At 40.3% G+C, this 288,358-nt stretch overlaps 1 protein-coding gene, 2 long non-coding RNA genes and 4 pseudogenes across 14 annotated transcripts; 1 reads left to right on the top strand and 6 right to left on the bottom strand.

Annotated features, from left to right (window-relative positions):
• Positions 1-4,770: 4,770 nt before the first annotated feature.
• On the bottom strand, positions 4,771-8,702 carry LOC143687283 (uncharacterized). Its single transcript, XR_013177485.1, has 3 exons — positions 8,577-8,702; positions 6,456-6,540; positions 4,771-4,990 (listed from the first exon to the last, which is right to left on the bottom strand). It is a non-coding gene; the product is annotated as an uncharacterized LOC143687283 (long non-coding RNA).
• An 18,738-nt stretch (positions 8,703-27,440) lies between these two features.
• LOC143687279 (uncharacterized) lies at positions 27,441-32,016 on the bottom strand. Its single transcript, XR_013177483.1, has 2 exons — positions 31,847-32,016; positions 27,441-28,057 (listed from the first exon to the last, which is right to left on the bottom strand). It is a non-coding gene; the product is annotated as an uncharacterized LOC143687279 (long non-coding RNA).
• Positions 32,017-53,022: 21,006 nt separating this feature from the next.
• NRF1 (nuclear respiratory factor 1) lies at positions 53,023-198,216 on the bottom strand. 12 transcript variants are annotated; one of them, XM_077129913.1, is made up of 14 exons: positions 198,105-198,209; positions 192,775-192,833; positions 168,376-168,493; positions 167,282-167,374; positions 156,110-156,341; positions 143,435-143,549; positions 140,950-141,076; positions 115,837-115,977; positions 100,511-100,669; positions 99,649-99,846; positions 98,988-99,089; positions 92,302-92,459; positions 85,140-85,264; positions 53,023-54,160 (listed from the first exon to the last, which is right to left on the bottom strand). In XM_077129913.1, exons 5-14 carry the CDS (start codon positions 156,330-156,332, stop codon positions 53,997-53,999), a joined length of 1,512 nt encoding a protein of 503 aa, XP_076986028.1. In that variant the 5' UTR covers positions 156,333-156,341; positions 167,282-167,374; positions 168,376-168,493; positions 192,775-192,833; positions 198,105-198,209; the 3' UTR covers positions 53,023-53,996. The 12 variants fall into 12 exon arrangements, with proteins under 12 accessions (XP_076986028.1, XP_076986180.1, XP_076985949.1 ...); XM_077130065.1 differs by having other exon boundaries at positions 168,376-168,460; XM_077129834.1 differs by lacking the exon at positions 192,775-192,833 and having other exon boundaries at positions 168,376-168,460.
• LOC143657310 (synaptophysin-like protein 1 pseudogene) lies at positions 118,455-135,950 on the bottom strand (annotated as a pseudogene).
• On the top strand, positions 127,213-127,755 carry LOC143657369 (ADP-ribosylation factor 1 pseudogene; annotated as a pseudogene).
• Positions 198,217-209,245: 11,029 nt separating the features above from the next.
• On the bottom strand, positions 209,246-209,521 carry LOC143657256 (short transmembrane mitochondrial protein 1 pseudogene; annotated as a pseudogene).
• Positions 209,522-256,380: 46,859 nt separating this feature from the next.
• Positions 256,381-257,788, bottom strand: LOC143687273 (ELL-associated factor 1 pseudogene; annotated as a pseudogene).
• Positions 257,789-288,358: the final 30,570 nt, after the last annotated feature.

The raw sequence follows: 288,358 nt of genomic DNA, 5'->3' as shown, positions 1-288,358 counted from the left end.
GGGGTGAATGCCGGGATGTATTGTTAAGTCATATAATAATGATGATAATGATGTACAGCTGTTTCTGTTCCTCCTTTTCTCTTTCTCTTCTTTCCCTTCCCTTCCTCTCCTGAATAATTCCATCTTTCCACACGGTGGTAAAGGTGGGTGCCCGGGGCTGGTGAGGAGGGCAACTGTGCAACTGTGGCATGGCAGGGGTCAGAGCCCAAGGCAGGTGGGGAGGCACCCATGGGGGCGGAGAGGGTCTGAGGTGACAGTAGGTGGGCTCCATGGGCACGTGACCTGTGCACTCCCCAGGACCTTGCGCTTGGTTCAATGCTCTGCTGTCGCCGTCAGAAACCTCTTAGTGCCTTTTGGACAAGGAACCCATGTTTTCATTTGCACTGGGCCCTACAAGTTCTATAGCCAGTCCCGCCACCCAAGAGCCCAAAAGGGAGAAGAAGGGCATTCCCGTGGGAGGGCCACCCCGCATGGAGCACCAGAGATGAAAAGGAGTGTGGGGGGCAGCCACAGCGGAGGCAGACTAGAATCAAATCGGAGCCCAACAGAAGGGAGGGGGGTCAGTGGCAGTGATGGGAGATTGGTCACACATGGGGCTTGAGTGTATCGTTGCATACTTGCAGAATAACGGGTTTCTCACTGCTGAAGATGGAGGTGCAAATGTAGAAAGGGGGGAAACTAGAATAAACCCTGAGGAGTTGGAAAACTTGTGTTTTATTCTAGCTCATGACCTTTTAGCATACAGAGATAAATATGTAGATGAATGTACAGATACAGAAATAAATACACATGTAATTGTACTCCCCAGGTATATATAATAATAGGACCTGACAGCAGCAAAAGTCTGACAGCAACAAGCCCACCAATACCCGGATCTTCAGGTCTTGGTTTCTAAATATGATTTTCCACTAAAAGGAACCAGGGCTCCTTGGAGCCATGGCTGATGCCAGACCCAGGGCAAGAGATGTAGAAATGAGCCATGTTGGCACATATTGTGCCAGAAAATAAGGAAGTACTCCAGGCAATACAGGGATATGTCACAAGGATACAGGAATCAGCTTGAATGGACTCCCATCGGCCAAATCTAAGATAAGTTGGCATCAAAATACATAATTAAAAGATTATAACCCATTGACTAGAATCTTAATCCATGAATATATAGTGATATAAATAAATGGAAAGTTTGATGAGGAACTGGTCTTTACACAGTTCAACGCATTTTGTCATAAAATGTTATTAGCAAAGGGAAAAAGTAACTTCACAGTGGAGAAAGCGGAAAGACATCACCTTTCTCAAGCGGCCAAAGCGAACATCCTCGGTAATGGGAAAGGCATATTAAGAGGCAATCACAGGCCTGCACGTAGGATGTGATAAGAATGCTGCATCGCTTCTGTGATACTTATGCAGAAAATGTGTGATCTGAGGAGCCTAATCTTGAGGAATCAGATAAACCAAAAACTTAGGGCCATTCTACAAAAACGCTGACCTGTAATTTTCAAAATTGTCAAAGGTCGTGAAAGTCAAGGAAAGACTCAGTTGTTTCCAGAGAAAGGAGACTAAAGAGACTTGACAGGTAAATTTAATATATGATTCTAGACTGGATCCTTTCGCTGTAAAGGACACTATTGGGGCAAATGATAAAACCAAATGGGGTCTGAGGATTTGGCAGCAGTTATATGTCAATGTTAATTTCCTAAATTTGATTTTTGCATCATGGTTATATAGAATTTATATTTGTATTGTGATTACACTGAATTTCTTTTGTATAGGAAACATGAAAGTATTCAGAGGTGATGGGCCATCATGTTGCCAACTTACTCTCAAATTAAAAAAAACATTTTTTACTGTACTTGTAAACTTTTCTCAACTTTGTAATTATTTCAGCTTTTTAAAAAAATTTAAATTGAGGAGAGAAAAATGTATGCATTAGTTTCCTGGTTGCTAGAATAAATACATGCCTTGGCCTAACATGGGAATTTATTGGTTCATGGCTTCAGAAGCTAAAGGAGGCTTGCTTTTTTCCCAGAGTATCTTCTGGCTGACAGACAATCTTTGGGATTCCTTGACTTTACCATCACACAGCAGTGCACATGGTGGCATCTGATCCTTTTTCTTCCAGGTTCCATTGATTTCCAGCTTCTGGGTGCTCCCCATGGTTTCTTCTCTGTATCTAACTTTCTTTGCTTATAAGGACTTCTGCCGTATTGGATCAAGGCCCAGCCCCAGTCAGTTTGGGCATCTTAACTACTAACATCTTCAAAGGTCCTATTTTACAGATGGGTTCACACCCACAGGAGGCAGGGGTTGGGACCTGAACATGCCCTTGGTGGGGACATGATTCAATCCCTGACACTGAATATTGTATGCTATCATTTATCTGAGAAAGGAGACTATGATAGATATATGTATTTCTTTCTATTTTTTTTAATGGAAGGAAAAACCCATAAAATATGTTCTTAATAATTTTCTACAGGTGGGGAGGGAGCAGGGTGGACACAAGACTTTTTTTGGTGCATCTGGTTTTGTAGATTTGGCAATGGAACTGTATAAGTATGTTAGAAAGTTATAAAACAAAATGAAATGTAAACCATTTGTAGTAGCAAAAGATATGAAGCAACCAAAATGTCTATCATTAATGTCCTGGTTAAATAACTTTTTGCTACAGCTATAAAATTAATACTATGCAACTATTAAGAAATGTGTGAGTTCTCTAACTCCTTTTATGAAATGATGCTGTGCTGAACAATGTATCGCGTCAACTGCATTTATGTAATGGGGAATATAATATGTATTCATATTTGCCTACATTAAAAAGAAAACCTCTGGAAAGATACCCAAAATACAAATAATAGTAGTTGGAAAAGAAGAAATAGAGCTGATAGGAGCACAGATAAGAATAAGAATTTTTATTGCATGCCTTCTTATGTTGTCCCCAGTTTTGAACCATGTGAATGTATTACCTTTTCAAAAATAAAAATTAATTTAAAATAATTTTTAAATAAAATGTAAAAAGAAAGAAGTCCCCCAAATTAAAAGTGAAATAAAACAAAGGAACGTGTGTGTTTCAGTTCGCTAAAGATGCCAGAATGCAATATACCATAAATGGATTGGCTTTTATAAAGGGGATTTACTAAGTTAGAAGTTACAATCCTAAGGCCATGAAAATGTCTTAATGAAGGGACCAATAAGAAGATACCTTCTGGGAGGAAAAGCAGCTGGCATCCGGAACACCAAATGTTATTAGCTGGGAAGGCACATGGCTGGCATCATCATCTGGTCCTTGCTCCCAGTTTATTGCTTTCAGTTTCCAATTCCAGTGGCTTTTTCTCTCTAAGCATCTTGTATCCTTTCTTAAATTCTCCAGGGCAAACTCTGGATTTCATTTCTACGCTCAGCATCTCCAAACACCTGTTTCTGGTTTCATCTCTCTGCTTTCTGTGTTGGCTTTCCAAGCCTCTCTAGCTCTAAGCTCTCTGTGTCTGCTCTTTAAAGGACTCTGGTAAACAAATTCAGACTCACCTTGAGTGGGCAGGGTCACAGCTCCATGGAAATAATCTAATCAAAAGAATCTACCCACAATAAGTTTGGCCCCACAACACTGGATTAGAAAAACATGGCTTTTCTGTGGTACACATCAGCACACCATTCCTACCAATCCTAAAAACACCTATGGCTTTTCTGAGGGTCTTCAAAGTTTCCATGCACTATAATCACTTGCCAGAAACCTGTAGCCTCCAGATGGGTTCCTAGGTCAGTTTAGTCCTGAAACACAGAGGGGCCAGCCTCTCCAGAACATCTCCTTATCCCATACTATCAACAGCTCTTTCCAACATGAAAAGTTAGAATGAGCATAGCCCAAATACCCCTCAAGATTGAGAGAAAGATCAAAGGAGGAGGAGCTGTAACAGAGAAGAAAGGATTTAACAAATGGGTATGACTGCTGAATCATTACACTGATATTTCTTTTAGTCCTGTAGTAGCTAGAAGGAAAAACCTAAAATTGTGGAATTGTGACTTATACCAAACTCTGAAATTTGTTCTACAACAAATTGTTGTGGTGTGCTTTGAAATTTATTGCTTTCTTTTTTGTATATATGCTGTTTTCACAATTTAAAAAGTTGAATAAACTAACTATGATACTAAAAAAAAAGTCAGCACCCTAGGTTTCTAGTTGAAGGCATATTCACAAAGAAAGGAACTACAGAAAGTGACTTTAAAGCACAGTAATTCCACAAGATATTCTTAGTGGAACATATCCTATTAACAAAAAAAAAATTTTTTTTGAAAAAAAGTTAATTGCTTTTAGTAATTGTGCTGATGGTGATAGAGCTGGTTTTATTTTGAGCCTGTTATGCTCCATTGTGAAATAAGTCAAATGAGCGATTATGTTGGTGTGATTGAAACTGAGATTTTTTTGCCCAGTGGAAATGAAACACAGATACAAGATCAATAAAGTTAAGTAAAAATTCTTCAGTCCTAAATTTGATCAGAAATTTCTTTTTAAAAAAATGTCTTTTTAAAAATTGTTTTAAAACTAAACTCTATTTCTTAGCTCCTCTGTCTGAAAAGGACTCAAAATAATGATCAACCCAGTAGCAGTGAGCACCCTGGTACCCAGATTATACTCTTTAAATATCATCTCCTATTAAAAGTAGAAACAGAGATATCTTGATGTTTTGTTTGTTGTTGATTTTTTTAATTAATTTTAAAAAAAGTAGAAACAGATGTTCCTGGAGAAATTGTTGATTCCAGGGGTGGGGCAGGAAATGTACAGGATGAATGTAGAACAACTTGTCCTACCAGAAAGACCTTAAGGTCTAATAGGGCCATTTCAAAATTATTCAGGAGCCAGTCTGAATAAGATCCGAATTCTTGGCTAAGGGTGAGGCCATTTAAACATCAAAAAGGACAACCACCACAATGGACTAAAGCTCATCAGTGCTCTCCCAACTCATTGATCATCTTAGGAAGAGTTAAGGAATCACTCACTCTGAAAAGAGAAAGAATCAGGTATGCACCTTTCCTATATGAACTTTATTTTCTATATGAACTTTCCAATATGAACTGCACCAGTGAGTGAACCAGAGAGTAGATGAAGGAAGGCTCCCCTTATGGACGTGCTGCTGCTCTGCTCACATAGGAAGGAGGGATAGAATTACAAGACCCCATTTTGAAACCCTCAATGAAGCAATAGATCTAGGTGAGGAGTACGCAGAATGTGGTCCCAGATCCAGGTCCTTGGATTTCTTCATACATTTCAACCCAAATAGTCCCAGCAATCCGAACAGATTCTCAACCAATCCCAACAGATTAAAGGCAGAAGCAGATATGAGAATCCAGACATTAAAGAAATTTGCCAAAATGTAAGACAATGTCATTAAATATTTTTGTTTTTGAAAATGGTTATTTTTCATAAAATATGTTTTGTTAACATATAAGGTGTTTATTATTTTTAATTTTAAATTAATTAATAAATAGTTTAAAATTTCCTCAGTTTTAATTTCTAACAGGATGAATACCAATAGATATAACCCAAATAAATAAAAATTCCTTGGGCTCCTCAATTTTTTAAGAAGCAAGGAGTCCTAAGACTAAAAAGTTCGGTGTGATAAAAATCATCAATGTCTGATAATAACTGATGAAAGTCTACAATGCCACCCATAAACGTTTCTCACCTGAATAAATACATAAAACCTGAATATGATCAATCATCTAGATCTAAACATCAATTTATAGAAAATACAAGAACAAAAGAACACATTAAATGACAACATGGGAATGCATTTGACAAAATCCGACTGGGAGACTCTACAAACTGGGTTAAATGACCCAATTTCTACAACTGAAAATTGGAAAGCAATGACAGTAAAAAGAATATGGGGGAAACTGTCTTGGTGTAATTTAAAAGAAGCTGAAGAGACATATCATCCATGGATGGGCCACTTTTGGATTCCAGTTTAAACAAATGGGGGCCTAACTTAGACTGGGGAAGTTAGGAAAGGCTTGCTAGCAAAGAGGATGCTTGCAGTGTGTTTTGAAAGACAAATAGGAATTATCCAGGCAGAGGAGGAGGCGGAGTTCCAGAAGAGGTGCAAAGGCCGGGAGGTATGAACCATCCTCATTCTGGAAATGGTGGTAGGTCAGAGGAGTCAAAGTGGAGAAAGTGTACCAGGAAGTGGTGAGGGTGGGGCTGGGGAGGCAGGGATCAGATCAGGAAGTATGTGTACCGCAAACCAGGGAGAGACAGTCAGCTTTGTTTCAGGAAGTTTACTCTGGCTGCAGGGGAAATGGCTAAGAGGGATGGTGTAGGGCCTGCCACACCCACCCACTGGACCCCATCCCTTAGAGAATGAGGGGTGGCTCCCTTTACAGGAGTGGTTCCGGGGCCTTCTTGCCCAGGGAAAAGGCCCTTCTAGACTATGAGGTCCATGAAGGCTGGGAACATTCGATCTCACCTCCACATCTTCTCAGTGCCTGAACCAGGGTGATCCTGAGGGCGGGGAGATGCCAGAGCCAGCCCGAATGGAAGTTCTCTCTTAGCTGGAGGTTGGAGGAGGGGAAGGGTCAGGCAGGGAGGGCTGTGCTATCGATCCTGGGGCAGACCACCATGCAAAATGGACCCCAGAATCTCAGTGCCCGAAATAATGAAAGTAAGGATAGTGTCTACCTTAGGGGCTAAAATTCTGGCAGTAAAACAGGCTACTGAATATGTATGAAGCATTTAGCACACCCATCATATGTGGTCACTGCTCTGGGAGATGGAAGCAGACTGGTCTGCAGGGGCGGGGGGCCCTGTGGCCTAGGGTGACAGGAACAAGAGTCTGGGGGAGGGTGCTGGGAGGCACCGGGGTGATGATTTATCTCTCCGAGGCCCTCTCAGGAAAGTCGGGATTCAGAATGCTCCACCGCCTTGCTGGAGGAGTATCTTAGCAGATCTCACTGCTCAGGTCCTGGGGTGAGGGTCCTGCAGATTAGTGGGGGCCCTAGGCAGGTCAGATCCTGATCCCCCAGGCAAGGCAGTGCTTTCCCAAAGAACCTCAAGGGACCACCCATGCCCTTCCTCCTGCTCACCATGCCTGTCCTTAGGAAGTTCCCCTTAGCACCTCTCCTAAAGCCCTCATGCTGGAGCCTGAGCAGATGGCCCTGAGCGTGGCTGGGAGAGACAGGCCAAGGGTCTTTGAGGGGGAAAAAGCACATCAGAATTGGAGACCCCCTGAATATGGTGACAACTATACACCCTCAGCTTTGGTGGGATAGAGATGGGGTGGGGGGGGGTGGCGGTTCCTGGCTGTCTCCTGGGGGAGACGAGGACTGTCAGAGCTTCGTCCCCAGTCTGTGCCAACTTTAAAACCAATTTCCTTTATTGCTGTTGCCATTGGCTAAAACTCCAGATGAGCAAATTAACATTGGAAGTAGGTGGGCACAGTTAATACCTGCATATGGCTTTGTGTCCTCTCAGTGCTAAACAAAGATAACCTGAACTCTAAACAGTCAGCTCCAAGCTGCCCTCGCCACCCCACCCCACCCCACCCCCACAGCAGCATCTCCCTTCCTTGAGTAGATGATGGGCCTGTTTGTTCTGAAGGATCCCAGGGCCATTCCCTGCCTCTGTGCCATGGCAGCGTGGACCTACTCACCCGGCTCCGGCAGGCAGCTGGCATGCTCCCAGCCCCGCACCTCACTGCCCCACAAACAGGAAGTCCTGTATCACTGCAATTGCTGTGATTATCTTGAGACACCCGGGACCTCCAGACCAGGCTGGTGGAGAGGGGTAGAGGCCCCCCAGCTCCCTGACACCCACTGGGCAGGGGCTGCTCCTGGTTCCTGCAGGACCCAGGTCTGGAAGGTGGGAGTGGCTCTCTCTGCTGGCTGTGCTCCCGGGGGGCCCACTGCTCTCCCAGGACCCAAGCCCCAGTCCCCATGACTCTGAGGGCAGGACACTGTCATAATGGGGCGCCCTGCAACACCCACCTCTAAGAGCCGGGCCCAGTAGGTCCTTGAAGTAAGAATACTAGTTACAACCCCTTGCGAACACTTACTATATAAGTGCTAGATGCTTCTCACACTTTGGCTTTCTTAACAATAAATAGCCCCATAAGACAGGTACTGTGAACTTTCCAGGTAAGGACACAGAGATCAGTGAGTGAAGGTAAGAGCTGAGGCACACTGAGCACTCTCCAGCACTTTTCACACGTGGCCTCCTGCGCCACACGCACACACAGCACGAGCACACACACAGCCTGTGAGGCGGGTCCTGCCGTTACCCCCACGCCCAGGTCAGGAAACCGAACCTCAGAGCGGTCAGCACCTTGCATGAGGTCAGCCAAGCAGGGCAGGCGCCCGTGGGGACTCCAGCTGTGTGAGTCCTGAGCCCACTCTCGCCCTTGTCATCACAGGGCCATCCTGCCTGTCCCTCACACTCACGGCCAGTCACCGAAGGAGCCGGACTTGAACCCGAGGTGCTCTGGGCTTCCACCTTTTGACTCCTCCCTTCACCCTGCCTTACAGTCAGCTTAACAGAAAGCTCTGGGAGCTTCCCTCCCACAAAACCCTGGATCCTCTGGAGCCTTCCTTACCGTTCCCTGAATTTCTAGCCATCTCCTCTCCGCCTGCTCTCTCTGCACCAGTTCATCCTCCACCTCCACGCCGCCTTTCTCTCCTGGGCTTCCTGCCCGGACAAGCAAGGCGACTACCAAACCAGGCCACTTCCTTCTCTCAGGCCTCAGGCCCAGACCCCAGGAAGGAGGGGCCTGCCCCCTGCTCTGGAGAGCAGGTGTGTCACAAGTGCTGCAGGGGAGAGCACAAAGCTGGCTGGGGTCCAGGAATGCTTTGACAAGGAAACAGCTGTTAAGGTGGTCCTGAAGGATGGGTGGGCTGGGGTTCGTGGGGACATGTCCGGACAAAACCAGGCAGGAAGGCTGGTCTCTGGCCAGGGAGGAGAGTCAACCAGAGGGCCCCACAAACTCTAAGGAGAGGGCATTGCTCACCCTTAAAACCTTTCAGAGGGTCTGGAAGCCCTGGAAAGGCAAATGGGAAGTGGGGTGTATTGAGGGAGTGCAGTAGAGGCATCCTTTTTGCAGATGGACCTTTCACAGCGCTTGGAGTCTGGTCCCCTCACTGCCACGCTACCAAAGTGCTGTTACCCCCCCACCCCCCGGCCAAGTCATTTCTGTCCCTCTTCTCAGTGCTCTCATCTGTAAAACCGGGAAGAGCAGGGGTGGCAAGTTAACCAATGGTCAATTTTTTAGCATTACATCTTTTTGGTATTAGAGACGGGAAACTTTACCTTAAAGGAGATCTTTCTTGAATGTCAATAATAACGGATGCGTTGGGCAGGCAATGGTGGCTCAGTGGCAGAGTTCTCACCTGCCATGCTGGAGACCCGGGTTCGATTCCCAGTGCCTGCCCATGCAAAAATAAATAAATAAATAAAAAGTAATAATAATGACAGATGCGGAGTGCCCGAGTGGTTCGGTGGTAGAATGAACTGCCTGCCATGTGGAGGGTCTGCACCACCCAGCAATAAATAAATAAAAATTGTAAAAAAGAAGTGATGTTATAAAATAATAATAATAATAAAGGACAAAATTGGAGCTGTGCTTGCTTGCTGGTGGAATGTAAAATGGGCAGCTTTTGTGGAAGAGAGCTTAGCCATTGCGGAAGGCAATGACCGAGCAATTCCACTGCTCCAGAGAACTGAAAACAAGGACACAGATGCTTGTGCCCCAAAGTTCATGGCAGCATTGCTCACAGTAGCCAAGAGGCAGAAACAACCCAAGTGTCCATCAGCAGATGAGTAGATAAATGAAGAGTAGTGCATACATACAACAGAATATATTACTCAGCCTTAAAATGTAATGAAATTCTGATAACTGAGTGAAATAAGTCAGACACAAGGGACAGATACACATACATGAAAATATCTAGAATTGGCCAATTTATGGAGATAGAAGGTAGAATAGAGGTTCCAAGAGGCTAGGGTGAGGGTGTGGTTGGGGGGTTATTGCTTAATAGACACAGAGTGCATGTTAGGGGCAATGAAAAAGTTCTGGAAATAGTGGTGATGGTTGCAGGTCATTGTGAATGTACTAATGCGACATAACGTACAAAATGGTTACAATGCTAAGTTTTTAGCATTGTATATTTTACTATAATAAAAAAAGAGAAGAAAATGGTACTGCAACCCACGAGGCGGGGGAGGTGTGTGTAGGGAAGTAGGGGAGCCCAGGGGCTGATCTGCTTCCCCTTCCCCTCTCGCGTCTGCCCCTCCAAGCAGTTTGACGACTGGGTCTGGTAATCCATCATTATACCCCACGATGGACCTCAGACCCCCACGGGGCAGCGACCCCCTACCCCACCCCACCCCGACTCCCGGGCTGCGGCTGGCCTTAAGTGGGGGCCAAAGGCCCTGAGTCCCGGCCCTGGGGGAGAAGAGCCGGCCAGGAGGGGGGCCTCGGGTCCGTGGGAGGATCGGCTCCTCCTGCCTAATGCGCCTCCGCGCGGCCCCAGGTCCCCAGGCATCAATATTGGATTACCCGCCGGTCCGCTGGCCCTGCGCCTGCAGCCTGAGCCGCCGCCCCCGCGCGAGGGAGACTGCCCGCCCCGCTCGAGAACCCCGCCGCGGGACGCCCGGCGTCTCCGCCGCATCCACGACTTTGCGGGCTCGGGCGGCCACAGGTCCGGGCCAGCCCGCCACGCCTCGGGCGACCATGAGCCCAGCGGCCAGCGCGCCTGCTGCAGGCACCAGCGGTTCCTTGGAATTTATGACAGCGACTGTGGGGGACCCGGATGGGTGGTAATATGCACCCATACTGTTTTCTATTGGCATGTTCTTTGACCTTGAGCTATGCTAACGAAATGCGCTTTTTTGGGTAATAGCAGCAATTTGGAAACTGCTGAAAAGTCCTTAAGACGGGCACAATGGCTTAAGGAATATCCATACCATGACATGCTACGTGGCTCAGGTCGGACCAAACGGGGAAAGGTTAACTCAGTGAGAACAGTAAGGTAGAAAACAATACCTGCAAAACGATCTCACTCTTGTTTGAAAACAAGACAAGCAACAACCACACAAAATAGACACACTGAGGCACACACAGAAGAAGACAGGGCTGGAAGAGCCTGGGGCCTGCCTGAGGTTTGTGTTGTCTGCTGTGGTCTCCTCTGTCTGCACAGAGTACTTCCGTTATAGGGGAGGTGGCACCAAACATTAGTTTTAAAAGAAAATTAAAGAAAAAGGAAAAATGACAGTCCTGAGCACCCAAACTGCCGGCTTGCCCGCCCAGGCGCACAGGTATGAGGCACTGGACGCTCAGCCTCCACCACCACCCCTGCCTTCCCCTCCGTTTTTCCCAAGGTTTCTCTCCCTCTCTGGTAATATGATCCTCCCTGTGAGGGTCCCCCCCCCCCCCCAGCGGCCCTCTGCAAAGGGAAGATGCCTCCTCAAGGGTCACAGCAAGCCTAGGCTTCCACTGAGCAGAAAACTCTGTCTGGTCCCCCCAGTAGGGTGCCTTCAATATTTGGGGTGGGTCTGCAGGATCCTCTCTGCCAAGGGCTCCCACGCCTTTGGTTAATTATCCCATAACAAGATACTGGAGATGGTTCCAGGCCTACAGAGGCAAAAAGTCACATGTGTCAGGGATCTCTGAGTTCTGGGCACTGCGCTAAAAGCTTTATAGATTATTATTGAATTTAAGCAGAACATTCCTGCAAAATAGATGTGTTTTTATCCCCCCATTGTACAGATGAGAAAACCAAGGCTCAATGAACATGGGTTACTTTAAGGTAACACTAGTCAGGAAGCCGGAAGAAACATCTAGCTGCTGACAGGTTCCGGATCTGCTCTCCTGGGTCTGTTTCAGTCCTGAAGGAATTGGGAGGTCACTTCTGCTGCTCGGCTGGGGCCCTTGGGTGGGACAGTTCTGTTGAAGTCCTTTCCTCTCAACCCCAGGCAGGTGGGGCCTGGGAGTCCAGCCCTGGACAGGCTGTTCCTGCTGTCTTCTGCCTTCCCCTCACCTAGAACAGACCAGACAGTGTTCATCACTTAGGGCACAGGCCCAACTGACCTCTGGATGGGCCCCAACCTGTTCCCAAGTGGAGAAGGGTCTCCCTGGAGGCTGAGTGGCAAGGGGGGTGGCCTGGAGCCCTGAGAGTGTTTTCCTCACATCTGGGGGAGCGCTGCCTGATTTTCCATCGCCTGCCCCCTGTACCTCACCCTCAGTGGTCTCATGGCTGTGCAGGGCGGGAAGGGCCCCTGGGGATGGGTCTGAGTCCTCAGCCTCAGGGTCTTTAGTGGTAGGTGTCAGCAGGCTGTGCACGAGGGAGGTTGAAGAGGGCAGGTATCTGCAATGGGTCGCAGAGGACTGGAGGGCAAGAGTTGAGCAGACAGAGACAGAAACGAGAGTGGAGACAGAGGCAGCAAAGAGCAAGCCAAGTGTCACAGAGAATCTCTATCAGAGCCCAGGAGGATGCAGCTTCCCTCAGACAATGCCAGCTCCAGGAGCTGGGGGAGTGCCATGGGGTGGGGGGGGGGGGGCGTAGAACCCAGATAGAGTTGCCAGATTCAGCAATTAAAAACACAATATATCCATTAAACTTGTATTTCTGATAAACAATTTTTTCTGTATACATACATGCCATAGAATACTTGGGACATACTTATCCTAGAAAAACTGTCTGTTATTTATATGAAATTCCAACTTAACTGGTGTCCTACATTTTCCTCAGCAGCAGGGGCATTCGGAGGGCACCTCAGTGCACCCTCGGGCCACTGATGCCCAACTTCACAAAACAAGAAACAGCCTTCTCAACCCTGTTACGCTTTCAGATCTCATCTCCAAGCACCGTGGAGGCCAGGCCCGGCCCCCGGCCCCAGTGTGGGGATCTGCTGAATGGTGACAGGGCCCTTCCCTCTAGTGCCAGCTCTGATTTAGAAGCCACTCATCCCCACCCTGTTCTGTGCTGTCCTGTGCTCCCAGCTGAGCCTACGGGTTCCTCGAGGGGAGGGTGGCAACAGATGGTCCGGTACAAGTGTCGAGAGGAGGCGTGGTCTCTGATAAGTGTGTCCAGGGGCCCAGGCTTGGGGGTACGGGGTGTGTGACCAGGGAAATACCCCTGACCCAACCCATGCAGTTTCTTGAAACACCACAGAATGCCTGGCTGGAAGGAAGTTCTGACTCTTTTGCTTTATAGATGAGTGTCCTGAGGTTCGGAGAGACTGTTCTGGATCCAAAGCCCAGGTCCTTTGGCCCCGAGGCAAGTGCTATCCCCATACCACTGCCCTGGCCCTGGGCCCTCACCCCTTTCTGTCCCTCTACTTAGCAAAGTTCTCTGTTCTCTTTTGTCCCATTTCAGGTGCACAGTCACTCCTGACGATAGATGGGACCGGCAATACTGTCTCTGTTTTCACCGGTGCTGAAACCAAGGCACACAGGAGACTGGCCCAAAGTCCTACAGAGAGAGAGAAGCAGAATTCAAACCAGAAGAGGAACTCTTTGCTGGAGGGACAGTGAGGAACCCTAGGGCAGCTTGTTGCTAATTCTTTTGCCAGTCACAGGAGGGACCTAGAGAAGGTTAAGTACCTACTGCAGATAAGAAACTTCAGCTGAGATGTGGCCTCTCTCTCTAAATCAACTCAGCAGGTGAACTCACTGCTCTCCCCCCTATGCAGGACATGACTCCCAGGGGAGTGAATCTCCCTGGCAACGTGGGACATGACTCCTGGGGATGAGCCAGGATCCGGCATCATGGGATTGAGAAACCTTCTTGACCAAAAGGGGAAGAGAGAAATGAGGCAAGATAAGTGTCAGTGGCTAAGAGATTTCAAACAGAGTTGAGAGATTATCTTGGAGTTTATTCTTACACATTATATAGATATCCATTTTTAGTTTATGGTATATCAGAGAGGCTAGAGGGAAGTACCTGAAACTGTGGAGCTGTGTTCCAGTAGCCTTGATTCTTGAAGAAGACTGTATAGCTATATAGCTTTTATAATGTGACTGTGTGATTATGAAAATCTTGTGTCTGAGGCTCTTTTTTTTTATTAATTAAAAAAAATTAACAAAACATTTAGAAATCATTCCATTCTACATGTACAATCAGTAATTCTTAATATCATCACATAGTTGCATATTCATCATTTCTTAGTACATTTGCATCGATTTAGAAAAAGAAATAAAAAGACAACAGAATAAGAATTAAAACGATAATAGAGAGAAAAAAAAACCTATACCTCACATGCAGCTTCATTCAATGTTTTAACATAATTGCATTACAATTAGGTAGTATTGTGCTGTCCATTTCTGAGTTTTTATATCCAGTCCTGTTGCACAGTCTGTATTCCTTCAGCTCCAATTACCCTGAGGCTCCTTTTATCCAGGGTATTTGATAGATGAGTAAAAAAAAAGGATAAAAATAAATAGATAATAGAGGGAGATAAAGGGTAAAAATTGGGTAGATTAAAATACTGTGGGTCAGTAAGAGAGAGGAGTAAGGAGTATGGGATATACGAGTTTTTTTTTTATTTCTCTTTCTGGAGTGATGCAAAGGTTGTAAAAAATGATCATGGTGAAGGATGTACAACTATGTGATGATATTATGAGTCATTGATTGCATTATATGGTTGGACTGTATGTGTGTGGATATTTCTCAATAAAAATACTAGGAAAAAAAAGTAAAAGAAAAGAAACTGCAGCTCATTGTCAAGTCCGCAGCGTTGGCGAGGCAGATTTGTGTGCATTGGCATACAAAAAAAGCACAGTTCTGGTAGGACCCAATTCATGCTAGAAGGGACCCTGCAAACTTTTGAAAGATAAGAGAGGTGCCGGCAATTGCCTCTGCAACTGGAGCTGGCAAGCTAGTGCCAACTCTGCCCCCGCAAAGGCCTTGAACCCAGTGCTCTGAATTCCCGCTGCCTGCTTGGCGTGAATGCATCACTTCTGGTCCTCCCCTGCACCTCGGTTTCCCCACCTATGAAGTGGATGGGAATTTGCTGTCATCTCAGGCTCCTGGGGGCCTGGAGCGATGCCCTGTTTGATTACAAAGAGAAGTAAAAGTCTTATGTACTTGATACAAGTAATTCTACCCTGTATACGGATAGTTTCGTTGAAAAGCAGCCTCAGGTTGCCTTTCACCAGCCTCCCTGCCCCTCCCCTCAAACCCCCACTGAATGGGTCATGAAGGAAAGAGAAAGATAATAGGCTTCTGCGGGCACCCTGAAGTATTTCTGTCACTACTGCTCTTGCCAAGGGGTCCCAGGAAGACCCAGCTGGGTGATGGCTTCTAGCCAGGTCCCTATTCACACTCCCTGGAAGCTGGCCTCTGCTGAAAGGGGCCATGATGGTGGTGGGAGCAGACAATAGGGCTGCAAGCCAGAAGGGGTAGGGTCTATACAAAACACATGGAGTTGCTCAGGTACCAAACCTCCTGGACACAGCGTCGCATCCCAAATCCAACTCACACTGGGGGTCTTTGGCGGAAGCTGTGTCTCCTAATGCAGGAAAATTCCATGTAATACCAAGTCAGACCTGGTCTCAGGCCAAGACCTGACCCCCTGGACATTCAAGAGAAGGGAAAGTGGGAATTGACCCAGGGGGAGCTGCTATACTGCTGCTTAGGTCCCTGTTGGGCATATTCATTGCCAGCTCCTTGCGCCCTTCTGGAAACAGACCTCGAATAAACAAACAATGAAATGTGTTCCCGTGGTTGGACATTAATGGAGTAGCATTACCATCCCCCCCCCCCCCACCGTCTCCCCGTCCCAGGCGGCAGCGGGGAACAGGCTGCTGATATCCAGCCTCTGGTGGCCTCAGCCAGCCACTGCCACAGCCTACAAAGAGCTGCTGAGTGTGGCCTGAGGCCTGCACAGCCCAGAATGTCAGGGGCTGGCCTGTTTGATTTAAAAACGGGTGGGAGTTCTCTTGGATTTTCTACTTTAGAGCAGAGTGACTTTCTCTGTCTGGCTGATGCTGGGTTGGAGACAGAGCACTAGAGAAAAGTTTGAAAACAATAGTTTTGTATGCCACGCCTGTCCCATCTTCACTGCTGTAGTAGTCAGCTGGGGGCCAAGGTATACTTACAGCCCAGGGTCTTAGGTTGCCTCCACCCACTCAAAGCCTTGGGGCCCAGCCAGAGATGCCCATACTTTCTCAGGGTGGGTATGGCACTCAGACAGACTCAGTTTCAGTCCTGGCTCTAACCCATCCCAGTTGTGTGACCAAATTATTGAGCTTCTTAAGCCTCAGTTTTCTCATCCATAAAGTGGGCATAATAATCTAAACTCACACAGCTATGGTGAGGAGGGTAAAGCACCTGCCTAACATAAATATAATTAATTACAGTCCAGAAAAAGAAACCACACTCATTAACAAAGGCCATCATTCATTTATTAGACAAACATTAAATGAGTGCCTATTATGTCAGACAGGTACCATTAAAACACCTGGGAGCTGGGCTCTAAATATTTTATTCTTTTGGTTGTAATTGTAAATGGAATTTTTTCTTGATTTCCCCCTCAGATTGCTCATTACTAATGTATAGAAACACTACAGATTTTTGAGTGTTGATCTTGTAACCTCCCACTTTGCTATACTCATTTATTAGCTCTAGTAGTGAACAATCAGTGGTAGAAGTCTGAGTTAGCATATAAGAGGACACAATTCAGGGCAAGATCTCTGCCTGTGTGGCCATAAGGACCCACCTCTTCACTTATAATTCTCCTCCTTACCTCAATCAGTGCTCTGCAGCTTGGATGAGAAGAGAATTGCTTGCTAAATTAACTCTTGTGGAATTTCCTCAATGTGATAAAGGAAATATATGAAAAACCCACAGCTAACGTCATCCTCAATGGAGAAAAACTGAAAACTTTCCCCTGTTCTAGTTTGCTAGCTGTCAGAATGCAACACCCCAGAGACAGATAGGCTTTTAATAAAAGGGGATTTATTTCATTAGCTCTTCAGAGGAAAGGCAGCTAACTTTCAACTGAGGTTCTTTCTTACATGGGAAGGCACAGGATTATCTCTGCTGGCCTTCTCTCCAGGCCTCTGGGTTCCAACAACTTTCCCCAGGGTGATTTCTTTCTGCATCTCCAAAGGCCTGGGCTGAGCTGTGAGTGCTGAGATCAGGCATGCTGAGCTGCTTGGGCTGTGCTACCTTGAGCTCTCTCATTTAAGTACCAGCCAATTAAGTCAAACATCATTCATTGCAGCAGGCATGCCTCCTAGCTGACTGCAGATGTAACCAGCAAAAGATGAGGCTAACCTACCACTGGCTCATGTCCACAGCAACAGAACTAGGTACCTTCACCTGGCCAAGCTGACAACTGAATCTAAATACCACACCCCCTAAGATCAGGAACAAAACAAGGATGTCCACTGTCACCATTATTATTCAACATTGTGTTGGAAGTTCTAGCCAGAGCAATTAGATAAGAAAAAGAAACACAAGGCATCAAAATTGGAAAGGAAGAAGTAAAACCCTCACTGTTCACAGTTGATATGTACTATATGTTGAAAACCCCGAAAAATCCACAGCAAAACTACTAGAGTTAATAAATGAGTACAGCAAAGTGGCAGGTTACAAGATCAACACTCAAAAATCTGTAGTGTTTCTATACATTAGTAATGAGCAATCTGAGGGTGAAATCAAGAAAAAAAATTCCATTTACAATTTCAACCAAAAGAATAAAAAATTCAGGAATAAATTTAACTGAGAATACAAAAGACCAATATAAAGAAAACTACATGAAATTACCAAAAGAAATCACAGAGAACCTAAATAAATGGAAAGGCATACTGTGTTCATGGATTGGAAGACTAAGTATAGCTAAGATGTCAATTCTACCTAAATTGATTTATAGATTCAATGCAATACTAATTAAAATCCCAAAAACTTGATTTGAAAAAATAGAAAAACCAATAACCAAATTTATCTGGAAGAGTAGGGTGCCCTTCTAGAACAGCTAAAAATATCCTGAGAAAGAAAAATGAAGTCAGAGGTCTCACACTATCTACTTTAAGGTGTATTACGAAGCTATAGTGGTCAAAACAGCATGGTACTGGCATAAAGCTAGATATTACTTCTTTGTCTCTAGTACCTTAGAGCAGTTAGAAGTAAAAACTTTAATTAGTGGAATTGTAACCCATACCAAACTCCGAAATCTGTTCTACAACTAATTGTTGCGATGTATTTTGAAATGCATTGCTTTTTTGTATATGTGTTATTTTTCACACACAAAAAAAGAGAAGCAGGAGTATAACAGAGATGATAGAATTTAACAGATGTGTATGACTGCTGAATCATTATATTGCTATTTCTTATGGTTCCTATGTCTTGGAGCAGCTAGAAGCAAAAACGAAAAATCATGGAACTATAACCCATACCAAACTTTAAAATCTGCTCTGTAACTCTTTGTTAAAATGTACTTAAAACCTTATTGCTTTTTTGTTTATATATTCTATTTCACAATAAAAAAGTAAACAAAAAAATTAACTCTTGTGTCATCATTTCTTCACCTGACTGGCTGGCATTTTCAATCTGGATTTTCATGATGAAAACAGAAGGTGCAGCAAATGTGAGAATGATCTTCAGGGTGATTATCTTGGTTTTCTAACCTCAACACCAAGAGCAACCTGAAACAAGGTGTCTAGAAATCATAGAGACAAGGTGTGCTGGTTTGAAGCTTTTATGTACCCCAGAAAAGGCCATGTTCTTTTAACCCATTCCTGTGGGTGCAGAATTATTGTGGATGGGAGCTTTTGAATAGGTTATTTCAACTGCGGAGTTGCCCAAAGTGGGTCTTTATCCTTTTACGGAGTCCTTTAAAAGAGATGAAATTAAGAGAAGCTCATAGAGAAAAGCTAAGAGAAGACCCACAGAAGCTCAGAAAGGAAGCTACCAGAACTCTATACGGAAAGCCACAGAACTCAAGAGTGAAGGGTCAGCAGATTCCAGCCGTGCGCCTTCCCACGTGACAGAGATACTCTGGATACCAGCAGCTCATCTTCAGAATCCAGATACCGTCCTGTTGAACACTTCCATGGTCTAAGAACTGTAAATTGTAAGTTAATAAATTATCATTGTAATTTCTGGGATTACAATAACCCATTTCTGGGATTTTGCATTCCACTATAAGGTCAATGCTGCCATGTTAAAGGAATGGTTCTTCTCCCTGGCAACATGGACAGACAGCCTGGGATAAGCCAGGACCAGGTTCAACAGATGGAGAAAGCCTTCTTGACCAAAATGGGGAAGAGAGAAATGAGACAAAATAAAGTGTCAGTAGCTGAGAGATTTCAAACAAAGTCGAGAGGTTATCCTGGAGGTTATTCTTATGCATTATATAGATACCCCTTTTTAGTTTATGGTGTATTGGAGTGGGTGGAGGGAAGTACCTGAAACTGATGACCTGTGTTCCAGTAGCCTAGATTCTTGGAGATGATTGTATAAAGATATACAAGTTTTGCAATGTGACTATGTGATTATGAGAACCTTGTATATGATGCTCCTTTTATACAGGGTATGAACAGATGAGTAAAAAATATGGATATAAATAAATAAATAAATAATGGGGGGGAAAGGGTAAAATAAATTGGGTAGGTGGAAACTCTAGTGGTCAATGAGAGGGAGGGGTAAGGTATATGGTATGTATGAGTTTTTTCTTTTTATTTCTTTTTCTGGAATGATGTAAATGTTCAAAAATTATCATGGTGATGAATACACAACTATGTGATGATATTGCAAGCCATTGATTGTGCACCATGTATAGAAAGTATGTGTGTAAAGATTTTTCTCAATAAAAAAAAAATTAAAAAAAAAAGAATGGTTCTTTTAATGTGGTATAGTTAGAACTAGTTGGGCTAGCTAGAGGCCTGAGGCAGGTGGCCTGAATAACCTCCCTCTGTGCCTTCCCAATGGAATAAAGTGGGACAGAAACAACTCCTTCAAGCCCAAGAGACTTGTAGCTCAATGGACTCCTAAGGGACAAGTTTTGGAACCAGAAAGCCAAAAAACTTCGGTACAAGTCTCAGCTCTGTCACTGACCAGCTGTGTGACCACGGATAAGTCACTCAACCTCTCAGAGCCTCAGTTTCCTCATTTTGTAAAATAGGGTTGTCCTTAGAATCAAATGGGATGATGTATGTAAAAGTTCTTTGTAAACAGCAAAGTGGAATTATTGGGACTGGGAGTGAGGAAACCTGGGCCTGAAGCCTTCATCTGCCCAGTGTCCTCTGCGTGAACTTGACAAATATACCTTCTCATCAAGCCTCAGATCACCTGCGCCCACCGAGACCTATCAGGCCTCAGGCAAGGCTGCTTGCTTGCTGGCTTATCCTTGGCCCAGGTGCCTTATGTTTCCATGGTGGCTCCAAGTTGCCTGGAGTACTTCCCTATGGTTCCTTACATGGCAACCTTTCCCATAGAACTCCTTAGCCAGACCTTTCTTACCATCCCCCTCAAATTACCTTTTCAGGCAAACAAGACCATGAAAGATGCTCAACATCATTACTCATCAAGGAAATGCAAATTAAAGTCACAATGAGATATCACTATGCTCCTGCTAGAATGCTAAAATTTAAAACCCGGCATACCAAGTATGGACAAGGATGCAGAGCAACTGGAACTCTCATTTGTCTCATTACCCAAAGGAAATTAAAGCCAGTAATGTGAAACAAACAAGCAAACAAACAAAAAACAGTACTGTGCTATAGAGCTGGCTCACACCGACTTGTAAGAGCCATTTGTGAGTATCTCTTCCCAGCTCTTACAGTAATTGCAGGTTGGTAGTTTGAAATGGTGGGAATATTTATATCTCAGAAATCAGTAAATGCTACAATTCAGGCTTCTGCCTACCCCAGAAAGCTAGTTGTTAAACATTTATCAGTCAACATCTGATGAAAATATATGCCCATAAAGAGATCTGTACATGACTATTTGTAGTAACTTTATTCATAATAGTTAAAAATCGGAAAAAAAAACCAATGTAAACCAATATGGGAATGGATAAACAAATTGTGAGTCATCTATACTATGAATACTACTCAGCTATAAAAAGGAATGAACTATTAATACGTGCAATAACTTGGATCAATCTCAAAAGCTTTATGTTCACCAGTAATGAGCAATCTGAAAGGAGGTTTAAAAAATTCCACTTACAATAGCATCCAAAAGAATAAAATATCTAGGAATAAATTTAACTAATAATGTGAAAACTTGCACACTGAAAACCACAAAATATTGCTGAAAGAAATTATAGAAGATCTAAGCAAATGGAAAGACATCCCATATTCATGGATTAGAAGACAATATTGTTAAGATGCTGATACTACCCAAAGTCAATTACAGATTCAATGTTATCCCAATCAAAATTCAAATACTCTTTTTTATCTGCAGAAATGGAAAATCCAATCATTAAATTCAAATGGAAAGGCAAGTCACCCCGAATAGCCAAAACCATCTTGAAAAAAAAACAAAGTTGGAGGACTTATACTTCCCAATTTCAAAACTTACTTCAAAGCTACAAGAATTAAAACAGTGTGACATTGGCATAAGGACAGACATATAGACCAATGGAATAGGATTGAGTGTTTGGAAATAAACCTACATATCTATGGCCAAGTGACTTGTGACAAGGATACCAATTCACACAATAGGGAAAGAATAGCTTCTTCAACAAATGGTGCTAGGAAAAAGAATGAAATTGGATCCTTACCTCCCACTACATAAGAAAAAATTAACTCCAAATGAATCAACAGCCTAAATATAAGAGCTAAAATCACAAAACCTACAGAAGAAAACATAAGAGAAAATCTTCAAGGCTCTGTATTTGGCAGTGGAGTCTTAGATTTGACACAAAAAGCATGACCAACAAAAGAAAAAAATGAATAAATTGAACTTCATCAAAATTGGAAACTTTTGTGCATCCAAGGACATAATCGAGAAGTGAAAAGACAGCCTACAGAATGGTAGAAGATATTTGGAAGTCATATATTTGATAAGGGCTTGATATGCAGAATATATAAAGAACTCGTGCAACTCAACAACAAAAAGACAAACAATCCAATTTAAATATGAGTAGAGGACTTGAATAGACATTTCTCCAAAAAATGATATACAACGGTCAATAAGCACATGAAAAGATGCTCAACATTAACCATTAGGGAAATACAAATCAAAACCTCAACAAAATACCACTTCATATCCACCAGGATGACTGCTATTAAAAAAAGGAAAATAACAAATATTGCAAGGATGTGGGACAATTTGAACTTTCGTGCATTGCTGGTGGGATTGTAAAATGGTGTAGCCACTATAGAAAAGAAAACAGTTTGGCAGTTCCTCAAAGTTAGACATAGAATTACCATATAACCGGGCAATTCTACTCTTAGGTATATACCCTAAGAATTGAAAACAAGGACTCAAAGATATGCTTGTATAACAATGTTCATGGCAGCACTGTTCACAATATCCAAAAAGTGGAAACAACCCAAATGTCAATCAACAGGTGAATGGATAAATGAAATGTGATATACACATACAATGGGATCTTATTCAGCCATAAAAAGGAATGGAGTTCTAACACGTGCTGTGATGGTTAATTTCATGTGGTAACTTGGCTAGGTTATAATGCCCGGTTGTTTGGTCAATTAAGCACTTGCTTAATTGCTTGATTGTTACTGTTAAGGCATTTTGAGGATTTAAATCATTAGTCAATTGATTACATCTACAACTGATTACATCTACAACCAACAAAGCATATTGCCTTTAGCAATGAGATGAGTCTGAAAGGGAGAACTGATGATCTCAGGAGTCAGAAAAAAGACTATCTCTACCATCTCTACAGCAGCCAGTTTCTCCTGAGGAATTCATGGAAATTATTGGAGTGCCAAACTTGTAGCCTGCCTTATGGAATTCAGACTTGCCAATCCCCACAGTCGCATAAGCCAATTTCTGTTAAAAAATCTCCTAATTCTTACACACACATACATAGTTCTACGGTAGTTCTATTTCTCTATTAATACACATGCAAAAAACATAGATGAACCTCAAAAACATGCTAAGTGAAATCAGCCAGACACAAAAGAATATATATTGTGTGATTCCACCTATATGAAATATTTAGAATAGGCAAATTCGTAGAGATAGAATGTAGAATAGAAGTTACCTGAAGCTGGGAGAAGGGGGAAATGGAGAGTCATTGCTTAATGGGTGCAGAATTTCTTTTTTCAACAATGAGAAAGTTTTGGTAATGGATAGTGGTGATGGCAGCACAAAATTGTAAATGGAATTAATGCCACTGAATTGCACACTTAAAATGGTTAAAATGGCAAGTTTTACTGTGTGTGTATATATATACACATAAAATGGGAAATTTTGTTATATATGTTATATTAAATACCATATAATAAAATATATAAATAAGCCTGTTAGGTGAGAGAAGTCAGACTCAAATGGTACATGCTGTAAAATTCCATTTACATGAAATTTTAGGAAAGACAAGACTATAGGAATAGAAAACATTAGTAGTTGCCTGGGTTTGGGGAGTGGGTGGGAGTGGGGATGGTATGGGAGCGGTTTGATCTCAAAGGAGCATGAGGGAAATTTGGGGGATGAAGAAAATGGTCTGCATGTTGATTGTGGTAGTGTATTTATTTGCCAAAACTCATTGACAAATATAACCTTAAAATTGATTAATTTTATTGAATGCAAATTATAACTCAACAGAACTGTCAAAACAAAACAAAACACAAAAACAGACACACAAAAAAATTTGCCGATTTTATTTTGCCCACCCCTTTAGCTCATTCTTTCCGCTAACATACATGTGGCTCTGGCGGATCACATGCTACACAGCCCAGTACCAATTTTAGAGAAAACTCTTTAACCCAGTGGCTGTCTCTGTTGGATGGGCCATTGAGGAAGATATTTTGAAGCAGGGAATGTACTGCAAGTTACACCTCCTCTGATGTAGGCCCAGACCTGCTGGAGTCAGGGATGACAAGTCTGGGTAAGGCAAACCCCAGGCCATACCCTGCCTGGGCCACCCTCTCTGCCTTCTACCCTCTGCCTTGAAAAAGTCAGTCACCCACGGAGGCTGATGGACAAAGTTCATTCGCTTCTCCCACAGGCTGGCAGTTTACATAGCACTGAGAAAACTGGGGTCATTCAACCTGTCTGGGGATGGGGGTGGAGGGCAGAGTGTGAGCAGGGAGGGTCCAAAACCATGCCATCATTCACCATGTGTGCTCGGAGGGTCAGCATATGGCCAGTAATGAACAGCTGTTCTCTGTCGGTTCCAGATGGGTTCGGAGAAAAATGACCTTCATTGTAACAGGAAAGATTTAGGTGGGACATAATGATGAACTTCCTGAGAGGTTCTTGAGGAAATCGTCATGTATGTATGTGTGTGTGTGTGTCTGCTTTGTAAAACCAGAGCAGAGGAAGATAGCACTTGATATAATTTCCTTCTCTGGAGCACTTTAAGAATTGAAGAGGCTTGCTCAGAAATGAACCTGGGTCCCTCTGCAGGGAACTGAGAGATGGACTCAGTCCCTTTCTCTGGGTACCTCCGAGGGCAATTAACTGGCAGGTCCATCAGTAAGACCTCCAAACTAGAGTCTGTGGAGCCAGATGGGTACTTACTTCCATGGCCCTGACCCACTCCCTGACAGCCCTACGCACTCTCCTCCCCATTAGGGCAAGAGAGACCATCCATCAGCAGTGGGGATGGTGATGTCACAGCTGCAGGCCTCAGAGTGCATAAGAAGACTGTTCCAACCCCTCCAAGGTGCTAAATCATTCATGGAGCAGAGAGCCTGGGGTGGAAGGAGATTTACTGCTGAGGAAACACTTTAGGGACTTGCAAAAATCAATTCCTTAAAGAGACTCCATCAGTTGGCAGGTTCCCGAAAGCTGAGGCTTGGGTGTTTGATGGGGACCCAGTAAAGTGGGGACTGAGCAGGTGCAGCTCCCTAACTCCAAAATAGAGGATGGTAGGGAGCCTACAGCAGGTCCATGGTAAGGGCAGATTCCCAATGCCATGGGAAGATGAGGAGGGGAAGGGGTGTATTTGCAGATATCCAGGCCTGGCTCACCCACTCTTCCTGTCACCCCATGGATTTCTGTGCTTAAGCCGAGGGAGGCTCCACAGATCAACAAGCCAGAGTGAATAGAATGGCTGGGATGTGTTTGTTGAGTCTGTTGGCTCTTTAATATCGGACAACCCACCCCATATCACCTAGTCTCTGCTGCAAGGGGAAATTCAGGCTAGCTTTGGTTTCTCTGAAGTGGAAGCTGGAGCATTACCCACCATTCATCCTCTCGTCTCAAACAGAATGTGAGCTCCTTGAAGATCCAAACTCTCGTTTTGTGGTCCAGAATTATAGGACTTGGTACGATTCAGTTCTGGAATATCACGTGCTAATTTAACCAGTAGGAGCACAGGGCATCCAGAAGCAGCATGGGACATCTGCTGCCCCCCAGCAGGGGGGACACAATGGGAGTTTGATGTCTAGCACAGTTAGGGGTGTGTGGCCCAAATCCAGCTCAGCTAATCTCTCTCCATTTCTAGGGCTACAGAATGGTTTTCCACAGCCCATTTCCTCAATGTCTTGGAAAAAATAAAAATGAAGGGATGAAGGAAGAAAGGAAAGACATTTTCAGATAGCATTGGAAAAGAAGACACTGGTCTAGAGTTTCCAGTCCTCTCACTTTACGGAGGAGGAACCTGAACCCCAGAGTGGGAGTTGACTTGTCCAAAGCCTGTGTCCATGAGATAGGAAAATGGGAAGCAAAGATTCTCCTGGAAGTTATGCTGAGGAGTTTCTGCCTCCCTTGAAATGACCCACCAAGACACAGCACGGGTTTAGGCATTGCTAGGTCAGGGGAGGCTGTGATGGAAAGAGAAATGGATCTGACACAGGATCTGGCCCCAGTTCTATAGCTGGACTGCCTGAACCTCAGTTTCTCACCTACAAATGGCTCCACAGGTCCCCTGTGCTGCAGTGAGAATCTCGAGACCCTGGCTGTGACTGCTTCTGTATACAGCACAACCCTTCCATCACTGACTCACTCATGCTCACATTTATGGAGCACCTTCAGAAAGCCTGACATGGGGACATAGCAATGAACAGGACGGATCTAGCCCTCACCCTCTTGGGGCTTACATTCTATACCACCCTGGGACCTGCATAAAGGGCTGGGTGGGTAATCCAGAGAGTATTTGGGGCTGGGACCAGGTCCTGACCCTGCTCAGAGCAGCTCCATATCTCTGACACAGGCGGAAGTCTGCTTCCTACCATAGGGACTCCTAGCCCTGAGGGCAGTACTCATACCTGCTGTGGGGGCTGCACCCCCACCACTCTGACTTCTTTCTCCCTCAGCTGCCAGCAGTCTTGGGAGGGCCAGCTAGCCAGATTCCCACAGCCCAGGAGCTACTGACCTGTTTTGGTTCTTGGTGGAGCTTGGAGAAAAGCAGACTCAGGGAGATAATCAAAGAGCTTAAATAGGTCTTGACAAGCCCCCCACCCCCACCCCAACACCTCCTCTCAGGGCCCCTCGCTCATCACTTGCCTATTCCCCAGCCCCATCCCTTGCATCATCTCCCTGGAAGGAGGGGCTATTAGCACCATGACCCGCCTTCTAAGCATCCCAAGGTGTGCTTCTCATCCACCCATCAGGTTTGTCCCTAGGAAAATCACTGCCGTTAGGGAGGTCCCTTCCCATACACTTTAGCAGAGGCCAGAGCAGCCCAAGGGACATCGGCAGATCTGACGCCAGGGAGCTCCTCTGTCCCCAAAGGGTGTCTGGGCATTTCTTTCTTTATTTTCCACTCCAGGAGTTCTCTCTGGACCCGGTCCAGTCGAAAAAGCCCCGGGCAGGCTTCCAAAGAAGTGGGTTCTGGTCCCCGTTCTGCCCCGAATTTGCTGGAGTCCTTGGAAGGTCACGTCCCTAGCTTTGGTTGCCTCATCTGAAAGACGAGGGCCTGGGTCAGACGACACTCGGCCAGGGGCCCAGCAAGGAGTGTGGGGGTCAGCCCTGGGAGACAGGAGGGGAGGCGGGGCGAACCGAGACCTGCTGTAAGGCAGACTCAGTGAGACAATCAAAGAGCTTCAATAGGTCTTGACAAGCCCCCCACCCCCACCCCAACACCTTCTCCCAGGGCCCCTCCGTTCATCACTTGCAGAGTGGAGCCGGAGCCCCGGCCCGCGCCGGTGCAGAGCACAGGGCGGGCGTCTGCGTGGAAGCGCGCACCGCCCGCGGAGGGCACCGCCGCCAGCTGGGAGCCACCCGGGAAGCGACGCGACGCCCAGGAACCCAATGCACCGCCCACTCCATTGCAGGAAAAGGACCGTCCCACCCGGGCGCAGGAGCTGCGCAACCCCTCCAAGAGATGGACAACTTGTCCCCTTCGAAATTGGGTGGAGGCTGCAGGACTAAAACGAACGTCCCTTGAGAAGCGCTTTATTGTTTCCAAAGCTCTTGCAAAAATATCACATTATTCGATCCTCCAGCAGTCCTCTGACTTGGGCAAGCTTCTAATTTGCGGATGAAGAAACTGAGGCTCAGAAAGGTCAGGCAGATGTTCAACAAATACCATTTACGTGGTTAATAATGCATATTTTTCTAATTTGAAACAATTAAGTCTTAAGCTGAAATTAAAAATGTTTGCCTGATTTTGTTTTGTTTTGTTTGTTTAGCTGAATAATACAGTTAAATTCTGCTTTGGAGACACAGCCTGTGGCGGAAAACAATTCTTGGCCACAAGACCTTTGAAGATTTTGTGGAGGTCTGTGGACCCTCGACCCCTAGCCCCCGAAAATCCGCAGGCACAACCTCTATTAGAACGCGGGTTCTGGAGCTCTGGAGCCATCCCCAGCGCACGTGGCGCGCGTGGCAAGCTCTTGGGGTCTGGATACAGTGGACACAGGGAGGTGCGGGCTGCCGCGCGGGTTCCTGCTGGGGTGGGGAAGGACGGCTAAACATTCCAGCCCTGGAGGGACCTGGCCCCAGCTCAGTTCCACTGCGGGCCAGGGGCCATGGGTCGGTTTTCTCCGCGTTTATCCTACACATGAAAAAAAAAAAAAAAACGTGGCTGGACTCACTCATCCCCACGTCCTGAGCCCCCACCCAGTGTTCGGTCCCACATCCCCGCCTGCCGCCTTCTTCACTGGCCAGGGCACAGTGAAGAAGTGAATCCGCGTGTCACCTGGCCGGGGAAGGGGGCGGAGGAGATGTGATACTGCGAGACTACTACGCTCGCGCGCGCTTGCTCCGCCTGTCCCCTTGCCCATGCTTTCTGGACTCGCGTCCTCCAGGAATCTAGAGCGCCCTGACGCGGGTACCCAGCACCCACTCCCCAGCCCCAGTCACTCAACGCCACAGCTGGAGGTCTCTCGGTCTCCCGCTCTGACACTTCCTCACTATTTTGGTTCCAAACTTCAGCATCCCCCCAAACAGGGCTTTGTTCGTTTGTTTTATTTCCTGCAGTTTCTTTCTTCTTTTGAAAAGTTAATACAAGCACATGGTAAACACACACATACGTTTCGAACAGTCAGACAATTTCCTAACTTCTGGCCCCCAGTTCTCCCTACACAGAGGCAACCTCATTTTGCCGTCTTGGGTCTCCGTCGGGAGACCTTTTGGCATAAAAATTTCTCACGCCTAGGACACTCCTCTCCATTTATATTTTTACACAAACAGGAGCCCAAGTGACCTTTGCATTTTTCACTTAACGCGCAGGATATTTTCCAGGATACATAACGTCCATGTACTCTTTCCTTGCTCTTCTAAAGCGCTAGATAGATTCCTAAGACGGGATCGCCTTTCGTATTTCTGTCTGTTTCTGTTCTCCTTCCTCCTGTCGCCATCTCAAGCAGTGGAGCTGAATTTCTCAGGCTCCCAGACCTTTGAGAATGGCACAGAGGCCCAGCGCCATTCCGAGAAAAACACACAGACCAGCAAAACATAACATTTTTCGGAGGTGGGGGGTGAATGGAGAGTTGGGTTTCGAACAGTCCTGCGGGTGTCTACCAACAGCATCTAGATTGAGCAAAGCCGGGAGGGCTGGGGCTAGGGCATCGGCAAAGAAGCTGAAGAAGCCGCTTCTGCTCCCGCAGCAGACCAGAGCCGCTTGCACGTGGCTCGGGCAGTGGAAGGGGGAAGATGAGATGGGGCAGCACCAGAAGGCTCTGACACGGCTGGGGCACGCCCGGGCGGGGCTGCAGGGTCGGCAGCTGTGACAATGCGGGGCCTCCACAGTTTGCGGAAATCTGAGGGTCTCGAAGTACTCGCGTGCTCGCACTTGCATTCTTTGTATCCCTCTGAGAGGTGGGAATTCATTCTATCCGTTTCGCAAATGGAGAAATTGAGGCTTAGCTAGATCAAATGAATCACTCGAGAGGTGGTAACTGGAGTCGGGGAGGATCAGAATCTGAGGCTTGGTTTCAATGGGGTTATGCTGCTTACGCATGACATGGAGCCGAAGCCCGGGTTAGAACTGGGACCTGATCGGTTCCAGCGAAGCCAATGGCAGAACTACCGCCGTATCGGCCAGGCGGGTGGAGGTGGGGGCTTGTATTCCACACACCCCTCCCCACAGCCCTGCAGCGCTGCAGAACAGAAAGGGAGCGAGAGACCAAGGATTGATGGCCCCTTTGCCCAGAGTATCCAGCACAACGGAGGCCTCCTTGGGGAGGGCAGAGGGTTGGGGGTTAGGAGGATGGGGTGCAGAGTTGGGGTAGGGGCTAGGAGGAAACTCTGATGGCCAAAGGGACAAGCCGAGAGATGAGAAGCGAGAAAGAAGGACCTCATCCCGGGTCGGACCAGGGAGGGGTGGGTCGGATCTAGGCACCGAATCTTCCCGGTGGGGGTAGGTCGGAGAAGGCCGAGGAACCTAAAAATACGCGTCTTGGGGCTCAGGCAGGACACGGGGCAGAGTAGGACCTTGGCGGCACTGGCCCGGGTGGGGCAGACAGACATCCGATCTCCTAGAAGAGAGTAGGATTATTGTGGGCTAGGGTGAGAAGGACAGGGCAGCAAAGTGAGGATCCAAAGTCCGCCGGAATTACGTCGACCCGGCCCGCGCCCTGCGCCGTAAGGGATCTGGGGTATCGGGTCCCCGGGGGGCCGCCCCCCTACCGCCTGGGTCCAGCTCTGATTACCGGCCGGGCCTGCTCCCTAAAATATGTATGAGTCTCTCCCGGGTGCAGTTTCGTGGCCCCTCCCGGAGTGAGACTGGGGGTGTCGGGGTGCGCGGTGAACTGTGGGGGGAGAAAGCGACGCTGGCTCCCCCGGCTGAGGACCTTCTCAACTTTCAGCAGCGCATTTAAGAAAAGGTGGAAACCGGATCCGTCTCGGCGGCGCCCCCGCTTAGCCAGCCCCGATGGCCGGGCCGGCGCGGCCCAGTGGCTCGCTTTCCGCGGTGCGGTATCTGGTTCTCGACAGCAGGTGAATGGGCCAGGGCGGAGCGCACGAGACGCAGGGGGCGGGGCGCACGCTATAAAGGGGGAACGACCAGCTGCGGGGGTCACTCGCAGCCGTCAGGGTCTGCGCTCCCCACTTTGCGGTCCCCTATACTGCGCGGCCCGGCTGCCAGCATCCCCCTGGCCCTCGGGGATCAGGTAGGATGCAGGCGAGCGGGGATGCGGCCAGGGAAGCCCAGGGCAGCCTAACTCCGCAGAAGAATAAGAGCCAGCCAGGGTGGGGTTAATGTGGAGCCACCCCTCCCCCTTTGGCCTGTTGGGCGGGCGCCTCGCCCATTATCTCCGCTGTCCGGGTCCTGGCGCACCGCCTCGTATCCCCGACTGGGTGCGGAGAGGGCACCTAGGCCCCGCGACCCGCGCGGCCAACTCGCCTAATGGGGAGGTCTTGCCTCCCCCACCATGTGGCTGCGACATCCAAGGCCGGAGCAGGCCCTGCTATTGAAGGGTTCGTATCCGCACCGTCACCTTTGGCCCCTCCAGGATCGGCTGGGGAGCGGGTACACTATAGATTCCCCTCCATTGACCTTCCCCAGCGCTTGAGCCCCGGACAGGGTTCTAACGGAATTCAATCTCAGTGCAAGGGGCGTTTAGATTTGGTGGGGGCAAAGGCTAAGCACCCCTCCCCCCTTTTAAAATAGGGCTTCTGGGCCGCCAGACTGGCGGGGGCCCATCGGGAGGACTAGAAGCTAAAACGGAGGAGGGCGGATTAACGCTTTATTTTAATCTGGCTTTATGGTTGCCGTCTGAGGCGGCTGGGCGGGGCTGGGGCTGGGGAAGGACACCCAAAGCGACCGGGTGGTGGTAGGAGGAACCGGTGCTCAGGATGCTGGGGAAAGGAGGAAGAGGCCGCCTCAACACTGACAGCCTGGGAGTCCCCAAGTCCCTGCCCCGCCCCTCGGAATGCTCCCGAAGGTATCTGAGTGAAGGGCGGTTGAGAAGGACCTAATCCGCGACCGCACCCTGAGCCCCAGACGGCCCCGCCCCCTCCCAAGGGATCCACTGCCACAGTGGGAGAAAGTAGGCGGATGGGAACGGGCCCGGGAGCGGGTCTGGGGGGCGGTTCCCCTCCCCCTCTACCTTCCGGGACAGGCAGTCTTTGTTCGCGGTGGCGGCGGCGGCTAGACACCTGTGAGGCCGCAAAGCTGGGCGAGAGTGGGTTGGGGAGGACGTGGAAGAGATCTTGAACGGCGCAGTCCCTTGTCCCCACTCCAGCCCTGCCGGAGCATCCACTGAAACAAGTCAGCCTTGTGCACCTTACTGCGGGGGAACTGCGGGGCTCCATCCAGTGGCTTCACAGTGCGCCCAGTTGCAAATGCACCTCCCCTCCCCCAGCCCAGGGTCGATTTCCAAGCACACTATGCTACACACACCTCGGCTAGCTCCAGGTTCAGAGGACGGTGGGGTGGCAGGGCGTCAGGGCGCACCGCGGCCAGAGGCACCCTAGCCCGAGGGCAGGAGGCGGGATAGAAGGCAGGCGGCGGGACCCCTTGGGGCCAGTCGGGCTGGGTTGGGCGAGCAGGCGGGGCTCCCTGCGTCTCCGCGGTCCGGATCGGGCGTGCCCTGCGCAGCGCACCAACCCGAGCCACATTCAAGGTGAATCATCCCGGGCCCGCCCTCTGCCCCTCCCCCGCCTCACGGCACCTGAGCCAATGGCACCGCGCAGGGGGCGGGCGCGGCTCAGGGGGCGGTAAAACCCTCCCGGAGTCATTATCTCCGCAATCCGTCGAGCCCCTGCGCCGGAGCCCACGAGCTTTTCAGGCTGCCCCGTCTGGGACATCCCGCGCACCTTCTTCCCGGGTTCCCGGGCCCCGGGCCTCTCTTCCCCTATCCCTCCTATCGTGTGGAGGCGGCTCTTCCTCAGGTGGGCCTCTCCCACCAGACCTGTCACCCGACACCCAGGAAGCGCGCGGCCCCATCACGGCTCCTCTTTGTTCCCCCGCGGGGCTCTGGGCTCTGGTCTCGGGCACCGCCTCTTCTTGCGCAGGGCTGTGGAGGCTTCGGGCGCCGCCCTCGGCCCTTCTCGGGTGCGCCTCAAATTCCGTCTATCCCGCCCGCTCTAAACGAGGGCCCCTTCTGCTTGGTTTCTCCCGTGTGGACTCCGCGCGGAGCTGGGAGGCGGCGGCGCGCCCTGCCAGGAGCCGGCGCAGGTGAGTGTCCGGGGCGGGGCCGGGCGGAGCCAGCGCGCCGCGAGGAAGGGAAGGTGGAGGCGGGCGCCCCGGGGCGAGCGGAGCCAGAACCCGGATTGCGGGCGGGGGTTCCTGGGCGCCGCGGGACTTCGGGGATGACTCGGCAGCGCGGACTCAGCGCTCCCCGACGCATTCCCACGGGAGGCGCCCACGCGGCACAGTGGCCCGGGATCCCCGGCCGAGTCTGCTCTGCGCTCAACGCTGATACCTGAGCTGGGGGGGCTGCCGCGCTATTTAAATGCGAATAGTGCTTGGTGTGAGGTGCGTATCGCGCGGGCCCTAGCCCTTCTTTCCCGAAGAATCCAACCCGGGTCGCGCCGGCGTTTCGCCGCCCTGGTGGGCCAAGGTGGAATCGCAAGGCTGGGAGGTGGGTCCCGACCCAGGTGTGGGGAGCAGTCCTGCTCGGAGAGCTCGTTTCCCCAGCCGGGTCTCAGAGCTTCGCGGCAGCTTCGTTACCTCCTGGTGGCCCCCGGGCGGCCCCGCCCAGTCTCTGGGGGAAGCTGTTCTCGAACGTCCAGCTTCTAGGCTTCGCGGCCACCGATCCTGGGGGCCTCCGAGCACACTGCTAAGACACCTCCCCCCTTTGCTGCCTACCCCATCCCTGTTAGCGGGATCCAGCGCGGGGGCCACAGAGTCCTGTTCCGGGAGCGGTGGCTGGACGGCGCACCTTGGGTGCCTCTCCGGTCCGCGCATCCTAGGGCTTTGGCTTTGAGCTTTGAGGGTACCACCCTGGGTGAGGGGCCACCGAATTCCGCCGAGCCCTCCAGGGTGAGCCATTCGCTTTCTCTTCCCCCCAGCCCTGCCGCCTTTTATAGAAATAACCGCCGGGGTCCGGGGGCGCTCGTACTTGCTCCGAGCGTTTAGGTGCCCCGAGCGGGCGGTGCCCGAGTTAACCTCCCCACCCCCACCGCCATCGGTTATGCGCTGACCCGGCCTCTGCCGGAAATCGCAACGTTCCTGAGAACCAAAAGCCCGATTTTCCTCCTGGGGGTCAGGTGGCGGATGTCGGTATTAAGCCCCTGGTTCTCTGGTGCGGTGCCACAGGCTGCGCAGCACCCTACGGCGGGCCTGCACTGGGCCCAGTAGATCCCATGTTGGCAGTTCTCAGAGCCTGAGGCCGAGGATTCTAGGAAATCTGTCCTGGTGGAGATGCACGGTGGACCGCGAACACCCAAAGGAACCGCAGCCAGGCGGCCAGGTCTCTCAGCGCGACCCGCCCGGCTCTTGATTGAGACCCGGGCCGCAGAGCTGCAACCTCTGCCACTTCTCGTTTATTTGCTGCTTATGGCTGCCGGTTCGTGTACTCGAGGCCCTGGTCCTGCTCCTGGGGAGCGGCAGGGTAGAGGGGAAGGGATTTCTAGAGTCGGCCTTAGGCAGAGAAGAAAAAACTGGGGGATGCCAGTCACACTTGTAAGAATTTCGTTTATTCTTTTTTATACTAACGGGCCTAGTAGTTGGTGGTGCCAGGCACCCCTGTTACTACTGGTCAGTGGGCTTCTGGCCTGGGCCGGCTTCATGCAGCTTCAGACCCTTCCTCTCAGACTGCATGGGAAACAGGCATCAGGCGCCCCCTGCCCCCCAGCCTGGGGTATGCACCGAGGATCTCGGCGGCATTCGATGGAGGCCCAAGGGACCAGGGCGGGTCCTGGCGCGGGTGGCACAGCTTGCAGCCGGGACTCCGGATTCGTTGAGTAGAGGTCGGGAGGAGAGCGGCGGGCTGAGTGATGGCGAAGGACGGCGAATCTCGGTAAACCAGAGGCCCGGGATCCCTGCGAGGTTCATCTCTCCGAGGCACGCGGCCAGCCTAGGGTCTGCCCCTTGCCCGTGGGTGCCAGCGCAAGGGAGGAAACCCCAGAGAGAGCGAAGCTCAGAGCTATCTGAGGAAGGTCCTCGAGAGTTCAGGAGGGCGGGGCCGAGACCAACCGAGGCAGGCTTTGTTGGATGTGTAGGATACACGGGTGTAGACACACACACACACACACATATATATCCCCACCCCCCTCGTGGTACTTGGTGACACTTCAGTGGCACGGGTATCACACCGGGCCAGGGTGGGGTCCGAGGACCGTATCTTCCTCGTCCCAGGAGTGGATTTCTGTGCCTTTTGATCTCAAGGTCAGGACTGCGGCACGCAGCAGGGCAGAGGAGTCTGCCTGAGGACTTGCCCCTCCCTCTCCAATAGGCCTTGATTTTCCCTCTTGAGATTTTGAGCCAGACTTTTGCTTCTTATGTGCTCCCAGCTCCCCTTGCCCCCCAGCCCCCATTTCCTAGAGCTGGGAGACCCTGCTTCCCTAAGGTCCAGGCTTGAAACCCCCTAACCGAGCCTCTGAGGTACTGCGGGTACCGCGCGGGCCTGGGCACTGCGGCAAGGCGCGTCCTGCCGCATTCGGGTTAGGAGGGGCGAGGTGGGACGCGGGGAGGAGCTTCCCCCAGCTCCGCGACGAGAACTCGAGACTGGAAGGGGGTTTGGCCTTGTAGGTTATTCCCGGCACCTTGCTCCCATGTCAGTTTGCAATGATGAAAATGGAGAGCAAGATGGCATGCAGAAAGAGCGTCCAACCCCCAACGACCGGCCTGCCCTTTCTGTTACTGGGCACTCTTCTCTACCCCTGGTACCTCTGTTATAGGCACTCTTCTTTACCTGTGGTCCCTTTTAGTCTTTCCTGGGCCAGGAAGGCAGAATCTTTAATCTTATTCCTCTGTTCTTAGGCCTTTGCTCGCCCCTTGTTTGCCTCGGGTCAGGCAAGTGGCTCACATTCCCTGTCCCTCAACGCCCCTCTCATCCCCTCCCCTCCTCCACCCCTAAAAAAGAAGGGGGTGGATTCACGATTCCCTTTCTTAAGTACCTTCAGGTTGATGCCTAAGCACATTGCTCAAGTAGTGATGGCATCCTCTGTAGCAGAATTGCCTGGATACCTATTAAAATGCAGATTTCCGGGTGGACCCACAAATCTGCATTTCAACAGGCCCCTTAGATGATTCTGATGGTTACACCTTGTAACTCCTGACCTCTACTAGACCCACTGCCTTTGCTGAAGTTCCCATTCTCCCCAGGGTGAGATCCTGTCCCTTCTTTCGGTCAGGAGAGTTCAGAGTTGTAGTGGGGGGAAACTGAGGTGGAAGGTCAGAGAGTGGTTTCCCAAACCCACATGAAGAGCCTACCACTCCACTGGCCCTGCTTGGCCTCTGGGAGGAGACGGACTAGCTGGAGAACCAGAACCTAGTTAGCAGGCATGTATTGAAGCAGGATGAGGACCCCTTGGGAATGACCTTGTTGTTGAGGAGGGGGATGCCCTCATCATTGGGGAGGGGGATGCCCTCGTCTTTGGGGAAGGGGAGTAGCATTAGGCAGTGGCTTGGGCACTGGCGACGAGGGCAGAGCGAATGAGAATTTGTCCTAGGAGCCAGGAGGCAGTAAGCTTCCCAGCAGCCCTGTAGTCAGTGGGAGAATGTTCCTGGGGTAGTATCACCCAGGGGGTTATGTCGTTTCTGGGCCAGGCAGCCTTCTTTGACCCTTACAGGGCTGTTAGGTCATGTGGGCGCTGCCTGGGCTCCAGGCTGGCCGGCAGTAGGCTGCGGCTATGGTTGCTCCTCTGCAGAGAACCCTCTTACCCTGGGCTTCCCTCCCTAGAGACCGACCCTCCGCCCTCCCCTCCCCACCTTCTCTTTTTTTTCCCTCTCCTTCTTCCCCTTTTTCCTCCCCCTCCTTCCCCTGGGCGACTGGCACCAGAGGCAGGAGCCACCACAGCGACTTCTCTCCTCTGGAGGCAGCCGCTCTGGCAACCACTGATGCAACCTCTCCCGGCCCCTCCCCTGGCTCCCTTGCCTCTGCTTTCCTCTGCAGTCCCCTCAGAGCCAGCCAGAAACCGCTCCCCTCGTTGAAGGGCAGCCATGCCTCGAGGTACCCGCATGCTGCCGCCTTGGCTAAGGGATTTCCTGCCCACCTGCCCTCCTGTCCTGGTCTTCTCCTGCCTCAGGCTGCTTGCAGAGATGCCCAGTGTGGGAAGTTCACGGTCTGGTCTGGGTTTGGGATGGGAGTGGGGGTGATCTGTGGGTTTGGGGATGAGCTCAGGGGCTGGAGTGCAATGGAGAGCAAGGTGTTTTAGAGTGGGGGTTCCTGCCATCTGTGCCCAGAGGTCTGAAAACACCCACTCTGGGTGTCCCATTGGTCATTGCCCTTTTGGGGCCAGGCAGGACCTGGCATTGTGGATGGCAAGGGATCCTGCTAGCTGCTCACTGCTCTTAGCTGGATGTACTTTCCTGACTCCTCAGCTTGAGCAAGGGTGGTTTGAGTCGGAGCGGGGATGGGGGGGTGTGTGTCTCTGGTTGTGAGGGGAGTGTGGGCCTTCAAATTAAGATACCCTCGCTCCTCTTAAGCCAGGAGTTCAGCCCTTCTCCCCCACTGTCCTTGTCTTCTTGAAGGTCACCTTGGGCTGAGATGAGGGATCTCAAGCTAGTGAAGATTTGAGGGGTGGGGTATGCTCAGCAGTGGGGGTGGCAGCTGGTGGGAGGCAATGGCAGTCTCAACCCAAGTAGACAGGCAGCTGGTGGGGCTTAGGGAGGTGGGGGCAGCTTGTCTCTCCGCAGGGTCAGCCGGCTGGAGAGCGTGACTCCTGTTCTGTGTATGGCACTGGTAGAATTCACTGTGAACAATCTCAGTCAGTGAATTACCGAAGGGCCATAAACAGAGCAGAGACAGATCCACAAGGGCCTCAGGAGCACCTCAGCCCCTTCTGGCCCCAGAGTGGCCTGGACATCGGAAATGGGCCACTTCTAGGGGCGCAAGGATGCAAGGAACCCCATGCAGCATGTCCCAGAGGGCCTGCGCCAGAACCATCTGCTTAGCCGATTTTGGCACTAGCACATTTTTGCTTGTCTCTCTCTGCTCTGAGCAATCATGTGCAGTGCCAATATGGGAGAAGCGGGATGTCGCAAACAAGTCTACCTCCCCCCCTGCATCCTTGGGGCTGGGCCTGCCGGGGCCCCAGCCTGCCCCTCCTCACTGCCTCCCTTGGCCCATCTGGCTCAGCTGCTGTGTGAGGGCTGCAGCCGCAGCCCCGTGGGCAGCCAGATCGCCTTACACCGCCTGGGGCCACAGCTGAGCTGGGAGCCTGGCAATCTGAGCTGGGCCAGCAGATGGGCCGGCCTGGGGTGGGGGTGGGGGGTCACCATCTGTAGGACCAGCCTGGATGGTGCCACGGGTCAAGCTCGGCTCTCGGCACACCCTTGGGGTGAGGGCTGTGCTGGCAGCACGGGGCCTGGCTTTCTTCTGCAGGTTCTGAAGGAAGCGCCTCCTGGCAGTGGGGTTGTCCTGGGGCCCACGTCCCTGGGGCTAGAGGCTGCCCCCAGAGGGGGTCTCAGGGGAGGAGTTCTATCCCTGGGAGGTTCTGGGGCAGGTGCAATGATGTTCATGTACCACAAATGTATCCACATCCCTGGATCCCTGCATTTGGGCTGGGACTCGAACCCTTCTCTCCAGCAGGTGTTATCAGGTGTCATTACATATGTAATCTCATTAATCCCTACCACACCCTATGTGTCGGATTTTTTTTTTTTTTAAGTCATACAGAAGAGGAAACAGGCTTGGGAGAGGCCTGGCTGAAGAGGTCAGCCAGTGAGTGGCGAAGGTGGGCCGATGTGTTTCTCCAGTCACTACGCACAACTTGTGTGGGGTCAGCCTCTTCGGGGGGGTTTTGTGCTGGGAGTGTCCCCCTGCAGGGCTTGGAGGCATCTCAGACCTGAGTTTTCAGGTTGGACTGGACTTGGCAGAAATCAGGCTGAGACCTGAGCCCAATCCGTCAAAGCTGGGGAGAGCTCGGCCAGCCCTGGCTGAAGCCCAGTGACCGGTGGTCACCCAGAGGCCAGCCAGTCGGCCTGGAGCGCTGATGGACCAGGAGCTGTCAGGCCTGAAGCCACCTGCTCAGGCCCTGACTGAGCTGCTTCTCCCTGGACAGCCTCAGACAAGGACTGGTGACTTAAGTCTATAGCTAGTAAGAGCCATTTTAGGTTTCTGAGCAGGGCAGTGGTGGAGTGGGGTATGGTTGAGGCTGTCAATCGGAGGATAACAAACAAGGAACACTGATGGGCTAAACCTGCCTGCCTGCGTGCTCTAGGGACTGCCTCGGAGGGGCCAGACCATTTTTTCTACTGTTTGCTGTGTGCCACACACGGAAGAGCCCCATTCAATTCCCTCCTGTGCGTGGGGGTGGTGACTCTGTGCAGAAGCCCTTCCAAGCCCCTGCCGAGAATAGGAGCTTTTTGAAGGGATAAGGACTCCTGCCTAAGATAGGTGCCCCTGAGCGGGCCTCTCCAGTGGCCCCAGCCCCCGTCCCAGGGCCGAGCTGGCCTGCACCCCATCCTGTCTCTGTTCCTCTGCCCTCCACTCCAGGACTAAAATGGCTGATCTCCCTGAGCTCTTGCCTCCAGGGCTCTCAGCTCCAGGTCTGAAGAGCAGGGAGGGAGTACACCCATTTCTTGAGTCAGGATGATGTCTGGGATGTGGGGTGGGCACAGAGATGCAGCAAGGGGGCTTGGAAGGCCCCTAAGAGTGAGCATTTCCCTAGCACCCCTGGAACCACTGAAACATCTGGCCATGTTCTGCTGAGTAGGGAAGGGTGGTACTTCCAGGAAGCCTTGGCAGCTGCTCTCAGATCCCGGCTGGTCTGCGGCTGGGCGTGTTCTGATCATATGGTGGTGGTGGGGTGTCCTCTTCCTTGTGGCTTTGCTTCTGCTCCTCACACCTGCCCAGGTGGATGCCTTTGCTGAGCCCGGAGTGGCAGGCGCTGGTGAGGGTGTGGAGGAGCTGGCCCGGCTCCTCCAAGCCCAGCTGCCCCCAGGGGCCTAGCTCTAGTAGTCCCCGGGGAAGCCTCCGGATGTCCTTGTAATTTAGCTAGCTTGAGGTCAGGCCCCAGCTCCTGGCCTAGGTGACAAGTCACCCACTAAAGTAAGATCAACCAGGCTGGGGACAGTTGGGATGGGAGAAGATCCTCTCTTTGTCTCCCTGCCCCCCAGCCTTTGTGCCTCACCGCCCTGTAAAAGGGTACCTGAGTCGTCTTTTCCGTGTCCCCTCTGGGGCTCTGTGGCAAAAGGTTTTCCCCACTCAACAGGTACCAATCTCAATTTTGGAGATTTTTGATCTATCTGATGTCCAGCAACCACATGGGAATTCTTACAGTCTGATTTAAGTCTCTCTTGCTGCAGCAGAAAGCATTTTCTTGCCAGAGTGATAATGTCACTGGGAAGCACTCTGAACTCTGTTTTGTGGTCTTTCTCAAGAGCAGCCATTCATGCCAGGGTGCCCGAGTTTACTGCTCTCCCTCCCATGCAGGGGACTTGTCTGGGGTGTTTTAGAGCCTTTGGAGATGGCAGCTCCCCGGAGGCGCTGTGTGAACTGCATTTTTCAGACTCCTGCCCCTCCCCCACCACTCCATTTGCTTATTCAATTCAGGCCATTATCCTGGTCCCAACCCCAGCCTGGCCGGCCTCAGCTCCATGAAATGCGATCCGGCTCCATTGATCGCGGGCGGCTCTCCCCCACCCCCCCCACCCCCACCCCCGACAGCGGGGCAGGGGCTCCAGGGGCTGCAAATGAAGCCTGGTTGGCTGCTGGGGAGAAATGACCCTTCATGGTGCTCCCTCCTGCCCAGCTGCAGCCACAGGGGATGGGCAGGAATCCTAAGCCCCACCCTCCAAACACACGACCACTGTGCTGGGAGCGGGAGTGGCCTTGGCCAAGTTGCCAGGTTCTTGGGATACTGTGGGAACAAGAGAGCTCAGTGCCCGCTGGGGTCCCTGAGCTGGCTGGCCTACCCTGAGCTGTGCTGCCGCAGCTTTCAGGACCTCGCCCTTGCTCAGAGTCCTGTCACCTTCACTCCCAGACAGATTGCTGCTGCAGTGGGGTCTCTTCCTGATACCCAGGAACAGGCCACTGGTCCTGAGGGGGGCTACAGCTGCCCACCCCTCCTCCACCCCGGGAGTGAGTCCTATAATCTGCCTGGTGATCCCTACTCTGAAGATGGCCAAGGGTCTGTGTGTATCTCTGCAGTTCCCAGTTCCATCTTCCCAGAGGCACGGGAGGGAGGGGTGGTGGCAGCTCAGGGCCCCCACTGAGGACCTGTGGGATGGGCTCATGCTCCCTGACCGGCAGCTCCCACAGCCTGAGCTTACATGTTAGAAATGAGCCCACTTATGACTTGGTCACATTGCCCTGAGAGCCAGGGGCCTGTACTGCGCTAAAGGCTTGAGGTGACCTCAGGGGCCTTCACCGTTTTTAGAACCCGGCCTTAACCAGGGTGTGGGGCACAGAAGTGTGCCATCCCTGGGGTAAGTTACCTTGGGGCCTTTGGAATCAAATTGTAGCCAACTCTCCCAGGAAGTGTGTGCGTGCGTGCGTGCGTGCGTGCATGCATGTGTGTGAGTGGGGCTGGTGTGAAGGGTGTGGGTGTATTCTCCAGTGGGGAGGTGGCATGTGACTGGAGCAATGTTGTTGGCCCCCTGAGGCTGCCTGACCCCCACCCCGGTGAGAACCTCGCCCAGCAGGAGCCTCACCCAGCTGTTTGCCATCTTCAGGGAGTGGCTTTCCTCTTTGGCTTGATAGGGAGAAGCAATGATGTGTCCGGAAACTCATCTTCCCTGTGGGGTAGGGCAGCTGCCCAAGGGGAGCTGATGGGCTTTAAGCCCTGGGGAATGACATGGGAAGGGCATTCCTGGAAAGTGAGACAAGGACACGGAGTGCTTGGTAAACAGTAAAGGGGGACCCACTTGGGCTAGGGGTTGGGCCCCATTCCCAGAGCCTCCTGTTGTCAGATACCCTCTCAGGGTACCCCGAGAGCAGGTGAGCACAGCCACCTGGGAGCAGGTGAACCCATTGAGTCCTGATAGCGGCCCCCAGGTTTATCCCCTCCATCTCTGTCCAGAAGGAGGGACAGGGATGGGCAGTGGCCCACGGTGAGAGCCTGCGAGGATGAGCTTGCACACTGCGACAGCTGAGCAGGAAAGACCACATGCATGGCCTCATCCTGTCTGGGAGCACAGGTGCCACCTACCTGGCTCAGCCCGGGCTGTCCTCAGGCTTATGCCACAGCCCCTGGCTCCTGGGCCCGCTGCCGCTTGCCTCCCCCCGTTTTTGGCAATGGTAGAACTCACACTGGTGAGGTAATGGGATCCGGTGGTTCTAGACTTGCCAACTATGGTGCGAGGGCTCAGCCGGCTACTCCGCACGCTGCCACCCAGGGAGGTCCACGCCACACCGGGGCTGCTGCCCCCTGGAAGGAGGAGGTGGATCTGGTCTCCACGGTGCTGGGCAGTGGCAGAGGGTGGGTGCAGCTGGAAGTGACACTCGGTGTTTCCCTGCATCCCCCTGAGGTCACAGGTCTCTGAATCGGCTGGGAAGCCATGCTCCGGCCCACAGGGGATGCTACCAAGAGGCCTTGAGGCCCAGCTTTGCTTGAGGGTATGGCTTGGAAGGAGGAGACGGGTGGAGGAGGGAGCTAGGGGGAGGAACTTGAGTGTGAGTAAGAAGTAGTGTTTGGAGTTCAAGTGCCCTGGCCTAGCTTTTCTGGGTGATGAGGCCCCTCCCTGCCACACGGCATCCATACCTCATTGAGAGGGAGTCCCTTCTTTGGGCTGTTGGCTGGAGTCTGAGGGCAGAGAGGACAGATGGTGTGTCCACAGGCATCCAGTAATCACTTGCTGAGCAATGGAGAGAGGTAAGATGAAGGCTCTGAGACGGGACTGGGGAGGAGGGGCACGAAAGCTACAGGACTAGTCCTGAGGCACTAAAGCTGCAAGACTAGCCCTGGGGGTTGGCCTGTCGGCTGGGCTCTGCTGCTGGGTGGGCTGCAGATGGCTCAGAGCATAGTGACCAAGCCTACTCCCACCAGCCCAGAGCTGCAGGTTTCAGTGGATGCTCCGTGAAACAGCCCAGAAGTCATAGGACCTTGCTCAGGTCAGGATGGGTTGCAGTGCCCTGAGAGTCAAGCCTCTCAGGTAGGCCTGCGGGGGTGGAGGGGGGGCTAGAACCCGGAGTCTCTTTCCTGTGCCTACAGGTGACGCAGGGGCAGCTACTGTAGGAGCAGCGAGCATGGCTGAGAATTTGTGCTGTGTGGGTGTGGTCTGACCCACAGGAGACAGGTGAGTGGCACAAATACAAAGGCCTGTCCCCTGCTCTCCAGCCCCGGCCCTCCATCTCCTGGGAGACACCATTCTTCCCGCTCCAGCTGCAGCTCCAGCTGTCTCCTGCCACCAACCTCTCCTTCCCCCTCCTCTGCCCTCTTTAGTGCCTCCAGCCACTGGGGTTGATGGGTGGGGCAGACCGTCCTTAGCCCACTCCCAGCTCCCCCAGCTCCATGCAACTCAGCTGCAGCCTCTCAGGAAAAGTTGGACTCAGGCAGGAAGCTTGGGGGAGAGAAGTAGGTGGACTGAGGTGGGGAGGGCATCTCCAGAGAGGGCATCTGAACCTGGAGAAGAGAGAGGGGCTGCCCTCACACTTTCTGTAATTTTCATTAAAAAAAAAAAATCTGATAAATTATTTGGCAAGCATGGGGAGGACATGGATTTGTTCTTTGTTGCCAAACATTTATTAAGCACTAACATCTCAGGCTGTATACTGGGGATGTAGCCAGGAACACACACACAAACATTGTGCAAACAGGCAGGGCCAGAGTGTTCAGTGCTGCCATAAGCCAAGGGTATGGGGGCACCTGCTGGGACATAGGGGTGGGACAGGGTACCCTGGAGGCAGAGGCCTCTCAGCTGAGACCTGAGGAAAGGAACTTGTTCAGGAAAGCATGCAGTTTCCTTGGGACCATGGCAAGCTGAAAGGTGGGCAGTCTTGAGGGTCTTATGGGTCACATTTACTCTTCAATCTGAGGGCATTGGGGAGCCATGGAAGGCTTTAGGCAGAGGAGTGATGTGATCAGATTTGTGTTTTGATAGGATCATCCTTGCAGTTATGTGGAGAGTGAAGGGAGGGATCAGATCCGTGTTAGATCAGTGGTGGGGGCTATGGGAGTTAATCCCAGAGGGGAGAGGGTGGTCTGGAAAAGGCAGAGGCAGCCAGGGCTGGATTGGAAAGAGATAAATTCCCCAGGATGGTGTGAATGGGGAAGAGACAGGAGTCTAGATCCTTAAATGAAGAAGCTCTGTTTTTCATGGATTGTACAATTTCAATGATCACATAGTATATGTTTATATAAGATATCAATACAAAATAAATAATTAGAAAAGAAAGAGCTCTGTTCTTAAGCTTGTAACAAAACAAGGAGGCTGCCCTGAAATGCTTAGTGTGGCAATAAACCGCAGCAGTCTCGGAAGGGGGCAGGTGATGCTGTGCACAGCAGCCTCGCCCTTATGATGACTACAATCAGAATGAATTTTATAGTCAAAGCAGGCGTGGAGGTGAGCAGAGCAGGCAGCCAGGGGTGGGAGCTGACCTCCCAGGGGGCACCTCCCTCCTGTCCTTGGCTCACCCATTGTTGGCACCAGTGCCTGAAGCTGGCAGGTCTGGGGCTTGGAGGGGCAGACAAGCACGAGATTATTTTGGGGCGTTGGTGGTGGTGGAGGGGGGCTAAAGCAGAAATAGGGGCTTTGGACAAATTTGATCCTGGAAAAAGCTCCCAAGTCTTGGAGCACTTACCGAATGTGCTGAGCTCAGTGACTCCTTACAACACGGGGCAGGGTGCAGATGGGCGAGCAGGAGCGGGACGGTGAAGTGCCCGGCGCAAGGAGAGTGGTGGAGCAGGGAAGCCAAGCCCTGGCCATCGGCCTCCAGAGGCTGCAACCCGCCATCCCTCACAGCCAGAAGGGATCTGAGGGGCTGGGGGGCTGTGGCCAGTGGACACTGGTCTTCTCCTGGGCAGCCCCTGGACCTGGGCTGCTGCCCTGCCCTGGGAGCCTTGGGAGCTGGGGAAGCAGAACCAGAAACAGGGTGGGGGATAAGCAAAAATGGTGGGGAGGCCCCCACAGGGAGGAGTGACCGGGCACCACCCCTGCCTCCCAGAGGGGCTCCTGTCCTTGACCTGCCCTACCCCTCCCTGACTGTCCTTCACACTAATCTGACCATGGCACCCCCGCTGTCGCCCCCACCCACAGGATAAACCCAAGCGCCTTACCTGGTTTCTCAGCCCTGGGTGCCCTGGCCCTGTCATGAGGCCACCCTCCCCCACCCCGTCACCCTCCTTTCTTTTCATGCCCTGCTAAGAGGAAATTATGTGTGGCTCTCTTGCAACCTCATCTTTCTCTTGCCAACTTTCCTGCCACACGTCCACTCTCCGCATCCTTCGAACATCCTTTGAACTGTCCTCTTAGGCCACTTCTCTCCAATGTTCTCTGTCCACTTCTCCCAGAGTATTGACCCCCTGACTGAAATCATGCCTCCTCAGTTGACTGGAAGCTCTTCGGGGCCAGCCTGTGCCTCCCGCATATTTCCATGCTCAGCACCTGGTATGATGCAGGGTACCCTGGGGGTCCACAGACCTGGGCACCGAGTTCCAGCTTCCCTTGCACCGTGTGGCCGTGGACACCTCCAGGGTCCTGGTGGCCTCCTGAGCCCCAAATGGAAGAAGCCCTCAGGCATGGCTAGCCCAGAGCATCGCTGAGGTCATAGGAAGGCCTGGAGACACTGCCCCAGGTCACAGCTGGGCAGATGGCCCTAAGCTGGGGAACCCATTTCCCACAGGGGTCCTGAGGGCTGAGGCAGCAGGAACCTCACAAAACAGTTCTTCCAGGCTGGGCAGCTGGGGCCTAGGCACCTTTAGCAGCACAGAGTAAGTGTCCTCAGGCTTAGTGCCACCAAGACCACCTGTGATGGGCTCCTAGCAAACATCAGCCTTAAATGCTGGAAGAATCCAGCTGCAATGAGCCAACTGATTTTGCATGCTAATAGCAAAGGACTGAACTTGCTCTGAGGCTCCAGGTACAGGGTGGAGGAGCCAGCACATGGGACCACAGTGATACAACTGCTGGGCAGCATGGACAGAGGGCCCTGGAGTGGTACAGACAGGAGGTGGGCCTGTGGCCAGAGAAGGAATGGCCTCCAGAGCTGGGGTGGTCCAGCGGGGGTTGAGTGAAGGCAGGACTTAAACTGAGCTGTGTAGGAGAGGATGGAGATGGACAAACCGAAGTGGGAAGACGCAGGCTCCAGGAAGGGGAACTAGTATGGACAGAGTATGCAGCCTGGAAGGAACAAGCCATAGCCAAGTGGTGGCAGGAGATTCATGTCAGAGAATAGCGGAGATAAAGGCTGGAGCCCAGAACACTCACCCCTAAGGGACTGCCATTTGCCACCAGGAGAAGGGCAGAGCAGGCATGTGGGGCACAGCCAGGACCGTGCAGAGCAGTGGTTCTCATCAGGGGGCAATCCTGTCCCCTGGAGAAATTTGCCAATGTCCACAGACAGTTTTGGCTGTCACAACTGGGGGGTGCTACTGGCGCGCATAGGCTGAGGATCGGGATGCTGCTTAATATCTCATAGTGCAGAGCCCCTCAACATAGAATTATCCAGCTCAAAATGTCGATAGCGCCAAGGTTGAGAAACCCTGCTGCAGAGTGGTGGGTTAGCAAGTTGACACCTGAGAAGTGCTGAAGTCCTGTGTTTAGGTTAGAAAAAAATCAATTGTGCAAGGGCAAAAATGGAGGAGACCTGATTGTACTGAAATGAATGTAGAAGGACAGAGCTGGTGACTTTGGTTAACGACCTGGGGTACACTGAAGGGGAAAGCAGGCAGGTCATTGGGAGATGAGCCTGCTGCAAGCCCTGGGGTGAGCAGACCAGGTCTGTGCCTTGGTCAGTTTCAGTGGGGCTGCCTCGGAGAGTCGGACCAGAACATCGACGGTCCAGGAATCCAGGTGTCCATCTCAGATTACTTTGCTTGGTGATATATCTAAAGAGATACATATAGTTTTAAATTCAGTTTGTTTTGGTTTTCATTGGGAGGATCAGTCAGGAAATCTAGTCCACTCAACTATTGGAAACCACTCACCGATCTCCAGGAGAAGTTGAAACGAGATTTTAACCATGAAAAGATTTGGGTGGAAATATGAAGGCTATTTTCAAATATTTGCAGATGGAATGAGATATTTGCAATTCTCCGTGACTCAGGACAATGGGACCAGGAGCGATAGGTGGTCTTTATGGAGAGGCAGATTCTGTTTTGTCCAACAGAGTAACTTTCTGACTGGTAGATGGGGCCTGTGATTAATGAAGGGGATGCTCGCCATCTCTGGAGATGTTTAAACAAGGGTATTGGGGTGTGGTGGGATGGCTAGACCAGTGCCAAGTTTATGCTTAGGTCAGTTCCTAACCCAATTTGGGATCTTTCACAGTTCCCTAAACTCATCAGCCTTATCTAGGCCTTATTCGGTTCACACCTATTTACACAGCTTTTAAAATGTATGTCAGTGCTACTGTGATGAAAATACTGTAAATCTGGAGTTTTGCGTTTATGTCTTTTCTCAAACAGCAGATACTGAAAAGCCAGTCCCTATAGTAGTTGGGGCTGCTGGGCTGTGGGTTCTTGTCTTTTGTGCCAGCCCTTTATGAGGGGTTCTTGAAGCTTCACTGCAGGGGTTGGTCCAGGATTGCCCCAAACCTTTCAGGAATGGCAGGCCTCCCTACACTGGCTCCATGAGGGAGTGAGAGCCCTGCAGGAAAGGCCTTTGGACATGGTGCTGGAGGCGGCAAAAAAAGCTTCCTCTTCCCAGCCAGGGCTCCCCTGTCCAGCTCCATCAATGGAGATACTTCTGGAGAGTGTCTTTTTTTATTGTAAATCTTAACAAACATTCAAACATTCTTGACATACAAACAGTCTATACATGGTGTACAATCAATGGCTCACAATATCATCACATAATTGTGTATTCATCACCATGATCATTTTTTTTGAACATTTGCATTTCTTCAGCAAAAGAAATAAGGAAAAAAAAAAAACTCGTAACTAACCATACCCCTTACCCTCTCATTGACCACTAGTATTTCTGTCTACTCATTTTATTTTAACCTTTGTTCCCCCTATTATTTGTTTATTTTTTGCCCATATTTTTTTTTTCATTTGTCTATCCCCTAGATAAAAAGATTAGATATAAGGTTTCATAATCACATAGTTAAATTGTAAAAGCTGTATCATTATAGAATCATCTTCAAGAAACAAGGCTACTGGAACACAGCTGTACAGTTTCAGGTACTTCCCTCTAGCCATGTGAATACACCATAAACTAAAAAGGGGATAGCTATATAATGTGTAAGAATAACCTCCAAGATAACCTTTTGACTCTTTGAAATCTCTCAGTCACTGACCCTTTATTTTGTCTCATTCTTCTCTTCCCCATTTTGGTAGAGAAGGTTTTCTCCATTCCTTGATGCTGAGTCCCAGTGCACCCCAGGATCTCTGTCCCACGTTGCCAGGGAGGTTTACACACCTGGGAGTCATGACCCATGTAAAGGGGGGGAGGGCAGTGACTTAGAGAGAGGCCACATCTAAGCAACAAAAGAGGTTTTCTGGGGATGACTCTTAGGCCTAATGTTAAGTAGGCTTAGCCTATCCTTTGAAGGGATAAGTTTCACAGGGCTTGGCCCATTGATTTGGTTGTCTCCACAGCTTGCAAGAATATCAGGAATTTGAAGTGTTTTGGGTGTGCCTTCTGCTCCTGATGACATCTTCCTTGCCTGTCCTGGGCCCCTCCACCCCCACCCCGCTTTCTGGAAGCCATTCTTCTGCTTCCTTTTCTGTCCAGGGAAGGCAGTGTAGGGACAGGGAAGGGCTCATGTGCTTTTAGGACCTGAGGAAGAAGGAAAACTTCCTGTAGAGCTTGTCAGGGGAGGTGAGTTGCAGGCAGGGGAGGAACTGGGGAGGCTGATCCTTTTATGTAGATTTGTATCTTTTACAGTTGGGTATAAATAGAATTCTTCATTGCCACTGACTGACCCACAAATCTGAGGTGTCTTCTTTATGAAACCCCAAAGGCATTTAAATCAGTGGGTTTAAACACAACGTGGTTTTAAGTTTTGCAGTCATTACCCTTACCATGTCGTGTTGACTCTCCCTTTTAGTTCCTTAATGACATCTTGGGTGGATTCCATAACTTTGTAAACACTTTCCATCATTGAGTTCAGTTCACTTCGGAGCTTTTTGATGCCCCCTGTGAGGGAAGGCAGGACCTGCTGTATGAGGGATGGGAGTATGGCCTGTCTTGGCAGTGCCTTTCCTCTCTCCTCTGAGTCCGTGTCCTCCAGGATTAGGGGGTGAAAGGTGGTAGGCAGGTGAGGAGGACGGGAAAGTTTAGGCAGCAATCCTAATAGCCAATGACCCTTATAGTTCCTCTCCCTTTTTCCCACTGGTTTTCTGGGAGGGACCAGAGGGTTATGGCAGGGTGGGTTTAGCAGCCTCTTAGTAAGCCCTGGTGGAGGCAACTGGCTCCTATGGTTGGGCTGTTCTCTTGAAAATGTGGGGGTTCAAATGTAGGGGAGGACTTGTGGTCCTCAGTGGTGCCTCCTGATCACCAGTTCCAGGGAACAAGGAGAGTCCCAGCAGCCTCCCATCATGCCCATTTCAGACAGCTTACCAGTTGATGGTTGCTCACTGTACTTGAAGCATTGACCCCCATAGTTGGACAATGTGTTGCCTCCTTTTATTTGGTTGTGATTTCTCATTCCTATGTGCTTATTTCATTGTATGCATCTTTTATATAACCTTCAACTTACTTTTTGGGAAGAAATGTTAAAAACAACTCTTTGTGATGATGAAAACATTCTACATTGTATTATGGTGATGGTTGCACAACTCTGTAAGTATACTAAAGGCCACTGGATTGTACACTTTAAACTGGTGAACTTAATGGTGTGCAAATGTATTTCAATAAAGCTGTTTTTAAAAAAATTGCCTTGAGGTCATTGGGGATTGTGGGAGTGGGGACATAGGACACAGTGTTGGTTAAAGGAAGCACACTAACCCTGATGACCCCACATGGGGGGAGGACCCTGCAGCCTGGTTTGTAGGCCAATCAGATACACTCTTCCGAGACTGTGGCTGAGAGTTGGGGATGCGTTCTCTCCTGGTGGTGGCGTCAGGAGGCTCCTCCTGCAGCCCTGGTCCGCTGGAATTAGAGTTCCCCTTTGCTCAGGTCACCTCCCAGGTTTCTGCTGTTCACACCTGGAAGGGTTTTGACCCAGTCACCTGGTAGTGGTCAGGCACTTTGCTGCATAATATCATTCAGTCTTCACAGGTGTGCAGGGGCAAAGCTCCGTTCATGGAGCTTTGCCCCTGCACACCTGCACCTGGTTTCTCATTGTAAAATAGTATCTTAAGTCACCTACTTCATTGGGAGAAGCAAAGGACTCAGCTTGGGCAACCAGATTGTGGGTGGGTGATAAAGTCCCATGAATGGTTATTCCTTGACCATGTAGTTTGCTACTTGGCCATACCTAAGAACCCTGGGGCCCAGGGTAAAGAATCCTTATATGGTTAGTCTACCTTAAATTTAGATTACCTTAAAGAGAAAATGTTTTTTCTTTCCAAAATAAAGCTTTACAGCTGCTTTCTGCAATGATTTTGGCAAATTTGGTAAACTCCCTAATTGATTAGTTTCTTTGGCTTAAACATTGCTCTTTATTAAAGTGAGGGCAGGAAGAGCTCATTGGAGAACACTGTGAAATAAAGGGAATGAACCCCATCAAAAGTCAGAAGTCTGGGCTGGATGTGAAGCGTGGTTAGTCTTATGTGGCTGCGACCTCTATACCTCCACACTTTAATGTCCAAAGCCTACATGAAAGGTGATGGCTGATGTTCCTTTTAGCTTTAAAATTGTCTTCCTTACAACAGCATAAGAATGCTGAAATGATGTTTGGGGCTTAGGACCAACTGATGATTTCACAATTTCACTCCTTTGCCAAGGTTTGACTTGGCTGAAGCCTTGCCAAGTGGTTCAAGATTTATTGTTAACCGATCTCTTGTGCTTGGGCCCTGAAGCTTTTGAAGAAAAAAGTGTAACTGCTCATGCCGACAAATGTGTTCAGGCACCGACATCTTCACTGCTCTTCACCCAATCAAGGTATCACAGGGCCAGATTTTTCTTAGGAATAAAATCAAGATTATTTTCTTATTCAGAAAATTAAAAGTGATTAAGACTGTGGGGGGATGGATGTTCTGGTTCCCTGAATTTTCTGATGGAGTAAAGAACCACTAGGAAACTAGGTTAACATACCTGATGAGATGCACTGAGTGCCTGCTACATGCAATCTCATGTGTGTGTGTGAGATGCTGCTGCTGCTGCTGCTGAAAAGGCCTGCTACTGGGAGGCTGTTCCAGGTACAGTGAGCCCTGTAAAAGGACTATGATGCAATCCTTATGACAGTCTCCAAAAACAATGACCATTGGAAGGGGCTGCATTTTGCACATGGGCTGAGTTCACGAAAACACTTGGAGGAAACTTTTTAAAAAACAATCCTGACATGCCCATTTCGCTGCTACTTGCCCGTGTGTGGCTGACACAAAAAGCAGGGATTCTAGAGACCAACACATCGGAGTTTAATCCCAGTAAGACTACAGTGAAGACAGATAAAAAAAAGCAGTCTAGATAACCCAGCATTCTATGGATGGCCAATAGCAGTCATATTTGGTTGACTTTCTCTGATCCATCCTCTCTGGTGGAAAGTTGATAGTGTGCCATTTGTGCAAGAAGTGGGAGAGGTAGGTAATTGGTTTCATTGAACCACAAGTAATTGGTTTTATTGAAAACCCTTCCTTGCCTCCCCCATTCAGTTATTTCTAATCATCATCACCAGGAAACGAACCAAAAGATCCAACAAAAAGGGGTGGAGATGGCCAGGCTGAGGCACAGAGTTTGCACAAGCATGGAGGTGCAGACTACTGGGAAACTTAGGAAGGGCTTGAAGCTAGAAAGAATTGCCATGTTAAGGCAGTGAGCTGTGTGGGAAACCCAAGAATGAGGACATAAGGAGACAATTAAAGGTTTGGGGCCTATGATTCGTAGAGAACGATCCATTCCAATATTAAACAATGCTCATGTAGGGAGATTATACAGAGGCACCATCACCCACCCTGATATGATATAAACTCCTAAAAAAAAAAATTTCAGGGTAGAAGCTTTCAAATTGTCTTCAGGATTTTTCAAGGTAGATCCCCCCTGCCCCCTCTTCTCATTATATAACACCAGTGGGAGGAGGTGGAGTGTTTGTTTGGGGGGAAAAAACAAAACACAAACACAAAAACACCAAAAGACCTCAAAACCCAGATTTCATGGAGCTGCTGTGGTGATGGTGGCTGGGCGGGAGTTCCTGATACTTTCTCAGCTCCCACCTTACGGAGTTTTGCTAAAGCTCCAAGAAACACAGATTGAAAACTACTGATCTTGAGTACAAGCAACTTTTTAAATAGAAAAAGCCACCCCAAATGATAGCTGTTCTTGCTTAAGAGGCCACGAGTTCCTAAAGAGATGAACAGTTCCACTTCCTGTTGCCACATTTTTAACTATTTATTGAATGAGGCAGTAATAGACAATGGAAAACAACACAGAATCCATGCTCTGCTACTGGGGTTTTGCTTTTTTTCTTTTTGGCAATTTCTCAAACTATTAGGAGGTTATTTTACCACAAAGGAACATGGACTTTAAAGTCCCTGGACAGCTTCACAATGACGATAAAAAATAATTAAAAAAATAAGAAATTGTTTAGGGCTATTTATATGTAAATTTCCCTTCCCTCCCCCCATTATGTACAGAAAAAAACATATAAAGAACATTGGGTAGTTTTATATAAAACAAGCAAATACAAGAATTTGAAACTTTCTCAAAGGCTGAGCAAGACATGAAGAATCTTTTAATGTCGCATTAAAAAAACACATTAAATACACTTGCACACACATGGGGAGATCAGGGAGGGGAGGGGAAGAGTTGTCCCTGTACTCAAGGAGCAGAGATTTGGCCTGTTGAGAAGTCAGGTGAATTTAGCCGCTGTAGATTCAGGGCTTGCAGCTGAGAAATTGCAGAATTTAGTAGTTAAAAAGAACACCTAGACCAATCAACATCTGTGAGTAGGAAAGCTTTGCAGGGGTTGGGCCCACCAGGATGCACTTGGAAAATGTGCCTACAAATTCAGAGTTCCTTCCGAAGTGGGGCCTGAACCAGGGGCGCAGGAAACACCCTCAGTCCTTTTCTCTTCTAACACACCAACGTGATGTGATGGCCAGCCTCATGTGAGCCAGGTGGACCTTTCAGTACCAGAGTCTTTTCTGGAGAGCTATTGAAGGAAAGGAGAAAAATGGCTCCTACTGGTGTATTGTGGTCTGTGAAGGTTTTTCTCTCCCTCCTTCCTTTGCCCTTCCGCCCCCTCCCGCCCCCCCCCCCCCACTCTTCCCAAGCACCCACAGGCACACTCATGCGCACAGGCTCCTCAATCCCTTAATACTTCTGTTACCTTCAGTTCATACACTTGACCAATTCAGGACTGACCTTAAAACCAAAGCATCATTTTAAGAGTCATGAGATCAGGAAGGCTTCCTGGGAAGGGGAAGAAATGCGAAACTGAGGAAAACCTTCTTGTCCCTGTCTGGGAGCTTTAAGGACATTCACCTGCCTATGGCAAGGTCGGCACCTGGGCCAGCCCAATGAGCATCTAAGCTGCCAGACCACATGGCCCCTGGACCCTGCACACAAATTTTCTGGACCCTACCCTATCCTGGAACCTCCTTCCTTAGCTGAGTCTAGTGGGGAGAATTCTGGGCAGCCACTGGGAGGCAGCTTTGGTGTAGGGCATGGTCACCTCCTCCTGAGTTTGTCAGTAGCTCAACGCATGACCCTGGTATGAACAAAAACCGGGTGACTGTGTCTGGCCACGTACCCTACCACCCACTAAACTGGGTGAATTATTTTTCCACAGCTCACCTTGATTTCATACAGATAATTCCATGCGGGTTTCATATATATATATATATATATATATACATATATATATATATATGTATATATATATATATGTAAATGTGTGTGTCCATATGTACACATATACATATATTCACACTCACACACACACACACATAAGTATACACACACGTTTCCGCAGAAATAAGTCCTGCCACAATTTGGCTTTTTCAGGATAGTGAAACTGACAGTGCAGTATCTTGTTCCACTGATCCAAGAAAATCAAGAGTGGTGCTTAAAAAAATGCAATTCCAAAATCTGCTGCCTTTCTTCCTTTTAAAAAAAAAAAGGTTAACAAAACGTTTCTTCCAAAGTCGAGAGACTTCATTCCATTTGATTGCACCTCTGCAAACGTGTAAAAAATCTTGAAGTAGAATAGAAAATGAAGCCATGATATGGCTGCATGTCATTGTTCCAATGTCACCACTTCTACAGCCTGGCCGTCCATGGTGACTGTGCTGTCCGATATCCTGGTGGTAACAGGGGCCATAGCCACCTGCACAGGCCCGTTGCCCTGGGCCAGACTGGTCACCACTGTCTGGTACATGCTCACAGGGATCTGGACGAGGCCTGGGGAGACAAAGTGCGGACATGTAAGGATCATGTTCAGGTCCCCAGAGGCTGGCTGGACAGGGGCCACCAGTGCTCACCCTTCAGGGCACCACTGATCGCCAGACCCAGGTAATCATACACCCATTGTCTAAGCAAAAACAAATGCCTCTGCTCACCCAATTTTAATTTTTAAAAACCAGGTAACAGGAAAGAAAGGCTTGGAGAAATTGTGCAACACATGTCTCAGGGCAGGGCCCCCCCCAACTTCCAAAAGCTGAACCTGTCTGCCTCCAGCTTTGGAAGCATAGGTCCTTAAGGTGTGAAATCCTCCTCTGAAGTCCATCCGCTCTGACGTTCTTCCTCTATGAACAGGCCACTATTCATTCTCTTTGATATTCTGTTATACTGCCTTCTTCAACTTTCTTTCTGCCCATGTTCAGGTTTCTCTCAGCTTGAAAATGGAAAATTTCTCCCTCAATTCTGTCCTGTTCTCTGGCTACTATTTTATCTATGTCTTTCCTTTCACAGTCAAGCTTATTAAAAAGTAGCTAAGGTCACTGGTTTCCTGATTTTTAGATTTCATAGGCAAATAAAATTTCAAAACACATTTTGAGGTCAATTAAAAAAAGCATTTCCAGTTAAATAAGGCAGAGTAAATATATATATTATACACCCATCTCTTCTTCATCATGAAACTAAAATTATAGTAAAGGGTGAGAGGAAAGATATAAATGACAGATGTCATATTTTTGGAAGATGCAAAACTAATGTAAAGTCACTTTGACTTAGCAGAGAGATGGAAGTTGCAACTCCAGAGAGTAGTAAACTAAGAGAGGCTAGTCGGCTCACTCATACATCTCAGAGGACTCAGGACTTAGAGGCCTACCTACTACAGAAAGAGAAGTGAGGTTTACAACAGGAATTAGTTGAAAGTTTGTATTTGCCTGATAACCCTAGTAGATACTCCCCCCAACCTGCCACTCAGACACATGGACCTTTGTCCATAGGTCAGGACATCAGTGGCTCACTCATCCTATTGAGAAACTGACCTGGAGAGGTCCAAAGAAAAGATCTATAGATAGTGATATTTAGAGGATACGGAAAAATCTGGTCTGCTGTCTTTTTTTGTCCAGCTCAAAACTTTCATGTGTAGTGAAAGTACACACTTGAAAGAAGATGAGTGTGGGCATTCTCCAAAGGAGGAGAAGCCTGGTCTGTTGTCTTAATACTCACATTGAAGCCCATAGGTCACCAAGCTCTGCCCCTGCACGTGGTGCCTCCTATCAGAGTTTTAGTGTCTCATTCTTAAAGAACACACTCTTAGCAGAGACAGTGTGTGGAGCCGGAGAAAACAAAATGCATCCCTGAACTGTAATTTCCTTAGAGAGATAAGAGAAGATTTATGTCATAAGAATGCCATTCTATAAAAAAGGAGTATGAGAGGAATTTAAGAAGAATTCTTTAGGGTGGTATGACAGTGGCTCTGTGGCAGAGTTCTTGCCTGCCATGCCAGAGGATGGGTTTGTTTCCCAGTGCCTGCCCATGTTAAAAAGAAAAAAAAAGAAGGGTTCTTTAAAATTAAAAGTCCAATAGATGAAATAAGCTCAGAAGAAGGATCAGAAGATAGAGTTGAGGAAATCTTTCAGAGACTAGGAAAGATTAAAAAAAAAGAAAAGTAGGTGAGAAAATATGGGCCATATAAATAATCCAGGAAGTTGAACCTCTGATAAAAAAGAACTCCAGAGTAAAAAAAAAAAAAAAGGGAGAAATTATTAAGGGATTATAAGTAAACTTCCATAACTGAAAGACATGAGTTTCAGAATGGAAAAGATCTAGACACCAAGAGACATTTTCACAAAATTTTGGAATATCAAGGATAAAGAAAACATTCGAAAAGTTCTCCGAAAGGAAAAAAAAAAAGATCTGGGACTCAGAACAGAGTGAGATTTCTCAAGAGCAATCTGGAAGCTAGAAGAATGGAGCAATGAGAGAAAAGGCTTTCAATCTAGAATACTATACCCTGCCCATGAAATAGTCAGTGTGGAGGCAGATTATATAAGGCACTATCAGACAGTGAGGGCTCAAGTAATTGGCCACCCACGGACCTTTTCCCAGGAAGCTCTGAAGGATGTGCTCCACAAAGACAAAACAGAAAGCTAAGAAAGGAGCAGTTATACAATCGGGGAGACAGACTCCATTCTAGAGAATGGTGAAGGGAGCTCTGGGGTGAAGATGAGGGGCCTGAGATGAGTGCTAGGCAGCGGGCCGGGGAAGACAAAGCACTCTAGGGTAAGACGGCACCGAGGAGTTGACACATCTGACCACATGGGAAAGAGCATCAAGAGTGGCTTCCAGAGCTGTTGTAGAAGTTGGCTAGAAATGGGGATTATACTTTAAAAAGTAGAAGCAAAAAAGAAGCTTCTATTAACTTTAAGAGAAAATATAAGTTGTACAAAAAGATAAATGTAATCATAATTATTATAATACACACAATGAACAATTTCTATAAATGTTAAACACAATATGAAGACTGAACTAACTAACAATTATGATGTTTCAAGTCAAGATATAATGATACAAAATTTTTACTTAGAGCAATGAAGATACATACCAGAAAAAAAAAAAAAAGAGCATAAGGTATTACCTTTGGATTATAGACTTTAAAAAAAGGCGTTTATTCTTTTTTTCTGTTAATTAAAAAAAAAAAAAAGAGAAGGGATAATTGGAGATGAAGGGATACAGACTGTACAACGGGACTGGATATAAAAACTCAGAAATGGACAGCACAATACTACCCAATTGTAATGCAATTATGTTAAAACACTGAATGAAGCTGCATGTGAGGTATAGGTTTTTTGTTTTTGTTTTTTTTGTTTTTTTTTTCTTTCTATTATTGTTTTAATTCTTATTCTGTTGTCTTTTTATTTCTTTTTCTAAATCGATGCAAATGTACTAAGAAATGATGAATATGCAACTATGTGATGTTATTAAGAATTACTGATTGTACATGTACATTGAAATGATAAAAAAAAAAAAAAAAAAAAGGCGTTTAGTCCTCTGACATTTAAAACCATGTATTACTTTGGTGAAACTAAAAATTAATTTTAAAAAGTTATGTTAAAGGCTCTGCAAGTGAAATCATTGTCCACCCCTATGGGACACGATATCCAGGGATGAGTCTCCTTGGCGACATGGGAGAGGACTCCTAGGGATGAGTCTGGCCCTGGCACTGAGAGATCAACAATGGCATCCTGACCAAAAAGGGGAAAAGAAGTGTAAGAAATAAAGAATCATGGCTGAAAGAGTTCAAATAGAGTCAAGAGGCTATTCTGGAGGTCACTGTTATACAAACTTCAGTTAGATATTGCTACCTATCACAATTTGCCAAACCCCAACCAAAATCATTCCAGCTAATCCCAAAGAACACCTAGGGCATTCTAAGATTCTACAAAGATTCCATGCACTAGGGTAACTTTGCAGAAATCTATAACCTCCAGATGGGTCCCTGGACCAGGTAAGTCCTGAAATGGAGAAGGACAAGCCTCTCCAGAACATCAACTAGTTCCATTCCCTTATCCCATATTATTGACAGGTCCTTCCAACATGAAAATGTTAGAATGGGCATAGCCCAAATACCCCTAAAGAGTGGGAGAAAGATCAAAGGCGATGGTGGAGTTATACAGAGAAGGTAGGGTTTAACAAATGAGCATGATTGCTAAATCATTATATTGATATTTCTTTTAGTCTCCAGTATCTTAGGGCAGGTAGCAGTAAAAACCTAAAACTTGGAATTGTAACCCATATCAAACTCTGCAATCTGTTCTACAACTAATTGTTGTCATGTGCTTTGGAATTTATTGCTTTTTTGTATAAATGTTATTTTTTACACACACAAAAAATAATTTCTTCTAGCCTCCAACGTTTTGGAGCAGCTAGAAGGAAAAGTCTGAAATAGTGGAATGGTAACCCATAACAAGCCCTGAAATCTGTATTTACTTGTTGGTGTACTTTGAAAATCATTGCTTTTTCTTTCTTTTCTTTGTAGGTATGTTATAGTTAACAATAAAAACGTTTAAAAATTTTTAAAAAAAGTTATGTTAGAATATGTTCTCATGCAAAAAAAAAAGGCAAAGTAAAGTTATTTAACAATGCAAAACTGTTTCTGTTTTCTAACAAGTTTTGCAAGTTTAGGGATAAGTATTTGATAATGCAGTATAAAACTGAGCTTGTGGATAGTCATTTTTGGAAATTTGGTCCCACCTTTGTATGAGGTAACAGAAATGGAAGCCTCATCTAGTCATACCTCATACTTGAGATGCTGGGGCCTGAAAAGAAGAGGAGGCGAGGAAAGCCTGACACGCACACATGGGGCTGGGAGGCCAGGCATTTGCTTCAGAGGGTTGGAGGGCTCAAATTTCTTTTATCTACACCCTAGCAAATGGCTCTTAAATGTCTCTAAATCAATTCCTTTTTCAGTTCACCCCCAACCTGCCATCTGAATTACCTTTCCATAACAGGTCATTCCCTTAATCTTAAACTCTCAAATCCCATGACGTTAAAAATGTTCCCAAAGCCTGTAAGAAAGTTCAAATGCTTTAGCATTACATTCAAGGGCTTTCATGATTTGCCCTGATCTACCTTTCCAGTCTTACTTCCCCTACACCCCCCTACCCCCCTAGGCAGCCTGTGCTCTGGACATTCCCCTGGATTACTCTCAGTTTCCCCAACATATGGGTCATATTCCTTTCTCTTGGCTCTATGCTCAGGTTGCTCAACTACTGGAATTCCTTCACCCCCACTCCTAATGCTTTAAAACCCAGTTCAGTTGTCCTCTTAGAGGCCTGCCCAACTCCAGCCCCAGTCCACATTCAGTGCAGCCTCCTCTGGTGTACACAGATTCTCAATAGGCATCGGGACAGAGTATATAATCCAATTTAGACCAGTTAATGCATGGGTATAGGCCTTCTCACTTGTTTGACGTTTCCTTCAAGGCCAAGTCTGGCTCCAGTTAATTTTATATTCCCCACAGTATGAGGTATAAAGTCTGGCACAAGGTGGCATCAACACGCACCAAGGACAACAGACTAAGGGAGTCTACTGTTGGGTTAAACTATATGCACCTGGGTCCCACCCTCCAGTCTTTAGACCACAAATATGGGCGTGAGCATATGAGAAGGCCATTCAACCCCTTCAGCCCCCAGCTCTGCCCCAGTATACCATGATCATCATTGCTTTCATACGCTTCTCTGGTCAAAACAGGTGAAGCTAATAAAGTAACCCAGAATGCCTAGGGGCAAAGATAGGACACCTGTGTAACTCTCCCCAAAACACACATGTTGGCATATGGCAACCAAAAGCAAAAGCAAAGATCAGTCTCACTGCAATGCTCTTAACCCTGGGTTTGATTCAGTTCCCAAAGCTCCAAGCTCAGGGAACAAGTTACACACTTTACAAATACTACTTTACTACTATGATTAGGGAGAACCTGCCTAACATTGATCAATTAGCCAAGGTGGGGACTAGGATGGAGGATAGAAACTTTATATTGGCTGACACTGCTATAACAAGAAAGGTTTTTTGAGCATACAAACTGGTCTTGTTGCTCTTTTACAATACTTCTGTGGTTACCAATGGCCCATGGGATAAAAGTTCAGATCCCTTTGCTCCAAATCTTTCCTATCGGCTCCTGTTGTTCACTTAAGCCTTCTGATCCACCGATCCCCAGTCTTTCTACCCTCTAGCCAGGTGAACTATTTGACTGAGGTTCTCCAAACATTCACTTCAAAGGCCTGCATACACTGTAACTTTTACCTCAAATGACTGTCTCTGATTTGTTCCTTGAAAGGGCTCCTATTCTTCCTTCAATAGTAGCTCAAGCTTCTCTTTCTTGGTCTTAGATCCTCTTGCCCTGTGGTCCCACAGCACTTTATACACGCCTCCATGGAGGCAATGATCTTATTTATCATCACTGTTTGCATGCCTTGTCTCAAGGAGATGATACATTCCTTAAGGGAGGGATTGAGCCTGCAACTTTCAGTCCTTAGCAGTCAGCAGGTGCTCAATAAATGTTTTCTATACTCATGGATGAAATTTACCTTCTGAAATTTAATCTGTATCCCTCTTCAAATTAAGATTGGGTGATTAGGCTGTTTTAGAATGGGAACTCCCAGCCCAGAATAGAGCAGTATAAAAAATGCTACATTACGGACTCATCTGGAAAGCAAACATTTTCTGAGATTCCATTTTCTATATTCCATCTCATAATTAGGGAGGGAACAAATTCAGTGTCTATCACTGAGTGATGAAATCACACACAAAGCTGTATTGGGGGTTAACAACTGGTGACAGCAATTACCCATCTTAAAAGCTTTTCTTAGGGAGGAATTCTCTATAGAGGGGCCATATCATAACCTTAAATACCTTAAAATCCCAATTCCAATATTTTCACATGTAGTTTCAGACCACCTTCAATGGTAATTGCATTAATATCCAATTGTGGGGATTTTAGGAACTTCTCTCTCTCTCACACACACAAACACACACATGCATTTTTTTTTTATTAATTAAAAAAAATTAACTAACACAACATTTAGAAATCATTCCATTCTACATATGCAATCAGTAATTCTTAATATCATCACATAGATGTATGATCATCATTTACACACATGCATTTTGACATGGGATTAGATTAAATCGTCTCAGTGTCTGACCTAGCAGCCTTTATGTCCAAGGCAAGGGAAAGGGGGAGGGGACTGGAGGCTTTGGAACTGAGTACACACTAAGTCTGCCAGGCTGCCCTTGGAAGAGAGATGATTAAATGCTGAGGTACAGTAATCAGGCTGGGATTGTCCCTGCATCTGCTCAGTCTGCCCCTCATTAGCCCTAATCTAGACTGTGCACATTAATCCAAGCTTGGATTTTGGGTCATTTCGATTGATTAAGCAATAGAAAGCCCTTTACATTTTACTTTAAGGGTTTGGAGTTTTCCTTTTCGTTTTTCAGAGACACCCTGTAGTACTAAGGCTTCCTTGGCATTTGTATTAACACTTTTCAAAGCCCTCTCACAGTCTTGTCTTGCGTATCATTTGATTTCTGCTAAGACCCTGGATAAGGAGGTAGGTAGGTGTTGCACGATGAGAGGCAAGCTCCTTTGGCAGAACAATGGGCTTATCATAAAGGCACATCCTTATAAAACCCTGAAGAACAATCTCTAGTGCCCCAATATTTTAAAGCTATAAAAAATCTTAGAATTCATCCAATTTCCAGTAAATATAATCCCCTTTCTTTTTCTTTAAACTCAAATGCAGATAAAAATTTTACTTAAAAAAAAAAGGAAACAGACCAAGAAAGGAATAAGTGCTTTTTTCTCCCCGTAAAGATCACAGAGTTTGTGGTAAAGCCAAGTGCTCCAGCTCTTGTTCTGGGAGTCCTTTCATACAAGGGGGTGCCCTTAGCACCTAACACTATTTTCTGAGATTCCATCTTCTGTATTTCATTTCATAATTAGGGAACCACCCAGAACAGTAAGGATCTAGAAGGGAGAGGACTATTCTCTCTGGGCTTATTGCCACCTTTTATCTCAGGCTTCTTGGGCAAATGGAAAAAGAAGCCAAAGGTGATACAGAAATTTCAGGCCCCAGCACAAGGATCTCCTTGTCAAACAGCAGTCAGATGAAAATCCCTGGAGGAACTGCTGACTCCAGGACATCTCTCTGTAAAAGACAATGAGAACTGATCCTGCTCTGTTTTTCTACTAGTTGGGTATCATTCTTGGGTCCAAATGGTCACATATACTTCTCTTGGTCTTCTCCCTTAATAATAAGGGAGAATAAATGACAATTATATCCTTCTAGTTGCTGAGGTAAAAAATTTTGAAGTCATACTTTTCTTCACATCCATACATCAGCAAATCCTGTCAATTCTACGTTCATCTATAAGCCCAGAATTCAACCACTTCTACTGCTACCTTCCTGCACAAACTGCTATCATTTCTTGCCTGGTCTATATGTTACCATCCTGTCTGACGGTTCTGTTTCAGCCATTGCTCCACTTAAGTCTACTCTGCACATAGTAGCCTGAGGGATCTTTAAAAATTTCCATAGGAAATGATGGATATAGGGGAAATGCTCTGAAAATTCAGATTCCCAGCCTGGGCCAGCTCTGGAAACAACTCACACACTCCCTGCCCAACACTCCACATCCATGTAAGCCCAATGCCCTTCTGGAGAGGAATCACAGGGAGAATGTCCACCAACGGCTTCTACTTTGCTCTGCTTTAAAGATCCCTACATTGTTTTATTTTGTTTCTTTATTTTTTAAATTAATGAATAAATTTTAAAAAAAAGATCCCTACACAGGATCCATTTTTAAATGCTTCTGTTCCTCTCACTAGGTCAACTATTCCTCAAAGGTATTCATTAGGTGCTTTAAAGTTTAACTCTTTGCAGGAGAATCTATATTTTAACAGGGACTTATTATTTTAACTTTAAAAAATAGGTAATACACAGAGTATAAAATAAAATTCCACAAAATTCCTCCTCTCCCAATCACCCAGTTTCCCTCCCAGAGGTCACTACTGTGGCCAGCTTTTTGGATGGCTTATAGTTGACCCAAGATAGTCTAAGAATTTGAAAACGTGTGTGTGTGTCTGTGTACTTTCCTCTACTAAACAATGCATATTTATATTATATTTTCCTTGCTTTTTTTTGTGACCTTTCATGTACAGAGAAAGCTGCCTTGTATTTTTTTTTTTTTTTTAACATGGGCAGGCACCAGGAATCGAACCCGGGTCCTCTGGCATGGCAAGCAAGCGTTCTTGCCTGCTGAGCCACCGTGGCCTGCCCTGCCTTGTATTTTTTAATGGCTACATGTTTCCATCGTATGTATGGGAGTACTTGAATTTGATTAACTAGGGTTCTGATGATTTATCCTCATGTTTTCAACCTTATGCCATTAATGCCAAATGTTATATAATTTCTCATAGATGCAAGTACACTGTGTATCTGCAGGATTATAATTCTAGGAGTATGATTTATTGGTCAAGAATATTTATATTTAAAAATTTGATAGGTACAGAAACAGGAGGCTCTTAATTGCTTCCCTTCCCCCAATTCCTTACAAGACTCAAAATAATCTATTTGTAGTAGTTGAGCTTAAGATTTAAGTAATTGCAAGTAATAGGAAATATACTTTTGGACAGTGGGTGGTCGTGAGTCTCTCAATTTATATTATATGAGCAGCAGACAATGCTATTATTCATAAGCCTGGCTTTATCTTCTAACATAAAAGGTCATTTGTTCAAATTAAGGGGCTTGGTCTTTTTTTCCTGCAAAAACAGGGGGCCAAGAAGTGTTACAGTGGTATGTCTCTGATGGTGCCTCCAGGGATGCTTGTGGTAGACCATGGGCGCCAAAGAGAGTAACTTTAAAGGTTAGGGTCACAGCCTTGCATAGTAGATCTATCATTCATGAGCTTACCTGCTCTATTCCTGACCTCTCCTGGGGTAATGTGTTTCATCACTTGCTGTGTAATGGAATATATATATATATGTATGTGTGTGCATGTGTATTTAATTGAGGAATTTATTCATTTAGGGAATTCATTTATTTTCCCCAAGACTACTTCTGTTAGAATTCTGAGATTTGATAAGCTTCCACATCACAGTTAGCTAAATCTTGAAATACTGCTTGGCAATGGCCATCCCACCCCATCAAACAACTTTCAGTGCCTTTCCATTATCTGAAAAATAAAGTCTAAATGACTAACAGCTGAGGGATTATATCTGCCTTTCCTACAAACACCCTATATTATCCCTTCATTACAACCATACCTGTCTTTTCAATGTCCGTTGAACATGACATGTATTCCTCAGGCAGAGTCCTTTGCTCAGAACTACCCTCCGCTAATCCTGTTCTTCCAACAATTTCCACATTCTCCATGGGGTTACCCCAGACAGAAAGCCTGGTCGATTCTCTCCTTCCTGTGATTTTACCACTTCTACCATTCATATGACATCAGGGTTGTGATACTGTTTCCAAGAAGTTACTGTTTTCTCTGTAAAAATCTGCTTACTTAGATTGTTGGCAGAACTATGTTTTTGAATACTGGGCAACTGGAATATAGAAGATGCTCAAGAACTGTTTACTGACACTGATCATATTCTTTAAGATTTTCAGAATCTTGATACCACTCCCTTTGGCCTTGACCTCTGTAGACTGAAGAGCCTTGGAGTTTTTTACTCAGCCCAGAATGAAGTCAGATTTTCTCCACAATGATATCCTTAAGGCACTAGAGTCAAATGCTATATGCTAGTTAAGGTGCATTTTATGTAAACATAAATTTTATTTCCATTAACGATTTCCCAGTCAAAAGTCCTACATGTGAATCCTGGTTCTGCCATTTAATGGTGAGTGAGTCTCAGTTTCCTTGTATGTAAAATGGTAATTACTACTGACACAGGGTTGTTGAGAACTAGACGCACCACACAGGTGAAGTCTGGCATAGTGCCTAGTACACAGTAGGTATACAATAAATGTTTGTAGCTTTTCAAAGATGACTTTGATGAATCTGGTTGGGGGTCACAGGTGTCAGACTAAAGCTCTTAGGAAACAGAAAGGAAAGCAGACAGAACAGATCTCCTTTCAGGAGCTATTTGCTCCTGCCAGGAAGCACATCGCTGGCCAAAGGCCTTCAAAGATGTAAAGAATGAAGATAAAAGCCATGAAATCAAGGCAGATGGGCCGGCAGGCAGTTCCCTTCTGAAATGCAGCAATGGTCAGAACTGACACTTGCCCTGACATATATGAAATAGCTGCTGATCCGGTACATGGCAAATAATCCAGGCTAAATCCATTAACCAATATTAAGAATGTTAAACATATAAGATGATCAGGGACACCATGCTCTGATGAAATCACTCTGATAATTTTCTAACCCCCACCAGAAACTAATAAAATAGGCTTGAGCCAAGCAGAGCTTGGGTTTGCAGGTCTGATCAGGATGACCCAGACTACCCTCTCCACTTCCCCACTCTACCCCATGACAAGATAGAGCAGGACAGCCAGCCTGGGGAAGAATGGGCCTTTCATTTGCCCTCACAATCTAGGGAACCTTTGGGAATTGTTGTTTGCTGTAATTGAATCTTTGAGTCCTAAGGCCTTCCATGTTGGTCATGGAAATATCTTTCATTGGGAGAAAAATATTGATGGTTGTGAGAGAAAATATAGAGCCAAACACTAAATGATCAAATAAACAGAACAATTGGTAGAAGAGAAATAGTTCTTAAAACTCAAAGGAAAAAAAAATTACAATTCACATGTACTACCTTCTGTAATATATGGACATGACAGCTAACTATAGGTATCAGGAAAATGCTGGTTAAAATCATGAACTCAAAGGCTATGACCTCAAAGAATAGGAATAAATAAGAAATGAAACCATAAACTCCTGAAGTTTAAAAGAGCCATTCAAGGTATGTACAGGTGTTTCTAGGGCTGATAAGCAGGAGGGAAGCCCTTTAAAAAATTTCAGTTGCAGGTCTGGAAAAAATTAGAAGGATACTGCTATATGAAAGACCAGGCAAAGGCATAGTGAGGGAGAGAAATAAGAGGAAATGGGAGAGGATAAAAGGAAATGAGGTAAGTAGCTAGTCCAGTAGCAGGACAGCAGAATGAAAGGGTGAGAATAACAAACAAGGATCAGATAAAAAGAGGACTGATGTAGGACAAGAAAAGGAAGGTCACAGAAAGAATGTCAGTATGTAAGAAAAAGGAGATCCAGGTAACCTGCATGATTTTTCAACTCCTCACTTACTGACTCTGTATTGGCTAGACTGGAGACAGCAGTTTGGGGAATGGAAATGATAGACAGTTTTGGGGTTTGCTAGTCATATAGAAAGAAATCTATCCCAATAAATTTCATCTTGATCGACTATTTTGCCTTTGCTAGTCGAACAATACTTACTATAGCCAAGCTGTTAATGGAGACAAGCTCTTTATAAAAAAAATTCCAGCTAATAAAAGCAGGAGGAATAACAGAAAAATCACCATTTTGTAACCCTTAGTGAATTAATGGATCTATGCAAAGATCATCAAAACAATTAGGTGGAAGGGAGACGGGAGACTTTAGAATAGAGCTTTTATAACCTTAATCTACTGACCAATCTTAATACTAAATATGGCACAACCAGACACTACATGGGTCCTGATGAGATGTAAAAGACACCTACAGCACTGCTTTTAAAGTGCTCTTGCCAAAAACAACATCAATTTCACCAAATCTCTTTTATACCTAACTACCAGTTTATCGAAAATGCAGAAGGAAACAGGTTAAACAATACTGCAAGATTAATGCAATATGGTATCCTGGATTGGATTTTGGAATAGAAAAAGGACATTATTGGAAAAAGTGAGGAAGTCCAAAGAAAGTCTGCATTGTACCAATGTTCTTTGTTTTGACAAATGTACCCTGGTGATGTAAGATGTTAACATTAGGGCAAGGTGGGTGAAGGGAATATGGGAACTCTTTATAATATGTCTGTAACTTTTCTGGTAACCAAATAATTCCGAAACCGTTTATGGAGAAAACAAAAACAAAAACCCACAAGAAAGCAATCAGTCTAACCCAGAATGTCAGAAAAGGAGAAATCACTGAATTCTTTAACAAATATAAATGGCACAGGGAACAATAATAAACAAGCAAAAATAAAATAAAGACAAAATGGAGGGAGAATTGCTAGTGAATAATAGAATAAAAATATTCAGGACATTAGTTAAATAAAATATGTGGCACCGTTTTGATCCCACAGGGTAAAACGGCATTTAACAGACAACTAGGGAAATATGGAGGGGATACTACTGCATGATAGTAAGGAACTACTTAAAATTTTGCCAAATATGATATTGGCATTATAGTTATCTTTTTCTAAAAGTCCCTGTTGAAAGATTTATGGATGAAACGATATAATACCTGGAATTTGCTTTAAAATTTAATAGCTTCCCCCTTAAAAAAAAAAAAGTTCCAAGGAGATGGATGAAACAAGACTGGCCTTATGCTAGTAATCATTAAAGCTAATGACAGTTATATAGGAGGTTCATTATACCATTTCTTTATTTTTGAGACTGTTTGAAATCTTTCATAAAAAATTTAAAATTAATGAGATAATTAAGAGAATTATGTTAGCACATCACTTTTTCCATCAGCAGGCATAAAATGTCCCTCTCACCAGTGTCAGATATGGACTACAGGAAAAGTATCTGTATTTCTCAGAACTATAATCTTGGCCCTCTGACTAAAATGATGTCCATTACAAATGAGTTTTAGCTCAGGGGTCTGTCAGACCCTGAGTGCTATAAATGTTAAACCTCGACTATTATATTATGCTTCCTTTTCCTGGCAGGGGGTTACCAATTCCTATGCCAAAATAATTCTTTCCTAAGAAGTTTTTCTTTTTGACGACTAAAAAGGAAGTGGCTTTTCAGATACCAACCAAGAAAACGTCAGGAACAGTGACCCAGAATCATGGTCTAAGAGAATTTCCTTACCTCTAAGATTTCCCCATGTTTGCTATTTCCTGCTCTTCATCTAGAGAGATTATTACCATGAAAGGATCGGGTGTATTGATTTTCAGGTACAGAAGTATGTGTTTCTGTGTGTCCATCATAGACCCTATATGCAGCCAGTCTTGAGGAAGAGTGGAACCCAAGAAACAGAGGGGAGTGTCAGTTTTTAAAAAGGAAGGGGAAGGAGTCAAAGACCTATGAAGCTTAAAAGGGAAGAGAGAGGCACAGGAGCCAAATGGGACTGTCTGAGACAGAATTGTGGATTACCAAGCAGGAGACCCATGCGGTTCTGCTTTGGGATTGCCAATTCACCCTTGTGGGGACAAAGCATCATGGGTAGAACCAAATTTTAAGCACATAAATGTGGGAATTGCACATTAAAAAGAAATCTGAAAACAGAGCAGAATGTCAAACGAAAATATTGAGAGTAGAAGACTTAGGCAATTTTTGAAAAAACATCCTCTAGGCCCTCAAGCCTTAAGGTCCTCAAAGGTAAAGATATGTCTAGGCTGCAGAGCAATGCTTGTACCCACTGATGAGGCCACTGACAGCATCCCCATAGGCTTCTAAAGGGAATAAAGGAAGGAGAAAAAGACAGTGAAAGAGGGAGGGAGGAAGGAAAAAAAGACACCAGGGCAGAGTGGGGAGATGGTGAAACACATTAGCCATGCAGGAAGCAGTGCCTGGAATAGCAGCCTCTTGGGGTTATTCTACCCTCCAGCTGTGATCTTCTTCACCCTGAGATGAATCCACCTGTAGCACTCTTCAGTTGGGATTCACTTGCAACCTGTACAGTCTACCACAAAGGTACCTGACAGTCACACAGAACTTTTAAAAAGCACTGGGCAAGATGGGCCCGGAACCTGCTGTGGGAGGGGCAACTGATAGGGGAGACTGACGTGCAGCCCCAGTTCACAAGTTACAAAGCCACCCATGCTATCTACCCACGGGGGGCTTTACTCCTTTGGTAAACAAGCCAGCACAAGCATACTGGAGGTGAATGGTGTACAATGCATATAAAAGTATGTCTTAAGCTCCCCTTCCAGACTAGAATTTATGATGTGGTTTTCTTGTAGCAGACTTACCTTCCTAATTATGTCTTCTTTAAGGTAATATGAAAACTAATTTGTGTTTCTTAAGTACCCAGCAGCTGGGTGGGGTGTAGGGGAGATGGGGATTATACAGGCTTGCTTAGAGAAACTGTCCAAGGATTTAAAATGTGTCACAAGTAATCTGCATGACAGATAATCTGTATTTGATGACTACCAGTTGGTTATATTTACATTTATAAAACCGAAAGACCTCTCCTGTCTTATAGGGTTGCTAGGAGGATAAATAACATTATGTTTGCATGATTTAAGTGTTTGAGAAAAAAAGACCCTATTTAAATTTGAGGTAGTATCTTTTTTTTTTTTCCATATGGGTTTTCTTCTAGGAGTCAAAGCAATTTTGTTTTTAACATTTTAGCCCAGAGGCAGGCAAACAGAGACAGCAAGAATAGAGATCCTTCCTTTGGTCCTGAGAGTTACTGCAGATGCTACCAGCTCAGTCCATCCCCAGGAATGTTCTCTATGCTCTATGTTGTCCACACATTTGAACAATTCATATACATGTTCTTGGCTCTTAGGTGTTCATGTGTTCTTTGGTTGGCGAGTAGTTCTGCACAATGAGAAAGGAACTCTCAGGCATAAATAGTAGGACCATGAAAACAAAAGGTAAAGAAAGAAGGAAGGCCAGGGGGCAGTCAGCTGAAAGTAGACATTTCTAAATATTAAAGTAGCTTTTCTCATATTTTGGTGTGGGGAGAGGAAGTCCATGAGATTCTTGAAGGAAAGAAAACCCAAAGAAGGTGAAAAGGTAAAGAACATAGTTCAGTAACAGAGCTGGACAGAGCTGTCCCATAAACATTCAGACAAATTTCCTTTTCCCCTTCTAACAAGGCTGAAACAGAAACTCCAAGGTTTCCTCAAGCATTCATGACATTGCAAGAGGTCGATACCTCTCTCTAAAATAGTGCTGATGAACAGAACTTTCTGGAATGATGGCCACAGTGTTTTTGTGAGCTATTCCCTTTGGTGTGTATTGAGCACCTGAAATGTAGCTTAGTATGTGTAAGGAATTAAAATTAAAATTTTATTCTATTTTAAATAGCCAGAGTATAGCTCTAAAACTTTTCTGGAGCTTCCTGTATGCCAATTCCACATCAGAAACGTATATAAGTCTGACACCCATCCTGTAGAGCACTAGAAGAGTTGCCTTTGATTAGATGGAAACTTAATCTGAAACTGGATGCTTTGCATTCACCTAAAATACATTTTCCTTATATATATATATATATATATATATATACATATCAAAGGTTCTTTCCTATACCACCCGATTCCAGCAGATTATTTTAACATTCCTGAGCCCCATAGGCCTTTACAATGGGAACTAGGTCAGCATTTGAGAACAATACAATTTAGTTATATATCATTGTGCTACAGACAATCAGGAGAGACTGGGGTGAGCAAAGCAGAATTACTGGTCGTCTCTTTAGTGAGCCAATCTGATAGCACTGTCTTTATAGTCTCACCCAGAGAAGTGTGTCAGTTTCCATATTTAGACCACTTCAATGATTTTCAGAGCCAATTTGATAGATTTACAATAGAAAAGATGTTTTTATCATTTTCATTTTGAAAACCTCATTTAGGCTCTGAAAAATAATCTCTAAATTGGGGCCTTTCTACAGTGAAGATTTCGGGTAATTTTAACGTCACGGGCAATTGTGCTGACAAAGCAAAACCAATATGTCTCCATGCTGGGCCTCTGCTCTCCGGCTGACCAACAGGAGGAGAAAAGAGGCTTTGTCATGAGCAGATGTACAGTGGGAGGCCCCGGGAAAGCAGATCTGCTGAATGAAGCAGGTGCCACTTAGACATTCACTTTACTGACTCCAACCACAACCACCCCTTCATTTGATATCCAGCTTTTGGCAGGAGGATGGAGAAAGAGCATCACACAAAGAGGAAGCAGTTTTATCCTGTTCAGATTACTGCTTCTGCCAGGCTGCTGCCGCTGGGTTCCGCACATTTGCTTTTTATTAAGTAAATGTTAGAGCTACAGCACTGAGAAGTGAATCCCTGTATTTACACAGGTAACCTGAGAGCCAGAGGGCCCCAAACTATACTGGCTGTGATGTGCAAACTATTAGAGTTAATAACAGTGCACTGACATTCCTTCAGAATCCTAATGGAAACAAAAATAAAAAGAGGAAAAGTCCCCTTTACTTAAGAACCTTAAAAACTTAATTCTGAAATATTTTTCTTCTGTCATATTTTGGCTCCTGTGTGAGCAGTGAATAGTCCTTTATACACACTCAATTAAAATCCACCTTTCCATCCATATATTGAGTAGAAACTATTCCAATTAAACTTGTCCAATTATGGCTTTGGATTTAGAATGCAGAAAAATATTTCCTTTGCAGAACATTACCTGCAATGACAAGCACCAAGATTCTCTCTTAGTTACAATGAACAAGAATCATTTAAGACCAGAATCTGTCTTTTGAATACAAAATTCAGAAAGATCTGGGGACCTAAAGGGCAGGAGAAGCGGATAAGGAAATCTATAACTGACCTTGAGGATGCTGGGGATGGGGAGGAGACCATGCACAGTGGCATCCCTCTGCCTGGCCAAGACTGGCAGATGGCAGGAACCTTCCTGGGAATCTCTGCCTTGTAGCCCTGACTTGAGTTCACTGCCAGACTATACCTGGCTCACATTAGAGTGCACTGGCTCATCAAGTTTCTCCAAAATGAGAATACCTGATGCATTCAGACCAAGGTCTTGATGAAAGTATGCTAATCAGATTTGACAACACATACTAATTTCCTCTGGGACCCTGAGGAGCCTAAAAAACTTAAAGAGAATCTCAGTTTTGTCTGGTCCAACATGCCCAAAGGATACAATATACTTCTATTAGTAACAAAGGCTGCCTGAAGCAGGGATTCTCCACTTCCTCTCCCTAAATGGAAGCTTACTGGGCTCCAAATCCTAAGAATGTGGCCAGGAGGTGCTGACAGAGCACCCTAAAGACTAATTCCCCTTCCATGTAGTGTGAGTTTTTAATAATAATAATAATGGTTTACAAGTAGCAGAAGTAGCTAACAGCTATTGCAGGCTCATGACACTCCAGGCTGTCAACAGAGCAGGACTAAATGTTCTCTGCTGCCCCTAAAATTAGTGCCATAAATACATCTCTCTGGATGGGAGAGACTGGGGAGTCAGAAAAACTGCCACTTCCTTCTGAGAGCCATTTTGGACTTCAGGAGGTCATCATGAAAGGGGCATATCTGGTGAATGAAGCACCTGGTGCCACTTAGACATTCACTCTACCACAGGAGTGAGGAACCTGTTCTCCCCCTCTCTCAATGCTACGAAAAGGGCTGGGTGTGTAACACTCAGGGGGCAGAGAACTGTACACCCTTTGGGTGTTCCAGAATCAAGAACCCCATTAAATGTCTCTGTGTTTCCCATTTCTGAGCAGCAGCCATGTTTCATTGTGAAATTTGGAATTCATCCATTAATAATGACTCCTTTTAGCCTTGTGACCTACCAGGCTCTGGATATTTGATCCTTTTTGGAGTCACTATAAGTGCAGTAGAACATCTGGTGGTCTGCAGATGCTTTTGGCAGAGAACAAAAACCTGCACTTGTGGGGAATCTATGTGGAAATATGCAAATGGCTTGGATAACGGATAAAGAGAGGAAGAAGTGGGCCTAGGTGTTACATCTCTATAGCTTCCTGTCTCAGGTTTTCCCTTCTGGGACTCTGAAGTGCATAAAAATAGTCCAGTTCTTCTTGCAACCCTTCTGGCCAGCTGTTTACTGGCTGAGGATTACAGCAGTCACATGGGTAGTTTTTTTAGCAAAGCCTTTCTGTCTATGAGCTGAGAAGGTCACTGGGAGACAAGGATCATAAAGTATTGGTGCTGCCCTCCCCTGTGCAGAGGGTGTACAACGCCAGAGGGCCAGTTTATTTGCTATAGCCTTTAAGTCAGCGCTGTCCAAAAGAAATTCCTGCAATGACAGAAATGTTCTATGTCTGCACATGTGGCTGCTGAGCACATAAAAGGTGGCTACTGTGACTGAAAAAGTGAATTTTGAATTTTATTAAATTTTAACTAATTTGTATTTAAATTTAAATAGAGATATGTAGCTAGCAGCTACCATATTGGACAGTGCAGCTGTAGATCCTGGGTTTTGATAACATGTAAGATTTACCATGGCTTTGACATTTCTAAAGTAAGTAAAATATGGCCATCACCTTTCCTTAAAACAACCTGCAAAAAATGGTCACCCATACCAAGAAACAATCTGATTAGATGAATAACAAAGATTGTGCTTTTTGTGTTTTATACATTTTTACTTCCTAGGTTATGTAGATTGGCAAGTGGAAGTGAAGGGGAAAGAAGGGAGGCCACACTAAGTAGTAAAAGAAGTCATGGAGACCTGGGTTTGATTCTAGTTTCACCATTTATTAGTTGATTGACCCTGAAACTTTCCTTACAGGACTTGTAAGACTGTTTCCACCCACCTTAATGGGTAATAGTAGAGAGGGCTTAGTCAACTGCAAGGGTGGTGGTTGTGGCAATTGCAGCAGCAGTAAAAGAAGAAAAGAGAATGGAAAAAGAAGGTCCCAAACAATGCCCCATGCTTAGTCAAAAACAGAGCAAAGCTGAAGTAGTTATTTTCCTGGTATGACATCTGCACATATGCTTCCCGAACTGGAAACTTATTTTCCAGAGTGACCATGGAGGACCCTGAGAGCACCCTCATTCCCAAAGTGTGGCACTACCGCTGCATCCTGATCAGCTCACTCCTTGCCCCTCCTCTTTCTAAGCCACAGCACAAAGCAACCCTCATTTTAATTCTGATAGTTTAAGGTACATTGCTTTGCACCTCCTGCTGTTACCATGTTTAAAAAAGAATTATGGATTCTAAAAAAATAGTTGTATTACAAATGAGTTTTCCTTTGCTTTTTCTTACAGAGCCAGCAATGCCTCAGCTTGTTTTGACTGAGCCCATCCTAGTGTCCTAGTTTCCCTTCAAGGCTACCTATCAACAAGGGGCCACGCAAAAAGAGATCCACTTACCTCGCAGGAGGGTGGCCTGACAAACCTACAGCTATCATATGCACTACTCTTTGTGGAATTCAAGATGGGACACTTGCATCTTGGGACTCACATTTCACACAAAAAATAGTTTCTGGGGGGTTTCTTGTGTCAAGTCCTGGAGGCACTGAACTGACCGTCTTTGGATTAATGGTACAAATAGTACCATGGCATCACAGAATGCAACAGCTCTTATAAAGCTATTATCATGGTTTACAGTGACTGAAAATGCACTCTCTTACAATAAAACTTTAATACATTTACTTATTTTGACTTAAATTAAAATACTACTTCCTTCTAGCCTCCCGTATTCTGGAGCAGCCAGAAGGAAAAATATGAAATGATGGTATGGTAGCCCATGACAAACTCTGGCACTGTCCTGTAACTATGTATTGAAAAGTGCTTTGAAAACTATTGCTTTTTTCCTTCTTTGCTTAGAATATGTGTTATATTATACAATAAAAAAAGTTAAAACAAAACTACCAAGGCAAAATTTAGCACACAGTGAAATAGCATACCAGCACCCTTTTTGGAGAGCAACACTGACAAATCTGTGTACTAATGTTCTCAGAGAATGAGGAGGAGCAGAGAAAAGGTTAGAAAGAGAGAGATGTTTTATAGTTCATCAAGTCAAGGGCTGGCATTTCATCTCTTATCCTTAACAAAAGGACATGTGGTGAGTAATGATGGATGATATGGTGTAATGATAAAGAAAAAGTGAAAAAAGTCACCTTTCAAGATGGAAGTTGGAATACAATGCAGTTGTTGAGATTTGACAGGAGATTCTGCCATTTTAGGAGTAACAAAGGCCACACTGATGTCTGCAAAACTCTGTGCTAGAAGAGTAGAATAGCTCTGGACAAAGGACAGTAATATCACCAAAATAATATCGCCTTGCATTTCCTTCAATCAAGATTATTAAAAAAATACCATTTTTACAGTATTTACCTCTGGAGTACAAATCCCTTAATTTCCTAAGGTAAGTATTTAGATCTTTCCTGTCTAAAGACAGGAAAGCAGAGTCTACAATAATACTCTGCACACTGAAGAAAATGCATTTGTGAAAGATGAGGGTGAAGAAATTGACACTAACAACTGATAATTTTACATTTACTGTGCTAAGCACTTAGCCCTAGTCACCCATTTCTACGGTACAGGTTTTCAGCTATTTTTTCAGAGGGGTGGGAAAGGTCTCTGATATAGTTACACATCTGATCAAAGCTTTGAATTCCCCCCAAATAAAATTATTTTTGAATAGAATTTCTCAGACCTCAAGTTTGGGACACACTAATATTCTGGTCATCTAATAATACAGATCAAGTAGGTTTCATAGAAAATTAAAATTCACACAGTGCCTCCTTTGGGTTCAACTGGGCCTGCCTCTTTATAATCAGCACAGAACAAACCCTTCAGCTGCCCTCTCATTTGGGAGGCCTTGTAGAATAGGAATGTCTGTTCCAATCTCTCATGCAAGGACCCCACACAAGAGTCCTGCTCCCTTATCTGAACCTCATGTTTCTCTTCTCACCATCTTTTCTCTTATTCCTCTTGCTATAAAAAGATGACATAGAGATGTGAAAGGGTGAAGGCATGTTCAATGTGAAAAGACAGAAGAATTTTTTTTCCCTAAACAACTTTAGGGAAAAACTTTTTGAAGAACTTTAAAAATTAATTAGAAGAGGAAATACGGATGGCCAAGAGGCACATGAAGAGATGCTCAATGTCCCTGGCCATTAGAGAAATGCAAATCAAAACTACAATGAGATATCATCTCACACCCACCAGAATGGCCATTATCAACAAAACAGAAAATGACAAGTGCTGGAGAGGATGCGGAGAAAGAGGCACACTTATCCACTGTTGGTGGGAATGTCAAATGGTGCAACCACTGTGGAAGGCAGTTTGGCGGTTCCTCAAAAAGCTGAATATAGAATTGCCATACGACCCAGCAATACCATTGCTAGGTATCTACTCAAAGGACTTAAGGGCAAAGACACAAATGGACATTTGCACACCAATGTTTATAGCAGCGTTATTTACAATTGCAAAGAGATGGAAACAGCCAAAATGTCCATCAACAGAAGAATGGCTAAACAAACTGTGGTATATACATACGATGGAATATTATGCAGCTTTAAGACAAGATAAACTTATGAAGCATGTAATAACATGGATGGACCTAGAGAATATTATGCTGAGTGAGTCCAGCCAAAAACTAAAGGACAAATACTGTATGGTCCCACTGATGTGAATGGACATTCGAGAATAAACTTGAAATATGTCATTGGTAACAGAGTCCAGCAGGAGTTAGAAACAGGGTAAGATAATGGGTAATTGGAGCTGAAGGGATACAGACTGTGCAACAGGACTAGATACAAAAACTCAAAAATGGACAGCACAATAATACCTAATTGTAAAGTAATCATGTTAAAACACTGAATGAAGCTGCATCTGAGCTATAGGGTTTTTTTTTTACTATTATTACTACTTTTATTTCTTTTCTCTATATTAACATTCTATATCTTTTTCTGTTGTGTTGCTAGTTCCTCTAAACCGATGCAAATGTACTAAGAAACGATGATCATGCATCTATGTGACGAGGTTAAGAATTACTGATTGCATATGTAGAATGGTATGATTTCTAAATGTTGTGTTAATTTCTTTTTTTTTTCTGTTAATAAAAAAATTAATTTAGCTTGATCTGGCTATTAGAACATGTAGTAAAATGTTCACTTGTTTTATAGTACTTCAAGATTGAGTGGTTCTTTCAGTTTTACAAAATTTTATGTTGAAGAGTCTTAACAGAAAACCTCAAATAAAGAGCTTAAATCTTGATCAGCAAGATTGTTGTGAGGACCAGCTCAGAACAAAGAGGGATATTTGCAATGAAGATACATGAGAAGGACTGCTATTCCTTTAGGTCTAATGTTAATGCTTTGTAATCAGCTTTAATTTTTAAACAGACCCCATCCTCTAGTCCACCTTCCCTCATTCAGGGCATGTGAAAGGTAGCTGGTCCTATACTTCAACCAGGACAGCAGAGGTAGTGGGTGGTTTCTGAGTCTTCAATGTCTGACAATGGAGAGAGATGCATTCTCCAAACTCTCTGGGGGACCCCAATCAAGGGCTGGAGGCGGAGCTAAGGGAAAGGCTGCAGAGAGGAGTAGGGGAAACAAATTAGTCAGATAACTTGCTCCAGGCAGAAACGTAACACTCCCCTGAGTCCTTTACTCGCTCTCCAGGCTTACTCCTCCAGTGTCTATCTAGAAATAGGTGGGAAGCCTGAAAGGGTCCTGGAAATGAGTTGAAAGGTGATGGGAGGGCTTGACCTGGGGCTTCTAGGGGGCGAGGTAATGTTTCAGCTGAGTTTACTTCCTTCTAAACATCATCTCCTTTGCCTCAAACAATTTCTCCTCGTACTAAACAGCACCTCCTCCTCAATCAAACAAAAACAAGAAGTGGTCTGTTCATTGAAAGTATTAATTCTGACAGCCAGCTGACAACCAGTTCTGTGAATTCTGCAATTGGAGAAACGCATCATCTTGTGGTCCTCTCAAACCAACAAGGGAAAGTCTGTGTATGTGTGCGCCAAGGGAAGGGCCGCTGGGCAGGGAGTACTTGGCATTGGAAATCACCAGAGGATTCCTATAGCCATCAGGAACAGATGAGGCAGACAGGCACTGAGGCGCAACCAAACAACAGCAAGCAGCCAGTGAGGGGGTAGAGGAAAGACTTGCCATTTCCAAACTTAATTTGTTCAATGCTGGGAGACAGTCATCACTCTGCATTTGTAAAGTTCAGGCAGGAACCCAGAACTCTCATCAAAGAGAGGCAGCATAGCAGGGTGTTTTGGAAACAAAGTGCCTAAATTCAAATTCTTTCCCTGCTACACTCTTTGTGAACCTGGTCAAGTTACTGAATCTTTCCACGTTTTCGTTGTCCTGTATGTTAAAAAGCGTTAACAGTCTCTTCATCATTGGGTTATTTTGAGTTTTAAATAAGTAAATGCATGTAAAGCAGTTAGTAGACAGCTTGTACATACTAAGCATTAATGGGATGATGGAACTGAGAGAGACGATACAAGGTCAATAGCTGAGAATAACATTGATGTCCCATGTTGGAGAGCTTCATAAAATGCACCATGCCCCACTACCTTCTTTGGTACAAAAAATGAAACTGAGAAGTCATACACACACACACACACACACACACACACAATTGGAAATAAAACTGGCAAAGTGTTAAGAATCGAGCCTACATAGAACTGCACATAAACAGAATGGATAGCCAAAATTCCTTAGTCTAAGAGATATGAATAAAGTTGATCTGGATAGGACTAAGTTAAATCAGAATACAGGGCAAAGGATGATATGGTCTGTATTTTAAAACTTCAACTTCTGTGTGAGACCAAAGGAAGAGATGTTATTTGGTGCAAAACTGATATTTTGGGTACCACATTATCTAATTTAACTTATATGGTCAATTTAATCAAATTGATTACATGGATTCATGAATAGGGCATGAGATCTTGTTGGTTTGTCCAGGTTAATGATGCCCCAGTACATCCCAGAGCAATTTGGGCAGAGAATAAAAAAGTATTTGCAATGTCCCCTTGGAGGACTGTGGAGAAAGGAAGAAATATTAAACTCTCCCATCTGGGGAATTCCTGATATTCTCACAAGCAGCGGGGGTAACCAATTAAATAGGCTGAGCCCTCAATCTTGGGGCTTGTCCCTATGAAACTTATTCCTGTATAGGAGAAGATAAGCCTACTGATAATTATGCCTAAGAGTCACCACCAGAGAACTTCTTTTGTTGCTGAGATGTGGCCTCTCTCTCTAGGTCAATTCGGCAGTTGAACTTACTGCCCTCTACCCCCTCAGTGGGACATGACTCCCAGGGATGTAAATCTCCCTGGCAATGTGGGGCATGACTCCCAGAGATGAGCTGGGACCCAGCATCATGGGATTGAGAAAGCCTTCTTGACCAAAAGGGAGAAGAGAGAAATGAGGTAAAATAAAGTTTCAGTGGCTGAGAGATTTCAAACAGAGTCAAGAGGTTACCTGGAGGTTATTCTTATGCATTATACAGATACCCTTTTTAGTTTGTGGTGTCTTGGGGTGGCTAGAAGTTAGTACTGTATTCCAGTCGCCTTGATTCTTAAAGAAGAGTGTCTAACTATATAGCTGTGACCATGTAATTGTGAAAAACTTGTGGCTGATGCTCCCTTTATCCAGAGTATGGACAGATGAGTTTAAAAAATAATAATAATAAAATAAATAAAAAACTGAAGGGATAAGGGGTAAAAAAAAATTTGGGAGATTACAATAGTATTGGTCATTGTGAGGGAGGTGTAAAAGGTATGGGGTGTATGGGTTTTTTCTTTCTTTCTCTGGAGTGATACAAATGTTCTAAAAATGATCATGGTGATGACTACACAACTATGTGATGACACTGTGAGCCACTGTTTGCATGCTCTGGATGGACTGCGTGTGTGTGAAGGTATCTCAATTAAAAAAAATTATACATATATATATATAAATTCCTTAGTCTAGAAAGACACATCTTGTTTGGTTTTAAGAAAGTGAGTACCAGGGACAATGTCTCCTCCAGTAACAATTAGTGTTTCATTATCCCACTGATCAGCACAGTACTGAGAACCCTTGCTTCCGTTTCTACTTCATCTCTGTGGTTGTTAGCACTCTCCCTCCCCCAGGGAAAGCTGTGGTGGGAAGGAGAGGAGAAATCTTAAATTAGTCAATTACACAACTTGTTAGCAGTTCTGTTAAAAGTCTGAGTAGGATAAAAAATAACTAAATAAAGCTTTATTCTACCAGGTGAATTTTGAATAAATTTTTTTTCAAATCTGGAGATAAGCCTTTCACTAACTGCTAATAACATCTCTATCATTAAATATTACAAAAAGAACAGATCAAATAAATGGAAATAGGATAGCCCCACATAAGACCCTACTGTCTATTTACAAATTATACAAGTGACAAAGGTGACACTTCATATCAGTGTAAAAAGGATGGATTTCAACATTTCTATAGAATAAAAGGTGCTGGAATAACTGGACTATGGAGGAAGAGAAATCAATTTAGATTCCTACCTAATATTACATACCAAAATTAATTCTAGATTTTTAAAGTATTTAAAATATAAAATGAGACCATCAAGGAACTAAAGGAAAATACAGTTAGATATTTATCTGAATTTGAGGGATAGAAAGACTTGAGATGTGTAAAAGCAAATGAGAAATAATTAAGGGAAAAATATATCATAAAAACGAAAGTAACTGAAGCAAAACAAAAATAACCTGGGGAAAAATATATGCAACACACAGAATAAAGAGGTTATATAATTCATGAATGAAGAGCTTTTCAAAAGAAAAAAGAAAAAGACTCCAAGAGAAAAATGCGAGAACATAAATAGACAAATATTAAAACATATACAAAAACATAAAAGAAAAAAGACAACCAAATTAATAGGGTGACCCGTCAGTCTTGGGGTCTGCCCCTATGAAACTTATACCTGCAAAGGATAGGCTAAGCCTACTTAAAATAAGGCCTAAGAGTCACCCCCAGAGAACCTCTTTTGTTGCTCAGATGTGGCTGCTCTCTGTCTCAGCCAACATGGTAAGCAAACTCACTGCCCTGCCCCCCTCTACGTGGGACATGACTCTCAGGGGTGTAAACTCCCTGGCAAAGTGGGACAGAAATCCTAGAATGAGCTGGGACTCAGGGATTGAGAAAATCTTCTCGACCAAAAGGGGAAAGAGAAATGAGAGTGTCAGTGGCTGAGAGATTTTAAACAGAGTCGAGAGGTCATCCCGGAGGTTATTTTTTTGTATTATATAGATATCCCTTTTTTAGTTTATGGTTATTAGAGTGGTTAGAGGGAAGTACCTGAAACTGTAGAGCTGTGTTCCAGTAGCCATGTTTCTTGAAGATGATTGTAAAATGATACAGCTTTCACAATGTGATTGTGAAAACCTCATTTCTAATGTTCCTTTTTATCTAGAATATGGGCAGATGAGTTAAAAATATGGATAAGAAAAAATATATAGTAGGGGGGAGACAAAGGTTAAAACAAATTGAGTAGATTGAAATACTAGCGGTCAGTGAGAGGGAGGGGTAAGGGGTATGGCATGTATGAGTTTTTTCTTTTTTCTTTCTTTTGCTGGAGAGATGCAAATGTTCAAAAAAAATGATCACGGTGATGAACACAACTATGTGATGATATTGTGAGCAACCATATCAGGAATGTTTGTATGTTTGTTGTTTACAATGAAAATATTTTTTAAAAAAGAGAAAAATGTGAAAAAAATATATTTATTTTGAAATATATTTTATTTATATGAAAATGAAAATGTAAATGAGATACAATTTAAGTTTTCAGCAATGCTATTAGAGGTATAATCAGATATAGCTTAGGTGGACAACAAATTAACCATCACAGATATGGGCAAGATTTTGTACAAAGACAATATTATTTACTGTGAAAATTATTAATAATTTAAATTATCAACAACAGGGGACTGGTTTATTATGGATGATATGATGAAATATAACAAGCACTAAAGTGATATCTCAATGAATATTTATTTACATGAATATGGTCAAGGTACTTCAAAACGAGTTACAAAATAGTTTAGGTACCATGATTCTAATTAGGTTAAAAATTTTTATGAATAGAAAAGAGAAGTCAGAATAAAAACAAAACAAAACCCCACACATTAATATTCTATGGCAGTGGGCTTATGGATGATTTTTATAATCAGGGCAAAAAATAAGTCCCCAGCATAGCTGCTCCCCTCCTCTTTTATTGTGGTATCATTAAGGAGTGCGTCAACTATTTTAGAAAATGTTAACACTTTCTTAGCACCTCTGGTAAGAGACTTGATGGGACACACCGTTGAAGCAGAAGCAGATAACTCCCACTACCTTTACTGACTACCTGTGAATATTAGTTACCTGTTTTGTTTTTCCCTGTCCAGTTTTTAGGAATAAAAATAATTGTATGAATATGCAATAAGAACCCAGGCAAGAACATTTCTAATGTGGCCAAGTGTCAACATGATTATTTTTCATTGTTTCTACTGAAATAGGATGGAAAATAAAAGATCTGTAGATCTGGTTCACTGAAAATTGCTAATAAGGGGCAAGGTCTAGGTGAGAGGTGAACAGTACTCATCAAAAAGTTTTCCAGTCCCTGTTGTGAACCTTATTCTGTCTGCTGCTTTGGCTAGACCTATTGGTCCTGGGGTCCATTTTAGCATAGAAGGTGCTGGGCCCAGCATAGAGGATGGTAGAATCAACAGACCTAATTGTAGGTCTTATATTAAGATGTGTGTGTGGTGAGGGGAGGGGGGGTGGCATATAGGAATAACTGTGTCAATAAAAGAAAAGTGGTGAAGGAAGGAACAGTGGCCATTCTTAGCCTTAGGCAATTCTACCTATATCTCAATGAAAACTTCTATCTGTGGAAATCTCTAAATTAAACAAAAGTATAAAACTGCAACCTAAGAGACTAAAAAGGGATAATATAAATGAAATAAACATGGGTAAAAAGCTGGTGCTCAAACAGTCCCTTTAGCGTTGGGGATGGGGTAGGTGTCCCGATCAGGGTGCACAGGTATATGGTAGAAGTCTTTGTCAGGTCTGCTTCAGTGATCAGATTTTATACTTCAACCATGTCTGGGTCATTATATATATATATATTTAAAATTTATTCCTAGATTCCCCCCTCCCCCCATGGGCAGGCACCGGGAATCGAACCCGGGTCCTCTGGCATGGCAGAAGAGCACTCTGCCTGCTGAGCCACCGTGGCCCTATATTTTAACTTGAAAACACTATTCTACATGGTATTGCTTCATATCCTTGCACTCTGCCCCAGCCATTTCCCACTGGATATTGTAGTATAATGAGCCCCACACTCAATGTTCCTCACTCTTTTAGTTCCATCCTAAAAGACAACCCTTTCTGCTTCAGGCCTGAACAATATCCAAATTGGTCTTAGAAGAATCATCTGCTAGTAGGACTTTTATTTAAATCATACTCTGGAATTTGGGATGTATTTTTTTTTCCAGTAGTGTCCATTTCCAAGTTAGTTCTATGTCCTTGTTCTGCTATCAGCTGGTTCTTCCTGATAATAAACTTGGTCTAGTGGCAGGCACCATAAGCTTGTCATCACAGAAGTGACAAACACTGGCAATAGGATACAATCTGAAAGAATGAAGAAAAGAAAATCCCTAAAAGTCTAGCCAGATACCAAATTAGTTGGTTAAGTGGGAAAAATCTGGTTTCAGTCCCAGAGTAAATCCTAGAACACCCTGGGTAAACATGTTAGAAGGTGGAAGGAATATCAGAATTATTTCAAATTTACCATTAGATTCAGTCTCTGGATTCCCAAGGAGCAGATAAAATGACTGGTCTTTGCCTACAAATTGCTAGGATTAGGAACAACTCAATGATCTCATGTGGTATAAAAAGGTTGCATTGAGAAAGTGGTAATTTCAACTCTCAAGGTAGAATTCACTGAGTACTGGCCGTCACAAACTTGGGATGACCTGGATGGGGGAACTGCTGGCTTTTAGGATATAGAGCAGAATTTTCTTTCATCATAAATGTTGCCCAAAACATAAAATCAACATAAACTGATTCAAACTCAAGGCTATTGAAAAGAGGCAGCTTCCAAAAATCAATCATGAGTTTGGTTTATCATATGACTGAACAAATATACTTGGCTAGTGACCTAGAGGGTCTAGTCTTTACACCATCTGTAAATTCATCTCTCTGAAAGGCAGCCTGTTCTCTTCCAGACAGGTCAAGGCAATTAGAATGGATAACAAAGTCTCCTACTAAACCCACAAAGGGAAATATTTTTAGCAGTTTCATAGTGAATAATAGCAATCACACTTCAGAAGAATGTTCCATAGCCAGAAATCCTACCTGCTGCTTTGGGGAGATTAGGACTCAGATGAAAAACATAAGAAAATAAGGGTAGGGATCTAGCTACAGAGAGGAGTTTTTCTTAATCCAATCTATAGTCCATTTTATCCTGAACGTGTATCATCGATGGCTAGAAGAAGCACTTTATCCTGCAGGGTTCTGGCTAAGATCAATTCTGTCTCTACTTGAGTTAGTTCACAGAAGTCCCTTGCACTACGGAAAGAGCAGGCTGTAGACTAAGTATTTGATATTTTGATTTTTTATTTTTTGAAAATGAGTCTCAGAAGCCACAATCGTTCTTCACATTTCCTATGTCATTCTTCTCTGGAGGACAGAAGTACTTCTCCCCACCACTCCTAAAGAGGGGCACAGCATTGTGTGTCTCTTCAAAGATTTTTCCAACTAACAGCTTGCTCTGCTGTAAGGACCTACCCTAAAAAAAGTGCCAAGGACTTTTCTTTCAGCCATTAATGCCTTTAAGGAAATTATCTACCTAAATAAAAAGTTATTTATCTGTCTTCCTTCCAGGACTTTAAAGTAAGAAATTTCTAAAAACCAAAGAGTACTTCATTTGTCCTACTTAATTTAACCATATATTTCTTAAAAATTAAGAAATAATCATACACAATCTCACAAGAACAGGGCTTGTCCTTCTTTTTCACCCAGACTTCTGAGGCACTTACATGGCAGCCTAATCTTGTTAACGCTCCCAGAGACTTACCAAAAAATCCAAAGAACTGGGTGGGAGTTGTAAATTTTTGCCACTTTATTCCCATTAACTTTATCTCTCTTATTTATTCAGGATAGTCACCAATATTTGACAAGTCAAAGAGCTGGGAAAGAAGAGCTGAGTGGTGGCATGTTATTGGCTAAATCCAGAGGTCTCATCTGAGATAGGCAGTGTGGCACCTTTCTTGAGGTAGTCCTAACACTCCACCCTATCACAATGCACCCACCTGTGGGAGAGTCTCTACTACAGAAAGGGACACTGATATACCCCATGGGAGAGTAAAAGGACAAAGTATGTCCCATAGCAAATTTTAAAGTATCTCTCACAAAGTCCTGTCATATCAAAACAGTTATTTTTCAAATAAGCAATTCAATTAGGTAGCTATCATTATGGCATTTTCTTTCAGGAAAACCCAAGTCTCTTACTAGTGAAAGGAATCAGAAGCTCCTAGAATTTGTTCAGGCATCAATTGGCTACCAATAGAGAAATATTCAAATCAAAGCTCAACTTCTCTATGAAGGGTCTGTTGTTAGTCATGTCATGAAGATTTAAGTGGAAACAGAGAAGAAATTCAATAAAATATTTATGTTCACTTACCATTAGCATCTTGGACTCCAGTAAGTGCTCCGACGGCTGCTGCGGTTTCCCCAGACAGGACGATCTGTCCCCCCCCTTGTAAGGTGGCTTCGGCCAGGGTGGCCACAGCATGGGCGGCGGCTTCGCTGCAGGTACAGGAACAGGAAAGAGGGATGTGAAAGATGAATAAAGGTAGCACCACAGCAAGCAAACCATTCTTTTGACTCTTTCCTTGGATCTGTAATGACTTCATGGTTGCAAACCTACCAGCAAATATATGATATCAATGCTAATGAGTAGAGCCAGGACTAATTTAAAAATGTAACAATAAATAGCTAGAGAAATCCCAAGTCTTACATATTTATAAAGCTAATAATGTAAGATTTTAAAAAAATAAATGGGTGGGTGAGGAGAGAAGGCACTTATTATTAGTCTCCTCCTTATCAACATCAATTGTAGTGTTTAAAGGCCATAGTCAAAGCTCTGATCTATATTTACAATGCAAAAGCATTTTGGTTGTCAATCACAAGGCTTTCTTTTCTCTTTATTGTAATACAAGGCAGTCCATCTGAAACTGCCTTTTTACAGCCAAGGATGAATGACAATTTGAGGAGCCAGCAACCTGAACTAGGTATTTAATTAATATTAAATAACTTGGTTTATATCTCTGCTTTTCAAATACAAAGTATTGATTGATCAATATCTTGAAAAATCTAACTCTTCCCTTGACCTACAATACCTGCAGGCAGTGCTAAAATTGAAGACTTATATTTTAAAATATCACTATAAGTTCACAGTTCTTGACTCTATAGATACAATGAAATAAGGGGGTGCAAGGGTAATTCAGTGGTAGAATTCTCGCCTACCATGTAGAAGACCCAGCCCATGGGTCGATTCCTGGCCCTTGCATTTCCAAAAACCAAACAAACAAGCAGACAAACTAACAGAAAATTCAACAAATGGTACTGCAATAATGGGATACTCACATGGAAAAAGAATGAAATGTGACCCTTATCATATAGCATACAAAAAAAAGAGGCTATTCCTCTACTTTCTAAATACAATGAAATAATAAATATCCCTTCACTGCAGAGCAAACACTCTGTAGAAGAGAAAGATACAGACCATTTGTTTAGAGTGAACACTAGTCTAGCAGCTTATGTCAGTTTTCTTTCTTTTCCGTCTTATATGCACAAATATCCATTTTGATTCTACAAAGTAAAAAATACACTATTACTTTATGTGCCAGTAAAAAGGAAAAATTCCTGATAATTATATTTGCAAGATGAAACCTAACTTTCAGAGCTGTTAAAATGTACAAAAATAGATAAATTCCTTATCTCTTGTTAGAAAGTATTAGATGCCAATTTGCACAGTTACTGACAGAGTATCAAAAGTGGATATGGCATACAGAAGGCAGTCTCTAGCAGAGGTGGACAAAGTCCTGAGTTTGATCACCAAATAAGCCAGTTGACTGAATTTTTTTCTGAAGCTACAGACTTCTCAATGACTGTGGCAAGTCATCATGAAATGGCAAGCTCTAAGTGGGGATGGATGAGGAGATGTGGACTGGTTTAGGGTAAACATGTCACAACATGCTTTATATACATATATAAAACAATGTATATATCAAACTCAATAGTTTCACTTTCATCTAAATAAACAATGGACTTAATAATACCACCAGGGAAGACTTCTTGGTCACTATAAGGATTTGGGGAAGCAGTAAAAGAAACCCAATGGACAGAAGTCTCATTAAATATAAAATTCTCCCTTTCTTACTAACTTGCCTTGCTTTTTTTTAGTTATGTTAGAAAATTTACAGCAAAAATAATACATGTAGAAAATTTAGTCTGCTTTTTCCATTTATCATGTAATATAAGTATTTACATGATTTTTTATAATGTAAAAATTTCTTTGACATTTATTTAAAATGATGAATCAAATGTAAAACTGATTTTTCCCTTTTTTCTAGCTGTTAAGCTATTGCATCTGCTCCTATGTGGGAGAGGGGGAAAAACTTCATTTCTGGGTTCCTTTTGATTTAATTCAAGATCATGATTATATATTTTCAATTTATTTGCTTCTTTCATTAAAAAAAAATTGGGATGTAATTCAGATGGAGCAAAAAGCTGAATAGAATCATAGAGTTTACATACAGCCCATATAAAAATTAATATCATTCTCCATGCTGAAATATACTTCTCAGTGATTTGATGATACCCATAGTCAGTCATTCCATGGAAGCTGTAATGTGAACTCAGAGCAAAAGGGGACCCTTGATTTGGAATTACTACAAAGGCTATTCTTATATTGTAAAAGATAGATTTTAATTGTAAAGTGCTTCATGTGTATTAATTAGGGATAATATAATGAATGATTATTTAGTGCCTAGGACCTTATTTTTAAATTTTTGTGAGAAATTGTGTGTCACTAAGTAACACTATCAGCATGGGCAGGCAATGGGAATTGAACGCGGATCTCCGGCATGGCAGGCGAGTACTCTGCCTGCCTGAACCACTGTGGCCCACCCATTATCAGCCTATTTTACAGTATCTAGCAGTCACTGATTACAATAAAAATATTTAACACTGCCCCAAAACTTCATGGAAAGCCGAAAAGCAAACTCATTGAAGGCAGCTGCAACTGTGTGGTATTTTAAAGAAGGAAGCTGGTATATTGGAGTTGTTTGTATGGATATAGGATTCTTGTTAATAGGTTATCCCAGTGACTGTAAATTGTGATAAATTTTTTATTAAAATTTACAATAATCTTACCTCTATGACTAACAAAGGTGATGCCCTGTCACCTTTGACAGGTTCTACAACCTGTACACAGGCTTGCAGTGTGGAATTTCATGGGTGATGATGAGACAAGGCAGCCTTCCCCAAGTCCCCATATGGGAAAATGTAACCGTACCTGATCATACCTGTTTTATTATTTTATTATCAGGAGCTCTAAATATTTCAAGTTATTTTTCTTGATACCTTTCTAAAATATGATGTGGTAGAAGAACAGCTGTGATTTGACCCTGCCTTACCAAATACAGAGAATCAGCAACAATCTAAAATTAATCTAGAATGTCAGATATGAGGGGTCCTTATGAGGTTGATAAGTGGGTAGGGTTATTCACTCCCTCTTCTGCTAAGAGTCAGAGATCAAGTAGCCATGGCTGCTCTTTTACTAAGGGCATAAAAATAATGATGACTCCTTGTGGTCAACAGGTGTATTATTTTCAAATATATTCAACCATTACTTTAAAAGGCATATTGGGATTAGAAATGTCCCTCAGCCACTTTTTAGACAAAAGTCACTTGCAAACTAGAGATACAAATGAGAGATTCCTATCAATTATTTTTTCTTTTTGCATGGGCAGGCACCGGGAATCGAACCCGGGTCTCTGGCACAGGCAGGTGAGAAGTCTACCTGCTGAGCCACCGTGGCCTGCCCTCCTGTCAACTTTTTATCTGCTTATGTCCAACTTTATCTACAGGAGAGAAAGACAGTTGCATAATTCCTACCCTCCACTTTCAGAAAGGATTTCCAATCTAGGTTTTAATCTCATTGTATTTGATCAAATATTGGTCTATATATTAACGCCATATTCTATTTTAATAATATATCTAACTTTAAGTTAACGATATTTGCCCTTAAAAAAAAAGTGAATTTTTCTTTTAAAATATGGTTCATTTTTTTCTTTTAAAGCAAAATCTCTTCATAGCAAAAGAACAGCATATTCTAAATTCTTTGTGAGGAGGAACCAACTTAAGCTTCTGTTTCCCCATAGCACTGAGTCACACAATAAAAACACTGTTGGTGTCCATAACACAACATAAAGTAAATTTCTTCTTTATGTAAAATATAAATGTAATATTTATCCTACATCTTCATATGCAAAGGCTGTACTGGGCCTATTCAAGTATTGACTTTGCAGAAAGACTAGTTTTAAGAGAGAATGTAAGTCTGACAGTTTAACCAACAAACTGAGACTTCAAATTAATTATTATATCACAAGTAAATTTAATTTTCTTTCCTCCTTGGTTGCTCAGGCTGAATAAAAATCAATTTTTTTCTGAACTATGATGCCCTGTTCTTCATTTATGCATTTTGTTTCCCTCCCCATCCCTTCCTAAAAGTATTGATTAATTATTTTGAAAATTAAAATTAATAAAGTTTTTGGAGTTTTAAATGACAATTCCTCCATACCCTCTTTGGGTTATAAAGCCAGGATGGGCTAAAGGCTGTGGGGACCAGGGCCCTTATTTTTTCTTGCTGTACAAAACTCTTTTTAACAGCATGGCGAGAAACAGGTTTATCCTGCATCTGCCTGGATTCCCTTTCCCCTAACAAGTGAAGCAGTCCCTCTGTCTTATTCCTTCACCTGTTATTACATACAGCTTCTCAGCCTACACCCACATCTGCTGTATACACTGCGGCAACGTTGCAGGTGATTATTATTAGAGCACCATGCTTGTTCCATGTTCACCTGAAACAGTCACGGGCTAGAAGGGGGCCGATCTATGACATTACTTTACCATGGAAATAAGGACCAGTATTTTTAAATAAGATGACTTCCAACAACAAACTTTGTGGGGAGGCTGGAAGTATGGGGGATAAAGTGTTCCCGTGTATCTCATCTCACAGAAAGCAAATACTAAGGGCTTTTGTCTCAAATCCAATGAACGCATTAGATAGTTACACCTCTTGGATTCAGAAAGCCGTTGATGTTCCCCTGATAGGCCAGCTACAGTCTAGTCACTAGACCCTTCACTGCCAGGCTTGGTTTCTTCACCCCCAGCATAGGCTGCAACACACCATTTCCAACACTCACTGGGCCATTGAACTATATGATTGCAAACAGATTTCAACATTGCATTACTCCTACATGCCACAGTGAACCACATTCTCCTTCCTTTGGAGTAAACACTCTAGCCACCTCAGCTGCATCTGAGTTGTTAACAAGCCCTCAGGGGAAACCATTACCCACCTTGCTTTTGGAAATAAGCCCTGGTCTTTAAAGTAAAGGGAGCCAGAATGTGTTCATATTTTCCACTATGTACATGGTTCCCAGGACGCTCACACTTCACTGGAATATCCAAGGTGCTGGCTGCAAGCCTCAAGGAAATCAAGATTTGTTGTTCTTTCATGGTGGCTTGTTAGGCCTCAAGCTACAGCAAGTGGGAGGGAAGTTCTGAATCTGACCATGCCTTTCAGGAAGTTTAACTCATGTCCACTCTCAAAGGAAAGAGTGGGATTGAGCCGAAGTGTAAGGAAGCTAGTAAGACTTTGATGTTATTGAAAAGCAACATGAGTTAATGGGCTGAGAAACTAGTTTCAATTCCAAATCACTCAAGGATTTGCTGGATAACTCAGAGAAGAAACTGTGTATATTTCAATTTTCTCTACCTCATCAACCTTCAAGTTCTGGCCAAACCACCTTCAAAACTGGCCATTTTATTCTTACTCTAGTTTTCAGGCTTTTAACATCTGGAATGCTTCTTCCTAACTGGTCTTCTATGTCATATCTCTTTTTACTATAAAGAATTCGGAAGAGACTAATCTTAAAATACAACTTAAAAGATAATATACTTAGTGAGGTGCCAACTCTAAGTGATATACTTTTATAAGAGTTCAATACAATTTTATGTGGTGGGCATGACCCCCATTATAATGAGGAAACACAGGTTCAGGGGTTAAATTTCTCAAGATAAAATGGCTATCAGTAGTAGATCTACACTTCAAACCTGGGTCTATGTGACTCTCAAACCCTCTTCTTAACCATCATTCTATACAACCTCATGCAAATCTTTCGTACACAAACCTACCATGGCTCTCTTGTGTCTATCACAGCCAAATGAAACTTTAGCTGATTTTTATATTTTGCGGACGTGAACCCCCTTCTCTGACTTTCTATGATGTTCATAGCCTGCATGGCACAATTCAACAGTGAAATATACTCTAATACTTTTTTGCTAAGTGTTTTACTTAAATCAGTCTCTCTAACAAGAGTATGATTTCTTTGAGAGAAGAGACTGTATCTTAGAGCACTCTTTCCTCATATATATACAACCTTACCTAGCAGAGTGCTAGGTAAGCCATTTAGAGTTCAATGATTATCTGAGACTAACAGCTGTTGCAGTGATAACAGCAGTCAGTCCTTATGATATGCCAAGCACTGATCTAAGGGGTCTGACATGTATTAACTTATTTGGTTCCCATAACATCCCTACAAGGGAGGTACTGTTATTACTCCTATTTTATGAAAAAGGAAAGCCTGGGCGCTGAAGGTTCAAGTAAATTGCCCAAGGTCACACAGCTAATAGAGCTGGGATTGAAACCCAGGTAGTCTTCAGACTCATGCACCCCTCTGCCCCCCCTTCACCTCCCCCAAGAAAAATCCAGGTAGTCTGGCTTCCAAAAGCTCTATACTCTTAATCATTAGTTGAAATGCCTAGGTTCATTGAAAATAAAATTGTGATAGGAATGAAGAATAGGAAGAATGATATGGGAATGATTTTTCATGTCAACAAGTTGAACAAACCATCAGGGAATGATACCATTTAGTTTTGAAATGACCCCTTATTGGACTATCTCATGTGGCAGCACCCTTCCTAAACACACCTCAAGGAAAAATTTCAATATTTTCTCTAATAACCCAAAACTTACTTTATATTGAGGCTACTGACAAAAAAGGGAAATAAACTTTCTGAAGTCAGTGAAATCAGCTCTTGACCTATTTAAACATGGATAAATGCTCCCATGGCCAACAAAAAGCAGTTTCTTTAGTAAGAATTAAAAAACAATTAATCCTGTAGCCTCTTGATGTGTTATATATTCAGTGGTCCCTTTAAAACAGGGGTTCAATGCTTGGGAAAAACACAAAGTACTCAAACCTTTTCACTTTTGGTTATTTTACTAGACATAGAACAAGACAAAATAAAAGTGAGGGCAGCAGGCTTGAAATAGAGGTCAGAAAGGCTGGACTGGTTGCTGAGCAGTGGGGTGGGATGGGATGGGTGAATGTGATTACAAGCCAACCTACAGTATCCTATGGGCCAGGAGTATCAAACTCCAACTGCCAATTGTGACAAACTGAGATACAACATTACTCTTTAAAGGGCTTCAACAGTATCTAGGGATAGGTTTGTAGTAGTCCTCATTTACTCCCCAGTTCTGCATCCACCTGTTGAGTGCCATGGTGACTGTAGCTCCCTGTTGCATCTCCTGAGAAGCTGCTACAGCAGCCTCTGCCAATGATGCCACTGCCTGTGTAGCCTCTGATGCTTGTGTCGTCTGGATGGTCATCTCACCTCCCTGTAACGTGGCCCAATTTTGTTCCACCTGAGGCAAAAAGGACAAGATATAAAAAAATCTAAGCCACAAAAGGGTTACGATTTTAAAAAGCAATTTTTCTAATAAATTGCTATGTACTTTGCCAATACATACCCCCCCACATACACATGCACTTTTAAATTAACATGACCTATAATATATATAACAGGGTATTAAATATGCTACCTTTTGTGTAAAAAAAGGAATTTTAGAATATATATTTGAATTTGGTTATATTTGTATAAGGACGTCTGGAAGGACACACAAAAAAAACACTGAAGGTAATTTCTTCTTTCTGTATGGATATGTGGTGGGGGGTTTTGGGAATAGGTTGGATGGGGAACATGAAGCAAGACTTTCCACTGTATAATTCTAAATATCTTTTAAAAATTTGAGCTATATCAATATATTACCTATTCAAATATCAAATGAAAATTTTTGAATAGACAATAAATGTAATTGTAAAGAAGTTCAAATTGCATCAAAATAATGCTAGTACACTCCAGAACCTTTGCCCAAAGACTAGTTACCTATTTCTTGTGTATTTTTGCAGAGATATTCTATCTATATACAAACATATTTATATGCACATGTACACATGCACACACATTCCATTTCCTCCTTTCTATTTCCTTTCCCCCTTCTAAATTTTTTAAAAGTATGCTATATTTTATTCTTTTGTTTCTTTTCAAGTTGTCCTCCTTTTAAAGAAGGAAATGATCGCATATTCTTGTGTATCTTGCTTTTTTCACAAACAATACATTCTCTAAAATGATTCCATTTGGGTATATAAAAAACTGTTCTTTCATTCATGATTCATAATGATGGCTGGGCAGCATTGTAGTATATAGATACACCATGATTTATTTAACCAGCTACCTTTTAATGAGAATCTAGGTGGTTTCCAATCTTTTGCATTTACAAACAGCACTGTGATGAATATCCTTATATACTACTTTGAATACTGTATTTGAGGTAGATCTGGCACAGGGATTCTCAACCCTGGCACTCCTGACATTTTGAGCTAGATAAATCTTTGTTGGGGGGGGGGGGGGGCGCTGTCTTATACATTGTAGGATGTTTACTAGCATTCCTAGCCTCTACCCAGATGACAGTTTCCCCCGCCACCACTCCCCACTGCCCAGGCTTGACAACAGAAAATGACACTGCCAAATGTTCCTGGAGTAGGGATTGGGGAAGGGGCAAATTGCCCCACAATTGAGAACCACTGATTTTAGCACAATGTTTTGCATTTAGAGATTTCTAAAAGTAACTACCTGCTTCATTCCATTTTGCTCAGTAGATATTGGTTGGCTAATTGAACCTCCCCCCACCCCCCCAATAGCAGCAAGGGCAGTGGAAGCAATTTCTAATCAGAAAATAAATCAGCTCAGGTTTAATGCTTCTTTAGACTCCTGGGGCTCAGAATGTTAGCTGAGACATTCCTTTGAGCCACCTTCGTATTTGCTCTGAGTTCTCATGGGTAGTATGTTGTGCCAGCAAGTTTTCAAGGCCCACCTCTACAGAAATAAAGTGTATCTCCATTCTTTAAAGCTGCAAAGTTGTCTTCTCAGGAACTCGCACAAAATTCTTGCTTCTCAAAGTTTTTTTTTTTAACTTTTTTATTGTATAGTATAACATATACACAAAGCAAAGAAATAAAAAGTAATAGTTTTCAAAGAACTCTTCAACAAGCAATTATAGGACAGATTCTAGAGTTTGTCATGGGCTGCCATATGATCCTCGGATTTTTTCCTTTTATCTGCTCCAGAATATAGGAGGCTAGAAACCTTAAATATTTTTTTATCATCTCAATCAACTTTTTTCCTTCTTTCGTTGTGAAAAATAACACATATACAAAAAAAGCAATAAATTTCAAAGCACTGCACCATAATTAGTTGTAAAACATATTTCAGAAGTTGACATGCATTACAATTCCATAATTTTAGGTTTTTACTTCTAGTTACTGTAAGATACTGGACACTAAAAGAAAAATCAATTTAATGATTCAACACTCATATTCATTTGTTAAATCCTATCCTCACTGTATAACTCCACCCTCACTTTTGATTTTCCATCCCTCTCTTTTGCTGTGTTTGGGCTATGGCCATTCTAAATTTTTGATACTGGAAGGGTCTGTCACTAATATGGGGTAGGGAGATGGAACTATCTGATGTTCTGGAGAGGCTGGGCCCTCTAGGTTTCAGATCTTATCTGCACCAGGGGTCCATCTGGAGGTTGCAGGTTTCTGGAAAGTTACTTTAGTGCATGGAACCCTTGTGGAATCTTATATATTGTCCTAGGTGTTTTTTAGGATTGGCTGGAATGGTCCTGGTTGGGGTTTAGCAGGTTATGATAGGTAGCAAGGTCTAAGTGAAGTTTGCAGCTTCTCAAAGTTTTGTTGCTTTGATCTCATCACTTCAGTGATTATCACCACGATGACACTTTAGCTGACAAGTTACATGCCAATTCATAGATGGCCAATGACTCCACTCAAAACATCAGATGAAGCTGGGCAGCACTGGCACCTCTTGCCATCACTTTTCCCCTTTACTGAACAGCTGCTGCTGTTCTATCCTGAGCTTGACCCAGTGCAGTTCCCCAAGTACTCATATTCCAATGGCACCAAAGTCAATATAAACACATTTAGTTATAACTATTATGTGTGGTGGAAACAGTTTTGGATTGTTGCCACACACAGTAAATTTAAGGAAGTTAAATCTTATGGCAAGAAAGATTAATGGGGATTAGTGGCAGTAAAGGACAGAGAGAGAATGGAAAGAAGCAGAGAATGAGATTTTTAACAAACAAACGAATCAATAAGCTTAGGTATTAACATTTCTTTGGAATTTCTTACACTTAAATTTCAGTGGATTAACTGTGTTTGCTTGAGCTCTTATTAGTTTACCTTCCCATCTGCTGGGAGACAGTATATGAATATCTATGCCTGGTTATCTACACTTCAATGTTACCATGTCCCAAAGAAAGGGCCACAAGCCCTAGGAGATGGGGATATTCAGAAGATGTGTCATTAGCTTCTACACTTTTTGGGAGGCCCACTAAGATGAGGTAGCTCAAACTGTGGCTATTCTTAGTTCTCTAGCTATAGTGAACCACCGATAGTTATTTCATTCCATACCTTCAAAATTCAATGCATACATGTGCTGTTCCCTTTGATAGGAATATGACTCTCATCTCTCCATTTTCTGCTTCACTATTCATGTTTCTAGTCTGTGCTCAGTGGTTTTTCATATGGTAAGCATTTCCTGAGACTATGCCCCTCCCTTACAATCCAAGGTTAAGGACCCCTTCTCTGTGTTCCATAGCACCCTGGGCTTGCTTCTCCTAGATTCCTTATCCTACCTGTGTGCTTCTTAAGGGCAAAGGCAGTATTTATTATCCTTTGAGCTTAATGCCTAGCACAAGGCTCAGAAAGTGTTTACTGAATGGATGGATGAAGAACATCCATCCTATACTTACATTTTCTTACTTGTTCTTCAGCCTACCCATATTTCAGATAAATTAACATTCATATAAAATCCACCTAAAATGAATTGTGCAAATTCAAACCTGTTATGTGTTGATACTTCAATTTAAAATTCATGTCTCTTAACATTTTTGTACCTTGGTATTTTTTTATTTCTTCTATAGAATTGCTTATATACCATTGTCATGGTCAAGGACATGCGTCAACTTGGCCAAGTTGTGGTACCTGTTTGTCTGGTTGGGCAAGTGCTGGCCTGTCTGTTGCAATGAGGACATTTCATAGAATTAGATCATGATCACGTCAGCTGCATCCACAGCTGATTCCATTTGTAATCAGCCAAAGGGGAGTGTCTTCTGCAATGAGTGATGCTTAATCTAATCACGGGAAGCCTTTTAAGGAGGATTTAGAAGAGACAGATTCCATTCCTGGTTCGGCTGGTGAGCCTCTCCTGTGCAGTTCATCCAGACCCTCCATTGGAGTCATCGTCTTCACAGCCTGCCCTGCGGATTTTGGACTCTGCATTCCCGCAGTCAAGTGAGACACTTTTATAAATTTTATTATTTGTGAGTGTTCCCTGTTGATTCTGTTTCTCAAGAGAACCCTAACTAATACAACCATTATTAGTAGAGACCATTTCATTTCAAAATTTTACGTTTCTGACGTATAATATGATATATCACCAATAACAACTGGTGGTCTTATCTCACAATGGAACAGATTCTCAAATCCATCTGTATTTGTAAATATGCCATGAAAATTAAAATTGTACAAATAGTTTAGAATGAATAAACATGGTTTATTCCACTTCAATTTGAAATTCTTTCCATGTTTATTTGAAAATGTTTATATAATTGTTCTGTGTCTGTCCCTAATTAATTTAATTTAATTTTTATTTATTATTATTATTATTATATTTTTAGGTGCACGGTCTGGGAATTAAAGCCGGGTCTCCCGCATGGAAGGTGAGCATTCTACCAGTGAACCATCTGTGCACCCCCTAATTAATTTTAAACTGCTTAAGCGTAGAAAGGTTTTTTTTTTTTGTATAAATAATTTTTGTTTTGAAATACTTTCAAATTTACAGGACAAATGCACAAATAATATAAAACCCATTCGGAGAACTCCAACATACTTTCCCATCCAGATACTTGGATCTGCCAACTTTGAACAATTTGCCACATTTGCCCTATCATTCTTTCTATCTGTTTGATGTCTATCCACCTTTCCATTCATCCATCTGTCTAAGGCTGAATAGTTTTTTCTTTCTTTGTAAATACTCAGATTATTAGATTGCCTCAGCACATAGAGTACTCAATGAACAGACTTGGGAGATTATAATACCAAGAGAGACAGGCTCCCCAAACAGTTCTCACAAATGTAGTTAACTTGAAAGCGAAGGCAGTGTGGTCTAATGGGTATGCGCTCTCACTGATAAAGTTGGGATAAGAAGATGACCCAAGAACCTCTAAAATAAAGAGACTGTTTATTTTTATGGAGTAGTTCCCATTCCTTGGGAGAAAAGATGCTAAGTATAAGAATTAGGATGTTTCTACTGAGTCACCAGATACAATTCTTCATTGGCATTGATGTGGTCTTACTTACCCCAGAACAGTGAGATATTTGACTAATCACAGTTCTTATGGTTCAAAAATAAGATGCCAACAACTATGTCAACATCTAAGAGAAATTAGAAGGTAAACAGAAACATTATATAATCTAGAACATGTTATTACTTCCTGAAATAACTTATGCTTCCTCTGTTCATATCATTTTTGTTTCACTGGACGTATGAGAAGAGTTAGAATATTTTTTCACCTGAGCATTTATCAAAAGGCTACTAAACGCTTATACAGGTCATTTACCCACCCCACAAAAGATGACTTAAAAATGATGTCACTATGCTGAAAAAGTCATAAGATATAAGTGACTGAGCTTTTTTTAATCCTTCATGTTGTTCATGAATTTTTGAATAAACTATCTTTGTGTATTTAGTAATAAACTTTAGGAGTACAACACAGTGTATGTTTAGGGTAAAAGCCCACAATGATTTAATAGCCCTTTCCTGACTCTTAACTAAAAGTTCAGAGCCCAGAGCCTAGATAATGTTTTTCACAGCCCAGAGCCTAGATGTTTTTCTAAATGTATTATTCAGCTTCAACACTTACTCTATGACTTTGGGCAAGTCACCTAAACTATACATGCCTCATTTTTCTCTTCTATAAAATGGAGATAACAAAATCTATACCTCAAAGGATTGAGTGCTAACTTCGGCAGGTGCTCAATAAAGGTAAGCTCTTTTTCCTCCTATTATTTGAATCAATTCTCTGTCCATTTATAAACATTCCCTCGGTCTCATAGCTTCCTCAATTTTGGTAGGAAAGGATTCTCCTGTGAAATCTTTTTTGTGTGTGCTGTATGGCAGGGATCACATTTCATTCTTTTTCCATGTGAGTGCCCCCTTATTGCAGTACTATCTTGCTGAATTTTTGTTTGTTTGGTTTTTTGTTTGTTTCCTTGTTTGTTTATTTGGGAAGTACATGGGCCAGGAATAGAACCCAGGTCTTCGGCTTGGCAGGAAGGAACTCTATCAAACTACCCTTGCACTCCTCCCCGTCCTGCAAAATCTTTTCAAAGCCATGTTTAAAATGTAAACAGTTATTCTTAATTACAAATATAGGTATTCCTTCAAAGAATGTTAAACCTGTCAGCTCTGGTTTAAATGATCCAGTTTTTTTTTTTCATGAAGCTAAAGATGAAATTCTTTGGAATTCAGGATAAAAGATATTAAATATATAACCCCTTTTTACTGTTTATCGATACAGAATACTATATTGTAAATTTAAGTTCCTGACATGTTTGAGTCATGATGATCCATGGATTTCATGTTACAATTAATACACAGCATGAGATTCTCTATAAAACTGTTACATTCTGATGTTAAAAAAAGGTTTAAATAAAATTCTACAGTCTTCCCATCTTCTGAACCCTCAATTCTCCCTCACCTTTACACTCAGTTATTTAAAAGATGCAGACAGAATCCTTTTTCTTACCTCTCCATCAGCTACAGCAGAATAATTCACTTGGGCAACAGTGACTGTGGTTGGCAATTCTGAAGCATCAGCCAATGTGGCTACTGTTGCCCCTGTACCAACCTAAAGAAAATATATAGAAAATAGTAAGTGTGGGTGGATATTCTCCTGCCTCTCTTTCACTCAGAAGTTAAGATTCATTTAATCCCAAATTCATCATAGATAACAACTGGCATGCGCTGGTAAATGAGTTACTAAAACCATATCTCAGAGACTGACTTTCAGAGTTTTACTTCAACCAAATAAATGAATCTTAGAAGAGCCATCACATTTCATTATCATTCTCCAGTGTCAGTTCACCAATTTTCTACTCTTATCCAAGTTGAACTTCAGAGGTTCCTCATTTGCCAAAAAACTGTTTTACCTCAGAACAAATATCTCCTGGCCACTGACAGAGTGAAATAGTAAAAAAAGAAGCCATTTTCAAGTACTATCCGTTTTTTTTTTTTTAGCAAAATGCAAAGTTTAACACTTTCTTCAGAATTCAATTTCAGGTAGGGAGAGTCTCAGAGAGCTATATAAAGTTGATACAAGAGTTTAGGCCAAGAACACTTTCTCCAATCTGAAACGTCCACTGATCCATCTCAAAAGCCACAATCTGGTAGCCATGAGGTTTACTCACCTGAATAAGAGAGACAGTGCCATCAGGGTTACTAAAGGTCTGGACTACGGTCTGTGATGGTACAAGATGGGCTATACTGTGTGTGGTTGTGGCTTGTGTTTGCGTTTGCTGATCTTCAAAAGCATACAAAAGGTCCTCCCGCCCATGCTGTTTATAACAGTTCTTAACTATGGTCCGTAGTGCCTGAGTCCATGAAACCTGCCAACGAAAGACAGGGAAAGCACATTAAAGCTACAAAGGATTTTTGCATTTCATGCCCTACTCTAACCTAAGACCAAAGTCTAAACTTTTCTTGGAAGATGGTCACAATAGTCAAGAATTTTATAGAAAGATTCTCACTACAGTTCCAAGAAAAATGAAAACCAAATATGCAGGAAAGGGAAGGGATAGCATGAAGCCTAGTCTCTTTTCTTTTTGAAAAGAAGTGTCTTCATCAACAGATTCACTTGGCAGACTGCAGTGCAGACCTCTTTTAAGTCTATGATATTTATATTTTTCAACTGCGAGTCTTGCTTGTCAGAAACAAAACATTTCTAAGTCTTGAAAGTGATAAACAGTTTTACTTCAAGTTTGTTCTGCTTTTCCCAAGTACCCCATACAATTTCAACTGCTCCAAAAGGTAATTTTGAAGAGAGAAGTGTAAATTCATGGACCTATCCAAGTCTTCTTTCTCTTTTTACAGTGATTAAGTGATGACTGGGAAAGACAAAATCAGAGAACATCAAACTTCTTTTAGAGGGACATGTTTGATGATCATATAAATATTTAAAAATTTTTAGTATAAGAAATGGAAAGAAAAAAATTGGGGTGGTTGATTCAGAATGGAAAAACAACAGGCAACTCAGGCCAGGAGGACCCTCACCCTCTGCTTTTGCTCTTCTGTGCGGACATCGCTCCGGACATTTGCCCATGGGATATCTTCAGGCCACCAAATGGGCTTGCAGCTTTCTTTCCCCCAACCTGGCTTTCCTCTACCTGTGGAGTATTTAAGCATCTCTGGGATAAATGCCCGAAGCTGGGCCTGGAAGAGAAAAGTGTTGTCGTTAGTAATCACAATAGACATCTGGGGTGTGTTTATTTGCTTCACAATCCAAGACTTTAAAACAAAGGCTTTCCTGGAGTGTCCCAGAGAATCTGAAATGTGACTTCCATAGGTCACTAGAGCTCCATGGGTGACTAAGAATTATACATAAGATGGTAAAGTACATCTTAAGCTGAATTTCTGGGACTTGTTCTTCTAAGATCTAGAATATGTGCCTGTAAGTTCAATTTCAGCCTCTTAAGATACTACTGGTACTACAGCTTATTACTCTTCTACAGTTTCTATGCAATTAAGGTATCAAACAAAGTCAAAATGTTTTCAGTCTTGTTCTAGAGGTAGTAGCCAACCCAATTTGATAAGAGAAAGAAGTAAGATGTGAAGAGGAGGCCAAAGTGTAAGGTTATAGTTGATATACTGTAATTCTGGAAAACTCCAGAGAATCAAATGAAAAACTATTATATACAATAAGAGAATTCAGTAAGGCAATTGATTTCTAAATATATAAAAATAAGTAGGCTTTCTATTTAATAGAAGGGGAGAATAACCCTAAAACCTTTCTAGAAAGTTTCTAGTAGGCTAAGCCAATGTCTCTGAGTCTGACATAAAGATATAGGGAAATGTGATCTTTAACATATTGGCTTCATTCATATTTATTTTACAAATCAAATTCAAACCAAGCAGATTCTAAACCACAAACAAACAGTCACTCTTTATTTCTTGGCATACTAACTATTCTATGTATGGGGGGATTGGGTAGTAATGGGTGGGGGTAGAATTTGGGGGGCACACTATGAACACTCTTAATCGTTGACAATGATTTTTGGCAAGAGAAGCAGTTTATCAATTTTTACTATTATAATGCCTCCCCAGACCTACTACTTTCCTTTTGACCTGGTGATCTATAGTTCTCCAGAGATATGCAGCATCTGTCAACCGAGGACACATCCAAATTGCCTCTGTAGCTTAAGACCCAAAAGAGGACATTTTAAGCAATGTGTCAGACTCAAGAACATATGGAGTCATAAAATAGAAAAAGTAAACAGAAACAGAATATGTAAGTATTAATGACAGAATAAGTATGGCAGCATTTTTTAATACTGAAAATCCTATATAGATATCAGGTGTTTCTATAGTTCTTACTACAATAAATATTAAATACTTTACCAGAAGATAATACAAATTGTTATATAATAGGGAATCACAAACCCAAAACAGTAATATGTGCCTAATAAAGAAGGGTCTGGCTGAAAGTATTTATATTGTTACTTCTTGTGCTGAGCCTGCCACTTCACCTCTCTAAGTCCTCCCTCTCCCAGACAGTCTCCTGCCTACAGGATATGATATAATATACTCCATATATATTTGGTTCTGCGGCATCAGGCAAATGTATCCATTTGCAACCCAGGCTATCAGCTGGCTCATGAGGTCAGCTCAGCTATTTTAAGAAAGTACATCTCAAAGTCATTTTTCCATTTATCCTGTCTTCTATGGACTGTATTTTACTAGTTTCTGCTAAACACTGAAGGAAAAGCTTAATCCTCATACATATTTGTATCTCTTCACATAAAAACCAGTAACTTTCTCAAATACATAAATAAAAAAAACTGATACCAAAGACTTTTATAAACTCCTCTTTCTTTTAATCTCCTTAGTAGTCTCCAAAAAGAGAGTTCCATGTATCTGGGAGAGTCTGGAGAAAAGGAAATAAGAAACGTGAATACTGCCCAAATAACCCAAGACTAAAGCATCCAGAAAGAACTTGCTGAAGAATAAAGTCTGACAAAGTCTACTCAAGTTCCACTTGGAATTCTATAAATTCTCTAATTCTGATGATTTGCTCAGCTTCTGATACCCTACCCTTTTTGCACCGATAGTTTCCTATGCTTCTCAGTTCTAGGTTGCTTTGGCATCTGGCTGTGGAGACTTCTCATCCTCAGCCTTGCTTTTGGTTCTCTCACACCAGGCTTTCCACTTCATTTCAGTAAGTCATTAATTACTTGAACTGTGGGCACAGCATCAGCCTACTGACTTAAGCTCCTATTCTACCCTTTTTACCAATAACTTGTTTTGTCAACTTTTTTGTCTTTGTCAGTAGAAACCCATTCCCTTTTCCCAGCCATTCAAGTTCAAAACCTCGAAGATATCTTTGCCTCTTTGCTTCAAAACCCATTTAGTCATTCATTGCAAGTTCAATTCTTTCTCTTTGAAATGTCTGTAGTGTCCATTCCTTCTTCTCCAGTTCCACCTTTACACCCCTACTTCCTAGCCCAAGGCTGGAGATGTTAGTGTATCCTTCTAGCTGGCTTTCTTCTGGAACTCCAAGCTCCTCCCTCTCTTCCTTATCCCACACAGCCTTGCCAGTTAGATTTTCCTAAATGCTACATGGCTCCAACATTCAAAAACTTTCAAGCGGCCTTTATCTACTAAATCAAAATTCCTCTGTGCAGCTTTTCAGGTTCACTACAATCTAGCTTCACCCTACATTCTGTAGCCACTAATTCCCACCAGACAGCCTTGGTTCTCATTAGGCAAGTCTCTGTATTCCTGTCAAGTGTTGAGTTCATTCCTCACTCAATTCCTCAATGAAGACATTCCTGTCTTCATGTCTTTTGATTTACTCTCTCCTTATCTGGACTACTTTTGCAGGCTACTATTTAATGCCCAGCAAGTCTTACATCCTTCATGAAATATATCTTGACTACTTTTCTTGAATCAGTTCTTATTACACAGCAATAAGAACATGAGCTCTAGACTATGAATTCCAATTTTAAAATTTTCTCATCTGCAAAATGGTAATAACAATGACAAACATTTAATCAACTGAGAAGATTAGCGACAGCAGACATATACATACTAGCATTGAATTAATAGTGGCTTTATTATTGACTCATCATGTATGTTCTGTGTATCTGTGTAAACATGGTTGAGGATGAAAAATAAACAATGCTAGAACTAAGAAGGAACTAAAATGATCATCCAGGTCAATTCTTTGCCTTGAAGAAGCATGCTGTTATCAACACATCCCCAACGAATAGGTAGTTGAAGTGACTTGCTCTGTTGGATCGTTGAGCATGTGAAAATATGTACAGGGAGATTACTAATGGAAATCATCAGAAAATATGTCTTAAGGGTAATCATAATTAGAGGAAGGAGAGAATCATTCAAAGATGTTTTATGTGCCAGAAATCTCAGGATGTGAAATGTTTCTAACTCATAGGAAGACAGCATTAGAGGCTGAAATTAGAGGGAGGAAAAACAGAAGGAACAAAAATCATTTTTCAAGTCTGTACATTTAGGAATCGAGGGACATTATTTGCATTTAAATGTATAGAGATAACCTGACTTGACTAAAAAATGCAACATTCCATCAGACTATTTCTACCCTGTCCCAAATAAATATTAAGGTTGAAGGACTATAAATAAAGGAAAATTAGCTGTCCAATATAGAAAGAGTTAAATGATTCTTTTCCAGAATTCATCACTGTGGTCTCATTACCAGTTGGATTAATTACTGGTCTTGGAGAGTTCTGGAAACCCAGGCTACTCAATGTGCTTGTTAGGGAAGGCTTGTCTTTAATCCACGGGGGAGACAATCAACAGGATCAGCAGAGGTAAAACCTAACTTCTCAGGCTGTCCTTTAATTGGAACAAGCTTTGCTGGCTTCCTTCATTCTGAGTTAGGGATCTATATAGGCTGGAAATGCCCCAGGTTGGCCAGTAAATCCACCCCAAACCAGCAAAAATTAGAAAACGCTACTGCTCCCCTATCAGCAAAGAAAGAGATATCAAATCCAGGCCAGTGGTAGTTAAAAGTAGATTATGCAGAAGCCAAAGGCAGTTTTAAAATAAAAGATTTTCCAAAACACTAAGATGTTTATTTAATACAAAATATTTGGTAACTCCACCTCTATTGAAGAGGTCAGAGAAGACATAATACATTTAAAGAGAAGGCAACTAAAATCACACCATGTTGAAAAGTGATGTTTTCTACTACAGGAAAACAGGAAGACAAGAGGGAAGGAAAACTGGAGAATTTTCAGGGTATGGGTTCATTAATTTAAAATCATGAACTTTCAGGGGGACAAAGCCTATTATATTCAAATGAATGTTTAAAAGATATTAGAAAGTTAAAGCAAACTGATATTTTGCTTATTATTTGGAATTACTTGTACCATTGATCTCTGTTCACAGATAATGATGGTGACTTTTATCAGTACACCAATCTTTCTATTTATGCCATTAAGCCAGTGCCAACTGAAACACTGGCTTCTCTTAATCTCATTTTCCCATAAAGACACATTTAAAACTTGAAAACACAGGAAAAGTAGGTTTGCAAGGAAAGATAAGTTTAACCTCAGAATTAGCGAGTTTAAGAGAGAGCCAATTAAGACACTGAGAGACTTTAGATGCTTCTCTGTCAAGCCAAAACATCTGTTTCTACATCTCCACACTCCTTCACCCTGCCATTAATTCCTTTCATTAATCAAAATGCCCTTAAAATGCTACCTTGTCTTTGAAGTTGTCTTAAATTCGGTCAGTTTTTGTTAGCTTATTCTAGTTGTACTCTTTTGTACAAAAGCTTAAATAATACAGAAAAAAAGCAAAGTCTTCTTTGTTGTCCCTTTCCCCCCACTGAATCCCCTGTCCAGAAGTAACCACTGGTATCACTTTCCTGAGCATCATCCCCTTCCTTACAGGCCAAATTCTATGCATTTACATAAGATTATGCTGGAAAGGTAAAGTTTTATGTAATGAAAAAACCATAAGTGATACCATGTTGGACATATTAACTACAACATGATTTTTCTACTTGACATTTTATCGTAGATCTTCTGATTGGTAGTACAACTACAATAATCTCATTCTTTTTTACGAGTTACATAGTATCTATGGTATAGATCTTCCATTTTATCTAACCATTCCCCTTAAGTTGTTCTCTTGTAAGTTTTGTTGTGCTCTTACAAACAGTGCTTGTAGATGCTTCTTTGTGCATAGGTGTATTTCTCTAAGAGTAATTCAAAAAGTAGAATTGCTGGTCAAAGAGTATACACACTTAACACTTTAATAGATACTACCAAATTCTCCTCTGGAAAGACTTTGCCAATTGCACTCTCACCAACAGAGACAATACCCAATTTTTCATACTCCCCTGTACTTTTTAAATAATCGACCTTATTTTGGCTCATCTGCTGAGGGGGTGGGAGGAAGAATGGTACTTTATTTAATTTCTATTACTAAGGAGAGTGAGAGTTTCTTGTGTGTTTATTGGTTATTTTCTTCCGGTGAACTGTTTATAAAGCTTTGGCTATTTTCTAATGATTTTTTTCTTACTTATTTGAAGTAAATCTTAATCTGTTCTAGAAAGAATTCTTCGTCATATAAATTGAAAATATTTCCCCTAGTACGCTTGTTTAACTAAATACAGAATTTATATGATTCCTTCTCTTAGTATTCGTGAATGTACCCTTACTCTTCCACTCTACTAAAAAAAAAAAAAGTTCACTATGTTCTACCTAAGAACACAACCAGTGATTTCATTTTTTCGCATATATTCTCTGTCCATCTACCTAATATTTTTTAAAAACATGGTATCATATATATATATAACACTTTTAATAATTTTAGACAATAAGAAAAGCCTATATTGCATACAGATTCTAATGTACAGTAAGGAGAAAACTCTGGAATGGTAATCTACAACAGTAGTTCTCAAAGTTGACTGCATATGGAATGCTGGGAAGCTTTAAAAACTTGCCTGGATTCCATCCCCAAAGATTCTGATTAATTGGTCTGGGGAGTGGCCTAAGCATTAGGATTTTAAGTTCCCCAGATGATTATAATGTGCAACCAAACTTAAGAACTACTAATCCAAGATATTTTTTATCCAGTCCTTCTTCTTAAGGGGCTAGAATACTGTTTTTTCTAATACTGTAGCAGTACTGATATTTAGTTTGGTGGAATAAAACCAAATATCAGTTTTAATCCACCAAACCAAATTAAAAGACCAAGAATAATCAATACCCACTGTTTGCAAGAGTCACAACATTTCCTTCTCAATACAAGTAAGACTTAAAAATTACCAGTTACATGATCACGCTAATGAGATAACTTGGCTCACAGAAACGTATTCCACCAGAGCATATAGAATGCTAGATTAAGACCATGGTAAGATCTTGTCTTACCTTCAAAATCTCAAAATGTAGAGCTACAGGTGTGTTACTAAGAGTTCTATCTTTCTATGTACTGATCCCAGACATACCACTGGTAACTTTCAACTGGCCCTTTCAGGAATTAATAGCTAAGAGGTTACCATAATCAAAGTGCTCTGTGCTAAGCCAGGCAAGGCAGCGGTGATAGAATCACCATTAGTGTTTGCTTTCACATGATAAATGACTCTACTTTTCAAAGGATCTGCATATTTACATAATGAAGCTAAACACAATTGTTTATTTATTTCCTCTAAGAGAAAGTACATATGCTGGATTTATAACTACTACTACTCTCTTTATCTACAAATTCACAAACACCTTTGATCAAAACCCCTGCAGACAAGAAACAGGACAATTAAATGGAGGATTTAAATGGTTATTTTTACATTCTCCTCTCCAGGAGTTAGTCAACTCATACCTTTTTGACTTGGGTTAGATGATTTTCGCACCTTTTTAAAGCCAGAGACTTACATTTTAGGATCAAATGGTAGGCCTATTAACTTTCTGCTCCAATTTACATTGTCAAATCTCCTTACTAACTAGGTATACCTGAAGATCTTGGAAAAAGTAATTTCGTATTGTTACTTTTCACTTTCTAAAATAATCCATTTATTTCTTCAACTGATTAAAGATCAAAGATCAAAAAATCTTTCACAAGTAAAGATAAAAGCAGCAAAAGAACAAAAACAGATCTAAAATTGAGGATAGTTTTACCCTGAAAGTTTACAATACCTCAGTTTCTTAAAAAAATATTTTTATTGAGAAATCTTTACACACATATATTCCATACATGGTGTACAATCAATGGCTCACAATATCACTGCATAGTTGTGTATTCATCACCATGATCATTTCTTAGAACATTTGCAGCACTCTACAAAAATAAATAAAAAGAAAAAAAAACCTCATACATACCATACACCTTACCCCTTCCTTTCACTGACCACTAGTATTTCCATCTACCCAATTTATTTTAACCTTTGTTCCCCCTATTATTTGTTTAATTTTTCATCCATATTTTTTTTACTCATCTGTTCATACCCTGGATAAAACGAGCATGAAACACAAGGTTTTCACAATCACACAGCCACACTATATCTATACAATCATCTTCAAGAATCAAGGTTACTGGAACACAGCTCAACAGTTTCAGGTATTTCCTACCAGCCACTCCAATACACCATAAACAAAAAAGGGATGTTTATATAACACATAAAAATAATCTCCAGGATAACCTTTCTACTCAGCTTGAAATCTCTCAGTCACACTCAGCTTGAAATCTCTCAGTCACTGAAACTTTATTTTGTCTCATTTCACTCTTTACCCTTTTGGGCAAGAAAGTTTTCTCAATCCCTTGATGCTGGGTCTCAGCTCATTCCAGGATTTCTGTCCCACGCTGTCAGGGAGATTTACACCCCTGGGAGTCATATCCCATGTAGGTCGGAGGGCAGTGAGTTCACCTGCCAAATTGGCTTAGAGACAGAAGCCACATCTGATACCTCAATTTTTAATACTAAAATCACTTAAATTAATTATATAAATTTTATCCTAAGAATAAAAACTATGCACTGTGATAAAGACAGGCTATTCGGTCCCAACATAATGCAATCAAAGATGACTGGAATTTGTATCTCACCTTTCCAATATTTTGAAAAAGTCTCACAGTCAAGAGTTAATTCATATTGAGTGACTCAGAATATTGCAATGCCTCAGGGTCACACTTAAGAGGATATTCCTTTTTTGGGAATTACCTTCAATACATATATCAAATTCTTCTGAAAATTCTTAAGGGCAGCAACATTTTTTCCTTTTGAGACTGGACTCGATTTTACAAAACAAGGCGTTAATTATGGTCTCCATAATGATGATGATCAAAACAAGTGATAGAATTTGAGGTTCACAATAAATTCTGACCTTAGAGTAATAACACAGTTTCCCTTTGTGTCAGATAAAAACTGGCTCTAGAGCAGGCAAAGGAGAAATTTAAAAAATGTTTTAAATAATTACAATATTAGTAAAAATAAATGTCTGGAGTAAACAATAATATTCCACTCATCTAGACATAAACTTTTTTCCTTATTTAATTTTCACTCATTACTTAAGTCATTCATTATACTAAGGTAAGAAATACAAAATTGCTTTTAAAAATAAATTCCTAATAAAAACTAATTTTCTTAGGATTTATTTACTTGTCTTAAAAGTATAATGCAGGTCTGTGCGATGGTGGCTCAGTGGCAGAAATCCAGCCTGCCATGCCGGGTTGGATTCCTGGTGCCTGCCCATGCAAAAAAAAAAAGTATAATGCAGCCTATAAAAGGTTCTGGTTGGAGGGCTCCTTTTTACTGTACACAACATTTAAAAAAAAAAGCTTTAAGATACTAATTTTAATATTGAAATGTGCCATTTCCAAAGGGAAAGAACTCCCTTAGTTTTCTTATCTGTACAATGAAGGGCTTGGAGGTAGCTTCTAGTGTCCCATTGACAACCAATTCTGAGTCTACCTTTCCCAAAGCCATCACTTTTCCCATGCCAAGACCTGAACATCAGGATTCTGTTTCTTTGCATTCAGGAACTGCATCACTAAAACTTATAAACCAGACCCCATTAAACAAACAAACAAAACACCTGCATTTTTAGGGCTCACCAAAATAATAAATTCTCAAGACTTATGTGTAAAAGTCTTCACTTGAGAGGGGAAAAACCCACAGATTTCTGAGCAATCCACATACACTGAAGAAATGTGCTTTCATTTTGCTTTGTTCAAATATAAAATCTCATTTCATTTAGCTTTACTGTTTTAATCCCAGATGAGATTATAGACATGTTCTGCTTATTTGGTATGATTTAGAGACTTTTTTAGAAATATTAAATAGTTTTTTAAGGAATTAAAACTTTGGTCATATTATAACACTAATACAAGTCCCTACATTTGACTCCTTTGTGCAACTGAAGAACTCAGATTCAGTACTAAGCTAAGCAACAAAAAGGGCCATAACAGATACTATGAAATCAATAATAAAGAGAAGGAATGGGAATATAGGCCTTGAGGACAAACACCTATTTTTAACTGCAATTTGGGTAAAAGAGGCCAGACCTATTCTTTTAAAAACAAAACAAAATTTTAGAACTCAAGAAACCTATACTAAAAACTGACTTTTCTAACGAAGCAGTCACTGTGCTAAATGTTTCTGATGGTTTCCCTGAAAACTGGTGAAGAATTACTACCCTGTTGCATCATCACTCCAAGGGATTATTAAAGCACCAAAGATTGCCCCAGTGAGAGTAAGAGGAAGACCATAAGTTCAAGGGAGGGAGAGGGAAGGAAGAAGGTAAAGAGGAGTGAATTTTATCCAATAATATCTGATAGGTCTTTCCAGAGATGTCTTTTTCTATAATTATAATTTTGCCTGGATCTTTTCTATGACAGATTCCAAAAAGACTTACAACTTCCCAAGAACAAGAGAGCCGTACTGGACTCAAGTATGGTAAAAGAGCAGAAATGATTTTCCACATAGCAAAATCATAATTATTGCTTATAGGCTCTTCAAGAAACTATACGATTCCTTGAATTCAGAGTGCAGTCTGAGCATTAGCAGCATTGGCATCGACAGGGAGTTTGCTAGAAAGGTGGAAGAATCTCAAATCCCATTCCAGACCAACTGATTCATAATCTGCATTTGACCAAGACCATCAAGTGATTCAAATGCACAATAAAGTCTGAGAAGCACTGGTTTAATCCATCCTTGTCTGTAGTATACTAGAAAGCTAACCTGGCTTTCAAAATCTCTGAGACAGGTGACCTGGTTGACTGTATACCAACTCTGGGGTTGCAGAATCTACTCCAAATTAATGATTTCGTCTGTTAAAACTTTTTCAGCCACCTCCAATTTTTATGCAACGTGGGCAGACAGTTATAGGATAAATTCTAGCCACTATTTTCAAAGGAGCCAAGAAATTAAATTTTTGTCATAGTACTAAAAATATTGCTTTAATAGAGCTTCTTCCCAAAAGAATAGAGTTTTCCCAAAAGAAAGTTTTTCTATTATATATATAATATATAGATTTAATATATTTTATAAATATTCTTTATATATATAAAGAATATTTATTTCACATAGAATTTAAGTTTCTCTGTTATGTGTAATTTCTTTTTGTGAAGGAGACAATTGTGATCTTTCAGCATGTTAAGAAATTATTTTAATACTGTAAGTATTTAGTGTAGATAAGGTAAAAGACCCAACCTGAGTGATCACAATACAATTTTAAAGAAAAAATAAGAGCAGAAAGCACTGGAAATATGAACTCAACCCTAAATTTTACTTTAGGGTTGTTTGTCACTGGCTTGCTTCATAAACTTAGCCAAATTGCGTCTTCTATTTACGTCTCAATTTTTCAATCTGCAAAATGTGTGGTAACCTCTATTATCCCACTTAATTGCTGAGCAAAGTAAAAATTCTAGGTTCATTAATTTACTGTAATAAAGCATGGGTGAGAGAGGGTGTATGTTCATTTTATTCAAAAATTAACATTATTAACACAAACACTGGTATTAATAATTAGTAATACTTTGGTGTGACACCTTAGTTTTCAAAGCACTTTTCTATATAATACCTCATTTTTTCCTTTGAATTCCATAGAGTAGGAGGGTATGTACTATTTTCACTTTCAGAAGATTAAACTAAGAACCAGGGTGATATGTAATTGAACAGACCTAGGACTATAGGTCTTCTGACTCTAAGTATTCTTTCCAGTAAACCATGCTGCCTTTCTAATTGGTAAAGAATTAAAATAATAAACATGTAACATCAAACATAATTTACTTTCTTTGAATCATTCAGAACATATATTAGGATCTTATATAGAAGTACATGAAATCAATGGGCTCTGTGGGTAATCTTTGGACAAAAGAGATCAGAAACATCATCAAACCTGCACTTAAAATTCAAGTTTGATATAAAATATGAAAATACTTTGTTTTTCTGGTTATAAAAGTAATTCAAGGGTGGTGGTGCAACGGTGGTTCAGTGACAGAATTCTTGCCTGCCATGACGGAGACCAGGATTCAATTCCTGGAGCCTGCCCAAGCCCCAAAAAAGTAATTCAAGTTTATTAGACAAAGAAAATGAAAATTCCCAGAATGCCACCATGCATAGATAACCACTGTTAATATTCTGGTATATATCCCTCCAAAGTCTTATACCTGCACACATGCATGGCATATTTTGTGTGAATGGTTTATACAAATGTGATTAAGCACCTCAATTCTATGCTCTCTGAAACTAAAAAAATAATCTAGCTCCCCAAAAGAAACAAAAAATCCCTATCCCTCTCAAATTAGAGTATGTAAGAAATGTTTTACAACCTATTTTTTAACTTAATACATCACAGGTATTTTTCTACTGCACTTGAGAGCAACATCTGTACTTTTAGTGTCTTAATATTTCATGGAATAGTAAATTTCTCATCTCTTTTGAGCTAAGCTGCTCCTCTTCCCAAGTAAATTCTAAATACCACCATCATGATTTAATCTATCACATTGTTTCTGAATTTTTCTATTGTAAACAATAATGTGATTAACAGTGAGTATATCTCATTGCTTACTTGGAAGGCATGTGCATTGCCGAAGAGCCCTCTGGGGAAATTTTTACCAATTTACATTTCTATTGGCATCTTCAAGCCAATTTATATTAAAGTACTTGTATATTTATCTTACCTAATATAACTTAAAAAAAAAAATCCAGGATCCAGATATTCAAAATCTCCAATTCAATTCCTAAGATTTTTATCATCCTGCTCCCTCCTCTACATCATGTGTTTATTTTTTAGTCATAATCTGTGGTGAGAAGGGAAAGGAGGGAATGTGATGGTATGGAAAATGCATTCCTCCGATAAAGTACCTACAAGTCCGGAATGGATACTGGTTCACTTGGATCAACCCCTGCACCAAGCTCTACTGATTGCGTATTTAAAAAAAAATTAAAAACAAGAATTGCAAATGTTTTACCTCCAAATGGTAACTGCTCTGACTTCTGTGACCATCAGCCAACTTTCATAATAATTAGTATCCACAAATTTAATATAATTATAAAATCTCAGATTGTTGCAAACGAACACACCAAATATGATAGAGGGAAAAAAATGTCCATTACAGGAGAGGAGTCCACTTAACATACTATTCTAAACCAGAAGTTCAGTCAGATTTTAGGTATATTTTATATTTGAGATATAGAGTACACTCTGTAAATGAATCAGCTAAAAACATTCACCTTATGTTTTCTTTAACCAGTTGGAATAGCCCTAGGGATGGAATAAGAGCAGCTATTAAATGACAGGATATTAAAAGCTATCTAAAACATTTTTAAACACTTAGATAATACTCCCCTTTTGAACCATTATTTAGTCCTTTAAGAGTCCACAAAAAAGTCAATGAACTCTAATAATCAAGAGATCATGATTGAGCTTTATATTTATAAAATGTAGTATTACTTTAGACCACGTTGCTGGTTCAGACTTAGAAAGTAAGGAAAGGGCCATACCTCCTGAAAGGCATCATCATGTTTGCACGAATGACCACCTACTCAGGAAGTATTACGCACTATACTTGATTCATCTTTGCGCCAACTCTTAGGTCATTTATTTAACAGATACGTACAATTATATAAATGATAAATGTTATTTTAGGTGTGAGATAGCTTTACTGGATAGCAGTGAACAATATAAACTAAATTGCTGCTCTCATTTTCATGCTAGAGATAAAAACCACAAATAAGTATAAATGTTAATAAATAAAATAATTTTAGGTATAAGAGCTATAAATAGGCAGTGACTTGGTGGGGAAGAGAAAGCTCCATTAGATGGGATAATCGAGAAAGGCTTGGCTCAACAGATGTCATATGAGCTAGATATGAATGAGGTGAAATCAATCATGAAATGATATGGGAGAACAATGTTCCAGGAAAAAGCAAAAGAATGAACATGGGTTGTTGTGTTTTGTTTTGTTTTAGGCTGTTGACAGAGGTTCTTCATTCTTCTGTTAGGGTCTTGGGAGGGTTTTACCCCTGAATATGGTAAAATAAACTTGATTCTTATTTATCACACATATAAAACACAATAAAGTTCATTTATATTTGACTTTTTAAAAAACCTGCTACTAGGAAGACAGATCGATGCTTTTCTGCTATGCTGATGGTAGTTAAGAAAGTTTTTGCATTCTTTCAGAGGCATTTCCTGATGTATTAAATGCCAGTAAAAGGCTATCCCTCAGTTTGTTTGTTTTTTGGGGGAGGGGTATTTTTTTAAAAAAAAACATTGGTTATTGTGAAATATAACATATACATAGAAAAATGATAAATTTCAAAATACAGTTTAACAAGTAACTATAGAGCACATTTCAAAGTGTCGTATGAAACTTAGGTTTTTTGACAAAAAGAAAGAGTGGAACACAGTGACTGAGGTGGAGAATGGAGAGATGAGGTTAGAAGAGGCCAGGGCTTCAGAGGCCATGGAAGTCTGAATCCTATTCTAGTAATAGTGGAGAGATGTTGAAGGGCTTAAAAGAGAGTGATATGAAAAACCTCTCTGATGGCTATGTGGAGAATGGACTGCAAGAGGGTTAGAGTGGCAGTAAAGAGATCAATGGCTACTAAGACAGTCTGAGAGATGCTACAGGCTTGGCCTATGGTGGTGATGGGATGCAAGAATGGTCAGGTTCAGTGTACATTTTGGAGGTGAATCAAGATGATCTGCTGATAATTAGCTATTGATTTGGGGCAGGGGACAAAATGAGGAACTCAAGGCCTATTCTTATTTTGGGAGTTTGAAAAACTAGATGGCTGGTGGTGCCATTAACCGAAACAGAGAAGACTAGGAGAAGAACACATTAGAAGTGGAGAATGAGGACAATGAAGGATTGTCTTCGACATGTTTGGCTTGAGACATCTAGTATACATCTAATGGAGGTGTCTGATAGAGATATCTATAGTAATATGAATTGGGGTGTAATTGGCATAGAGATGAGATATAAAGCCCATATGACAGGATGAGATTATTTGGAGAAAAACTAAAAATAAAATAGAAGGCTGAAGACTGAGCCCTGGGACATGCCAGTAATGATCAGGTGAGAAGAGAAAGATAAGAAAAGCAGCAGAGGCTGAGAGGGAGTACCCAGTGAGATAGGAGGATATTAAGGAGAGTGTGGGGTACCAGAAACTTAGAGAAGATAGTGTTTTAAGAAAGGAGTAATCAACTGTGTAAATGCTGCTGGAAGACTAAGATAAGGAAAAAAAACTGACAGGTGGATTTAGCAAGACAGAAGTACATTAATAAAGAAATAAGGTGAGGGGAAATTGTGTTTATAAAAGGGTATTTGATCTTGATCAATCCATCTCTTTTTAAAATTAAATAAAATAAAAGATACTGTCTCATCAAAATTTTGACTTGGGATAAAACTTCTTCTCAAAGGAAGATAGAGAGGCAATCAATGACTCAGGAGGGTGCCCATTTGAGTTTTACATTCTTATTCTCAGGGGATGGGAGTCTTATTTGGCAATAACATGATGGTATTTAGAATTTATATGGAAAGAGAAGCAGCTCAGCTCCAAAGAAGAGAATAGTTTACTTGCCCCATTTGGTAATTCATCAAAGTCTAACATTTACCTGTTAAAACCTATCCCAGGCCAAAAGTTTCTTTATCCAACTCAGGTCCCAAGTGAAATTTTTAAAAGTGGCAACATAAGGAGGAGAACTCATACCTCCCCGTGGCTGGGAGCACTCTTCAGGTAGTACATCTTCTTTTCTAAAGTTGCCACTGTTTTCACTATCAGATTTCAGCCTGCATTTCATTATTTGGTGGTATCACTGAGGACAAAGCTAAGAAAATGATCAGAGGCCTACCTTCACATCATCTGCCTTTGTGTCTCCTCATTTCCCGCCCCTTACCTGGGTCATTTTGTCCACAGAGACTGGAATTCCATCGATGGTGAGAGGCGGCAGTTCTGAGTTAACCTCCTGTGGCGCAGGGGCGTGTTCTGCCAGGGCAGACTCCAGGTCTTCTAGGATCATACTCTTGTACTTACGCACCTGCAGGGAATTAAGAACAGAAGTAAACAAGATGCCCAACAGCCCGGGAGGGCTGGTGCCAGGCAACGACAGAGTGGGTGGGGCTGGCCTCCCTGAGCCATTGCAGAGCCCTAGGAACAAACACTTTTACAACTAGCAGACAAAAATACCCGGTGGCCCCAAAGACATCACACTGAACAGAATTAAATTAAAAGATGATGAAATTACAGGTAACAGTAGAAAGGAGTAAATGGAAAAATTTTATGAAAATAGTTAAAATCATGTTTGCTCAGCCCACAGTGGCTCCACCCCCTTTTCCAGATCTAATAGCAATGGCACTCATTATTCTTCTGCATTTCCCAGGCCATTTGATAAACACTGAGGCTAGGAGCATTGTCAAGATCCTGAAGATCATGTGTCTTATAATTCCTATTCTGACCTACTGCTACTTTCCTGCAAAACCAGGCCAAAAAACCAGATAAGAGATTCAAGTGCACAAGATGTGGAACTGAAGGGTATCAGATGAAAACAACAACAAAAAGTTATTTTGTGGCTAGGTCTCAGAGGTGCCACTACCCCTAAGGCCCAGGGCCAGAGAGAGCCCCCTCCCCCGACAGATAAAGTCTTCCTTCCTTCTGGTACTCCCTGTTGACAGAGTTGAACTTCAAACTCATGAGGCCTTGAAGCTCTGAGAATCACAGGTTTGAACCAGATATTGTTGTTCTTTACTTTGTTCCTCTTCATGGCCAGTGAAGAGTCACACAGGAGGTAATATACCAGCAGCACAATTGTATATGCTCATATTTTATCACGACAAAGGGTATAAGACACTGGATCCTACAATCGCAAATTTAATGGGTTCATTAACTTAGAAGAATACATTAGGGGGATGAGGGTACCTTTGAGAATAACTAAGAAGCCATGGGGTTGTGAATATGTAACAAGCTGGGATAAGAAATTAACTTGCTTTCAGGGTTGAAGGCATTATCTTATAAAAAAGGAAAAGAGAAATGAGGTTTTCCAGAAGTTGACAACATCTGAGGCCTGAATTCTCTGCTAGTAGACTGGACACTCAATAGGACACCATTCCTTATACGTAGTTTACTAAGAGGAGTAAAAAAGAAAAATGTTCATACTTCACCCAAGTATCTGGAAAATTATAAATTATTTTTGGCTACAATAGTACTACTTTGTGTGTGTGCTTTAATGTGTCTCCCTAGATAAATGTATTTCTATATCTATACATACACACACAGAGGCAGATATATGATATGTACATAGTATTATTTTACAGTTAAAGAATCCTCCAAAAAGACAACAAATAAAGGGATGGAAAAAATAGTGCAAACTCGTAAAATAATTATTTCTCTAGAGATTCAGTTTTGTCCTGGTTTCTAATAAAAAAAAAGTTTCAAGAATTATTGCTATTATATATTTATTATAACATAAGCAGCTAGTGTTGCCATACCTACTTTATGGGATTATATTTTATGCTTTCTAGGTTTCTATATTCTATGTAGAATTTTTAATTCACAGAAAATCTGAATCTTATATAAGTTCTGGTCTTCAAATTTTAACGTATCAGGTTATATCATTATAGTATCATATGGGCCCATAGTAAGCCTAATGATAATATTATAAAAACAAATTTCATTGTGATGAAAACCCCTTGCATTTGAAAAAGGGAAACATTAGATTACATTATTAGCCAATTTCAAACAATTTCAGCCATTTTTATAGGTCAGTAATACTCTAGAATTTCATATCCAGGCAATTTGCTAAATTTTTCAGTGCTGTAATTAATTTTAAAAAATGTTAGTAGAATTCCTCATAGTAATTTGCAACAAACAACTTCAGGTTTGACCACAGTATTTCTACATAAGCTTATTTAGTAAAGTTAAGCAATTTCCCCCAAATTATAAAGGTAGCATTTCAATTCTACCAGATCCATTAATTCTGAGATGTCTTTCTCCCCCCATTTATCAATCCTTTAAAAGTGGGATATATCCGATAATTGCTGTGGACTAGGCAACAGTTGGGACATAATTGTCATTACCTGTACATAGGCAAACAGGGTTGTTAACCCTGAAGGAATGACCAGACAACTGCAAACCATTGTCTATCAGTCAACAAACAATTTAGTACCGTTTGAGAAAGAGATGAGTCTTGGTTGTTGTCTGAAAACCTTCCCAATGATACTTCTAGTGAGATCAATAAGCATCAGCATCAAATTTGTTGCAACTTGGAAAAAATTCTCAGAGAAAATTAGCATAGTATTCTTTGAAGAAATTCAGCACCACCCACGGTCTTAATGGCATAGAGAACAATATTACATGAAAAAATTCAAACAATGACTCTGAAACAAGAAGTTGGACTCTGAATATGAAAATGCTTTAGGAATATCTTAATTTATTTCACATACATTTTCCTTTTTATATATACACAGAGCAATACATAAAAATCTGTTCTGTAAACCTGAATTATTGCTTAATATAAAAATTCTAAGTAATAAGAAAGCATTGTGTCAGTCTGTCAACTTTTTTTTTTCTTTATGGTACATAAAATAATGGGCATTTTATAATTGATGGTGTCACAGATACGATGAAATACATATCTGTCTGTTTTCCAACTTATGCCTGCTATTTCAAAAGCCACAGCTCAAGCCTTTATTACTTCACACCAAAGCCACTGTCAACTAACTAGCATCACAACTAAAGTTAAAAAACTATGCAATGGAATCAACTCAAGTTTCCATCAACCTACAAATGAATAAATAAAATGGGGTATATATACACAGTGGGCTATTACTCAGTCATCAAATGAAATGAAGTTCTGGTACATACGACAACATGGATGAACCCTGAAGACATCATGTGAAGTGAAATAAGACAGGTACAAAGGACAAATATTGTATGATCTCACTGATTTGAAATAATTAGAATAAGCCAAATCATACAGTCAGAATCTAGAATATAGTTTACCAGCAGCGGGGGTGGGGGTAGAGAATAGGGAATTACTGTTTAAATTTTAGAGTATCTATTTGGACTGACTGTAAATTTTTGGTAGGGGATGGTTGTGATGGTAGAACAACACTGTGAATGTAATTAATAGAACTGAATTATATCTTTGAATGTGACTAAACGTGAGAAATTTTAGGTTGTACACGTTACTAGAATAAGAATTAAGTAAACAAGCAAACAGGACTATAATACACAAACAGTGAACTCTATTGTAAATGGACTATAATTAATAGTACAATTATAAAAACTCTTTCATGAATTATACCAAATATATCACACTAATGTAAAGTGTTAATAATAGAGTTATATATGGGAAGTCTGTATTTTATGTACAAGTTTTCTGTAAAGCTATCACTATTCTAATAAAAATAAAAACTAAACTAAACTAAACATACTCTTTGAATTAGTAACGCCACTCCTGGGAATCAATCCTGAAGTAAAAAATACCAATACTTAAGGACAAACGCGCGTGCGCGCGCGCACACACACACACACACACACACACACACACACCTCAACAGCAGAATCAGCAGGTCTGCCTATCAATTTTTCTTTCTCTCAATTCACCGATTGTATCACACCAAGCTTTTCTGAATAAAAAGAGGAGTCTTCAGGAGGTCCCATAAAAGATAAAAAATAAGTTTACCTATAAGCTCCTCTGAGATAAAAACATATCACTTGAGGCGTATAACAAAGAGATGCCTAGCACAGAGCTAAACCACCAACCTGTGATTCTGAAGCACACCTGGCCCCCAGCCAGGCTACAGAGTGTGGCCCATGAAGTCCTGTTGGCTTCATCCCATTCTGTCTCCAGCCCCAGTGTAGGTCTCCCTTTTCTCTTCTGCCTCAGCCTAGATCTCTAGTTGATTTTATTCTTCCCTAGTTTTTTTTTTTTAACTTCTTAATCGTATAATATAACATATATACAAAGCAAAGAAAGAAATGAGCATAGTTTTCAAAGCACTCTTCAACAAATAGTTACAAGACAGATCCCACAGTTTGTCAGGGGCTACCATACTATGATCTCAGATGTTTCCTTCTAGCTGCTCCAGAATATAGTCCTCCCTAGTTTTTAACCCTGAAACATAAGACGGTATAGATGGAATCCTTACCTCACACTTATTATCTAACAGTCTTAAATAGTTTTCTGTTAGATAAATGAATATATAAGTAATAGGACTTCTGCTGTACTACTCTTAAAACATGCTTCCACATTTTATTTAACTTTAAGCCATTTTTAAAAGCCCATATAGATAAATGAATGACCAACAACAAGAAATCAAGACCAACCCCAGAATCTCATCCTACTAGGAAAGTGGAATCAAAGAAAGGTAGATGTACAATTTCAAAGAAACTGAGCGATAACCCTCTTTGCTCTGTGACAGTGAATAATTTCTATACCTGTAGAACTGGTTAATCATATCTACTGTATCCCATCTAAATGCTATGGATTACTAGCTCTGAGGAAAGACTCCTACCTTCAGGAACTCCCATCGTTCTTCCAAAAAAAGATGGACATTCTCTCTCTTCCCTCAATGAAACATATCCAGGTTTATTCCTTCAAAGCTCACAAAAGTATATGATATGGCAGCAAACCACCAAGTGAATGCCTTCAGGACATGGCAATTTAAAAATGTACCATGTGCCAACACTTTTTATGCCACTTTCCCTGAACATCATATATACAGGGATGAGAATCAATTTTAATTAATTTCTACTACCCCCCAGTGAGGAAGAGTTTATCATCCTTATTTTTCACATAAGGACACTAAGTCACAGATAAGACAAATTAATGTGGGAAACCACTCCAAAAATTGAGGCTTAAAAAATAGTTTTCACAAAAGTGAAGTTTTTAGCCATACATGTTCATAAACTTCATACCAACTCCACATGCAGGATTGAACTAGCCTGCTTAACTTTTTTTGCATAGGCAGGCACTGGTAATCAAACCCAGGTCTTCAGCATGGCAGGCAAGAAATCTGTCAGTGAGCCATCATTGCACTGCCCCCACTTTTTTTTTTTTTTAATGGTCACAAAGCTTATATACAGAATTTGCCAGCTGGACTCAGTTTAGATTCTCCCAATTTTGTTGGGAACATCCAAAGCATCATAGTCAGGAGCCAGTGGAACATATGTCTCCTTCTCTCCATTAGGTTTGATCAGAGTGTTGACCTTGGCCATGTCGATATCATAAAGCTTCTTCTTCTTTTTCTTTTTTTTTTTAACGTGGGTAGGCACTGGGACTCAAACCCGGGTCTCTGGTATGGCAGGCAAGAATTCTGCCTGCTGAGCTACCATGGCCCGCCCCATAAAGTTTCTTCACAGTCTATTTTATCTTATGCTTATTGGCCTTGACATCCACAATGAACACAAGTGTGTGTTGTCTTCAACTTTCTTCATGGCTGATTCAGTGGTCTGGGGGAACTTGATGATGGCACAGTGGTCAAGCTTGTTTCTCCTGGGGAATGTCTGGGTTGTCTTCTGAGACACAACATATTGGGCCAGTGGAATGTGACTGAAGTACAGATCTTTTTTTTTGTGTGTGTGTGTGGCTGAGGATGCCTTTGAGTACTGCCTTTTTGACTTTAAAAGCCTTTGTTTTGGCTTCTGTTTTGGGAGGGACAGGGGCTCCCTTCTTTGCTTCTGGCACTATCTTTGTGAAAAGCATTTTCAGCCTGTTTAACTATTGATAGTTTTCTGTTTACTATTGGGAGTCAAGCCTTTACTAAGAATGACATTTAAAAGAACCAAAACACTCAGTAGGGTTATTCTAAAAGTCACTATTAGGTATATACCCAGAAGAACTCAAAGCAGGGATGCAAACAGATATTTCCTCACCAATGTTCACAGCGACATTATTCACAATTGCTGAAAGATGGAAGCAACCAAAGTGTTCATCAACTGAAGAATGGATAAACAAAATGTGGTATATACATACAATGGAATATTATTCAGCCATAAAAAGGAATGAAGTCCTGATGTATGAAATAACATGGATGAACACTGAGGACATGATGCTGAGTGAAATAAGTCAGATACAAAAGGACAAATATTGTATGATCTTACAGATATGAATTAATTATAAAAAGTAAACTCATAGAGATAGAATCTAGAAAATAGGTTACTAGGGGACAAATTTGGGGTAGAGAATGGGGAGCTGATGCTTAATTTGCACAGAATTTCTATTTAGTTTGATTGTAAAGGTTTAGAAATGGATGGTGGTGATGGTGGCACATTATTGTGAGTGTAATTAGCAACACTGAATTATGTATGTGAATGGGGTTGAAAGGGAAAGTTTTAATCATGTATGCTACTAGAATAAAACAAGATAAAACAGGGGATTATATAACCCAGGGAACTCTGTTGTAGATGATGAACTGGAGTTAATAATACATGTATAAAAATATTCTCTCATGAATTATAAGAAATAACAAATGCCCAACACTAATACAAGGTGGTGATAATAGAGTAGTATATGGGGTGAAAAACACTTAATGTCGACTATGGATATAGTTAATATTACTACTCTTTTTTTCTTTCAACTTCTTTATCAAGTTGGTTGCATAAAAGACATACATTCTCACATTGACAATTCTTGTCATGAGCAAAAAGGAACAAAAATAAGGCAATAGCAAGTGTGCTTCACATATAAACAATCATGTTGTAAGAACAGGAAATCTGGATCCCAGTACAACAAAAGGTTTAGGAAGCAACATGTGAATAAGCCGTGTATTCAGAATATACTCAAATGTGTGTGCAGAGACTGTACATTCATTATATAGCTCACTTAAGTACTTTTGTTTACAATGCCTAATTCCTTAATCATCTGTTTGTGAAATAAGAATAAACACTAAGAAACTGAAATCCGATTAGCATTTATTTTCACAATATCATGCTAAACTCGAAATAGTGACTGTAAATATTAAATGTTTCAAAAGTAAAAGGTAATCTTAATTTTTTTTAACCCTCTGAATGGCGTCTGCCAAAAAAAAGGTAGATTTCACTCTACTTGTAAGGAGACTAGACAGCCTGAGCTTAAGCAGCATAAGCAACAAAAGAGAGCAGACAATTATCATTAAGAGTAATGCCCATACATATCAAAATATCCACTTGAGCTATGTTCTTTCTACTTATATATAGCTAGCCTATTAACCAGCATAATGGAAGCTTACACCTCACATGTCAGAATTACTAAATTACACATCTATTCAAAATTTTCAAATCCCTGCTCTCAAAACAATTTCAGTACAACTATTAAGTATTACAGGTCATTTAGAAAAACAGAAATAAAACATACACCCAATCTTTGCAATTAAAAATCTCTCATAACATTTGAACAGTGTTCCGATATAAAATTTGAACTAATTACATTTATTTCTAAATATGATTTATGTAATAAAGGCTTCCTAAACAAAGATCATAAGTATATGGTCTGTACAAACTTACAGTAGTGTATATTTCAAATAAAGATTTTGTTCCTACTATAATATTACAATATAACTCTTTTCTGAGTAAATATATATATGAAGGCTTAAGGTGTAAACTCTTCGGAAGGCAAACAACTTAGTGAAGAAATTATCATTCATTTAAAAATGTGTATCATCCCATCATAGGCCCCTGAACTTTCAAATTTATATGTAAGAATACATTTACATCTCAAATCTCTAGGAAAGGCACAGACTTTATGTAAAAAAGCAGCAAAATTTTAAACCCACCAATTTATTTAAAAAGCCATTTGTTATTAGAAATAAACAATGTTTCTCAAGATGTTGGCAACAGGTCGTACATTTCACACAGTGCATTTCTCTGTTTAATTACATTCCAGCAGGAGGTGTAATACTTCCCTGACCATGGGCAGATGTATTTGATGAACTGTGTAAGCTGGTCTCCTTGTATACAAACCAAGCATTTCCTCCCCAAAGTATCATATTCAGAAAGCCAAAGATCACAGACACATTTAAGGATCCCATACTAGTGACAGAGCCAAAATAACACGTCCATTCTTGATGCTTGGTACAAGGAAAAAGTTCCTCAACAAGATTGTGACCAGTAGCTATTTTAATACCTGTAAGAGCCTTAGCCCAGGCTGAAGTGCTCACCAACCACAAAAAAGTGGCAACAAGAGTAACAATGAAGTCAATTATGGGAAGTTTTCGATCATCCCAATATAGGTTCATGTAACCAACATAAAGGAGAAGAGCAGCAATGCAGTATAGAAGAACAAAGATTGCAAATGTTTAACATAAAATTGTGAAGAAGAGTAATCTCCTATAAGGACAAGACTTTTCCAGTTTACATCACACACATTTACTGGAGATGACTGAAATGACACCTGATTCACCCTGAATGGATAACCAAAAGTGGATGTATAACAGTTTTATTTTCAGCAATTTTAGGAAGACAAATCACTAATATTTCTGTTAAAACCTCCACAGGTGGCAAAAGCAAAGATAGAAGTAATCCACTCAAGGACCTTGATGAAGCCGAGCAGCTCCTTGAGCAGACTGAGGTTGAGCTGGAAGGTGGACATCCTCTGAGGGAAGGAGGGAGAGAGAAAGTCGGGCTGATGGGGTGGAGGAGGGGGACAGAGGGAGACAAGAGCAGCCTGGCAGGGAGGAAGGGCAGGCCGGGCGAGCAGGTGCTGCTCTGGGAGGTGGGCCCCAATATTACTATTTTAACATTCTTTGATCAATTGTAACAAGGCATCACACTATTGCAAAGTGTCAACAGGGGTATATGGGAGCACTGTAAATTTTTTACTTGACTTTTCTGTAAGCCTACTTCTCTAATTAAAAAATAATACTTGATATAATGTGAAAGAAACCAGATACAAAATACTACATATTGTTTGATTCCATTTCTATAAAATGTAAATACAAATAAGTCTATAGAGACAGAAATAGATGTGGTTATGTAGGGTTGAGGAAGGACAGAGAAGTGAGAAGTGACTGCTAAGTGGTATGGGTTTTTCTTTTTTTGAAGTAATGTAAATGTTCTAAAATTGATTGTGGTAATGAATACACAACACTGTGGACACACTAAAATCCACCGATTGTACACTTTGGATGGACTGTACCCTATGTGCATATATCTCAATAAAACAGCTTTTATTTTTTCACATGGGCAGGCACCGGGCATTGAACCCAGGTCTCTGGCATGGCAGGTGAGAACTCTGCCTGCTGAATCACCATTGCCCACCCTAGAACTGCTTTTTTAAAAATTAAAAAAAAAAAATGTAAAAAGGGTTCCAAGTTTCTATGCAAGTTTGCCTTGTATAACCGGATACGGGATGGACAGATGCTGGCAGTAGACCATATTTAGGGTGGAAAAGAAGATTTAAGTCTAGTTTTAGACATGGTGAGCTTGAGGTATTAAGACGTCCAAGAGCAGAGTTTTCTCTTTACTGTTCTCGTTCAGTCACCATCTTTCAAAAGTACTTTTGACAATGTCTACTTTTTGTTATTTGTATTTTCATTATATAGAAATCATTTTTCAACATACAAACACATGCACATGTAGATGAAGTCTGTCTCTTTTGCCTCCTTCTAATTTTCTCCCCATTACTTATCCAACCCCAAGATGATGAGATTACCCTTCTTGGTTCTGCAGGTTTGTCCAGGAGGGAAGAAAGGGGAGATGATCCTTGTTGGTGACCTTAAATTCCTTCACCTCCCCATAAAGAAGCCAAGAGTAGCTATCCATTGTGCTTGCTTTTTCACAGGACTGTGAAGCAGTGTAAGGTAGCTCTATTTGCTCTCCTTTAGAAAAGTAAACAAGAGCTAAGAAAATGAGATTAAACTTGAAACCCCATATTCAATATCTTGGACAAACCTATGGAAGATGTAATAGTCCATAACCTTAAATTCTAATCCTTACAGTGACTGAACCCTGACTCTACTATACTATTTAGAAATTGCAGGACCTTGGGCAAATCACTTAACCTCTCTGAACTAGTACTCTCCTCTGCAAAATAAAAATAATAACATGATATACCTACTACTCAGGGTTATTGTCAGAATGTATTGAGAATATAAATTCAAAGTTTTATAAATGGTACCTTATAATACAGATGTTAGTTACAACAATCTTCTGCAATCAACAATCCCATGAACAATGTCACAGAATACCTAATCTATACTCAAATTTATACCTTTGGGTCTTTGTTATTGATCTATTAATATTCTTACAGATTTCTGAGCGCTCTTTACATATTAATTAATATTAGTTAACTAGTTAATATTGTTAACTGTGAGATCATGGGCAAAATATTTAAACTCTAAACCCTCAATATCCACATCTGTAAAGTAGAGAATAATAACACACATACACATCGTGGGGTAATTCTGATGATCAAAAATGAAATCACAATAAAAAGTGCTTAGCAGAAAATAAGCACATTGTAACACTCAATAAATTGCAGTTGTTTTTATTATGTTGGAAAAAAAATTTTTTCCAGTTCATTATGAGCCATGTAACTTTGTTAACAAAAGTCATTAACTTTGTACTTCACTATACATCTCAACTGAGGGTAGGAAATTAATGTGGGCAGACAACACTGTGGAGAAATAAGCAAAAACTGGAATATAAAAGTTAAAACAACAATTATCAAAAGGTTCAATAAAGTTTTCAGTTCCCTTTCCAAAAAACTCTTAAAATTATAGACAACCTTGAATCTGAACTCCATATTCCAAAGATGAACAGCCCTGTGGTTATTTTAATTTTTTTCCAGAGCTCTGGTCAGCCTCTGGTTAGAAGAACAAAAAGGAAGATTAATGACTGCCTACGGCAGGAGAACAAAATGCAAATACCACAGTTCTAACATTATTAAATGAGATAATCCATAGAAAATGCTTATAACTATACCTTGAACATAATATGCACTCAATAGGTGTCAGACAATATTACAAAATCTAAATCTCTTTAATTGTTATTAATGTGAGATTGTGTGCAACATACCTCATAACTGATTATAACAAACAATGGGTTCCAATTCTGAAATTCAGAGCCACTGTATAAGATAAACGAATTATGTGTAACCGGAAGGTTTAATAGAGTCTTTTTTTGTATTCTATGAAGGACTCTTGTTTCCTAAAACTTTCTTTTTTTAGGTTTTAAAAAAGTGGGTGGCTGCCATCTTGTGGGAGCGAAACCAAAGCATAGCTCCAAGCAGCAGCAGTAGCCTCCATGGCCACCAAGGGGTTTCTCTGGCCAGTGTTGATTACACCACTCTATAAGCATGGAAAGTATTTTTGCTAACCTCTTCAAAGGCGTTTTTGGCAAAAAAGAAGTATGTATTCTCATGGTTGGCCTGGATGCTGCAGGAAAGACTAGAAATTAAAACTTGGTGAAATAGTAACTACTATTCCCACTATAGGTTTCAATGTGGAAACCATAGTGTACAAAAGCATCAGCTTCACTGTGCGGGTTGTGGGTGGCCAGGATAAGATTCAGCCTCTGTAACACCACTACTTCCAGAACACACAAAGTATGATTTTTGTGGTCGACAGCAACAAGAGTGTGTGGATGAGGCCCACAAACAGCTCGAGTGGATGTTGGCAGAACGAGCTTAGGGATGCTGTCTTATTAGTGTTCAGTAACAAGCAGGATCTTCCCAATGCCATGAATGCTGCTGATATCACAGATAAGCTGGGACTGCATTGTCTGTGCCACATTCAGGTCACCTGTGCCACTAGTGGAGACGGGTTTTACAAAGGACTGGACTGGCTGTCCAATAAGCTCTGAAACCAGAAGAGAACTGAGAACGTGTCCTTCTCTCACTCCCTGCTCTCCCTCTTACTTCCTCCTCTTTTCCCTCTGCTTTACTCTCATGTGGCAAACTGTGCTACTCTGTGGTATTGAATGCCAGGAGCTGTTTTCATGGGTTTTGGTCACAGTACGTATTACACCATGCTGTAAATATGGCAGACACAGGCTGTGAACAGGTTTTTTATTTAATATAAATAGTTTTTGTTTCCAATGAGGCAGTTTCTGGTACTTCTATACAATACTACTCAGCTTTTTTTACTGTAAAAAAAGGAAAATCAACTCACTGTTTAGTACTGAGAAGGGATTCCAGACTCTCTAGCATCTGGGCTTCCAGGGGTTATTGTGTTAGAAAAGTCGAGGGTGCCTCCTTTTGGTTTTAGGTCTATGTTGAGAACTATTTTGGTGGTCAGTTTTTTATTAATTATTTAATTTTCTTATTATGATCATTCCGTTCTACATATATGATCAGTAATTCCTAATATCATCACATAGTTGCATATTCATCATCAGGATCATTTCTTAGAACATTTACATCAACTCAGAAAAATAAAATATAAAAAGACAACAGAAAAAAATTCATACATACCATACCCTTTACCCCTCCCTTTCATTTATCACTAGCATTTCAAACTAAATTTATTGTAACATCTGTTCCCTCTATTCCTTATTGTTATTCTATATGTTCTACTCGTCTGTTGATATGGTACATAAAAGGAGCATCAGACACAAAGTTTTCACAATCACACAGTCACATTGTGAAAGTTATATCATTATTCAATCATCAAGAAACATGGCACCTGGAACACAGCTCTACATTTTCAGGCAATTCCCTCCACAGCCTCTCCACTACATGTTGATTAACAAGGTGATATCTACTTAATGAGTAAGAGTAACCTCCAGGATAACCTCTCAACTTGGTTTGGAATCTCTCAGCCATTGACACTTTGTCTCATTTCACTCTTTCCCCTTTTAGTAGAGAAGGTTTTCTCAATCCCTTGATGCTGAGTCTCAGCTCATTACAGGATTTCTGTCCCACGTTGCCAGGAGTGTCCACACCCCTGGGAGTCATGTCCCACATAGACAGGGGGAGGTAGGTGAGTTTGCTTGTTGTGTTGGCTGGAGAGAGAGGCCACATCTGAGCAAGAAGAGAGGCTCTCTTGGGGGTGACTCTTAGGCCTAAATTTTAAGTAGACTTGACCTATTCTTTGCAGGGTTATGTTTCATATGAACAAACCCCAACTGGGGGCTCAGCCTATAGCTTTGGTTGTCCACACTGCTTGTGAGAATATCAAGAATTCAACTTGGGGAAGTTGAATTTCTCCCCGTTCTCACCATTCCCCGAAGGAGACTTTGCAAATACTTTTCCACTCACTCATCAAATCACTCTGGGATTCACTGGGGCATCACTGTGCACAAACCAACAAAATCTCATGTTCTACCCAAGATTCCAAGTACTTATGGTGTTCAATCAAGCTATCAACATGTTACATTAGGAGATGCACTAGTCAAAATATAAATTTCGTACCAAATAAACATTTTTTGCTTTAGTCTCACACATAAGTTGAAATTTTTAAATATTAATTACCATCTATTTTCAGCACTCTGCAGTAATGACATTCCTTTGTTCTTCCTCATGCACACACATTTTTTAAATTTGTACATTTAGTCACTATCATTATACACTCTAGGCATTCCAAGATTATACCATCGCAATCTTTATGGTCTATCTTTCTTTCTGATTTCATTTATTCCCCCAGCCCTCCTCCCTCTATCATTTTCACATGCAGCTTCATTCAGTGCTTTAACATAATTGTATTATAGTTAGGTAGTATTGTGCTGTCCATTTCTGAGCTTTTATATTCAGAACATATGTACAATCTGTATCCCTTCAGCTTCAATTACCCAATACTTACCCTATTTCTATCTCCTGATAGTCTGTTACCAATGAAATATTCCAAGTTTATTCACTAATGTCAGTTCATATCAGTGGGACCATACAGTATTTGTCCTTTGGTTTTTGGCTAATCTCACTCAGCATAATGTCCTCAAGGTCCATCCATGTTGTTACATACTTCATAACTTTATTCTGTCTTAAAGCTGCAAAATATTCTACCGTATGTATATACCACAGTTTGTTTAGCACTTGTCTGTTGATGGACATTTTGGCTGTTTCCATCTCACTGCAATTGTAAATAATGCTGCTATAAACATTGGTGTGCAAATGTCCATTCGTGTCCTTGCCCTCATGTCCTTTGAGTAGATACCTAGCAAAGGTATTGCCCGGTCATATGGCAATTCTAAATTCAGCTTTTGAGGAATCGCCAAACTGCCTTCCACAGTGGTTGCACCATTTGACATTCCCACCAACAGTGAATAAGTGTGCCTCTTTCTCCACAACCACTCCAGCACTTGCCATTTTCTGTTTTGCTGATAATGGCCATTCTGGTGGGTGTAAGATGACATCTCATTGTGGTTTTGATTTGCATTTCTCTAATGGCCAGGGAAGTTGAGCATCTCTACATGTGCCTTTTGACCATTTGAATTTCCTCTTCTGAGAAGTGTCTGTTCAAGTCTTTTTCCCATTTTGTAATTGGATTGGCTGTCTTTTTGTTGTTGAGTTGAACAATCTCTTTATAAATTCTGGATACTAGACCTTTATCTGATATGTCATTTCCAAATATTGTCTCCCATTGTGTAGGCTGTCTTTTTACTTTCTTGATGAAGTTCTTTGATACGCAAAAGTGTTTGATTTTGAGGAGTTCCCATTTCTTTCTTTCTTTCTTCAGTGTTCTTGCTTTGGGTGTAAGGTCTATAAAACCGTCTCCAAGTATAAGTTTTATAAGCCACTTCCTCATATTTTCCTCTAACTGTTTTATGGTCTTAGACCTAATGTTTAGATCTTTGATCCATTTTGAGTTAACTTTTGTATACAGTGTGAGATATGGGTCCTCTTTCATTCTTTTGCATATGGATATCCAGTTCTCTAGGCACCATTTAACGAAGAGACTGTTATATCCCAGGTGAGTTGGCTTGACTGCCTTATCAAAGATCAACTGTCGGGCCACGGTGGCTCAGCAAGCAAGAATGCTTGCCTGCCATGCCAGAGGACCCGGGTTCGATTCCCGGTGCCTGCCCATGTAAAAAAAAAAAAAAAAAGAGAGACAGGATAAAGATCAACTGTCCACAGATGAGAAGGTCTATATCTGAACACTCTATTTGATTCCATTGGTCAATATATCTATCTTTATGCCAGTACCATGCTGTTTTGACCACTGTAGCTTCATAATATGCCTTAAAGTCAGGTAGTGTGAGACCTCCGGCTTCATTTTTTTTTCCTCAGGATACTTTTAGCAATTTGGGGCACCCTGCCCTTCCAGATAAATTTGCTTACTGGTTTTTCTATTTCTGAAAACTAAGTTGTTGGGATTTTGATTGGTATTGCGTTGAATCTGTAAATCAATTTAGGTAGAATTGACATCTTAACTATATTTAGTCTTTCAATCCATGAACACGGTATGCCCTCCCATCTATTTAGGTCTTCCGTGATTTCTTCTAACAGTTCTTGTAGTTTTCTTTGTATAGGTCTTTTGTCTCTTTAAATTTATTTCTAAGTATTTTATTCTTTTGGTTGCAATTGTAAATGGAATTCGTTTCTTGATTTCTTCCTCAGACTAAGTGTATAGAAACACTACAGATTTTTGAGTGTTGATCTTGTAACCTGACACTTTGCTGTACTCGTTTATTAGCTCTAATAGTTTTGCTGTGGATTTTTTCAGGGTCTTCAACATATAGCATCATATCATCTGCAAACAGTGAAAGTTTTACTTCTTCCTTTCCAATTTTGATGCCTTGTATTTCTTTTTCTTGTCTAATTGCTCTGGCTAGAACTTCCAACACAATGTTGAATAACAGTGGTGATAGTGGACATCCTTGTCTTGTTCCTGATCTTAGGGGGAAAGTTTTCAATTCTTCCCCATTGAGGATGATATTAGCTGTGGGTTTTTCATATATTCCCTTTATCATTTTAAAGAAGTTCCCTTCTACTCCTATCCTTTGAAGTGTTTTCAACAGGAAAGGATGTTGAATTTTGTCAAATGCCTTCTCTGCATCAACTGAGATGATCATGTGATTTTTCTGCTTTGATTTGTTGATATGGTGTATTACATTAATTGATTTTCTTATGTTGAACCATCCTTGCATACTTGGGATGAATCCTGCTTGGTCATGATGTATAATTCTTTTAATGTGTTGCCGGATTCGATTTGCTAGAATTTTGTTGAGGATTTTTGCATCTATATTCATTAGAGAGATTGGTCTGTAGTTTTCTTTTTTTTGTAATATCTTTGTCTGGCTTTGGTATGAGGGTGATGTTGGCTTCGTAGAATGAATTAGGTAGCTTTCCCTCCTCTTCAATTTTTTTGAAGAATTTGAGAAGGATTGGTACTAATTCTTTCTGGAATGTTTGGTAGAATTCACATGTGAAGCCATCTGGTCCTGGACTTTTCTTTTTGGGAAGCTACTTAATGACTGATTCAATTTCGTTACTTGTGATTGGTTTGTTGAGGTCGTCTATTTCTTCTCAAGTCAAAGTTGGTTGTTCATGCCTTTCTAGAAAGTTGTCCATTTCATCTACATTGCTGTATTTATTAGCATAAAGTTGTTCATAGTATCCTGTTATTACTTCCTTTATTTATGTGGGGTCAGTGATTATGTCTCCTCTTCCATTTCTGATCTTATTTATTTGCATCCTTTCTCTTCTTCTTTTTGTCAATCTTGTTAAGGGTCCATCAATCTTATTGATTTTCTCATAGAACCAGCTTCTGGTTTTAATGATTTTCTCAATTGTTTTCATGTTCTCAATTTCATTTATTTCTGCTCTAATCTTTGTTATTTCTTTCCTTTTGCTTGCTTTGGGGTTAGTTTGCTATTCTATTTCTAGTTCTTCCAAGTGGACAGTTAATTCCTCAATTTTTGCCCTTTCTTCTTTTTTGATATAGGCATTTAGGGCAATAAATTTCCCTCTTAGCACTGCCTTTGCTGTGTCCCATAAGTTTTGATATGTGGTGTTTTCATTTCTATTTGTCTCTAGATACTTATTGATTTCTCTTGTAATTTCTTCCTTGACCCACTGGTTGTTTAAGAGTGTGTTGCTGAGCCTCCACATATTTGTGAATTTTCTGGCGCTCTGCCTATTATTGATTTCCAGCTTCATGCCTTTATGATCTGAGAAAGTGTTCTGTATGATTTCAATCTTTTTAAATTTATTGAGACTTGCTTTGTGACCCAGCATATGGTCTATCTTTGAAAATGATCCATGAGCACTTGAGAAAAAAGGTGTATCCTGCTGTTGTGGGGTGTAATGTCGTATAATGTCTGTTAAATCTAGTTCATTTATTTTATTATTCAAATTCTCTGTTTCTTTATTGATCCTCTGTCTAGATGTTCTGTCCATTGATGAGAGTGGGGAATTGAAGTCCTGGTGTGATCTGTTATTTTTTGCTAGCGTCTATACATTTAATTACATTAACTAGATTATTTTGGAGATTGCTTTCACTTTTTTTATCTAGGGTTTTCTTGCTGGATGAATTTGTTGTCTATTTGTTCTTTGACACTCAGTTCAACTTTTTCTGGACCTCTAGCTTAGTTTATATTTAACAGAGGAGAATTTTTCGGTTCTTGTTTTCTTGTTTCTTGCCCTGCTTGTATGGTGCCTTTTTCCCCCCACTCTTAGGAGGGTCTACGTAGGTATTATAGCCCCCAGCCGGGTTTTCACGAACCAAACTGACCTCCTATCAGGGGGTAGGAGTCACCTGTGTTGGTTTTCCCTGAGAGTGAGACCCAGCAGGTTGAAAGACTTTCCTGTGAAGTCTCTGGACTCCGTTTTTCTTATCATGCCCAGTATGTGGCACTTGTCTGCCTGCAGGTCCCACCAGCATAAGATGATGTGGTACCTTTACCTTTGGCAGACTCTCCCTGCTGGGGGTGTGGTGGAGACAGAGGAGAGGTTGTAGGCTGGTTTTAATGGTTTCAAATTATCAACCCTGGTTTCTGAATTCCTTGAGGAAGGGATTCCACCTGAGTTGGGCTTCACCCCTCCCCTGGGGAAGGCTGGGGAGGTTGTTTCTGCCTATGCCTGGGGCAGTTGCAGCCTGAGATGTTCTGCTGCTGAATCCAGAGGCAGTCAAGCCTTTGTAGAAACACAGCCACAGAAACCTCTGTTTCCTTTTTTTTTTTTCTTTTCTGTCAGCCCTGACCTCTTGGCGCCAGGGCAGAAATGAGTGACCTCCACTTTGACCAGGTTCACCTGAGCTGGGAGCCTATTTTTAGTAGTCAGAATTTGTTGATTAATGCCACAATTGGTGTTTGGTTGGGCTCAGCCTCTGCTGCTGTTAAAGTCTCTTCCCTTTCCCCTCTGGGAAGCAGCCTGTGGGGGAGGGGCGCCGGCAACCATGGCTTGGGGAACTCACGGTTCTGGGGAGGCTCGTAGCCGGTCCAGCTGGTCCAGACTGGGGTACGCTGTGTGTCTGGTCACAGACGTGGCCCTAGGAGCTGTTCTGTACTGTTTCTGGTTATTTAGTAGATGTTCTGGAGGATGAACTAAAACGTGCACATTGTTAAGCCGCCATCTTGGCCCCTGGATCTGCAAATACTTTCTTATTTACTGTTCAAATCACTCTGGGATTTATCAAGGCATCACTCTGAACAAACCAACAAAATCTCATGCCCTACTCTATGTTCCATGTCCTTATGATGTTCAATTAAGCTGTCCACATAAGTTATATTAAGAAATGCACGAGTCAAAATATAAATTTTGTACCAAATAAACATTTTTTTGCTTTAGTCTCACACATAAGGTAAAATTTTAAAATATTATTATCTATTTTCAAAACCCTGCAGTAATGACATTCCTATGTTCTTCCTCATGCACAAACATTTTTTAAATTTGTACATTTAATTGACTATCATTATACACTGTAGGCATTCCTAGATTATACCATCTCAGTCTTTATTGTCTATCTTTCTTTCTGATTTCATTTGTGCCCCAGCCCTCCTCCCTCTACCATTCTCACATTCAGCTTCATTCAGTGTTTTAACATAATTGTATTACAGTTAGGTAGTATTGTGCTGTCCATTTCTGAGTTTTTACAATCAGTCCTGTTGCACAATCTGTATCCCTTCAGCTCCAATTACCTAATATCTTACCTTATTTTTATCTCCTGATGGTCTCTCTTACTAATGAAATTCTCCATATAGAATTCCTTTTGTTTCTGGCTAATCTCACTCAGCATAATGTCCTTAAGGGCCATCCATGTTGTTACATACTTCATAACTTCTTTATTCTGTCTTACAGCTGCATAATATTCCATCATATGTATATACCACACTTTATTTAGCCACTCGTCTGCTGATGGACATTTTGGGGCTATTTCCATCTCTTCACAATTGTAAATAATGCTGCTATAAACATTGGTGTGCAAATGTCCGTTTGTGTTCTTGCCCTCATGTCCTCTGAGCAGATACCTAACAATGGTATTGCCGGGTCGTATGACAATTCTATACTTAGCTTCCTGAGGAACAGCCAAACTGCCTTTCACAGCGGTTGTACCATTTGACATTCCCACCAACAATGGATTAAGTGTGCCTCTTTCTCCACACCCTCTCCAGCACTTGTTGCTTTCTGTTTCACTGATAATGGCCATTCTGGTGGGTGTGAGATTATATCTCATTGTGGTTTTGATTTGCATTTCCCTAATAGCCAGGGAAATTGAGCATCTTTTCATGTGCATTTTGGAGGTTTGTATTTCATTTTCTGAGAAGTGTCTGTTCAAGTCTTTTTCCCATTTTGTAATTGGGTTGTCTGTCTTTTTGTTGCTGAATTCAACAATCTCTTTATATATTCTGGATACTAGACCTTTATCTGATATATCATTTCCAAATATTGTTTCCCATTGTGTAGGCTGTCTTTTTACTTTCTTGACAAAGTTCTTTGATGCACAAAAGTATTCAATTTTGAGGAGTTCCCATTTATTTATTTTTTCTACAGGGCTCGTGCTTTGGGCATAAGGTCTAGGAAACCACCTCCTATTATAAGATTTATAAGATATCTCCCTACATTTTCTTCTAACATTTTTATGGTGTTAGATCTAATGTTTAGGTCTTTGATCCATTTTGAGTTCATTTTTGTTTAGGGTATGGGATATGGATCCTCTTTCATTCTTTTGCATATGGATATTCAGTTCTTTTTTTTTTTTTTTTTTTTTTTTTTAAAGAGGGAGGAAGGGAAGGAAAGACAGAGAAAGAAGGAAGGATGGAAGGAAGGAAGTGAGGAAGAAAGGGAAACATTTTTAAACATTTTCTTGTTTTATTATATTTTGTTTGTTTGTTTGTTTTTTACATGGGCTGGGGCCGGGAATCGAACCGGGGTCCTCCGGCACGGCAGGCAAGCACTCTTGCCCGCTGAGCCACCGCGGCCCGCCAATATTCAGTTCTTTAGGCACCATTTAACGAAGGGACTGTTCTGTCAAAGGTGAATTGGCTTGACTGCCTTATCAAAAATCAGTTGTCCATAGATGAGAGGGGTCTATATCTGAACACTTTATTCGATTCCATTGGTCAGTATATCTATCTTTATGCCAGTACCAGGCTGTTTTGACCACTGTAGCTTCATAATACACCTTAAAGTCAGGTAGCATGAGACCTATGACTTCATTTTTTTTCTCATGACACTTTTAGCTATTCGGGGCACCCCGCCCTTTCAGATAAATTTGGTTATTGATTTTTCTAGTTCTGAAAAGTAAATTTTTGGGATTTTAATTGACATTGCGTTGAATCTGTAAATCAATCTAGGTAGAACTGACATCTTAACTATATTTAGTCTTCCAATCCATGAACATGGTATGTCCTTCCATTTATTTAGGTCTTTTGTGATTTCTTTGAACAATTTCTTACAGTTTTCTTTGTATAAGTCTTTTGTCTCTCTAGTTAAATTTATTCCTAAATATTTTATTCTTTTGGTTTCAATTGTAAATGGAATTTTTTTGTTCATTTCCTCCTCAGATTGCTCATTACTAGTGTATAGAAACACTACCGAGTTTTTAGTGTTGATCTTGTAACCTGCCACTTTGCTGTACTCATTTATTAGCTCTAGTAGTTTTGCTGTGGATTTTTCAACATATAGTATCATATCATCTGCAAACAGTGAGAGTTTTACTTCTTATAACTGTACAATTTTGATGCCTTGTATTTCCTTTTCTTGTCTAATTGCTCTGGCTAGAACTTCCAACACAATTTTGAATAAAAGTGGTGATAGTGGGTGGACATCCTTGTCTTGTTCCTGATTCTAGGGGGAAAGTTTTCAATTTTTCCCCATTGAGGATGATATTAGCTGTGGGTTTTTCATATATTCCCTTTATCATTTTAAGGAAGTTCCCTTCTATTCCTATCCTTTGAAGTGTTTTTAACAGGAAAGGATGTTGAATTTTGTCAAACGCCTTCTCTGCATCAGTCGAGATGATCATGTGATTTTCCAGCTTTGACTTGTTGATATGGTGCATTACATTAATTGATTTTCTTATGTTGAACCATCCTTGCATACCTGGGATGAAACGTACTTGGGCATGGTGTATAATTCTTTCAGTGCACCACTGGATTTGATTTGCTAGAATTTTGTTGAGGTTTTTTGCATCTATATTCATTAGAGAGATTAGTCTGTAGTTTTCTTTTTTGTAATATCTTCGTCTTTGGTATGAGGGTGATGTTGGCTTCGTAGAATGAGTTAGGCAGCTTTCCCTCCTTTTCAATTTTTTTGAAGAGTTTGGCAGGATTGGTACTAATTCTTTCTAGAATGTTTGGTAGAATTCACATGTGAAGCCATCTGGTCCTGGACTTTTCTTTTTTGGAGCTTCTTGATGACTGATTCAATCTCTTTACTTATGATTGGTTTTTTGAGGTAGTGTATTTCTTATCAAGTGAATGTTGGTTGTTCATGCCTTTCTAGGAAGTTGTCCATTTCATCTGTGTTGTTTAGTTTATTAGCATAAATTGCTCATAGTATCTTCTTACTACCTCCCTTATTTCTGTGGAGTCAGTGGTTATGTCTCCTCTTCCATTTCTGATTTTATTTATTTGCCTCCTCCTTGTTTTTCTTTTTGTCAACCTTGCTAAGAATCTATCAATTTTATTGATTATCTCAAAGAGCCAACTTCTGGTTTTGTTGATTTTCTCAACAGCATTCATGGTCTCAATTTCATTTATTTTGGCTCAAATCTTTGCTATTTCTTTCCTTTTGTTTGCTCTGAGGTTAGTTTGCTGTTCTTTCTTTAGTTCTTCCAAGTGAACAGTTAATTCCTGAATTTTTACTCTTTCTCCTTTTTTTGATATAGGCATTTAAGGCAATAAATTTCCCTCTTAGCACTGCCTTTGCAGTGTGTTGTTTAGCCTCATATATTTGTGAATTTTCTAGCCCTCTTTATTGATCCTCCATCTACATGTTCTGTCCATTGATAAGAGTGGTGAATTGTAGTCTCTAACTATTATGGTAGATGTGTCTATTTCTCTTTTCAGTGTTTGCCTCGTGTTTTGGAGCATTCTGGTTTGGTGCATAAATATTTATGATTGTTGTGTCATCTTGTTAAATTGTTCATTTTATTAATACATAGTGTCTTTCTTTGTCATTTTAACTGTTTTACATTTGAAGTCTAATTTGTTGGATATTAGTATAGCTACTTCTCCTCTTTTCTGATTGTTATTTGTATGAAATACTTTTTCCCAACCTTTCACACTTTCAACCTATGTTTATCTTTGGATCTAAGATGCATTTCCTATAGACAGTATATAGATCGGTCCTGTTTTTGAATCTATTCTGCCAGTCTATGTCTTTTGATCGGGGAGTTTAATCCATTAACATTTAGCGTTATTACTGTATGGGCAGTACTTCTTCTATCATTTTGCCTTTTGGATTTTAAATGCTACATCTCATTTTTCTTTTTTACCTTTACTGATAGTCTTCATTTTATACTTATCTCCACACTTCTCTCCTTTTCTTATCTGTCTCTAGTGCTCCCTTTAGTATTTCTTGCAGAGCTGGTCTCTTGGTCACAAATTCTCTCAGTGACTTTTTGTCTGAAAATGATTTAATTTCCCCCTCATTTTTGAAGGACAGTTTTGCTGGATGTAGAAATCTTGGTTGGCATTTTTCTCATTTAGTATCTTAAATATATCATTCCACTGTCTTCTTGCCTCCATGGTTTCTGCTGAGAAATCTACGCATAGTCTTATTGGGTTTCCCTTGTATGTGATGGATTGTTTTTCTCTTGCTGCTTTCAAGATTCTCTCCTTCTCTTTGACATCTGACATTCTGATTAGTAAGTGTCTTGGAGTACGTCTATTTGGATCTATTCTGTTTGGGGTAACACTGCAGTTCTTGGACCTGTGATTTTAAGTCTTTCATAAAGAGTTGGGAAATTTTCAGTGATAATTTCCTCCATTAGTTTTTCTCCTCCTTTTCCCTTCTCTTCTCCTTCTGGGACACCTACAACATGTATATTTGTGTGCTTCATGTTGTCATTCAATTCCCTGAGTCCCTGCTCCTATTTTTCCATTCTTTTCCCTGTATTTTCTTTTGCTTGTCGGATTTCAGATGTCCCATTCTCCAGTTCACTAATCCTATCTTCTGCCTCTTGAATTCTGACATTGTAGGTTTCCATTGTTTTTTCCATCTCTTCTACTGTGACTTTCATTCCCATAAGTTCTGTGATTTTTTTTTCAGACTTTCAATTTTTTGGTGCTTTTGTTTGAAACCACTTGGCAGAGCAGAGAGCCTCTGTTATTCCCAGCATTCACTCAGAGCAGATCTCTCAGGGCCCTAGGGTCTCACCACCAGTAACCCAAGTTTGGAGAGTCATTCCATCCTAGAATGCACAGTCCATCTCCGAGCAACCCTGTCTGTGTGAAGTAGTTTTCCCTCCCTCCTTCTGCCAGAGTCCTCATCAGAAAAACATGACCTCTATCCTTTTTTTCTTTTGTATTTTGATAAACACCGAAGAAGCTAGAGCTGTCAAATTTTCTTTTGGGGAAAACAACCTCAGAACTGGTTTATTTCGTGCTGTGGACCTTCTTACTGCTTTTAATACACAATCAGTAATTAAAAAAATAAACAAATGAAAATTAAAAAGTGAGTACTTTTCAAAGGTATTTTTCTGAGTCTTATAGATGGATCTTTTTCAGAAATCACATCCTTCATACTAATAATAGTAGTAGTATTGATTTAAATTTTCAGAATTTAAATAAAAAAGAAGAGAAGATATGCCCACATCTCATGTTTGTTAACAGCACGACATTAAGGGCTGCCTGCCAGGCATCATTTTGAACTCGATGCTTCTAATCATATTCTTTTAAGGAAAGGTCCTAATAAGCATCTTAATTCTGGGGCCTCAGGAATTTTGGGAAAACTCAAACATAAAAAGTTAAGAAATAACCACAACATTTCAGGGATAGGAAGTTGGTGCAAAAACAAACAAAGCAAAAAAACACTGTAACAAAAGAAAAATCTTATCAATTGATACTAATTCTGAACTCTTGAAATGTCTACAGTCAAGTGGGAAAAATCTAATAAATGTCATGTTAGACAAATAAATTTTAACATTAAAAACAAAATGCAATTTAAATCTAGGCAGACCATTAATCTATTAATAATTCAAAGTTACTCTAGTAAAGAAAAAAAAAGTAGTTCACATTGTGTAAGTACGCAAGGACAAAATACTGTTTTTATAAAATTAGCTTTGGATAGTTATGCAATCAAAATAGTCAACTCTATCTCAAAACTGAGTGTTAAATCAATCCGTTGAAGAAATGCAAAATAGAGACTTTAAATATGCAACTCAAATATCAGTGATCAGTATAATGCTCCCAGGTTTACACTTCATGACATTTACATCTTAAAATTATCTACCATTTTGTTTCTGATATAAATCAGTAATTTTCTTACAAAACCATTCACTGGTTTCCTAATAAACATAATATCACTTTTTCCCCATTAAATGATTTTTAGTCACTTTGATCTGCATAAAGTAGTTTGAAAACTAGTCTCTACTTCTACCCCTGGACGAGGAGAGTGTAAAGGTATATTGTATTTGAAAAAGGGTCAGACTGCGAACAACACATGGAAAACAAAGAGTATCTGAGAGCACAGCTCATTTATGAGTCTTACCACATTCTCCAAAGGTGCTGCACCAAAAACTTTAAAGACAGGGTTGGGTTTGGAGGGTGAGATACAGAGGACAATAGCTTGCTGTCCCACTCGAGTAGTATATTCATCTAATGTGGCTCGAAGTTTCCTGAATCAGAGAGTGAAAAGAGAATAAGAACATTAAAGATAGAAATGAATGTGATGAAGACATAAATAAAATCTACTTTGACTTGAGACAATTTATTCTGATTAAATGTGTTTTCTTTTATACTAAAGGTAAAGAAAGGAGTGTGAGATTTGATATTTCATTTGACAGAAATATGTATACATCCTTCTCTTAAAGACCAAGACTTAAGACTTAAAAATCAAGTCTTTGAACACAGAAGTATTGTCCTTCCTGAGCTAAACCAAGGGTTTTTTTTTTTTGTTACTGCTACTTACAATAATAATAAAGATTATTAGACGTTCATCTGGTATAAACAGTATCTAATTCTCAGTCCTGCGGTATTTTTCAAATGAGGATGGGGTGAAAATGTATTTTTCACATATATCAATACTGGATGAAATAAATACTGCACTCTCCCTCAGAAATCATAGGTGATTGTTTTAAAGTTCTATGTCCCATAATTCTTCTGGGAATATAGTCTACCTTTTTGTTAAGCTGAAAGCTGTTAAGTACTTTTCAGGTTTTTTTCTTTTTAGGTAAAATCACTTCAGCTTCTTACAATCTCTTTTTTATATCCTTAGTATATACTGTATTTCCCAGTCTTTGTTACATATCATTTACATGGGCTGGTTCACCATTGGTATAAAATGTTCCAATAAAAATTAAGAAAATTTGGATATAGTATTTAAAAATAGTACAAGGAAAAACTTACAGAACATTTTCCAAGTTTTCACTGTACTACATACCTGCGTAACATTTCTATTGCAATTTATAAATGATTCAGAAGAAATAAAAATGAGCAAAGGACCACATACCAAACAAGAAATTTGCAGAACTCCTTGATGGAATGGTCTACATTCCCTGTCTCTAATCCCTCTCTCCACATTCTTCAAGATATTACCATCTGTAGCCCTCCTCTAAAAACACCTTTGTCAAGTTCAATCACGAACTCCATGATGCTAAATTTAATGGTCAATTTGCATATTATTTCCCATCAGTGCAGCATTTGAGAGAGCCAATTCTCTAACAAGCTCTTCTCTAAACAATTTTTACACTTGGTTTCTGGGACACCACTGTCTCTTGGTCACCTCTTAGACTCTTTTCCTGCTTCATCTCTCCAACCTCCAAAAGGTGGAGTACTTCAGGCCTCAGTCCACACTCACTCCTTAGGTGACGTCTTCCAGTCACATAGTTTAAATACTAGCTATACGTTTATGGTATCTCTGAGATCTCTCTTTTGACTCATATATCCAGCTACTTATTCTGTTTCTCCACTTACTGGCTAACAGGATCACAAACTTAACATGTCCAAAACCAAATTCCTGGCTCTGCTCTACACTCACTCCCACAACTCCAGTATCATCTCAATCCTTTCAGGAATTAACCAAAATCTATGCCATCCTTCACGTCTCTTTTTCTCTCATACCCCACATCAATTCCTTTCCAAATCAGACTGAGCTGATTTTTTAAATGTATCCAGAATGTGACCATTCTTACCACCTCTGCTGCTGCCACATTGGTTTGAAAGCACTATCATTTCTGGCCTAGATTATTACAATAACCTCCTAATTGATCTCCCTTTTTCCATCCTTATTTCCCCAGAGTCTTTCTCAACACAGTAGCTTGAGTGATCCTTTTAAAACATGTCAGATGATAACAATACTCTGGTCAAAAGCCTACAATGACTTCCCACCTCACTTAGAGTAAAAGGCCAAGCAATTATATTAGACTAGAAGATGCCATGATATTGTTTTCCACATCCACTCTGACCACATCTCCTCTCAGTCTCTCCTTGACTGCTACACAAATATTACCACCATGTTACCACATGAGTCTCTACTCTTGCTATTTTCTGTTTGAACGTTTTTCTTCTAGACATCAAGTCATTGCGCTTTCACTTCCTTCAGGTCAAAGATCTCCTCATCAAAGAGGATTTTCCTCTCCTCACCTTTCCAGTTTCTTTATTCCATTTTATATTTTTCATTAGCTTTTATCACCACCTGACATACTACATACTTGTTTATTTCTCCCTTGACTAGAATATAAGTTCTTTACAGGGTTTTGTTTGTTCACTATTATATCCTAGTGCCTAGAACAATGCCTGGCACATAGTAGGCATACAAATTTTCTCTGAATGAGTTGATGTGATATCATATATCTGTTAAATCATTTTTTTTAGGTTTTCATTTATTTAATTTTGTAAGATTACTTTAAAGTCTAATTCTGTCACCAAGGAATCCAGCTTAGTGTCTTTCATGAACCTTGTAGTGTATGTTCTAACTCTACCATCCACACAAAGTCTGTGAGGAATAGCAATGATATTGATAAGTGAACTCTTACCGAAGCAAGCGTGTTTGCTGTCTCTTCCGGATAGATGGATTAGACTCAAACACATGAGGTCGTTTCCGTTTCTTTCCTGTTGCCACAGCAGCAGCAGCAGCCATTCCCACAGGACCTGAAATAATAATATAGTGCTGAGATTAGGCAGATGCCTGTTAACTGTACATGACAGAAATCAGTTAAAGGTGCAAAAAAAGTAGTACTGCTTTCCTACATGCTGTTAATAAGTATATAATGTTCATGATATTATCAACATGTTTCGCTACTGTTTTTTTTTTAACTTTTTAATCGTATAATAAAACATATATACAAAACAAAGAAATAAAAAAGCAATAGTTTTCAAAGCACTCTTCAACAAGTAGTTATAGAACAGATGCCAGAATTTGTCATGGGCTACCATACAAACCTCTCAGGTTTTTTCCGTCTAGCTGCTCCAGAATATAGGAAGCTAGAAGGTGTAAACATTTTTTATCATCACAATTGACTTGTTTTTCCCTTTTTTTTTGGGGGGGGGCAATAACATACACACAAAAAAGCAATAAATTTCAAAGCACAGCACCACAATTAGTTGTAGAACATATTTCAGAGTTTGACATGGGCTATAATTCCACAATTTTAGGCTTTTACTTCTAGCTGCTCTAAAATACTGGGGACTAAAAAATAACAATTTAATGATTCAGCATTCATATTCATTTGTTAGGTCCTATCTTCAATGTATAATTCCACCATCCACCTTTCACCTTTTAATCCCTCTCTTTGGGGGTGTTGGGGCTATGACCATTTTAAATTTTTGATACTGGAAGGGTCTGTCACTAATATGGGGTAGGGAGATGGAAAAAACTGATGTTTTGGAGAGGCTGTGCCCTCGAGGCTTTAGGACATTTCTGGACCTGGGACCCATCTGGAGATTGTAGGTTTCTGGAAAGTTACTCTAGTGTATGGAACCCTTGTAGAATCTTATATATTGCCCTAGGTATTCTTTAGGATTAGCTGGAATGCTCCTGGTTGGGGGTTTGACAGGTTATGGTAGGTAGCAAGGTCTAACTAAGGCTTGCGTAAGAGCAACCTCCAGAGTAGCCTCTTGACTCTATTTGAACTCTCTCTGCCACTGGTACTTCATTATTTACTCTTCTTTACCCCTTTTGATCAGGATGGAATTGTTGATCCCACAGTGCTGGCGATGGATCCATCTCTGGGAGTCATCTCCCACATCACCAGGGAGCCTTTCACCCCTGGATGCCATGTCCCATGTAGGGAACAGGGCAATGATTTCACTTGCAGAGTTGGGCTTAGAGAGAGTGAGGCCACATCTGAGCAACAGCAGAGGTTCTCCAGAAGTAACTCTCAGGCATGCCTATAGGTAATCTAAGCTTCTCCGCTACCTTACATAAGTTTCACAAGAGTAAGCCTCAGGATCAAGGGCATGGCCTATTGATTTGGTTGTCCCTAAAGTTTGACAAAGTATCAAGGGATTCCCTGATGATAAGGTTTAATCGTTCCATGTTCTTTCTCCCATTCATCAAGGGACTTTGCCAATACTTTTTGATATCTGCTCAATATACTCTAGGATGTATCCAGGCATTCCAATAATCTATACAGGATTAAAGGACCTCTTTCTTATTCTGCGCTCCCTGTTTCAATTGTTCAAATGAGCTATACAGATAGGTTGAGTTAGATTATGCACTACAGAAAATTTCAGTTCCAGTTCAAATAAATTTTTCATCCTTTGGTCTCAAAGAGTATGTGCCGTTCTAAAATATGCACAATATTTTCTTTACCCCTGTGTTCTGAATTACTTTAACCCCAATCTGATTGGCTTCGTTCTTATCTCTAAATACCAGGTTATATATACATATATAAAACTGCCTCTCAAAATCCACAAATAATAATCATCATCTGGACTTAAAGTGTCTGCCCTAAAAGCTTACAACTAGGCCCCTGCTTTCTTATAAACATTTTTTACAGGTGACTATACTATTTTGTTCTTTCATTCCTGGTTTATTTTGCCTCACTAAATGACCCACATGTTCATTCACATCGCTGAATGTCTCATGACTTTTTGTAGAACACAACCTCTGTTCATAAGTATCTTCCATCATTCATCAATATACTTCTCAGTCAGTGCTCCATTCAGTCAACTGCTTTCATTGGGCATCATGTATAGTGCCAGAGTCCATCAAATTTCTCAACTTTAGACAATTCCATTGTTCCCAAGAGACAGAAAACCAATAAACAAACCTTCGTCAAATAGGAAATCTAAACCTCCTCTTAATTCTTGTCCCTCCCTCCATTATTTACCTCTGCTGTTGCAATGGTAGTGCTGATGTTTTCCTTTTGAACATAGCCTATAGCATGCAATAGCAGTTTTCTTCCTGTACCCTGGACTTAAACACTCTTTGCACACTAATCTTTGAAGTAATTTTTGCAAGAACTAATTCATATTTCTAATGTTAGATCAGTGGGACACGTAGGTCTATATAACCCCTTTCAATCTTGTCCATCTCAATATGGTATACTTATAGACCCATTAGAGAATCACCTTCACTTCTATTTCCTTACATTGGAGTTCACCCTCATTAGCTAACCGTTCACCCATCTCTAGCTTCTATGTATGTCTAAGTCCCCTGTATTCTGTATTATAAGCCTCTGATTATACCTTTATGCTGGTCATAAAAGTGGAATCATACTGTATCTATCCTTTTGTATCTGGTTTATTTCACTCAGCATTACGTTCTCAAGGCTCACCCATCTTGAAATGTACTTCAAGATGTTATTTCATCTTATTGCTGCATAATATTCCATCGTATGTATATACCACATTTTGTTGATCCACTTGTCTGTTGATAGGCATTTGGTTTGTTTCCATCTTTTGGTGATTGTGAATAATGCTGCTATGAACATCAGTGTGCAAATGTCTGCTTGTGTCACTGCTTTCAGCTCTCCTAGGTATACACCAAGTAGCTATTGCTGGGTCATAGGGCAGCTCAATATTTACTTTCCTAAGGAACTGCCAAACAGTCTTCCATAGTGGCTGCACCATTGTACATTCCAACCAGCAGTGCCTAAGTGTCCCAGATTCTCCACATCCTCTCCAACACTTATAGTTTCCTGATTATTTAATAGCAGCCATTCTTATAGGTGTGAGATGGTATCTCATTGTAGTCTTAATCTGCATTTCTCTTATAGTCAATGAAAATGAGCATCTCTTCACATGCTTTTGAGCCCTCTGTTATTTGCTCTTCAGAAAAATACCTATTCATATCTTTAGCCCCTTTTATAATTGGGTTGTTTTTTGGTTGTTGAGCTGTATGATTTCTTTATGTGTACAGGATAGCAAACCTTTGCCTGATGTGTGATTTCTAAATATTTTCTCCCATTGAGGTGGCTGCCTCGTCACCATTTTAGCAAAGTTTTTTGAGGTGCAGAAGCATTTGATTTTGAGGCGTTCCCATTTACCTATTTTTTCTTTTGTTGCTTGTGCTTTGAGTGTAAAGTTTAGGAAGCTACCTCCTATTACTAGGTCTTGAAGATGTTTCCCTAAATTTTCTTCTAGAAACTTCATGGTGCCAGTTTTTATACTTAGGTGTTTGATGCACATTGAGTTAATTTTTGTGTAGGTGTAAGATGGGGTCCTCTTTCATTTTTTTGCCTATTGCTATCCAGTTTTTGTCCCAGTTCAGAAGATTTAGGAGCCCTGTCAAAAATCAGTTGACCATAGATTTGGTGGTCTATTTTTGCACTCTCGATTTGATTCCACTGGTCAATACTTCTATCTCTGTGCCAGTACCATGCTGTTTTGACCACTGTGGCTTTATAAAGTTTTAAAGTCAGGGAGTGTTAATCCTCCCACTTTGTTCTTCTTTTTTTTAGGATGCTTTTAGATATTCGGGGTCTCTTTCCCTTCCAGATGAATTTGGTAATTAGCTTTTCCAAGTCTTCAAAGGAGGTTGCTGGAATTTTGATTGACACTGTATTCAATCTGTAGATCAACTTGGGTAGAATTGATATCTTAACTATATTAATTCTTCTTATCCATGAGCAGGGAATGTCTTTCTACCTATTTAGATCTCCTTTGATTTCTTTTAGCAGCATTATGTAGTTTTATATGCACAAGTCCTTTATGTTCCTAGTTAAGATCATTCCTAAGGACTTGATTCTTTTGGTTGCTATTTGAATGGAATATTTTCTGTGACTGACCCCTCAGTTAGCTCACTGCTTGTGAATAGAAATGTTACTGATTTTTGCACATTAATTTTATATTCCACCTCCTTGGTGAATTTGTTTATTAGCTTGAGTAACTTTGCTGTAGATTTCTCAGGATCTTCCAAGTATAGTATCATGTCATCTGCAAATAATGAGAGTTTCACTTCTCCCTTTCCAATCTGGATGCCTTTTATTTCTTTATCCTGTCTGACTGCTCTAGCTAGAACTTCCAGCACAATGTTGAATAATAGTGGTGATAGGGGGCACTCCTGTCTCGTTCCTGTTTTCTTAGGGGGAAATCTTTTAGTCTCTCTTCATTGAGTATGCTGCTGACTATCACTTTTTTATCTATTCCCTTTATCATATTAAGGTAGTTACCTTTTAATTCCTATCTTTGGAGTGCTTTTATCAGAAAAGGATGTTGAATTTTGTCTAATGCTTTTTTAGCATCAATTGAGATGATAACGTGATTTTTCCCTTTCGATTTGTTAACATGCTGTATTACATTAATTGATGTTCTTGTGCTGAACCATCCTTACATTGTGGTATAAACCCACTTGGCCATGGTGTATAATTCTTTTAATGTGTTGTTGGATTCGATTTGCTAATATTTTGTTGAGAATTTCTGCATCTATGTTCATTAGAGAGACTGGCCTGTAGTTTTCCTTTCTTATGGTATCTTTACCTGGTTTTGGTATTAAAATGACATTAGCTTCATAAAATAAGTTAGGTAGAGTTCCTTTTTCCTCAATTTTTTGGAAAAGTTTGAGCAGGATTGGTGTTAGTTCTTTTTGGAATGTTTGCTAAAACACCCCTCTGAAGCCATCTGGCCCTGGGTTTTTCTTTATAGGAAGATTTTTGATGACTGATTGAATCTTTTTACTCGTGACTGGTTTGTTGAGATCTTCTATTTCTTCCTGAGTCAGTGTAGCTCGTTTGTGTGTTTCCAAGAATTTGTACATTTCATCTAAGTTGTCTAGTTTGTTGATGTATAGTTGTTCATAGTAACCTCATATGATTTCTTTTATTTCTTCAGGTCTGTGGTTATGCAACCCTTCTCATTTCTGATTTCATTTATTTGCATCCTCTCTCTTTTTTTCTTTGTCATTCTTGCCAGTGGTCCATCAATTTTATTGATATTCTCAAAGAACCATCTTTTAGTCTTATTGATTCTTTTTTTTCTCCCATTCACTTACGTCTGCTTTAATCTTTGTTATTTCTCTTCTTCTATTTGCTTTGGGGTTGGTTTGCTGTTCTTTCTCTAGATCCTCCAGCTGTGTTGTTAAGTCCTCAGTTATTGCTCTTTCTTGTTTTGTAATATAGGCATTTAGGGCAATAAATTTCCCTCTCAGCATAGCCTTTGCCGCATCTTGTAAGTTATGATAAGTTGTATTCTCATCTTCATTCATCTCCAGATAGCTACTGATTTCTTTAGCAATTTTTCCTTTGAACCACTAGTTGTTTAAGTGTGTGTTATTTAATCTCCATATATTTATGAATGTTCTCGTTCTTTGGTGGTTACTGAGATCCAGCTTCATTTCATCCCAATGTGATCAGAGAAACTGCTTTGAATAACTTCAGTATTTTTAAATTTACAAAGACCTGTTTTGTGCCCCAGCATATGATCTATCCTGGAGAATGTTCAATAAGCACTAGAGAAAACTGTATATCCTTGTATTGTGGGGTGCAATGTCCAAAAATGTCTGTTAGGTCTAATTCACTTATTAGGCTATTTAATGTCTCTATTTCCTTGTTGATCTTCTGTCTGGTTGTTCTATCTATAGAGGAGAGTGGTATATTGAAATCTCCTACTATTATTGTTGAAACATGTATTGCCCTTCGGTTTTGCCAATGTCTGTCTCATGTACTTTGGAGCTCCTTGATTGGGAGGATAAACATTTATGATTGTTGTATCTTTTTGGTGAACTGACCCTTTAATTAGTATATAGTGTCCTTCTTTTTCTCTTATGATGTCTTTACATTTAATGTCTATTTTGTTCGACATTAGTATAGCTACTCTAGCTTTCTTTTGGTTACAACATGCATGGAAAATCTTTTTCCAACCTTTCACTTTCAATCTATTTGTATCCTTGTGTCTAAGATGAGTCTCTTGTAAGCAGCATATAGCTGGATTATATTTCTTAATCCATTCTGCTAATCTGTATCTTTTAACTGATAAGTTTAGTCAGTTAACATTCAAACTTATTACTGAAAGGCATTTCTTGAATCCACCATCTTATCTTTTGGATTTTATTTGTTAGATCTATATATTCTTTTTCCCTCTTTCTCTTTTTATCCTTTAAGTTACCCTTAGTGGTACTCTTCAATTCTGTGCCCTCCAGACCTCCCTCTTCTTTTTTTTTCAGCCGGTAGAACTCCTTTTAGTATTTCTTGTAGGGCCTGTCTCTCGTTGTCAAATTCTTTCAGGATTTGTTTGTCTGCATGGGCAGGTACCGTGAATTAAACCCGGGTCTCCAGCATGGCAGGTGAGAACTCTGTCTGCTAAGCCACCATGGCCTGCCTTCTCTCTGTTTTGAAGGAAAATTTGGCTGGGTACAGAATTCTTGACTGGAAGTCTTTCTCTGTCAGTATCTTATATAATACATTATACCACTGCCTTCTTGCCTCCATGGTGCTAGTTGAGTAATCTGAACTCAGTCTTATGTGGTTTCCTTTGTATGTATTAGATTGTTTTTCTCTTGCTTTCAGAATTTTGTTTCTCTTCAACATTTGACAGACTGGTTAGTATGTGTCTTTGGAAAGGCCTATTTGGATTTATTCAGTTTGGAGTTCATTGGGCTTCTCTGACTTGTATATTTATGTCCTCTATAAGGGTTGAGAAGTTTTCCCCCATTACATACTCAACTACTCTCCCTAGTTCTTTACTCCTCTCTTCTCCTTCTGGGACGCCAAATATTCTTTTATTTGTGCGTTTTGTTTTGTCTATCATTTCCCTGAGATCCAATTCAAATTTTTCCATCTTTTTTGCCATTTGCTGTTTTGAATCTTTGAAGTCAGTTATCCTGTCCTCTATATAGCTTATTCTTTCTTCTATCACTTCAAATCTGGTGTTGTGCCTCTAGTATGTTTTTTTATTTGGTCAAGAGAGTCTTTAATCTTTGGGATATCTCTATTTTTCTATTTATTCTTTCAAATTTCTCTTTATGCTCTTCTGTCTTCTTGATCTCCTTTATGTCATTTTCCATCCCACTTATTTTATTAAGTAGAGTTATATGAGCTTCTTTGATAGTTGTTCCAATGTCTGTGTTCCCTCTGGTGTTTTAATTTTTCGTTAGGCAGGGCTGTATCTGTCTGCACTGTGAAATGCTTGGTGATCTTCTGTCGTTTTCATCACATGTAAATATCCTGGTGTTAGTTCTTTTTGGAATGTTTTACTTTGGGAGTTGATTTCCTTCAGTAGTCTAAGGCCTTGTGTTTGCAGGATGGGTGTGCAGCAGGGATCGTTGTACAGGGCAGGGCATAACTGTACAGTGATTTGTTTCAGGGCAGGTTTAGGTGCAGGTTGGGGATGTTACACTAGTGCTTGTGAATGTGGGTGCCCATTAGCCAAGGAGGATGTAGCTGTGCGGGTGCACCAGTCTGGGGGGCCTAACCTTGGTGTGCACTGGTCTAGGGCACGGCCCCTTTGTGCTCATGTATACAGCTGTGGCAGCAGGTTGGTGTTATGCTTCGTTTGCTGGGGAGAGATGTGACCCAGCTGTGCAGGTCAGCACTTTTTCAGAGCTGGGAAGTGTGACTGACGGCCACGCACATGCGCAGGTCTAGGAGTGCTGTAAAGTGAAGCTCCCAGAGCTGAAGGATGTGACTGGGGGCCTGTGTGCATGCACGGGTCTAGGAGCGCCCTAAACTGATGCGCAGAGCTCAGTGGTGGCGGGATGAGGCTGGGCGGGGGGGTTGGGGATAGCCTGGGTATGGAGGTTAGTGCCCGCAGCCTTTATGCGCTGGCAACAGCCTGCAGGGAAGGGGAGGTAGTGCTCAGGAGGGGTGCAGGAGAGGTGATTTGGGCTGCACTTGGGGTGGGGGTGTGGGCATGTATGTGCAGTGGGGGCTGGTGGGCAGGGGTGCTTGGAGCGCGGTGAGTGGGAGCAGGTGATGGGGTTTGGGTTCGAGGTATATGGGGTGAATTGTGGGTCACAGGGCTGTGCTGGTGAGGGTAGTGTGTTCAAGGAATGTGGCCTGGCTTACTTCCTAGTTTTTGGCTCCCATTCATACATTTTCGCAGGCTCCGCACCTCCACGCCAGGCTCCAGCTTTCTGCTTCAGTTCTTCGGCCTCTGGCTGCAAGCCTTGTTTTTGATATTTCCTTCAGAAAGAAATGCATTTTCCTGGTGCTTCCCATTGCTGACTCTTCACTGCATGTCAGTCATGTCTCACCTCCTCAGGGAAGCCTGATCCTCTGCCCTTTCCATCCTCTCCTTATTTTCTTTATTGCACTCTTTCTTTTCTGAAATCATTTTGTTTTTGTACTGTTTCCCTTACCACTAGACTGTAAGATCCTTTAGGAACAAGCTCTTGCCTGTCTTGTTCGCATTATCTCAGAACAGTTCCTGGTATAAAGTAATCCCTCAATAAATAACTGTTGGATCATTAAATGGCAAATCATTTCTATCAGCAGGGGCCTCAGTTTCCACAGCTGCCACATGAAAGGGTTAGACTAAAGTCCTCTCCTGAATCAAAACTATGCCAACGCAGTACAGAATATATAAGCAAAGCTATGTCTCAAAAGCACCTTCTTTCCTAGTGAAGAAGTTGATCTGGACTTATTGTGCTAGGATGCCCTCTTCTGGGAAAAATAAGATTTTCACAAAACCAACATTTTCTGTGTGTTGCTTCTAAATTCACCATTCCAGAAATATACAGTGGATAATAACTGAAAATAATTAAGTTATCCTTCATTTTATCTGTCTTCCTCTTCTTAAATACAATGTGTACTAAAACATATAGTATTTTGGTCATTCCTAGTAAGTGGATTTTCTGCTCATCTTTTCCTAAAAACGTATCTTCTAAGATCAAAATTCCTTCTACATGCTAGATCCATGCAAGCATGATTTACATGAAGTCTTTTTACTACAGCGTTAAATATATAATATAAACAGCAAAGAGAATGAAGCAAAATTTTCTACAGAAGGAAGGAGATTTTCTTAAAAAAAGACATCTTTATTCATGGAACTATAGAACAGAAAAAAACATCAGAGTTGACCTACTGCACCCATTTAGAAGTGCGCTCATTTTAATAACAAGTATTCGTTGAGTAACCATTAGACATGTGATGGCACTATACTCATCTCTTATGATGATGGAGACCAGACATTCCAAACAGAAATCAGGACATACTGTTTAATAAGTATATAATACTGGAGGGGGGAAGTAATGAAAGATAGCAAAATATTTTAAAAATGAAGTGTTCCAGGAAAATCCAGTATATCTGGTTATCATACTTATGATATAAACAGAGTATAGCTATTAAATGTGATTTCTGCTTCACAGCCATTTATCAAGATCAACTTTTCTGAAATAAATATTAAAACTTCCTTCACAATCTGCTCTAGAGTCTATGCCACCAACTGAAATCATTCTATTTCTAAATCCTGTTTCTTCTAGATCCTTCCACCTATCAGCAACCTCTTTCAAGATCTTCAAAGTCTCAGCTCAGAGAGAAAAAAACTATCTCTTCCTCTGGACTGGTAGGATTTGTTTTCACTCTGGATTTGGAGAAACAAACGAACTGATTTCTTAGGAATAGCTCTTTCTACTGGCTCAGCCTTGGAAGTCGGAAAATTTTCTTAGACTAATATTAAGATTCCTCAGTATTTAAGTGACTGTGACCAAAATTCCAAAATTCTAAATTAAGGTCAGTTCTTGTTGAGAATTGAATCATGTACCCCATAAAAGATATATTCAAATCTTAAACCACATTCCTGTGGGTGCGAACCCATCTGTAAATGGACCTTTTGAAGATATAATTATTAGTTAACAATGTGACCAAACTGAACCAGAGTGAGTCTTAATTTGTATTAGTAGAGGCCTTATGAAGACAGGAAATTCAGATGCAGTCAGGGAAAGTGATAGGAGGAGACCAAGGGCATTGCCATGTAGCAGAGGAAATGCTACTGATACTAGGAGAACCATGGCCCTGCCAACATTTTGATTTTGGACTTCTAGCCTCTGAAACCATGAGCCAATAAATTCTTGTTGTTTAAGCCAACCCACTGTATGGATGGTATTTGTCACAGCAGCTCTATCAAACTAAGGCAGTTAAGAAGAATATTTCTGCTGTTGCAAAGATTAAGCCAAAGTCAATTAAGGTAAATTGTGACTGCAAGTCTTCCTCAAAGGAAGCACAGAATTTCAAAATTAAAAGAGATCTGAAATATCATCTCACCAATACTGTGAAATCAATTTAGGGGGCTGTGATTAGTATTTTTTTAAATGAGATAGAACTGAAAATATCACCATGTATTGCACAGATTAAGGCTAAATAACACTTGGAAACTTCTGTTTGAGATGTACTTTGCACTCAACCTCAGCGTTTATGTTTGTATGTGTATACTGGGTTGTGATGTAAAATAAATTTCCTATTATAGGTCACAGTTAAAAAAAATGTTTGAGAAACTGGGTTAAAGTAACTTGACTTCTATTTCTTGTAGGTAATTCAGACCAACCCTCCCACAGAAAACAACCACAAAAGCAGGACAAAAAAAAAATAAAAAAGAAATCTTAAAAGATCGAAGAGCAAACAAGATTATAAGAATCATCAGGCCAAGATCCAGAAATGAACCAGGTATTTGAGCTGTTTTTCCTTCAGGGTATTTGCCATCCACAAAGGACAGCTATGTGGCTAAGCACTACCTTGACTGACAGGGTAGAAAAAAATTACAGAGTTCAAGTCTTGTCAAGTAGGGGAAGCCCTGATAAATTAACCTGTTTAAGAGTTGGGGGCTCAATGGACCACAATAAGGTGAACTAGTACATGAGGAGAAGAGCCAACATGAACAAGAAATAGCAGTAATAAAATATATCAGGAAACAGATCCATAGGTTCTTCAGAAAGAGAAGTACGAGATGAAATGTAAAATCTTAATGCTCACATCGCTCACGGAGATTTAAAAAAAAATTTTTTTTCACCACAACTAGTAACTATTATAGTGCAAATTTTGGGAAGGAGGCAGCAGAACAAATTCAAACTATAGACTATTACCAAAATTAGTAGCTAAATAGACAGGTTTAAAAGCAGCTTAGACACAGCTGAAAATAGGAGAAATTACACAGAATGAAGCATAAAGTGATAAAAGATGGTAAGTACAGAATAGAAGGTAAGCGACATAAAGGAAATTATCTTTAACTGGAGTCACAGAAGGAACAGAAGTAAAGTCTGATGAGCTAATAGCTAAGATTTTCCAGAACTGATTAAAGACATCAACCCATATTCAAGGTATTCAAAGAATAAGTAAGAAGAAATTTGTAGCCAAATACCATAAAAACAAAAGACAGAGAAAATCTTTAAAGCAGCTGGGGTGGGGAGAGGGAAATGTGTGGGAAGATAAACCTTTAAAGGAACAACTGTTGGAATTAAACAGCTAACTTCTCAGTAGTAACAATGGAAAACAGAATACAGTGGAACCGTATCTTCACTATGAGGGAAGATAATAACTGCTAACCTAGAATTGTATTACCTGGAGAAAATAATCTTCAAGATTGAAGGTTAATATATTCCTAAACAAAAACCTAGAGAAATTGCTACTAGTAGATCCATGCTGAAGGAAATACTAAATAGTGCCTTTAGTCAGAAAAAATGATTTCCAAAGGCAGGTTTGAGATGCAAAGAGAAATGAACATTATATAAAACAAAAATGATGTCTGGTGGGGTTTTTAAAATAAGAGAGGATTAATTAACAGACATGGCAACCTGAAATTCAAAGTATTCTAAGAAACCTGCATTGTCTAGGAAGGGAATGAAAAATACCAATTATATAAAGTAAAGCATGCATGTTATAATTTCCAGTGGTACCCCTAGTTATGCAAAAGCCTACATAACTTCCAAACTAACAAGAAAAAATAAAAAAAAAAAACAAAACAAAAAAAAAACTTCTCAACCATTCCAAAAGAAGATATGAAGAAAACGTAAACAAAGAACAGGTGGGATGAATAAAAAGAATAAAGGTGGTAAATAGAAACCTAAGTATATAAGTAATTACATTTAATGTAAATGGACTAAATGCTTCAACTAAAAGTCAAAAGACTGGCAGAGTAGATAGAAAACAAAACCCAAGTCATAACATTGATACTAAATGGTTCTAGAACTCATGTCTCAGTCGAATACAGGCTGTTCAAGGTATGCAGCAAAGTTCCAAGGTGATGGAAATAATACGACAGTACCTGAATCCTAGGCTCAGATATACATGATATCATGAGCTAAGCAAAAAATGAAGAGCTTCTAATCCAAAAAACATTACCTGCAGCAGCCAGATGTGCAGTTACCTCATCAGCTGCTGTGGAATTGAGTATGTCTGAATCATCATAAGAGGTGTCCTCAGGAGAAGAAGGGGAATCTTCGTCAGCACTCAGCATACTGTGCTCCGTGTAGGTGGCTACATGGACCTGCTGTACTTGTTGGGCCACAGCATGGGCTTCTATGGTAGCCATGTGTTCAGTCTGAGTCACTCCGTGCTCCTCCATGAAGACCTACTATCAGGAAAAAAGGCAAAAAAAAGCAAGAGAACAGGAGTCAGTGTGTAATATAACACAATGCTCAAACTAAAGAGCAAAGAAACTTTCACAAGCTTCTTACTTCACTAGAGATCTCATTACACTGAGTCACAGGGAATGGGAATCACCATTCAAACATGACATAAAATGGTGGAATATTTTCCTTTTGTCAATCCATTTTGATGAAAGCTCACTATGCTAATTTTATATCTCAGGTCACAAAACAATAGATACCCTTGATACTACATAGCAATAAAAGATATTTAAATACAACAATAAAAAGATGTTTAAAATAACCCAGTGACTAGTATTTTGACACTGTGATACAAAAACACAAGTAAATTAGATAAAATATAATATTTTCTTTGCATTTCAAAGACAAATTAAAATGGGAGTTAAACATTTTTTTCCAAAAATGCAATTATCCAAATCGTTTTTTCCACTTATAAAGCTGCTTCTTGTAAACCCTGAAACAATGTAGGAATTTATAAAGTAACTTAAAGGTTTGCTCTCCTACAACACTTAAAACTTGTCCCTTCTCTTCCATCAATTATAAATAAATTTGCTGTTTCTAAAAAAAAAAATTTTAGACCCAAAGAGTCTCATACCACACACACTGTTCTATGTCTTTTGTTTTTTACAATATATATGAACATTCACCATGTAAAAACACACAGATCTGCCACATTCTTCTTAAAACAGTTATAGAATATTTCATTATGTGGATATACTATAATTTATATAACCAATTACCTATTGATACATAGCAAAAAACACCCTTGTATTTAAAACTTTATTTATTTGGTTATTATTCTTTAGAATAAATTCTTGAAGGTAAAAAAGGATAGGTCAAGGCACATGCATTTTAAATTTTGATGCATTTGAAAAGCTAAGCATTTAACCTGTGTGCTAACTTTATCTCTAAATGTAGAAACCCTCCCATAGCCACCCACAAATTTGAACTTTGACTATCATGTAATAATATACAGCACTGCATATCTAGAGTTCAAACAGCAGCAGCAGTCACACAGATGTTGAAATGTAACCTTTATGGCAACAGGTAAAAAGAGCAGAATCATCTACTCATGCAAACAACTTCTCTCATTTTGATTTTACACTATTGTAAAACTCTTTTCCCTTTATGAGTACTTCTAAAATCCTTTGTTCCTCTGAGTGACTGCTTTCTTAAGCCACATCCTGCTATGCAGGCCTTTCTTCTTCAGGTCAAATGTTTTCATGCAGATAACCAAATTTTTCTGTTCTGAGGCTCTTGGTTCCTGTTTTATATTCTTGGGCTATTTCCAATCTCTTTTTGCTCTAACTTTTAATTTTCTCTTTTTCACTCTCATAGTACTCTACACATCACAAATCAACCTTCTAGCTCAATGATTCTTAACTTGGGAATATTCAATTATTCCAAGGAGCATTCTGTGTTTCAAAATGAAATTCACTTTAATTAAAAATAAAACAACAACAGGGTACCACAAAAACAGGATTAGGAATCACTCAACTATCATTTGAACCCCTTTTTCACACTTTCTTTTTTCACACTCTCTCAAACTTGCTTGAGATCATCTCCCCAGTCCTATAGGTCATCTCTCCAGTCCCATTTCTGCATGGTATACTACCTTCACAACACCCTCAGTCCTTCAAATGGAGTTTTTAAAGAGGTACCTGGTAAAAGAATATGGATATGTAAAGAAAATGGGGTAAAATGTTAATATCTGAGAAATCTGGGTGGAGATCATATAAGAATTCTTTTGTACTATTTTTGGGACTTTTCTGTAAGTCTGAAATCATGTATATAATATGATTGCAATATATATATTGTAACAAAGGTACCTGATAAGATGCCTTAAGTTTTCTTGGTGTAAGTTTCAGAATATCCAAGGAAATATATCCAAGCCCCCAGATCTGTACATATCTAAAATGCAATTTTATACTCTAAGTCACACAATTAAACATAATATGTAAGAGGAAGGTACTATTAAATGCTATTTTTCCATTCATTTCACTGTTCTAGTTTGAGACTAATTACTTCAGGGCATTTTAGAATACTATGTGCTTCAAAATTGTTTTTAAATGATTTGGGATTAGATGACATCTAAATGCTTTTCAAAGGGATTTGTATGCTATGCGCTTGGCATAATGGATTTCAATTCTTTTCTCCAGAATGCGGTTCACGGCATAAATCAATAGGGCTGTCTGCTTCACAGGCTTGTCACTCCCGCCCAGTGCTTCATCCCTTCTCACTTAGCTCCCTCCCCCATCCCATCCTTTAGCCTCTCTAATCATTTTTGTTCAGCACATTCTATAGATGGCTAAGGCAAAGATACCTCAGGCTTCCATGAACCAGAATTCAAAGAAGCAGAGTTTACAGAGTACTCTGTAAATGATGCTTTCGGAGTTTTCATAAAATAAATAAAATGGGTTGTTTAAAGCCAGATATGAATGACATATATATACTACTGGAGGTCACCATGCCCCACTTGCTCAAGTCAATTTTAGTGAGGTATTTTAGATTTCATCCATGAGGAGTCAGATTCTCTTGATGGCAAAACTGATAGGAACTGCTAACATGAAAACATATTAGATAACCTGAATTTTAAAAGACAAGTCATTTAACCTCTAAAGCTTCAATTTCATTTTTTTTTAAATGGAGAAATGACAGTACCTACCTTCACTAGACCATATGAGGATTACATGAGTCAAATACAGTAAGGTACACAGTGCCAGGTACAAATGTAAGTAATGTTATTTTTTATTATGACACTAGGATTCCTATGTCTTCATGACTTTGTCTTCGTGAATTCATTAACTGACTAGTCTCACAGACACTAGGCCTCAATTTCTTCATCTTTAAATCAGACACCCATCTCTGAGAAAAGGGTTTTCTGAATTATGTGTAAAAGACTTGGAGTTCAGCATCTAAAAAGTGCTACTTTATCACATTAACTCCAGCAACCGAAATTCTATTCTCCCAGACATAAAACAAGGAAACCAGCACCCCCAGTATAATATCATGACAACACAAAAGATGGAGAGCCAGCAGACGGACCCAACAGTGATTTCTCTGAACAGATTAAAAAAGTTAAAATGAAACCACTAGCAACATCACATGCAATTAAACGGTCATATCTATCTATTGCCTAGTCAGTGATGTTGAGCAGATTAGTTATATCTGATCTTTTTTTTAAAAAAAAAACACTCTCCCAAACAATAATTTAACATGATAATGAGCTCTCTGAGCTTGGAACATCACGTGGGGGTGGAGTAATATGCTTCATCTTTATTATTTAAACTATAAGGGTTTTTGGGGGGTGGGGTTGGTGGTATGCAATTTGGTACAAAGGAGTTCTTACTTTTGCCCTTCTGAATCAGTAGGGGAGAGACTAAAAAATAGATTTTCTTATTCCAGAGCACCTTGGCAGTAATTGTAACCAACAATGCCTCAGGAGCTACTGGAATTTGGAGGAAATGTCCATGGGAGTTAAATCTGGTCTAATCCATACACAATGGGTAAGATTAAATGTAGAGTATTTTAAAAATCAAAGTAGGAGTAAAGAGGAGGCCAGGATATCTAATCAAGGTATAACAAAATATATAAGAAAGCATTAGTCTAATCAATAGCATTACCATATCAAAAGAAAAGCTGCAAGAACTGCCCAAGGGAAAGTATCAGAGCAAGAGTGCATCTGAGGTCTACAATCTGGGCAAGAACGGGAAACGAAGAGGGCTTGAATTACATTCTTGGATATCATCTAGAACATAAACTTCAAAATTAGGAAAATTTTACTCAACAAAACATCTTTTCTCAAAGAAGCCTGAAGACTTCAGACTCGGCTTCTAGGGGAATAACTAGGGCAAAAGATCAAAATCTTAACACCGCAGGAAACAAAACAAAACAAAACAAACAATGGTACCAGAGAGGGTGAAAATAGAAGCAAGGTAAAATGTGGCAAAATTTGGAATAATTAATAGAACTTAATTCAAGAAAATCCATTTGACCTAGGAGCATTCTCTTTTGGATAGCCTAAAGGTGATATAGGATAAATAGTGAAAAAAAAACATGATTCCATATCACTGAGCTCTACAATGAAAAAAAGTCATAGTCATGTAAATGCAGGTTTACTGTTTTCCATTTTCAGACTGTAGACAAAAGTACAGAAAGTTAAATATGATACAAAACAGAATGTAAAAACTATGAAAATTATGTAAAAGTTATGAACCATGACAATGTAAAAGCAATAAGGCTTGGGAGGTAGGAGAGTGGAGAAGTGGAGGAACCGCTAGGAGCACTAATATCTTCTTCTCACCTAGTGAGGGAGGAAGACAGGAGATATTATCAAGAGTAGTTTGAACCTAATATTACAATACTATCAAAAACAGAGAGGAGGGCGGGCCACGGTGGCTCAGCAGGCAGAGTTCTCTCCTGTCATGCCGGAGACCAGGGTTCGATTCCCCGTGTCTGCCCATGCAAACAAAAAAAAAGAGAGCGAGAGAGGAAAAGAAAGGAATGCAGGAAGTTAATCTTTCACAGAAAGAAGTTAGTAATGTTCAACTTTGATAAATCAAGAAATAGTAGTGTAGACATTTTATTTAGAGCTCTGGAGGTATTCTTGTTTTATAATACCATAAACAAAACAGTTAAACTATATAGAAACCAGCTAAGTGGGGCTGGGGAGTAGGGGAAGAGTGTGGCAAATAAAAAAAAAACCCCACTGAATTTCATTGTAAGCTGCTTCTAGTCTATTTGAGCTATTTGATTTTCTAATCATATAAAAATATATTAATTTGATTTTTAACAAAATGAATTTTAAAAACAAATAAATATAGCCTTCAAAATTGATCATTTTGACTTGGGTTCAATGCCTGGTCCATGCACTTTACAAAAAAACAAACAAGCAAAACAAACAAAAACCAACCAACCAACCAAACACAAAATTCAACAAACGGTTCTGCAATAACAGGATACACACATGGAAAACTAATGAAACGTGATCCCACCATACAACATACAAAAAAAAAATTTGATCATTTTGAAAAATAAAAATAAAATTAAACGCTAGGGCAAACTGTCACTGGCAAACTCAAGCCCCATTAAGGGCCAAGAGGACTGCACATTTAAAGTTTAGAAATAGCCTTGTCTTGAGTCAGACTAATTTCCTAATTTGGAGGTTTGAAACTAACAAAAATTTTTATGCCTATAATCACATAATATTTTCATTCCAATTTATTGAAGAAGTTTATAAATATTCATTAATATTAATAACAGGCCAAGAATCCAGCTAATAGTGATGTTTTCATATGACACATGAGATAAACACGCTTTGCCACACACATCTTTGTAATGACTTAAAGGTGAGCGTGTGTTTTTGTGAAAACAATATTATAGGCACACTGAAGGCAGGACTTGGGCCTATAAGGTTTCTATGAATAGTACCTAACATAATTTGCTCCAAAATAAATGCTTGGAGATAATTGGTAGAATATTTTAATTACTGAAGCTAGCCTAGATGATTAAAACTTTTATAATTTCCCTACAAAGTTGTGCTGGTGATTTTTCTCTGGCCTCTTAGCTCCAAGCTCTCATCTATTCTTGTTCTGTACTGCTCTATCAGCCATCCATGTTTTCCAGACTTGCCTGTCAGCTTCCTGTTAAGAGTGAGAATGGAAGGGGCGGGGGGAGGGAGAAGGGATATCCTTGCTGTTTTTATTACTATCAGCAGTTCTCCAGTAACAGAGGACAGCTTCATCTCTCCACTCCAGCTGTGCCCCTTCTCCTGTGATGGTTGGCATCCACTCAGAGGTCAGATTACCAGTTGTGTTGGGGCCCCTCTAAGGTCCCAAGGTTCTTCTCTTCTGTTCCCGCAGCCCTAGGAGCGGTGGTTGCTTCCTGTACTTATTAATATCTGGATTACCTCTACTTATTGCTCATTTAGTCTCCCAACACCTATGTAACCAATTCCCAGAATTAAATTCTCTGAAATATCTTGCATGGTTTTCTAGACCCCGATTGATACAGAAGGGAGACAATATATGCTCTCACCAAAAATTATACATAGAGCCCTGGTAAGCAGCAGATCTGCACTTCTTATTCCCTCAAAAAAGAAGTTATTCTAAGGGCGATTTTATAAGACCACTTCTAGGGTTTCCGCTTCCATACACTGAATGAAGGAAGTTGAGTACAAAATCATGAATTTAATTAACCCTAAAAAAAGAGGCTAAGTTTCTTCCCCAACCCACACCCCCACCTCTCTACCTCACAAAAAACAGGTTGGGAATTTAGCCCAATCTTGATTGGCTAACCTGTCATTCTACTCCGTTCTTCTAATGCCATTACAGTAAAGAGCCACAATACTATAATGATTGTCTAAACCATTTTTATTCTTTTTTTAAAAAGTCTCACTGAGATATAATTTATAGCCATAAAACTGACCCATTTTAAGTATACAATTCAATGTAAACCACTTTTCTTTTAACAGCTAATCAAGCATCAGTATAAATATGCTTTAGTATAATTCAATCTTTCAAGTAAATAAGCATGTGATAAAAGACTGGAGGGAAATAAAGGGAGGGTGGGACAGTTAGAAAATAGATTTACATGTGCTGTTTCATCTATGCAAGTACTGAGTTAGTTTTTCATCTGCCGCTTTGTTTTACCGTGAAATAGAGATCCTTCATTGAACAACTAAAATTAAAATCTCTCACAAATTACCTTCCTTAAATTTTCATCACTTTCAATGTCTACTTTCTACCTTTTTTTACTGAACTTAGCCCTGGACTGACTCTGGAGATTAATTTCTGATCCTGTCTCTACGATCACCTAGCTGAGCAGCCTCAGTCAGCCAAAAGTCATTTAACGTTTCTGAGTGTGCTTCTTTATCATAAACAAAAGCAACTGAATCCGACCTCAAAATACTTTCTGAGGCTATGGGAAAGGACAAATTTAGCAAAGGGACAGAAGATGGGCCAGAGAACTAGGCAGGGGCTGGACCATAATAAAAAGCCTAATATGCAGTCCTGCGCACCCCCCCCCCCCCCAATACCAACTCCACTACTTACCAGGTAATTTACACTTGACTATTTGCTGGGTTAGGATTTAATCTTATCACTAACTCTGACCTGCATGCTCAGCACTCCAGTCAGATGAACTACTTAACAGTTTTGTCAATCTCTGGGATGGTACAAAATAAGACTGGCTCCTGCCTCATCAAACTGTTCATAAGAACCCTCCAACAGAGTGAGGCCCCTGTTAGCCAGCCATTTCTGCTTCACTGCCTCACCCATCTTGGTCTCTGGCATCTCTGCGTTCCATGACACCTCTTGCATGAAGCTTCAAACCCAGGCACCATCCTTGATGCCACTGAGTACTTTTCAACCATACCTTACCTGTATTTCCCAGCTGTGCCTTACCTCAGCCTTGGGTTGTCTTGCTATCACTATTAACTTCTAACATACATATTCACTTCAAATTGAACATTTCTCATAATCTGAACTTTCCTCACCCAAGACACCTACCCTTCCCAACTCTGAGAAACAGTCCCAGAGTTCCATGCTAGGTGTGTATGAGGTATTATCATGTGAAGCCCACAAGGGAAAATGAAGACCAGAAGTCAAGCTACCATTCTCTCAAGGTCACAGCCACATGGTATTCTTTGACCCATCTCTCTTACCTCCCACTCTTAGTCATCTGTCGAGTCAGACCACCTTGCTACCTTCTCTTTTTGAAACACGTTTCTATGCACATTGCTACCTGTTCTTCAGGTCTGTGACAGTATAATTCCCCTAATTCCAGGTTGGTCTTCATTCTTTCAAACCACCTAAGACTCATTTTCCTTAAATTAAGATTAAAACTATAACAAAACCAAAGCATTCCTTATGGCATTCTTTGTGTTCTTTATTCCTGAATCCAGTACATGTGACTCCCTCTGCCTGACTTTCAAAATCCTCAATAATTCTATTCAAAAATAATTCCTCAAAGTCTCCCATAGGCCAAGCAGTATGTTGAGATCAGCAGATAAAATGAAAAAGTTAAGTAAGATAATGGTCCCTGCCTTCTAAAATGTTAAATGTCTATTTGGGAATCCTAAAGTACAATGAAATGATACAAGTGGCACAGTGGAGTTAGATACATCAGTTAAACCAAAAACTCCAAAGCAATGAGAATCAACAGAGCTGAAGGAGGAATAGAAAAGAATGAGAAATCCTTCTAAAACGGGAGACCTTCTCTTAGGGAAGATAGTATTAAAGAGAATAAGGGCAGTCAGAAAGGGAGCTTTGGCAGCCAGCAAACAAAGCAGGAGAGTATAAAATGCCCCATGAAAAGGGAAACGGGACATTTAGAATAGAGGGCAGAGAAAGAAGTAGGGAGATATGAACACAAATTTCAAGAAGCCTCAAAATCGACTTCACATTACTATAAATAATACAAATGTATTTTTATAATAATAGGACAGACAAAAAATGTCATATTATTCAATGAATAGGCTAGTTTAGGTGTTTATCAGAAATGTGGTAGCGATGGCAGCTTTGACCATCTATCTCTCTAAGTTCTTGGCAGACTATACAGATCTATGCATATCTACTGAAAACCAATAGTGAGTTTTGACTACTAATTTCCACAATGCCTATCAATGATTTAGAGTTTGTCTGTAGTTTTTAAAAAATTTTTATTATACAACTGGGTACAGAAAGTCTCCTCTCTATTCCACCCCACTCCTACTTAAACACTTCCTCATTTCTATAGCAGGGTGGTTAAGAGTATAGACCCTGGAGGTAGGGTACTGGATTCAAATCCTTGCTCTGCCACTCGCTGATAACGTAGAACAAATTTCACTCAACTTTCATGCTTTAGTTTGACTGCCCATCAAATATGGAAAATAACAGAACCTACCTCACAGAATTACTGTGAAGACCAAATGAATTAATATTTGTAAAAGGGATTAAAATGGGGCACAGCACCTAACGACATTACATAATTGTAACTTATTATTATTATTCTACCACATGCAAAGAGAGTGAAAACATAGAAACGCCAAAGGGAAAGTTACATGATTTTTTTTAATAACTTAATAATTAAAAAAAATTCTATATTGTGAAAAATAACATGTATACAAAAAAGCAAGAAATTTCAAAGCATACCACAACAATTGATTATAGAACAGATTTCAGAGTATGGTATGGGTTATAGTTCTACAATTTTAGGTTTTTCCTTCTTGGCTGCTCCAAGACATTGGGGACTAACAGAAATGTCAATATAATAATTCAGGAGTCATACTCATTTGTTAAATCCTTCTACCTTCTTCTTTGATCTTTTTTAAAGATTATTATTTTTTTTCTAGTGTGTGCATTCTTTTTATTAACTTTTTTTATTATATAGTATAACATATACACAAAGCAAAGAAATAAAAAGGGAATAGTTTTCAATGTATTCTTCAACAAGTAGTTACCGGACAGATCCCAGAGTCTGTAATGGTCTACCATACGATCCTCTTTTATCTTTCCTTCTAGGTATTTATTTTTAAATTGATACATATTATATATTCACATACCATGTAATTATCCAAAGTTTACAATCAATAGTTCACAATATCATCATATAGTTGTGCATTTATCATCACAACATGATGCATTTTTATACTAGGAGAAATATTTATAGATCATATACTAAAAGTTTTAATCATACAAGGATTTTTATCAGAGAATAGTTCTTGACCTTTCTGAAGCACAGATCCTTTTAAGGATGGATTGAAAGCTACACTTAGAAATATATGCACACAGATTTTCCAAAATATTTATTTCAATGTTCTTGGACTTAAGTCACAGATTACTTCACAAAGTTATTGCTATAACAAAGCTGACACACTAGAGGGTGCCACAAGCAACGAAAAAATATATAAAGACAGCACACTGCTTAAAATGTATAAGGACTGCTTAAAATTCTTCACTGGAACAAAAATTCTTTCACAGAAAAGAATAGTTAGGCGAATCTGTATCACCAAATGTTTTAAAACATGACAACTCTCTAGGTTCTAGACTAGTGCTATTCAAGAGAACTTTCTCCAACTATGGAAATGTTTTACCGTCCAAACATTTGAACTGTCCAAAATGGTAACTGTTAACCACATGCAGCTATTAAGCACATGAAATGTGAGTGAGGGATTAAAATTTATTTAATTAAAATTTAGTCATGTGGCTTTAACTATCATAGTGAACAGTGTAGTTCTACATGCTATTTTTAAGTTTTGAAATGACTGTTGCTTCTATTCACAGGTCATTGCATTTCATTGTTTAAAGGGATTTCAAATAGAGTAGATTCATGCAATAATTCAGGCCGATGCATCTGTAATGACAGTTCAACACTGCAGGACAGAAAGAAGATTGTGACTTCTCCCCAACCCACAAGTGTTCACAATCAAAAGTAAAGTTTTCTTTTACTTATTATAGAACCCTACTTATCCAATTCCCTAACTTCTTTATTCAAACATATCTGTAAGCCTTGGAATGTAAGAGCTTAAAGAAATAGGTGCAGATTGAAAGACTGAATTAATAAAATAAGAAGGCTTTTGTCATTAAAAAATAAAATTCATATTCTAATGATAACTGTTAATAGATTTGCCAAGGGCAAAGGGGGCACTGACAAGACAAGACTGTAATGATATCCAGGCAGGTTTCACGAAGGAGAAGACAGTCTCATTTAGGAGTTTGTCAAGCACCGGAATGAAAGAAGGGTAGTGCAGGCAGAGGCAACAGCTTGTGAAAGCCCACAGTATAGTAAGGGGTATCAGTGAACACCCAGAGTTTGGACTTGGGGAATTCTGGGGACCAAAGGAACACAGTTTTTAGCTGCCTTTACACCAGCTTCTTTCTTTACACTGCAATTTAATTTGCTAAAAATGAAACTAATGCTGACCCACCTGTCAAAGAGGAAAGCAGTCTATCCCACATTGTACAACATCTTTCAGCTTACAACACAGCATCTGGCACAGTGCCCTGAATGGAGTAGGTACCTAATGAATGTTGATGACAATGATAAGAAAGATTAAAAAAAATGCATTCTCAAATATGTAAATGCTTATTAGCAGCTTCAAATATCAATAACAAGCAGGTGAGTTGCTGAAGCTAACCTTGGGTTAGAAACATGTTGGAGAGGATGTTTGGTAGGCCCAGACATTTGCAACTGGGTCAGAATACAGCTGGCATGGCTCATTTTGCAGAATAATCGTTTGGCCACAGCTGCTCCCCAAATTACCAAAAATCAAATAAGTAGCTGTCATTTGATAGCAGGATTAGAGGCTGCCTCAATTTCCATTAAGGAGAAATAACATCAATTGCCATAAGTCCTACCCCTCAGTCTCAGGCAAGTACAAAGGACACTCTTATTCAGATCCTGCTTACTGTGAAACATAGCATTGTTGCCTGGTTGCTTCTGTGAAGGGTCCCAATTCTGCTAGATCTGTCATTACACAACCAACATGCAGTTAAAGCTGTTTCTTAGATTCTGCCTTACAGTTCAATCATTGATTTTTCTTTTGAGATAAGTGAATTAAGGACTTGTTTCTAGATAAAATCATAAAGGTGTAAGTACCAATACTACTAAATTAGGAATCCCTGTAATTCAATCAGTCTCATATTCAATGATTATTTACTGAATTCTTATCAAGTAGTCCTAGATTATTTTAGCATGAGTATTGCAAGAATAACTATGACTGGCAATTCTAATTTCGTATTTTTTGTTGAGAAAATTTATTACTACAGAAGTGACATGTTCTTTTTAGGTAAGTATGAAAATGCAGGTTGTGGTAGTTAGATTCAGTTGTCAACTTGGCCAGGTGAAGGTGCCTAGATCTATTGCTGTGGACATGAGCCAATGGCGTGTGAACCTCATCTGTTGCTGATTACATCTGCAGTCAGCGAAGAGGTGTGCCTGCTGTAATGAATGACGTTTGATATAACTGGCTGGTGCTTAAATGAGAGTTCACCATAGCACAGCCCAAGCAGCTCAGCATACCTCATCTCAGGATTCGCAGCTCAGTCCAGGCCTTTGGAGATGCAGAAAGGAATCACCCCGGGGAAAGTTGCTGGAACCCAGAGGCCTGGAGAGAAGACCAGTAGAGATTGTTCTGTGCCTTCCCATGTAAAAAAGAACCTCAGTTGAAAGTTAGCTGCCTTTCCTCTGAAGAACTAATGAAATAAATCCCCTTTTATTAAAAGCCAATCTGTCTCTTGTGTGTTGCATTCCAGCAGCTAGCAAACTAGAACACAGGTGAAAAAAATAAAAGGAAACACAAATCACGTATTCCCCCCTAGTTTCACACATGGTTAGTTTTGTTCTGTTATTTTCTATTTACTTATTTATTTGTTTGCATGGGCAGGATCCGGGAACTGAAACCTGGGTCTCTGTTATGGCAGGTGAGAATTCTGCCACTGAGCCACTGCTGCCCGCCCTTGTTCTATTATTTTAAAACACAAAGTGGGCTTATTTGTCCATACTGTTATATAAGTATTTTCACTTAATAATGCATGAATTTTTCCATGTTAGCAACATTTTCCACATTGTTTTTTAATGGTTACAGAGCATTCTGCTATAAAAGTATACAATAGTTATTTTACTTAGTAAATATTACTAATTTAGGGTGTTTCTAATTTTTCACTACTATGCACTGCAATGACAATTCTGGTTTTCAATAAATATTTGTTGAATGAATAAGTAAACAAATGGCAGCTAAGTCTTTAAGCACATACCTGATTATTTCCTTAGTTTTTTTTTTTTTTTTTTTTTTTTGCATTGGCAGGCACTGGGAATCAAACCCGGGTCTCTGGAATGGCAGGCAAGAATTCTGCCACTGAGCCACCACTGCACCGCCCTATTTCCTTAGTTTTTAAAAAACATAAAAACTTGGAGTAACTTTACAGTTACGAATCTGGAGTGCAGGCATAGAAAAGTAATGCAATAAAAACAGCAATCTAAACATAAAAGGATGTACATAATACTTGGTGGTGGATGCAGGAGAGAATGAAAATATTAACCTTATAACAATACAAAAGTAGCTCTCAGGAGGTGGAATATAGAAAGAAGGCAGAAACATGTATAAACCCATTTTACCAAATAGCAAGTTAAGGGACCATATTAAAAGTTGTTGAATCAATTATTCATGTATACTAGCTGACATTACAGCTCTTTTGGTATACATACATAATTTAGATAATGTCCTCTGGTAGCATTTTCAGATTTCTTCTTTGCTTTGCTTTAAAATAAGTTTTATATCTCTCTCTATATTTTATTCAGTTTTCTTTTTCACCTGTTTGTTTGTTTTGGAGATGGGGACAATGCCTCATCATTTTAAAACTCACCATAGCATATGACACTGTGACTGGTTCAAAGGTATAATTAATACATATTTTCTATGAACAACAGTAACAAAAAATTGATGAATTAAAAATTAAAAGCGTACCCTTTAAAGTTACAAAGATAAGAGTTTAACAAGTAATATAAATATCAAATAATGAGAGATGAAGGGGCAGGTAAAAAAAGTGAGCTAATTCTTATTTTTCATTAAAAAATCCACAGATATTGTCTTAAGTTCATAAATCAAGGAATAGAAGTTTAATAATATTATTTAGTTTTATGGAAGCAACCATAACAAAAGCTAAAAAGAGAATTAGTGAAATTTTTAAAAGGTTGCCTCTGGACAGTAGGGCTGGCGATGGGAAGGAAAGGGAAGAGGCAGGAGGCTCGTTTTTCATCATAGCTCTCTCCACTATTTGATTTGTTAGGATATACAATGTCACTCTGATAAAAACTGGCTGAAAAATCTGTAATTATTCACTTTGGTTCCCCAAACCATATCTTCTTATCTTGATAATTGGTCAGACCCAACTGCCCACAAGAGCTTTCCTTTAACCAGGGGTAAATCTAAAACACCAAAGACCCTGGGGACCATCTAGTCTGCTCTTCAAATTTTTACATATTAGATTGAGACCCCCTAAAGGTTGACTCATGGCAAGTCATATTCCTAGTTGGTGTTAAAATAAAAACTTGAACCCAGATGTCCTAACTTCCAATCACGTACTCCATCTGCTCCTTCAGAGACCCATCTTTGTGCTGAAATATAGTCTCTAATTGTTCTCTGCTTGGCTCCTTAATTGCTGTTCCACACTATCACATGCATATCTTCAAGTCAAAATTTGGGTTTTACTGGAAGTCCAGTGAATTTGTATTGTAAAATGGTATGCCTACTAAATCAAAGTGATTTTTTCAAACTACATTTGTAGCTATCATCCCTGCCCCTTTAATATACCTCTTCTTCCCCACCCTCCCTGCATTCAAGGATATAGCTACTTTGAAGTCTGATTTCTACAAACTGACAGTTCCAATAGCATTCTTCTCAACCACAGGAATAAATTCAGTTCATAGTTTCCAAAGCATGGTACTTTTGAAGCTATAGTCTTTTGTGGGTATCAGAGTGGTCAGCTGATTTCATATTTTCCTTTACTGATTGTTTAGGTAACTCTACCTACTCCTATTTTCAATAAATGGGAAGGGAATAAAACTGTTTGGAAAAAAAAAGGGCTAGGGGCAGACTTTTTGAGGAAAATGCTGGACATGACTTTTATGCTTGTTTTATAACATTTTATAAAAATTATTTTAAAATTTAATTTTAAGTGTATGAAAGCCCCTAGAGAATATAATTAAAAGCACTGAATTATATATTTAAGTGTGGTTAAAAGGCAAAGATTTTAGGCTGCAAACATGTTTCCAGCATAAAATTTTTTTAAAAAAACCCATAAGACAGTACAACAAGGAGTGAACCCTAATGTAAACTATGGACTAGAGTTAATAGTACAACGATAATAATATCCTCTCATCAATTGTAACAATTGTACCACACTAATGCCAGGTATTAATGATAGGAGGGTATATGTGAGCTCTGTATTTTCTACATGATTTTTCTGTAAACGTACAACTTCTCTAATAAAAAAGTATATTAAAAAAAGAAAATTAAATTAAAATTTTAAAAAAGGAGCAGCAGTTCCTCACCTGGTCAGAGAAAGTCTATGTAAATCAAAATAGCAAAAAGGCAGCCTTCAGGTTACATGGGTATCTCATACTCTTGTTTGGTCTGCAATGTTTTTGTTTGTGTTTTAAATGTGAATGAACTGTCAACATTTTAAAATTGGAAGGTAGCATAAAAATCCAGATTTCCGACTTCTCTTGAAACATCAGAAGATTTGGGAACACCAGGAAGCGGTACTGTGTTAAAAGCTTGGGCTGGACCCGTTGGGGGCCACAGCCCTGGGCTCAACTGGGTCTTTTCTCCTTCTCCCGCGTTGTCTGCCCTGGTACTGGAGGAATTTGCAGTTCCTGAGATGAATGCCTGCACCATCTGTCAACACAAGTTTCAGGACCAGGTGCAAGCTGCCTGCGGCCACCCTTTTTCCCAGACCTGTGTGGCGCAGTTCTGAACCGATGAGGAAGGGCCCTTCCCGTACCCAGATGACTCCTGGCAGCGCACCATGGAGCCCAATCACCCAGTGCTTGAGGTGGCCCTCACAGGGTGCCAGCAAAATATAGTCAGTGAGGAAAGTGTGCAGTGAACACCAAAGTGAGAAAGAACCTATGTGCATGTGTAGAGAACAGGTGTTGGGGCACGCGCGGGGCCAACCAGACATCAACAAGCAAATCGATGCTTACAGAGCAGACCCCTTAGAGACACAACTCTAAGCATAGATCATGGAAAAGAGCTTTGTGTTCTCTGTGGATTCGTCCCAGAAATGGTGGTTTTGGTAACAAATGAGCTGCTGTGGAGGGAGGCCATTATGTATAACATTTTTAGCCCATAGAAGGAACTGGCTTTTGTGTTAATATTTGTGGCATTTTCTTTGTAAGCTCAAGGAGTGGGGTGTTATCCTGATTGCTTAGAGGCAGGCCAGCATGGTGTACCCCAGAAGTTCACATGGCGGCCAATAAAGCTGAGTTTGTCTCTAAAACGGTAAAAAGTTTGGGCTCCAGACTCAGATTCCTGGGATTAGAAACCTAGTACTGCCATTTGCTTGTTGTGTTACTTAACCTGTGTGCCTCAGCTTCTCTATATGCAAATGTTGATAATGTATTAATACCTTCCTCATGGTACTGATGTGAAGACTAAATTAAATGAGATAATTAAGCATTTAATGTAGTGCCACTGCCCTTCCTCTCCCCCCACCCCCCCAGTGCTAGCTATTATTATTATCATTTTGGCTTGGCAACAAATGATCTGCTATAGGCAGCAGTACATGCTCCCTATCAACCAGCATGTTCTCTCTAAATCCACTCCTGGCTAGTCTCCCTCAAATCTGCCTGGCCGGCATTACAGGCTGCAAACCCTAATAGCAACAAAGACTTTACAATGGAATGTGTAAATGCTAAGAGAGATCATTATAAAGATAGTGGAACTCAAAGGAGGGGGTAGGTAATCTAATCAGTCAAAGATTTACCCAAGACCACGTTCTAGGCCTGGAGTCAGTAATAAACGAGAAGGCAAAGTACCTTACCTCAAGGAGTTCACATTATGTTGGAGGGAGCCGTTAACAGTAAAGACATAAAGGAATAAATAAGAATTTCAGGATGTGACAGGTGCTATGCAGAAGATAAAATAAGGCAATATAATAGTGGGGGATGGGGGCAGGTGTTTGGTTTCTGGGGAGATACATTTGATTTCAGACCTGAGGGATGAGAAGGAGGCAGCCCTGGGAAGAACATGGGAGAAGTACATTTCAAGCAGAAGGAAATAAGAGTGTCACTGGAGAACAATGAAAAGGAAGGGTGTCGAGGGAGACAAAATTGGAAAAATCATGTAAGTCCTTTGCCGGCCTTGAAAAGGAATTTGGATTTTATTCTGGTCAGGAAAAAGAATGACATATGGAGAATGACCAAGCATGGGGTACACTAGTGGTTCAGTTGGGGGAAGGCTAGAATTAGAATTCAGATGGTAGGGACCTTATATGCAATGTAAAGTAATTTGTACTTCATTTTATAGCTCAGACCATCCAACGTTATGAAGATATCTTTATAACACCCAGAAAAGTAAAAGAAACCTCTTCTAAATGGTAGTTGTATTTATTCAGAAAAACAGATAATGAAAAGAGGATACTATAAATTACTTATTTAAAAACTTACTAGTAAGCTAACTTTTGAGAGATTTATTCAGCCTACAGACAACTGTAGGTTACAAAAGCCCTCTGCAATAACTCCTTTTACCCTTAGGGTTCTAGGCTACAGGATGAAAACATTGCTAAAGATGATGAGTAGCATTTTTCAGATTTTTCTGGCAGCTGTGTGAGAAACACTTGGGAAGCAGGGAGGCTAAAGGTAGGCATACTAGTCAGGTAATTAATTCAATGGTTCACGTTAGAGCGAATGGGGTCCTGATCTAACACAAAGGGAATGGAAAAGAATACATTAAATATTTAGGTGAAAATGGAAGGGAATTAGGGACCAATTGGATGTGAACATTGAGGGAAAGGCAAATCTAGGATATCTCCCAAGTGTATGGCTCAGATTAGTGCGTAGTTCTAATCTTATTAACCAAGGTAAGGAACAGGAAAAGAAAGGATTTGCAGAAGATCCTGAGGAATCTTCATATGAGCTATCCAAACACATAGCCAGGATATGTAACTTGTATGAAGTCTGCGATGTAGGTATAAATTTGGAACTCATCAACAAACCAAAAGTTGGCAATGAAAGCAGAAAGCATGAATAAAATTGACCAGGAATAATACATAAAGCGGATGAGAGAGGAGCAAGGAAATTTGGGGAATATGAAGTCTGCGATGTAGGTATAAATTTGGAACTCATCAACAAACCAAAAGTTGGCAATGAAAGCAGAAAGCATGAATAAAATTGACCAGGAATAATACATAAAGCAGATGAGAGAGGAGCAAGGAAATTTGGGGAATATTTACAGAGGTGGAGAAGGGGAGAAAAACTGTAAAGAAGACTGAAAAGAGGTCAGAGGGAAAATGAGAATCAGGAAGGCAGTGTCATGGAAGCCAAATGAAGGGAGAGGTCAACAATATCAAAGGCAGTAAAAGAAGGAGTTAAGATAACTGTTTGCCTAGAGAATCAATACACTCATTCATTCAACATATACATAATAATTACCTATTGTGTGTCAACCATTGATGTAGGCACAGGGGAGACAGTAGTGAACAAAAAAAAAGTCCTGCCTTTGTGGATTTTACATTGTATCGGAAGGTGAAAGACAATAAATAAACACATATTTCTGGTGATTTTAAGAGTCAACAGGAGAAATAATGAAGCAGGTAAGAGAGATGGGGAGATGGGGTAAGAGATGTTCCTTGCTTTTTATATAGGATAAGATGATATTTAAGCACAGACCAGAAGGAGGTAAGGGAGATAACGGGAATTTTTTGAGGAAAGAGTGTGGCAGGCAGAAAGAACTGCAAAAACAAAGATGCTAGGACAGGAGCATATGTGATAGATTCTGGAAAAGCAAAATGGTTCCTGTGCCTGAAGCGCCCAGGTAAGATAAAAACAATAGATGAGGTCAGAGAGGTTACGCAGGATCAGGCTCTTAGGGCCTTAAGAGCTTTTTAAGGACATTGACCTTTCCTCTGAATGAAATGGGAAGTTTCTGAAAGACTCTTCCATTTGAGCAGGAGAGAGATGTGATCTGATTTTCTGATTTACATTTTAAAAGGGTCACTAGGGCCGCTACGTGAGAAAAGACTAAAGGGGAACAAGGATGAAAGCAGGGAGACTAATTACAAATCTACTGAAATATGATCATGGCTTGGAACAGGATAGCAGCAATGGAAAGAAGTGATTAAATTTTGCATATATTTTGAAGGAAGAGCTGATAAGACTTTCTGATTTGGATGCAGGGTGGAGTAAAAGAGGAGTCAAGAATGACTCTAAGAGTTTTGGTCTGAGCAACTGGAAGAGCACAATAGCCATTTACTGAGATGGGAATGAACGTCAGAAGAAAAAATTTTTTGAGGGGGAAATCATGACATTCTAGACACGTTAAGCTTGTGAGTCCTATTAGATATTCAAGTAGAAACCCCGAGTAGAATGCTGTGAATTGATGGCCTAAAGTTTTGTTTTGTTTTTTTATCATTTTTTAACTGCTTTTAGGAAACGTTTACTTTCGTTCCTCTTTTGAGGAATGAAATAAAAATTGCAATGATTTTCTTAGAAATGTTTGAGGTCAATGTTCATTATTTAGATTCATTAAATCTTGACAAATCAGTTATACAAGAACCACCAATACCTCTTCCTAGGTAACAATATAATAGTAGGTCACAATTACCTATCATATCTCAGTTTCAGATTTCTAACAAACATTCTTTAGGGATGTCAAGACAGTCTATGAAAACAAGATAACTTTAAGTAAGTAAAAGCAACTATGCTGGAAAGATTCAGCAATGTACTCTGTAAATTACTACATAAATAAATAATCTTCCTTCCTTCCTTTTCCCCTCCTCTGCTCCCCCCCCCCCCCAAAGAGGTACCTCCTAAACAGAAAGAAATCAGAATTTGGGAGTCAGAAGTTCTCGTTAAAATTTCTAGTTGCATAACCCTCGAAAAATCACAAAATCCTTATGAGCTTATTTTATCATCCACAAAATTGAGAATAATACTGGCCTCATCGGGTAATAACAGCTAACATTTATTGAGCCCTTATCATGTGCTAGGTACTTTTTCTAAGCACTTTTACATATATAATCTCACTTAATCCTCACAGTTGTAAAGTATTATTATTATTATCCTTGCTAACAAGTGATGAAATGAGGCACAATGAGGTTAACCCTTCTAGGACAAACAGGAGGTAAGTGGTAAAAAATTTAAATCTTGGCAATGTACATAATGCTTTGCAGTTAAAAAAAAATTTTCACATTCTTATTCTTAAAAGTAGGTATAACACAGTATTAGATTGAACCATATGAAACTGCTTTTTTGTAGCTCCAAAATAGTCAGAGTAATTTCTAATGGTTCAATCTTAACTATTATGCTATAACCACTTATAAAAATAAAATATGAATATGTTTTTTAACTGTAAAGCACTATGCAAATGGAGGTTTATTTTAAGAAATAATAAATGGAACCACAATAGGAATGATTAACACACAATTATGAAACTGGAAGTAATATGAAAGGTAGCTAGACAATAAAAATGGAAATCCACTCAAACTACCCATCAATCAATAATCAATCAACAGTTCTATTACATACCCAGCCTAGGTTTCCATTTGCAACCTCTTTATAAAAGTAATACCTGTTGGATCAATCTGTGAACGGTAGGGAGACAATCTCAAATTGACGTCATTTTTCTCCATGGCACTCACCACCACCTGATGTAATATTTATTTGTTTACTAGAAAGTAAGTCCATGAAGGTAAAGATTTTTCTGTTTTATTCAGTAAATACTTAGAATTGAGCAGAGCTGATAGTAATCACTCAAACTGGTTTGTTGAATGAATGATCAATTAGAACTTCCTAAATTACATGGTTACGAACACATAAATACATTTTAAAGACAAGGATAAATAGTACCAAGATTTTTGTAATGTAAACAAAAACAAAAAACTTCCTAAATGATGTAATGGTTCCTACCCATAAACACTCCAAAAAGTGCCAGATATCTAAATTTGAACTGTACTCATTCAAAAATGAAACTCCCCATATTTACTTTGTGAGTAATCCATTAAATACAAACTCTGTTTTGGATTACAAAAGAAAATTTAGAATAGCATATGATCAAAGTTAGACAGTAGTAAGGAAAAATCCTATTAGAAACTTAGTTCAGGAAAGAAGTTAGAGAAAAGTAAAAAGCATATGTTTTAAGACTGAAATTAATGAAATTTAGAGAATGGTTAAACTAACTTCACTGAAAATTAGAAATAATGTTTTCATTTTAGAATTTGTTTAATCTGTATTTCCTTAACCCAGACTGGGAGAAAACAAAAAAGAAATGTTACTCTAAATTTCTAAAGGAATTGTAACTAACTGTCACAACACACAACACAACCTGTTAAAAAAAAAATCACCAAAATTTATCCATGACTACCAACTGTTGCATTCATTCAGAATAAGCATTTGAAAAACTACAGAGTGCTGTACCAAGATATAATCATACTGTAAAAATAAAAATATCTTCTCAATAACAGTTTCTTAATGTAATATTTGATAAAATTCTAAAAACCAGAAAGGAAAAGAGACCATCAAATATTATTTACCTTATACATTTATCAGCAGCCACTTGATCCTAGCCACAACAGACATCCTGCAGGTGGCTGTCAAATCACTGAAAGCTGCTCACTGCCCATCTTCCTAGTCTCTTAGAACTAAATTCACTTGGGGCAGAACAAGTCAACTGACTTTCTCACCAGCAGTAATATGCTGGAATAAAAGTGTTAAAAATAACTTGGGCTGCCAAGACTTTGTTCTTAAGAACAAACTTGTAACTATTAAAGGGGATATTAAATGAGAGGTTGCCTAAAAGAAAAAAAGCTAGCTGCATCCATAGTTTGACTGGGGCAATACTTGAAGTTTTGATCTATACTCACACCAGAAGAAAGAGAAGTAACCAGAAAAAGTGACAAACATTACAATCCCCAATAGACTGAACTGTTGAAGACAAATAATGAGTGTACTTGTAGCAATGTGTAAATAAAACTAGGTCTGTATTTTAGAACAGACTCCATTGTGCAACAATATTAACTCTGATTTAGTACAATATCAAATCACTAGTAGAGAGACATGCCATGAAAGTATTAAAGGATGAAATAAGACTTATGTGTATTGACACAGAAAAATGTCCACATTTACTGTTGGAAATTGGGTGGAAGTGGGGGGAGGTTATAAAACCTACTAGAATGAGTATAGTTTCATTAAAAAAAAAAGTATGGCTATGGGCAAACAAAATAATCTAGAAAGATATACTGAAACTTTATCTTTTAAAACTATATTCTTTTTGAATGGCTTTCCTCTATGAAGGATGAAATTGTTGTTTACAGAGACTTTACTTGCTGTTTCATAGATTTCTTTCTCCCTTAAAATAATAAGTATATATTATTTTTATAACGGTGGAATGACCTAGTTCCAGCTTTGGGAAAGAAAAGACAAAAAACATGACAAGAACCTCTCCCCTTCACTGATTGAAAAACCTGAGACCTCCAAATTCAGGGAATCAGACATATATACAAACGGGTAAAGCTGCCCAACTGTTGTCTGGGTTACATTCTTTATTTTTCTTTTTCAAGCAGAGCCCTTTATGCCCACAGAATCCTATATGGAATCTCAAAATACAAGATGGAAAGTAGAACTACTATTATTGAAAGGGATGGAGAATGTAGAAAGTTATTTCATTCCCTTGACCTCCTGCAGTACCCTCTGAGGCTCCCTAGGACTCCACAGAGCCCTGATCAATGCGAGTTTTCCACTGGGCAGTTGGGAAACCAGAGGCCCAAGAATCAGCCTCCTGTTTCTGGCCTCTGCCTTACTGACTGGCCCCAAGATCATTTTATCTACTATGCATTATAAACAGAGTACCTGGAGCCCGCAAGTTTTTCAAAGACCTAGAGAAAAGCTGAGAGACCTGAAAATACAAGTTAATTGACCCCAAAATACCAAAAGAAAACTGCAGTCAAAATTAACAAATGTATAATTAAATGTTCTACCTACCCACACCCCCTAAAAAGAAAAAGAAACAAAAAATTCTTAAAGCTCAACAGGAATCAGGCACGCCCAATTCTCTGGTGGCTTTGCAAATGAATGTACTCTTCTCTGGACTGAGGTTCATGTCTAGTCACACATATCCATCAAAATAACCCAGGCTGAGATCATCACTGAGAAAATCAAATGCAAGAAAAGCAGCAACAAAAGGACAGTTTTTGAAACTGGAAAAACAAAAAAAAGAGAAGATATGTGGATCAAGTAGACAGATAATTTAATAGTGAATTCTGTCCTTGGAGGGTAAAATCAAATAAATTTAAAAAAAAGTGATGCAAATTTCTAAAAATGATCATGGTGATAAATATACAACTATGTGATGATACTGTGAGCCAATGATTGAACACCATGTGAGGACTCCATGTGTGTGAAGATTTTTCAATATTTTTTTAATTAAAACAAAATCCAAGAGCCTAGAATAATGAGCAAAATTTAACACATTTTAATAAGTATAAACATATCATTCTGAACTCTGATCTAAAAAGCCCATTGTAGAAAAACTTAAGATGATGGAGACATGTCATGATAACAGAAAAAGAAGATTTAGGAGTACTGGTTCATACTAAACTTAGTATGGAAATAAACACCATAACTATATTTAGTACTGGACACAACTTTTTAAAGACATAGAAAACTTCTATTATATTTCACTGAGACTCCGAAAAGTCTCAATGTTATAAGGAATAGTTGGGAAAAGTAGAGATGTGTAAAGGAAAATCATCTCTCTAATCAGATACTATCAGGCTGTTACGAGCAAGAGGAATTAGGCACATCGTGGGGCCCTAATAAGAAAAAAGGTAGGGTAGAATTTTGATCAGGAGGTCATTTTTTCTAATAAGGGTATGAAAACAACGTGGGTTATCAGGAAGCAGTAAATTCTCCCATCAGAAGTTGTCTTTAAAGTAAGAACACAAAACCACTGTGGGCAATGGAGAAGGGGGCCTTGCGTACATTCTGACTCAAACTAGCATGCAGAAAGTAATATAACAAAACCTCAGACACAGATTCTATCCCAGGAGATTTTGGATCCTGCCAGTCCAGGGGTATGTAGTAGGAAGACTGTCAGATGATCTGGATATATATCCCAGGTAAGGTTTGATAGCATCCTTGCTCGTTCACCTATTGGGAAAGTATAATCTAGAGATAAATAATTACATTGCAGTTGGGGAGAATATACAAATATACACACAGAACTACAAACAGTATAAAATTAGCTTTAAACAAAATCTTTATCCTCTTTGAGAACTGTAACAGAAACTGAAAGGTTTTCCTAGAGAAATGGGGGGGGGGATACTTTCGATATTATAGTATTAAACCATTTCACGTATTCCTTATTATTAGCAAATTGCAAACCGCAAAGGAAAGCAGATTAACATACTGATTCTCCAAACTCATCTCTTAAGACTATATATACCGAAACTAATGCAATAATGCCTCACTTAATACCGCAATCTGAACCATTCATAATACCCAAGAAACCATGGAAAAGGCCTTTAGTTTTTTTTATTTTTCTTTTAAATTTGTACGCAATTCTAAAAAGTATAGTTCTCTGATTTCCCAGGTTAAAGCAGGAGAAGCAGTAAAACAGGGAAAAAGAGGAGGAGTAATGAGGGAAACAAAAAAAGGAGAAAGACAAGAACAAGCAAAGTACAACCAGCTGGTCTTACTTATGTAAGAACAATCAGCTCTATATAATTTAATTGCTTATAAGAACACCATACTATCCCAGGATTCTAGAGAGCAAGCATTCTAGAATGATGTGTTATTGAAAAAGCATGAGCAACAAAAAAATACATATGTTGACCACCAACATTTTCTTATTTCCCATAAGAAATCATAGGACAGATAGGGGGCAGGGATTTGGGGTCACATTCAGGAGCTCCTCCAATCTGAGTCACCAATGCATATGGTTATAAAATAGAATATATTTGAATAAACAGGATGAATGGCAGTGGGAAAGGAATGACGAAATCAGGTGGGTCAACTTCTTTCAATGAAGAAACAAGGTTGCTGGTGGAGAGTTTTCCCAACACTGTCACTGTGAAAGAAATGCCTCAGACTTTCCCTTTCTCATTCTGAACCACATGGTTTGCTGGTTCTCATGTTTGCCACCAGCAGCAGCCTATGGTGGTACTTGTCTCAAACTGCACACCACACTCTTCCTCCCACCCAGCCCCACCTAGCAGCACAGAATGCTAATAAAAGGTCTAACTTTACAAGTGCACAGTAATCCAAAGAAGTTCCAATATATTCAGCAATCAGTGCTCTCCACAGTGACACCAAGTTACAAAAAAAGATAAAATTATAAACAGTACATAGTATTCTGGTTTAAATGGCACAGAAATGTTCATTTTAGAGTTCTTTTTTTCATTAAAAATTGTTAAAACTCAACACAGTACTTTGTTTAAAGGATAAGATCTCTCTGACAAATGTGTTTACTAGAAAAATCTCACATAAGTTTAAAAACATGCTAAGCAATATTACCTAACTCTTCCCAGATGCCATTTATATAATACTTCTGTACCAAGAAATATGCCATCAATATTTATTAAGTACAGATAAGTGAATCTGTCTGATATGTAATGGTCATCCATTTTCTTTCCTTTTTCAATTAAGCAATCAATCAACCAAAATGGGATTATGACCTTTACGTAGTTGTTTTCCAGTTTTATGTAATTCATAAAACTGAATCACTTTCAGATTAAAACGTATCCAAAAAGTACATACAAATAAATAGAAAGTTAAGAAGCAAAGGGAAAAATTAACTGTGGTTATCATACTCCATTGAATCAAATATTATACAGCATTTAAAATTAGTAAATTATAACTACATGTATCAATAAAGATAAATCTTATACAAAGTTTAAAAACATACAAAACATATCTTTTTTTAATGGATACATACACATACAGAGAAAGTTTTTTAAAATGCAGGGGAATGATAAATACCAAATTCAGAATAATGTTCACCGCTGAGAAAGGAGGGGGCAAGGGAAATGGAGGTGTGCTTAAGAGGCTTCAATAATACCTGCGATGCTTTATTTCTTTAGCTGTAATATAAGTACATGGTATTCATTATATTGTTCTACTCCCTTTTTTATGCCTGAAATACTTCAAACATTTTAAAAAGCAGCAGCCATTGGAAGTACATCGAAAGTAGTAGGACTTAACCCTAATCTCTTCAAACTACTTAAATGGGATCAATACTAATGAGATAATAGAAATAAATGTATCTTTTACAATGAAAAAATGTAGACTAGGAGTTAGGTTTTTCATGACCATATTTTACATTTCCACCTACATTCCATTTGAAGGCAGACTTTTTACTTTGGTCAGTTTTAAGGCAGGATTCATTCTTTAAAGAATGTCCTAAAAATTCTTTAGGGATTTCTGATTGGTATTTTCTGGCTTGGTGATTTAATATGATTTCTAACCAGGACATGAAACCTACAACAATAAATAGAAGTGACTCACATAGTAAACACATTCCCTGTACTGTATTTCTGACAAACTGCATCCCTTCACCTAAGTTACATAATATGATAATGATCCAAGTTTAGGTAATGCCTATCCTACTCCTGACCATACCATAACTATGAATCGATGTTATTCAAGGACAAAATGTAAACTGACAAGATGACTGAAGAACTCCTTTAAGGAGACCCAGTGACTTTCAACATGAAACAAAAAAAAGTTTGCTATTTTGTTGTCAGAAATGCCTTATCTCTTAAGTCTTTACTTAAAAGAGGAGTAAAAAGTTAACGAAAAAAAAAAAAGGAGGGAGTGGGTCAGGGGAAAGACCCAGATGGTTTAGAACTACTACTTGTTCCTTCTCATTTCCATCTTCAACTTTACTGCCCATCCCTATCCTAGCCGTAAACAGAAACAGACTGTCACAAACAAGTGAGTTGAAAAACAAGAGGAAAGTGTACTATTTAGCAAACTTTAAGATCATCACAAGATGGGTAGGTGAAATAAGGCTCCCTCTCTAAAAAGAGGGTATACAGTATGCTATTTTCTCACCCTATTCCTTATATAATATATATATATATATATATATATATTTTTTGCTCAAAACAAAATGTGGGTGTTTAATGTTTAATTTATGGTCATCAGCATTTGATATTGACTTAAAATCAACTTAGGATAAAAATGAGGCCAAAATTCAAAATTGCTACAAAATAATTTTGTAAATCAACATAAAATTGATTTGGAGGTATCCAAAGTATTTGAAATGATCAATTTCATTAATTTTTTAAAAGAATTTTACAAAAACCTTCCCCATTTTAAAGCAATGTCTTCATCCAATTTTATTTTATTTTATTTATTATTACTATTATTTTTTTACGTGGGCAGGCACCTGGAATTGAACCCGGGTCCTCTGGCATGGCAGGCAAGCATTCTTGCCTGCTGAGCCACCGTGGCCCACCCTTCATCCAATTTTAAACTTTAATCTCTGTGAAGGTGCAGTAATATGACAGACTACTCAGTGCAGTCAGATTCTTCCTTATTCAGGAAACAACCACTTCAAGAACTTAGCACAAAGAATATTGAGATTTATAGAAAACAAAGGTTTCCTTGGACAAATCCTCTTCACTCCCACATATTATATACTAAACAAAACAAGAGAAAAGTCCAATATATTGTTGCTTATAAATCAGAAGGATAAAAATGCAATCACAAAAGTGATTTTAGTAATTTGTACTGAAAACACCTTCTGTAACCCTTTTTTGAAAAGACTTTACACAAGCACAAGCAGAGACCTACTGAAATTCAAACAGGATGCTTGCTTTTCAGACCAATATCAAATCATTGGTTAGGCCAACATCTTTTCAAATAGGTCAAATTAGGTCCATCTACTTGAGTATCTCTTAGACCAGTACAATTTAAGGGCACAAAAAGTAGAGTACTCATTAACAAAAGTCCAATAAGGTTCAAATTGTTAACTCTGTAGGTATTTTTTATATGTGTGTCTTTTTCCTGTGCATTTCTGAAATCAGTTCATTCTAACTTCGATATTATCTTTTATTGACATCTTTATTTCATCATTTGAATTTACCAAATAAACATCATCTACACTTCATTTGTTCACCCTACTCTCACAAATGTTTGTGGAAAAGCTGTCTAATCAAGATAGATGTGAAACTATCTACATAATTTTACCATCAAGTTCAATCCTGTTTAAATTTCATCATACAATATTCATTAAACAAATATTCCTGGAGCACCTCTTCTGTGTAAAATTCTGTACCAGGCACCAAAGGGGAATATCAGGATGAGCAGTTCAATCCTGCAATAGCTTACAGCAGTGGTTCTCAAAGTGAACCATGGAACCCTAAGGGGGTGTCTCTCAGACCTTTCAAGGGATCAGTGGGGCCAAAACTAATTTCATAATAACTACGACGTTATTACAACATTACTTGCCTTTTCACTGTGTGTACATTTTCACTGTGTACTATGATACAAAAGCAAATTTACTGAGTCAATTTTATGACATGGTTGCAAACTTAGATCAAATTTAGGTTATATAAATTATAGTGGCTACATTGTGCCCCAAAGAGGGAAAAATCAGGGTCACTCTAATTTGTACCTGTCAAATCAATCCTACAATTCCTGGCCACACCTGGTATCCAGGGATCCTGATAAGGTACAGTAGGTTCAGGGTAGTTTGGTATGCAGAATGCAACATTTAATGATTTACCTACCTCATGTCAAGTATTTCACATGCATTTTTCTTAAATCTTCACAAATCAATGATAAAGGCATTATTACTGGTTTTAAAATTAAGAGATTCAGACTCAGAAAGGTTAAGCAACTTCCTGAAGGTTACACAGCTAGTAGGTAACATCAGGATTTAAATCTGAAGGTCCTGCAGTGGGCTGAATAGTGACCCTCAAAAAAATATGTTCACATCTTTACCTCAGGAATGTGAGAATATAATCTTATTTGAAAAAAGGGTCATTGCAATAATTAAATTAAGGATTCTTAGATGAGGAGATCATCCTAGATTATCTGGATGGGTTCTAGAATCAATGACAAGTGCTCCTAAGAGTAAGGCAAAGATGAGGAAGCAATGTGACCAAGCAATGATATGGCCACAAGCCAAGGAATGCTGGCAGCCACTAGAAGCTGGAAAAGGCAAAGAACACATTCTCCCCTAGGGACTCCAGAGGGAGTGCAGCCCTGCCACCCTGATTTTAGACTTCTAGCCTCTAGAACTGTGAATGAATACATTTCTACTGACTTAAACCACCAAGTTTGTGGTCGTTTTAATGTCTTTAAGATACTGATTTAAGTATCCTAACTATCAAGCAAAAATATAAAAGTTTTTCTCCTGGAAAAGATCTTATTCTTCAAAATCAGAAGACCCTTTTTTTTGGTTCCATCATATAAACCTTCAAAAGCATTATACTAAGATAAAAAATAACTGCATTATTTTAAATACTAAGGTATTATTTACCCTGTATTTGCTTTACATTTTGTATAAGAAAAAACAAACAAAACAAAACAAAAACATCTTCCTACAAAAGGAGGAATAAAAAGAAAAGAGAAGGCAAGAAAATTGGTTATATTCCTAACTCTAAAGAGGATTCCAATGCATAAAATCTTTAGAGAACTTTGATAAAGACCCAGTTATTCTTTATATAAAATTAGAATTATACATATCACAAATGTCATTGAGGAAGAGTGTGAATTAGATTGCATAACATTTTACATTTATAAATACAAATATTTACATTTTATATTTATATATATTTGAACTCCCCACAAATAATGCCAAAAAGCAGATATTCTTAACACTACCATATTACACTATTACTGTTATTAAAAACCATTACTGTTACTGTTATTAAAAACCTAATATGCTTTCGATGTGAATTTAACAACTCAGAACGACCCATGATAATATATTAATAATATATTGAGACAAGATTATTCACCTCAGAAACCTTCCTGCAAATAGGAATCTTAGCTCAGGAAGTAAGAGGGCAGAGTGGAGAGAAAGCAGGTTAATACGCCAGTGAAACTGAGGTTAACCCAGGATTTAACTTTCATTCTTCACTAAGTAAGCTTTCATAGGCAAGCCCCTATGCCCTTACTCCAATTACCCTTAGCAAATCATACAAAGCATGAAGCAGAAGCATGTTTTGGACAAATATGTATTTGGAGGGAAAATTTTTACTCTTCAGGGCAAAAATAAAATTGGTAATACCAAATATCCTTAGACATTTTTAGTTCAAAACAGTATGTATGTTTGATTGTGTGTGTGTGTGTAAGTATATAAAAGTACACTTAGAAAAATATCTAAAACTGTATATATCAAAATATTATTTATGGTAGAATTGTGATTATTATTTTCTTTTTGCTTTTCTACAATAAACACATATTGCACGTCTTTCTAGGTTAAGAAGAAAATATCCTATTTATTGTTTAACATGCCATAACCCAAGCTCACAATAATTTTAGGAAGAATTATTTAAAAGAAACTTAGTATCATTTCTGTCCTCCTAATTTTTCAAATGAGGAAAAAGTCCAAGTGAGGATAAGTGACTTGCCTAATCAAAATTTGGTAGTGAGTCACAGGGCCATAATAACATTACTTAAAGTTATTTTCATTTGTTTTTTTCTGATTACAAAAGCTAATGCATTTTGGGTGGGCCACGGTGGCTCAGCAGGCAGAATTTTTGCCTGTCATGCTGGAGACCCAGGTTCGATTCCCAGTGCCTGCACATGTGTGTGTGGGGGCGGGGGGAACAAAGAAAAACGTAATGCATTTTATGGTAGTTCATGACGAATTCTGGGATCTGTCCTGTAACTACTTCTTGAAGAGTGCTCTGAAAATTATTGCTGTTTTCTTTCTTTGCTTTGTATATGTTATATTATACAATAAAAAAAGGTTAAAAAAAAATTAATGCAGAGTCAAGAGGTTATCCTGGAGGTTATTCTTACACATCAAGTAGATATCACCTTGTTGTTCAAGATGTAGTGGAGAGGCTGGAGGGAACTGCCTGAAAATGCAGAGCTGTGTTCCAGTAGCCATGCTTCTTGATGATGACTGAACAATGATATAGCTTTCACAATGTGACTTTGTGATTGTGAAAACCTTGTGTCTAATGCTCCTTTTATCTACCACATCAACAGAAGAGTAGAACATATGGAATAAAAATAAATAATAGGGGGAACAGATGTTACAATAAAATTTAGTTTGAAATGCTAGTGATAAATGAAAGCGAGGGGTAAGGGGTATGGTATGTATAATCTTTTTTTCTCTGTTATCGTTTTATTTCTTTTTCTGTTGTCTTTTTATTTTTCTAAATCGATGCAAATGTTCTAAGAAATGATGAATATGCAACTATGTGATGATATTAAGAATTACTGATTATATACATAGAATGGAATGATATCTTAATGTTTTGTTTGTATTTAATTTTTTTTAATTAATAAAAAAACATTCAAGTAAAAAAAGTTAATGCATTTTTGTTAAGGGTAATTTAAAAAATAATGAAAGGTGCAGAAAAGCAAATAAAATCACATCTAAGCTTATAAACCAGATAACTCTTAATTTTTCTTCTAATTTTTTATTAGTTTTCACAAAAATATATACCTCTCAAAACAGAAAAACTTTTAAAATATAGATCCAAAAACTATGGAAGAAAGATAAATTTTAACACTCAATCAAATAATTGTTAATGTCAGAATTATTTCTTCTTTAAGACTTACTACCTAAAGCCAGTTTTAGGTCAAGAGACTATTTCTGTGCTGAGTGCTTTTATTTACATTAGCAATGCTCTGTATTTAGGGAAACAAACCTTGGTTGGTTGATTCATGACTTACATTTTTATATGGAAAACCTATTACTAAGAATTTTATTTTAGTAACTGTTTCATGGAAATCAAAGGCAAAAAATGAGGTGCTTAAAAAAAAAGACAAAATACTCAAGTTCTCAGGGACCCTCTTTATAGATTTAGGAAATATAAAGATAATCCACAAACACAAAGCTAATTACTAGTTAAATAACACAAGTTTTCTACATTTAAGATTATCCAAGATATTTATTTTTATCCTAGAATTCACCAACACTTTTACAGGGTATATTATAAAACTGTGCCAAGTGGCACTAATTATATTGAAAATATCACAAGTTATGAACAAATATATTTATAAAAAACAAGCCAACTAAACTTGTAAAATCAGTTATTAAAGTTACCATTATGTCAATTAGCAAGACATTTAAAAACAGTTTACTTCATGTTTATCTCATTCTTTAAAAATTTCTGCTTTCTATGTTTTACAATGCACATAAGTATACTGTAGCACAAGAACACCATTTAAAAATAAGTGTACAGGGTGGGTCACGGTAGCTTAGCAGGCAGACCTCTCGCCTGCCATGCTGGAGACCTGGGTTCGATTCCTGGTGCCTGCCCATACAAAAATAAATAAATAAATAAATAATAACTGTACAACATGGAACCTTGAACAGGGAAGGAGATTTTGTAGGTTTGTCCAGTGTGATGCCCTGATAAATACCAGAGTGATTTGAACAGTGAATGAAGAAGTATTTGCAAAGTCCCCTTGGGGGAATGGCAAGAAACGGGGACAATTCATATTCCCCATTTGGAGAATTCCTGATATTCTCACAAGCAATGGGGACAAACAAATCAATAGGCTGAGCCCTCAATCTTGGGGTTTGTTCATATGAAACTTATCCCTGCAAAGGACAGGCTAGGCCTAGTTAAAATTAGGCCTAAGAGTCACCTCCAGAGAACCTCTTCTGTTACTCAGATTTGGCCTATCTCTCTTTCAGGCAACACAGCAAGCAAACTCACCACCCTTGCCCTCTCTGCCAGGGAGAGAAATCCTAGAATGGGCTGGGATTCAACATCAAGGGACTGAGAAAACCTTCTCGACTGAAAGGGGGAAGAGAGAAATGACACAAAACAAAGTATCAGTGGCTGAGAGATTTCAAACAGAGTAGAGAGGTTACCCTGGAGGTTATTCTTACACATGATATAGATATTCCCTTTTAGTTTAAGGTGTATTAGAGAGGCTAGAGGGAAGCAAGTGCCTGAAACTGTAAAGCTGTGCTCCAGCAGCCATGTTTCTTGAATATGACTGTATTATGATATAGCTTTCCCAAGTGACTGTGTGATTGTGAAAACCTTGTGTTTGATGCTCCTTTTATCTATGGTATGGACAGATGAGGAAAACATATGGATTAAAAATAAATAAATATTAGGGGGGAACAAATGCTAAAAAAATAATAAGATGGATACATGGGGAAAATGAATTTATTGCAAAACTATGGACTATGGTTAGCAGTAATACTTTAATATTCTTTCATTAACAGTTAACAAACATACCACACCAATACTATGGGTCAATGATTTGGGGGGAAGACAAGGGGTATGGGAGATTTGGGTTTTATTTTTTATTTTTATTTCCTTTCTGGAGTAATAAAATGTTCCAAAATTGATCATGGGGATGTATGCACAACTATGTGATGATACTGCGAGCTACCTAGTGATTATTTACTTCAGATGGTTTGTATGGTATGTGACTGTATCTCAGTAAAACTGTATTAAAAAAATAATGTGTACAAAAAAAACTATACATATTTTCAGAACACATGCTCTAAATTTTACTGTGAGGTTAACAACAATAAACTTGGGTCATTGCCCAAGAACCTATAGGGTCCAGCAGATAAAATTATCTTCTAATCTAATTTTAAAGACTCCAAGATTAGACAAAAAAGTAAAAAATATCAATTACTAAAATTCAGAATACAATATATCTTGGGAATCAAGTAGGCTCTAGTAAGGCGCATTTTAAAATAATTTCTTTGGATTTCTAAATTTTATTCATGACTTTAGAAATGTTAACACTGACAACCTGTTAGCATTAAACCATTATATATCTCAAAGTATTCCGTAATTGTCATTTTTCAGAATGACCCTTTAAAATCAATCAGTGGTATTTCATTTCATGGCCAGAACAATTAAGCAAGGAGAGAAGAAATAAATGCCTTGCTCCATATTATTATATTTAAACATATATTTTCCAAAATAAAATTTTCCCAACTTAAAAATGAATTTTTGTACGCAATATGACTATGAAACACTTTGCTTTCTTTTAAAACACATGTTCCCTTTCAAAACAACAGTAATTAAATTCCACCCAAAAAGCTACTGTGTCTATAGTGCACGAATACTCATATACTGGTGTGAATCCTGGGGTATAAAAAGCTTAGGAATCCACAAAACATGGCAAAATTCTCAAAATGCTTAAACTTTGCTTTTGCATTCCTCCCTTCTTGTGTCCTATTCTCAATCTCCTATTGGGTACATCTTATCTTTTGTAAATTCTTCACCTGAGATACCCATTCAAAATTTCTTCCCAGTGATCTATCAGTCATGATCAAAGTCCACTAATACAACACTTGATTTAATCAGTATTGTATTTGAAAAGATGAATGACTTTTCTGGGCATCAAGATCCCTTTGAGAATCTCATAAAAACCATGGACCCTTTCTCCAGATAAATCACATAGGTACACTCCCAAATTTCATATAATTCAAGAGATTATCATGCCAAAATATTTCTCTAAGCCTCCCAGAACTATAAATCTCAAGTTAAGAACCCCTGCACTCAACCTATAAAAACCATAAAGCCTCAAAACTTTTCAAAAGGAATTTTTATTTTAGGAGACTGTCAACCCAAACTAATCTCTAATTGCTAGAATTTAAGACTTTTAAGAAAGTATTTAAAAATACAAAAAATGAAAAAAATCTTACAGTATGGAGAGAGATTTTCAGACTCTCTGAAATCTCTCTGGGGAAATGTTACTGGGGATCCTCTCCCAAAACTTTTACACTGCAATTCCTGTTAGAGAAAGGACAAGAGCTCTTTCTAAGCACGCATGCATCACTCATTAAATTGGTTCTATCAGGCCCTACTTCTATATTCAGCAATGCTCTAACAATCTATTGTGTTATAATTTCCAACAAAACAATAATACAACATTCAAAAATCTCCTTTGATAGGCTAAGACTACTTAAAATTAAGCCTATGAGTCACCCACAGAGAATCTCTTTTGTTGCTCAGATGTGGCCTCTCTCTCAGCCAACATGGCAAGTGAACTCACTGCCCTCCCCCTCTCTACATGGGACATGACTCCCAGGGGTGTAAACTTCCCTGGCAATATGAGACAGAAATCCTAGAACGAGTTGGGACTCAGAATCAAGGGACTGAGAAAATCTTCTCAAGCAAAAGGAGGAAGGGAGAAATGAGACAAAATAAAGTAATAGTGGCTGAGAGACTTCAAAAGAGTCAAGAAGCTATCCTGAAGGCTATTCTTACACATTATATAGACACCACTTTTCAATTTATGGGGTATTTGAGTGGCTAAAGGGAAGTACCTGAAACTGTAGAGCTGTTCTTCAGTAGCCTTGTTTCTTAAGATGACTATATAAAGATACAACATTTACAATGTGACCACGTGACTGTCAAAACCTTGTGTCTAGTGTTCCCTTTATCTAGGGTATGGACAGATGAGTAAATATGAATAAAAAACAAATAATAGGGTAGACAAAGGTTAAAATATATTGGGTAGCTGGAAATACTAGTGGTCAATGCGAGGGAGGAGTAAAGTATAGTATGTGTGAGGTTTTCTTTTTTCTTTTTATTTCTTTTTCTGGAGTGAAGCAAATGTTCTAAAAAATGATCATGGTGATGAATATACTACTATGTGATGACAGTGTGAGCCATTGATTGTACACCATGTATAGAATGTTTGTTAAGAATGTTTGTGTTTGTATGTTGTTTTGTCAATAAAAATATTTTAAAAAATTTTTTTTTCTTTTATTTCAATTGCCAAATCCAGGTTTTATCCCCATGAGTCCTCCCTAGCATTTCACATTGCTAACTTCCCTGTTAAGAGTCCCTTAATGAAATAAACAAATAATAGGGGGAACAAAGGTTAAAATAAATTGAGTAGATTAAAATACCAGTAGTCAATGAAAGGGTGGAATAAGGGGCATGGCATGTGTTTCTTCATTTCTTTTGCTGGAGAGATGCAAATGTTCAAAACAATGATCATGGTGATGAATATACAACTATATGATGATATTGTGAGCCACTGATTGTAACCATGCCAAGAATGTTTATGGTTGTTGTTTACAATAAAAATATTAAAAAAAAAAAAAGATTCCCTTAATTTCTCTGTTTCTTCAACACTATACCATTTAAAATGTCTTACATCTTTAGCCATTCTTTTTCAACCCCGTTCATAGGCCCCTCTTCTCTCACCTAACTCTCAAATGTAGATGGCTCCACAGGTTGCACCCTAGTCTTTTTCTCACTCTGATACTATGCAGTTTCACAGTTTCATTACATTATGCTGAACACAAATCTCTCGGATGATTCCTGCTTCCTCTTGAGCTCCAGCCCAAATCTCCAGCACCTACTTGATACATCTTGATTGCCACAGCATCTCAATACACAAAAATCATACCCTATTACACCTTCTTCCTCAAATGCTGTTCTTATACATTCCCAACCTTAGTTAAATGCATCATCATCTACTACCAAACTACAATCCTTAGTCATTTTTTACTTCCCCTCCCATTGTCACCTAAATCTGACAATAATAAAAGTAAAAATAACCTCCAGAATTTACCTCCTCTTACATCACAATTCAATAGTCTTACAGGCCTCCAATCCAATCTTCACACAAACCTTTTTAAAAAAGAAAAAAAAGCAGAATCAATTGCCTACTCATAAACCTCTTATAGCCACTAAATATGCACAGAATAAAGTCAACACTCATGAGCATGGGATTCCTAGCTCTTCGTAATCAGGCTATGACCTCATTAGCTTCATTTCTCCCACTACTCCCCAATTAGAACAAAATCTACTTGCTATTTCTCAAATCAGGTTATCCATGCCCTTCCTTCTAGCCTTCTCTTCTCTCATATACCCTTCAAAATCCTACTCAAACATCCCTTATAGGAAGTCTTCCCTAACCTCACTTATTATCCCTTCATTCTTTCTCCTGTCCCATCCCTCCATCTCAGAGGAATTTCTCCCTCCCTCTATATTCTCATACCACTCTTTCTTTACTCTATTTTGGTTCCCAACAAGTTGTATCATAGTTATTTGAGCCCACATCGTTCTCTACTAGAGAAAGGTCATGGTTTATTTGATCTAGCACATACAAAAGGAATATAGTATGCCTTTAATTAATGCCTGGTGAATGACTGGCTACAATCTAAAGTAAGGGCACACTTAAGGAGGTTATTTCTCAATGAAACGTATGTCTCACCCCATTTTGGACCTAAAACAAGAATTAGGATTCCCAGCCCTAGCTCCCCATTTTTATTCCCTGCTTAAATAGCTTTAAGCAATGTTTCATGGCAACATTTCCTCACTTTCTCTTGTTCATTATAGGTTTAGCTGCCAGCCTAACCACATTAGCATTCAGGAACAGCCAGAAAAACTCTCAAAATTCTGAAAAGCCAAGACCTTAAAACTACCAACACTAGGGCGGGCCGCGGTGGCTCAGCGGGCAAAGTGCTTGCCTGCTATGCCGGAGGACCTCGGTTCGATTCCCGGCCCCAGCCCATGTAACAAAAACGGAGAAACAGAATACAATAAAAACAAGAAAATGTTTAAAAATGTTTCCCTTTCTTCCTTCCTTCCTTCCTTCTCTCTGTCTTTCCTTAAAAAAAAAAAAAAAAAAAAATTTAAAAAAAAAAAAAAAAAAAAAACTACCAACACTAAAATACAAGCTGTTTTTAAAAATGGTCTTAATATATATGCATACAGAGCTCATTCTTCATGATGATTATCAAACAGGCTTGATGTAGTTTACCCAACAGACACCATAAAAGAACTCTTAAGAAAATGTCAATCATCAGCCAGACTTCACTTCACATTTGTAACATCAGGAATCAGCATGCATGAACTGATCTAAACTTATGTATATACACTAGAATACAATATTACTACAACTGATGACCCATACAAAAGTAACTCTTATAGCTTCTTTTAAAAATACCTACCCCACAAAATTCCACAGATCATCCCAAACTATTAAACTAGATTCTTTTACCAGTTATCATACTCTCTTTCCTCCTCTCTTCACCGCCTCCAATCCTCCAACACAAACACATACATTCCGCGCTCAGTAGACATGGCTTTCTCAAGAAATCATCTTGAATTTTATAGACAGACAATTCAGATGACTCCTGAATACCAGAATATCTTCTAAGTGACTACTATTGGTGATACAATATAGATTGGCCTCAAGGGAGCACAAATGTGGTAGGCCTTAACTGCCCATTTTGTTTTTAATATATTAAATCATCCCTAAAGTTCTGGTTTTTCTTTAGTTCATATAAAGCCTACTTGTTGTCATAGAAATGTTCCTATTTAGGACATTTTAAGATGTAAAGACCACATAAAGTCTTTCTGATACTTTCGTAACTAAACTCCATTGAATGGGGCTGAAACACATTAGTCTAATTTTGAACTGCACTTTAGAAAAAAATATATAATCCACTTATTTTCCTTGAGCAATCAAGAATTATTTTTCATCTTCCAAGTTTTATCCATGTTACATTAAAATAACTTCAGACAAAGCATTCTTGTTGTTTCAGGATTAAAAGTTTCCAATAGCTCAATGTGGTTGCAATCTTCTGGAAACACCTGAAATTGATTTATTTCACCTCCTTTTACTATTTTTCTTCCAGCTAGCCCAATTTAGTAGAAAACAAAGGATAAAAGCACTAACTAAAAAGCTAGAAAGTGGATAATCTACCTTCCAGTTAATGAAGGAGCTATATGATACATAATACACAAAAATTAACATGTATCCAGAGCCTCAAAAAATACTGGACTTCATCTAAATAAAATGTTTCTAAAAACCTAACAAGTGGGTTCTTTTTCATTGCTATTTTACTAAGTGTTCATGGAAAATTATATTTGGGTAAACTCTGGTTCAAAATAATAACTTTAGCTCTCAAGGAAAAAAAGAACAGAAATATTCAGTATAGAATATTTCTGATATGTTTTTTTCCAAACCAAAGATTTCGTATTTATTTGAAAGATTGATTTTCCAAATACTATTTTTACAAAATACATACTAATAAACACCACACATAGTCACAAGCAAACATCTAAATTCAAATACCCCATTTCCTGGACTAATTACAATTATAGCTCCAGAGATGGTACATTCAAATTCTTGAAAGGTTAGACATCTTTGAAACTCAAAAACCCATGGAGTTCTCCCCAGCCCTCTCCAACTTTTCACAGCAGCTTGGAGGGGGATGAATGAGTCCACTTCAGCTTGAAGTACGGTGCTGCTCTAAAGACAGAACTATGCATTAACTTCTTGTTCTCCAGAGGTAGAACTGGTGAGTGTGCTTCTAAAGACTGACAGTTTCCTCCCAGAAACCAAAAAAAAAAAAAAAAAAAACCCAGCATGTCTTCTCAAGTAGTTGTGAAAAAATTTTAACTGCACTAATGACTATTCATCATTATTTTTCAGTATTCACTAAATACCTTACTACATACGAAAGAGGTATACAACTTCATCCTAGACAGCAAAGAGCTTAAATTTTTCTTAAAAGGTACCCACTTATGGTTATTTTACATAAAAAAGCCCTTGAAGACAATGCAGAGGTCTGGCCAAATCGACAATGTACAGGCAATGCAAATCCAAGTATTTAAATCATGGGAAGTTGGCCTTCAGCTCCCTAATAATATTAGAGATGGACGCATAGTTGTGATGTTAAAAAAAAAAAAAACCCTACAATTTTGGGTTCCATTGGAATATGTATGAATTGGGGGTGAAACTGAAATCCTATCCTTTCTATATCTGGACAAGGGCGTCATCTCCTTCTATAGTTCTTCCCCTAAATCCAGGAGCTAAATTTCCTTACAACTTGAGAAGAAAACTATTCCCCTGAAAACTCCTGGTTTGAAAATAAGAAAATGTTTTGCTAAATGAGACTATGACCACTTAACAAAAAAATCATTATCCCATTATTCCTCATGAAAAACATAAAATATGATGAGTTTGTGATGGGGGAGAGAGCACATGTGACCAGATCAAAGGACTTCAAAATAAGGATGAGTCAGAAATTATTAAAACAGTAATTCTTATTACTCTATTATTTTTTGGTCATGGAATGTTGAAAGTCACATCTAATGTTCATTAGCCAAAAAAAAAAAAAAGTCCCCTTGACAGTCAAAAATTTCTCACAATTTAAGACCAAGTTAAGAATAAGCATACTACATTACATGTAATAAATCTGCTTTCACACTACCATAAAATAAGGAAATGACATACAGATGCATATACAGAACTAGTCAAGTTGTTTTGTCTGGTATTCACATATTCACTGCCTTTTGTGATAACTGTCAAGAACATTCAAACATAATTCTAGGGGATCAAGATAAATAAAAATCAATCACACGGAGAAAATCCACTATATCTAAGATCCACCTCTTCCCTCCCTTCGGGTGGGAAACAACCCAATAACTCACTCTTCAAGGCCAAAGAAAAAGGAATTTCTTAAAACGCAGAGCTAAGAGGAAGTGAGGAAAAGCTAACTATGAATACAAGATGATGGATATCCTGGGAGCAAAAGCTGTGAGAGGTACACCCATTCTTCTGTCTAGCATTGTCAAGGTTTACAGGCTCATCCACGCTTTCACCGTAAGAGTTTTCCCAATGTACAGTCTCTAAACACTTAAGAAAACGTGAATTCTGCTCTAACCATAAAAAGAACCAAGCACAACTGATACCAGCTCTAAAATATATTCTAATCTAATGCTTGAGAAGAAGGGATAGAGAACACAGGAATGAGCACCTTCAACTGGTTGATGCAGTTTCATCACCTGAAGCCCTAAAAATGTTAAGATTTTAAACAACTTCAAGTGGACACAGATGCACCGTAGAAACTTTGGGACCAGCAGCAATGACACAACAGGTGACAGAGGAGGTCGACATAAGTGCATAGTGAAGCGGACAGCATGCAATGGCAAACTTGAGTTTCCCGAAAAGCTGGGATGGAGAATACCAAGAACAAGATCCACCCAGGGCCCCTGTCTTTCCAGTGGGAAAGATTCGTTTTTTTCGGAGGGGCGTGCCACTCCCCCTCTCCCGCACCCAGGAAACTATCACCCCAGGTACAGGAAGAACCGAGGCCGCTCCATGGGCAGCATCTCAGCTGGGAAAGAAAACACAATGTCGCTCCTTATTTCTGCGTACAAAAGGACTCTGCGCCCTCCTCCTCGAACTGCCGCCGCTGCTGCCCGGGCCGCCTCTAACTTGCAAGAAGGTGGGCATCGCGCCATATTCCAGAGTCCCCCAATCTACCTGGGTAACAAGCCTACGCCACCCCAGCGGGAGGGAAGGGAAGCTTCAGAGGTTGCCCAAAGAGCCAGCCTCCTCTCCCGCAGGAGACAGCGGCTCCCGCGCCCTGGCCCGGCCCGGCCCCGCCGCGCCGCCGGCGGCCAAGACCCGAGAAGGGCGGAGGGGGCGAGGGGGGAACATCGGCTCGGATCCCGCGCAGCTCGCCCACCTCCCACTCCCCGGCCAGGCGCGCTCTTCCGGGCCTCCCGCTCCTGAGCCCGCGGGGAAGGCCCGGCCACGGCCCCTGCCCGAGGTTCCACCGCAGGGAGGAGGCCGCGGCCCCAAGAGCCTCTGGCGGCGGGGGAGGCCGGAGCCCTGGGGCTCTCGGGAGGGCAGCGCCTCCCTCCAGAGCCCGCCAGGACGCCTAGGGCCTAGTGCGGCCTGCGCATCCTCGGGGTGGCGGTTTGACGGGGCCGGGCCAGGGCCCCCCGCCCAGGGCGGGCCGAATCTCGTAGGGGCCCAGGCCCGGAGCCGGGGGCGGCAGGGTGCCGGCTGCGGGGCGGGCCGGCCGGCCGGCGGGCGGGCGGCGTGTTGCGGCTGCGCCGGGGCTGAAATAGCTGGAGATTGCGCGGTAGGGCACTCACCTCAGAGCGGCTGCGCTACCGTGGGCCTGCGCCGTGGAGACTGCGACCGCGCCGGCTCCTCGCAGCCTCCTGCCACCAGCGGCAATGGCGAGCGCTGCCGCCTCTGCCGCCGCCGCCGCCGCCGCCGAGGAGGGGGAGGGGAGGGAGTGGGGCACGCACGCGACGCACGGGCTCAGCTTCCCCGCCCGGCAGCCGCCATGATTGGGAGGTCGGCACTGCAACTCCGCAAGCCAGCCCGGATGCTTCTGATCAGGGTTTCTGCTATCTCCTTCGACCTCTTCATCTTCCCATTTCGTTTCAAAGGTTTGGATGGGACCAGAACAACCATAATAACGGGATTAGTAGAATGTGGGCGCCCGAGAGAAGTGGGGCTGGTAGCCCAAAATGGTTGCTACTCTGGAAATACTAACATTTCTCGCCCCCCAGCCCCGAGAATTGGGTTTCCAGAATATGCCTTGACAGTCGGAAAGGGGCTTCCCTGCAGTTTCCACCGTGGCTGCCCTAGCTAATCAGCCTCTCTTTGAAATGACCTTTATTTCCCAACTTCAGACCCGGCCCAGATCTTTAAAAGCAAAAGTTTTTCTACAAAGCACTACATTAAGTTTTTTTACTCATTCAGTTTTTTACAATTCAGTTTTTTCTACATTTCTAGAAGCCCTTTTCTGTGCCCATTATTGTTCTCGGGGTGCCGGAGATGAAGCTGTTAGCAAGACAAAGTCCTGGCCCTCATGGAGCCTACACATTGGGGGAGGGAGTCGGAGGCAATAGGGACCCCCAAGCAGGTACCTAAGAAGTAGGGAGTGGCGGATACCAGAAAAAAAATCTGTTAGAGACACATAACGATAGTTTAAGATGGTGGTTGTTTTAAGTGTGATCAGGGAACTGCCTAATCAGAATCACCTGGAATGATTAGTAAACTCTTGGGCCCCAGTTGGTTCTTCCAGAATCCTAGCCTGTTAGCCTAGGAACCTGCATTTTTAACCAACCTCCCCTATCCCACTCTCCTGGTGAATCGTATGCATACCAGCGTTTAAGAACCATTGCATTAGGGAGTTACTAAATATCCAAAGGGTGTTAGAAAACAGTTTTAACAATCAGAAAACATTTTCAAGAGTGGGTTGCATTTGCCTCAAAATTCAGCATACCCAAACTGAAACTTTTTCTCCAGCGTTTTCTAAAAAAAGTGTTAACCAACAACTACCCAGGTGCATAAGCCAGAAATCTGGGAATGATCTGTTAGTTCATCCTCTCTCCCTTAAATTCCCACATCCAATTAGTTCTTGAAAATATTCGATTACTGTAATTTCATACCTGGATTCGGACCACACTGATCTCTAAGGTACTGCAGTGGACTCTCCCTGCCTCTGGAATTCCCCTCTCCAATCCATTCTCTACACTACAACTTGAAAGATCTTTCAAAAAAGTAAGTTGTGATTTTCCTTGCTTACAATATTTATTGAGATCCCATTGTGCTTAAAGTCTAAATTCTTTAAGGTAGCTTTGGGGCCTTTTGTGACCTCACCTCTGCTCCCATCTCTCACCTCATCTGTTCCTCCCTGGGGTACACCCAAACTGGAATGCTCCCAGGTGTTCCAGGACCGTCTCCCACCTTACAACTTCTGCACAGACTGCTCCCTCTACCTGGAACTTTTTCCACCTCTCTCTTCTCCCTCTATTCATCTGCTTAAACCTTCACCTGAATAATTCCTACTCCTCCTTCAGGTTTCAGCTTTAACACCACTTCGTCCAGGAAGCCTTCTCTGATCTCCCATGACTGAGTACTTTGACCCTTCCATCATCAAACCCATTACTTAACATTAACATTTATTGAGCTCTCACAATGTGGCAGGCCCTGTCCCAAATGCTTTATATACATTATTTCCTTTCTGATTTAATCCTCAAGCAGAGTCCATGAAGTAGTTACTACTATTACTACTACTACTACCACTACTACTACTACTACTACTACTATTTTTATTCCCATTTTGCAGAGATGGGAATATGAGGCAAAATGAGGACAAGTTGAGGTTTCTTGCCCAAACCCAGATAGTAAGAGATGGAGCTAGATGGGAAAGCCATGAGCCTGATCACAGCTTCATGCTGTTAACCATTACCAAGGTTTTTCGGACTGCAAGCTGAAGTCTATTGATGAAGCACAAAATTACCTTTGTGGGTCACAACCAACATTTCATAGAAAAAAAAAAAGAAAATATCTGAATGCATCAAACTTAGAAGGCTATTATTTTGTGAAATCTTTATTTCAGATATATACATATATGTACATAGGTCTATATGTCTCTACTACATCATGATGAAAAATGCTTTTTTTTTTTTATTACAGTCACAACAGGTTTAAAAGCACAGCATTACTCTTTCTCCATAGCACTTCTCCGTGAAGCTCCAGGAGGGCAGGACTTATGTCTTGTTCATGGTTGTATACCCAGCATTTAGTGGAATGCCAGACTCATAATAGATGTTCAATAAAAGTGTAATGAAAGAAACACCCCTGTGTCAGCCCTCCTCAGAAATGCTAATTACTTACAAGACAAATGAGCCTGTGAACCTCATTGTTCCATCCAATAGGCTGTTTAGTCTGGAGGACCTAAAATTCTAGAATCATTCTCAGAGAGAAAAAAAGAGAGAGAGAAAAATCCACTGGAAAAGATTTAAAAAGAACTAGGATTCTAACAAAGTTCCAGCAGTAATCTTGACAAGGAAGTTAGAACCATAGACAGCATGATGTAGGAAGAAAACTCCCAACATGCAAAAAAGAAGGGATGATTTAATCCTGAAGTCAGAGCAAGGCAAAAAGGAAGCCTAGACCACTGAGAAATGGCTTGGGGCTCAGCAGCCTGGGCAATGAAGGATATCCTCAGCTTGGATGTCACTTAATTGACTACGTATAAAAAAATACAAGATGTATTTGAGAACCAAATGAGTAGTGATATAGATAGCTAACTGTATAGACAGGTAGCAAAAGCTCCAGGCAATCAGAATTGAAGTAATGTGGAAGTTTCACAAAGAGAAATACTATGTTTTGACCTTGAAGGGTGGGCAAGATTCTTATGCAGTACGTAATCAGTTGGTGCAGTGGGTGTCAGTTTGAGCATCCAGTTTTCAGGCCTGTCTGAGATGGTTTGGTCACTAGTAGGACTGACCTTTAAGCGACAGTGGGCAGGAATTGACTTGCAGAAGGGTTTTTGCTGTAGAAGGTAGTGTTTTATTCTTGAGCTGTCTCAAGAACGTAGAATTGAAGAGACATACTGAGGAAGGATCTAAGGAAACTATTCTCAAAGGGACTCTTTCGAGTGATAAACTGTGTTAAGCCCCAGAGATCAGAAACCTCCCCAGCTACCTGGAATAGGCACAGCCCCAGCCCATTAAGGATTAATGGGAGCCTGGCACTATTTGGGCAATTTCAAGGGAGTTTTACATCTTTGGGAACATCAAAGATGGCCCAGGGCAGGGTTCACATTGCCACAAAGAGTACTGGCCCCAGCTGCCTGCCACCCCTCTCAGGCTTTCCGAGGCTACAAGCCTCTGCTGAAGAGGCATGATGCACCATGACATGTACTCTAGGGTCAGACTGCCTGCTTCAAAGCCTGGCTGTGCCACTTGCTAGCTCTGTGCGTTGGCAAGTTGCTTAACCCTCTGTTTCTTCACCCATGAAGGTTAAAAGGGATAATACTCATTAAGGGCTCAGAACCATGCCTGGCACCCAGGAAGCACACTAAGCACTGAGTATTATTAGTTATTTACAGTTACCATTAATCATGTAAATGGCTTGGTAGGAAATACAGGTATGCTTGATGGTGACTGCAGTGATCATGATAATGATGTTCCTGAGCACATATAAATACTTCTGGAGACTCCCCCCAAAAGTTGGTGAGAGTATACAGGGGATGCCCAGACAAGGTACTTGTGTAAGGGAGCAGTGTGTGGCAAGGTTAGAAATGTCAAGGTGAATTTTGTTATGCCCGAGTGTAATTGGGAGTGATGGAAAAGACTATTGTTACTTTAAAAAAATAGTTAATATTAAAGTAACAAATTGTAAAACATTTTTCTTTAAGCCTTTGAGTTTAACCCACTGATCTTATTTATTTATAAATCTAGGAAATTTTAACAATAATTTTTAAGGGGCTCTCCGCTCCTGAAACTTAAGCTCTGCTGATGGTCTTTTTTTTTTTTTTTAATATTTTAAATGATAAAACTTAACATACAAATGTTCTTTAGCATACAAACATTTCCACACTTGGTGTACAATTAGTGGGTCACAATATAATCACACACAGAGTAGTGTATTCATCATCATGATCATTTTTTAGAATATTTGCAATGTTCCAGCAAAAGCGATAAAAAGGAAAAAAGAAAAAACTCTTAGATACCAAATCTCTTACCCCTTCCTTTCTTTGACTACTAGCATTTCCATCTACCCAATTTATTTTAACCTTTGTCCCATCTATTATTTATTTTTTATCTATATTTTTTACTCATCTGTCCATATCCTAGATAAAAAGAGCATTGACACAAGGTTTTAACAATTACATAGTAACACTGTAAAAGCTGTATCATTATACTAATTATCTTCAAGAAACAAAGCTACTAGAACACAGCTCTACAGTTTCAGGTACTTCCCTCTAGCCACTCCAATACACCATAAACTGAAAAAGGGGTATCTATATAATGTGTAAGAATAACCTCCAGGATAATCTCTTGACTGAAATCTCTCAGCCACTGACACTTTAATTTTTCTCATTTCCCTCTTTCCCCTTTTGGTCAAGAAAGTTTTCTCAACCCCTTGATGCTGGGTCCCGGCTCATCCCAGGATTTCTGTCCCATGGTGCCAGGAATATTTACACCCCTGGGAGTCATGTCCCATGTATTGGGGGAGGGCAGTGAGTTCACTTGCCACATCAGCTTAGAGAGAGAAGCCACATCTGAGCAACAAAAGACATTCTCTGGAGGTGACTCTTAGGCCTAATTTTAAGTAACCTTAGCCTATCCTTTGCAGGAATAAATTTCATAGGGGCAAACCCCAAGATTGAGGGCTTGGGCTATTGATTTGGTTGTCCCCACTGCTTGCTAGAATATCAGAAACTCTCCATATGGGGAAATTGAATATTTCCCTCTTTCTCTCCATCCCCCAAGGGGACTTTGCAAATATTTCTTTATTCACTGCCCAAATCACTCTAGGATTAATTGGGGCATCACACTAACCTGGACAAACCAACAAAATCTCACGCCCTATTCAAGATTCCGTATATTTCTTGTGTTCAACTAAACTGATCTTACAAGTTAAATTAGGAAATACACTACCCAAACTATAAATTGTACACCAAATAAACATCTCTCCCTTTTGTCTCACACAGAAGTTGAAGTTTTAAATTATGGACCATATCATCCTTTACACAGTCTTCTGATATACCTTAGTTAGTCCTATCCAAATCGGCTTCCTTCATACCTCTACTTGATGTCTGATCACTTTTTTAACTTTTTAAACAGTTTCTGTATGGGGTACTGCTGACTTTCATAGCTTCAGAGCTCTAATTCTGAGTCTCAGGTGTCACATAAATACCCAAAGTTTCTGGGAAAGACCATGTTTTATACAAACAACTCACTATCTCAGAATTTAGAATTAGCAGACCTCCTAAATATATGTCACTGCTGTAAGAGCTTACAATCTAGGACCCTTTACTATAGGCCCCAACCTGATAACCCATGTTTTCAACTATAGTTCACCAAAATTTTAAATCATAGTTAGTCCATCTGTTTGAGACATGATAATATTCTTTTTGTTTCTGACATTTCATTTAACATACAGCTCTTAAGATTCATTCATCTAGCTACATGCATACAACTTCTTTCCTTCTTGAGGCTGCCCAGTAGTCCTTTGTATATGTACACCATAGTTTCCCCTTCCATTCCTCAATCATTATACCCTTAGGCCACCTCCATTCATTCTGGATTGCAAACACTGCGGCCAGAAACACTAGTGTGCAACTGTCCATTCGTGTCCCCACCCTCAGTTCCTCCAGGTATATACGGAGCAACCGGGTTTCAGGATCATATGGCAGACCCACCCCTATCCTGCTGTGGAACCACAACACTGCCCTCCAAGGGAAATGGTCTTTTATATGTTTCCTGCTCAAAGCCGTTTTTTGAGTGTCTGTTCTATAAGTGAGACTGCATGCTACAATCTGGAGCTCGTGTCATATGGACACCACAAATTCAATAGGTTAAAATCTGAGCACGTTATCTTCAATAAAGTTGCTCCTCTTCCTGTAGTCCCTATTTCAGTTAATAGTGCTTATTTATTATAACTGCTTAGAATCTTTGGTATATGACATCTTAGTTTGTTTCAATAAATATAGATGTTTACTGAGCATATGCTATGCACCAAACATCTAGCTACTGAGAATATGGTGGGAAACATGGGCCCTGTCCTCCTTGAGGAGGGTGATTAATGCCCTCCCAACTCAATTGGAGCACATTAAACTCGCTTAATCAAACTGCTTCATTTACAACTCTGTCGTTAACTTTTAATAATATTTAAAAATTTAATATATTCACTGTACTTTTGAAGTAATGTACTTAAATACCTGATCTAGCAAACAAAGCCTCTTCATATAAAGAATAAAAATAACAATAACTTATTAAGCACTCACCAAAAGCCAGGCACTACTTCAAGCTCTTGTATGAATTCATTAATTCCTTGCAACAATCATACGAGATTTCATTTTACAGACGAAGAAACTGAAGCACAGGAAGTTTGTTACTTGCTTTTAGTCAAAACCTAGGAAATGGCTATTAATCTAATAGTACTCATTAATCTACTGCATTAAACTTATACACACACACACACACATAGTGAAGATCAGATTCTCTTTCATTACTGTTTACAAACTAGTAAAATTCTCTAAAACAAATCTGAAATCAATGACTCAATTATGTATTTTACATTGGAATCCAAGGGTAAATTGTCTTATTTGATTCTCTTATATGATAAATTTTAAAAATTTTACAAGGATCTTAAACACCAAATATTACTAAGCTTAACATAAAAGCACAAGTACTACGGTTTTGATTTATTTCATCATTCTCATATTTAATTCCAAGGTTTCCAAGACGTTTACCCAGTAAGAGTAAGGATTTACCTGTATAGCGTAATATAATACCTGGATTCTTCCCGGAATATATTAAGCAGATAATCAAAAAGTATTGGTAAAGTCCTTTGAGGGATAGGAGAAAAAATATGGAACTATTAAGCTTAACCACTGGGAAACCCCTGATACTGTGGCATACATTAGGGACACCCAAGTCAATAGGCCAAGCCCTTGATCTTGAGGCTTACTCTTGTGAAGCTTATGTATATAGTGGAAAAACTTAGCCTATCTACAGCTATGCCTAAGAATTACTTCTGGAGGACCTCTTCTGTTGCTCAGTTGTGGCCTCACTTTCTCTAAGCCCAACTCTGCAAGTGAAATCATTGCCCTCCCCACTACATGAGACATGACATCCATAGGTGAAGGTCTCCATGGCGGCGTGGGCGATGACTCCCAGGGATGAGTCTGGCACTGTGGGATCAACAATGCCATCCTGACCAAAAGGGGAAAAAGAAGTATCACTAATAAAGTATCACTGGCAGAGAGAGTTCAAATAGAGTCCAGAGGCTACTCTGGAGGTCACTCTTAACGCAAGCTTTAGTTAGACACTGCTACCTATCATAACTTGCCAAAGCCCAACCAAAATCATTCCAGCCAATCCTAAAGAACACCCAGGGCAATATGTAAGATTCTACAAAGGTCCATGCACTAGGGTAACTTTCCAGAATCTTACAACCCTCAGATGGGTCCCTGGACTGGATAAGTCCTGAAACCTAGAAGGCCCAGTTTCTCCAGAATATCAGCTAGTTCCACCTCCCTACTCCACATTATTGACAGCCCCTAAACATGAAAATTTTAGAATGGCCATAGCCCAAATATCCCTAACATGTGGGACAGAAAGATCAAAGGTAATAATGGAGTTACACAGAGAAGGTAGGATTTAACAAATGAATATGATTGCTGAATCATTAAATTGATATTTCTTTTAGTCTCCAGTATCTTACGGCAGCTAAAAGTAAAAACCTAAAATTGCAGAATTGTAACCTATGCCAAACTCTGAGATCTGTTCTACAGCTAATTGTGCTGTGCTTTGAAATTTATTGCTTTTTGGTATATATAGTATTTTTCACAAAAAGGAAAAAAAAATGTCGATTGTGATGATGAAAAATATTTATTCCTTCTAGCCACCTATGTTCTGTAGTAGCTAGAAGGAAAAATCTGAGATGATGGTATAGTATCCCATGACAAACTCTGGGATCTGTCCTGTAAATACTTGTTGAAGAGTGCTTTGAAAATTACTGCTTTTGTCTTTCTTTGCTTTGTATATATGTTATATTGTACAATTTAAAAAATTAAAAAAAAAAAAAAGAGTAAGGATTCACTGTTCAAGCAAATTAAGTTTACTACCTCAAGCAGATTGGGCTTACCTTTCCAGGAGAACAGGTATTCTCACTCAGGAGCCTGAAGTTGCCTTTTGGATGAAGATTTTTGGCCAAGGTGCACAAAGGTATTCTCCTACCCCTGTGAACACATCAAGCTCCTTTTATATAGATGCTGTCCACAGGTTTCTCCCAGATCACACCCTGCAGATTAGATTTCAGTGATGCCTTACCTGGGTCTTTCTGGACTCACTGATGGGGTTATGAGGTAGATAAAATTCCGGTAATTTCCACCCAGGTTCCCTCCCCTTTTGATTAGTCCAACTGATCTCTTTACTGGATGATTAAATCTGGCATTTTCTTGTACTTGCCTTTTCTGTCACAATCTTACGGTCATTCTAATGACAAAAAAGGGAAATTGAGTCAGGCTGCAGAGGGTCTTAATGACCTTCTTAGGAAATAGTTCATAATTCAGTAAGCAACAGTTTTTTTGTGTGTTTTGTTTTAACAGTTTTAAACAAAACACTAACAAGATCAGAATAGTGCAGATTCACCTGGAGTCCAAACATGAGTTGACTCACTGGCCCCTAGAGGGCACTGAAGTTCCCTCCCTCTCCAATCCCCTTTATTCCTTCCAAGATGGAGACAGGATGTTGAGGAAGAAATCTCACCACACATCCTCACAGGGGAAGAAAACTTTTGCTGAAATTGGAGAATATGGATTAAGCCACATTTTCTAGGATAGAAACTTTGAAATGTAGAGGTTCCAGTACAAGTGAATGCAGTTCTCTCTCCTTTCTTTCAGCGCATCCTGCCTTGCTCTACACAGAGGCATCCCAGCCAGGGTCCTCTTTCCCTCTCCCACAGGTGGCCAGCCCTAGGGCTACACCCACTTATAAGACCTGGGGCAGCCCAGCCTTGGGACAAAAAGGATGTGGATTTGTCTTTTCTCTCCAGTTTTTCTGGTGAGTGTGGTTCTTTGTCCCAATAGAAAGTAAAGTTTCAAGACTCAGGTTTTGGCATTGACTGGTGGGGGGGCGGGGTGTAATGGGGGAGAACAGACAGAAACACCAGAGTCTAGCCTATCTTTTCTCATTTCTGCATTGAGTGTTTGGACCAAATACCCAGCTAATAAAGTATTTCCCTGAACATGTATTTCTCTGAAAGACCTCGTGGGGAGGAGATAGTTAGCCAGGGCAGGATTCAGGCATTCCCAGATCCCCAGCTAAATGTCCCTCCCCATGCCATCTTAATATCAGTCTCTGAAAGATACGCTGAACTCCCTACAGACCCAAATTAGGCTGCAGATAGCTAAAAGAATGGAAAGGAAAAGACCAAGAAAGAAGATTTTTAAAAAGGAAAATTCAACACTGCTTGGTAACTGATGACTTACTGGGGGATGAGGAGGAGTAGGGTAGAGGTAATTTTAAGGTTTTGTGAAGTAAATACCTTAGAGGTGGTAATTCGCTGATAGAGGTCTAAAGGGACATTTAGTTGGAAAGAGGATGAATTTGGCTTTAGACATTGAATGATGGTGTGGCAACAGGGAACCCATGTGTTTGGGGAAGAGTACTCTGGGCATAATTAGCAAAATGGATTGGAGGCGGGGCAGGCTGAGACAGGCAGTCAGACCGAAGTGCAAACTGTTGTGATGTTGTGAAATAGAAAGAAGGGAGAGATCTGAGAAACAATGGGGAAGAAGTCTGATCAGGGATTGGAGACTACTTAGATTGTGAATGACCTAGTGATTGAGTTTTCCAAAACAGTTGCTCTTTGTGTTTTGTTTTGTCTATGGTAAATTTATTTTTTATTATGGCAAAATTCACATAACATAAAATTCATCATTTAAAAAAATTTTTATTAACAAAACTAATCAATATACAATATGAACATTCTTTTTTTCATCACATAGTTGTATATTCATCATCATGATCATTTCTTAGAACATTTGTATCAATTCAGAAAAGAAAATAAAAAGAAAACAAAAAACATTCATACATATCATGCCCCTTGCCCCTCTCATTGATCACTAGCATTTCAATCTACTAAATTTATTTTAACATTTGTTCCCCCTATTATTTATTTATTTTTAATCCATATGTTTTACTCATCTATCCATAAGGTAGATAAAAGAAGCATCAGACACAAGGTTTTCACAAATACACAGTCACATTGTGAAAGCAAATTCATCATTTTAAAGTGGACAGTTCAGTGGCATATAGTACATCCACAATGTTGTGCAGCCATCACCACTATCCAGTTCGAGAACTTTTTTTCTTTAAGTCATGTGTTCTAATCTAGCACCACAATTCCAGTCTCAGAATCCCCCAAACAGCTGGAAGAAAGATGGGAAGAGGTGAAGATTTTGGGAAACTAATGGCAGTTCTTACTTTGTGGCACCATTTTTGCCCTAAGACAATTCAGGATCTAGCAAAGAAGGAAGTCTGTGAGGCTGGGGATTAAAACAAAAGCTTTTTTTTTTTCTCTAAATAACATGGGCAGGCAGGGGGAATCAAACCCAAGTCTCCGGCAAGAACTCTGCCTGCTTAGCCACTGTGGCCTGCCCAAAACAAAGGTGGTTTTTCTTTTGGTTCAGAAGATAAAGGAGGACCCCAAGAATGGTAGAATCAGTGGGCCCAGAAGGAAGCTGGAGTCAGCCTCAGGAACCAGGGGGTTTCTTATTGGCATCCAAATCTGCTTTAATATCTTTTAGTTTTTTCATCAGATTGTATGTCATAGTTTTGAACCAGATATATTCCAACGATGTCGCCCAAAGTAAATCCAAGTAGGAACTGGAGCATGATGTTGGTGGTGAGTATAAAAGGGTGCGAAGGATGGCTGCAGCGCCATTGGCCTGTCAGAGCCTGGGCTTTCCAGGCATGACGGGTGGAACCTGTGGTTCCAGAACATTTTCATGATTTTAAACGGAAACCACGTACCCATTAAGCAGTCAATCCCCCTTCCCTGCCTACCCCCAGCCCCCGGCAACCACTAATTTATTTTCTGTCTGACTGGATTTGCCTATTCAGGATATTTTGAATAAAATAAATCATACAGTATGTGATCTTCTGTGTCAGGCTTCTTTCACTTAGCATAATGTTTGCAAGGTTCATCCCTGTCTCAGTACTTCATAACTTTTCATTGTCAAATAATAGTCCATTGTATGGATACACCACTTTCTGTTTGTTCATTCATCTGTTGATGAACATTTTGGTTGTTTTCGCCTTTTGGTTATTGTGAATAGTACTGATGTGAACATCCTTGTACAAGTTTTTTCAATTCCTTGGGGTATATATAGTTAAGAGTGGAATTGTTGGATTATATGATAATTCTTTATTTAACCTAGTGAGGAACCTCTAAACTGTTTTCCACAGTGGCTGCTTCATTTTACATTCCTACTATCCATGTATGAGGGTTCCACTTTCTCTACATCCTCACTAACACTTGTTGAGCTAATGAGTAAACCTAGAGGTGACTGTCACAAGGTATTGTTGAATAAATGAAGTGAGTGAATGATCTAATTAAAAAGAACAACTGAAAGTTAACTCAAAATGGATCAACGACCTAAATGTAAGATAGAAAACCACATCTGTCTTTCTAATTCTAGCTGTCCTAGTGGGTGTGAAGTGGTATCTCCTTGTTTTGATTTGTATTTCCCTGATGACTAATAATGTAGAGCATCTTTTTGTGTGTTTTTTGGCTATTAATATATCTTCTTTGGATAAATGTCTATTCAAGTCCTTGCCCATTTTTTATATTGGGTTGTTTCTCTTTTTGCTGTTGAGTTGTGAGAGTTCCTTATATATTTTGGATACTAGTCCCATATCAGATATATGATTTGCAAATATTGTCTCCTATTCTCTGGGTTGTCTTTTCACTTTTTAAATAGAGTCCTCCGAAGCACAAAAGTTTTTAATATTGATGAAATCCAATTTATCTATATATTCTTTTGTTACTTTTGCTTTTGGTGTCATATCTAAGAATCCAAGGTCATGAAGATTTAATCCAGTTTTTTTCCTAAGAGTTTTGTGGTTTTCTATCTTATATTTAGGTCTTTGATCCATTTTAAGTTAGCTTTCAGTTCTTTTTAATTAGATCATTCATTCATTTCATTTATTTATTCAACAATACCTCATGACAGTCACCTCTGGGTCTTACCAGCTCTACAGATTCTTTTTCCTCTGGAAATTGCCCCCATTCATAAGAACGACCCTCAGAAGTCATGTCTGTACTTCAGTACCTGCTCCCACCCCATTGCTGAGTGATCCTGGGTGGTCACCCGGCCAACCCGTGCCAAATGTATTTTCTGTCCCAGGAATTTAGAATGTTTGGCTAAGAGACATAGAAGCTGAAAGCATGCTGAAGCTGAATCATATTAATGATGGTGCTATAGAGAAAAGGTCCATGAATACCAGTGTGTCCCCAAGGTTGCGATGTTCCTATGATTGGTCCACAGATGATTGGTCCAGGAGGAGACAGAAACCTGGCTTTCACAGAGATTATGAAATTGAAATTGAGATGTCTCTCATTGTCTCTTCACTTTGGCTACAATTTATGTAACCTTGGGAACTGTAGGCTGAGGCTATTTTCCACCAAGTGAACAGGGAAACAGAAAGTCCATCATAGGAGAGAAGAATGAGGCAGGCACACACAGAGCAGGAGGTATGAGAGAAAGGATTTCCTGTGGTCCTCATAGAGCACTAGTCCCTGGTTCTCTTCCTGAACCTACAAGATCCTTGCCCTTGGATTTCATAAGTTCCTAAATACACGTCTAATTAATTGTCTTTTTTGCTTAAAGTACTTTTGAGTAAGGTTTCTGATGGGCACACACTAATGAACCTAAAGAGTTCTAATGAATACACATCTGCTGTGTGTGAGGTTCTAGGCTAGGCACTGAGGGATCCAGTATGGATTAGGCATGGTTTTGCACTCAAGGAATTTGGAGCAGTGTGGAGGAGACATGATAACGTAACATAGAAAATACTCACATGAACAATCACAAGGCCTCGTCAAAGATCATCATGAGACTCTTGAGTTTGACTTAAATGTATGGAGTATGAAGGAGGAGGGGCAGTAAGAAAAAAGAAGGGAACTTGGGGAAATCAGATTTTGCAAACAGTGACAACTGTTAAACTGGGAAATGACATAATCAGAGCAGTGCTTAAAAAAGATGAACCACAGTTGTTCTAGTTTGGTACCTGCTGGAATGCAAAACACCAGAGATGGATTGGCTTTTAATAAAAGGGGATTTATTTCATTAGTTCTTCAGAGGAAAGGCAGCTAACTTTCAACTGAGGTTCTTCCTCACATGGGAAGGCTCAGGGTGATCTCTACTGGCCTTCTCTCCAGGCCTCTGGGTTCCAACAACTTTTCCCCCGGGGTGATTCCTTTCTGCATCTCCAAAGGCCTGGGCTGAGCTGTGAGTGCTGAGATGAGGTATGCTGAGCTACTTGGGCTGTGCTACATTGAACTCTCTCATTTAAGCACCAGCCAGTTAAATCAAACATCATTCATTACAGCAGCCTCTTAGCTAACTGCAGATGTAATCAGCAACAGATGAGGTTCACATACCATTGGCTCATATCCACAGTGACAGAACTAGGTACCTTCACCTGGCCAAGTTGACAACTGAATCTAACTACCTCAACAGTGTATAGCATGAACTAATAGGAAGGACTAAGGTCAGGGTGACCAGTTAGGAGATTACTGTGATAATCCAGGCAGAAAGGTGAAAGTCTAAACTAATTGGCACTGAGAAAAGAGAGACTGTAGGAAAAAAATAATACACAGTTAATGTAACTTGGCAGTTGATTGGCTGTTGGCAACAAGGGAGAAGAGAAATCAGAAATACTGCTAAGCACAATGCAACTGTAACAACAGGGTGGAAAGCATTTGATGAAACAATGTCCGAGATACATTATTAAGTGAAAAAAAGCAAGGGGTAGAATTCTGTACATGGTATGCTATCATTTGTATTTTTTAAAAAGGAAAAAATAAATATGCAAATAAATGTATTTACTTACATATGCAGAAAATGTAAAAAAATAGAAGGGCACAAAGCTGATCATATTGGTGGCTTGTCAGGAGGGAAAACTGGATGACTGTGGACCAATAAAGGGAGGGAATCGTTTCAGTGTTAACTGTTGGAACTTTTTGAATTTTGAACCCTTTGGATTGTATTAACTGTGAATAATTAAAATTGCTAAACAAAAACAACCCCCAAACCCAGAGATGATGCTGAAGTTTGGAATTGCGGGACAGCAGCTCCATCAACAAAAGTAAAGAGATGTTCAAATGTTCAAATGAAGAGAAATTCACCGGGAAGAAGAATAATGTGTTTCCATTGGGACATGGTAAGACTGAGATGCCAGTTTACATCCATCCTAGTGAAGAGGTACTGCAAGCAGTGGGGGAGGGAAGATCTAACCAACAGAAGGTCATGAATGACTTTTGCTAGAATAGTGTCCAGGGAACGATGTGAAGGCCAAGTGGAAAGCAGAGGTATGTAGAGTAGACTAGTTCTTTAAGAATAATGGATGAAAGGGAAATAAGGAAGAGGCTGTGATAGCTAGAGGGAACATAAGGTCAGGGTAGAATGTTTTAGGATGAGGAAGATGTGAATTATTTATAGCCTTCAGGAAATGAACCAATAGAAAGAAAGAAGTAGAAACTATAAAAAAATGAAGGAGATATTGACGGAGAAATTGGAGAAGGTGAGAAAGCACAGGATTGCGGTGGGCCTGAGAAGAGATGGGGCACCAGCACATTTGCGATAAGCTGGAGAAGAAGGAAAGATGGATGAGGGTGTGGATGTGAATATAGGGGCCTCAAAAGGGAGAGAGAATTCAAACCAGTTGATTCCTGTTTTCTCTGAGGCAGGAGACTGAGTCATCTGCTGATAGGGGAGACCCTGCAGTCAACAGAGTCCTGGGGAGGACAGTGTTAAACGGGCTCTGTTCAGAAAGCACTGAATGAGGGCACCCACAGGGGTTGACCTCTGGTGTTGAAGGCCCAGTTGCGATTAGGAGCTGCTCAGATATGGTGGCACCACCCAACGTGGCTTGTCCTGCCCATGACTTTCCAGGCAGCTCATACCACTCAGGTGGCCTATGCATAGTTTTGTTAGTTTGTGGTTTTTTTTGGCTTTCCCTTTTTTGAGAGTCAAACCAGGTGCTTTTTTTTTTTTTTTAATGTATTCATTATGGTTCATGTATCTTTGATAGCTTCCTTGCTTTCTTTAACAGGACGAATATCCCAGGCAAAACATGATATGCCAAGTACATTCCTGCCACATAACAGCAATTAGTCATTTCTATAAAGAGCCCTGGTTCCTTTTAATGGGGAGTAGTATTTATAGAGCACAAACCAGCCACTAGGAGTGATCTTACTACTAGTGTCATTTTCAATGGACAGTGCTAGGAAATGAGTATTTTTTAAAAGAGCAAAAAGCTTATACTGTTATTTCCAATTCAGATTTAATGTTACAATTGTTTATTCAACTGCATTGATTTTATACTTGTATCATTTTTCTCTTACATAAAAATATTAGAGTCCCCATTAATGTTAAGCCAATTACTTACTGTATCATATACATAAAGTAGTTTCAAAGTAAAAATGCCAATATTACTGCTTAGAGTAATTCCACTGAATAAAGTTTAAGATTTCTTTGCATCCTTTATTTATCCTTTAAAAAAAATCCATTAAGGGGCGGGCCACGGTGGCTCAGCAGGCAAGAATGCTTGTCTGCCATGCCAGAGGACCCGGGTTCGATTCCCAGTGCCTGCCCATGTTAAAAAAAAAAAAAAAATCCACTAAGGGTATATAGTCAAAATATGATCATCTATTTTCACTTGAAATAATTATTTTCTATTATGAGACCAACTTGCTAGATACTTAGGCTTATTCATGACTGTTGTCTCAAAAACGAGTGTCAACCACCTGAGTGTGTGCTGCTATAGAAAGTCACAGGATTTAATTTAAAAATATACACAAAACATAAAAAATAAACACAAAAATACACACATTTAAAAATATATACAAAGCATTTACATGATCATAAAGCTGAAAATATAAAAGCAAAGATACTCAGAGAAGACTTACCTCCATCCTTGTCCCTTCCCTTGCCCTTTCCCTTGGTTAAAAATTTTATTAGCTTTTATTTCTCCTTCTGATGCTTCTTTTTGCAAAATAAGCACATACAAACATACACACAAACATCTGCTCCCCCACACCCACAGTTCTTAAACAAAAGGTAACATTTTATGGTTGTGTTTGCATGGTATAATATTTCCACCCTTTTGTTTTCAACTATCTTATGTCTTTATATTTGAAGTTTGTTTCTTTAGGTGCATATAGTTGGAAGTTGTTTTCTTATCCAGGCTGATAATTTCTGACTTTTTTTTTAATTGTATACTATAACATATATACAAAGCAAAGAAATAAAAAAGCAATAGTTTTCAAAGCACTCTTCGACAAGTAGTTACAGGACAGATCCCAGAGTTTGTCATGGGCTACCACATGATCCTCTCATATTTTTCGCTCTAGCTGCTCCAGAATACAGGAGAGTAGAAGGCTTAATATTTTTCTATCATCACAATCAAATTTTATTCCTTCTTTTTTTTGTGAAAAATAGCATATATACAAAAAGGCTATAAATTTCAAAGCACAGCACCACAATTAATTGTCAGACATATTTCAAAGTTTGACATGGGTTACAATTTCACAATTTTAGGTTTTTACTTCAAGCTGCTCTAAATACTGAAGACTAAAAGAGATATCAATTTAGTGATTGAGCATTAAGGTGAGCATGGAGCATCGTATATTGCCAGAAAGTAAGGAGGTGCTATAATAATAATAATAATAACAACAGCACAAAATCACACAATGATGAGGTTATATCAAAGGGATATAGGAGCTAACTGAAAGAGCTCCTATTGGCGAAAATTGGAACAATTTGACCAACAAAATAAAGAAGTATTGGATTTTATTTCAAAGTATAAAATAAATATTCATGAGTCAATATTAATGTAAATAAATGATTGAATAAATAAATAAATGGGGGAAGAAAAAATAAATCTCATCAGCCAAGAGGAGCCTAAGGAAATGTGATGACTGAATGTAATGTGGTATTCTGAATAAGATTCTGGAGCAGAAAAAGGACATTAGGTAAAAACTCAATAATATATCAATATTCATTCATTAGTTATAACAAATATTCCATAATAACATAAGATGCTAATAATAGGGGACACTAGGTATGGTGTATATGGTAACCTGGACTAACTTTGCAATTTTTCTGTAAACCTAAAACTGTTCTAAAATAAAATTTAATTAAATAGAATGAGAGAGGAGTCTTTTGTATTTGCCTACATATTTGCCATTAGAATATCTTTGGTGAAATGCCTGTTGAAATCTTTGGCCGATTTTGTTTGTTTGTTTGTTTTGTTTTTTTAACTTTTTTTATTAATTAAAAAAATTAACAAAACATTAAGATATCATTCCATTCTACATATACAATCAATAATTCTTAATATCATCACATAGTTGCATATTCATCATTTCTTAGAACATTTGCATCAATTTAAAAAAAGAAATAAAAAGACAACAGAAAAAGAAATAAAACAATAATAGAGAAAAAAAAGATTATACATACCATACTCCTTACCCCTCGCTTTCATTTACCACTAGCATTTCAAACTAAATTTATTTTAACATTTTTCCCCCTATTATTTATTTTTATTCCATATGTTCTACTCTTCTGTTGACAAGGTAGATAAAAGGAGCATCAGACACAAGGTTTTCACATTCACAGAGTCTCATTGTGAAAGCTATATCATTGTTCAATCATCATCAAGAAACATGGCTACTGGAACACAGCACTACATTTTCAGGCAGTTCCCTCCAGCCTCTCCACTACATCTTAAACAACAAGGTGATATCTACTTAATGCATAAGAATAACCTCCAGGATAACCTCTCAACTCTGTTTGGAATCTCTCAGCCATTGACACTGTCTCATTTCACTCTTCCCCTTTGGCCGATTTTTAAAATCACTTCTTTATCTTCTTATTATTGAGTTATGTTTTCTTCATATATCTTCAAAAATGCTCTTTGATCAGATATATGTTTTGCAAATACTTCTCCCAGTTTATGGTTTGACTTTTCATTTCCTTAACCGTGCCTTTTGAAGAGAAAAAATTTATCATTGCAATGAAGCCCAATTTGTTTATTTTTTCCTTTTATGGTTCAGGCTTTTTAAATCCAATCTAATAATTCTTTGCCTAATTGAAGGTCACAAAGATGTTCTCCTCTGTAAGTTTTATAATTTTGGTCTTTACATTTAGGTCTACTATCCATTTCGAGTCAATTTTTGAATATGGTGTGAGGTGATAATGGTTAAAGTTCATTTTATTCCCATATGAATATCCAGATGTTCCATTAACATTTCTGAAAAGATGATTCTTTTCCTATTGAATTATCTTGGCACCTTTGTCAAAAACCAACTAACGGGCAGGCAATAGTGGCTCAATGCCAGTGTTCTCTCCTGCCATGCGGGAGACCTGGGTTGGATTCCCGGTGCCTGCCCATGTTAAAAAAAAGAAACAATTGACACGAACTTCCAGGAAGATGGTGGAATAGGATAGGTCAAGTTCACCCATGCTCCAAAGAACAGCTAGAGAAGGGACAGGAAAAAGACTGGGAGAGTGATTCCGGGTGTAAATGACCTGGAAGTGTCTCCTACACCACATAGGGCGGCACTGGTTGAAAAAAAAGAAGAATTGAGATGCAGAGAACGAGAACCATCAGCTAATGCAAATAGCTCAGTGTGTCCATTTCCAGACAGAGGCCCTGAGCCCTCAGGAGTGCAGGGACAGTGAGACCAGGACTTAGGAAGTAAGCCAAGCCGAGTTCCTCAATAGCACTACCCCCACGTACGCCGCCCCCACCCCACAATTCCCCCCACACCCCACACACTTGAACCCCATCACCCGCCCCCCCCACCATGCTTCAAGCATTCCCTGACCCACTCCCCCACACCCCCACTTCCACCCCCCCACACCCCCACCCCCACTGCATGCGCACAGGCCTGGTCCAGCCGGACATACCTCTCCCGCCAAGCACATAGTGTCGCCCCGCCCCCCAAGATCTGCATAGCTGTGGCCAGGCCCTTGGCCCCACCTCCACCTCCCTGCCTACTGCAGGCAGCCACCTGCATATACAGGCTACAGGCACTCACCTTTGTATCCGGTCCACACCTGCACCCAGTCCATACAGTTGTGCAACTTCGACTGGACACCCCCCAACCCCCAGCTCCATACACACACAAAACATCCGCACATTAGCATCCTGCCCCCTATACGCATGCTAACGCCATGCCTCTTCAGCTCTGGGCAAGTGCTGACCTATGCATCTGGGCCACACCTGCCCCCAGCCCACATAGGCACAATCCTACCCCACCGCCCCTGAGCTCTGCACATGTGCACACCAGGGCCCTTACCCCCCACCCCCAGATCCACACACCAGCACAGCTACTTCCTGCCAGCCCAGCACCTACGTATCTGTGCACAGACTTCTTGACTCCTGAACTCCACCCCACTGCCCCCAACACGAGCGCACCCTTGCCCCACCCCGCAGCACAAATGCCCTTCTCCCATACCTGGCAGGTGCTCTCGGGTACATCTTTGCCACATAGCCTCTACCCTGCACTAGCGGGCACCTCTACCCCACCCCAGCTCTGCACCTGTGGACGCACGCCAGGGTACTGCCCACCCATCATCACACGCCTGACACACATCCCACAACCTCCATGACCTGTGCCCTGCCCCCACACACTCATGCATCCACATCCTGGACCCCTCCTCCTGTTCAAGGACATACCTGTGCCCCAACGTCCCTATGCCCGGACTTGTTCCCTGTACCCCATACCCTGACAGCCATGACCCACATGCTTCATCAACTCACCTGCATCCTGCCCACATATCAGCTCCTGTGCATCTGCTCAGAACCCTCATCTGCTTCCTGCTATGCTCTACCTCTGTGTTCCCCATACTGCACCTGCTCCTGTGCTCCGAGGCCTGCCTGAACTGCACCTTGCCTCCACAGCCCCCACAATGCATGACCATGGATATAACTGCAACAGAACATGTCACCACACTGTTGTGCTTCTCCCACACCCTGCATCCTGCTCCACATCCATCCCATAAATACAAAGCTTTAGACTACTGAAGGAAATCGACATCCAAAGTAACCCTACCAAGATATTTACATGCCACAAAGACAACAGAAAATCACTATCCATATTAAGATGCAGACAGATGCAGCCCAATCTAATGACCAGATTAAAACACTGGATGAGACACAGACTTTGTAACAACTAATCAAAGATGTTCATGTAACTTCACTAAGTAAGATCAGTGGGTTGGCTAATGACATAAAAGTGATCAAGAAGACAATAGAAGAGCATAAAGAGGAATTTGAAAGAATAAGTAGACAAATAGCAGATATCATAGAGATTAAAGATGCTGTAGATCAAATAAAAAATATACTAGAGACACACAACAGCAGATTTGAAGAGGCAGAAGAAAGAATAAGCAAACTAGAGTACAGGACAACTGATTTCAAACACAGAAAAGAGCAAATGACAAAAGATGGAAAAATTTGAATTGGATCTCAGGGAAATGATGGAGAAAACAAAGTACACAAATATAAGAATCATCAGTGTCCCAGAAGGAAGAAGAGAAGAGTAAAAGGCAAGGAAGATTAATGGAGGAAAACTTCCTAACCTTTATAAAAGACATAAATATGCAAATCAAAGAAGCCCAATGAACTCTAACTAGAAAAAATCCAAATAGGTCTTCCCCAAGACACATACTAATCAGTTTGTCAAATGTTGAAGGGAAGCAGAACATCCTGAAAGCAGCAAGAGAAAAATAATCTACTACATACAAGAGAAACTACATAATATTGAGTTTGGACTATTCAACTGGCACTATGGAGGTAGAAGACATTGGTATAATATTTCTCTGAAAGTGAAAGACTTCCAACCAACAATCTGTACCCAGCCAAATTGTCCTTCAAAACTGAGGGAGAGAGTAAAATTCTCACAAGCAAACAAAGGCTGAGAAAATATGTCAACAAGAGACCAGCTCTGCAAGAAATACTAAAGGGAGCTCTGCCAGCTGAAAAAAAAAAAAAAAAAAAGACAGAAGAGGGCGATCTGGAGGAGGGCACAGGATTGAAGAGTGCCAGTAAGGGTAACTTAAAAGAGAAAAAGAGAAAGAAGGAAAAGGATATATAGATCTGACTAATAAAATCCAAAGGATTTTTTGAATCCAAAGGTGAATTCAAGAAACACCTTTACAGTAATAACTTTGAATGTTAACGGGCTAAATTTACCAATTAAAAGATATAGATTGGCAGAATGGATTAAGAAATATAATCCAGCTATAATTATATAAGAAATGTAAAGCAGCTATATGCCACTTACGGGAGATTCATCTTAGACACAAGGGTACAAATAGATTGAAAGTGGCATGGCAAACAAGAATTCTACCACTGAACTACTCATGCACTTCATCAAAGGGTTTTTATGAATTAAAAATCTGTGAGTTCTCATGGCACTAATTAGTGAATCTAAATCCAGAAACAGGTTCACACATATACAGTCACTTGGTGTTCTAGTTTGTCAGCTGCTGGAATGCAATATACCAGAAACAGAATGGCTTTTAAAAAGGGGAATTTAATAAGTTGCTAGTTTAAAGTCATAAGGCCAAGAAAACGTCCCAATTAAAGCAAGTCTATATAAATGTCCGGTCAAAGGCATCCGGAGAAAAATACCTTGGCTCAAGAAGGCCGATGAAGTTCAGGGTTTCTCTCTCAAGTGAGAAAGCACATGGTGAACATGGTCAGGGTCTCTCTCTAGGCTGGAAGGACACATGGTGAACATGGCACCATCTGCTAGCTTTCTCTCCTGGCTTCCTGTTTCATGAAGCTACTGGGGAGGCATTTTCCTTCTTCATCTCCAAAGGTTGCTGGCTGGTGGACTCTGCTTCTCGTGGCTATGTCGTTCTACTGTGTTCTCTGAAATCTCCTGGCTTTCTCTCTTGTCATTCTCTTTTATAGGATTCCAGTAAACTACTCAAGACCCACCCAAATGAAGGAGACATGCCTCCACCTGATCCAGTTTAACAACCACTCTTGATTAAATCACACCTCCAGGGAGATTATCTAATTACAGTTTCAAACACTCAATACTGAATAGGGATTAGAAGAAATGGCTGCCTTTACAAAATGGGATTAGCATTAAAACATGGCTTTTCTAGTGTATATATATCATTTCAAACCAGCACACTTGGTTTATGTGGTGGCAATGCAGATCATTGGGGAAAGGGCAGACAATAGATCATGCTGGGTCAAATGGATATGCTTATGTTTTTAAAAAAATATGTGTTTTAAGAGTCAGTATGGGAAACTATCTTTACTACATATGTTAGGGTTCTCTACAGAAACAGAACCAGCAGGAGAGATCTGTAAATATGAGATTTATATTTGTGTCTAACACAACTGTGGGAATGGAGGAGTCCAAAATCTGGATTAGGTGGAGACATGTCTCCACCCATTTTGGGTGGGTCTTGATTACTTTACTGGAATCCTATAGAAGAGGAAGCATTTTGGAGAATCTGAGAGAGCAGAGAACACCACAGCACCACGAAGCAGAGAACACCATAGCACCATGAAGCCGAGAGTCCACCAGCCAGCGACTTTTGGAGATGAAGAAGGAAAATGCCTCCCAGGGAGCTGGAGAGGAAGCTAGCAGATGATGCCATATTCACCATGTGCCCTTCCAGCTGAGAGAAATCCTGACTGTGTTCACCATGTGCCTTTCCACTTGAGAGAGAAACCCTGAACTTCATTGGCCTTCTTGAACCAAGGTATCTGTCCCTGGATGCCTTAGATTGAACATTTCTATAGACTTGTTTTAATTGGGAACTGTAAACTAGCAACTTATTAAATTCCCTTTTTTAAAAGCCATCTCATTTCTGGTATATTGCATTCCAGCAGCTAGCAAACTAGAATACCTATCCATCAGCTGGCTAAAATTACAGAGACTGAGAATACCAAGTGTTGCCAAGGAACATGAACCAACTAGAAGTTTCACATGCAGCTGATGGGAATGTATATTGAAACAACCTCTTTAGAAAATGGGAAATATCTTCTAAAACTATACCTCATTCACATACTCTATGATCCAGCATTTGCATTCTTTTTTTTTAAAATTTTTTATTAATCAAAAAAAGAAAAGAAATTAACACAACATTTAGAAATCATTCCATTCTACACATGCACTCAGTAATTCTTAGTATCATCACATAGATGTATGATCATCATTTCTTAGTACATTTGCATCGATTTAGGAAAAGAACTAGCAAAACAGCAGAAAAAGATATAGAATGTTAATATAGAGAAGAGAATTAAAATAATAATACTAATAAAATATATATATATATATATATAAAGGAAAAATAAAAAAACAAAAACAAAAGATACAAACAAACAAACAAACAAAAAACTATATTTCAGGTGCAGCTTCATTCAGTGTTCCAACATAGTTACATTACACTTAGGTATTATTGTGCTGTCCATTTTTGAGTTTTTGTTTCTAGTCCTGTTGCACAGTCTGTATCCCTTCAGCTCCAATTACCCATTATCTTACCCTGTTTCTAACTCCTGCTGGTCTCTGTTACCAATGATATATTCCAAGCTGATTCTCGAATGTCGGTTCACATCAGTGGGACCATACAGTATTTGTCCTTTAGTTTTTGGCTAGACTCACTCAGCATAATGTTCTCTAGGTCCATCCATGTTATTACATGCTTCATAAGTTTTGTCTGTCTTAAAGCTGCATAATATTCCATCGTAGGTATACACCACAGTTTGTTTAGCCACTCATCTGTTGATGGACATTTTGGCTGTTTCCATCTCTTTGCAATTGTAGATAATGCTGCTATAAACACTGGTGTGCAAATGTCCGTCTGTGTCTTTGCCCTTAAGTCCTTTGAGTAGATACCTAGCAGTGGTATTGCTGGGTCGTAATCCATTCTGCCAGTCTATGTCTTTTGAACGGGAAATTCAGTCCATTAACTTTTAGTGTTATTACTGTTTGGATATTTTCCTCTACCATTTTGGCTTTTGTATTATATATATCATATCTGATTTTCCTTCTTTCTACACTTTACTCCATACCTCTCTCTTCTGTCTTTTCGTATCTGACTCTAGTGCTCCCTTTAGTATTTCTTGCAGAGCTGGTCTCTTGGTCACAAATTCTCTCAGTGACTTTTTGTCTATAAATGTTTTAATTTCTCCTTCATTTTTGAAGGACAATTTTGCTGGATATAGAAGTCTTGGTTGGCAGTTTTTCTCTTTTAGTAATTTAAATATATCATCCCACTGTCTTCTAACTTCCATGGTTTCTGCTGAGAAATCTACACATAGTCTTATTGGGTTTCCCTTGTATGTGACAGATTGTTTTTCTCTTGCTGCTTTCAAGATCCTCTCTTTCTCTTTGACCTCTGACATTCTAACTAGTAAGTGTCTTGGAGAACGCCTATTTGGGTCTATTCTCTTTGGGGTGCGCTGCACTTCTTGGATCTGTAAATTTAGGTCTTTCATAAGAGTTGGGAAATTTTCAGTGATAATTTCTTCCATTAGTTTTTCTCCTCCTTTTCCCTTCTCTTCTCCTTCTGGGACACCCACAACACGTATATTTGTGCGCTTCATATTGTCATTCAGTTCCATGATCCCCTGCTCAAGTTTTTCCATTCTTTTCCCTATAGTTTCTGTTTCTTTTTGGAATTCAGATGTTCCATCCTCCAGTTCACTAATTGTAGCTTCTGTCTCTTTAGATCTACCATTGTAGGTATCCATTGTTTTTTCCATTTTTTCTTCTTTGTCCTTCACTCCCATAAGTTCTGTGATTTGTTTTTTCAGATTCTCGATTTCTTCTTTTTGTTCACCCCATGTCTTCTTCATGTCCTCTCTCAATTTATTGATTTGGTTTTTGAAGAGTTTTTCCATTTCTGTTCGTATATTCAGCATTAGTTGTCTCAGCTCCTGTATCTCATTTGAACTATTGGTTTGTTCCTTTGACTGGGCCATATCTTCAATTTTCCGAGCGTCATCCATTATTTTCTGCTGGTGTCTGGGCATTTGATCAGATTTCCCTGGGTGTGGGACCCGGCTGGTTGAAAGGTTTTTCTGTGAAATCTCTGGGCTCTGTTTTTCTTTTCCTGCCCAGTAGGTGGCGCTTGTGGCGCTCGTCTGTCTGCGGGTCCCATCAGTAAAAGATGCTGTGGGACTTCCTGGAAGATGGCGGCTTAGTAAGACGCGCGGATCTTAGTTTCTTCTCCAGGACACCTACTAGGGGAGTAGAAACGATACAGAAAGCGCCCAAAGCCACAACAGAGATAAAAAAGACAGCGTACCCCATCCTGGAACGGCTGGCTGGCTGAGAGAAGCAGCTCGGGTGAGATCGCCGAGGCGCGCGGGCCTTACCGGGCGGGGTGGCAAGCGGCCGGAGTTACTCCCTTCCCCCTTCCCGGGCCGGCTGGGAGAATTGGAGAGGCGGTCCCCTGAAACAAAGACGGCTGGTGCCCACACCACGTGCAGCCCCCGGACCAACTGAGAGAATTGGATCGGAAACCCCCAGGCCGCGGAGAACGGTGACGGGTGGGGGAGGCCCCTTCCAAACCCGTGACTCCCGGGGAACGTGCACTCTCTCGGGCGGGCCGCTGCCGCTGGCGCCCTCCCGCCACGCTTGTTGCCCAGGGCCGACTAGGAAATTCGGACGGGCTCTTTCCCTGGCTGCGGCGACCAGCAACCCTCCCTGCGTTCGGACCCCGTGCCGGCTCAAGCCGTTTCGGCTAGCGAACCCCCAGGACGGCGAGAGTTTTCCAAAGTTTAAGGTCCCACAGCACCTTTTACTGGTGGGACCCGCAGACAAACGGGTGCCACGAGCGCCACCTACTGGGCAGGATAAGAAAAACAGAACCCAGAGATTTCACAGAAAAATATTACAACCTTGCTGGGCCCAACACCAAGAGAAATCGGAATAAATGCCCAGACGCCAGCAGCAGAAGATAACTGTCCACGCTCAAAAGATTGAGAATATGGCTCAGTCAAAGGAACAAACCAATAGCTCAAATGAGACACAAGAGCTGAGACAACTAATGCTGAATATACGAACAGAAATGGAAAACCTCTTCAAAAATGAAATCGATAAATTGAGGGAGGACATGAAGAGGACATGGGCTGAACATAAAGAAGAAATAGAAAAACTGAAAAAACAAATCGCAGAACTTATGGAAGTGAAGGATAAAGTAGCAAACATAGAAAAAATAATGGATAGCTACAATGATAGATTTAAAGAGACAGAAGATAGAATTAGTGATTTGGAGGATGGAACATCTGAATTCCAAAAAGAAACAGAAACTATAGGGAAAAGAATGGAAAAATTTGAACAGGCTATCAGGGAACTCAAGGACAATATGAACCGCACAAATATACGTGTTGTGGGTGTCCCAGAAGGAGAAGAGAAGGGAAAAGGAGGAGAAAAACTAATGGAAGAAATTATCACTGAAAATTTCCCAACTCTTATGAAAGACCTAAAATTACAGATCCAAGAAGTGCAGCACACCCCAAAGAGATTAGACCCAAATAGGCGTTCTCCAAGACACTTACTAGTTAGAATGTCAGAGGTCAAAGAGAAAGAGAAGATCTTGAAAGCAGCAAGAGAAAAACAATCCATTACATACAAGGGAAACCCAATAAGATTTTGTGTAGATTTCTCAGCAGAAACCATGGAAGCTAGAAGACAGTGGGATGATATATTTAAAATACTAAAAGAGAAAAACTGCCAACCAAGACTCCTATATCCAGCAAAATTATCCTTCAAAAATGAGGGAGAAATTAAAACATTCTCAGACAAAAAGTCACTGAGAGAATTTGTGACCAAGAGACCAGCTCTGCAAGAAATACTAAAGGGAGCACTAGAGTCAGATACAAAAAGACAGAAGAGAGAGATATGGAAAAGAGTGTAGAAAGAAGGAAAATCAGATATGATATATATAATACAAAAGGCAAAATGTTAGAGGAAAATATTATCCAAACAGTAATAACACTAAATGTCAATGGACTGAATTCCCCAATCAAAAGACATAGATTGGCAGAATTGATTAAAAAACAGGATCCTTCTATATGCTGTCTACAGGAAACACATCTTAGACCCAAAGATAAACATAGGTTGAAAGTGAAAGGTTGGGAAAAGATATTTCATGCAAATAACAACCAGAAAAGAGCAGGAGTGGCTATACTAATATCCAACAAATTAGACTTCAAATGTAAAACAGTTAAAAGAGACAAAGAAGGACACTATATACTAATAAAAGGAACAATTAAACAAGAAGACATAACAATCATAAATATTTACGCACCGAATCAGAATGCCCCAAAATACGTGAGGAATATACTGCAAACATCGAAAAGGGAAATAGACTCATATACCATAATAGTTGGAGACTTCAACTCACCACTCTCATCAAGGGACAGAACATCTAGACAGAGGATCAACAAAGAAATAGAGAATCTGAATATTACTATAAATGAACTAGACTTAATAGACATTTATAGGACATTACATCCCACAACAGCAGGATACACCTTTTTCTCAAGTGCTCATGGATCATTCTCAAAGATAGACCATATGCTGGGTCACAAAGCAAGTCTTAACAAATTTAAAAAGATTGAAATCTTACACAACACTTTCTCGGACCATAAAGGAATGATGTTGGAAATCAATAATAGGCAGAGTGCCAGAAAATTCACAAATACGTGGAGGCTCAACAACACACTCCTAAACAACGACTGGGTCAAAGAAGAAATTGCAAGGGAAATTAGCAAATACCTCGAGGCGAATGAAAATGAAAACACAACATATCAAAACTTATGGGACGCAGCAAAGGCAGTGCTTAGAGGGAAATTTATTGCTCTAAATGCCTATATCAGAAAAGAAGAAAAGGCAAAAATTCAGGAATTAACTATCCATTTGGAAGAACTGGAGAAAGAACAGCAAGCTAACCCCAAAGCAAGCAAAAGGAAAGAAATAACAAAGATTAGAGCACAAATAAATGAAATTGAAAACATGAAAACAATAGAGAAAATCAATAAGGCCAGAAGTTGGTTCTATGAGAAAATCAATAAGATTGATGGGCCCTTAGCAAGATTGACAAAAAGAAGAAGAGAGAGGATGCAAATAAATAAGATCAGAAATGGAAGAGGAGACATAACTACTGACCTCACAGAAATAAAGGAGGTAATAACAGGATACTATGAACAACTTTACGCTAATAAATACAACAATTTAGAGGAAATGGACGGGTTCCTGGAAAGACATGAACAACCAACTTTGACTCAAGAAGACATAGATGACCTCAACAAACCAATCACAAGTAAAGAAATTGAATTAGTCATTCAAAAGCTTCCTAAAAAGAAAAGTCCAGGACCAGATGGCTTCACATGTGAATTCTACCAAACGTTCCAGAAAGAATTAGTACCAATTCTCTTCAAACTCTTCAAAAAAATCGAAGTGGAGGGAAAACTACCTAATTCATTCTATGAAGCCAACATCACCCTCATACCAAAACCAGGCAAAGATATTACAAAAAAAGAAAACTACAGACCAATCTCTCTAATGAATACAGATGCAAAAATCCTCAATAAAATTCTAGCAAATCGTATCCAACAGCACATTAAAAGAATTATACATCATGACCAAGTAGGATTCATCCCAGGTATGCAAGGATGGTTCAACATAAGAAAATCAATTAATGTAATACACCATATCAACAAATCAAAGCAGAAAAATCACATGATCATCTCAATTGATGCAGAGAAGGCATTTGACAAGATTCAACATCCTTTCCTGTTGAAAACACTTCAAAAGATAGGAATACAAGGGAACTTCCTTAAAATGATAGAGGGAATATATGAAAAACCCACAGCAAATATCATCCTCAATGGGGAAAAATTGAAAACTTTCCCCCTAAGATCAGGAACAAGACAAGGATGTCCACTATCACCACTATTATTCAACATTGTGTTGGAGGTTCTAGCCAGAGCAATTAGACAAGAAAAAGAAATACAAGGCATCAAAATTGGAAAGGAAGAAGTAAAACTATCACTGTTTGCAGACGATATGATACTATACGTCGAAAACCCGGAAAAATCCACAACAAAACTACTAGAGCTAATAAATGAGTACAGCAAAGTAGCAGGTTACAAGATCAACATTCAAAAATCTGTATCATTTCTATACACTAGTAATGAACAAGCTGAGGGGGAAATCAAGAAACGAATCCCATTTACAATTGCAACTAAAAGAATAAAATACCTAGGAATAAATTTAACTAAAGAGACAAAAAACCTATATAAAGAAAACTACAAAAAACTGCTAAAAGAAATCACAGAAGACCTAAATAGATGGAAGGGCATACCGTGTTCATGGATTGGAAGACTAAATATAGTTAAGATGTCAATCCTACCTAAATTGATTTACAGATTCAATGCAATACCAATCAAAATCCCAACAACTTATTTTTCAGAAATAGAAAAACCAATAAGCAAATTTATCTGGAAGGGCAGGGTGCCCCGAATTGCTAAAAACATCTTGAGGAAAAAAAACGAAGCTGGAGGTCTCGCGCTGCCTGACTTTAAGGCATATTATGAAGCCACAGTGGTTAAAACAGCATGGTATTGGCATAAAGATAGATATATCGACCAATGGAATCGAATAGAGTGCTCAGATATAGACCCTCTCATCTATGGACATTTGATCTTTGATAAGGCAGTCAAGCCAACTCACCTGGGACAGAGCAGTCTCTTCAATAAATGGTGCCTAGAGAACTGGATATCCATATGCAAAAGAATGAAAGAAGACCCATCTCTCACACCCTATACAAAAGTTAACTCAAAATGGATCAAAGATCTAAACATTAGGTCTAAGACCATAAAACAGTTAGAGGAAAATGTTGGGAGATATCTTATGGATCTTACAACTGGAGGTGGTTTTATGGACCTTAAACCTAAAGCAAGAGCACTGAAGAAGGAAATAAATAAATGGGAACTCCTCAAAATTAAACACTTTTGTGCATCAAAGAACTTCATCAAGAAAGTAGAAAGACAGCCTTCACAATGGGAGACAATATTTGGAAATGATATATCAGATAAAGGTCTAGTATCCAGAATTTATAAAGAGATTGTTCATCTCAACAACAAAAAGACAGCCAACCCAATTACAAAATGGGAAAAAGACTTGAACAGACACCTCTCAGAAGAGGAAATACGGATGGCCAAGAGGCACATGAAGAGATGCTCAATGTCCCTGGCCATTAGAGAAATGCAAATCAAAACCACAATGAGATATCATCTCACACCCACCAGAATGGCCATTATCAACAAAACAGAAAATGACAAGTGCTGGAGAGGATGCGGAGAAAGAGGCACACTTATCCACTGTTGGTGGGAATGTCAAAGGGTGCAACCACTGTGGAAGGCAGTTTGGTGGTTCCTCAAAAAGCTGAATATAGAACTGCCATACGACCCAGCAATACCATTGCTAGGTATCTACTCAAAGGACTTAAGGGCAAAGACACAAACGAACATTTGCACACCAATGTTTATAGCAGCATTATTTACAATTGCAAAGAGATGGAAACAGCCAAAATCTCCATCAACAGAAGAGTGGCTAAACAAACTGTGGTATATACATACGATGGAATATTATGCAGCTTTAAGACAAGATAAACTTATGAACCATGTAATAACATGGATGGACCTAGAGAATATTATGCTGAGTGAATCCAGCCAAAAACTAAAGGACAAATACTGTATGGTCCCACTGATGTGAACGGACATTCGAGAATAAACTTGAAATATGTCATTGGTAACAGAGTTCAGCAGGAGTTAGAAACAGGGTAAGACAATGGGTAATTGAAGCTGAAGGGATACAGACTGTGCAACAGGACTAGATACAAAAACTCAAAAATGGACAGCACAATAATACCTAATTGTAAAGTAATCATGTTAAAACACTGAATGAAGCTGCATCTGAGCTATAGGTTTTTGTTTTGTTTTGTGTTGTTTTGTTTTGATTTTACTATTATTACTTTTATTTTTTTCTCTATATTAACATTCTATATCTTTTTCGGTTATGTTGCTAGTTCTTCTAAACCAATGCAAATGTACTAAGAAATGATGATCATGCATCTATGTGATGATGTTAAGAATTAATGATTGCATGTGTAGAATGGTATGATCTCTAAATGTTGGGTTAATTTCTTTTTTTCCGTTAATTAAAAAAAAAAAAAAGAGAAGGGATAATTGGAGATGAAGGGATACAGACTGTACAACGGGACTGGATATAAAAACTCAGAAATGGACAGCACAATACTACCCAATTGTAATGCAATTATGTTAAAACACTGAATGAAGCTGCATGTGAGGTATAGGTTTTTTGTTTTTGTTTTTTTTGTTTTTTTTCTTTCTATTATTGTTTTAATTCTTATTCTGTTGTCTTTTTATTTCTTTTTCTAAATCGATGCAAATGTACTAAGAAATGATGAATATGCAACTATGTGATGTTATTAAGAATTACTGATTGTACATGTAGATTGGAATGATTTCTAATTGTTTTGTTAATTCTTTTTTTAATTAATAAAAAAAAAAAAAAAAAAAAAAAGATGCTGTGGCTCCTTTAACTTGCCAATCCGAATCTCGCAGTCGGCCCGGGAAACCGCGCATGGAGTGGGGGTCGCCGGGCGCCGCGGCTTGGGGGAGTGCCGGTCCAAATTGCCCAGCTGGCCCGAGACGCCAAGCGTGGCAGGAGGGCCCCGCTATCCAACGTTCCCAGTCAGACCGGGGAGCCACGTGCGTGGAGGGCACCCCAGTCGCCAGCCGCCCCGGCCGGGAAAACGCGCGCCCCTCGGGTATCTCACCGCAGCGGATTCTCCCTGCCCATTCAGCCGTTCCAGAATGGGGTGCGCTGTCTTTTTGGTCTCTGTCGTGGCTCCGGGAGCTGTTTCGTATTGTTTCTGTTTCTTTAGTTGCTGTTCTGGAGGAGGAACTAAGACCCGCGCGTCTTACTAAGCCGCCATCTTCTCCGGAAGTCCAGCATTTGCATTCTTGAATAGCACATATGTATATGCATCCAGAGATATGCACAAGAATATACAAGCATTACTCAAACTGGAAATAACTCAAGTATCCAGAACAGTGGAGTAATAAAGTGTAGTATATTTGTAAATTGTAGGAATTACTTATAGCTACATATGACATGGTTAAATCTCACAAACTATGTTGATCAAAAGAAGCCAGACACAAAATAATTCATACTGTAAATTTCCCTATATGTAACCTTCAAAAACAGGAAAATTAATCTATGAGTTTAGTAGTAATGCTAATGATTGCCTTTCCAGAGGATTGGTTGATAATGACTGGGAGGGAAGATGAGGGGGAGTCTGTGGTGCTGGTAATGTTTAATTACTTAGGTGATGGTTACACAGCTGAGTTCACACTGAAATTTCATTGAACTTTATGCTTTTTTTTAACACATGGCTTTCATTTTTATTTTATAGTATAACATATATACAAAGCAAAGAAATAAAAAAACAGTAGTTTTCAAAGCACTCTTCAAAAAGTGGTTACAGGATAGATCCCAGGGTTTGTCATGGGCTACCATATGATCCTCTCATAGTTTTCCTTCTAGTTGCTCCAGAATATAGGAGGCCAGAGGGTCTAAATACTTTTTTTTTTTATCATTACAGTTAACCATTTTCCTTCTTTTTCTGTGAACAATAACATATATACAAAAAAGCTATAAATCTCCAAGCACAGCACCACAATTAGTTGTAGAACATATTTCAGACTTTGACATGGGTTACAATTTCAAAAAAAAAATTTTTTTATATGCACACAGTTTTATATATATAATGCAGCATCACACCATGTAGGGCATTTACTTATTTTATACATTCAGATATGTTTGAAACACTTCTTAAGGCTACAAAACAGAACATAGAAAAATAAACAGGAATATATTGAACACTTACAAAAAGTGATGTGATAAAGAATATAAAGTACTATTTTCCTTTCAACACTTCAAAAGATATGTATATATAATTTTTTTTTAACAAGTAACATCACAAACAATCACATCTTCACATGCTTTTAAGTATATTTGTACTCAGTGTAAGGCTATTATTTTTCATACATAAATTTTTTCTAGCTCTGTAACAATGCAATTTTTAATCCCTTCAGGTAAATTCAACCCCAAAGTTGTTATCTCCCAGCATTAAGACATGCACCCACCCCTCTTCTAGGATTTTCTAAAACTTGTATTTCAAGGGGAAAAACATCTCTTCAAAAAAAAATTAGTGGTAGAGTAATGGCTGACACTAGTAGCAAAACATTAGTTCAAGACTGACATATTGGAACTGAGCCATTATTAAGATTTCAAACAAATACCCAAGAGCATTTAGGCATAAAATAAGGAGCAAAACAGAGTAAACAGATAAAGTGTAGCCAAAAGCACATTCTCTTCAGCTACACTAGAATGGACCTTGCTTAGTACCCATAAATGAAAGGCAAAAATTCATCTCATCAAAAACCAAAGGTAAAACAAATGAGGCAAAAGTAAATATTGCTAGTTTCTAGGATGGCTAAATGTTTTCTAAACCAGAAACGGTTAGAAAGGAACTGTATTGCACCACATCAATCAATTTCAAACTTTTAAGTTTTTACTTATAGCTGCTCTAAAATACTGGAGACTGAAAGAAATATCAATGTAATGATTCAAAATTCACATTAATTTGTTAAATCCTATCTTCTATGTATAATCCCACCATCACATTTGATCTTTCCATACCTCTCACTGGGGTTGTTTGGGCTATGGCAATTCTAAATTTTTTATATTGGAAGGGAGTATCACTAATATGGGGAGATGGAACTATCTGATATTCTGGAGAGGCTGGGCTAGGTTTCAGGACTTATCTGAACCATGGACCCATATGGAGGTTGTAGGTTTCTGGCAAATTACTCTAGTGCCTGGAACCCTTGTGGAATCTTGTAAATTGCCCTAAGTATTCTTTAGGATTGGCTGGAATGGTCCTGGTTGGGGTTGGCAGGTTGTGATAGGTAGCAAGGTCTACTTGAAGCTTGCATAAGAGCAACCTCCAGAGTAGCCTCTCAACTCTATTTGAACTCTCTCTGCCACTGATACTTTATTAATTACACTTCTTTCTCTCAATTTGGTCAGGATGTAATTGTTGATACCACAGTGCCAGGTCTGGATTCATCCTTGGGAGTCATCTCCCATGTCTCCAGGAAGACTTTCAGCACTGGATGTCATGTCCCACGTAGCAGGGAGGGCAATGATTTCACTTTCAGAGTTGGGCTTAGAGAGACTGAGGCCATATCTAAGCAATAACAAAAGTCCTCCAGAAGCAACTCTTAGGCATGTCTATATGTAGTCTAAGCTTCTATGCTAGCTACATAAGCTTCACAAGAATAAGCCTCATGAATGAGGGCATGGCCTATTGATTTGGTTGTCCCTAAAGTTTGACATAGTGTTAGGGGATTCCCTAATGGTAAGTTTTGATAGTTCCATAGTCCTTCTCCCCTCCTTCAGGGGACTTTGCCAATACTTTTTGATTATCTGATTAATATACTCTAGGATGTTCCCAGGTATTACAATAATCTATACAGGATTAAAGGACCTCTTTCTCATTCTGTGCTCTCTGTGTTTCAGTTGTTCAAATGAGCTATATAGATAGGTTGAATTAGATTATGCACTACAGAAAATTTCAGTTCCAGATCAAATAAACCTTTCTTCCATTGGTCTCAAAGAGTATGTGTGGTTCTAAAATAGAGACATTGTCTTCCTTACCCCTATGTTCTGAATTACTTCAACCCCAACCTGTTAGGCTTCATTCTTATCTCTAAATATAGGTTATATACATAAAACAGCCTCTCAAAATCCAGAAATAATAATCACCACACTGGACTTAGTGTGTCTGCTCTAAAAGTTTACAATCTAGGACCCTGTTTTTTTATAAGCATTTTCTAAAGGTGACCATACTATTGTTTGTTTTTTTGTTGTTGTTTCTGGCTTATTTTGTCTCACCAAATCTCCCACATGTTTATTCACATCGTTGCATGCCTCATGTCATTGTTCCTTTTCGTAGCAGCACAGCCTTCATTCATAAGTATACATCATTGTTCACCATTCTACTTCTCTGTCAGTGTATTCTTCAACTACCTGCATTCATTGAGAATCATGTAGAGGGCCCAAAGTCCACAGTCCATCAACAGTCTCAATTTTAGATAATTTCATTGTTCCCAAGAGACAATAAAACAATAAATACACTCTCACCAAATAGGAGATCTAAACCTCCTCTTAACTCTTGTCCCTCCCTCCATTATTTACCTCTGCTGTTGCTGTGGTACTGCTGATGGTTTATTTTTGAACACAGCTCATAGCATGCAATAGCAGTTTTCCCCCTGGACCCTGGACTTAAGCACTCTTTATACAAGAATCATATCCTTGAAGAAATTCTTACAAGAACTCATTCATATTTCCAGTGTGAGTCAGTGGGCCACTTAGGTCTATACAACCCCTTTCAATCTTGTTCATCTTCAATATGGTAATATTACTTCTAGACCCTTCATTCCTATCTATTCCCTTACATTGGAGTTCAATCTCATTGGCTAATGGTTCACCCATCTCTAGCTTCTATGTATCTCTAAGGCCCCTGTATTCTGTATTACAAGTTTCTGATTATACCTTTATGCTGGTCATAAAAGTGGAATCATACAGTATCTGTCCTTTTGTGTGTGGCTAATTTTGCTCAGCGTTATGTCCTCAAGGCTCATCCATTTTGTCATGTGCTTCGGGACGTCATTTTGTCTTACTGCTGCATAATATTCCATCGTATGTATATGCCACATTTTGTTGATCCACTTGTCTTTTGATGGGCATTTGGTTTGTTTCTATCTTTGGGCGATTGTGAATAATGCTGCTATGAACATCGGTGTGCAAATGTCTGTTTGTATTATTGCTTTCAGCTCTTCTGGGTATAAACCAAGTAGTGCTACTGCTGAGTCATAGGGCAAGTCAATATTTAGTTTCCTAAGGAACCACCAAACAGTCTTCCATAGTGGCTACACCATTGTACATTCCAACCAGCAGTGCCTAAGTGTCCCAGATTCTCCACATCCTCTCCAACATTTATAGTTCCCTGGTTGTTTAATAGCAGCCATTCTAATAGGTGTGAGCTGGTATTTCATTGTAGTCTTGATCTGCATTTCCCTTATAGCCAGTGAAAATGAGCATCTCTTCATGTGCTTTTGAGCCATCTGTATTTGCTCCTCAGAAAAATGCCTATTCATATCTTTAGCCCATTTTTTAATTGGATTGTTTGTTCTTCTGTTGTTGAGTTGTATGATTTCTTTGTATATATAGGAAATCAAACCCTTTGTCTGATATGTGATTTCCAAATATTTTCTTCCACTAAGTTGGCTGCCTCTTCACCTTTTTGACAAAGTCTTTTGAGGTGTAGAAGCATTTGATTTTGAGGAGTTCCCATTTATCTATTTTTTCTTTTCTTGCTTGTGCTTTGGGTGTAAAGTTTAGGAAACTACCTCTTATTACTAGGTCTTGAAGATGTTTCCTACATTTTCTTCTAGAAGCTTTATGGTGCTAGTTCTTATATTTAGGTGTTTGATACACTTGGAGTTAATTTTTGTGTAGGGTATAAAATAGGGGTCCTCTTTCATTCTCTCGGCTATTGATATCCAATTTTTCCATGCCCAATTATTAAAAAGACTATTTTGTCCCAGTTCAGAGGATTTGGGAGCCTTGTAAACTATCAGTTCACCATAGATTTGGTGGTCTATTTCTGCACTCTCAATTCGATCCCATTGGTTAATGCTTCTGTCTTTGTGCCAGTACCATGCTGTTTTGACCACTTGTGGCTTTATAATAGGTTTTAAAGTCAGGGAGTATTAATCCTCCCACTTCATTCTTCTTTTTCAGGATGCTTTTAGTTATTCGGGGTCTCTTTCCCTTCCAGATGAATTTGGTAGTTAGCTTTTCCGAATCATCAAAGTAGTTGTTGGAATTTTGAATGGTACTGTGTTGAATCTGTAGATCAGTTTGGGAATAATTGACATCTTAACTCTATTTAGCCTTCTTATCCATGAGCAGGGAATGTCTTTTCACCTTTTTAGATCTCCTCTGATTTCTTTTAGTAATGTTATGTAGTTTTCTGTGTACAAGTCCTTTATGTCCATAGTTAAGTTCATTCCTAAGTATTTAATTATTTTAGTTGCTATTTTGAATGGAATTTTTTCCTTTACTGATGCCTCAGCTAGCTCATTGCTTGTGTATAGAAATGTTACTGATTTTTTGCACATTAATTTTATATCCCACCACCTTGCTGAATTTGTTTATTAGCCCAAGTATCTGTGCTGTAGATTTCTCAGGATCTTCCAAGTATAGTGTCACATCATCTGCAAATAATGAGAGTTTTACGTCTTCCTTTCCAATTTGAATGCCTTTTATTTCTTTGTCCTGCTTGATTGCTCTAGTTAGAACTTCTAGCACAGTGTTGAATAATAGTGGTGACAGTGGGCATCCTTGTCTTGTACCTGATCTTAAGGGGAAGACTTTCAGTCTCTCTCCATTGAATACGATGTTGGCTATTGGTTTTCACACATTCCCTTTATCATATTGAAGTAGTTACCTTCAATTTCTATCTTTTGGGCTGTTTTCATCAGAAAAGAATGCTGAATTTTCTGAAATGTTTTTTCAGCATCAATCGAAATGATCAGGTGATTTTTCCCTTTGATTTGTTAATGTGCTGTATTACATTAATTGATTTTCTTGTATTGAACCATCTGTGCATTCCTGGCATAAACTCCATTTGGGCATGGTGTATAATTCTCTTAATGTGTTGTTGGATTCTATTTGCTAATATTCTACTGAGAATTTTTACGTTTATGTTCATTAGGGAGATTGGCTTGTAGTTTTCCTTTCTTAGAGCATCTTTACCCAGTTTTGGTATTAAAGTGATATTAGCATCATAAAATGAGTTAGGTATTTTTTGCAAAGGTTGAGCAGGATTGGTGTTAGTTATTTCTGGAATGTTTGATAAAATTCCCCTGTGAACCCATCTGGCCCTGGCTTTTCTTTGAAGATTTTTGATGACTGATTGAATCTCTTTTCTTGTGATTGATTTGCTGAGATCTTCTCAACAAACAAACAAACAAAAACAGGTTTTTTTTTTTTTTTGAATCTGAAAAGGTCTGGGCCCTGCAGAAAAGGAGGGGGCACATAGGACTTGGAGATACATAGCGCAACGTATCAACTTAAGCTCTTGATTGGCAAACCCGAGGAATTGGTCCTGCTCTAAAAAGGATTTTCCTTTTTCACTTTTGTGGCTGTATTTTTATGGATTGATTATTCTTTGGATACAGCTGCAAGGCTTCTTGGGCTGCACTGCCCCAGGCATAGGCAGAAACAGGCTTGTTTGAGAGCTTGTCTGGAGCCTGTGCCTTCCCCAAGAGAGGAGTGGGGCCCAGCTCAGGTGGAATCCCTCCCTCAAGGAATTCAGACCCCAGGGTCTGGAAATTTGAAGCAATTAGAGCCAGCCTACAACCTCTCTTCTGTCTTCACCATGCCCCCAGCAGGGAGAGTCTGCTGAAGTTAAAGGAACCGCATCACATTATGCTGGTGGAATCTGCAGGCAGAAAAGTGCCACATACTGGACAGGATAGGAAAAATGCAGAGTCCAGAGACTTCATAGGAAAGCCTTTTAATCTTCTGGGTTTCACCCTAAGCAAAAAATGATGCAGTTGACTCTTTCCTCCTGAGAGGAGACCAATTTGGTCTGGGAAAATCTGACCGGGGTCTGTAATACCTAAGTAGACCCTCCTAAGGGGTGGGGGAAAGGCACCATACAGGCAGGGCAAGAAACAAAAAAACAAGAACTGAAAAAATCTGCTCTGTCAACCAAAACCTAAGCTAGAGGACTAGAATAAGCTGAACTGAATGTCAAAGAACAGATAGACAACAAAGTCATCCAGCAAGAAAATCCTAGGGAAAAAAAAGTGAAAACAATCTCCAGAATAAACTAACTAAGGTAGTTAAATGTCTAGAAGCCAGCAAAAAATAATTAATCACACTAAGAAACTTGAAGAAATGGCCCAGTCAAAGGAACACACCAACAATTCAAATGAGATACAGTTGTTGAAACAATTAATTCAGAATGTTTGAGCAGACATGAAAAACCTCATCAAAAATCAAATTGAGGAAGGATATAAAGAAGGCAAGGAACAAGCAAAAAGAAGAAATCAAAAGTCTGAAAAAACAAATCACAGAACTTATGGGAATGAGTCACAATAGAAGAGATGGAAAAAACAATGGAAACCTACAATGTCAGAATTCAAGAGGCAGAAGACAGGATTAGTGAAATGGAGGATGGGACATCTGAAATCTGGCAAGCAAAAGAAAATATAGGGAAAAGAATGGAAAAAGAGGAGCAGGGACTCAGGGAATTGAATGACAACATGAAGCACATGAACATACATGTTGTGGGTGTCCCAGAAGGAGAAGAGAAGGGAAAAGGAGGAGAAAAACTAATGGAGGAAATTATCACTGAAAATTTCCCAACTCTTATGAAAGACTTAAAATTACAGATCCAAGAAGTGCAGTGTACCCCAAAGAGAATAGATCCAAATAGACATACTCCAAGACACTTACTAATCAGAATGTCAGATGTCAAAAAGAAAGAGAGAATCTTGAAAGCAGCAAGAGAAAAATGATTCATCACATACAAGGGAAGCCCGATAAGACTATGTGTAGATTTCTCAGCAGAAACCATGGAGGCAAGAAGACAGTGGGATGGTATATTTAAGATACTAAATGAGAAAAACTGCCAACCAAGATTTCTACATCCAGCAAAACTGTCCTTCAAAAATGAGGGGGAAATTAAATAATTTTCAGGCAAAAATTCACTGAGAGAATTTGTGACCAAGAGACCAGCTCTGCAAGAAATACTAAAGGAAGCACTAGAGACAGATAAGAAAAGATAGGAGAGAGAGGTGTGGAGAAGAGTATAGAAATGAAAACTATCAGCAAAGGTAGAAAGAACAAAAATTAGTTCTGACATATAAAATCCAAAAGGCAAAATGGTAGAAGAAAGTACTGCCCATATAGTAATAACACTAAATGTTAACGGATTAAACTCCCCAATCAAAAGTCATAGACTGGCAGAATGGATTATAAAACAGGACTCATTTATATGCTGTCTACAGGAAACGCATCTTAGACCCAAGGATAAACATAGGTTGAAAGTGAAAGGTTGGGAAAGGATATTTCATGCAAACAACAATCAGAAAAGAGGAGGAGTAGCTATACTAATATCCAACAAATTAGACTTCAAATGTAAAACAGTTAAAAGAGACAAAGAAGGACACTATATATTAATAAAAGGAACAATTCAACAAGAAGACATAACAACCATAAATATTTATGCACCAAGCCAGAATGCTCCAAAACACTTGAGGCAAACACTGAAAAGAGAAATAGACACATCTACCATAATAGTTGGAGACTTCAATTCCCCACTCTCATCAATAGGCAGAGCATCTAGACAGAGGATCAATAAAGAAACAGAGAATGTGAATAATAAAATAAATGAGCTAGACTTAGAGATATATAGAACATTACACCCCACAACAGCAGGATACACCTTTTTCTCAAGTGCTCATGGATCATTCTCAAGGATAGACCATATGCTGGGTCACAAAGCAGGTCTCAATAAATTTAAAAAGATTGAAATCATACAAAACACTTTCTTGGATCATAATGGAATGAAGTTGGAAATCAATTAACAGACAGAGGGCCAGAAAATTCACAAATATATGAGGCTAAACAACACACTCTTAGACAACCAGTGGGTCAAGGAAGAAATTACAAGAGAAGTCAGTAAATATCTTGAGGCAAATGAAAATGAAAACACAACATACCAAAGCATATGGGATGCAGCAAAGGCAGTGTAAGAGGGAAATTTATTGCCTTAAATGCCTATATCAAAAAAAGAGAAAGAGCAGAAATTGAGGAATTAACTGTTCACTTGAAAGAACTAGGGAAAGAACAGCAAAATAACCCCAAAGCAAGCAAAAGGAAAGAAATAGCAAAGATTTGAGCCAAAATAAATGAAACTGAGACCATAAAAGCTATTGAGAAAATCAACAAAACCAGAAGTTGGTTCTTTGAGAAAATCAATAAAATTGATAAATCCTTAGTAAGGTTGACAAAAAGAAAAAGAAGGAGGAGGCAAATAAATAAAATCAGAAATGAAAGAGGAGACATAATCACTGACCCCACGGAAATAAAGGAGGTAATGAGAAGATACTATGAGCAACTATATGCTAATAAACTAAACAACATAGATGAAATGGACAACTTCCTAGAAAGGCATGAACAACCAACATTGACTTGATGAGAAATAGATAACCTCAACAAACCAATCACAAGCAAAGAGATTGAATCAGTCATCAAGAAGCTCCAAAAAAGAAAATTCCAGGACCAGATGGCTTCAGATGTGAATTCTAGTAAGCATTCAAGAAAGAATTAGTCCCAATCCTGCTCAAACTCTTCAAAAAAAATTGAAGAGGAGGGAAGGCTACCTAACTCATTCTATGAAGCCAATATAATTCTCATACCAAAACCAGACAAAAGTACTACAAGAAAAGAAAATTACAAACAAATCTCTCTAATGAATATAGATGCAAAAGTCCTCAACAAAATTCTTGCAAACAAATCCAGCAGCACATTAAAAGAATTATACATCATGACCAAGTGGGATTTATTCCAGGTACGCAAGGATGATTCAACATAAGAAAATCAATTAATATAATATACCATATCAACAAATCAAAGCAGAAAAAACATGTGATCATCTTGATTGATGCAGAAAAAGGCGTTTGACGAATTCAAATCCTTTCTTGATGAAAACAATTCGAAGGATAGAAATAGAAGAGAACTTTCTCAACATGATAAAGGGAATATATGAAACACCCACATCATCCTCAATGGGGAAAGACTGAAAGCTTTCCCCCTAAGATCAGGAACAAGACAAGGATGTTCACTGTCACCATTGTTGTTTAACATTGTGTTGGAAGTTCTAGCTAGAGCAATTAGACAAGAAAAAGATATATAAGGCATCCAAATTGGAAAGAAAGAACTAAAACTCTCACTGTGTTTGCAGATAATATGATACTATATGTCAAAAAACCCTGAAAAATCCACAGCAAAGCTACTAGAGCTAATAATTGAGTACAGCAAAGTGGCAGGGTACAGGATCACACTAAAAAACTAGTAGTGTTTCTATACACTAATAATGAGCAATCTGAGAAGGAAATCAAGAAAATAATTCCAAGGGTGAAAAATTAGGGAGGCAAAAACAGGCAAGGAGAGAGAATGGGAAGCAGGGAGATAGATATGTTCATGAGGGGAACAATGCTAATCAAGGCCCTAGTTATGTACCAAACACTATACTAGAAGCTGATGTAATCCTCACAGCAGCCTTGGGAGTCAAGTATTACCAGCCGGTCACAGGGAAAGCCAGGAACTTTCCCATCTGGTATGTGACTATCCAGATTCCAACTGGGTGTGCTTGACTCTGAGCCACTGCTCTGTTTCTACTCAAATAACATCCACTCTATGATTTGTTGCTGAGTTGCTTCACTTTTCCCAAGAATCGGTTTTGCAGGGACCACCAACAAAAACATGTTTAAGAACAGCTGACACAGATGCTGACACTTGGAGAATAGAGACATGGATGTTTGGAGATGCTTGGAGACCAGCAGACATTGCTGTGTGCCTTCCCATAAGATGTTATGTAAGCCAAAACCCAGAAACAGCAAGTGAAGCTAAGAGATGAAAGCCAGCCCTGAAGAAGCCAAGTGAGGGACTCCCACAGGAATGGATGCTGAAAGCAACAGAGACCAGAGGCAAGGGACCAACAGACACCAATCACATTACCTCCCATCTGACAAAAGAGTTCCTGACCCATTGACCTTCCTTGAGTTAAGGCATCTTTCCCTGGATGCCTTAGTTTGGACAATTTTATAGGCTTAGAACCGTAAACTTGTAACCCATTAAATTTCCCTTTTTAGAAATCAAAAAACAAAACAGGTTTAAGAAAATTTAGTGCACCTGAGGTAGACTGGACCTCTAGGGAGTCATGCTGCTGGGGTAGGGGCAAACCAGGAGGAGTCTGTAGGGGCAAACCAGGAGGAGTCTGCCATTGACTTCCATCTTTTGTTGGAAGGTTCTTAGAATGGTACCTGGCACATAATAAGTGCTATTTTCATGTTTGCTTTTATTGTTATTATCTCAGCAACAAAGCACCTGTAGAGCAATCCTCTGTTAACTATTTCCTGGGTCAGAACCTGGCTCTTATCACAGCTCTGGTCTTTTAAGGGCTCTGGGTTTGGGGGTCAGTCATGCCTTCTGAACCCCACCCAAAGAGGCAAAGGCTTCTTGTTGAGTAGAACCCATTTACACACAAGAAGGAGGGGATCAATGTTATGATGCTACAATTAGAAAACATACAATTGACCTTTTTGTAAGTGTCTAAAGCTGGAAGAAGGTGGAGAGGAGCAAGTCTGAAGTCCATAGCAAGTGTAGGAATCCTCATCTCTGTACAAGGCAGGTATGATTGTCTCTACCAAATGGATTAGACTGAGAAAGATTAAATGACCTACCCAAGGTCACAGGGTAGGTAGTTGAATGGGTTTCTGAAGCCAGTTATCCTTGACCCATGCCTATTCCACTAGGTCACACTGCCTCCAGTATGCCAGCCATGTCAAACTCTATTGCAAAATTTCCACTTAGGGTAATTTACGAGGACCCACAAAACCCAGCTAAGTCTCAGCTGGCAGATTCTAAGGCAAAAGATAAAATTTCTTAGAATTATTTTAGAAGGTTTTTGATGCTAATTCACAGCTATTCACACCAATCAAGTGGAATTTTTCTCACTCTCTGAGCAAAATGGAGGATCATTAAATGTAATTTTCATTGCAGCACCAAAGTAGGAGACCAAGAGAAAAGTATATCCACATCTTTCCTGGAAATTTCCCAGGATAAGGATATCTACCACAGCCACCTGGGTTTTCCCAGGACAATCCCATTTTTCAATTTTTTTCTAGTTAGATTATTTATCTTGCACTTTAATTTTTAAAATGCATTCATTTATAAAGAAATCGAATTCAGCAAATATTTGTCAAGCACCTGATAGGTACCAGGCATTTTTCTAACTGCTGTGGATGTCAAGATGAATAAGATAGACCAGCAGTGGAGACAAACATGAAAAATCCCTGGGTGTCAATCTCAAGTTCTCCCTCTCTCCTAATAGCCAACAACTATATCTTCCCCAACATCTCTTCATCTCCACTATGCCTCATCAGTTCTCACTTGGGTAACTGAAACTCTGTTTCACTTTTTGCCCACCTCCAATCCATTCTCCAAACCACAGCCACAGTAGTTTCCTTTTTTCTTAACCCAAAGATATAATTTTATAACTAAAATCAACATACATAAAATTTCTGTCAAGTTGTTATGATAATTTTAAAATGTTTTCTCTCAATTTCTATATGCATCTCATTGTGTACCAAGCAACAGTTTGCAGATTATATTTTGAGTAATGGTGCTGTAGAAAAATGTCCTAATTTTTGGCTATCCAATGCAGAAAATTCTCCAAATCCTAGGAAAATATAGTTAAACCGGCCCTAAAAATAATTTACAAATGAAGTAACTGAGCTTTAGGGCGGTAAAATAATTTGTATGATGCCACAAAACCAGTTAGTGATAGAACCAAGAATGGAAGTTGAGGGCACTAGGTAAAAACACGATCTTTAGAGTAGGATTCAAATCCCACTTCAGCAACTTAATAGCTATGTAATCTTAGCTACTTAACTTTCTTTTTTGTTGTTGTTGTTCTTTTACTTAAATGAAATTTTATTGATATTTATTATATAGTCACATATAATATAATCATCCAAAGTGTACAATGGTTCACAGTGTCATCATATACTGTGCATTTAATCATCACAATCAATTTTTGAACATTTCCACTACTCCAAAAAAATTTAAATCAGAATAAAATAAAAAATAAAAGTAAAAAAGAACACTCAAAACATCCAATGTCCCCCACCCCCCTTTTATTTATTTATTTATTGTCTTTACTTTCTTACTCATCTTGATAAAGGGAATATCAGTCACAAGGTTTTCACAATCACACAGTCACACCTTTAAAAGGTTATGTAGTTATACAATCATCTTCAAGAACCAAGGCTATTGGATTACAGTTCAATAGTATCAGGTATTTCCCTGTAGCTACTCCAATACACCAAAAACTGAAAAGGGTTATTCATATACTGCATAAGAATAACTTCCAGAATGATCTTTCAACTCTGTTTGAATCTCTCAGCCAGTGAAACTTTATTTTGTTTCGTTTCTCTTCCCCTTTTTGGTCAAGAAGTCTTTCTTAATCCTCTGATGCCAGGGCCAGGCTCATCCCTGGAAGTCATGTCCCACATTGCCAGGGAGATTTACATCCCTGGGAGTCATGTCCCACTTAGGAGGGGAGTGCAGTAAGTTCACCTGCAGGGTTGGCTTAGAGAGAGCAGCCACATTTGAGCAACAAAAGAGGTTTTCTTGGGGGCGACTCTTAGGCATAATCATAGGTAGGCTTAGCTTTTCCTTTGCAAGAATAAGTTTCATAAAGGTAAACCCCAAGATTGAGGGCTTGGCCTATTAAATTAGTAGTCCCCAATGCTTATGAGAATTTTAGGAATTCTCCAGGTGGGGAAGTTGAATATTTCCACCTTTTCCCCCAGTCCCCCAAGGGGACTTTACAAATACCTTTTTATCTTCTGCCCACATTACTCTGGGATGTATCAGGGCATCCCACTAACTTGTACAAAAACCAACAAGATCTCACTTCCTATTCAAGTTTCCATGTAATTATGGTAGTCAAATAAACTGACCATGCAAATTAAATTAGTGTGCTATAGAAAATATAAATTTTCCACCAAATAAACATCTCTTTCCTTGAACTCACATAGAAGTTGAAGTTTTAATATACAGTCAATATCATCCTATACCCTTTAGTCTGATTTACCTTAGACCTAAACAGGTCAGTTTCATTCATATCTCTAAATGAAGTCTGATCTCTTTTTCAGCTTTTTAAACAGTTGCGTATAGGGCAATGCTGGCTTTCATAGCTGCGGAACTCTAGCTCTGAGTCTCAGGTGTCACACAGATACCTGAAGGGATGACCAGGTTATACATAAAGAGCTCAGCATCTCAGAATTTAGAAATAACAGTTAACACTCTGGAATAGATGTGACTCCTGAAAGAGCTTCCAATCTAGGAACCTTTACAATCTAGGAACCTTTATCAAGTTCCCCTGATAACCTATGCTCTTGAATTCAATTCTCAGAGTTTGCGCATTATAGTGAGTCCATATTAATGAGGCGTTATATTTGGTCAACAGAGTCTTTAATCTCTGTGATAGCTGCTATTTTTCTATTTATTCTTTCAAATTCCTCTTTATGTTCTTCTATTGTCTTCAGGATCTTCTTTATGTCATTAGCCATCCCACTTATTTTATTAGGTAGAGTTATATGAACATCTTTGATTAGTTATTCCAGCAGATGTATCTCCTCTGGTGTTTTATTTTATTTGTAGGCAGGGCTCCATCTGTCTGCATTGTGATATGCTTAGTGATCTTCTGTTGTTTTCATCACATGCAAATATCTTGACTGATTTACTTTGGGAGTTGATTTCCTTCAGTAGTTTAAAGCCTTGTGTTTGCAGGATGGATGTGTAGCAGGATGCAGGGTATGGGGTGAGACACAACAGTGTTGTGATGCTTTTCAGCACAGGTATAGATGCGGGTTGGGATGTCACACTGGTGCTTATAAACATGGGTGTCCAGCAGCCAGGGAGGATGCAGCTGTGCGGGTGCATAAGTTGGGGGGTGTAACCCTTGTGTGCACTGGTCTAGGGTGAGGGCTCATGGGCTGGGGGCAGATGTGACCTGACTGCAGAGGTCAGCGCTTTCTCAAAGCGGGAAAGCATGACTGAGGACTGTGCGCATGCACGGGACTAGGAGTGCCATAAACTGATGCACAAAGCTCAGGGGGGACAGAGTGAGGCTGTGCGACACTATGGGGGCTGGTGTAGCCTGGGTATGGAGGTTAAGGCCCACAGCGTTTATGCATTGGAGACAGCCTGCAGGGAGCAGGGAGGGAGAGGTAGTGCTCTGGAGGGGTGCAGGAGAGGTGGGTTGGGCTGCACTTGGGGTGGGGATGTGGAGCAGGTATGGCGCACCTGGGACTGGTGGGGTGGGGGCGCTTGGAGCGTAGGAGGTGGGGGCGGGTGATGAGGTTCAGGTGCGTGGGGTGTGGGGTGAGTTGTGGGTCACAGGGCTGGGCTGGTAAGGGTAGCACATTCAAGGAATGTGGCTTGACTTACTTCCTACTCCCTGTTTCCCTGCCTGTGCACTCTTGTGGGCTCCGCGTTTCCCGTTAGGCTCCAGGTTTTTTATTTATTTATTTTTTAATTTTTTATTGATAAAGCAATGCACAAGCACAAACATTCTTAACATACAAACATTCCATACATGGTGTACAATCAATGGCTCACAATAAAATCACATAGTAGTATATTCATCACTATGATTATTTTTTAGAACACTTGCATCACTCCTGAAAAAGAAATAAAAAGAAAAAAGAAAAAACTCGTACATACCATACCCCTGAACCCTCCCTCTCATTGACCACTAGTATTTCCATGTACCCAATATATTTTTTTAATTTTAACATTTGTTCCCCCAATTATTTATTTATTTTTAATTAATTTTTAAAAGTTTTAAAAAATATAACAACAAACTAACACAAACATTCTTAACTTATGATCATTCCATTCTACATATATAATCGGTAATTCACAATATCATCACATAGTTGCGTATTCATCATCAGGATCATTTCTTAGAACATTTGCATTAATTCAGAAAAAGAAATAAAAAGACAACAGAAAAAAAATCATGTATACCATACCCCTTACCCCTCCCTTTCATTGATCACTAGCATTTCAATATATAAATTTATTTTAACATTTGTTCCCCCTATTATTTATTTATTTATTTATTTATTTATTTTTTTAAATTTTATTATTTTTTGTTTGTTTTGTTTGTTTTTGTTTGTTTTTTTTTACATGGGCTGGGGCCGGGAATCGAACCGGGGTCCTCCGGCACGGCAGGCAAGCACTCTTGCCCGCTGAGCCACCGCGGCCCGCCCCCTATTATTTATTTTTATTTAATATGTTTTACTTGTCTGTTGATAAGGTAGATAAAAGGAGCGTCAGACACAAGGTTTTCACAATCACACAGTCACATTGTGAAAGCTATATCATTATACAATCATTTTCAAGAAACATGGCTACTGGAACACAGCTCTTTATTTTCAGGCAGTTCCCATTACGTCTTGACTAACAAGGTGACATCTATTTAGTGCATAAGAACAACCTCCAGGATAATCTCTTGACACTTAATTTTGTCTCATTTCACCCTTCCCACTTTTGGTTAAGAAGGTTTTCTCAGTCCCTGATGCTGAGTCTCAGCTCATTCTAGGATTTCTGTCCCATGTTGCCAGGAAGGTCCACACCCCTGGGAGTCATGACCCACATAGACAGGGGAAGGGTGGTGAGTTTGCTTGTTGTGTTGGCTGGAGAGAGAGGCCACATCTGAGCAACAAAAGAGGTTCTCTTGGGGCTTGCTCTTAGGCCTAATTTTAAGTAGGCTTGACCTATCCTTTGTGGGGTTAAGTTTTATATGAACAAATCCCAAGATTGGGGGCTCAGCCTATTGCTTTGGTTGTCCCCACTGCTTGTGAGAATATCAAGAATTCAACTTGGGGAAGTTGAAGTTTCCCCTTTTCTCACCATTCCCCAAAGAGGACTGTGCAAATACTTTTTTGTTCACTGTTCAAATCACTCTGGGATTTATTGGGGCATCACTCTGGACAAACCAACAAAATCTCATGCCCTACTCAAAGTTCCATGTACGTATGGTGTTCAATTAATCTGTCTACATAAGTTATATTAGGAAATGCACTAGTCAAAATATAAATTTTGTACCAAATAAACATTTTTTGCTTTAGTCTCACATATAAGTTAAAATTTTAAAATATTTATTACCATCTAATTTCAACACCCTGCAGTAATGACATTCCTTTGTTCTTCCTCATGCAGAAACATATTTAAAATTTATACATTTAGTCACTCTCATTATACACTCTAAGCATTTCTAGATTATACTAGCCTCCAGTTTTCTGCTTCTCAGTTTTTCAGCTCCTGCAACTACGGCTGCCCTATGTGGTGCAGAAGGCTCTCCCAGGTCAGTTGCACCCTCGAATCGCCATCTCAGTTGCCTTCCCTTCCCTTCTCTAACTTTTCCTAGGAGCAGAGCTAAACCTGATCTACCCTATTTGGCCATCTTCCCAGAACTCTAGTGAGGTGTTATAATATTTGTCATTTCATTTCTGGCTTATTTCACTCAAAATACTGTCCTCAAGTTTCATTCACCTAGTTGGATGCCTCACAATTTCATTCCTTCTGTGCCGGTTTGATTCTCTGGTGTACACCAGAAAAGCCATGTTCTTTAGTCCTCATTTAATATTTCTGGGTGGGAGCCTTTTGATTATCCATGGAGATGTGACTTACCCAATTGTGGGTGGTAACTTTTGATTAGATGGTATTCTAAGCCATTAGAGGCATTGAGAGGAAATTACTTGAAAAGGTGTTCTAGTTTGCTAGCTGCCAGAATGCAATATACCAGAAATGGAATGGCTTTAAAAGAGGAATTTATAAAGTTGCAAGTTTACAGTTCTAAGGTCATAAAAATATCCATATTAAAGCAAGACTATAAAAATGTCCAATCTAAGATATCCAGAGAAAGATACTTTGGTTGAAGAAGGCCGATGACGATCAGGGTTTCTCTCAACTGGAAAGGTACGTGGCGAACGTGACAACATCAGCTAGCTTTCTCTCCACGCTTCTTGCTTCATGAAGCTCCCCTGGGGGCATTTTCCTAGCTGCCAAAATGTAATATACCAGAAACAGAACGGCTTTTAAAAGGGGGAATTTATTAAGTTGCTAGTTTACAGTTCTAAGGCCGTGAAAATGTTCCTGTTAAAATAAGGTTATAGAAATATTCCATCTAAGGTATCTGGGGAAAGATACCTTAGTATTTTGGTTTAAGAAGGCCAGTGAAGTTCAGGGTTTCTCTCTCAACTGGAAAGCCACATAGAGAACATGATGACGTCTACTAGCTTTCTCTCTAGGCTTCTTGGAAGCTCCCCCAGGGATGTTTTCCTTTTTCATCTCCAAAGGTTTCCGTCTGCATAGGCTCTTGTGGCTCTCTCGTGGCTTTGTTGCTCTCTCCAAAATGCTGCCTCTTTTAAAGGATTCCAGAACTAGTTAAGACCCACCTGGAATAGGTAGAGTCACATCTCCATCTAATCAAATGTTAACACCCACTATTGGGTGAGTCACATCTCCATGGGAATATCTAATCAAGCCTCCAACTTATACTACTGAATAGGGACTAAAAGAAATGGCTGCCTCCACAAGATGGATCAGGATTAAAAGATGGCTTTTCTAGGGCACATAATCCTTTTAAACTGGCACAGATGGTTTCCATGAAGTTGTGTCTCCACCCATTCAAGGTGGGATTGCTTACTGGAACCCTTTAAGAGGAACCATTTTGGAAAAAGCTTTAGAGCCACAAGAGCCCACATAGCCAGAGACCTTTGAAGATGAAGAAGGAAAATGCCCCCAGGGGAGCTTCATGAAGCAAGAAGCCTGGAGAGAAAGCTAGCTGATGTTGTCACGTTCGCCACGTACCTTTCCAGTTGAGAGAAACCATGATCGTCATCGGCCTTCTTCAACCAAAGTATCTTTCTCTGGATACCTTAGATTGGACATTTCTATAGTCTTGCTTTAATTTGGACATTTTTATGACCTTAGAACTGTAAACTTGCAACTTTATAAATTCCTCTTTTAAAGCCATTCCATTTCTGGTATATTGCATTCTGGCAGCTAGCAAACTAGAACACCTTTTCAAGTAATTTCCTCTCAGTGCCTCTAATGGCTCTTCTTTGCATGGTGTATAAGAAGCTGTTTTCTCAGGTTTCTGTCCACCTCTCTAGTTTCATGTCCTACAATCTCACAAAGATCCATTGGAATTTTGAGGTCCCAAAAATATCCTCTGCTTTCTCCAGTGTCTAGGAGGGATTGCTGTCTTAAATGCCTTCACCTCCTCCCATTCTCATTCCCAGCACTCTTTGACTTGCAAGGTTCCTTATTGTAATCGCCAGCTTACTTATTTCCTCCTCTAGACCCTTGTTGTAATGCTGGAGACTGAGTCCTATTCACCTTTGTATCCCAGAGCTTAGCATGGTGCTTGGAGTGCCAGAAATGCTCAATAAATATTTATTGGATGAACATATTAATGGATAAATGCAGTGATGCTATTGGGCTGTTAAGGGCGTAACAAAAAGAAGGGGACCCAGGTTGAGATCCAGGGAAAAGCGAAAATGTCCCAAAGTAGTTGTTTCTTGAAATGAGTCTTGAAGGATCAATAGCATTTAACCAGGAGGAAGAAGGAAGCAGAGGACACTCCAAGAAAGAAGCAATTGGAAGGGAATGCTGGCTTTGCTCAGCAAAGGACTGAGAACGGCTAGTACACAGGGTGCTGAGTGTGGTTGTGGTGGAAGGAAGGAGGTGGAAGAAGAGGGCAGAAGCTAGGTGTGTGGGGCTGGGTCAGTGGTGGGCAGTTAAAGGATGAGTTTTCAATATTTGTGGACTATTCACATCGAGAAGTCTTGAAAGCAAATGATTAAAAACATCCAGAGCTCAGGAAAGAGATCTGGGTTGAACATATGGATTTGAATATAAGTGGAAATGGAGTTCAAGGGAATGAAGGGATGCTCCAAGGAGAGGGTGCTCCCTGAGAAGAGAAGGGTCTAGGATTGAATCCTAGCACTGACAATTAAGGGACAAGTAGAGGAAGGAGCCACTGTAAAAGGCTAAGTATACAGAGAGAAGGAAAATAGATATGGGGTCAAGCAAGCCGATAGAAGAGTACAGAAACAATACCAGACGCTGCAGGTGAAAAGTATCCTTTGGTATTTATTAGTACATAGATCAGTTTCCTATTTCTGCTATAATAAATGACCACAGACGTAGTCTGCCCACTGGCCCCTGAAGAATCGCCACATGCAATCTGTCTCACATGCAAAATGTATTCAACCATACCAAGTTTCCCCAAATATCTCAACCCTTTTAGCATTACTTCATGTCCAAAATCTCATGTAAATATCATCAGCTCAAAAGTCCCAAACTCGGGCGGGCCATGGTGGCTCAGCAGGCAAGAACGCTTGCCTGGAATGCCAGAGGACCCGGGTTCAATTCCTGGTGCCTGCCCATGTATAAAAAAAATAAAAAATAAAAGTCCCAAACTCATCACCTGTACTATCTAAGTCAGGTATGGGTGAGATGGTGGGTATAATACAACCCTGGATAAAATTCCTTTCTATCTGTGAACTGAAATTCAAGGAATAAGTTATCTGTTCCCCAAATACATGGTAAATGAGGCATAGGATGACAGCTATGGACATTCCCCTTCAAAATGAGAGAACATGGAGGGAAAATAAGGAATCACCAGTCCCCAGAAATTTCAAAATCTACCCAGTGAGTTCTGAAGGCCTGGGCTAATCCCCTGGTGGATCTCCACCTCGTGGGCTTGACAGTCTCTCCCTCGAGGAATCCTTCCTGCTTCATGAGATGGAGCTGGAGTCGCAGCTGCATAGTTTTGCCAACCTGTTGCCTGTCAGTAAACTTGGAAGTCCGATTTTCTTCTCTCATTTCATCCTCCTTCTGTTCCTTTCAGTCCAAACTGGCAGTGTTACTGCTGCTCTGAAATTCTCAAGAACCTTGTGTGTCTCCTACGTATATCACGAGGACTAATTTCATTAGATGACAGGCTTGTCCACAGGTCTGAGATAATCTCTTCTCTGGCTTTTGCTGAGAAGGCTCAGGGAATTTATAAATCATAAGCTCTTCCAAAAGCCTTTTGTGTGACTGAATAGTCTGCACTTCTAATCTTTCTAAGGTATTCGCCCAATGTAGTTGGGCTACATTGAATTACATACACTAAACGACGCAGGTTCTTAATCTTAATTTGTGTCCTTGTGGATATGAATCCACTATAAATTAGACCTTTTGAATATGTCATTTTTAGTTAAGTTGTGGCCGAGTGAATCTGGTGGGTCTTCGCCTGTATCATAGGTCTTTAAAGGGAGACGGTATAAAGAGAAAAAATTGGAAGCCAAAGGCAAAGGTGACAGGGAGAAGCTGGAAGTCAGTGGTAACCAGAAAAGCAAAAAGGAAAGGCCGTTGCCATGTGATGGGAGAAAGAATTACAAGGCGAACACCTTTGCTAGTGGCGAGCGCTAGAATGCTATAGGCACCAGGAGGAAGCAGGCTGTGCCAATACCTTGATTTTGAACTCCTTCTCGCCTCAAAACCAATAAATTCCTGTTGTTTAAGCAAACCCATTGTGCGGGGTTTGTCATACTGGCCCAGCAGACTGACAGTTGTCCAGGCGCATTTTCAGGTTTTCCACTAAAGCATACTTTCCTGACAGTGAATCTCTTAATTTTGACTATTTCCCAAATCAAGCCTTTGTGCTCCTTCATTTAACAACTTTTCCCTCAATTTATTTCTTTCCTCAGACATTTTACTTAACAGTGAGAAAAACAAAACGAACAAAAACACCAGGCCACACCTTCAACTCTTTGCTTGGAAACTTTCCCAGCTAAATGTCCATTTCCATCATTTACGAGTTCTGCTTTTCATGTGACTGCAGGACACAATTCTGCCAAACTTTCTGTCTCTATCTAAAAGGAAAATTTCTAATAACATGTTCCTCATCTCCTTCTGAGCCCTCACCAGCAGCATCTTTTTTCTTTGTATTGCTGAGCTTCATTTTTTATTTATATATAGTGATCTTTTTTAAAGAAAACAAACAACAAACTTACACAGCAAATATTCCACATAAATGTAAACATGCATGTCTATTTCAAAATTAAGCAAAATGTACTTTTAGGCATAAGATTTAAAAAATCTTTAAGGCACAAAGTAACGAACCCAAGATAGAAATAACAGGAATAACGAAACACCCATTTCATAACGCATCAATTCGTCTGGTCTGCCAACCTACTGGTTAAGGCAAAGTTGTAAAAATCTTACCTTCCTTGCCAAATGGAAACAATCAATTTGGCCGTACCTAATATACATCCACATAACAGACTGTTTCTCTTTCAAAAAATGTAATAAATACATCACAAATCTGCAGACATTCTCTAGAACTGGCTTCTCAAATAGGGAAGTAAGGACTTTTGGAATTTTCAAGTTTTCCCACCGCCAAAGCACATACACATTATTACCACACATAGAAAAAAAGCATTCTTGCTACAGAAATAAAATAATTAGTTAATAAGAGGCATTATTACACATCTCTAGTTTATTTGTATTACATTTCCCTAAATCATGTCTTTACAGGACACTTTGGACTTAAATCTTCACACCTCACCTAAATAACGTACACTGGCAGACATTGTTTAGAGCCAATAAATGGTAATTTCAACAATTCAGTTAGACTTCAAAATTGGGCATCTCATTTTAACATAAAAAAAGACAGTTTTCCTAGACCAAAATGAGTCAGGGGATTAAAAAATTAAAGAGCTATTGAATAGAAAGCTTAGATTGAAACTAAACATACACTCAGGTTTATTTTCCCTTGAATTTTTTTTTTTCTTACATGGGCAGGCACCGGGAATTGAACCCCAGTCCTCTGGCACGGCAGGCAAGCATTCTTGCCTGCTGAGCCACCGTGGCCCACCATTCCCTTGAATTTTGACTGCAGTGGATCACTGTCCCTTTAGCTCTCTAAAGATCTAGAACATTTTTATTCAATCTAGAGGCATTTTATTTTATACTCTTATGGGGCCCAGTCCATTAGGCCAAGGGTAATTTGTGTGTGAACTGTAAATTTATGACTGGGCTACGTATATTCCTTATTCATTGTCAATTTAATACCTATGTTTACCTAATAGCAATAAACAAAGCAGTTTTCACTTGAAAAGTATTTTTCTGTATTTGTTGCAAAATTGAAATGTCTTCATTAAAAACAAAACAAACAAAAAAAATCGGGAATCTCAGCATGGATAGTTTTCAGCTATCTCAGTGCCTGGAATGTTTTCTCTGTGCCTAACCTCCGGCCTCCACTAGCTGGTATTCAGTCCCTTCCCCTGCCAGGCTTTACGTGTCTGAATGTCTGTTCCTGTAGATGCCCAAGGGAACAGAGTGAGAATGATAATCCCTGCTTTCAAGAAGTTCACAGCAACCAAAGTGCAAGCAAGAGGAAGCTCAGTACATACACAGGCACTCCATATGGATTGAAACAAACAGAGGTAGGGCCCCTGAAAGTGGCACCTGTGGAGTCTTGGGAGTGGAGTTTAGGGGGAAGAGGAGGAGGCCCTGATTCTGAGGAGGTAGAGGCAGAAAGAACAAGAAGTCCAATTTGGCTGGCACAAGGGTACTTGTGAGAAGTAGTCTATGAGAACAAATGATCAATTTCCAAGAAGAAAGGAATCCTTACTCTGGTGGGTAAAGCTGGGGGGATGGTGGAAAAGAGTATCACTAAAGGATTTGTGCAGAGACCAAAACTGAAGCTGTATAGAGATTAACTTTGCAGTCACGTAGGAAAAGGAGGTCTGAAGCTTGGAGAACTTGACTCACCAAGTCCAGTGCTATATGCAGGCACTTCCTATACAAAAAACTTTCTTGACCCAACATGCTAAATCCACAGGTCTCTTTACGTAAATGAAGACTTTGGGAGAAAAAAGTCAAAAAAATAAAATAATGTAATGGATATGTTTAGTTCAAGTTAATAATTTGAACAAGTTAAGAACAGTGAACAATTCCCGCATCCAGTAACAAATCAATTCTCCCAATCATGAATTCACATTCCCTGATTTGTCATCATCACCAAGGAATTCTAAATCAACTGTTAATTCAATATATAAAAGTTCCTAATTGGAACCTCACGATGGGCTAAGAATCCAACACAGGGAACTTTGCCCTGTCCTCTGCTTGAGTAGAGTGGTGTGAGCGTGCTGCTGGACGACGGGTTCCCACATCCCGCCCACATCCCCGGCTCACCAGGATCACCATGTGGACGAAACAGAGTTGATTCTATATGGCCAGCTCTACCCATAGCCCCCAGTAAGGATCATCCAGAATGCTTCCCTCCACTGGGGGGCAGGGAGGAGCCATGTGTGTGGAGGGACCTGGGGAAAGAAAACCATTTTGATACTCATTGAACCAAAGAAGATGGAAATTTACCAGGGTACAGTCTTTCAGACCAATGAAATGGACTACTCCATACTATTTAAGAGTGAATTAAACACATTCACTCAATACGGAACATTTACTAGTGACCTGCAACAACAGATTTGTTCAGAAACTGTATACTGCAAAAAGCAGTTTTGTGACTTTCTTCTAGTTGTGTATAAAAATACAAATCAATCTGGAAGTCAGGTACAAAAAGCGGTACAAAAGCATGAATCTTATCAACAAATGTGCTAATTTCATACAGCACCATTCCTATCTAGAGTCCATGTTTTGGAAACTTACTGCTGGTTCACTTGTTTAGAGAGGTTCCTTCACTATACCTCTTTTCCACTCCCTGCCACACTCCCTGCCACCCCCACCCCCTGCTAAAATCCAATGAATGGAGAACCCTTAGAACGGAGCAATGCAGAACTAAAAGCCCAGATATAATCTAGTCACATGTGTCAGCACAGTGGCTACTGGTTTAATTTGCTCATCCAGCATCACGTGTTTAGGGACTGTCTGGATCTGAATTTGAGTTGGAAGCACCCAGTGTGTTTTGTCTTTTAGGATCCAGTAAAAACTCCAACGTACATTTAAAGTCCCATGTATCAGAATTTCTGGCTCCATCAAAGGAGATTCAAAGGCGAGAACAGTGGGTAAAGCCTGGCTGGGTCAGCAGGCTTGCCACAAACCAGCTTCCCCTTCCTTATTTACAAGGGAGTTGAACTAGCAGGGGGCTAGGTTCCCACGCTGCTTGCACTCTAGGACTCTGGCCTGAAGGGCAGTTTTCTACAGGCTTGTCAGGCTAGGACAGGCAAAACTTCCTTACCAGTTCGTATCAACAATTTAATGTGGTCTTAACATTCTTTTATGCTGTAGGTTGAGGTTTCCCTCCCTCTTCAACCGCTCAAAGACTGTTTCATTTCACTCATTCAGACTACTTGGCCAAACTGAGATTTAAAACTGAATCACCAGCTTGGTGAAGACATGGTCTTTGGGTAACCTAGACCAGCACACATTTGTTTGTTTTTTCATTAATGATGTCATCCAGATAAGACTATAGATCCATAGTCTTCTATAGATCCATTTAAACTTTGAAATATGAGATGGTTCAAAACGCACATGAGAAAACCACCCATCACCTCTCAGTTAAAGATTTGAATATCTGAGCTCTCCAGAGCCTCAAATTCCTAATACAGTCCCTGATCCGTAGCATTTTCCTCTTGATGATGGACTCCAGGCTCATGGAGCCTGTACTTGCAGAATATTTGTGCACCAAAAAGTAGATTCCAAAAGATCCAGCTCTAGTCATCACTGTCACTTCCAGAACTGCAAGTCATTTTGAGAACATTGATGAGCTGATTCTTCCCTGCAGCCGGCTGGCTCCGTTGGTGGCAGCAGACCTGTTGTGGTGGTGGAGGAGAGGCCAGGGCAGTGTCCTTACATCTGCTGCTGGAGCTGTCCTCATCGCTGCCCCAGGAGCTCCCAGAGTCTACGGAGCTGCTCCCACTGCAGCTGCTCATCTATTTGATAATGTCACCTTCACCTCCCTTTGGTTGTCATCCAGCTGAGGGTCAAGTGGTTATTTTTCAAAGGACAAATTTTGGGTCCAATTGGAGGCTTCGTTGGAGCTGTGAATGGCATAGTTGGTGGATGTGGTGGCAGCTGTGATAGCTGTGGGGGACGAGTGGACAGCTCTTCCCTTCGGGCCTGGATTTTCCTGCTCTGCTCAACTCTTGTTTTCTTGACCTGAATGCTGCTACTGAGCTTTTCCAGTACATGAAAACTAATGTCTTTTTGATACAATCATTTGTTCCCCTTGAACGGTCATTGGCAGTGTGTATCTGGGGATATTTGACAGCGTAATTGTGACTTCATCTCCTTTGTCAACCTGAGGCTCTCCTCTATAGAAGTGTCTTTAGATGCTGGTAAAATCATAAGGAATGGTGGGGAAGGAGGCCTGAGGTTGCTTCTCAAAGCTCTGCCTGAGCCGCCGGCATGCCCCTTGTGGTCCAGCAGTGGGTCCACAGTCACATCCATGGCCCCATGTGGGTGTCGCACCCGGCCCTGTTCTCCAGAAGCATCTTTAGCATCCATATTTCCACCACTGGTCTGATCATATTGGTTTAAGTATCCTCACAATGGTTTCCTCTCCCATGTTCCTTCTGAGTCCTCACAAGCAGAGTCATTAATATTCATATTTTTATTAACAATCTGTTCAAGACAAGCTTTTTATATCATGAGGCTAAAAATTCTTCCAGCATCTTTCCTGCCAAATTTCAAAGCCATTTTTACATTTTGTAATTATTTTTTAGAGCAGTATCCCACTTCCAGGTATCAAAATCTGTATGTGTTTGCTATTGCTGCTGTAACAAATTACCATGAACTTATGGCTCAAATCAATGCAAATTTATTACCTTATAGTTCTGTAGAACAGAAGTCCAAAATAGGTCTCACTGGACTAAAATCCAGGTGTTACCAGACTGCGTTCCATCTGGAGGCTCTAAGAATCTTTTTCTTTGGCTTTTCCAGCTTCTAGGCTGCCTGCATCCCTTGGCTTGTAGGCCCATTCCTCCATCTGCAAAGCCAGCAACATTGGGCTGAGTTCTTCTCAAACTGTCATCTCTGGTTCTCCCACATCTTCTGCTTTCCTCCTGTAATTATATTGGGCCTATACAGATAAAGGCAGTACATGATCCTGCATGAGAGCTAACAAGAGAGGAGATAAGGCTCAAAAGGACATTATTGGGATATAGGGAAAAAATGGGATATAGACTGTAAACTCTATCAATGTTAAATTTCTTATATTTGATAAACTACACTTAAGGTTGATACATAAGGAAATGACCTGTTCTTAGGAAATGTACATGGCAATATTAAGTGTTCAAGGAGCATTATGTATCCAACCTGCACTCATGTTAAAAAAATTATTAATAAATAGACAGACACAGAGATACATAAATGGATAGACAGATGGACTGAAAAACTGATAGATAAATAGAAAGACATGGAAAATGTGGCAAAATGTTAAACTTGGTGGATCTAAGTGTCTAGATGGATGGGAGTATTTGTGGGAGTTCTCTGGGTTTTAATTATTTGTTGTGACATTTGGAGTTCTCTGGGTTTTATATTACTTTTGTAACTGTATTGTAAGTTTGAAAGTATTTCAAAATAAAATGTTTAAAATTGAAATAAATATAAATCAATAAAAAAGAAAAGGTGTTTATTACATTTTGCACTCTAAAGTTTTATTTGCTTATTTTTACTAATACAATCATACAAAGCTCAATAACTGAGAATTTTCACTGTGTTTCTTTTCTGAGCCTTATTATTACTAATTTCCATAATTATTACTGAAAATAAATTTACCATATGATAGCTCTAAGTGTCAAATACATTGGGTATGCCACTAATCCCCAGAGACAAGAGAAATGATTGCATCCATGAGATAAGAATAGGTTGCCAGGACTTCCTGGAAGATGGCGGCTTAGTAAGACGCGCGGATCTTAGTTTCTTCTCCAGGACACCTACTAGGGGAGTAGAAATGATACAGAAAGCGCCCAAAGCCACAACAGAGATAAAAAAAGACAGCGTACCCCATCCTGGAACGGCTGGCTGGCTGAGAGAAGCAGCTCGGGTGAGATCGCCAAGGCGCGCGGGCCTTACCGGGTGGGGTGGCAAGCGGCCGGAGTTACTCCCTTCCCCCTTCCCGGGCCGGCTGGGAGAATTGGAGAGGTGGTCCCCTGAAACCAAGGCGACTGGCGCCCACACCACGCGCAGCCCCCGGACCAACTGAGAGAATTGGATCGGAAACCCCCAGGCCGCGGAGAACGGTGACGGGTGGGGGAGGCCCCTTCCAAACCCGTGACTCCCGGGGAACGTGCACTCTCTCGGGCGGGCCGCTGCCGCTGGCGCCCTCCCGCCACGCTTGTTGCCCAGGGCCGACTAGGAAATTCGGACGGGCTCTTTCCCTGGCTGCGGCGACCAGCAACCCTCCCTGCGTTCGGACCCCGTGCCGGCTCAAGCCGTTTCGGCTAGCGAACCCCCAGGACGGCGAGAGTTTTCCAAAGTTTAAGGTCCCACAGCACCTTTTACTGGTGGGACCCGCAGACAAACGGGTGCCACGAGCGCCACCTACTGGGCAGGATAAGAAAAACAGAACCCAGAGATTTCACAGAAAAATATTACAACCTTGCTGGGCCCAACACCAAGAGAAATCGGAATAAATGCCCAGACGCCAGCAGCAGAAGATAACTGTCCACGCTCAAAAGATTGAGAATATGGCTCAGTCAAAGGAACAAACCAATAGCTCAAATGAGACACAAGAGCTGAGACAACTAATGCTGAATATACGAACAGAAATGGAAAACCTCTTCAAAAATGAAATCGATAAATTGAGGGAGGACATGAAGAGGACATGGGCTGAACATAAAGAAGAAATAGAAAAACTGAAAAAACAAATCGCAGAACTTATGGAAGTGAAGGATAAAGTAGCAAACATAGAAAAAATAATGGATAGCTACAATGATAGATTTAAAGAGACAGAAGATAGAATTAGTGATTTGGAGGATGGAACATCTGAATTCCAAAAAGAAACAGAAACTATAGGGAAAAGAATGGAAAAATTTGAACAGGCTATCAGGGAACTCAAGGACAATATGAACCGCACAAATATACGTGTTGTGGGTGTCCCAGAAGGAGAAGAGAAGGGAAAAGGAGGAGAAAAACTAATGGAAGAAATTATCACTGAAAATTTCCCAACTCTTATGAAAGACCTAAAATTACAGATCCAAGAAGTGCAGCGCACCCCAAAGAGATTAGACCCAAATAGGCGTTCTCCAAGACACTTACTAGTTAGAATGTCAGAGGTCAAAGAGAAAGAGAAGATCTTGAAAGCAGCAAGAGAAAAACAATCCATTACATACAAGGGAAACCCAATAAGACTATGTGTAGATTTCTCAGCAGAAACCATGGAAGCTAGAAGACAGTGGGATGATATATTTAAAATACTAAAAGAGAAAAACTGCCAACCAAGACTCCTATATCCAGCAAAATTATCCTTCAAAAATGAGGGAGAAATTAAAACATTCTCAGACAAAAAGTCACTGAAAGAATTTGTGACCAAGAGACCAGCTCTGCAAGAAATACTAAAGGGAGCACTAGAGTCAGATACAAAAAGACAGAAGAGAGAGATATGGAAAAGAGTGTAGAAAGAAGGAAAATCAGATATGATATATATAATACAAAAGGCAAAATGTTAGAGGAAAATATTATCCAAACAGTAATAACACTAAATGTCAATGGACTGAACTCCCCAATCAAAAGACATAGATTGGCAGAATGGATTAAAAAACAGGATCCTTCGATATGCTGTCTACAGGAAACACATCTTAGACCCAAAGATAAACATAGGTTGAAAGTGAAAGGTTGGGAAAAGATATTTCATGCAAATAACAACCAGAAAAGAGCAGGAGTGGCTATACTAATATCCAACAAATTAGACTTCAAATGTAAAACAGTTAAAAGAGACAAAGAAGGACACTATATACTAATAAAAGGAACAATTAAACAAGAAGACATAACAATCATAAATATTTACGCACCGAATCAGAATGCCCCAAAATACGTGAGGAATATACTGCAAACACTGAAAAGGGAAATAGACTCATATACCATAATAGTTGGAGACTTCAACTCACCACTCTCATCAAGGGACAGAACATCTAGACAGAGGATCAACAAAGAAATAGAGAATCTGAATATTACTATAAATGAACTAGACTTAATAGACATTTATAGGACATTACATCCCACAACAGCAGGATACACCTTTTTCTCAAGTGCTCATGGATCATTCTCAAAGATAGACCATATGCTGGGTCACAAAGCAAGTCTCAACAAATTTAAAAAGATTGAAATCTTACACAACACTTTCTCGGACCATAAAGGAATGATGTTGGAAATCAATAATAGGCAGAGTGCCAGAAAATTCACAAATACGTGGAGGCTCAACAACACACTCCTAAACAACGACTGGGTCAAAGAAGAAATTGCAAGAGAAATTAGCAAATACCTCGAGGCGAATGAAAATGAAAACACAACATATCAAAACTTATGGGACGCAGCAAAGGCAGTGCTAAGAGGGAAATTTATTGCTCTAAATGCCTATATCAGAAAAGAAGAAAAGGCAAAAATTCAGGAATTAACTATCCATTTGGAAGAACTGGAGAAAGAACAGCAAGCTAACCCCAAAGCAAGCAAAAGGAAAGAAATAACAAAGATTAGAGCAGAAATAAATGAAATTGAAAACATGAAAACAATAGAGAAAATCAATAAGGCCAGAAGTTGGTTCTATGAGAAAATCAATAAGATTGATGGGCCCTTAGCAAGATTGACAAAAAGAAGAAGAGAGAGGATGCAAATAAATAAGATCAGAAATGGAAGAGGAGACATAACTACTGACCTCACAGAAATAAAGGAGGTAATAACAGGATACTATGAACAACTTTACGCTAATAAATACAACAATTTAGAGGAAATGGACGGGTTCCTGGAAAGACATGAACAACCAACTTTGACTCAAGAAGACATAGATGACCTCAACAAACCAATCACAAGTAAAGAAATTGAATTAGTCATTCAAAAGCTTCCTAAAAAGAAAAGTCCAGGACCAGATGGCTTCACATGTGAATTCTGAAAATGAAATTTTAACAGCAGATATTAAAAAATTCAATAGAAGATAAAACAATGAAATCTTTCTTTGAAGGTAAAACAAAAAGACAGAGATGGATGATGAATGAATGCAAAAGAAAAAAAAATCACCTCTCATCAAGGTATGTTTTCATGAAATTTTAGAGCACCAGAAATAAAGGGAAGATCCCATGTTAAGCAGAATAATTACCATCCCCTCACCCCCACCAAATTGTCTATGTCTTAATTGTGAATCTGTGAATATGTAGGTTATGTAGCAAAGGGCGATTAAGGTTGTAGATGGAAATAAGGTTGCTAATCCACTGACCTTTCGATAGGGAAATTATCCTGGATTATCCAGTTGGGTCCAATATAGCCACCAGGGTCCTTAAAAGTGGAAGTGGGAGGGAGAAGAGGGAGAACCAAAGAAATGGACGTACGAGAAGCCACATCAGGATGTGGCTGGCTTTGAAGATGACCATGAGCCAAGGAAAGCAAGTGACTACTAGAAGCTGGAAAAGACAAGAAAAGAGATTTTCCCTTAGAGCCTCCAGAAAGGTCAGCATCCTGCTGATGACAGTGAGATCTATGTTAGACTTCTAATCTACTGAAGTATAAGATAAATTCGTGTTGTTTTAAGTAACTATGTTTGTGGTAATTTGTTGCAATAGCAACAGAAAATTAATGCATAAAACTTCTGAGAGAAAAAAAGATCACATAGAAAGTTCAAGGAATTTGAATGATATCAAACTTTCACAAGACTGTCAATGAAAGCTAAAGCAAAGTGGAGCAAAGCCTTCAAATTTATGAGGAAAGATAATTTCTAATCTAGAATTATATTGTATACCCAGCTAAAGTATGCATTAGTGTGAGGGTGGAAAAAGACATTTTATTCTGCCAGATATAGAAAACTTTTGTACTGCACACCCTTTGTTTGTAAACTGCTGGAGGCTGTGTTCCAGTAAAATGCAGCCTAGAAAACAGGGGTTCTAACACAGGAGAGAAGTGAAGGAATTTTCAAGATGACTGTGGTATCAGACCTAAAACTAAAGTCCTATATTATCTGCTATCTTGACATCTGGGGAAAATTGGGAGGGCCTTGAATGGCTTAACTACATGATCCTTTCCCCACCCTGCTCCCATAGACAGATACCCTAGCCAAACCACCCTACTGATCATGGGAACCGGGTACAGTTCCTGCTTATCCTTGAGTAACAAGCTTCAGTTCCCTAACAAGCTTCAGTTCCCTTCCAGCCAATGGAATCATTCAATAAGCTGATCACATCCTGCCACAAGTACAAGGGGGCACCTCACCCTCTTAGTACTACAAAGCCTCCTTCCCACAGCCCCTGGTTGTTCACTTGGTTTGCCGAGTACAACCCCTGTGTGGCCCTGCGTGGTGTGGTGTCCTTATCCCTCCACCTATGAGTATATGTGACTAACAAATTATTGCCTATTTCATAGGTCCAGTGTCAGATGTCATGTTCGATCATCCCCATAAACCAGGGCAAGAATCCCTCTCCCCCCATGGGTGAAGGAGAGGCCATCAAAACAGTGACAATGAGGGAAAATCTGGGACAACAGATGAGAGAGTGACACATCCAGACCAGAGCAATTGGACAGAATTCCAGAAGGTATAACACCAGGGGAAAATAAAAAAGAACCAGTAGAGGAGGAGGAAGCATCTTCTACCACTTTTCTTTTTCTCCTTTGGGATACTAAATAGGAACTTTTATCTTTCCAAAAGTATTGAAGGAATAGCTGCAGGGAAGGAGATGAGACTTACTGATTGGTAATACTAGAGAAGGATCTCCCCATCTGAGGCATATCCCTTTCCTTTGGAAAGGCTTATCCTGTGGATTACACATTCCCTGCTACCAAATGGCCATCTACAAGAGGAGGCTCTGCCCTGCGCAGAAGCAGCTGGCAGGTCTAACTAGTAAGTATAAAATGGACAGTGAGGGGTAGGGACGGAGTGACAGTTTTAGGTACTATAAACTGTTTGGCTACAGATCTAAGTCTTGTTCTTTAGTCATCTGTATCTGTAATAATGATGAACTTTTATCTCTCTTTTTTTTAATTCTTGCATTGTCTCTGCTCTCAGACAGGAATTCTAAACACAACAAATTTTCTGATATGTTGGTATGAAAAAAATTGGTTTGAGAGATAACACAATCCCAATAAAAATTTCAATAGTCTTTTTCATAGAAATGGAAAAGCTAATCATCAAATTTATATAGAAGGGTAAGGGACTCTGAATAGCTAAAACACCTTGAAAACAAAGAACAGAGTTGGAGGATTCACCCTTTCCAATTTCAAAATTTATTACAAAGCTACAGTAATCAAAATGGTGTGGTACTGGCTGTGCTGGTTTGAAAGGATGTATGTCCTCTCGAAAAGCCATGTTTTAATCAAAACCCCATTTCGTAAAGGCAGAATAATCCCTATTCTATATTGTATGTTTGAATCTGTAATTAGATCGTGTCCCTGGAGATGCAACCCAATCAAGAGTGGCTGTTAAATTGGATTAGGCGATGACATGTCTCCACCCATTTGGGTGAGTCTTGAGAAGTTTCTGGAGTCCTATAAAAGGGGAAACATTTTGGAGAATGCAGGAGATTTGGAGAGAGCAGAGAATGCTGCAGTTCCACAAATCAGAGTCCACCAGTCAGCACTTTGGAAATGAAGAAGGAAAACACCTCCCGGGGATCTTCATGAAACAGAAAGCCAGGAGAGAAAGCTAGCAGATGACACCGTGTTTGCCATGTGCCCTTCCAGATGAGAGAGGAACCCTGACTGTGTTCACCATGTGCCTTTCCACTTGAAAGAGAAACCCTGAACTTCATCGGCCTTCTTCAACCAAGCTAGCAAACTAGAATACTGGCAAAAAGACAGAAATATAAACCAATGGAATAGAATTTAAAAAATGCAAAAAATAAACCCCCCTCTATGGCCAATTGATTTTGACAAGGGTGCCAAGTCCACTAAATGGAGAAAGAACAATTATGCTAGGAAAACTAGATATCCGCATGCAAAAGAATGAAAGTGGACTTCTGTCTCACATTATATGCAAAATTATCTCAAAAATGGGTCAACAACTTAATTACAGAGCTAAAACTATAAAACACAGAAGAAAACATGGGGACATATCTTCAGGATCTTCTATTAGGCAAAAAGTTCTTAGACTTTACACCAAAAGCATGAGCAACAAAAGAATAGATAGGTAAATTGAATTTCATCAAAATTTAAAAATTTTGTGCATCTATGGACATTATTTAAAAAGTGAAAAAAAAAGCTATAGAATGGGAGAAAATATTTGGAAACATATATCTGTTCAGTGTTTAATATCCAGTATATAGAAAGGACCCCTACAACTCAACAATAGAAAGACAAGCAACCCAATTTAAAAATGGCAGAGCACTTAAATAGACATTTCTCCAAAGAAGATACATAAATGGCTAATAAGCCCATGAAAAGAATGTGCCATTAGGGAAATGCACATCAAAACCACAGTGAGATACCTCCTCACACCCACTAGAATGGCTATTATTTGAAAAAAACAAAAACAGAAAATAAGATGGATACAAATAAATGGGAACTTTAGTACATTGTTGGTGGGAATGTAAAATGGTGCAGCTGCTGTGGAAAAGTTTGGCTCTTCCTCAGAAAATTAAATGTAGAATGACCATATGACCTGACAATCCCATTTCCAAATATATACCCAAAAGAACTGAACTTAAGTATTAGGACAGATATTTGTTCACCAGTGTTCATAACTGCATTATCCACAATAGTCAGAAAATAGAAGCAACACAAATGTCCATCAGCAAATGAACGGATAAATAAAATATGGTATACACATACAATTGAATGTTACTTGGCCTTAAGAAGGAATGGAGTCCTGATACATGCCAGTACATGGATGAATCTTGAAAATATCATGTTCAGTGAAATAAGGGACAGATATTGGGTAACTGCACTTACATGAAATAGCTAGAATAGGAAAATGCATAGAGACAGAAAGTAGAGTACAGGAACACATGGATATAGAGTTTCTATTTGGAGAAATGGGAAAGTTCTGGCAATGGGTTGGTGGTAAGGATAGCTCAACACTGTGACTTGTTGGTATGCTTGGTAGTGGTTGAGATGGAAAGTCTATGTTGTGTATATGTTTCCATAATTTGAAAAAAAAAAAGTAACTAAAGAGAAAGTAACAATTAAATGCAATGCATGATCCTGGACTGGATCTAATAATGGAAGAGGAAAGGCCAAAATGGACGTTATTGGGACATATGAAAAGACTGTAAGACTTCTTCATATCAATGTTAAATTTCTTGAACTTGATAACTGTACTTAAGATGGATACATAAGTGAATATAGTAGCAATACGAAGTATACAAGGAAGTATCATATATTCAAGGAACATGATACATACACTTTACTCTCAAACTTTAGAAGATGATAGATATAGATGATGATATAGATAGGTAGATAGATAGATAGACGATAGGATGAAGTGGCAAATGTGGTAAAATGTTAAAATTGGTGCATCTGACTTAATAGGCTGAGCCCTCCAGATATTTGCCTCTCTAAGCCAACTTGGCAGGTGAAATCACTGCTCTCCTCCCTATATGAGACATATCTCCCAAGGGTATAAATTCCTGGCAACATGGGACCTGACTCCCAGGGATGAACTGGGATTCAGCATCATGGGAATGAGAGAGCCTTCTTAACCAAAAAGGGGAAGAGAGAAATGAGACAAAATAGGATTTCAAACAGATTCGAGAGGTTATTCTGGAGGTTATTTTTATAAATTATATAGATATCCATTTTTAATTTATGGTATATTGGAGTAGCCAGAGGGAAGTACCTGAAACTGTTGAAGTGTGTCCCAGTAGCCTTAATTCATGAAGAAGACTGTATAACTATACAGCTTTTACAATGTGACTGTGGGATTGTGAAACCTAGTGTCTGATGCTCCTTTTATTCAGGGTATGGATAGATGGGTAAAAAAAATTGTTAAAGGACAAAAAAATAAATGATCATAGAGGGAGATAAAGGGTAAAAATAGGGTAAGTTGAAATACTGTGGGTCAATGAGAGGGAGAGGTAAAGGGTATGGGATGTATGAGTGCTTTTCTTTTTATTTCTTCTTTTGGAGTGATGCAAATGTTCTAAAAATCATCATGGTGAAGTATACACAACTATGCGATGATATTGTGAGCCATTGATTATATAAGATCGTTGGACTCTATATGTGTGGATATTTTTCAATTTAAAAAAAAGGTGAAAAACAAAAATAGGCTGAGCCCTCAATCTTGGGGCTTGCTCCCATGAAACTTATTCCTGCAAAGGAAAAACTATGCCCACTTATAATTAAGCCTAAGAGTCACCCCCAGAGACCTCTTTTGTTGCTCAGATGTGGCCTCTCTCGCGAAGTCAACTCACTGCCCTCCTCTGTACATGGGACATGACTCCCAGAATGAGCCAAGACCTGGCATCATGGGATGTGAGAAAGCTTTCTTGACCAAAGCAGTAAGACAGCAATGAGACAAAATAAAGTTCCAGTGACTGAGAGATTTCAAGCAGAGTTGAAAGGTTAATCAGGAGGTTATTCTAATGAATTATATAAATATCCCTTTTAGTTTATGGTGTGTTGGAGTGGCTGGAGGGAAGTACCTGAAATTGTTGAGCTGTGTTCCAGTAGCCTTGATTCTTGAAGATGACTGTTTAAAGATATAACTTTTACAATGTGACTGTGTGATTGTGAAAACCTTGGTTTGATGCTCCTTTTATCCAGGGTATGTAAAGATGAGTAAAAAAGTAAGGATAAAAAAATAAATAAATAGGTTGCAAAAACTGAGGAACTGAGAAGCAGAGAACCAGAGATCACCCAGCTGATGCAGCCTAACATGGAAGCCCTGAGCCCACAGGAGTGCGTGGATGGGGAGACAGGGACTAGGAAGTAAGCCAGGCCACATTCCTTGAACACTCTACCCTCACCAGCACATCTCAGCAACCCACGACACACCCCACACCCCACATACCTGAACCCCATTACCCACCCCCACTTCCTGTGCTCCAAGCGCCCCTGCCCCTCCAAACTCTCATGCACATAACTGCCTCACAAACCCACCCCAAGTGCATGCATGCCTGCCCCAGCCCAACCCACCTCACCTGCACAAGCACAGTCTCACCCTGCCCCTCCCCAGCCCTACCTCCCAGTCCCTGCCCTGGCAAGCAGTCGCCAGCACATAAAGGCCTCCATACCCAGGCTACACCCATCTCCAGCGCATATAGTTGCACAGCTCCCCCCGCTCCCCACCCCGAGCTCTGTGTATGAATATGCCTGTTTATGGTACTCCCAGATCCGCGCATGCGCTGGTCTGAAATAGCACTGACCTGCGTATTCAGGCCACAGCCGCCAATGCCGACCCATTGTCTAAGCTCTGCGCATGCGTACAAAGGACCCCATGCCCTAGATCAACATATAACAGGGCTTTGCCCCCCAGACACATGCACCTGCACAGCCACATCCTCCCCTGCTGCTGGGCTCCCATGCTCACAGGCACCAGCATAGCACCCCCAAACTGCACTTGTATGTGTGCTGCAGCATCACCACACTGTTGGGCCCCACCCCGTGCCCTGCATCCAGCTCAACATCCATCCACCAAATACAAAGCTTTAGACTACCAAAGGAAATCAATTTTTAAAGTAAATCAATCAAGATATTTACATGCCACAAGACAGCAGAAGATCACTAAACATATTGTGATGCAAACAGATATAGCCCAGCCTAACAACCAAATTAAAACACCAGAGGAGACACAGACTATGGAAAAACTAATCAAAGATTCATATAACTCTACTAAATAAAATAAATGGGATGCCTAATGACATAAAGGAGATCAAGAAGACACTAGAAGAGCATAAAGAGGAATTTGAAAAAATAAATAGAAAAATAGCAGATATCACAGAGACTAAAGACACTGTAGACCAAATGAAAAATGCACTAGAGACACACAACAGCAGATTTGAAGAGTCCAAAGAAAGAATAAGTGAACTAGAGGACAGGACAATGATTTTGAACACTCAAAACAGCAAATGGCAAAAGAAGGTAGAAAAATATGAATTGGATCCCAGGGAAATGATGGACAAAACAAAGCACACAAATATAAGAATTATTGGTGTCCAAGAAGGAGAAGAGACAAGTAAAAGGCTGGGAACATTAGTTGAGGACATAATGGGGGGAAATTTCCCAACCCTTAAAGGACATAAATATACACATCAAAGCTCAACAAACTCCAAACAGAATAAATCCAAATGGGCCTTCCCCAAGACACATACTATTTAGTCTGTTAAACGTTGAAGAGAAGCAGAAAATCCTGAAAGTAGTAAGAAAGAGAAAAACAATCTACTACATACAAAGGAAATCACTTAAGACTGAATTCAGACTACTCAACTGGCACTATGGAGGTGAGAAGGAAGTGGTATGATATATTTAAGATCCTAAAAGAGAAAGACTTCCACCAAGAATTCTGTGCCCAGCCAAACTGTCTTTCAAAACTGAGGGAGAGGTTAAAATTTTCACAGACAAACAAATCCTGAAAGAATTTGTCAACACGAGACTGGGCCTACAAGAAAACTAAAGGGAGTTCTGTTGAGTCTGGAGGAGGGCACAGAATCAAAGCACCAGTAAGGATAATTTAAAGGATAAAAAGAGAAAAAGGGAAAAGAATAGATAGATCTGAAAAATAAGATCCAAGAGATAAGATGGTGGATTAAAGAAACACCTTCCTTATCCCTGTGTTTTAGAACCGCACCTACTCTTTGAGACCAAAGGAAGAAAGGTTTATTTTGTCTAGAACTTAACTTTTCTGTGGCACATAATCTAACTCAACCTGTCTGGATACCTCACTCGAAAAATTGAAACACAGAGAGCCCAGAATAAGAATGAGAGCCTTTAATCCTGTATAGCTTAATGTAATGCCTGGAAAAATCCTAGAATATATTAAGCAGGAAATAAAAAAGTATTGGCAAAGTCCCTGTAAGGATGAGATAAAAAATGTGGAACTGTTAAATTTTACCATCGGGGGATCCCCTGAAACTGTGTCAAACATTAGGGTCACCCAAATCAATAGGCCAAGCCCCTGATCTTGAGGCTTATTCTTGTGAAGCTTACATAGGTAGCAGAGAAGCTTAGCCTGCCTACAGGTATGCCTAGGAGTTACTTCTGGAGGACCTCTTCTGTTGCTCGGATGTGGCCTCATTCTAAGCCCAACTCTGCAAGTGAAATCATTTTACCCTTCCCTCTACGTGGGACATGACATCCAGAAGTGAAAATTTCCCTGGCAGTGTGGGAGATGACTCCCAGAGATGAGTCTGGCCCTGGTACACGTGAGATCAACAATTCCATCCTGACCAAAAAGGGGAAAAGAAGTGTAACTAATAAAGAATCAGTGGCTGGGAGAGTTCTGGAGGTCGCTCTTACACCAGCTTCAGTTAGATGTTGCTGCCTATCATTACTTGCCAAACCCCAACCAAAACCATTCCAGCTAATTCTAAAGAACACCTAGGGCAATATATAGGATTCTACAAAGGTTCCATGCACTAGGGTAACTTTCCAGAAACCTACAACCTCCAGATGGGTCCCTGGACCAGATAAGTCCTGAAACCTAGAGGGCCCAACCTCTCCAGAATATCAGCTAGTTCCATCTCCCTACCGCATATTATTGACAGCCCCTTCCAACATGAAAAAGTTAGAATGGCCACAGCTCAAATACTCCTTAAGAGAGGGATAGAAAGATCAAAGGTGATGGTGGAGCTATACAGAGAAGGTAGGGTTTAACAAATGAATATGATTGCTGAATCATTAAATTGATATATATTTTTTAGTTTCCAGTATCTTAGAATGGCTAGAAGTAAAAACCTAAAATTTTGTAATTGTAATCCATACCAAACTCTGAACTCTATTCTACCACTAATTGTGTTGTGCTTTGAAATTTCTTGTTTTTTTTTTGTATATATGTTATTTTTCACAAAAAAGAAAAAAACAGTCAATTGTGATGATAAAAATATATTTATTCCTTCTATTGTCCAATATTCTGGAGCAGCTAGAAGGAAAAAAAAATGAGAGGATGGTATGTAGCCCATGACAAACTCTGGGATTTATTCGGTAACTACATGTTGAAGAGTGCTTTGAAAACTATGGCTCATTTATTTCTTTGTTTGTATATATGTTATATTATACAATTTAAAAAGCTTTTAAAAATGTAAAAAATAAATAATAGGGGGGAGAAGGGGTTAATTAAATTGGGTAGATTGAAATACTGGTGGTCAGTGAGAGGGAGGGGTCGGGGTAGGGGATGCACGAGTTTCTCCTTTTTTCTTTTTATTTATTTTTCTGGAGTGAGGCAAATGTTCTAAAAATGATCATGGTGATGATTACACATGTGATGATATTGTGAGCCATTGATTGTATACTTTGAATGGACTCTATGGTGCATGAAGGTATCTCAATAAAAATATTTATTTAAAAAACTGCAGCTGGGCGGGCCACGGTGGCTCAGCAGGCAAGAATGCTTGCCTGCCATGCCAGATGACCCGAGTCCGATTCCCGGTGCCTGCCCATGTTAAAAAAAAAATGCATCTGAGCATCTGGAGGTAGTATGCTGGAGTTCTCTGTATAGGTTCTGAGTTATTTTTGCACTTTCCTATCAGTTTGAAACTATTTCAAAATACAAACATTAAGAAAAAAAATTGGATGGGAGACTATTGGAGGGTATAGTGCCTAGAAAATGAAGTAAATGAAAAACCAAGGCAAATATTAACTTTGTGGGTAGGGAGAATTGTATAAATAATTTAATTAAATCACAGCAAATTCATTGGCTCAATGTTCATTCATTCAATTAATAGTCATTGATGGCCTTCTATGTGCCAGGTACTTTCCTAGGTCTTGGGGAATACAGCAGTGAACAAATCCCTGCCCTCAATAAAATATTCCTTAAAAGTGAATGGAGCTGTAAGTCAATGAGCTTTCAAAATACATTTACAAAATGTTCTCATATTTTACTAGGAAACATAACTTTGCAATGCTGTTTTCATTTAAAATGCTTGGAAATATGTGCAGATATTATTATTACATGGTTTTTAAAACAGATTATGTTAATGTTAGTGTTAGGCTCAGGGTTAGGTTTAGGGTTAATGTTTAGGATTAATGTTAGGATAGCATATATAATCAGTATTTAAATCAATAATTATGTAATATAATGTTCAGTAGTGATAAGTCTGCTAAGAAACATAAAGCCAGTTGAGTGGATGGAGTGTGGTGGGTTGTTATTATAGACAGGATGATCAGGAAAGACCTCTCTGATAAGGTGATATTTGGGTAGATTCCTGGATGAAACTAGGAAGCAGGTCAGGCAAACATCAGAGAAGGGGGAATGTTCTGACCAAGGGGAGAGCAAAGACCCCAAGGCAGGAGGAGTGTGCTTGTTGTGTTGACACGTTTGAGGGACCAAGGAGGCCAGCATGGCTGGAGAGGATGCGCAATGGCGAAATGGCAGGAGGTTAGGTGGAAGAGCAAGCTGGCAGCTAGGCCCTATGGGACTTCATAGGACACTTGAAAGACTTGAATGATTCCTGATCTGAATATTGGAACTAAAACTTGTGATACGGGTGGTGTAGGGGTGGGTACAGTGAGTTAAATCCTCATCTCTTAAAATTTTTGGGGGGGAGAGGGTGTGCCTGGGCTGTGAATCCAACCCAGGTCCTCTTGCATGGCAGGTGAACATTCTACCACTGGACCACTTGTGCACCCCTTAAGTCCTCATATATTACAAAAGAAAGTAAAAAAATTACCAAACGAACCAAAACATTAACATGTGATCATTCCGTTCTACATATATAATGAGGAATTCACAATATACTTAGTTGCATATTCATCATTTCCTAGAACATTTGCATCAATTCAGAAAAAAAAACAAAAACAGAAAAAAGAAAAAGATTATACATACCATACCCCTTACCCCTCACTTTTGATCACTAGCATTTCAAATTAAATTTATTTTAACATTTGTTCCCATTATTTATTTTTATTCCATATGTTCTACTCGTCTGTTGACAAGGTAGATAAAAGCAGCATCAGACACAAGGTTTTCAGAATCACACACTCACATTGTGAAAGCTATATTATTATTCAATGATACAAACTTGTTTTGAAAACCTTGAATGGTCTTGGTTCCATACACTGGCGTAAGATTTTTTGCAAAAACTGCAATATTTCAGAGAACACTCACTTTAAATTAACTTAAACATAACACGAATGCAACCACAAACATAAACACAAATCAAAACCCCAAAATGACCAAAGCCAGCACAAATTCCAACCTCCAAACCCAGTCCCAAATTGAACCCCAAGCCTAACTTCAACCCAAACCCTCTCACTAAACCTAACCCTAAACTTAACCCTAAACCTAACCATAGCCCTAACCCTACCATCAACCTTAACCCTATGGCTAACCCAAACCCTAAAACCAACCCTAAATTTTACACCAACCCTACACCCAACCACAACCCTAAACCAAACCCTAACCACAACTCTAACCCTAACCCTAACCCTAACCCTAACCCTAAACCTAAACCTATCCCCAACCATCACCTTTGATCTTTCTCCCACTCTTTAGTGGTATTTGGGCTATGGTCATTCTAACTTTTTCATGTTGGAAGGGGCTGTTCATAATGTGGGATAGGGGGATGCAGCTCATTGATGTTCCGGAAAGGATGGCCCCTCTGCATTTTAGGACTCATCTAGTCCAGGGACCCATCGGGAGGTTGTAGGTGTCTGGAAAGTTACCCTAGTGCATGCAACCTTTGTAGAGTCTTATATAACACTCTAGATGTTCTTTAGGATTGACTAGAATGGTTATGTTTTTTGATAGGTAGCAATGTCTAACTGAAGCTTGCATAAGAGTAGCCTCCAGAGTAGCCGCTCAACTCTCTCAGCCATTGATACTTTATTTGTTACACTTCTAAGGCATTCTTGCTAATTTTCATAAGACTGTGGGCCCTGTTTTAGTTGGAGAAACTGAAAGAAGAGAATTGAAGTTCATTGGGTATTCACTGTGCTCCAGTTTATGTACTAGAGGCTTTATATATATTATTTCATTCACTCCTCAAAAGCAATACTGGGTGGAAGGTATTTCAGATGAGGAAACAAAGGCTCAGAGAAATTAAACTACCCAGATAGCAGGTGCTGAGCCAGGTATGAACCCAGGTCTGTCTGGCTTGACAGTAACGGCTTTCTGTCCTGTTGGGGTGCCCTGGGTGACAAGGTAGATGCTAACTGAAACTGAAGCAATCAGCTATAAGTGGGGTTCATGACCTTTTCTTTAGAATCTCACGACTTTGCTCACTGCTGGCCTGGAAATCCCCCCGAAGAGCAAGTACCAGGGTAAGGACGAGTAATGAACATTCAGCCACTCTCACAAAGGGAAGGCCTTCAGCCTGTTTCTTGTCTACGAGGGAAGTGAAGGGCTGAGGGCACACGCAGCTTCTAGGTGTCTTAGATACTCGGAGGGGGCTTCCTTTAACTTCATTCAGGTTCTGAACAAATTGAATTTTTAGATGAGGTGAATTGACTCACACCCTCTGCGGGAGGTGGGAGAAATGACAGTGATTGCTTGACAGAGGGCAGAGCGGCAGCTGATGGTTAGAATCCAGCAGGGGGCGAAGTGGGGGGAGGGGGAGTGAGCATGCGGGGAGGGAGAGCCCAGGAGGACATGCGGAGATGGGGCGGATAATCACAATATTAACTCCTTTAGATGCTTTAGTAAAGCTTGCCACGTGGCAGGCACTGTTCTAAGCACTTTAGATATTTTAATTCATTAATTCTCAAAACCACACTATGAAGTAAGTGACTGTTATTATCAGTTGTCTAAAGAGCCAAGGGCTGTTAAAGATCATTCAAAGCACTGAATTATCCTATATGTCCATTTCCACGTAAGACAGTGGGAGAGTATTGTTTAGATTAGACACAGCCCACCTAAATATCCAACAGAGAATATTAATGCCGTGAAATGTATGCAGATGATAAGAATAGTTAACCCTAATAACCGTTATTTCCTGAGGGCTCGCCATGTGCAGACAGCTGTACAAGCTTTCCTTCTTTAATCCGCATAACGACCCTATAAACAGGGGGTCCTAATAGTAGTTCATTTTACAGAAACCCTAGAGGGTTAGCAAGAGAAGATTCGTGACCCACTCCATCTGACCTCAGGATCCAAGCTCTCTCCAGCTATGTTTTTATGCACCCTGAAAACTGGAAGATAAAAAGTATCTCATAGGACCGGCCACAGTGGCTCAGTGGCAGAGTTCTCTCCTGCCATACCAGAGACCCAGGTTCGATTCCCGGAGACTGCCCATGCAAAAAAAAAATATATATATATATATATCTCATAGAACTGTTATTCACTACAACCACAGAAAACCTAAGACCATGGACAAATGTAACTCATAACTAAAACATGGAAGGGCGGTTGGAATGAAAAGAGCGGAAGTTGCTCTCTCGACGAATACAGTTGCTAAAGGAGGCCCCAAACAGGTCATTCTTTTCCTCACTTTCACTGGTACCAGTTCCCTTTTACCTGTCGTCACACGTCGGGCCACCCGCGGCTTCTGGATCTGCGCGTCCTGAGTTCCAGAAGGGACGGAGCCTGCAGAAAATAGTGCTTTTCTTTTCCCGTGTCTCGGGGCTTGCTGGATAGCTGTGACCCACTCCCGGCTGAGGTCGCCCTTGGTGGGAGCAGATTGCTGGCTGGGGTGTTCTTGCCGCCCACATTTCGGTTGAAGCCCAGTCCTTCTGGAGTCCCAGACACCACTCGCAGGGCTCCCTCCGTCCAGCTCCTCGGTCTTTCTTGGCAATCTCAGTTGCCAAGCTGTCTTAGATGTGAGGCTTGGCTTTTGAATTCCATGAAACAGACCACTTGCCTAGAGCTTCTGTTAGCAGAGCTCCTTGGTGATTCCAGAGGGGAGAAGACAGGTTTACAGGAAGCCATGCAATTGCACCCTTTCTTTTCTTGAAAGACCTTTGCCCCTGACTACCAGCTCTGGCTTCTCTCCACCTTTCTGTTTCCTTTTGATGCCTCTTGATCATGCCTTTCACTCTTCTCTCTTCTTCACTAGCCTCCTCCTTACTTAGAGCAAACCCAGTAATTCTTCTTTCCGTTGCATGCAGAGCAGCTCCCCTCCCCCACTTATCTGTTAACTCCATTATCCTAGGTTAATGTTTTCTAATTGTTTTTGGGGAGACGTAGCAAAATTTTTGTTTTGCTTTTCTTAAACTTATTTTTAAAGTTTGAAATAACTTCAAACTTACAGAGTGGTTGCAAAAATAATACAAAACCCATACAGAGAATTTCAACATATTTCCCCCCAGATGCACAGATCCACCAATTTTAACATTTTTGCCACATTTGTCAGATCATTCTCTCTATCTATCATCTATCCGTCGATTTTCTAGACATTTGAGAGCAGGTTGTACCCATCATGGTCCTCGAACACATAACGCTTCCGTGAATACTTCCTGAAAACAAAGGTATTCACTTATGTAAATACCTTAAGTACAGTTATCAGGTTAAGAACTTTAACATTGATATAAAGCTTACAGTTTATATTCCAATTTTTTCACGCCCACTTGAGCCTTTTTTCTCCCTTAGTAGATCCAATCCAAGATGATGCATTACATTTAATTGTCATTGTCTCTTTATTTGGTTGCTCTTTTTCTTTTTTCTGGAAACATATATGCAACATAAACTCTCCAATCTCAACCACTCCCAAGCACACCATTCAGTGAGACTAATCAATCACATTCACAGTGCTGTGCTTCCCGCACCACCATCCATTACCAGACCTGTTCCATCACCCCATACAGAAACCCTACACTCATTATGCATTAATTCCCCATGCCCTTCCTGCCATATGTTTTGAAGCTGTAGGAACCCCCAGAAAAACATGTTCTTAAATCTAATCCATCCTGTGAGTGTGAACCCATTGTAAGCAAGACCTTTTGATGAGGTTAGTTCAGGATGATTCTTAATCCTATTAAAGGAGTCCTTAATAAGTAAAATAGAGAGAGAGGCAGAAAAGCAAGAAGGTGCAATCAACGAAACCCAGAAGAGAAGGGAGAGACACTGCCATGTGCCTTGCCATGTGACAGAAGAGTCTGGCATTGCCAGCAGCCAGTCTTTAGGAGAAAGCATCATCTTGATGATGCCTTGATTTGGACATTTTCATGGCCTCAAAACTGTAAGCTTGTAAGCTAATGCATTCCCAACGTCTACATCAACCATTCCACGGTTTCTGCTTTGAGCAGCCTGGAAAACTAAAACATCCTACCTCTCCCACCTTACCCCTGGTAACCTGTATTTTACTTTCGGTTTCTATGTGTTTGCATATTATAGTTATTTCATATAAGTGGAATATCAAGGTTTTTTTCCCCCCTCAAAAACACATACTGGGCCACGGTGGCTCAGCAGGTAAGAGTGCTTGCCTGCTATGCCGGAGGACCCGGGTTTGATTCCCGGTGCCTGCCCATGTTAAAAAAAAAACAAAAAAAAAACCCACATACTATTTTTTAAAAAAAATTCTAGTAACAACTATTAAGTAGAAATTTTTTAAAAAATATTTTACATTTGCAATTATCTCAGGTCAGGTTGCCCAGAGAACAGACCCAGACAGAGATTTGTATGCAGAAGGATATTGGGAAATGTTCCTGGGACCTGAGCTTGTAAGGAGTGAGGGAAGCAAGATTGAACAGAGGGTAAGTTGAGCTGTGGGACAATTGGAATAGAACCCTCACCTGATCCCACAAAAAGTTCTAGTGCTAGAATGGCCCTGCAGAGTCATGCACTGAGATAAAGAAGTCAAGCCTTTGACTCCCCACCCCATGTATACATTGACCACTTGGTCATTGGATGCCAGGCAGCCCACTTGACTGAGGAAAATTCCAGACAGGGACACAGCTGTTAGTCATCAGCAGGCAAACTGGGGGAATGAGGCCTTAGCCCCAAAGAGGGGATCTGGATGGCACAACTCAGCATCCACTACAGCAGTGATAAAAAAGCCTGAAGCAGGGGTGCAAGGGTAGTTCAGTGGTAGAATTCTCACCTGTCATGCCGGAGACCCAGGTTCGATACTTGGCTCATGCACTTCCCTGTGCTGGTTTGAAAGGATGTATGGACTGTAGAAAAGCCATGTTTTAATCCTAATCTCATTTTGTAAAGGCAGCTGTTTCTTCTAATCCCTATTCAGTACTGTATATTTGAAACTGTAATTAGATCATCTCCCTGGAGATGTGATTTAATCAAGAGTGATTGTTAAGCTGGATTAGGTGGAGGCATGTCTCCATTCATTTGGGTGGGTCTTGATTAGTTTACTGGAATCCTATAAAAGAGAATAACAAGAGAGAACGCCAGGAGATTCAGAGAGAGCAGAGCAGAACGACATAGCCACGAGAAGAGTCCACCAGCCAGCGACCTTTGGAGATGAAGAAGGAAAACGCCTCCCCAGTAGCTTCATGAAACAGGAAGCCAGGAGAGAAAGCTAGCAGACGATGCCGTGCTCACCATGTGCCCTTCCAGATGAGAGAGAAGCCCTGACTGTTCACCATGTGTCTCTCCACTTGAGAGAGAAACCCTGAACTTCATCGGCCTTCTTGAACCAAGGTATCTTTCTCTGGATGCCTTTGATCGGACATTTATATAGACTTGCTTTAATTGGGATGTTTTCTTGGTCTTAGAACTTTAAACTAGCAACTTATTAAATTCCCCTTTTTAAAAGCCATTCTGTTTCTGGTATATTGCATTCTGGCAGCTAGTAAACCAGAACATTCCCAAACAAACAAACAAGGCAAACAAACAAAAAACCAACCAAACAAAAATTCAACAAATGGTGCTGCATTAAGGGGGATACTCACACGAAAAAGAATGAAATTTTACCCCTACCATACAGCATACAAAAAAAAAAGACCTGAAGCAACTTAAATGTCAATCTAGTAGGGATTTGGTACACCCATAAATCAGAGTACTATGCAGCTGTTAAAAAAGTCAGTTGGTTTACTGACATGGAGTGGTAGTCAAGATATATTCTTTTTTTTAACTTTTTTTTTTTTACATGGGCAGTCACCGGGAATTGAACCTAGGTCCTCTGGCATGGCAGGCAAGCATTCTTGCCCGCTGAGCCATCGTGGCCCGTCCAAGATATATTCTTAAGTGAAAAAAAAAAAAAAGCAATGCAGAATCATATTATGTTGTCATGCCATTTTTATATTTTAAACATATATATCTGTGTAAAGGAAAGTCTTTAAAGAGCTAGTTTAAACTTTTAATACTGAGTACCTCTGGGGAGGGGGTTATGCTAGAAAATTAATGACAAACACTATTTTTATAATAATTTAAAATTTTTCTTTAAAAAAGAAAAAAGCCTTAGCCAAATGAAATCAGGCAGCAGTTGATGAAATTTGCTTGTAATTTTTTAAAATTATATTTTAAAATTTTTGATTGTTAAGGAAATGAGATTTTGAATACAACAGCTTAATTGTGTAGCATCTTTTTATTTCCTGAAATAATAATTAGAAGAGCAGACTTATTTGTTTTGTCCTCCCTTTTGATTCTCTATATTATTTCTTCTATGGCTGTGAATGTCAATGTCAGTTTGCAGATTGATAATGCCAGACTGGCTGCCGATGAATTCCTGCCAAAGTAAGTGATAGAAAACATTCGTGGTCTGGAAGAAGCATCCTATATTGGTGTTTTGGTTCCCCGGGTTGCCCAGCAGAAACCATGAAATGGGTTGGCTTGAACAATGGGAATTTATTAGCTTACGGTTTTGAAGTTGATAAAATTTAAGCCAAGAAAGTGACTTTTCTTGCTGCCGACTTGAATTTCTCTCACTGTGAATTTTCTGTAAGAATGGCATTTCTCTGCACCTCCTGCCTTACATTGGGCTGTGCAGTCGTTGAGTGGCTGTCACCTTCCATTCCAACACAGAGGTGGCCATGAGCACCTGATGGAAAGAAGGCTGCTGACTTTTCATATGAAACAGGACCAAAAACAAAAAACCGACCAAACAAATAGAAGTGTGAATAGAAAAGGAAGTGTCGAGGGTAGCTCCAATTGCACAAAGCCATGCAACAAATTTCCAAGGGGTAACCACTGATTGGCATTCCTTGCAAAACTAGAGTCTTTGCACAACTCTGAATATACTAAAAACTACTTGTTTTGGTTTGCCAAAGCTGACGAAATGCAATATACCAGAAATAAGTTGGCTTTTACAATGGGAATTTATTCCCTCACACATTTAGTTCTGAGGCTCTGAAAAATGTCCAAATTAAGGCATCAGCAAGTGATGCTTTCTCCCTGAAAACCAGCTACTGATGATTCACGACTCCTTTGTCACACCGGAAGGCACATGGCAACGTTTGCTGGTCTTTCTTTCCCAGGTTTTGTTGCTTCCAGCTTTTGACTTCAGTGGCTTCCTCTCTGTTTTCTGTGGGTCCTCTCTCAGCTCCTCTGTTTTGTTTTGTTTTTTTCCTTCCCTTTCAGTGTTTTATTCTCTTATAAGAGACTCCAGTACGAAAATTAAGACCTATCCCGGGGCGTTCCTCAACTGATGTAACCTAATCAAAAGGTCCCACCCTTAATACATCTACACCCACAAGAATGGATTAAAAGAATATGATCTTTTCTGGGTTACATAACAGCTTCAAATCATCATATTACTGAACTGTACCCTTTAAATGGGTGAAATTTATGGTATGTGAATTATATATCAATAATGCTATTTTAAAAAGAGAGAAAACTAAAGTCCATAGAGATTAGATAACTTGCCCCAAATCACAGAGTTATCAAGTGGCAGGATTTTGTTAGCAAGAAAAAAGCAGGGCAGGGATGCTGGGTGGAGTTTATTACAGTAGAACTTTCCGGCAGAAAGCATGCTGCATTGGGGCCACTGACAACTTCAGTCCCTGGGGCTGGGGAAGACTCTGGGGCAGGCAGGGTCCCCTGGGTAGGCACTTTTCAGCTGTGAGAGGCAGCATCTGGGTTCCATAGAGAGTGGCCCAATTGGGGTGGAGGAGGGGAGAAGGCCGTGTGGGAGGGAACCAGAAATTGAGTGTCCTTTTGTCCCTGGAGTCCCACTGCCAAAAATGCTGCACCACCTGGGCACCTGCATCGGTAGCTGGCACAAATCTGCTCTGCATGAGGTGCAATAGGCTCCAGGAGCTGCTTGTGTGCCAAGTGTCCTGGGACCCCAGGATCCAGCTAGGGTGACAGGGAGTGAGGGTGTAGGGAGCTGGGGCTGCTGGAGGGGCACAGCTCCCAAACCTCCGTCTTCACTCATACTGGTATCTCAGGCACCCTGAGGTCGTGGTATCCTATCTGCGTGGCACCTGTTTTAACAACACATATGTACACAGATGATTGGCATTACCTTGAAACAGGTGGCAGGCAAACGTTTGGTGGATTTGAAATCCTTGGCCTTACCACAAGAAATGTCAACATTATGTTTATCAATGAAAGAAAAAGAAGAGCTGTTAGACACTTTAAAGATAATTTTGAAAAGCTGAAAATTTTTTGAAGGGTGGTAAAAATGCTTTTAAACTTTTTAATCTCCTACTTGGGTAAAATCTCTCATTGATTACCATGAATTTGAATAGATCATCACTTTAAAAATCTTCACTGGTAATTGTTTATAGCCATCTCAAGCACATTAAAAAAAGAGTATGTTTAAAAAAGTTATGGTTCATGGACTTAAGCTCTAGTTTCTTGTTAAAATTTTGAAAATATTTTTCTTGGGAATTTTTACACAAATTTGGTATTTAATATGTTCTTTAATTACCCTATATTTTATTTTTATAATTCTTTAAAAAAGAAAACATCATAACTTTTTCCATCAAGCCCCATATGGATGTCTCCAAATCCCCTCCACTTTACTTGAGAGTGCCATAAAAATATGAACTTTTCCATGAGTGCAGTGATATGAAGTAGTTTCCAAAAAAGTTTTTTTTTTTAGCATCTTTAAGGTTCAGAAAATGCATACTCGAGCATCTCTCCAAGCCAGGTGCTGTGCTGGATTCTGGAGATTCAGAGTCATACAGAGCAATTGTATATACAGCAATGATTATGCAGAGAAAGAAACATCTGGCGATGAACTCCCGGCAACCTGCTCTATTGCCCACAGAATCCGTAGCGTCTTATTGAAGTCTGGAGCAGCCACAGAGTGGGGGGCTTAACCAGCCAAAGCAGAGGCGGGGCCCTTTACTTTATGTTAACAGAGAGCCCCCAGCTTTGCTGTTTATTGAATGTTTCCACTACATGAGGCTTTCTCTCTGCCCTCTGTAAATTCCAGAAGTCCTGGCTCAGCTGCCAAGCATCTGTGTGTGTGGGTTCCTATAATCCACATGCCCGAGGCAACGTGTCCATAAGTCAGAGGCCAGGCAGCCTGGGTGCTTGTAAACTCGGTTAGATTTTAAGTGTGTGACTTTGGCAAATCATTGAACCCTTATTATGGGCCAGCCTAAGGCCTGGGCTGACATTCTTTTTGCAGCCTTGCACCTCTGGGCTGAAACCCACACATTCCATAAATGACTTCTGAGTGCTGGAAGCCACCTGCATGCCACTCGCTTGCCTAATTTTAGGGTTGCTTTCATGTTTTCAACTCTTCTGATGGAAGGAATTTAGCTCTTGTGGGGCCCAGGAGAGACTGCTTGGAAAATGATCAGTGAGATATGAAGGGGATGGAAATCAATTTTAGGTCCCAGATATATAGATTCACCTCCTGGAAAGATGGAGAATCAGTATGAGATCTGTACAGATGAATACTGCTTGATCAATTTCTGTGTGAGATAACACTGTCATAACTTTCTCCATCTTTGTCCCAAAATATCTATGCACTTGTGCCTGAAGCTATTGGTATATAAATGTAGGTGGTACACATTGCAATAAAAACTGTGTACGTGTGTTTATGTACAAGTGGAAGGGCATATTTTTAAAATATATTTATTTATTAATTTAAAAAATTAAGAACAAACAAAAACATTAACATATCATTCCGTTCTACATATATGATCAGTAATTCTCAATATCATCACATAGTTGCATATTCATCATTTCTTAGAACATTTGCATCAATTCAGAAAAAGAAACAAAAAGACAATAGAAAAAGAAATAAAACAATAACAGCGAAAACAAAAAAGATTATACATACCATATCCCTTACCCCTCGCCCTCATCCATCAACTAGCATTTCAAACTAAATTTATTTTAACGTTTCTTCTGGAAGGGCATATTTAATTATAAAAAGTGGTAAGATGAAATGGGCTATAAGTATTATTTATTGTAAAGTTGTTTAAATATTAAACATTTTTAAATATATATTTTTATTGATAAATCTTAACATACAAACATTCCATGCATGATGCACAGTCTCACAATTTCATCACATAGTTGTGCATTCATCAACATGATAATTTTTCAGAACATTGTAACACTCCAGAAAAAGAAAAAGAAGAAGAAAAAAGAAAAAATTCATACATGCCATACCCCTTATGCCTCCCTCCCACTGCCCACTAGTATTTCTATCTACCCAATTTATTTTAACCTTTGTCCCACCTATTATTTGTTCATTCTCCATCCATATTTATTACTGGTGTCCATACCATAGATAAAAGGAGCATCAGACACAAGGTTTTTACAATCACACAGTCACATTATAAAAGCCATATCGTTACACAATCATCTTCAAGAAATAAGGCTTCAAGTTTTCAAGAAATAAAACTGAGAACACAGCTCAACAGTTTCAGGCACTTCCCTCTAGCCACTCCAATACACCATAAACCAAAAAGGTATATCTATATAATGCATAAGAATAACTTCCTGGATAACCGCTCGACTCTGTTTGAAATCTCTCAGCCACTGATACTGTATTTTGTCTCATTTCTCTCTTCCCCCTTTTGGTCAAGAAGGCTCTCTCAGTCTCTTGATGCTGGGTCCTGCTCATCCTGGGATTTCTGTCCCAAGTTGCCAGGGACATTTATACCCCTGGGAGTCATGTCCCACGTGGGGGGTGGGGGTGGGCAGTGAGTTCACCTGCTGAGTTGGCTTAGAGAGAGAGAGAGGCCACATCTGAGCAACAAAAGAGGTTCTCTGGGGGTGACTCTTAGGCCCAATTTTTTTTTTTAACTTTTAAAATTGTATAATATAACATATATACAAGAGTGTGCGATGGTGGCTCAGCAGGCAGAATTCTCACCTGCCATGCCAGAGACTCGGGTTCAATTCCTGGTGCCTGCCCATGCAAAACAAAACAAAAACATATATACAAAGCAAAGAGAGAAAAAAGCAATAGTTTTCAAAGCACCCTTCAACAAATTGTTACAGGATAGATCCCAAAGTTTGTCATGGGCTACCATATCATCATCTCAGATTTTTCCTTCTAGCTGCTCCAGAACATGGGAGACTAGAAAGAATAAATAATTTTTTATCATTACAATTGACTCTTTTTTTTCTTTTTTGTGAAAAATAGCATATATACAAAAAAGCAATAAATTTCAAAGCACAGTACAACAATTAGTTGTAGTACAGATTTCAGAGTTTGGTATGGGTTACAATTCCACAATTTTAGATTTTTACTTCTAGCTGCTCTAAGATACTGGAGACTAAAAAAAATATCAATTTAATGATTCAACAATCATATTCATTTGTTAAGCCCTACCTTCTCATCACCTTTGATCTTTCTATCCCACTCTTTAGGGGTATTTGGGCTGAGGTCATTCTAAATTTTTCATGTTAGAATATGGGGTAGGGAGACGGAACTAGTTGATGTTTTGCAGAGGCTGGGCCCTCTATGTTTTAGTACTTATCTGGTCCAGGGACCCATCTGGAGGTTGTAGGTTTCTGCAAAGTTACTCTAATGTATGGAACCTTTGTAGAATCTTACATATTGCAGTAGGTGTTCTTTAGGATTGGCTGGAATGGTTTTGGTTGGGGTTTGGCAAGTTATGATAGGTAGCAATGTCTAACTGAAGTTTATGTAAGAGTGACCTCCAGAGTAGCCTCTCAACTCTGCTTGAACTCTTTCAGCTAGTGATATTTCATTGTTTATACTTCTTTTTCCCCTTTTGGTCAGGATGGAATTGTTGATCCCACAGTGCCGGACTCATCCCTGGGAATCATTTCCCATGTCACCAGGGAGACTTTCACCCTCCGTAGTGGGTAGGGCAGTGCTTTCACTTTCAGAGTTGGACTTAGAGAGAGTGAGGCCACATCTGAGCAATAGAAGAGGTCCTCCAGAAGTAACTCTTTGGCATAGTTATAGGTAGGCTAAGCTTTACTGCTATATACATAAGCTTCACAAGAGTAAGTTAGGCCAACTTTAAGTAGGCCTAGCCTATCCTTTGCAGGAATAAATCCCATGGGGCGAACCCCAAGATTGAGGGCTGGGCCTATTGATTTGGTTGTCTCCACTGTTTGTGAGAAGATCAGAAATTCTCCAAATGGAGAAATTGAACACTTCCTCCTTTCTCCCCAGTGCCTTAAGGGGAACTTACAAATACTTGATTCACTGTCCAAATTACTCTGAGATATTTCAGGGCATCATAGTAACCTGGACAAACCAACAAAGTCTCATGCCCTATTCAAGATTCCATGTACTTATGGTGTTCAACTAAACTAACCATACAAGTTAAATCAGGTAATGCACTACCCAAAATACAAATTTTACACCAAATAAACAACTCTCCCTTTGGTCTCACACAGAAGTTGAAGTTCTAAAATATGGACAATATCATCCTTTACCCTGTATTCTGATTTACCTTAGTCCTATCCATATCAGCTTCATTCATACCTCTACTTGAAGTCAGATCACTTTTTCAACTTTTTAAACCATTCCTGTATGGGGTACTGCTGACTTTCATAGCTTCAGAGTTCTAATTCTGAGTCTCAGGTGTCACATAAACACCTGAAGTTTCTGGGAATGGCCAGGTTATAAACAAACACCTCGGTATCTCAGTATCTCAGAACAGTTACAACTTGTGAATATATGTGATTGCTGTAAGAGTTTACAATCTAGGACCCTTTACAATAGCCCCCAACCTGATAGCCCATGTTCTCAACTTCAGTTTACCAAGTTTTTATATTATAGTCAGTCTATATGATTGAGGCATGATAATATTTGTCATTTTTTCTGACATTTCACTCAACATAGAGTCCCCAGATTTCATTCACCCTGTTGCATACCTTACAACTTCATTCCTTCTTGAGGCTGGTATTCCATTGTATGTATACACAACAATTTCTCCTTTCATTCCTCAGTCATTGTGCCCTTAGGCTGCCTCCATCCATTGTAGATCAGGAACACTGCCGCCATAGACACCAGATGTCCATTTGTGTCCCCACACTCAGTTCCTCCAGGTTTATACTGAGCAACGGGATTTCAAGATCATATGGGAACCCCACCACTAGCCTCCTGTGGAACCACCACACTGCCCTCCAAGGGGCTGCACGTCAGCTTCTCTACCGACAGTGAATAGGTACATCTCTTTCTAGGTATTTTCTCTAGCACTTATTTCTCTCTGCTCATTTTTAAACAGTTTATCCATACATCCATACAATCCATCCTAAGTATTTAGACATGCCTTTACCACCATAATCTACTGAAGACATTTCCTTTCTTTCCACAAAGAATCCATACCCCTCCCCTATACCCCTGCCTGTTGACATTTCGTTTTGGCATAATGGCTTTGTTACATTCAGTGGAAACATTTTACAATATTACTGTTTACTATAGACCGTAGTTGCATTGATTGTAGTTTTTCTTGTATACCATCTATTTTCAACACCCTGCAATATCAACATTCATTTGTTCTCCCTCATGCAAAGAGATTTTTTATTTGAACATTTAATCATCATCATTGTCCACTCCAGGCATTCCTAAATTATACTGTCTCAGTCTTTATCCTCTATCTTTCCTTCTGGCTTCATATATGCCCCCAGCCCTTCTTCCTCTATCATATTTACATTCAGTTTTATTCAGTGTACTTACATTATTGTGCTACAATCAGGTAGTATTATGCTATCCATTTCTGAATTTTTACAATCAGTTCTGTCGGAAAATCTGTATTCCTTCAGCACCAATTCTCAATCTCTACCCTATTTCTATCTCCTGATAACTTGTGTTCATTTTTTTTCCCATGACACATAAGTTTTTATTGTTTTCTTCAGCCCATGAAAATGTCTGAATGTTCTTCCACAGCCATCCATCAGGTTCTATGTGCCAGGCACTTTCTATGTGCTTCTTTAAAAAATTTTTTAATTGATAAAACTTTACATGCAAACATTTCATACATGGTGTACAGTCATGTACACCACAATATCATCACATAGTTGTGTATTCATCACCATGATCATTATTTTGAACATTTGCATCACTCCAGAAAAAGAAATAAAAAAGAAAAAAGAAAAAAACTCATATATATTGTATCCTTTACCCCTCCCTCTCTTTGACCACTAATATTTCCATCTACCTAATTTATTTTAACCTTTGTCCCACCTATTATTTGTTTATTTTTTATCCATATTTTACTCATTTCCCATACCGTAGATAAAAGGAGCATCAGACACAAGGTTTTCACAATCCCACAATCATATTGTAACAGCTATATCATTATACAATTACCTTCAAGAAAAAAAGGTTACTGGAAGCCAGCTCAACAGTTTCAGATACTTTCCTCTAGCCACTCTAATGCACCATAAACCACAGAGGTATATCTATGTAATGCGTAAGAATAACCTCCAGGATAATCTCTTGACTCTGTTTGAAATCTCTCAAGCACTGACACTTTATTTTGTCTCATTTCTCTCTTCCCCCTTTTGATTGAGAAACTTTTCTCAATCCCTTGATGCCTAGTCCTGGCTCATCCTGGAATTTCTGTTTCATGTTGCCAGGGAGATTTACCTTCTGGTAGTCATGTCCCATGTAGTGGGGGAGGGCAGTGAGTTCACTTGCCACATCAGCATAAAGAGAGAAGCCACATCTTCCCCACTGGAGAATTCCTGATATTCTCTCAAGCAGTGGGGACAACCAAATCAATAGGCTGGGCCCTCAATCTTGAGGTTTGTTCATATGAAACTTACCCCTGCAAAAGACAGACTAAGTCTACTTAAAATTAGGCCTAAAAGTCACCCCCAGAGAACCTCTTTTATTGCTCAGATGTGGCCTATCTCTCTCTCAGCCAACATGGCAAGCAAACTCACTACCCTCCCCCTCTCTATGTGGGACATGACTCCCAGGGTGTAAACCTCCCTGGCAACATGGGACAGAAATCCTAGAATGAGCTGGGACTCAGCATCAAGGGATTGAGAATCTTTTTGACCAAAATAAGGAAGAGA

This window comes from Tamandua tetradactyla, chromosome 1 (assembly GCF_023851605.1).
Source record: "Tamandua tetradactyla isolate mTamTet1 chromosome 1, mTamTet1.pri, whole genome shotgun sequence".
NCBI lineage: Eukaryota > Metazoa > Chordata > Mammalia > Pilosa > Myrmecophagidae > Tamandua > Tamandua tetradactyla.
This window is presented reverse-complemented; position numbering and strand designations above follow the sequence as displayed.

Excerpts from the sequence above, each read along its gene's own strand:
- NRF1 (XM_077130340.1), bottom strand. The coding sequence starts at position 156,332 with ATGGAGGAGCACGGAGTGACTCAGACTGAACACATGGCTACCATAGAA. Across the intron at positions 141,077-143,434 it reads CAGCAAACACGCTTGCTTCG|GAAACTTCGAGCCACATTAG; the intron begins GTAAGAGTTCAC and ends TCTCTGATTCAG. Across the intron at positions 99,090-99,648 it reads GCACTGTCTCTCTTATTCAG|GTTGGTACAGGGGCAACAGT; the intron begins GTGAGTAAACCT and ends TATTTTCTTTAG.